Source organism: Talpa occidentalis, unplaced genomic scaffold, assembly GCF_014898055.3.
Source record: "Talpa occidentalis isolate TD23 unplaced genomic scaffold, MPIMG_talOcc4v2.1 talOcc4.13, whole genome shotgun sequence".
In the NCBI taxonomy this organism is placed as follows: Eukaryota; Metazoa; Chordata; class Mammalia; order Eulipotyphla; family Talpidae; genus Talpa; species Talpa occidentalis.
In genome coordinates this window covers 24,575,322-24,863,679 of record NW_023601322.1, presented here as the reverse complement: position 1 = coordinate 24,863,679, position 288,358 = coordinate 24,575,322, and the positions used below count along the sequence as shown (strand labels likewise).

Below are 288,358 nucleotides of genomic sequence, written 5' to 3'. Positions count from 1 at the left end.
TGCTTAAAAATTTTACCAAATTTTCATAGGAGCACTCTACTCTTGGGTAATGGAGAAAATCTGTACCTGAATCACATATGCTTCCTCAATAATTATAAGGAGATGGGGAAGTGTTGAATGAAGGAAGGAGAGAAAAAGGAATTAATTTATATGTATACTATACTTGATTTTAATATATTATTTATTCTTCACAATAACATACTAAACCCATTATTGTTATCATTGACTTATAAAATGGAAAAAATTGGTCCAGAAAGTGAAAATAGTCAAATGAACTATTAACAAAACAGATACTCAAGCCCCAATTAAATTTGTCTGACATCATGGCCTACATTTTTTTCATGATAACATTGTTCCACCTATTAAGCATTTACTAAATCAATGAACTAATGATTAAGTGAACTCTTTCAGGCTAAAATCAGTTTCTTTTTAGTTCTTTAGTTTTAAATATGGAAACTACTCTTTGGCAAAAAATGGCTCTGAGAGCAAAATCTGTCACTAGTTCTCTCTGAAATTTATATGGCAAGAATTTCTTATTCTTGTCTGTGGAAATTTCTTCCTCTACTGATCAATTTATCTTTCTTCAGAGCATATGGCACACTGCTAATTTTCAAAGTGAATAGGAGGGATGAGTACATCTAAGTGGAATAAAACAGGATGCTTATTGTAAACTCTTGTTACTTAACTTATACCTCAAAAATTTGTAGTAACTCCCTTCCTGGATTTGAAATATCTAAACGACAATTCTCAGTATATGAGTACGTTTCTTCAAAAGGCATATTCTGCACTACTTTATTGTAATTATAAGACCATGTTTCTTTTAACTAGAGCCAATGTTTCTAAGAGGGATGCAGACATGTGGACACCTTAGAATTGAGAAAAATGCCAGATATTATGATGTCTAAAATTGATAAAAGCTTCAGAGTCTATTGAAATGTGAGAATAACAGTATTAACATATCATGTCAATATTTTACTATATGTAAATAGTTTTGCTCAAAAATTTTTAATGTATGTTTTGCTGAAATGAATGTTATCTCTACTCTCTATAAAAGTTTTTGATAGTCTTCCTCAAGAAATTCTCTTCAGTTACCTTGACTGAGTCAGTTATCCAGCCTCACTCTATTGTTCTTCCTTACAGAATAATTGTGTGAAATTTATTGTTGGTTATCCTAGTCCATGTGAACTTTATGCAGTAGAGATATTGAAATTATTAATTTTAAGCAGAGAATGAAAGTTGGTATGTGGGAATGAAAATATAATGTAGTCCTCCCTTATTCAAGTTTTTAATCAAAGTTTTAAAAAAGATACAAGAGTCAGGCAGATGAGCAAGTAACCACTTAAATCTGACAAAATTGGATCAGAGAATGTGGCTCAGATGGAAGCTCATAGTCAATTTTCTTAGTACTCCCCCCACCCAGTCTAGAACCTAGTCATAGTCAAAACCAACTTTTCTAGGGAGAAATTGTGTCATCAGATTTGAGGCTTACCCAGGATCATTGTCCCACATAGTGATATATTTACTCGTTCATTAATCCAATAAATATTGATTGAGCAGCTACTATGTTTCATGTTTTCCATGTTATTGATAGTAAAACCAAATAAAATAATTCCACTCAAAGGTTACCACATGGAAACTGGGCTCTCAGAAGACTATGCCCATCCTTTAAGCAAACTTATCTAAAAGTGGGGAAAGAGAATGGGCTGAGACACAGGCTTATTTCTTATTCTCATCAATAATTGAACCATTTGCCTGTCTCCTACATGGAAAGGAAAATGAGAAGTTGTGGAGAAAAAAAGCTGACACATTTTACCCATGGCATTCTCTCTTGGGAGCATAAATTCCTGTCACAACATGAAAAGTAGAATATGAAAAGTAGGACCTCTCTGGTAATACAAGGGGCTAAGTCTCAGCACTATGAAGCTATCTGCAGCCACTGCAGCATGAGTTAGTACCCTTGCCAGGGAGCAACCCACATGGCACAGTAAACCTCTTCTGTCTCTCCTGCTGTTCCCTCAGCAGTGTATTTCAGTCAGTATGCCTGTTCTGCTCCTTACTCTGTCTCTGGTGAATCCTCTTATCCCCTGCACTTGGCCTGTACCCCTGTTCTTGTATGCATAATAAATAAATCTTTTTAAAAAATAAGAAAAGAAGTCTTGTGAATTAGAAAGATCATTCACTTGGCAGAATGGAAGATAAAACGAGGAGGAACATTTTCATTTTAGTGACTTTTCGAAGCAATGCTCTTAAAAGTCTTTGGGTAAATGGGCCTCCCCGGTGGCGAAGCGGTTGAGCGCTGGGTTGCGAAGCTGCCCGCAGCCTCTGCAGCGCCGGTTCAATCCCCGGCTGCTCCCCGGCCACCAGAGGAGGGTCCCGCATGGCGCGCAGACCTCTCCTGCCGCCCGCTGCTCCCCTCAGCAGTGTACTTTGGTCCTTCTGCCTGCTCTGCCCCCCACTCTGGCTCTGGTGAATTCTCTCACCCTCCCGCGCTTCTGACTGTATCCAGTGCATGTATAAACAAAACAAACAAACAAATAAAATAAATAAATAAAACATGCCTCTATTAAAAAAAAAAAAGTCTTTGGGTAAATCATCATAATCATCAATGTACAATATAACACAAAGTGACTTTTGTCTAAAAGTCATTGTCTCGATAATGTTAATGAAAACAGAATCCCCCCCCAATTTTGTTGATATGATCATATCTCTGGTGGACTAGATGTCTTTTGGATGTCTTGAGGGTATAAACACATATATAATTTCATTCTCAGGGAATAGCTTTTTATTGCAATCACTAGAATATAAAGAAAAATGAAGAGAATTTATAACAAGATCATTAGCAAATCTGAATTTCTTCTCAATCTTGTGATTTTTTTTTTTAATTAATTAATTAATTAATTTATACAAGCACTGGGTACAGTCAGAAGTGCGGGAGGGCAAGACAACTCACCAGAGCCAGAGCAGGGAGCAGAAAAGACAGACCAATGAAGTACACTGCTGAGGGGAGCAGCGGGCAGCAGGAGATGTCTGCACGCCATGTAGGACCCTCGCCCGGCGGCCAGAGATCAAACTGGCGCTGCAGAGGCTGCAGGCAGCCTCGCAACCCAGCGCTCAACTGCTGCGCCACCAGGGAGGCCCTCAATCTTGTGATTTTCTATTGAAATCTAGACCTACTCAGAGGGACCTCAGTTTCATTTAGTCACAATAAATGATGTTCTTTTCCCTATGGTATGGTTCATGTATGTCTTAAATTATGAGAACACTTTGCATTACCTTTTAAAATTACTCACACATTTACAGTCATATCTCCAAATAGTGTAAGAAACTATTTTTCATCATTCAAAAACACTATTCTTTCTTTTCATTAGAATACCAACATACTGTGCATCTGTCCTGCAGTTTATCTCTTTTTCAACTAATTTGCAATCTGTATTCTAACAATAAACTTTGAAGACAGGGAATGAAGACAACAGCAATTCCCATTTGCAGATGAGGAAACTGAGGCACACAAAGGTCCAATGTCCTTCTAATTCTACATGGTAGTTCCAGACACAAGCCCCGTTCTCTGGACTCTTACCTGTATGTACTTGCTTCTGTGACATGCTCCCTTCACAAGTGTGGTCATTAGTCCATGGCTGGGATTGTGATGGTGTCATGTCAGTAGGGCCAGAGAAACAAATTTAATGACACAACCGGGAAAACTTAAAAGCCTGCCCTGGCCTGGGTCATAAGTGGAGGTTAATACAATGGTGTCATTACAGCCCATTGTCAGTCTCCCAAAACGACAGTACAGTTCAAGAGAATCAAAAAGTTCCCACTGGGGGTTGACTCAGGTCTGAATGAGCAGCCAAGGTCAAGATGGAAATGTGGAATAGACAGGGAACTGTTGAGTCCAATGCAAAGTTCAAAACTGCTCAGTGAATCCCACATGACCCAAAGCCTACGTTCACCTGCCAATTAAACCAAGTAGATCATCCTCAGTTAGAGCTTAAATCAAAGGAGCACACTGTTTCTTGGGCTACAGAGCTGGGGACTGAATGCAATTTATTTCTAAATCATTCATTCCAAAGTAACATAGATAAGACTATATTACCTGTCCAAAATATGTTTAAAAACAGTCCCACTAAATTAAAAAAACAAAATTAACAGGCAACTATAAATCAGAGACATTCTACAGGAGAGGGGAGGGAGAGGGATCCAAACAGTGGAGGGAAGAGCACAAGGGACTATGGTGATGGTGCACAGGTGAATTGGTAGTGGGAATTCTATGGGGACTACACCTGAGAGGAGAAAGCATGCATTGTATAAAAAGGAAGAAGGATGTAAAATATACATAAAAATTTTAAAAAAATATTCCCACTACAGCTAACTATGACATTCCAAGGTCCCACTGCACACTTTGCACCCTCTACCATGTACTACACCTTTAATTTCATAATATATGCAGTTTTAAATTCAACATTTATTTTTAACACCTATATTTTAATGAAACATGAAATATAAAATGAAACTCCAGTCTGCCTTGTATGAGCACGAAGAAAAATCCTAATTACCTGTTTCAAAAGTGTGAAGCGCTTTCTAATTTTCCACCAGCCAGTTTCCTTAGACAGCACTCAGTATTATAACTATTTATGCCAATTGTGCTATTTCATGCATAAAATTACCGCATTATTGTTGGAATAGATGCCAGAGAGATATCTAAGCAGGGTGCAATCACTTCACTTTCTATCAAATTGGGCTCCTGAAAGGTATCATAAATTTTATTAGAAGGCAAGGGGCTAATGGCAGCCAATCAGTGTTAATGCTGATAAAATTGCTGTATTTTACATTATAAAAACCAGATGATATTTTTGTCAGATGGCCACCTTTTGTTTTATTAAGAATGCATCATGAAAACTATATTGTAATCACATAAGATACTTAGGAAAGCTGACTGCCTTCCCCAGAATGTGGGGGTGATATCCCTCTTGGGGTGCCCTGGCAGCAGTTGACGAGGCAGCCTTTGCTCTCTACCACCTGATTAATGGTAGCGTAAAATGAAGCAATGCAAAATGCATCCCCCACATAATTCAATTGCATGCAGCTTTATTCTCTCGGGGTCCACTCTTTGAGAAACAAATATTAATGTTCCACTGTTCCCAGGTCCTTTATTGTGCTATAAAAAAATTGTTTTCGATTAACCTGCCAATTGAATCTGGAGAGCTGGATGGTTTTTAAGACTCCCTCGCTTCTTCCCGAGGCACCACACAGTAAAGAGTGGCAGATTATGATGATATAGACAAAAGGAAAAGAAAGTTTGATGCAGAGTTCTGGCCCTTTGAAGCAGTGCTAAGTTGAGTTTTACCAAAAGCAACAACAATTTCCATCAGTTGAAGGTTAAAATGTGACCTTGAGCAAATCATTTTGTCACTCCAAGATCTCTGTGTCCTTATCTCTCAAATGACTGTATAACATGTGACAGTATTTAAGGACCCTGACAACTTTAAAAGTCCAATATACCCACTATACTCTCTTCCACGTAACTCCCAACCCCCCAAACACATGCACTGTCATACAATGCACATACATCTAGAGAAATAACTTCCTTCCTTACCTTTGCTTCTATCAATAACCTCCTCACCTGAACTGCTATCTGAGAGATCACTATTGCTATCAGAATTGAGGAAGCATATGCTGGATGACTGGGTCTTTACCTGCTGCTCTATTCCTGGAAGGAGACCCCCAGATCAACGTAGCTCTCTAGCTTCAGCATCTAGCAATAATAAAAATAATTTAAATAATCATCCAGATTCTCTTTCAGACATCCTGAAACTTAGCACAGTTGGATGTCTCATAAAGGAATTTGATTTCCCTAATTTCTAACACCTTGTTTAAGAATGAGATGCACTTTATCTCTTGATTACAATAAGACATATGTTATCCTGTCATGGATCAAACCAAAAATAAATTCTTCAGGCAATGAACCCATTTTCTAATTTGTTTGATACCCTTAATGCTCAATACCAAGCAGTCATTTAAAAGTTCCTTTGGAACACACTAGTTAATGGTAAATGGCCGCTAGAACAGGAGAGACCGTTGGTTGACTCACATGATGGAGGGCACCAAGCAAGCTGTGTTATACTGGAGGAATTGCCTTTTTATTATTATATTTTTTTTTGTGGGACCCTCGCTGGCGGCAGGGGAATGAACCGGCACTGCAGAGGCTGCAGGCAGCCTCGCAGCCCAGCGCTCAACCGCTGCACCACCACGGGAGGCCCAGGAATTGCCTTTTTAAAATTTTTTAAAAGATTTATTTATTTATGTATGCATATAAGAGCTGGGGTACAGGCCAGAGGTGTAGGGGGTTGGAGGATTCACCAGAGTAGGGAATAGAATAGGCAGACTGACCAAAGTACACTGCTGAGGGGAGCAGTGGGTGAGTCAGGAGAGGTCTGCTGTGCCATGTGGGTTGCTCCCTGGAAGGCGGGGAGCCAGGGATCGAACTCATGCTGCAGAGATTGCGAACAGCTTCATAGGTTGCCTCTTAACCCCTTGCACCATCAGAGAGGCCCAATTGCCTTTTTTAAAGGAAGGGAATATCCATTAGACACTAAGCAGACATGCTTTGTTAACAACAATAGTTTCAATGTCTATTCCCATTTCAATGTCTATTCCCTTATCAATGGCTATCACTATGGTTGCACTGTAAAAAAAAAAAAAAGTTGCATATTCTTTTCCTTCTTTGTAGGTTGACTGTGATATTTCCTTAAAGAGTTGCTGATGACTGTCCTGCACTCTAGGTTTTGTATTATCTGCTGGAACTAATAATTAAAGCCTTGCTACAAAAATTCCTTGAGGATTAGGGATATACATTAACAAGGAACACTTTTTTTAATGTGGCTAAACACTACATATTTGTCACACATTTTATACACTAACAAATCACTAATGCGCTATGACTAATGACTCTAACTTTGCTCTAACCAGACAGGTCTGCATAGATGGCTATGTAGGTTGTGTGTCACACATAGTACAGGAAGAGGGAGCATGGAGGCTCACAGAGCTCTGTGCATTTGACGTAAAGAAGCAGGCATCAGAAGCAAGGGCATGCCTTTTTATTCTCAGGAAGGCATTACCCATTCTCCCAGACAAGGACTTACAAAGGAAAGACATGTTTTTTTGCTTTATGTTTTTTTATTAAGTTCATGAAAATGGGCTATAAATCTATAGGACCCTAGTAAAGCAAATGATTTTTAAAATCCACTAATAGTCCTTTACATGCCTACTTTCAAGTGATCTCTAATTTAGTCGGTTTCTACAAGCAAAAGTAGCTGAAACCTGAGAAATTTTACATCTCCTAAAAATGGATTCTCCAGATCCTAGATCCTTTGGCCAACAAATAAACTAAGCTGTACCTATCCTCTAGTAAGAAAATAGCTGTTTGCCACAACCTGAGATGGGGATGAGGAAGGACACAGACCCACAAAGAAATGCTCAATAAGAAATAAAACAATGAGGTTGGATATCAAGAGGGACCCGGGTATGCATGCATCAACCTTTGTGTGTGGTGGAGAGACACAATGCTCCCACTATGTACAAATGGTCTCCCTTCTCAGATGTTTTTATAAATGAGGGGGGTTTTTACATAGATTTCCTTATTTATTCCCACTATTACTGTCACCATAATGCTTATCCTCAGTAGTTTAAGAACAATGTATGCTGAAATACATTTATGACAACTGAGCAATTGCACCATCCAATCAGAATTCAAACTTCATTGAAGGTCATGAATCCTTAACTATGGGTATGACAGGAGAATTGCCTCTGCTAGAGGCAGCCAGTTAACGCTCATGTGATTTGTGGAATTAGTTGGAAAAATTAATTATTATTTGGGCATGTTCAAAAGACTTAGGGCTTGTTCCAAAGCTGAACATTATGTCATTGTTTTATGCATTCCATTGAAATATCGAATAATGAAAAACAAACTATGTTAATTACCTAAATAACCAAGCAAGCAACATGAGCTCATGATCCTGTCTCATATGTGACTGGCATCCCATTCCTAAATCCTGCCACCACCTCTCATTCTAGTCTCGAACCTAGCATTGTCTCTGAAATTGGTCATCTCTTACCCCAATAGTTGAACATTGACACATAAGTCACATCAAAATATACCTAAAATCAAAACAGATGCTTCAAAATATCATGTAATCCAGATAGCCTAGATTTCATGGTCAAAATATAGTTGGGAAATTACAATTAAACCTAAATCTAAATTATAATGAACTTTAATGAAAAATACAATGAAAAAATTATCAAAAACTGACATATGACTAAGATCAAACAAGTGTTACTCGATAACTGTTTTAGGAAGACAAAATTGGAGGTCTTGGACCATGAGAGATGTGAGACAGTGGTTTTCAGTAACCTGGTGGGAAGTAATAAGATCCTTAAGCATCTTATTTTTTCAAGAACCAAACATGGGTCTTTTGATATCCTGGAAAATTGACCACATTACTTATGAAACTATTTTAGATTCATATTAAAGCAAATTCACTTGTGCTCTAAACTGGTCAGAGCATGGGGCAGATGAAAAGACATGGCATTTTGACCACACATAAGTGTAAAGTATAAAGGGATTTTGTTTCTATTTTTTGGTAGTGATTACTTTTGATAATGTTTAAAATTTTTAGACCTTGATGGGTGGTAAACATTGTAGTTCACCTGGAGGAAAAAGTTATTAGAACAGAAAAATGGAGTTGCTAACAGGTGGGTGAGGTGACAGAAGTTTTACTTCCGTAAACAAAGGGAATTCAAGGAAAATGGAAGCCAATTAGTCGCGTGACAAAAGTGGGTTACAGAATCAAAACTGGAAATGTGGACAGATTATATGTATATGGATGATAATGCTTAGCATATTTATGAAGCCTGAACTATTATTTCTGTAGAGTCATTTGTGATCTCCTGAAACCTCAGTGGCAACAAAAGCATAATATTTGAATCCTCAGTGAGCTATCTTTCATGATTCCATACACATGCTGACTGCAAGAGCCTTGGAAATACACTCATGCCCTGTGATCTTAAAATCCTGATTGGTTTATAATTTTGCAATCTATTTGTATCCCTTTACTACCTTTTATATAAAGTCAGACATCTTGAGTTGTCTCTAACACTGGATGTAAAGAAGAGGACTTTCGGCCACAAGAGCTTTTTTTTTTTTTTTTTTTGCAGAGAGACTATAATGCAAGAGATCAGCAAAGCAATAAAAGGGTCTGACTGTCCCATTCCAGTATATGAAATTCAGTTAAAAATATAACACCAGGATTTTTTAATAAAGGATGGAAGGATGCAGCTCCTGTCCTTGAAGATTCTAGTGCCAGATGAGCCTTTACAATTCAGACCTTGGGAAGGAGGGTGAGAGATATGGAAAAAAGAACTAATAAATCTTGAAAATTTGACAAGTGACAGATCTTTGCCTGGTTAACTGTCTATGCAAAGATTTTAGTAGATTCTTTTGTCATTCCCAATTCTTCTTACTCATAAGAATTTTATAATATTTAAATGGCACAAGAGAGAACAATCCTGTATTTGCTTTGCAAAACATTTCAAGATATGCAGTCACAGAGTACTCTGTAGTCCTGTTTCTACCATTCTGCAAAGATGAAGTTGTATAACCAACTTCAAATCAGGGAAAAACAAACGCAATTATTTTAATTGTTTCATAATATAGTAACATTGCTAAAACAATGGTGCATATAATTAGAGCTGCTTTCAGCTAAAATATCTAAAGTGCACCAGTCATTGAATTGTTGCAACTACTTGTTTCCCTTTCCATCTTACTTTGTTTCTGGAACCCTACCTCTCTCTCTTTCTTTCCTTTGTCTTTGTGTCTGTTATGGTCGTCTCCTTCTTCATTCTTTGTTTCTTTATATTGGTTTCTCTTGTCTCCCATTCATGCCTCTCTCCCCACCCCCATGCCATAGACCCTTCTCTCTTAAATCTCCTAAGTCATCACACTCCTTATTTTGGAAAAAAAAAAGAAAGGAAAATGAATTTCTATGTCTAACCACTTAGCTTCCACTTCATTTAATATACTTTCAGGAAATTTCAAGTAAAATCAAGAAATTCAAGTCAAAGTCAAGGGAAAAATTTGTAGAAGCATACATCAGAGAATGAGAAGAAATATGGTCAGGTGAGTAGGATTATTAGGGAGAAAGGATGTCCTGAGCAAACTCCATACAGGCTTTGTGGACTCCACCCCCTGTACACTGCAAACTACAAATCTCATGATCACCAAAGGGAAGGTTGCGAGGACCTGAGGGTGGAGTTAAGCAACTAGGCTCCCGGTTTGAGTATTTAACTTGCCATGTGGCTGGGGTCACTCTCTTGGCCATGCTGAGTGCTCAGTTTTTCGTGGGCTTGGTGGATCATTGGGACTCCAGGTAAGCGGAACGGTAGGACGCATTTACGAACTTCTCTCCCTCTTTTTCTCCCTGAGTTATTCATTTCCCATCCCCCCTTCCCTTGTAAATAAACCTTTTATCAATGTTTTGTGTATGTCTGCAGTTTAGCATTAATAAGTCCCTTTTAAGTGCACGGGTGAGGACCCACAGTCAGGCAACCTGTTTAAGATCAGGGTTTGCCCTGTAACAGGATCATTTTAAATAACCATGATCAGTGTGGATAGGGACAAAGAAACTAGCTTCAAGAAACTTGCACAACTGTCATGAACGGTTAAAACTGAATCCTCTTTTTTAAAAAAAAGATTCATTTATTTTTGCATACAAGACCTGGGGTACAGGCCAGAGGTACAGGAGGTGAGAGGATTCACCAGAGACAGAGTGGGGAGCAGAACAGGCAGATTGACTGAAACATACTGCTGAGGGGAGCAGCTGGCTCAACAGGAGAGGTCTGCTGTGTCACGTGGGTCACTTACCTGGCTGGGGATGGAACTCATGCTGCAGAGGCTGCGGACTGCCTCATAGTGCTGATGCGTAACCCCTTGTGCCACCAGAAAGGCCCCTAAAACTGAATGCTCTTAAAGTAAATTCCTACTCCTTGAAGGGATTAACTCTGAATTTTTTATATTTATTTTTCCCTCCATAACCTAAACAACTTGTTTATTTTTTTTTCCAGTTCTTGTTATTATCTGCTAAATTCCTGCTATAGAAGACGAGAATTTGGCTCTCTTCATTATTTCCTCACAAACGCAGAAACACACACATTTCTACTTTCCTTATCTTCCCAATAGTTTGTCACAATTTTAGTTAAAAAAAAATTTAATATATAAATATTACTCATAGTTAAACCCATTTCAGGTATGATTAGATTTCATTTCTTGCAAAACTGTACAAGAGCTAATATATACCTGGTTATTTTCAGTTGCTTATTGTTCTATGTACTTATTACTAATTCACCCTGAACTCTCCAACAGAAATTGAAATCTTGTCTCAATATGTTTAAACATGTCAGGCATCCTATTAGCTTCACTTCTTATTTGTATACAAACCTCCTAGGGCTTTCCATCTTCCTGCTCTAGTCTGAACTGATTGTTCTTCAGATTATATCTCCCTTCACTATCAGCCTAGGAATATTGTTTGTTTCTCTCTGATGTTGGACACAATGTTTCCATGTTTCTTTTCTCACTTTATTGGTGTCAACCCTATTTTCAAGGGTATATTTTAAAATACATTTTTGGAAAAGGGTAGAAAAAAAGCAATATTTTTTTTTCTATGACTTTGTTTATCTGATCATGTCCAGGGGTTAACAAGCCATGGTCTGTGGGCAAAAACACTCTCATCTTCACAAACAAATTTTACCACAATACATTCATACCTTTTAGTTTTCTTGTTGTTTAGTGTCATGTTACAATGGCATAGCTGCATAACTGCAACTAAAACTGCTTGGAATACAAAGCTGACAATATTTATTATCTAGTCTTTTGCAAAATAATAATAGTAACTGTAATAAGAGTTGTTACTGTTGTTATTATTATAATTGCTTACTCCTACTTTATTCCATGCTCACACCAGATTGACAATTTGGCTAGGTGCAACATTATAAAGTCATTTCTCTCTTCTCTTTTATTTTGGAGAGTGAATATTTAATATTTTCATGTCATTCTAACTTCTGATCCTTTGTATGAAAACATATTTTTCTATATCTGGAAGCTTCTGGAATTTTCTCCTTTTTTTAGTGTGAACATTTTCCCATCTATTGCAGTGAGCGCACAATGAAACTGTAACAGGGTGGTCCCCAGTAAAAGGGTAAGTTCCAGGTTCCCTGCCTTATCCAAGGGAGGGTGGGGCAGAGTGAGGAGGAAAAAAGCTGGAGAGGAGACTGGAGAAGGAGGAAAGCAGGTTGGAGAGTAAGAGGGACACCTGGAGGAGGCACATGGAGCAGAGAGACACGTAAAGAAGCTGCACTGGTTTCTTGGTCCTGGACTGAGTAAAACAGATGTTGGTGAGAGACCTGTGGGGAGGTTAATAATGGCAGCTTTCATCTTGATTTTTATTTTGCTCTTTTCCTCCTACACTTGTCTGGCTATTTCTGACCTTTTTCTATGGGTCCCTGCTGGAAGATGCTTTAGACTTGTGGTGGCTTTCAGGACTTCCTTTGGGCCAACCTTCTTTGGCTGGACATTTACCCCCTAGGGGATGCTTGATTCAGAAACTATATTCTTGATCTTTTCTGTATTGAACACTAATTATATTAAAGTATCTTACAATTAAAGTTTTTTTATGTTTTGTCTTGATGCAGCGGATGGCATCTCTATTTAGAGCAGACCAATTTGGGAGTTCTAGGTGCCCCTCTCCATGCCCTGTAACAAAACCATTTAATCCAGAGCTAAGCAATATCTTTGGTAATTTTTCTCTCCACTTTTTCCTTTTTTTCTCTTTCTGAAATTCCTATTAGTCAAATTATAAATTTCCTAACTACTTGTCTATTTATTATTATTATTATTTTTTAATTTCCATTTCCCTGGTACACAGATCTTTCTGGGAAACTTCCCCAAGCCAACCTTCCAATGTTTCTATATATTTTAATGTTTCACATTATTTTTTAGGAACTTTTTCTCTCTTTTTTTAAAGTACTTCATCAACTTTCATAGATGTAATACCTTCACTATTTCTTGGAAAGACTATACCCAGCAATAACATCTTTCAAAAATAAAGGCTGACTGCACACAGTTTCAGCCAAAATCATGATAAATTAAAACAGGGTAAAAGGCACAACATAACACAAAAACAGAGAGGTTTATAATATAGTGTAAAATGCATGAGCAAAAAGAAAAGAAAGTATACTATTACAATATTATAAATGCATGATTTAGTAAACTCTTATAGGGAAATAGACTGTGATAAATTTTAAAAAAAGCATATCATAAGCCCTAATGAAACAATCAAAAGAACAAAGCAAAGAATAGATAATTAGCCAACAAAGAAAAAAATGAAATAGTAAAGTACTTGAATTGTGAAAAAGAAGGTAAATCAAGGAAAGAGAGGTCAATGAACATTTGATACAATAGAAAACAAAACACATGATTAAAGGTCCAAAGTCACATTGTATGTAAATTATCTGAACTCCCTTAGAGCATATATAATATTATAAACCAATGTTACCTCAATAATAGAAAATAAAGTCAATATACCTAAGGCATTTAGTTTGAAACCATTGATATTTAACAGATTTTAAGATAGAAATAAATATGTATGTAGTATTAATAAGTAATTGAGATAGAATGTTAAGTACATCAAATTGATTAAAGAATATAATGTTACAACCCTCCTTCCTGCTATGTTTATTTGCAGAATACTATTGGAACATATTACCCTGTCATGAATGATTAGATCCATAAGCATTTTCCCATATTCTGGTAAAGACTATTTAATTAGATAAAAAAAATTGGGAGATTCATCTATACCCTGCCTACAAAAATATCATCCTAAACAAAAGATACAAAAGATGCAGAAAAATACAAAAGGTTAAAAGTATGGAAAAGATACACCATACTAACATTTATCAAGAGGAAACCAAAATGGCTATATTAATATTAGTCAAAGTAGATTTCAGAGTAAAGGATATTACCAGAGATATAGAAGGTTGTTATATAATAATAATGGGTTAAGTCATCAGAAAGACATAGCAACCCTAAGTGTTTATGTACTGAAGAACAGGGATTTAATTACATGAAGCAAAAACTGACATTACTGCAAGGAGAAATATAAAAACCCATGCATATTATAACAAATTTCAAAATTCTTCTGTTATAATTGGTAGAACAAGTGGACAGAAAATCACTAAGTAAATAGACAACCTAAGTAACATAATCAATCCTTGTGGACAACTGGCATTTATAAGATGTTTTAATGAACAACAGAAAAATAGGTATTTTTTTCAGTGTACTTACATGAAACATTTACCATGGTCTAAAATATTCTGGATCATAAAACTAGCCAATATATTTAAAATATATAGGACATATAAAATATATTCTCTATCAAAATGGAATTAAATTAGGATTAAATAACAAATATATCTGGACTATTTCTTGAAATATTTGAAAACACTGTAATCCTGTACAGTACAATGGTCAAAGAAGAAATTAAAATGGAAATTAAAAATTAATTTGACTTCAGTGAATACGAAAATACAATGGAGTACGGGATGCCACCGAAACAGTATTTGGAGGGTGGTTATAGTACGAAATACTTCTAAAAAGAAGAAAGGTCTTACACCAGTGACTCTGCTTTAACTCTGAGAAATAAAAAAGAACAAATTAAATCCAGATTAAGCAGAATAAAGGAAATAATAAATATCAGAGTAAATAGTAACGAAACAGAAAAATAGAAAAATAAATGAAACTATTTTGAGATTAAAAAAATCATATAACTGGGCCTCCCCAGTGGCACCCTGGTTTGAACACAGCGCTGTGAAGCTTTCCAAAGCCTCTGCAGTGTGGGTTGGATTCCTGGTCAGCCAGGGAGATACCCACATGGCACAGCAGACTTCTCCTGTCGCACCCGCTACTCCCCTCAGCAGTGTATTTTGGTCACCTGCCTGCTCTGTCTCTGGTGAATCCTCTCACCCTCCCACACCTCTAGCCTGTACCCCAGCTATTGTATAAATTAAAAAAAAAATCATTTAACTTCTGGTCAGAATGATCAGAAAAAAGTGATGGAGATAAAATATTATAAATATAAGTACTGAGAGAAGTGATTTTACAGGAATTGTTTCAGATAATCAAAACCTGACATAGATATTGCATGAAAAAAATACCACAGACTACTAAGGATAGTGAGATTATAGGGATAGTACTAAAAATATTTTTAGCTAATAAAATCCATTTTCCTCTAATGTCAAGTGGTCCCTGACTGTTTGTTCATATGTAAGAGTAGGTCACTCACTAAAATGTTAATTGAAAGCTCAGTTTACATGGGCATGACTTGAGAAATAGTGAGCTTCTCCTAAACTTCTCTTTAAACTCTTTGGACAGGGATCTGGCTATTTGTTTTTTTTGTTTGTTTGTTTTGCTTGTTTGTTTTATTTTGCTTTAATGGTGAATTTCTGTTTTTACTTATAAGGAAAACTTTCTCTTGAGCTAGTCAATATATCTAGAAGGCAACACTCAAAACTTTTATCTGGAGTATATGTAGGACTAGTTGTCAATGTTTTAGAATATGTCAATGGATATGACCATTCATGACAGGGGTAATATGTTGCAAAAGTATTCTGCAAATAAGACAATGACAGGAAGGAAGGGTGTAACTTATAAAATAATTTAATCAATTTGATATGCTTAACAACCTAACTCAAGAATGACTTATCAATACTACGTGTACATTTATTTCTATCTTAAAATTTGTTCAATATCAAAGATTTCAAACTAACTGCCTAGGGAATATTGAATTTTATTATTATTATTATTATTATTATTATTATTATTATTATTGTAATGACACTGGTTTACAGTGTTTTCACTGTACATGATCTAGGGCAATAGTTTCACACCTCCTCAGGTGTTTATCACAGAAACATTTCTGAAATTTCTTATGGATTTTCATTTGAACACAAAAGTACTTCTTAAGAATATTTCCAAGACCCAAAGAATGAATATTTTGGGAAATAGACACAAGACAAATTAGAGTAACGTAGAAGATGATCAATCTGAGGATATAATTCTAATTTCAAAAGCAAGTAGTTTGAAAGCATTGAGACTTGAACACTAGTTTTGAAGAAAATTTCAAAAGATCTCTTCCAAATGCATTTTGAATGCCAACAGCCTCATTAAAATAAATGCATCTACTCCCAAAATGACTACTTTGAAAGACAGCTTTCACTCCAATATATAAATTTGAGTGTGTCTGCATGGGTGGGAGTAATTAGGAGATCCAATTTATTTCTTTACAGACACACTTGGGGTAAGAGTACCACATAAGATCAACGAAGTTGCCCCATTACTCACCTGCAAAAGTCTATTAAAGTTGGACTGCCTCCTGAGACAGTGTGGCCGATGACAGCAGAAGACAAGAAGGCTACTGCTTTGATAAATACCCTAAGGGTCTGCAAAATGGCAGAGCTGGGAGGCATGTGCCAAATCATGTTTGGCTTTGGCCCCATAACTTGTGATTCTGTCAAGGACTCATCACGTCAATTGGTGGAAAATGGATTACTGTCATTCTTCAAGGTACAGCACATCATTCCCCATTGATTGGCATGCCAAATCCTTCACAAAGTAATGAGTCAGGGACGATTCAAATCATCATCCAACTGTCAGCTTGATTGCATAGCCCTCTATCAATGGGATTAAACTGGTGTGGCATCCAAAATGTAATGAAAGGCATTACTTTACTTGAAAAGTTGACAGAAAGACAGGGATGCTGGACCCAGGAGGCCTAGGCATATAGAAAAAATAAATGATAATAAAAGTGGAAAGAGTAAATTGATAGATGATATAAATATATTTTTTCAGCTTCACGGGAGATGCTGTGACTAAAGGAAATTACATTTCTATTCAAAGAGCATTATAACTGAATGGGTCACTGTAGAAATTAGCAAGTTGATGTCTTTTTATTAACAAAAAAAGAAACTGAGATAAAGTTAATGAGAAGAGAATGGAGTACAACACAAGTCATGGTTTTGGGAAGGGATAAAAAAATAGTTTTCAATCTTCTTTCTTCTACTTATTATTTAGGTCATCAGTGATTAAGTGCCCTAGCCTTTGTTTCTTCATCTACCAAATGGGTACAAATATATTACACGTCACATATAGTAATATCAATATACATAAACAGTTTATTATATGTGCATATGTAACATATATCAATAAAACACCTCAGTGTTTATAAATAAACAAGATTTTTTTTCAATTTGCATGAAATTAAGTACACACACACGCACACACAAGTGTCTTGCAGAAGATCAAACTGAATTTCTTATTTTTCTTTTGCCTTCGTAATCACTAGCATGTAGGGTTAGGTATGTGAATCAAAGTAAACTACTTAGGCATCTATTTTATTTTTAGAAATCCCACAATAGTCTCTGTCAGAGTCCTTAGATGTGAATTCTGAGAAAAATTCTGGAAATCACATACTTAGAGTAGCACTAAGAATTTGGAGTGTATCCAAATAAGAAAAAGTTACCTTTGATCAGACAAACTTAAAGAAATTGTGTACCCTGCTTCCCTTTTAAGAAATCCTAAAAGCGTACTAGCATAGTAAAGGTTTTAAGAAACCCTGTGGTAAAGAACCCTAATTTACTTTGTTCACTCCAGTATTTCTATAGCTTCTTTGAGTTCTTTCTTGTATCTCTACCTTAGCACACAGAACAGTTCCAAGCAAGCATATAGAAGGAACGCAAGAAATACTATTTGTATAGGAATATCGTGGAAGAGAGTTCCCAGTGAAATAAAGTCCCATGGTTATACTGAAGGAGAAGGAACTGATTTGATGGATATATATTGTATGGTCGGCAATGGGGAAAGAGTATAAAATGATGATTGTGACATATGCATGAGCCTCGAAGGAGTTTAGAGTTTAGTAGATCAGTTAGAAAGGTTCATAAATGACAAAAGAGAGGCAGTATTACATAAATATTGGGTGTTAGCTTTGGGTTCAAGTTTTGACATTACCATGTACTAACTGAAAGGTCTAAGGCAAGACATTAAACATTCCAAGGCTTTAGTCTTCTAACCTGGAAAATGGAGATAACAGTATCATATATAAAAATGTAGATAAAGTGTCTGTGAACATTATCTGATGCCACGCGTGCAAGGAAAGAACTCTTGTTTCACTATTCCACACACTCAGCAATATCAGAACACAGTGACCACTCAAATATTTGTTAAGTGGTTAATGATGACCTAAACATATATTTATAATAGCTTTCTAGCGTAGTGCCTTACATAGAGTAGGTGCTTAAGAAAATACTGTCAAATAATAAAAGAACCAGAGAACCACTATGCAAGCTCAAGCAAAAATAAAATTCTCCTGTCTGCATACATGTTTTTCTGCCTTGCCATTATATTTGTAGCTATTTGTGAAAATTCAACTTTTTCTATAACTCCCTGTGGTAGCTTTATAATATGGCAACTTGGCTAGATCTACATCAGCATTACTCTCTTCCCTGTGTTTTTCCAATTAGGATGGGTCAAAGGAGTTTCATTTTTTAAAGATTTATTTTTAGGCCCTCCCTTGGTGGTGCAGGCAGTTGAACGCAGCTCTGTGAAGCTGTCCGCAGACTTTGCAGCACCGGTTCCATCCCAGCTGGGCAGCGAGGGTCCCAAATGGTGCGGCAGACCTCTCCTGTCTCGCCCGTTGCTCCCCTCAGCAGTGTATTTCAGTCAGTCTGCCTGTTCTGTTCCCCACTCTGTCTCTGATGAATCCTCTCACCCTCCAGCACATCTGGCCTGCACCCCGATTCTTGTACAAATAAATAAATCTTAAAAAAATATTTTTACGTATTTATGCATATAAGAACTGGGGAGTAGATCAGAAATGCAGGGGGTGAGAGGTGTCACTAGAGACAGAGTGGGGAGCAGAACAAGAAGATCTACTGAAATACACTGCTGAGGGGAGCAGCAGGAGAGGACAGGAGAGGTCTGCTGTGCCATGTGGGTTACCTCCCTAGCTGGGGATCGAACTCAGACCATAGTGGATGGTAATAGCTTGATAACACTGAGACTTAAACCCCTGTGCCACCAAGGAGGCCCAGAAGAGATTTTTTTTAATTGCAGTATTTGCTAAACAAAAGTAAAGTAGCAGTTCTTTTGTTGCTCATACATATTGATATTTACTTTCTGGATCATGGGAGCCAGACGGACCTGCAGCTGCTCCATCTTCCCCTGCATCTTTCAGTTTCTCTGACTCCTGACCAGGGGTACTTAACTCTAGTATGAAGGACACCAACTTCTCATGCCTGATCAAGGTTAACAGCAGCAAAAACTCCAAGTGTTTTAGTCTATCCTTATGACTAGCAGTTGAAATTACAGAAAATCTATCTAAATAGACCCTATTTTCCCTTTCATAAGAAAAATCTAAATAAAAATATACATTTTTTTCTTTATATAAGTGTTATGAAGGCTGTGAGGGCGCTTGTTTCACATATCACTTTCCAGGAGATACATGTCAGGCTAAACTCAGTCAGAGACATAGGATCTCAACAAACCTTTGTTGAGGACCTGGGTAAACCAGGAATTCTGAGAGTGCCAATTTCTGCTTATTCAATAGTGTCTATTCTTCCCCTTCCTAACTTACATAGTTAGGAAGAGCTAAACAATTACACTGAAAGCAACACAGATTGAAATTATACACTATACACACACACTCACACACATACACACACTCCAACGTTTGCAAATGTGAAATATGATTTTAGCATTAATATTTCAAAGCCTATCATTTAATGAGTACTTAATTTACACCCAACAGTAATCTGAGAGCACATTTCATTTTTCTCATTTATCCCCTAGGGAATAGACTTTCTCTCCCAATTATATGCATAATAAAGTCAGTTAGAACTAAGTTTAGTTAGATTACTATCCCAAAGTTTTCGCTGGCTTAACTAACTACACACTCAGACTGACAAACACACTTTTCTATAATATGTAGAGCACACAGAAAAACTGTGCAAATTTTGCTTTAATATTGAATATTTGGTGCATTATCTGCATTAGTTTATAATAGTTGTGCAACATGAAGTTGTTTACAATATATTAAAACATATAATGATGTAATACTAAAATGAAAAATTATTACATATCATAAGATAGTCGATTCAACTTTAGACAGTAGAAATTGCCAAATCACTGACTCACGTCAGAAATATTTCAGTCTTAGGAAAGGTTAGTGTGACTGACAAAATACTTTGAAAAACTATCCCTGAGGTACCAATCATCTATCAATCAAAAACTTTCAGTTGATATTTAAGAGCAGCTATTTAACTTCAAGCAATGTTATTTTAATTAAGGAAAATAGAAAGTAAGAATTTTAATATGATAAATAATAAACGTGGAGTAATTCATTTAATATTTCTGAAATTTGAAAATCACCGAGTCATAGTCCTATCTATATAAATGCCATTGACCAAAAATGCTTCAGGAAAACATTTAGAATTGAAATGTAAAGAAGACTTAGACTTTGGGATAAAAAAGAAGAAACTATTTGTATAGATAAGTACATACTCTTTCCTACATGAGTGTGAATAGATGTGGAAGTGTGTGTGCTTATAGAGGAAATATGTTTGTATATATGTGCGTGTTTATAGGTTCGTCCAAAAAGTTGCTTATCAAATCAATGTATATTTTATGACTAATGGTAACTTAAATTTGTGAGAAAATAGTGCATGTACTAAGTTGTCAACTTCAAATTTTGCAGTCAAACCAGGATTCCAGACAAGTATAACATTTGGGTGTACAATGAATGGAAATAAATAATGGGGAAAATTGCAATCAGAGAAACATGGCAAAAATGTCTGCTTTATTTAAGAACATGAAGTCTAAGATTTCATAAAATTTAAGTTAGCTAAAATGTCTGTCAATAAGTTCCATAAATAGTGACTCAAAAGTTTGAAAAATAGGGGCCTCCCCGTTGGCGCAGTGGTTGAGCGCTGGGTTGCGAAGCTGCCCGCGGCCTCTGCGGCGCTGGTTCCATCCCCGGCTGCTCCCCGGCCATCAGAGGAGGGTCCCGCATGGCGCGCAGACCTCTCCTGCCGCCCGCTGCTCCCCTCAGCAGTGTACTTCGGTCCTTCTGCCTGCTCTGCTCCCTGCTCTGGCTCTGGTGAATTCTCTCACCCTCCCACGCTTCTGACTGTACCCAGTGCTTGTATAAATAAATAAACAAATAAATAAAAAATAAAGCCTTCTAAATTCTTTAAAAAAAAAAAAAAAAAAAAAAAAGTTTGAAAAATAATCCTTAATGTTGAGAGGGAGAAAAAGACAGAAGTCAGAGAGAGTGAACTGAAACCATTAATTTTTTAAAGGTATTTGAGTGGGCACATTTTATTTCCATAATAAAATGAAATTGCAACTATGGAATAACTAGTACATAAAATATTAGAAATGATCACAGCAATCAGAACACAATGAGCCTATAGCCTATGAAAAGTAAGTAAATGATGTGAATTGCAAGTCTAGACAGAAAGAAACACCAAAATAGAAGATTAGTATGCTCAAAATAAATGAAAAAGAACATTAAGTATAAGTTAATACAAAAAAAACACAACAAATCATACATAGCACACAATTGCCATTTAGATAATTCATTTGCTAAAGTTCATTTTTTATGGCCAAAAAATGGGAGATATGATGTATCTGGAATTAGATACATTTTAGAAAACAAATCTAGCACAGGTGAAAGAAAATAATTCCAAATGAAAGAGGAAATTTCAGTGAGATTTCTAATAAATAAGAAAATCCTAGTGAAATTATGGTCTTGTTTGAGCAGTTAATAGACTATACGGTAAGTGAGTATATCATCTGAATTACCCAAAACTGGTATATATGGTTATGGCAATACAGGATAGACAAAAATTAAGTTATGGTAATGTAAACAGTGAAATAACTAACAGGAAGCAATGAAATAAATGAAAGCATCAGTCCTAATCCATGACTTAATCCTTAGAGCTATGAAACATGTTTGGGAAAATGGTATGTGCATTGCACAAGTTTAATGCTTTCCCATATTCTTCTTGGTGTAACAGTGCACCCTCTACTGGGTATAGCAGAGCTTCCTTTGATTGTCTGCAAACAAATAGACTCATCTGTTTTGAATAACTGTGTCCAACCCATACTGGAAATATTTTTGGAAGTAACAGCATGGAGCCAAGCCTGAATAGAGTTCCAACTGGGAAAGAACTTTTTGTTCCATGGAACCTGGGAATTCAAGGAAAGAAAAATCTGGAAAAATTATACACTTGCCAATAGGGTCAGTCAAGGCCTGGTGAGAAAATTAAATACCTATTCTCCATTTTCTGTCTTTCATTTCCTTTTTTGTGATTGCTTTGTTTTTTCTCTGTTTCTAAACTCTTAAGGCTTTGTCCACCAATGCTTTGCAGCAGTTTCTGATATTAAAGAAATATACTTCAATATTATTTGAAATTATTATGGCATAGTTTGCAAGAAAAATTTAAATTTCTTATATAAACTAATTTTTTTCTGTTGAAAAAATTCCATGCATTCTTGAAAGAATGCTAATGATTTATTGGGGAGAATTTAGGCTTTACATTGTACATGAAATGTTCCTATTTGAGCCACACTGCAGACCTGCCAAATCTTCTAGTCAAGTTGCTGCTCATCTAGGCACAATCCTGCATCAGAAAGAGCTATATGACCAGAGATCCATGCAGCCAAGGTACAAAAGCAATGTGCAATGAACATTATCAAACTCTAGACTTGAATGTTACTACTTTGCTGTGCCAGTATGTTGTTAAATGCAAACAAACAGTGCTGGTAGAGTTGGTCAAAATGTGAACGAAATGGAAAACCTTCCAATCTATCAACCCCCATCCCTCCCTATGCCAATCTCCCTGAGTTTTCAGAGGGCTCCTTCTGCACAGCTACATGGTCAAGACAACCTGGTATTCTGTGTGCTTTTTTGTTTTAACCTCCTTCTTAAATGTTATGTTCACCTAGCTCCTCAAAATCTTTCTTCTGGTGAGAAAATATATAAGTAACTATCTTTAGGCCTGGTATTATAAATAACAAACTCCACCTTGATAATAATTTAAGGATCAATTAGAGGAAAGAAGAGAAATAATAATTAGCTATATCTTATATGAGATTTTATTTTAGGGCAGAGGAAGATGCAACTCACACCTTATAATCAGATATTTGTGTTTAATGTTGGCTCAGTCTCATAGACACAAATAATCAAAGTAACAGTTCAAAGTCACTTTGTATGTCGATGGCTCTCAAAACATTCTCCTTTCTTTTGCCTGATGGATAAGATTCATTCTGCTGCATTTTTCTTAACTAAGGGTCTCACACACTGGCAATTTTGTCAACCAAGATGTAAACACCACTGCCATGTCCGAATCATAATAAATTTTGTTTACTGTAGTTAGACATTGGGTTTGCTTACATTTTAGTTAAAACAGCCGAAGATTTATCCTTCTGTCAGAGCCACTGGAAAATTGAGAGTCTTGTGCAAGTTGTAAGCTTTCTGCTTAATCTTCTGGAAACTTTTCCAATTTTCCTTTAATAACACCAGGAGGCCAGTGGTGTGCCACTTATGGATGGAGGGGGAGGAGTTCTCCATCCACGGTCCCCCCCTTCTTTACTTAGTTGACAGGCTCCAAAAAATGAAATACAGTAATACACATTAGCTCTAACTTTTATACCAAGCTGTCAACATCAGGTAAAATTGATCACAAATTACTGATTACTGAATCAGGAAAGTCATCAGTTATATTGTACTTGATTACTTTCTCATAAAAGGAATATATTACTGAATATGTTGAGATTATTCATGCATAAGAATTTTGAAGTGACACCCAGCAGCCTGCACTCAGGAGGGAAAGAGAATTGTGCTGAAGAATTAGACTCTAAATTCCCTATATAAATTTTTTCAAACCAGTTATTAAATTATGACAAAGACTATGATGTGTACTTGAATAATTTTCAACTGTTTTCCAAGTTAAGATGTGCTCATCACAGTCTTCCCTCTGCGAAGCACCACAGTTACTTGTGTCATCTACACTTCCTGCCACAAAGACCTCGCACACATGTCAAAGATACACAATTAGGACAAAAGAATTGATAGTTGTTGCTACATTAAAATATAAAACACTGTTCTTTGTGATTCATTTTCTCTTTGAAGGCCTTTCTGAATTTGTCTTGACTCAGTCTTTCTCATGTTGAAGTAATTTTAAGACATAATAGAAACTGTTTTTTTTTTTTTTTTTTTTTTGTATTTCAAAGAGGCTCTTCTGCTACTAGAAGATCATATGGGCCAGGTCATGAAACAGATCTTAAGCCCAAGGGGGAAAAAAAAAAAGATTAGTAGAGCTATTAAAATCTACAAACTATCTAATCAACTCATCAGGAATATGGACACAAACCATTATCTAATGATGGCAAGCATTTCCCACATAGAGACAGTTTTATCATGGCACCTGATAGCAACTGATTGAAATTCAGGAAAAGAGATCGATCATATTGAAGAAATATAAAGCTAGGTCAGCCTCTCACAGTTTACAGCCAAATAAAATCCAGCTAATTTAGGCATAATCTTTAGAAACTGGGGTTTATAGTGAATCTCAGGGACAAACTCTGGTGCAGAGTTAGTATGAAAAGTCAAGTGATAAACAGAAAATGTCTCTCTTAGAATGTCTATTTACACTAAGATTTGGGATTCTTGTAGCAATAAAATATTTAGGCCAATCTATTATATTTTGTTCAAATACAAAGAACATTTGTTTTTTATGTTCATGGAGTGATTTGAAATGTTCTATCAATACTTTTAATTGTTTCTCTTTGATCCCCATCCCCTTTGCCTGATTATCACCAAGTTGGTTCTAGGTGATAAAGTTTGTTATACTGAAAGAGTAGTTTACATTAACAGCATTAATTATGCTCCTGGTATTATCTGCAAGCATGAGTTATTTCTTGCTATTCAGATAGACTCACGGAGGCCTGAATGCTGCACAGAAAAGGGAGCATTAGGGGTCTCCCTGGTGGAACAAGGGGTTAAGCACAGCACAGTGAATCTATCCACAGCCTCTGAAGCATGAGTTTGATCCCCAACCAGCCAGGGAGCTACCCACATGGCGCAGCAGACCTCTCCTATCTCGCCCGCTGCTCACCTCAACAGTGTATTTCAGTCAATCCACCTGTTCTGTTCCCCACTCTGTCTCTGGTGAATCCTCTCACCCCCCACAACCTCTCACCCCCCACAACCAGTTCTTGTATGCATAAATAAATAAATCTAAAAAAAAAAAAAAGAAAAGGGAACACTAGGAAGCTCAAATTCATTCACTGGTATGAGCCTGGGTGTTCCTGTGGTTATTGACCACTCCCCACCGGAAATGGCCGGATTCTGTCAGTTCCTCCCAACTGATCAGAGCTAACCCTCAGCATTCCTAATTTATGACCAAAGTTTTGTTAACAAGTAGACGGACACCCTAAATCACAAAACTTACTGACTGAATAGGCTTAATGTCTATAGATACATGATCCAATTTTACCCACACATAGTTTTTTTTTCCTGAATGTAGATACCAGCTAGAAAAAAAAAATCTTCAATTTTTTTCCAAAATATAAATACTGAACTACTAGATTGTCCCTGTAGGCTTCAGTTCTAGTTACATATCCTTAAAAATAATCATGGTGCTGGTCTCATCGGTGGTACAGAGGGTTGAGCGCAGTGCTGTGAAGCTGTCCCTGGCCTCTGCAGTGTGGGTTCAATTCCCAGCCAGCCAGGGAGATGCCCACATGGCACAGCAGACATCTCCTGTCTCGCCCACTGCTCCTCTCGGTCTGTCTGCCGTTTGCCTGTTCTGATCCCTACTCTGTCTCTGGTGAATCCTCTCATCCTCCCACACCTCTGGCCTGTACCCCAGCTCTTGTATAAATAAATAAAAAAATCTTTAAAAACAATAATCATGGTGCACTCCACTTTTACTTACTCATCAGAATTCCACAACTTTGATATCTGTGAGATATATAGACTGCATCTTCCTAAATACAGAGAAGACAGTCACTCTTCAGCTCTGTGCCATATGAGATTAAATAATGAAGAAAAAACTGTAACACTGATATTTACCTGACTTCTTAATGGTGGAATTTGAAAGGAGATTAATTGTAGTTTGGAATCATCCTTGTAATTCATTATAAATGTGTGTAGACAGTGCTACATGAAAAGCTACAACAATAACCCCAACCCTTTAATCATCAAAGTTTGTTGTTTATAACATTAGGCTATGTAACGCTATAGGACAGAAAACAAATGTCATGCAATGCAATTTTTTTCTTTGCCTAAGCTTTAGTCTTCAGTAAGATCTGACAAATATTGGCATTATATGTCACTAAGAAGTAAAAGATCATGCTCTGACCTTCAAGAAGCCCCACAATATGTACATTATGTTGATGTGCCCTTTGTTTTGTCTATCTTGGTTTGCTTTGGCTGCCTCTGCAATTTCAGGATGAGCAAGGTTCTTTACCAAGTTTCCAGTGGTACCATTATAGCCAAGGAATTAACTCAAGGCAGAGATTACTTCTTCTACTATTTATTTATTTCAATCTGACACAGCTGGGGGACAAGGCTGTTGAGAAAGGCATAAAGTCACAAATGGCTCAGATACTCAGATAGGATCATTTGAGGACTAGGTACCTTTATTAAAGCCAACATAAACTTTTATGAAAAGCAGATTCATTCTAACTGGAAGTGTCTTGAGATAAAATTCATTACAGAAGGCCAAAAGTTCCGTTTCTTCCTTTTTCAATAGCTGTCAATATTACATGTCAAAAAAGTGTCCCATCCCCTAAAGGTACTAGTCACATTCTTCCCAATTCCTGGAGAGTTGCCCTTACTGCCACCACTACACTCACTTGTCTCCTATTTCTTAAAACTCCTAATTTTTTCTCATCTATATTGCACAATTTATCATTTGGTTATATTTTTCTTGTTTTTGTCTCATTGATTTTTATCTCCCAAGCTAGAGGTCAAGCAAATTAAGATGAGTAACTGTATCTCTTCCATCCTAGTATATAACATAGCACATGGCACACTTCCAATAAGACCACTTTAATGGGTTTACTACTTACCTACAGATTAGGTTTAAAAGAAGACAGATGTAACATATAACTAATATTAGACCCTTATTTTCTCTGAGGAAGTCAAAAAACTTCCCTCTGATATCAATGGTACATTTTTATTTTTTAAGTAATTTTATAGCATGCCTTTTTATAATCATCCTCAACCATAAACAGGAACTGTGTATATAAGCTAGTATTTGCACTTGTGAGTGAGAGAATAGAACTCAAGATTCATAACTCCTATTTGATATACACAACTCTAAATCACACTGGCATAATTTATTGCTCATTTAGAAAAAATAGGCTTTAGTTTCTGCCAGCTAATGACATAATTTAAGAGCATTACTGAAATGCAATGGAAAAGAGAAAGTTCTATAAAACTTGGTAATTCAAAAAATCCCTTCCTTCATATTAAAAAGTAATAAAGTAATGGATTATACAAGGACTAACAGAATTATTGAAAGAAAACTCAGTTAGGGGGAGTAAGAGAATTAGTTTGTTTTGCACATATCTGCTCTGAGAGTGTAGTAGTCTCAAAAAAATGAATGAGTTTATTTCAAATACCCCTTCCAGCCTGATACTTATGATTGACCTTTCTCTAAAATTGACAATTAAGAATAACTTCCTTATTGTTCAACTCTGTCATCCTTGTCTGGCTTTTCAATTGGACCTTGATATAATGCTATATTTGAGTTGATATTTAAATTTGGGACAGTACTAAGTCCTAAGTATAGATTATCTGGTTTGCATATTACGTGGTTCATTTATTTATACATAAATAATCCCAGTTAAAGAACCAATAAGGAGTAAACTGATAGGCCTACCCTTGAGACATTCAGGAGAAGTGGGGAGGGACAGGGAGAATAGAAAGGAGGGAGTGAGAGCACAGTGGAATATGGCGGACGACTCTGGGTGTTTTGGTGGTAGGAAAACCATGGCGACCACACCTGAGGGGAGAAATCTATATGTATAAAAAAAAAAAGGATGTTTAAAAAATAATAATTTAAAAAAAATCAAAATATGTTTCCTGGAAACATGGGGCAAGTTGAATCTTAGTCTACTCTGTAAAAAAAGAAAAATCCCCATCCTCTTTAAAGTTTGAGAGTGTCTTGATCAGCTAATATTTATTAAGTACAAATCACTTCTACCACTATCAGTAGTAATTAGTATTACTATAGAAGGCATACTGAGAAATATGAGAAGTCTAAGGAAAGGAGTCTATACCCAAATACCCTACAATCTTACTGGGAAGTAAAACACGTAGAGATAATTTAGGTGAAAACCCCTAGTAGAATATAATAAATACAAAACTCTTGACATGTTTAGTGTTTTATGGCATGTTGGCAGGTGTTTAACTACTGACTTTCCAGGGAGAGAAATAACCATATTTGTAGCATTTACCAGTTTTTCATGGTGTAAATATTTTCACATTGACCTAAAAATTTTAAACAACCAACATGAGCTCACTGAACACTGGAGTGGGAGAGAGAGATGTACGAAATAAGTTTTGGCAGAAGAAACTGATTAATCAATTCTAATTGATCCCAACATATCAGCACTTCTATAGAAGTTTATATACAGCAAATGTCTTTTCAGGCAAGTAGTTAAGTATGTTCTGTGAAGAAATAGCTTTCATATCTCTGAAGGACATGGGTTATGACTGAGGGACAATTAACAGGTAAGCCTTTGTGACAGGAGAGCTGGCATTAGCAACATTCCAACTCCCAGTGAATGAAATAGGGTGGTTTGGGGAAGAGAAATACATTTGTTGGCATAGCATACTTATTTAAAGGATCTTAGGGAAGAAAGTGGGGCAGAACTTTTGAGTGGTTTGGATTACAGCATATAGGTTTGCTTTTCCAATTATGTGACTAATATCTGTCTATAAAGTATAATGGGGAAAAAAGTGACAAGTATCTATTTTTTTCAATTATTAACTTAATGATTAGGATGTTATTAAGAATTTGAAGAAGACAAAAATTACCATCAGTATTTATATAGAGCACTCCCCCAAATTAGAGGAAATCACAAAACTACTCTGGAAAAGAAAACTTAAATCTCTCTTCAGCAAGGCCAAATGAAATTATTGCAGTAGTTACAGTCATTACTACAGCAGAGAATTCTTGAAAATTCTTCTTTTTTTTTTTTTAATTTCTCACCAAACAAGTACATGTCCTGCGTTAGGAAACTTGACTTTCAACTCTTCTTCAGAGTAGGCTTGACTCCACTACTACAGCACTATTTCAAAAAGTTTCCCTTCTTGTCAGAATCCCTAAAGATAAGGCTTTATTTTGATAATTCATGTGACTGGATATCAAACAGTTGCCAGGATATCTACCAACAGCTGCTGTTTAGTTTTTATCCATTTGTCCCATCTGGCCTGCATTCAACAGGACCCAAATCAAGACTGAACAAAATCACAGGACCTTCAAAAGCAATTTCACATTAGTTTTTGGAAGCATTAAGTATTCTTTGTCAGTTGTTAGAGTAAGGAAATTTGATTTTTTTCACCGCATAGACAAAACTTTCCATCTTCAACTCTTCAATACTCTTTCCTCCACCATAGGTTAAAATTTATAAAATATGTGTTTTTTTATCTGCCCTGGCTTCCATTCTACTCAGAACTGTTAAATATTAAATTATTAATATTCCTGATAATTAAAGTACATTTTAATCATAATTTAATCCATACACACAAATTCTGGAGGATTTCTCTTTTGGGATTTCTAACTTCTACCAAGATTTCTTGCATGTAGACTTTGTTTCTCTGGTTTCATGTCTTAACTTGCTGTCAAAAAGCTTCCCTCATGCCTCACAGTATAACTTGTTATTAAAGATCTTCTGCCTCTTTCCACAATCACCAAGAAAAGGGACAAGAAGAGCCTCCCTGGTTGAGCACAGTGCTGTGAAACTGTCCGTAGCCTCTGCAGTGAGTGTATGATTCCCAGATGGCCAGGGAGATACCCACATGCATGGCAGACCTCTCTTGTCTCACCTGCTGCTCCCCTCAGCAGTGTTTTTGGTCCGTCTGCTTGTTCTGCTCCCCCCTCTGTCTCTGGTGAAACCTCTCACCCTTCTGCCTCTGGCCTGTATCCCAACTTTTATATAAATAAAATAGATCTTTAAAAAAAGGGACAAAAAAATGTGGCACTTAAAATTCTACTGTGACTATGACCCTGAAATCCTTCATGTTCTTCTGGGTTAATTCCTCTCCTGTGAGCCATTGGACAACATACTCAACCCCACACTCCCCTGTGTTGACCAGCTACCTGGCATCCTACTTTCTTAAATAAATGTTCATTCTCATTTTTAAATGAAGAGAAAGGTACAAAGATCTTCCAAAAACTCTAGTAAATCAAATACAGAATAATTACAGTACAAGGATGAAATCAAGAACATTTGACTCAACAAATTCTGCTCTTCCAAGAACGTCCCTTTATACCAGTGGCAACACAAATACATGTTTGTTCAGACTGCTGGAAACATGACTTTCACTTCAGAGAAAAACATGACCGGAAATTGGGGAAAATTAATTATTTTATATTCTTTTCTACAAAATCATGCAGAAAAAAGAAATCTATATCGATAGTAAGAATTACATTGCCATTGCCTCATCTCTTTCTTGTGAAAAGACTAAGTAGAGAAATATCAATCCCACTATATTTTGAATCATGGCTGAAAATAGTTGGTTCTCTAAAGACCCCAAAACAAATCCTACTTTCTCATAAGTATTTTCAAATTATTGTTTTCTATGAATATTCATGTGACTTTCTATAATTGTTCCTTCCACTTTGTACCAAAGGTTTGGTAGAACCAATACTTCTGTTTAAATTATCCTCCAGGAATTAAAGATGATGAGCCAGAGACCCTTAGAATCAGGCAAATTAGGGGTCTAGTTTCTTTCATCATAAAAAATTCTCTTCAAATGTCACCTACAAGTAACCAGATACCTGGAATGTTTGCCAAACTTGACTTCAACGTATTTCTAAGGTTTAAATAACTCTTCTTTAGGTCTCTCCTCCTGGGGGTAACATAATCCAAGTGTAACCCCATCTCCCTCCTGGCCCAGGATGATCCAGGACAAAGCTAGAAGTTGTATATGCAGGATGAGTGTGGAACAGAACTGGTGATGGGAAAACATGACTCAGCCTTATCCAGGATCGAGTATCAGGTCTTCTGTATCATATTCTGCCTGTTTCCAAGAAATCTGAGCATACCACATTCAAGTTCAATGATCAAAGCTTTTAACATATTTTTCCACTTTATTTCAGTGATTTATAATTTTTGAATATTTACATATGTGGCATGAGATTCTCCTTCATTGCTCTTTTGCCAACCTTGCAAATATGAAGTATGGGTCTATTCACTTCCATCAAATTACAGTGGACATGAATGTACATCACAAAGAAATGTCAGGTGGTTCGATGAATGTTATCAAGAATGGTCTAGAATTCTCTTTCAAAATAATTATTGTTTAAGGATTTTTACAACATATTTAGGCCAAACTCAATTTTATGAGAACAGAGCATTTTAAGCCCCACTGTCATTACCAATTTTGCTGTCAACACTGATCTGTTTGTTGATCTAGTGTCAAATTTCTATTTCATTTACAGAGACTCCAAAACAGAATAATACTTTAGCTTTTTACAATGTCCATTCCAAAAAAAGTACAAATTTAGCCTAGCTCTTTATTTCTCTCTATTGAGCAATGGTATTTTTATTGAAAGGAGAAATTTAGATGCCTATTTCAAAGTGCTAATTCTTGCTCAAAATAGCTTTGGTACAACATTATACAAGATTTCTCCCCCAAAGGAAATGCTGAACCTACAGCTGCAGTGTTGGGAATTTAGAGGTTGCCCAGTAACTACTATGTCTGCCAGGGAAATCCCTCTCACCATTCAAGAGCAATTTCATCTTTGGTTTGAGCAGAACTTTCTTAGCTTCACGGGTGATAATTTCCCTGTCAGACATCTCATATTTTGTATGTCCCTCATCTGGCTTGTCACATAAATAGGAAGGAATGTAATTTCCACCCACCTACAGAAAACAGCTAAGTTTTATCTCTTCTATGAACCCTAATACACTGCCCCATGAAAGGAATTCATTATCCTCAGATGAAGTAATTATCCTCATGTAGAGTCTAGCTGAAGCACATAAACTTTTAAGTCTGACAGGGATGGGTTTGAAGGCTGGCTCCCCCAACCCTTACATTTTATATGATCCCTGGCAAATTGCTTAATGTCTCAAAACTTCAGGTTTCTCATCTGTAAAGCAGAAATATTCTAATAGAGTAATTGTGAGGATTAGATGAGACAATATATATAAAGTTTCTGGCACCTGGTGGGTACTCAACAATTACTATTACTATTCAAACGTCTAAATAATTGCCATCACCCTGGTATTATTTTTTTTACTATATCAATAACATCTATGAGAATGATTCCTATGTGACCTGAAGTCTTTTATTCTTAACCAGCAGACTCTAGTCAGATGTTTCAGAATTATCTCAATTTAATGTGTGACTTACATTATTACTTAAAAAAATTCTCAAATTTTCTCAAAGTGAAAAAAATGTGGATATTCATTGTTATTTTTAAAGCAGTGATAATGAAAATATATAATTTAAAGCAAAAATCTCCCTCTCCAACGTCTTCATCAAATTCTCTTGGCTAAGCTTGGTTATACTCTCTTATATTTCTCCAATGTCATTTTTTTTTTACTCCTCCCTTTCATTTTTGTAGTGTAGGCTCTTTATCACTAAATCCTAATTTTATAATTTGCAAATACCATTCATGTCTATTTTTAGTTCTCAATCCCCTTATATAATATTATATAATATTTCTTTAGGAATTCATCACTGTACCTCCAACTAATCATTTTCTTGCTATCTGAACCCTCCCATAAAACTTCTTTCTTCCCAGATTATTTCCCTGTGCAGACTTCTGCTGCCTACTGCATCCAGTAAGTAAACTAATCTGGTTTTTAATGCCTTTGGCATCTATCCTGCTTTTTTTTTTTGTTTGTTTGCCTTATATATTTTGATATCACATAGGTGCTAATTTTATATAAAGTAGGTGTTTGGGTTTTTAATTTTTTGCCTCAAGGATTTTATTTATTCTATTCCATCTTGTTATGAGTTGAAATGTGTGAAATGTGTTCCTCCAAAATTCATATGTTGTCATTAGGACTCCAAGTACTTTAGGATGTAACTGTATTTGGAGATAGGGTCTTTACAGAAGTAAACAAATTAAAATAAGGTCATTAGGGTGGGCCCTAATCCAATGTAAATGGTGCCTTTGTAAAAGGGGGAAATTTGGAGGTGGGCACACATATAGGGAGAATGCCATGAGACATGATGATGTCTATGAGCCAAGGAATGTCAAAGATTACTGGCAAGCCAAAGAAGCCAGAAAACATGTATGGAGCCCTCGGAAGAAACCAACCCTACTGCCCTTCAGTCTGGAATGTCTAACCTCCAGAACTCTGAGAGAGTAAATTTCTGTTGTTTCTTTCACCAAGTCTAGGGTTCTTTATTATGGCAACACTAGCAAACTACTCTACTGGTATTTGAAAAATTGCTCTTTTGCAAATGCTGTTCACCTGATTGTTCTGCCTCAAGTGAGGATTTTCTTAAGTCATTCCAGACCACTGGATTGACAGTGACTTCTCATTTTTTACTTTTTTCAATGTTTAACACCTGTACCATCACTGTGATCCATACTCATGGAAGCACACACTGGTTCAGCCCAACTATATACTTTCTTCTCTGCTTACAAAAGTTCTAAAATTTATTTTGAACTCAAAAAATGTCTCTGGTTCTATGGAATTATGGATGTTTAACCCATTTTTGATGATTTCTCTTCCATCCTCCAATGATTGGATTAGGGATAGAAGGTGAACAATGCATGATCTATGAGATATAAGGGGAAAAATAGAAATCTTTTAGGGAGAGTTTCTGATAAAGAGACAGATGCAGCTGTTGCTCTTACCTTCTCTCTTCCCTTCACTTTGAGTAGAAAAAGGAAGTTTTAATCTTCAGTGGACTGTCCTGTGATCACAAAGCTCTAAGTGTGAGAACAAATAGCAAACATACTAAGGATGGCAGAGAAAAACTTGCTTGTAACTGAATGGGTCCTTAATGGCATAAATGACAGCAAAATTAATATCAGCAAATACTGATCTCCAGACTTCTTTTTAATGTAAGAAAATTAAGATTTATCAGTTTTAGGTACTTTAGCAAGTATGACCAACTGGGTATATTCTAGGAGAGCATATTACATGAAATAGTTCATATTCATTGCTTAACAATGGGCTTGGGACATTTTTCTCCTGGCACATGGCAGATATCAGATGGATAAATGTTAATGTCCTTTATGATCTTTATGAAGTTGTTAACATCTGACCAATGTAGGCTTAATTATATGAATAATGTAACTTTATTCAAAGTAAATATGGATAGTCTGGTAGTGATATATTATTTAATATGTCAACTATTGTTGTCACTCATGATATTCCTTAAATATTTCCCAACTCTGCCAGGCACACTAACAGAATTGCATTTTTCTCCTCTATTTTAAGTTAAATGTAACTATTGGACTTGCTTCAGGAAATAAGAGTAGATGTAAATCATGTCACTTCCAGGTAGAAAGTTTAAGAACAAGTGGGGAATTCCAGCAAATTCTTTTGCTCTGTTCTGGCAACTGGCAGTATTGGGGGGGGGGTGGCCTAGAACGTTGTGTCCCAGAATAAAGATGGTGTAGGGCAGAACTCTTGACTGACCCCAATGCATATTTAATGTGAGTGAAAAGTCAACCTGTGGTCTTAAGTCACCAGGATTTTTGCTACCCATAGAAGAACTAGTCTGCCTAGCATATAAAAACACCTTATTCTGAAACATCTTTCAGGTTGATTTGAACACTATAAACCTCCTATGGCCACCATTTTGGCTTCAGTGATCTGTGATTTAAATCTTTTTCTATGTCTTTTATTAACATTCATATAGTTTTGTAATAGTATATGGCTTTCACCCAGAATTGTTATGAATAATTTTATGACTATATTAACCCAGGTCCTGCCCTCGAGGCACTTACAAGATCTATAGTGTATTTTCCTATAAATATTCAGTACATGCAGGAACCAATGGCAAAATACAAAGTAACCATGGCATAAAAAGAAAAATTACCAAACACATTTAGAAACTGAAGACTTAAGACAGGACTAAATGAGGGGGAACAATTTATTTTTCTACACTTTCAGCCTTCAATTCCATAAAACCTTTTCTTTTTATGTGCTACTGTGTTATTAATAGTCATTTCTGGGTTCAGAGAAGCCAATGGCAAAGTCATAAGGTCAACAAGGTTTGTGTTACTGCTTCAAGCTTTGGCAGTGGTAACTGTGTCTCCATTTCCTTGGAACTGCTTTCTCCAATCTGTAGTCCTCATTCTTAATTCTTATTTCTCCCAGAATGTTCTGTTTTTCCTGTATCAAATCTGACTCAGGAACACACAGATTATCCATGGTTTGAAATATAATGAGATACAAATTTTCAAGCATTGCTGCAAGCATGGCATGCAAGGTCCTATCTCCATTTTAATGATATAATGTATTGATGATCTAATAGACACGAAACTTAGAATGTTTGGGGGCAAAATTTGCCTCTTACTGCTGAAATCATTTATTGGTGCTCCTTTATCCAACATGTAATTAACTGCAATTTTCTAACACACCAACCATTGGTGCATACTATGTGCCAAGCACTTTTCAGAGCACTTCCCAGGTATTAACCTTTCAATCCCACCTAAACTCCTGTAAGATAAGTCACATTATCCCCTCTTTTTCAGAGGTCATTTAAATAAATGACCCAAGGGCATATAATTAGTTTAATGCAAATCTAGGACACAAACATACACAATCTGTGTCTGATGTCCACTGATTTAACTTCTACTTTATTCTACTTCTCTAATATTTTAAGCATCACTCAAATGCAGAGCAGAAGTCTGGCATGATCCATGAATCTTAGCCTAGGTTTATACGGAAGATGAGCAGAAAGAGAAAGGTGATTTTTAGTGGGATTTCTGGTTCCCTTGTCTTTTCCTTATCCTCAGCTATTGATTAACTGTGCCCTCCTCTACAAATTTATACATTGAAATCTAATTCCCAATGTGACTATAGTTACAAGTGAGGACATTATGAGGCAATTAGGTCTTGAGAGTAAAGTCCTCATGAGTAGAATTAGGGCCCCAGAGAGCACCCTCACCCATATCTCTATATGAGGTCACAGCAAAAAGATGACCACCTACGAATCAAGAACTTGGCCCTGACCAGACACCGAATCTGCCAGGAAACTGATCTTGGACTTCCAGCCCATTCATTTATGGCATTTGTTAAAGCAGGTTCAAATCGACTAAGACAACTTCCATTGATATAAACCTTTGAAGCAGGACTATTTAGACCAGATTATGCTCTGCCATCATCTTAAGTCATGTGATGTTTCACCTTGTGCCCTATTAGTCTGGAAATAAATTCAGTTTCCACCTAATAACAATTCACTTGCTAGTATCTTCACTGAGCTTTAGCTACCAACCACTCAAAAGTCAGCTTTCTTGTTTCTCCCCGCCCCCCACAAATGATTATTACAGAAATGGATCAGACTCTTCCAAATCAAAAATATGTCTTCCAAATTAGTGATTTCCAGAAGGAAAAGGAGTGGTGGGGTGTATAAATCACTTAAAAGGAGACAATTGTATGCTGAAAGATATACAGGTGTTGATTTCCAATGAAATACATTTGAAACCTGTATAACAGTATAACTCAATGTTACTTCAATAAACTAAATTGTCATACCTGAAATTAGGTTACTCATGTCGAAATTTCCTTTTCCCTATACAGAGCTATGCTCATAGAATCAGCGAGATATAGAATCTTAGGGTGGGTGGAGTGATAACTTGAGGTTATGTTTGTCTAACCAAAAAAGGCATGAGATGATCAGGGAAAGAAGCTTCCTTGTCTCTCCCAATGATGAGATATGATGCTCTGACAGGACAAAACAAACAGTGAGAAGTCAATACATGTAGTCAACAAATACTATTTACTGACTTTTTAAGTTCTTTGTGTAATTTGTTGAGGTTTTTTTTTCCCCTTTTTTAATTGTGAAGTTTAAGCATAATTCAGGGGGCATCAATTCTGCATTGGCCTGACCCGTCTGCAATTTATTTTTAGATAAGTTATTTGATGTCTAAGGTCCTTTTTAAGAAAGAAGTCATTTCCTTTTGAACAATGAAATCATGTTTCATTAACATAATTGGACTGGAACACAGACAGGCTTGAGTTTAGCTCTAAACTCAGAATCCATGAAGGTCAATGGGAAAAAGACAGTTGCCCATCCCAGTCATAAATGACACTTTTTAAAAAATTTGTGTCACAAACATGCATACAAAACAAGAGCTAAGTGTGACATATTATAACCTAAAGCTTTCCAGTCATGCCATTTAGGAGAGAAAAATAATAGGAAACTTGCAATATTCCATGAACTTCCTTCCACAGCATGTAAGAGGGTGAGGGAAATCAGTGAGGTTTATGAAATAGCCTACAGCACTACCAAAATGTAAAACAAAATTTACTTTACACTGTTTTTTATTTAGGGTTACTATCAGTTTGACTATAACCTAAAAGAAAAATCTATCCTATTAAGAAATGTGAATTCTCATAAATATTCAATAAGTCAACAACAATAAAAGACATGTCCAGTTCATAGGCCAACTCAGGGCAATTATATTAAACATCTCACCTTAGGCTCCTTTTGCTCAGTTGCCCATATTTATTTTTCTTTTATTTTTATTTTTATTTTTCAAACTTCAGTTTTATTTTTTTAAATAATGAATTTTATTTTTATATTCCCCATACAATTGCTAACCCCCCTATTCTGACCCCAATCTCTCCCCTCCCACCCCCCACCCGCCAAAAAGTGTCTCTGGTTCATAGTTTTTTTATTTTGATTTTCACTTTCTTATAGTTATTCATTTTCCTAGTCCCTTATTTAAGTTTTCTAGATTGCTGACCCATATTTATGTTTTTATGATCTCACCCTTGCTTGCCTCCCACATCTCCATTTAGCAGATAGTTTGGGCTTCAACCCTCAGTGGGAATCCTTTTCTTGTTATGATTCTTCCTATATTCACACTTACCATCACTGCTTTGTCAATTTGTACCTCAGAAAGATTCACCCTACAGGAGGAGATTCTGTCTCACCACTAAAGAAACAATCTCTGAAATGGTAAAAATGAGGTAAAGTCAATGGAGGATAACAGTGAATAGTGAATATTGTCACTATTCAAATAGTGAATATTGTCACTATTAACATACAATTTTCAGGTGGACACATAGGCAGAAGCCTATATTTAAAAATAATTCACAGTGATTCTAGCCCTTAACAATCCTAAATTCATCTGGCTCAAATACTTCATTCTGTAGGTATGGAAAATGACCCCAGAAGAGCCAAGAAAATGAAATATATATGGTGAAAAAGGGCCAGAACTGAAATGAAAACTAAAGAGTCCAAAATCTAAGCTTTTCTTCCCCCATTTTCTAGGGGATCTTTGTAGTATTTTAATATTGAAGCCAGTAAAGATGAGGAGGGATTGAGGGAGGAAGGCCAGAAAAAAGGCAATGTATTCTGCAGTCTTAGGACAAAGAAAAAGCTTTAGAAAATGTTCTTTCCTGGTGTGATGTGGAGTGAAGCAGTGGATGGACAAGAGAAACAAGGGCCAAAGTTCAATATGGGATACTAGACCACAAAAGGAACACTCCTCTTGCAGAAGTTAGGCAGGAATATAGAAATGCAGACATAAAGAGAAATACATTGCCAAGTGCCCCTAGAGTATTTGAGCTTATCTAACCCCAGTGCCAGTGTTCTTTGATTCTAAACCGCTGGCTCAGAGCTTCATCCTTTAGGGATTTCCCCCCCTCGGCAATTCATGATTTATAATCAACATACTTTCATCCAAGACTCCCACACTCAACCCTCCCGCCCCCCACTCCAAATACACACTGCAACCCTCCCAGATTAACCATCCAGTATAAGCCACATCTTTGCAGTTCACTTATTTCAGAACTTGACCTCCACACCACCATACCACAGCCATGGACACCTCTTGGATTGCCCTTCTATCACATTTCCAGCTATGAAAATTCTGCCTTAAAGAACCTCTCTTATTTAAAGCTGCACTCAGCACTCAGTCGTATCAACTCTTTCTGGTGAGGTCCACAAACACTGCATTCTGGGTTACAGATTTGTGTAGATGATGCTTCATCTCATGCAAAGAAACTAGAGGAGATTCTTAGTAAAGCTACTGGGGAACATGTCTGTCTTCCCCACCAGGTTGTTAAAGGGTCACACCTTATATATTTGAAAATCAGCAAGATCTAGCAACTGCCTTGCAACAAGTAATGTGTCTAAACAATGTTCTGGTTTTACTTTACCAGACTAACTTACATTCTGCAGCTTCTGAAACTAATAGAAAAAGTTATTATGTTAAATGAAATAAAGGTAATTAAAGTGAAATAAATTAACACATAGGAGAAATGTAATCTCTATTTTTTCTTCAGGTCAGTTACCTAGACAGGAGAAGTGCTATTTAACAATTACCAGTAAACTAGATGAGAACTGCCTGGAAGTTACTATCTGCTACCTAAGCATGGTCAAATCAGCATTTATTATGGATTCAGAGGCATATAATGATTTTTTTTGGGTTAAATAGAGGAAGAAGAAAATAAAACAGAGTGGAAGAGAAATAATCACAGCCAACAAATGATGTCTCCAAAGCAACATCAATATAATGTAATTAAAAGTCAAGAAGAAATCTTTTCATTCAGAATGTACTTAAATTGTTTATCTCTTTACTATTTGAAACATTTCATCAAACTTACTCAGCAGCTATTCCCTGTGGGCCTTTACAGGCACATGATAAATGTGAGGTTTGAAAGTTCTGCTCTTTTGAGTTATTTTGATATATTTTATTTTGAGTTATTTTGTATGTCTGTGTATAAGCATTCATGCATACACACACATGCACACACTCACTCTGGAAAGAACTTTGAATATAAGTCAGAATGCTTTGCTCCTGGCTCTGTATTTTAGCTTCAACATTAGGGGACCAAGACCATAGTTGTGGGGTACCTTATTTTTATAATGGGGGTATTGAAATGGGTGATATCTAAATCCATTTCTGGTTCTTAACCCTTAAGATGTGTGTTATTTAACAAATTATCTAACATTAGACATTGCAAGTTTTTTTTTTTTTAATTTTTTTTTTGTGTGTGTGTGTGGGGGGGACCCTCGCCAGCAGCCAGGGAACAAACCGGTACTGCAGAGGCTACGGGCAGCCTCGCAGCCCAGCGTTCAACCTCTGCGCCACCAGGGGAGGCCCTCAAGGTATTTTTTAGAACAAAATTATACCTAGTAATCTCTCTGGTAGCACCCTCAGGTTTCGGGATTACCCTCACTGATGAAACTTTAGAGGGGATAATATTTTAGCTAAATCAATGTTCTGATTTAATCTCATATCAGCTGTTGCCATACAGTCTTATTTTGTCTTTCTCAGTTTGGTTTCACATATAAAAAAAAAAGTCCTTGAAAAATGTGTGCAAATTGTTAAATGTCAGCTGAATGTCATTTTCCAAGTTTGGCACTCAACTAGGGCTCTCTGAAAATTGGTTGTCATCCGCTGGGAGTTAAAGGAAAGATCTTTGAAAAGGTCCTGAGAGGCTTCATTTTCAGAGGTTTTTAAAGGTCTCCAAGGAGCTGACTGCTTCCCCACATAAGCCATTTTTCTATGGTGTTCTATCTTCCATGTTCTTGATGGTGCCGTTCACCTGACCAAAAACACCCTTTCCATGACCTCAGTCTATCCAAATGTGTCTAACCTGCTTGGCCATTAAGGTACTCACTCCATTAGCAGTCTTGTTCAACCATGCACCATTTTTCCATTATCCAGCTACATTTGACTTTGTGCCAACTAGTCCTGATTAAAACAGGTGCTGATTTAGACAATATTTGCTCAGAGTGTATTATACTCATTCCTTTTTTTGTTTTGAAACTTGCTCATAACCTCCTCAAAGTAGAAACTTCACTGTAACACCCCACTCACATTGCTTGGCACAAAGTTGGTCATACAAGTGTTCCAACACACAGTACTTTTTCTATCTCATCCCCTTTTGTCAACAAACAGAGGAATTTGAATGTCCTTTTGCATTTAAAAATAAACCACAAGTCTATTGATAAGAATAAGAAAAAAGGTAAGACATTAAGATGAGTAATCAAAGAATTAAGAGTAGTAGTTCTTGTTTTGGCTATGTAAATATTTAAGACGAAAGCAAATTTCGTTCTGATTACCTGGACCGTTCTCTCCATCATTTAATTAACCTGACACCTTTTAAAAGCTTTTGAGTACTCTCTAGGCTGCCTCACATAGCCTAGATACTCATATCAGACTCACTAGGGAAGTTAAATATCACAAATGCTCAAACTGAGTTCCATTAGGGAGTGAGGTGTGAACTGCCCAAGGATAGACATGAGTATCTGATGGAACTGCACCCTCTGGAAAGCTCGGGCATTTGTCTTACTGCCAGATTGACCTTCTCTTGAGAAATACGGTTATTTTTCTCTCATTGAGGTGGCATAATCGCTGTGTTGACTCTTGTTTTCCTTCCAGGTAAATGGGACAGAGATAGATGAAGAAAAATACAGAGGGAGCGTTGATGAATCTATGCAGTGTTTTATTGCTGATGCAGACTGATTTCATAAATTTCTAGAAATGTAACACTTTAGGAGGAAAGAGGTTGGGGGTCAGAATGGCAGGAGGGGGAAACGTAATGAAAGTCGATGCACCTTATCAGTAGTTGGGCAGAAACACTCACTCTGCAGATGGACCTCATCACATAGGGAAAATCAGATGACATCAAATAGAGCTTAATGTTTTCATTAAAGTGAGAAGAGACTTTTACTTGCCTAAGAAAAATGTCTTAACTAAAAAATAGATTTTTCAAAGACCACAGACAACAGCAAGGTAAAATGTATCTGATTTATGGCAGGTTTAAAAGGTCTTCTTCCCATATGTGTGTCTAGAGCCACAGTGGATGCCACAATAGGATGATAAATGAAGAAATAATTCAACAGGAAACAACAAGGCAGTGGGCTCTGGGGTGGCAACGGCCACACCACTCTGCCTCAGACTGGAATCCAAATGCTCAGGGTGGGCATCTATGTTTCAGGGTAAAAGAAGCAGATAAGGAAAAGAGGGTAACACAGAGGTTTCAGTCCCAGGTTCACCACTAATTACCTGCTCAGACTTCACTAATCATCTTACCTTCCTTTGCCTCCACATTTGCATTTCTGAATAAGAACAGCAGCCTGTTCCACCTACTCTCTGGGATGTCATAAAAAAATAAAACACAGTGTAGTAATAGATGAACTAGTGCTTCAAAGAGCTTCAAGCACCATACAAACACAATGCATTAATTATGTTCTAAAGGTATCATTTCGGTGAGAGAGATTAAAAAAATGGAGCATATTATTAAATTACGTATTTGAAAAGATAAGCAGTATATAGGGAGGGCTGCTTTAAAGAGATATTATAAAAGCTGGCATTCTATCTTCTAGACACTAGCCAATCCTCACATTAAAACACAGATCTGAGATGAGAGCGAATTAGCTGACAGTGTACTGGAGATGAACCATGTACCTAGGTAAATTGCAGAATTCTACTGACAAAATAAAATTGGTGACTTACATAATGAGCACCACAAAATTAGCTTGCATATAAAGGACTTAGCATTATAGAGGAGGAAGAGAAGAAAGAAGTTTAGGGCAAATTCAGAGCTATAAGATGAGCTTAAAAGGACAATTATTAACAAGTGTGCCTTCCTGCCCAAAGATAGGGGAGCTCTGGAATCACAGGTAATGAAGAGTCAGACCTTTGCTGAGATCCATTCCGCCAGTGGCATGAACAATAATTTCAGAGAATAGCTAGCTTCAGGTCTAACCAAAAATAATCATTTAATAAATGCTTCATGTGTACCTAGCTCTTATTCAGATTTGGACATTAGTGTGTGGGCAGGGGGAGGACAGAAAGGAGGGCAGAGGGCAAGAGAAGGAATGCTGGCAATCTCTGCCCTTATAGGCTAACTACCAAGAAAGGATTAAAATGTAAAAAAGAGTATTCAAATGCTAATTTAATTATAGATTATGAATGAATATTACAGGTGGTTTTTTGGTCACTATATTATAATTGGTTAGAAAGATAATGAAAGGTTTTACTCCATGAAATCTAAAACACAATTCTGGTTCTAAGATTCTAAAATTCTAAGAGCATTTTCTTATTTACAGTAGTATTCAGAGATTTCTCTCTTTCAGATTCCAGGCAGATTTCTCTTTCAGATTCCAAAATAATGCAGAAGTGGAAGTAGCTTACTTTGTATTCAGGAATACCAGATTCAGGTAAAAGTACAAGTTATAATGATGAAAGGAAATATATATGTTGGATGGGGATTCAGTTTCTAATACATAGACTCTCTCTCTGACTCTATCTCTTGCTCTCTCTGTCACACACACACACACACAACCACATGTTATAAATAAAATATATTTTATAAAAATATAAATATATTTTATATGTATATATATGTATATACACACACATATATATATATACACACACACACTGGAAACGGAGGCCTCTATCCAATTTCCAGATACCAACAACCAGGTTTATATTCTTTTCAACTCATCTCATTCACTTCCTCCAGGGCAAGGCATTTACAAGATGGTCTATGGAAAAAATCCACAAACCCAATAGGAAATATACATATTTCTGGCACTTGGGGCTCAGGTCATCCCAGTGAAATTCACCACTAGGAAGTCTAACCTATACACAGTCACAACAGCTCTAGCCTATGAGTAGATGGCTGGCATCTCCATATAGTCCAGGACAGTTTTTAAAACAAACATTCCAACAAAAACAATAAAAGTACAAGAAGAAAAAGAGAAGTAAACTTCTTTAAAAATAATTATAATTAATATTCTCTTAGGTAAAAATTAGTGTGCAAACCCTCTTTAAATAAAAACATTATGAAAAATTAAAAGCATGTATCAAAGCAGGGAGAATAGTATCACAAACCCTGTGTTCCTATGGACCAACTTAAAAAATTAACTTATTTTTTTTCAATATCTGAAAACATCACCCTCTCCCTATCTATATTGTTCTAAAGAAAGTCCTTGGACTAATAGCATATGCTCATAAGAATTCCAGGATCACTAAAAGATACATAGTCTGCTTAAATATATAAGCACAATACCATTATCACATAAAAAACTGATAATCATTATTTTATATCATTAAAAATCAGATTTCAAATCCTTCTCCTTGTCCACTTCATTGTTATTTTATATTTTACTTTATTCATACTTTATTCAAAATGGGATCCAAATTGTGGCATCATCGTAGTAGACATTGTGATTGCCTACTTTTCCTATAATCTGCATGGTTCCTTGCTTTTCCCATTCTCCTTTTCTTTTCATTTCACAATTTATTTTTGAAGAATTTGGTTCATTTTCTTAAAGACTATTTCATTCTGGATTTTTTAAATTGCATTCCCATGATAGCACTAAACATGTTTCTCAATCATTGGTCTTCCTATTTTATTGATAATTAAGATATAGAGACATAGTTGAACTTAATATTTGGGCAATAATTCTCCATAGTTGATATGCACTTGCATTTGGAGGGATATAGGGTCCAGTTGTCTACTTTTTGTGACATTTTCAGCTTTGGAACTCACTGCTTAGAGCTAGGTGCATTATTTCATTAAAGGTCACAAAATGTCCCAGTTCTATGATTTCCTCTTCATTTTGTTAGCTGGAATACTTACATTAGGAGAAAAGTCCTCTCACAAAGTATTTAAGTTCCCTGAGATACATTTGTATAGATATGTATGGCAATGTAAGTGCTTACCTTTTATCCTTTTAAACTCACTTTCAAATAGTAAGTTGGTTCTCTAGTATCATCCAAAGGTAATCAATGAGTGCTTTTAAAAAAACTTCATTATAAACTCATACATCTATATATTATTGATCTGCTGCAATTTATCACAATTTTTGTTCTTACTGATGCTCAAAACCTCTTCAACTTCTCTCCTGAGTACATTTGGTATGACCTGGAAGTTTTTGGAAGTTTCTTTACTTTTGGATTTGACAAGATGTTCCAGATTCATCACTACATGTCTGTCCTTAGGTCTTGATTTTGTAGTTCTCCAAACTTTTTGTTATTTTTTTCTACTGGAAAATGGCATTTAGAGACCACAATTACTGTCCTGCACATCAGTTCCATGTTGCTTTTCAAGATTTGAAATTATATTTATCTAGAATATTTGGTTGTTTGGTGGGAGGGTTGGTCCAAATACCAAACCTACCATTTGCACAAACTCATCTCAGGTCCTTTGCTAAATCCAGTCCTTGGCATTTGTCTCTCCCAGTTATTGTGTGGCTAATCTCCCAAATTCTATCAAAGCTTTAGTTAAAATTCAGCTTCTCCATAAATAGTTCTCTGACTACATTGAGTGCAAATAAGTTGGTGAGTGTTAAATGAGTCAATAAATAAGTGATTGGTCAAAAACATTAAAAATTAAAAAGACATAACATTGAAAACTACAGAATTTTCCTTCAAATCTTCTATGAAAAATCTGACTAGAAGTTTTAACTGTTGGAAATTTACCAGTAGTAAAGACAGTGTCAGTTCTAAAATATATTGGGTGAGGAGATTTCAGTAACAAATTGCAGGGAGATATTAAGAAGTCTCCTGTAGCATTTATCATCTGTCTGAAATTCCTCAAAATGTTTGTCATTCTTTGGAATTAGAACAGAATGTTTTCCATAAACCACAAATCGTCATGTCTACTTAAGGGGAAATAAAAGTCTCAGACTTTTTCCTAAAACAAATTTGACTGATGGAAGGAAAAAAAAAAACATTTCAGAAAACTGGAGTGGCGCAGATAGCAAATTTTGGGATGGAGCTACAGGAGATTGATACTGACCATCACCAGCTTCACAGCCTGGCCCTGTATAAGCCACAACTAAAAGAAATATGATATCTGACAAGGGTTGGACACTTGCAGGAATAACTCTCTGGGCTAACATAAATGCTAATGCAGGAAGACCAGCATCCTGTGTCCAACTCTGTGATGACGTTCTTAGGTCTGGTTTCCTAAGGATATCCATGCTAATGCTCTTTCTACTCCTCAGCACATCATTAAACATGGAGTCAGCAATATCAAAAACTAAGGGAATCAAATACATCTCTCCACTATCCCCAGTGTTGAATGACTGGCAGGGATCAATGAACCATGTACAGAGCTGTTTATGTACCAGTGTGAAATTTTTTTGGAGGGTGGGGGAAGGGGAGCTACACCGTATGATAACTATAGCATGTTCAAAAAACTACTTAAACTCAAATGTTCCCTGGTCAGTTTTCCCTGTTTTCTAGGGGAGTAAATGAGGCTAAAGGTCACCCACTCACACAGTTAGGTCTCACAGTCAGCTTTGATTAGCTCTAGAGTTCCTGCTGCCTCTACTGGGTTGGAATGTTTCTCTGAAAGAAGCACAATTTTAACCTCATTAAAAAACTAGTGGAAAGTATCATTTGGAAATAGAATCCTACCATTAGTGGCCTCCAGATTATACCAAACCAGCAACTGCATAAACCACTTTACACAAAAGAATGTATAACGTGAAGAGGATAGATACACATATGTATATGTAGATGCCTATAAACACTTCAAATCTTTGAGTGCAATGCATATATAAAACTTTATAGTTCACCTAATACAAAATAACACTGGACTGCTTTGTAGAAAATACACACCCTAACCTAAAAAATGTCCTCCTTTTTCCTAATATTCTGTTGCTTCCACACTGTGAAAATCTTGTATAGTCTTATCCACTGGGCTGCCTAGATTGGTTATCTTCCTATGTAAATACCTTTGACTTTGTATCAGGTATACAATTTAATCCTGAATGCCTAGAGGGAAAGAGATAGTAAACAATGGTAACAAAATAAAGCAAAAATATACCAAAACTAGAAAGCAGCAACACCTGCTATTTCATTGGCATCATCCAATATTGGAAGTTTTATCCTCCTTTAAAGCATTAATCAGCAGGGAGATATTTTTAAGATCAAAATCAAAAGTTTAAGTTTAAGAAGAGTCTCCCTTCATCCAAGTTTAAGAAGAGTCTCCCTTCCAGCCCACATTCTTTTCGTTTGGTTGACATTCTGTAATTTAATGGACATTAATAAATAGCCCAAAATGGTCAACTCAGAGATTTCCAGACAAACCTGGCATGAGTCAAAATGCTGTGCTTCACATGGGCAAAAAAAAAAAATATTAGACCTTCTGCAGTGTTATCCAACCAGTCAGAACATTTTACCATTCATCCGTCACTACGTATCTCCTCATTCCAAGATGGCTGCCTGCCACGACAGCCTGCCGCACGCTGCCCTGCAATCGGTTCCACACACATTGCACCTTTGGCAGGGAGACTGCCATTCTTGTTTAAGCTGTTATTGGTCTTACATTTATAATAATTTATCAAATGTCTTGCTGAAATTCTATTTTTTATGAGGGTATGTAAGAGACTTGTAGCATCTTTGCTCCATTTGGTGAAATTTAAAAGCTTTGAAGTTTCTTGGACTCTTTCAAGAAGGAAGCTTAAGGCAAATCCATTTCTCATATGTCCTAAAGGGATTGGCATCACCCTCGGGCTGTAGGCATTCTTGCTGCCAATGCTGGCATGCTGAATGGTTATTTTCTGTAATCTATTGCATGAAAATATGTAAAATTCTGACAGTTGCCTTTGGAATTAGGTCCTCATCTAACAGCCACTAGGGCACTCCTTTTCCTCAGAAAGTCATTCAGTTCCCACCCGACCATCAGTATCACTTATTGAATATGTGTTTGCTAACAACTCATCATGTGCCAAGTGAGTTTACATGCATGAAATTAGAGAAGGAAAGAGAGGAGAGCAGTCTAGGCCAGGAGCAATGAAATTAAGAGAAACTTCCAGTAATTTTTTTATGATTATTCCCTACTATAGGTAGGCAACTGAGACTAAGAGAAAGCAAGTATAATTTATGTAATTACCACAAAATTCAAAGATATATTCGTTACTAGGACTTACTGACTTCAAAAACTTATCATGACCACTACATAGTGATACATACCTTCAGTAAATGTCACATCAAGGGAATCTACATCTTTGCACAATTGGCATCTAAGTGAAAAGGATTTAAAAGACACCCCTCTCTCCACTACCAGATTATGCTGATGGTACACACACACACACACACACACTATTGAGCACTTGGTTGGTGCAGAGAAGCTGGATCACATAGCCACTTTGCTTAACCAATACAATAGAAACCAGCATTGAGAACATACTAAAGCATAATAAATATCCTGTAAAGTTCATAAAGATTCAAAACATACACTCATACCATCAAAAAAACTGGCAATTAACCTATTTCCAAACCATAGAAAGACAGTGTCTTAATTGCTTGGAAGCAACCATGCTACTAAAAATAGTGAAAATACATATATGGTGTTGTCCAATTAGGCTATGATGCTAACCACAAATATGAGTCACATGTACTTTTATTTTTTTTAAAGATTTATTTATTTATGTATGTAAGAGCTGGGGTGTAGGCCAGAGGTACAGGGGGGGTGAGAACATTCACCAGAAACAGAGTGGGGAGCAGAACAGGCAGATCTACTGAAACACACTGCTGAGGGGAGCAGTAGGCAAGACAGGATTGGTCTTCTGCACCACATGGGCTAGCTCCCTGGCCGAGGATTGAACTAATGACATAGTGGTTGGTGATAGCTTGATAGCACTGATACTTTAACCCCCATTCCACCAGGGAGGCCGTACATGTAATCTTAAAATTCTTAGTAGACACATTAAAAAGTTAAAATAAAAGTCAAACTAATTTTAAAAACAGTATATCTGTAACTTAGACTAGTCACATTTTGAGTTTATAATAATCACATGGCGGTAAAGGCTATCAAATCAGATAGCACAACTCTGTACCATAGTGCATAAAAAAAAAAGAGTTACAATGGTTTTATGTCAAGGCATCACAATAATATTTACCTTTCCCCTTATGGTTCCTCTTTTTTCATAAATAAATGATCTAGACTAACCAGAGATCTGGGGAGTAGAGGGAAATTGAAAGGACTAGAAGGAAAGGTTAAAGGACACTTATAAGCAGAAGCAATTGGCATCTTAATGGACAGAGATAATATGCTTACAAGTATAACACTGAAATGAATGGTTGGACTAAGAAGAGAACATGAGATGTCTTGCAAGCAAGAATTCCTGTAATGTGTAGATTTTCATACATTTTCACATTGGTGAAGGTCAAAGAGCCTTGGATAACAATCTGACCCCCAATACTTGTCAATCATGGAGCAGGAGATGGAGACATCAATTCTCACCAGAGATCATTGCTCAAGTTGATAGAATAGGACCAATGGTTAGAGCCATATCTTTCATTGACAGGTATTTGATTGAGTATATTTTTTTTTTACAGATTTATTTATTTATGCATTCAAGAACTGGGGTACAGGCCAGAGGAATGAGGGGTGAGAGGATTCACCAGACACAGAGTGGGGAACAGAACAGGCAGATTGATCAAAGTACACTGCCGAGGGGAGCAGTGGGCGAGCTAGGAGAGGTCTGCTGTGCCATGGGGGTAGCTCCCTGGCTGGGGATTGAACTGGCACTGCAGTGGCTGCCAATAGCTTCATAGGTTGCGTCTTAACCCCTTGCACCACCAGGGAGGCCCCTGATTGAGCATATTTTTTTTTTTTTTTTCAGAAAACAAAGACATATTGCAAAGACACAATAAGAGAAATAATTGAAGAAAAATAAAAACTACATCACAAGTCAATCACAAAAGGATGGATTATAAATGCCACTGAGAATAGGAATTAGAAGAACTCTAGATATATCCAAATATTAAACAATTATTTTTAATTAAAAAAATAGGAATCCAGAGAATATCAATATTTTCCATGGATGAGAAAGATTTTTCTAAGCATAAAATTTATGTAATAAAGCCCTTTTGAGGTGTGAAAAACAATCAATGTATTTGTATCACAAATAGAACAGTTCTGAAAATCAGCACACATAAGTCAAATTAAAAACAAGTTTTAAACAAGAAAATTTTAATATAAAATGTTTTTACAAATCAATACCACAAATAAAAAAAGAGTAAAAGACATGTACAGACATTTCAAAAAAGAAAACAAAAGAAATGTAGATAAGAGACATGAACAGACAATAATCTGGCACAATTCAAATAAATTTAAAGTACCAACATTCCACCTTTCCAGTAATAATAAAATGAAATTTGATTATAAAGATACCATGTATGTCAAATCTATCTTCAAGGATATTTGTAGCATTTTATGTGCCAGGAAAAAAAAAGACAAACAGAAAATGAGAGAATCCAATGTGCTAATGAGAGAAAAATTTGCTAAACTAAATTTAAAAATGCTATTTAGAATAATGTTTAATATAATATTTTGATCTGTCATAAATAGGAAATTCAGACTACAAATATTTATTTTACGTAATTTGAAGAAAAATGGAACACAAGCTCATTTACATATAATTTTTGTTAAAATATGTTTACATTTTAATAGCAATATATATTAGCTTTCATTAAGTAAATGTATCCTTTGATAAGATTATCTGACTTTCTGTAAAATATTAGCTTAACAAATCTGACTTTAAAATAGAAATCAATTATAAATGTATATATCTGCATATATGTATAAAGATATACACATATATAGCAAGAGACAAACACATTTGTAAAAAAAAATGCTTGAAATACATACATTAACTACTTAACATAGTTATCTCTGGAAAACAGAGTTGTCAACTATTGTTATTTTTCCTGCATTTGTTTGTGTATTTTTAAATGTTTGATTTATATATTAATCATGAAGTTATGAATAGTAAAAAATGTGTTTAGTATGGGATCAAACAAAACTATTGTCTGAACCAAAGATATCAAACTAAACAAGTAATTTCTGATTGAAAAGTTACTCTATTACAACATCCAGGGAAAGATTATATATAGACAATGAATATAATCAATATCAGTTGTAATTATTGGAGCATGGATTGTGCTGAAAATAAAACTTGTTCAAGTTCTTGAGGTGCTTCTGAGAAATAGAGATGGTAAAGTCTTTGGGTTTGGAGAACATCTTTGATAAAGACAAAACAGCAAACCAGCTCCTGTTTTACATTTGTGCAAGAAATTCCTCTTCTCTGCAAGGTCTCTTCCTCCCAGAAAACAATCTAAGTCATATGGTTTCCAGTATGGATGCCTTTGGACATAGGAAGTGTGGTTTCTTACCCTTGCAAAATAAAGAAACTGATAGCTGGTATAAAGACATTCTCCTGGGCCTCCCCGGTTGAGCGCTGCCACCCGCTGCTCCCCTCAGCAGTGTACTTAGGTCCTTCTGCCTGCTCTGCTCCCTGCTCTGGCTCTGGTGAATTCTCTCACCCTCCGGCGCTTCTGACTGTACTCAGTGCATGTATAAACAAAAACAAACAAATAAATAAATAAAGCATGCCACGCTATAAAAAAATAAATAAATAAATAAAATAAAGACATTCTCCTTTGGAATAAGAATTCCAAGGATAGAATAAACAATAATTTCAGTTTAATTGATTTAACTCATTCTTTGCTTGTGTCTTGGTCAAAGTCACAGACTTCTCCTATGAGCAAAATCTCAAGCTAAACATTCCTTATAATTCAATTCTTTCTAACCCAATTCTTTCTAACAGAAGGGTTGAATTCATTATTATTAGGTTGAGTTACATTCTCAGCATGTAATTCTCATTTTCTGAGAATCTGACCTAATTGATACAAATTCCAGTTAACTGCATATGATTTAATTTTAATGATCATGATCTTTATTCTCCAAAGGAAATTTTTAGTTCCATTCCCTCTCTTTCACTCCTACTTCACCTTCATGCCAAATTCACACTTTCTCTTGGAGATGGTCTTCTCTACCTACCACATCTGCCTGCTTCTGAGATACTGACCCAGCAGGTATTTATCTTCTACATGCAGCCCACTGTGTGCAACACAAAGAGTCTCCAGCCTACATGAGGGTTAAAAAATAAGCCATAGCAAAAGGTTTTTCCAAAGAAATACCTCTATGTGCACACACGGACTTGGGTTTTGCTGAACTTCCAGAAAGGGCTGTCAAAAGTAAGCCACAAAGGACACCCAAATAAAATAATGTTTTTCTTTCCAGCAAATTCAGAGCCTAAATCATAGATCTGACCGTTCTGAAACACCTGCACCCTGTATGCTATGTTGTTACAAAATCTTTTCACAGGAAACAATCCTCTTTCAATTAATTGCAAAGCAGATTTCAGAGGGAAAACCTAACCAACAACAGGGACCTAGCAAGGTTTCCCAGCCCTTGTAACTTGTTGATTCCTTGGTGAACTTGAATCCTCTTCCTGAAGGTGAAATCTGTCTTCAGAGTCCACTGAGCCTTTTAGTCCCTTGAAAGTTCTTACAGTGTCTATAAAAATTTCTGCTCTTAACCTTTCCTGTGTTATAAAAAGCACAGCCACGTTCCTCATAACTATTTGATGTCTTATATAAAACCCTTTATAAAATAAAATAAAATAAAATAAAATAAATCTCCCCAGATAGCCTCAAAAGAAAAGTTGCCCAGCGTTGTCTTTAAACGGCTTGCTTATTTAATATCGACATGAAGATAGAGTCAGTGCTCTGAATTCTAGACTGCCCGAGCTGGCATGGAGGGCACTGTTAAAGCCTGCCAGTTGCTAAAATATCCCTTGGACTCCGTGGGGAGATAGTGTCAAGAGTAAAAGCCAGAAAGGAAAATTTTGGCTGGCATCCAAAAACAGTTGTAGAAAAGAAGGTTCTCTCTCCGACAGCATTCTGACACGCTTTCTTCAGTTTTGCCATGAAGTTGAAATCTTTCCTCAGGAGACATGAGTGTATATATAAAGACAGCACGAGTGTGGTAGACTCAGGAATTTCAAACATGGCCCAGTCTGACATGAAGGAAGGAGGAGCAGGGGAGAGGGTAGTGAAGAAACTGCTGAACTTCCAGAAAGGGCTGTCAAAAGCAAGCCATCTCAACAGGTTCGTCTTTGAAACAGTTCTACTGCCAAACTCTTCTGGGTAATTCTAATATAATTTGGACACAATCCTTGTATGATTTTATATGAGACTGCTTGTTTGTTTGGCTTCTGGTTGCTTGGGATTCTTCATATATACATATTTATATATATATATATACACACATATATATATACATATATACACATACATATATATACACATATATATACATATATATACACATACATATATATATACACATATATATATGTATATATATATTATGTGTGATCGACATCATAAAAATGTTTGCATTCATGGGGCAATCTGTGTGCAATGTGTCAGTATGCAGAGGGCAGCAAAGAAATGCAATCAGGATTTTAAAAGCATGCATGGGCAGAAGGAAAGGTGATAGGGGAAGTATGTAAAATTGTCATTATAGTGTCTGAACTGGCAGTGATAGAGGGGTGTGTCTGTGTACACACCCCAACACATGAGGGGGAGAGAGCAAAACAAAACTTCAAACATCCATTTGTATCTGTTTCCCTCACTCAAAATCTATCCTTCTACTAACAAAAGAATAAGATCTTAGAAATGGTCTGAATTATTTAACCAATAACTTTAATATTTACCACAGGTAACATGTATTTGGACCGTGACCAGTGGCATCCTTCATTTCAGACCTGCTTATGTTTTGCAGTGTTGGAAAGGGCAGAGGCTCTAACCTTAAGTTTCCCATGAATAACTGTCAGTAAGTAAGCAGAGAAATGAACCAGACATGATTTTTTGCCAAGGAATTTGAAAGTTAATTTCTAGATAAGGCTATGTAGCCATCAAAATCCATGATGTAGACATAAAGTCCAATTTTCTTGATTTGTCTACATAGAAAATTTCTGGTGCTATTCTTGTGTCTTCCACTAGCTAGTTATCTATCTTCTGTACAACAAACAGTTCTCCTGAACATCTATTTTCTGACATGCAAAATAGAAATAATAGTACTTACTTCTCAGTATTATGAGATTTCAAAAGTTACAATGGATGTCTCTTTAGCAGACTATAAAATGCGGCACACATGTTGATCATCATGAACAGTAGTAATATCTCTGATTCATTTCACTCACAAGATTGAAGAAAAGGATATTTTATAGCTTCTTAGCTTTTAATCAGTTTCTAATGCACTAATTTCATGGTCATAAAATATTAGAGCTGAAAGAAATCTAAGAAATCATCTCATTCAAACTTCCTAATTTTTAAGGCCTAGAGAGTTTGTGACGTGCTCAAAGTCAAACAGCAAACTTAAAAAGTTACAGACGTGCATAGAATGGAGACATTTATTCCAGGTACATGTATCTTCAATACAGGCTCTTGTGAGCTTGCTAAATGTTTTTTTTTTTTTTTTTTTTTTTTTTGTTTTCAAAAGTAAAGTTTATTAATTAAAATTTTTTTTTTTAAATATTAAATTTTATTTTTATATTCCCCCATACAATTGCAAACGCCCCATTCTGACCCCAATCCTTCCCCTCCCGCCCCCCCCCCCCCCAAAAAGTGTCTCTGGTTCATAGTTTTTTTGTTGATTTTGATTTTCACTTTCTTATATTCATTTTCCTGGTCCCTTATTTAAGTTTTCTAGATTCCTGCTATGAGTGAGACCATCCGGTATTTTTCTTTTTCTTTTTGGCTTATTTCGCTGAGCATGATCCCTTCCAGTGCCATCCATGTTGCTGCAAATTGCATGTGTTTATCTTTTTTGAATGCTGAGTAATATTCCATGGTATATATGTACCACATCTTCTTGATCCAGTCATCTATTTTTGGGCATTTGGGTTGTTTCCAAAGCTTAGCTATTGTAAACAGTGCTGCTATAAACATAGGAGTGCAGGTGCTCTTTGGAATTGATGTTTCTGTGTCCTTTGGGTAAATACCTAGGAGTGGAATTGCTGGATCATATGGAAGCTCTATGTTTAGTAGGTCCAGAAATCTCCACACAGCTCTCCATAGTGGTTGGACCAGTTTGCACTCCCACCAACAGTGCACAAGAGTTCCTTTTTCTCCACATCCTCGCCAACATTTGTTGTTGCTAGTTTTTTTAATATGTGCCATTCTCACTGGTGTGAGATGGTATCTCATGGTAGTTTTGATTTGCATTTCCCTGATTACAAGTGATGTTGAACATTTTTTCATATGTCTGTTGGCCATTTGCATTTCCTCTTCAGAGAAGTTTCTTTTTAGCTCTTCTGCCCTAAATGTTTTCTTTAATGAGATTTTCTGACGTTTTACAAAAGATCAGGTTAACAAATCTGGCCTTACAGAAAATTTATATAAAGTGAATTTCTATTTACCCATTAGTTCTTACAATGAAATTCAGAAAAATGATCCCATGGAAACGGCAGCCAGAGACATGTTTTAAAGCTCCAAATCCAATCATCTCATTCCCTTGTTTAAAACTTTCTATTCGCCCTCTCTGGCCCTTGTTACACACACAAGTCACTATCTTCTACAAGTTTCACATTCAGTGCTTCCTGATTGTTTAGACAAACCCATCTCTAGTGAAAGCCCCCGCTATCAATTACATTTTTTACTTTTTAAACTATATTTGCCTTTTTCCAAATTTTGAGGCTTAAGCATTGGTTTTCCTTAAGATCATAGTCTGGCATACTTTCTATCATCCATGTCTCAGTTTAAATACTGACTCCTGGGAGAGATCTGTGACCTTCCAAGTCTCTTATCTATCACCCAATTTTGTTCATAGTGTTCACCCCATCTGGACTAGTCTGATTTATGAATATTTGCATGTTTAGAGTCAACATCTGTCACTAGAACATAAGCTCCATTAGGACAGCAATTGCTCTCTCTTAAAAATCATTGACTCCCCAGTTTCTAGCCTACTGGTTAGATAGCGCTAGCCCAGCATACAGAAGCTGGTGCTAACTTGTTTATGAACAAACCATAATTCTTTTGATGAATGAAATAATGAGTGATGAATAAATAGGTAAATGAGTAGACAACTCACAACTTTTGAAAAGAAAGATGCTAAGATGGTGATCAAAACTGCCTTTGTAAAACAGTCTGCAGTTCCAATCTGGTCATAACATCTTAGTATCCGGGACAGTGTCATCTTGACAGCAAGATGAAAGAGCACCGAAAGTAAACTTAAGTGGTGTCAGAATTTCATGTGAAACTAGGTCTCACCATCAGGTAGATTCATTAGCTGTAAGAATTAATAAGTAAATTTGTTTTAAGTGCCTTCAATATTCAAGGCATGCAATGCATACAGGAGTTAAGGGAACACCGATACATAAGATCCAATCTCTAACATAAAATTCGAAAACTTTGCATTAAGTTACAAGGTATAAATACATAACAAATTGCAAAATAGCATAAAACTTCAACAAATATTAACAAGTTAAACAGCAATTGATATGAACTTTGTACCCCCCTAAGATTCATATGCTGACATCTAGTTTGTAATATGACAGCTTTAAGAGGTGAGTCTGGGCAATGATAAGGATATCCCATAAATGAGATCAGTGCCTTGGTAAGAAGAGATCAGAAAGCCAGTTTATTCTTTTTCTACCATGTGGGGATTTGTGCCAGGACAAGGAAAGGTGCACCCCAAAGCCCCCAAACCTACCCACTCTAAATCAGTTCTGCCGTCTACTGCATCAAGACAAAACACACTCTAGTGTGTAAGACCTTCAATGGAAAGAAATATTAATACCATTACTGTGAAATACAGAAAAGTGGAAGAATAGAGTTTCCAAATCATGCATCCTCTTGGGTAAATGCCCAAACAAACAGGGCTACCCCCCAAAGAAGGGTCTCTAAGACCGAAAGCCTGCCCCAGGTCTAAAGCACTTTCTGGTGGGGACCCATAGGATAGGGTGAGAAATAGTCAGACGACTTTGGGAGGTGGGAAAAGCAAAATCAAAATCATGATCAACACTGCCACTGTTAACCTGCCCACAGGTCTCTCACCACATCTGTTTCAACCAGTCCAGGAACAAAAAGCAAGTGCAGCTTCTTCGCATGTCTCCCTGCTCCATGTTCCTCCTCCAGGTCTCCTCCCTGCTCTCCATCCTTCTCCCTTCCCTCTCCAGTCACCTCTCCAGCTTCTCCTCCACCCTCCTCAATGCCACCCTGCTTGGGGTGGGGCAAAGAACCTGGAAACTCCCCTTTTCCTGGGGGGCCACACTAACAGATACCACAAATCAACAATCTGCGACCTGCCAGAACCTGAGCCTCCTGGCTCCCTAGGCTTAGACTTCGGCCTCCAGAACAATGAGAATATCTGTTGTTTATAAGTCACCCAGGGTATGACATTTCCTTATAGTAGCCAGAGCTGATTAACACAGCAGTGAAGAAAGAAGCAAATGACAAAATATTACCTGATTTTTTATCAGTTAAGTAGAACAGTCAGAAGTGGGAAGGTATAGGTGGTAGTCCTTTTACTGAGTTGTCTGCATACATTCTTTTAGGTATTGAGGGCTATTTGGGTCTCCCGCTTTTTATTTAGTAACACCTTTATATACATAAAGGTGGAAGATTTTATTTCCCTTATTCCACCATGCTCAAATACATTGTGATGATTCTAAATGGCACAGGAAAGCATGCGGTTACAGCATACAGAGTTTGTCTATGAAAAACTGGGACACAGGCAATGTGTGCTTTTATAGCCTTTATATTACCTTTTGAGGTTTCCTATCTCCAGGCCCATTTGCAAATGATAGCAGGACTATGATGTTCAGATTCTTTAATAGTGGGGATTAATGGATTAGTGTGTATGTGACCAGAATGGTTTTCCAGCTAGAGTATGAGTAAACTAAGTTCCCTTTTTTTTTTTTTTTCTCTTCCACCAGTCAGCAGTTTCTTTCCCTGCTCATGTTTTTGATAAGAAAATGGTAATAAATACTAACAGCATGTACAGTTGACCCTTGAGCAAGATGGGATTGAGCTCTGTGGATCTACTTACATGCAGATTTTCTTGTAAACTGATGGCAACATAAACTTAGGGTGTCGATAAATACAGTGCAATATTATAAATATATTTTATCTTCCTTAAGATTTTCTTTATAACATTTTCCTTTCTCTATCTTACTTGATTATAAACATACAGTTTATAAAACATGCAGCACTCAAAATGGGAATTGACTATGTTATCTGTAAAATTTCTGGGCAGTAAGGCTTCTCGTCAGTAGCAGACTATTAGTAGTTAAGTTTCAGGGGAGTCGAAAGATATACAAGGATATTTGACTAAGGGCTGGCTAGCACCCTCAAACACCATCCATTGTTCAAATGTCAATCACATATTTTATAATTGCCCCCAAAATTATCTTAGCATCTCTACATTATATGGGACTGGACTGAAAGGGAAATTTCCTCTGGCAAGGATTAAAGACTCAGTTAGCAGAGAAACTGAGTCCAGCAAACTTGAAGCAGGCATTACTCTAGGTAACCCAACTCTGCTAAGGTGCAGTGTTCCTACTGACCCATTTGCTTTTGAACAACTGAGTCCTGTCTTCCATACCCAGGAAAAGAGTGTTTTCTTTTTTTTTATTTGGACTCAACACACTAATGGTTTCGTTAAATATTTGGAAGACAGCTTGATGAATGGATGGATGTTAGGATGCATTTGCAAGAGATATATATACTATCAGATATATTTCGTCCTCAGTTACAAGCCCTGTTCTCTACAGAAAGTTGGAACAAGGGTATTGATATAACTGAAACATGAGTTTTGAACCCCAGCTCATCACTCTAGCTTTGCAAATCTGAGTAAGACCATAAAATCAATGAGCTTCAGTCTCTCTCTCTTTAAAAAGTGAGGTCAAAAATTAATTTTTCAGGGCCTCCCTGACGGTCCAAGGGGTTAAGCATAGTACTATGAAGCTATCCAAAGGCTCTGCAGCAGAAGTTCGATCCCCAGCCAGGGAGGTGACCTACATGGCACAGCCGACCTCTCCTGTCTCGCCTGTTGCTCCCCTCAGCAGTGTATTTCAGTCAGTCGGCCTGATCTGTTCCCCGGTCTGTCTCTGGTGAATCCTCTCACCCCTGCCTCTCTGGTCTACACTCCAGTCCTTTTATGCATAAAAATAAATATTTAAAAAATTGACTTTACAAATGAAGACCAATGAATGGGATCACATATTTAATGTTATTTTTTTACTTTTCATTTTCTGACCATTTGACAGAATTTTACTATACCCTAGTCTGAAAACTGTACTTTTGTTTATTAGTTATTTGATTTTTATTTTCCCAAGCTTAAGATTGTAGTAGAATGTCTTATCCTTTTATTTACATCTGATATTAACAGTCTTCACAGATACAGATACACATACACACACATACATATATAAACTATGACCTCTGCTGGGATTAGAAAACCAAGCAAAGCTCTATAGTTGAGAAATTATCATATTCCACATTGTAATATATATAACAACATACTGCTTCTTGGTATCCTACATTATGAATAAATTTGAAAATGAGAATTAATTTATTTCTATCCTCTGCATTGTGACAATCACAGGTAAAATTATTCCCACTCATCACTGCTTATTGTTCTCTCAGAACTGCAGAATTGTGAAGGAGGTTAAGCTATTTATTTATTTTTAAAGCTAAAGCTCTTTCATCTCTCATATCTTTCTCCAATTTCCTTCATTCTGGGACTCAGGCTTCTCTTTCTCTCCTTATCATTTTCACGCTGCACCCAGACTTGGGGGCCATGTAGGAGCTCATCACTTCCTGGACAAGAGCATCCCTATCTCTCAGGAGCAGAAATGGGCTGTACGAGTCCATTATTGTGAAGAGGGGAATGAGCATAACATACAGAAAAGCTGCTGTGGCAGGCCCCGTGCAAATCGGAGATTTGTGGAAATGATCACATTTCTATAGTCTGCCTTCTCTACACAGCACGTTCTGCTCATTAATTCATTAATCTTTGTACCACCCCTGCAGTGGAGGGAACTATTATTAGCTTGAGTTTGTAGATGGAGAAATAGAACTAGAGTACAGTGAAGTTCAGCAACTTGCCCGGGATCACAGTGGGAGATGTTGCTGGGAGTGGGATCTGAGCCCAGAAGTCTTGTCTCCCAAGTGTCTGCTTGAACAGAGACACCCCCTCCCACCCTGCCATTAGCATAATGGTTAAAGGAAGCTGTCATTTTATTTCATGGAGTTGCATTCACCTAAGCTACTGAACTCTCCAGAACACACATACAGTTGACTTGTTCTAACATTTACACTGCCAAATGTCTGCATAATTCCTCTCTTTTTCTTGCCTAGCTGTCAGCAGCTGCCTTGCCTGACAGAAAGCACCCACTTGGTCAGAAAAATAAATTTTTGGAAAAAAAATACTGTTACACTTCAACCCCATGCTACAAAAGAAGCACGGTATTGTCACCTAGTGAAACAACACATTTCTTCCTGAAAGGAAAGATATATCATATTATTTTTATGCACTGACCCTCTCTGTGCATCCCACCCCAACGTGCAAATGATATTTTGGTTTATCACCACGTTGTTGATGATGAAAATAATCTGACAGTTGAGAATTTTGGCTGTTTTGCTTGTAACTTCTGATTCGATTTCAGGAGACATGTGAAGAAGTAGATCAAGGGGGAGACTAATGTGGCTGAGGGGCCACTATGGGCCTTACACTGTGTTACACTCACTGCTTGCCACAAATCTGCAAGGTGTGTGCTGGTGCTCAGGTTATATAACTGAGGAAACATAAGTTCAGACAGGTGTACTTGGCAAAGACTGCTCAGCTACCAACCAGAGCTAGGACTTGAACTCAGTTCTCTTTGACTCTAAATCATATTGAATCCATATTTTAGGAGGTATCAGTATCAATGATCTTTATTTCAATTGAACTCACCACATAGAATCTATACTCAGGAAAAAATTAAAAATAATTTGTCAAACATGAACTCAAGAATATACTGGGTTCATGGAACTCCACAGATGTGCACATAGTTGACTGTGGGGTTACAGTATGGTAACTGAAGTGCTTGAGGCAGGAACAAAATGCTATATGATTGAGGTTAGTCTGCAGAGTAGAAAATCTAGAGGCTAGAGATCTTGGGGAGAGTTTAGTAAGGGTCTCCAACAATCAAGGCATCCAAATGGACAAATATCTATCATCTGGCTACCACATGCCAAGCAATGGTCTGGGTTATCTCTCCAATCACAGATGCAGAAACAAAGTTCTGAGTGCAAACGTGACTTGGTCAAGCCACCAAACCAGCAAATGACTGAAATAAAGCTCAAAGTTCTCCTGACTTGCTGGCATGCACATCTGTGTGTATCACGCTCTTTCTCCAACAACACACAGAAATTCTCTGCACATCAGACGCACAAGAACAAGCCTTCTTCCTGTCTCTCTTTCATCTTTGCTTCTCTAGTAAGCCCGCTGGGAGAAGAAGGATAATTAGTGTCTCCTGGAAAATTGTTTTTAACTTTACATTTGACTTTGATGGAAAAACTTACCTTATGCGGTGCTGATAGTTCCTTTAAAAAATTTTATTTGAAATAGTCAGAAATACTTACATACCTAGCTATACTATTTAACACTTATATATGAAACAAACACCAGTGAAACAACTGCAGAGGCTAAGAAATGTCTTTTCTAGTATTTCAAAATCTCCCACATGTGCCTTTCCTTTCCCTTTAAAGGTAAGTATTATATTAACATATAGAATAACCTTCCCACCTTTGTTTTTCTCATGACCATAACATTGAATAGAAGTGGAAAGAAACAAAAAGCTTCACAGAATACCATTCTATAGCAATACACATGTATGGTGAAACTACAAATAACTTATATAGTTATGTACTATAAATACATGAGCGATTTTTTAGCAATGCAAATGAAAACATGTTATCTCTCTGCTTCAAAGCCTTCAGCAACTTTCTTTCACATAAATTACAAAACTTGGGCCTCCCCTGGTGGCGCAGTGGTTAAGCGCTGGGCTGCGAAGCTGCCCGCAGCCTCTGCAGTGCTGGTTCGATCCCCGGCCATGGGCGAGGGTTGCACTGCTCTGGCTCTGGTGAATTCTCTCACCCTCCCGCGCTTCTGACTGTACCCAGTGCTTGTATAAATAAATAAATAAATAAATAAATAAATAAATAAATAAATAAATAAATAAATAAATAAATAAATAAATAAACAAGCAAGCAAGCAAGCAAACAAACAAACAAACAAATAAATAAATCTTTAAAACATAATAAGTTATAAAACTCCTTTTCCCTTATCTAACACATAAATGTGTGCAGGATATGCTGTCTTGTACCCTTACTTCTACCTACAGCACTGACTTCAGTCTGTTACAAAAGCAGAATAGAACGAGCTTGCCCCATGCCTTCTGACCTTTCTGGGCCACTCTTCCCCAGAACCTCTGCACTGCTGCCATCTTATCACTCATATCTCGGTTTAATAGCACTTCCTCGGAGGGGTTCTCCCCACCTCCAAACTAAATGAGATCAAACTCACTGTATTGCTTCCCATTGTAGTATTTATCATCATTTGTATTTTATTATTTCTCTACTTACTTGATTATGAATGTCTGTTTTCATAGAACATAAATCCCCTGAGGGAAAGAGCTACCTCTGTCTTGCTTGATGCTGTCTCCATAGCAACTAGAACAGTGTCTAGGACATAGTAGATGCTTAATCAATAACAGTTGAGAAAACTGGTCAAAGAGCAAATGGTTCTGTGCTTAGATGGGGGATAAAACACCAAAAATAAAAATAAATGTTCAATAGAATTCTCAGCTTGTTGCTGAGAGCTGGCCAGTAGTAAGAAGTAAAAACACCGAGATAAAGGGATAGACCCAATGGATGAAATCTTGCTCCAGAGGCTCGAAAATGGATTCTCATTTTAGAACGAAAATTCACATGTAAGAAGTGATGAATTTAACCTAATCCCTATGATCCCACCCCACCCCCACCTCTCTGATCACAGAAAGAGACTTTTGATTAAACCATCCTCTACCCTTCTAACCCTCCTCCTCCACAAATAACAAGGGAAACAGAGAGGTAAGAAACACAGAGAAATGTGAGAACTCAGCCAAGGCAGGCTGGGACTTCTGGAGACGCATCCTTCTATGGTCCAGTCTTAACTCATGCCATGGCAGTCATCCAGCCGTGTTATCAATGGACCACAGGTCTCATTCAGGGTCAGGTGACCTTGTGAAGCAGAAATAATATGTCACAAAGATACAGTGTAATAAAAGATGTGTGCAAGGCTTGGCTGCCAAGCCAGCTTTGCTAAATAACATTCTGATTGTATTCGATGCCTCAGCAACCCCACTATTCTTGCTGCACAGGCGCTCTGCAGCCAATATATGCACTCGATGATGAAAAGCCCAGGGACCCACTGGGCAAAAGCCAAATCACATATCGGCAACATCAGCAGAAGAACATATAAAGCAATCCTGTTAAATATTTAGATGTGTAGAGCCCCAGACCGTGACACACACTCTGCTAGAAATGTACTTTTTTTTTTTAAACCAGGAAACTTGAGATTATAAGCCAGTATAATATTGTGCTTTTTAAAAGGAAGTGAATCTGAGAAGGATTTGTTGCATATTGACCTATGGGATTTAAATCATCACCATTAAATCACATGCTAGTCTGGGACTGGGTTCACTGAATCATAGCATTAATCCCTTACATTTACATTTCCTTGTTGCTGTTGTTGCAAATCACTGTCATAAGCACTGTGTTGTTTGATACTTAAAAATCCACAGAGATAAATTCATCAGCAAGTATTTTTGACCATCTATACTGTACGGGCACGAAACTGAGCACTATGAGAGATATGAGGTTAGCCCTCAACAGGAGAAAGACAGTACATGTGGGAATGGGCAGTTATTATCTCCTTGAGGGCAACTGTAATGGAAAGAGCATCAGGTGAATATCGAAGACAAAACTATAACTTAACAGCAAGAACAAGCTTTTATATGTGCCTGTTCTCATCAAGAAACTGTCCTCAGTTTATGACTTAGAATTGATCATGCTATACAATGCAAACAAGAAGCCAGAATATTTCAAAGAGAATTTAGTCATAAGTAAATATTTCATATAAATGCCCACTGACTGATCCAGAATATGAGAATTCAAGAGTTTGGTGAAAGGTACAATAAATCATATTTGTAAAAAAAATTCAGATTTGGGTTCACATTTGAGGGAAAAGTAATACAGAGAATGTGCAAGTGAGTTTGTGCACATGGGAGTGTGTGTTTTCTCAGTTGCAAATTTGTTCTTCACATGGAGAATATGAGTAGTCAAGGGTTCCAAGCTAACCAGTAGGCTCTCAACTGTAAAACATTACCTACAAATAAGGGATCTGTTCACTCACTCATAATAGGGACCACAGATTAGAGATGGAGTTAGAAGACTGACATGTGCAAACAAAGGAGTTTGATTGAGAAGTTAGAAAATCAAGAAACATCCAGAACACATAAGTGAGCAGATGAGATTTTTTTCAAGGATTGATAGTAGTAGAAGGAGCACATCTGGAAAGAGAAAGGCTTATATGGAGATAGCAGACCACCTGCCTGCTAGTGGCAAGTAAGATCCAGTGCACAGATGCCAGCAGAAGCCTCATTTCCTTTCCTGGGAACAGGAATATGATGATGAACACTCTTACGAGACTTACTCTCACACTCTCGCTCCTGGTATCTAGACAGAAGCATTGGTCTTGAGCAGAGGAAGTTCAAGTGTAGATTCTCCCTCACCCTCAGTTATATGAGTGAGTCCTTTGGACCTCACCTGTTTCGAGAGGCTGCTTCTCAAATTTTATCAAAGGTCAAAACAGAGGTTTAAAAATAACTGGTTATTAACAATAATGGTGTTGAGTCTTGCTATTAAGCCTGAAATATACATGTATTTCTTTAGTCTTTCATATTCTTCATTTATCTTCTCTCTATTTTTCTTTGATGATTCTTGAATAGTCAAAATTTGGTAAAATGTGTTAAGTGTAAATATACTAGGATTTATTGACTCATTTTTGGTCAAAGTTAGTGAAAGAATTCATAAGAACTCTACTTTTTGAATTTCTGAATACTATCTGGGCTGAGATAGCTAGCCATTTGCAGCCTTAGAAACTATTTTCACCCACTATTGTTAAATAAACCCCATTGCTGTTCCCTGAGACTGAGGGATCTTGCAATTTTGTGTGCAGCTGAGAACCCATGGACAGTGGTCTGGCCTCTATCTGGCCACTGTCCTTTGACCCACTATAGTACTGTTATGTACCACTGTTTCAAGTTTACAGTGACAGAAAATCTGCAGCCAAAGTCACATAGGAATGATCCTGCCACCCAGCCCACTCCCAATGACCCATCTGTTGAAACTCCTCCAAGTTAGCAAGCTGCAGCTTCTGAAGTTTTATGATTAAAGAAAGGGAGGACAAGAAAGAAACACCAAAATGTTCAAGTTTTTGTGTGTTTCAATGTGTAGGGGTGTGTGTGTGGGTGGGGGGGTGTCTGTGCTTGAAGTGCTAAGAATAAGTGTATGGTTTCCCTACTGAGAGATGGATAAAAAATTAACTAGGGTCTTCCCTGGTCACCTAGGGGTTAAGTCTTAGCATTACCACCCTGATGGCTTGAGTAAGATCCCTGGCTAGGGAGTAAGATCCCTAGATATGGCACAGCAGACCTCTCCTGTTTCTCCCTCTGCTCCCCACAGCAGTGTATTTCAATAGATTTGTCTGTTCTGTTCCCTACTCTGTCTCTGGTGAATCCTCTCACCCCCCACATCTCTGGCCTACACCCCAGTTCTTCTATGCAAAAATAAAAAAAAAACTAGAAGGAAAAAATGAAATAACTTATATTTCTATTACCTCACTGTAACAATTTATATTGCTGAAGGTTTTTTTTTTTTGTTTGTTTGTTTGTTTTTTACCCTATGTATTATTTTATACCGACATTTTAGGTTATTTTTACCTGATTAAAATTATACTGCAACTCTAAGGAAAATTAACCAGAAGGGAGCAGATCAGTGTGTAATGGTATGTACATATGATTGAAGTTTGATGAGGGAGCCCCCCCCGGCCCCTCTAGACCCATTCAATGCAGCTATAGCCAAACTATGAGACCAAGACCCCAGCTGTTAGTAGAGCCACACAGGACACCAGCTGACTGAGAGACAGGGCTAGGTTAGTTAAGGACAAAGATACAACCTAGAATTGTGTGTCATTTTTACCTGCGTGGAAAAAAAAAACAACTTCTAAATTTGCCATTGTAGGAAATAATGTTCCTATTTTCTCAGACTGCCTTTTATTTTTTCCTGTCTGGGGTTTTTCTGTAAATGGGCTATTCAGGCAAGTAAAAAGGCAGAAAAATAAACACTGCTACTGTTTTCAAATTACAACAACTACCATGGCTGTTAGTAATCCTTGATCGGTTCTGCCACGCTTCAGTAACAGTATTCCATACACTTCCTTCTTACAGTAATCTTTAATGCATGGGATGCATTGCCTTATTTTTTTGTATCAGAACCTTCAAAACTGCATTTATGAGAGCAGCAATCTGCTATATAAATTTGAGGTATAGTTCTCCTAGCAACAAGCACAGAAAGAAAAGGAATTCTGAAAAACAGTTGTGACTGTATTGTTAAAAATATTGAATCCAACGGAAGTCCTTTCTCCTGCCTTTCCCAAGTACTGGAATAGGATATGGCTATCGAGTCTGTCAACTGGAAAATTCTTCCTAAAGGGCAAAATGCAACATTATGGATCACAGTCAACCAAAGGGGGGAAAATAAAGTAGAAAATTGCCCTCCAAGATGATAAAAACCCATCTGCCTCCCGTGACAAGGCAGTGCCATTCTTCACAGCCTCCCATCCTGAAGACATTTAGAGGGTCATAATTTCCAGTTCCTTTTTCTTTTATTTTTCTTTCTTTTTCTTGGTGGGAAAAGGCAGGTCTGAAAGAAGCTGGTTGCTGAAGACTGAGAGAAGATGGCCTGAACTAATTCATCTTGTGACCTTTTAGTGCCTTCACAGTAAGGTGATTTAATAGCACTTAATCTGTCAAAAATCTGAAGCTTTGTAATAACTGTATATTAAGCCAGTTTTTATGGAGCATTAGCTAAAGTCCTTCCAGTTTACAAAGAAAGAGAGAAAGAAAGAAGAAAGAAAATACTTGGCATGTTTATCCTATGAAAGGTCCTGTTGCTGTGCAGGGAGTCCCTGAGCTACAGCGTGACTAGCACACAGGGCACTTACATCCCTGCATGGTGCTGTGTGCAAAGGAGAGCCAGACTATAACTGGTTTGATGGAGCATTTTAGACCAGATCATCTTATACACTTCTGAAAATGGATTTGCTAGTGAAAGCCACTGGGGAGGGAGGCATGGACAAACCCCACACAACTGGACCCTGTGACTGTTGGGGTCCAGATTACTTTGCTGAAAAGTGAAAGCAATTATTTGGTTTGTCTTGATTTCTGCTTTTGTACCAATGACAACAAAAAAATTTTTGCAACACCAACTGAGGGTTCAACAACTCAGTTCAATTCTTTCTTGCCTAGAGTTAGCACCGGCTCCCACAAAGTAAAAGACGCAGTCCCACAAAACTGCCCTTGATTCAGACACTGGTCACAGTGGGGGGTGCCAAGTGTCCTACACTTTGGATCAGCTGACTACAAATTTACAAACTCAAGAATTGCCAAGACTCCTTCCTGAGGTCTGATAATTGGAAAATGGTTCACAGAATTCAGGAAAGTACTTTGCTTATGATTACTTATTGGTGTTAAAGGATACAACTCAAGAACACCAAACAGAAAAAATGTACAGGGAAATGCAGAGGTGAGGGGGAGAGCTTCCATGCCTGCTCCAGGCACATCATGTCCCTAGTACATTAGTGTGTTCACCAACACAGAAAGTGTTCAGGAGATTTTATAACCAGTCACCAGCTACCCTCCCCATCCCAGAGGGCAGTGGCTGGGCTGAAGTGTCCCACCCTCTAATCCTGTGTGTGGTCTTCTTGGTGACCTGCGCTTGCACAGAAGCACCCGGCCCCTACCCTGAGTCACTTCCAGCAGAAACTCAAGTAGGTGGGAGTGATTATGAATAACAAAGGAGATGATCTTTCAGAAAATCCTAGGGGATTTAGGAGATCTATGTTGGGAACAGGAACCAAGACCAGATATATATTTTTATTATACCACACTTGGACACAGTCTGTACAGTCCAGCAAGGACAGGTTAAGGACAAGATGGTGATTTTATCTTCAGTAAATCTAAAATCCCACTTCTTAAAACTGTACTTACATCCACCTAGAAAGCATGCTTATATTTCTCTTCTTGCCTAAAACTTGGATCTTTTTCTCCACATCTGCTTAACATCTTCTCCTCACCAGCCATTCCTCAGTTCTTCTCCTACATAAACTTACTTTTTCTCACCTCCCAGTGATTGTCACCCCTCAACTCCTTTCCCTTTTCTGAGTCCTGTGTCACCTGGAATATACGCACAAACTAGCTTGGCAGTGGATTGCCCCAACTGGAATGAAACTCTCTGCTGTGTCATCTGAAAAATAGACTAGACATTTAAATCAGGATAAACTAAGGAAGATTTCATAGAATCATTTTCTAAAGGAGAACCGGAGTATAGGAAACAACAATAAAAGAACAGGACTGGCAAGAGTCCCATTGCTGAATGATTCACAGAATTCAGGAAAGTGTTTCTTTTATGATTTGGTTGGTTCTAAAGGCTACAACTCATGAACAACCAAATGGAAGAAATGTACAAGTGAAAGGATGCTGCTGTCCCAAGGAGTAAAGTGCCAGGGGAAAGAGCAAGGCCGAGAGTGGAAGGAAAATAATGTAGAGAGAGGGCTCCTTAAAAAATATGTGATATAGGGCCTCCCCGGTGGTGCAGCGGTTGATCGCTGGGCTGCGAAGCTCTGCAGCGCAGGTTCGATCCCCGGTGGCCGGGCAAGGGTCCCAAATGGCGCACAGACCTCTCCTGCCGTGCCCGCTGCTCCCCTCAGCAGTGTACTTCGGTCCTTCTGCCTGTTCTGCTCCCGGCTCTGGCTCTGGTGAATTCTCTCACCCTCCCACACTTCTGACTGTACCCAGTGCTTGTATAAATAAACAAAAATAAATCTTTAATAATAACAAAAAAGATATGTGGGGAGAAATGAAGTCAGACCCAGGTAACACCACAGAAGGGTCTGGGTAGATATATATCCTAAACACACTACCTGATATTTTTGATAGGGTTTCCCATTGGCTAAACCAAAGCAGAAGTCATGAACAGTGAGCCCACTGATAAAGTTCATGCAGGGTAGAGAGTATCTTTAAAAGCACTTGTGCTTTAAAAGCACAAGCAAAAGATAAGATTAATATAAATAGTCCTTGAGGAGTGGGTCCAGAGGCTTGCAGGTATTCCCCAGGTACAGATAGGCAAATCCCCCCCGCCTCCTTACCCCAATCTCCCCAACCCCATTAGATCTCAGAGACTCTCTTCTATGGACACCACATTAGTGTTTTCTACATGGACTACTGGAAAGCTGCTCACCAAATATTTGCCTAGAATTACTGTTATTTTGATCTATGACTGACATTTAGAACAAAAGAACTAAGGGACAACATTATAGTGGATTCAAAGTGTCAATCCAAATGGATGGATATAGAACTCAACATGCCTTTGCTCTTCTCTTACTTTCCATAAAGCTACCTTCCTAGTTTCTCCTTCTACCTCACTATGGAATTTTGGGTTCTTTTTATTTTATTTTATTTTAAATTTAAATTTATTTTTATATTCCCCATACAACTACAACCCCCTTATTTTGACCCAAATCCCTCCTTTCCCTGCCCACCACGCCCCCATAGAGTGTCTCTGGTTCATCGTTGTTTGTTGATTTTGATTTTTTCTTTCTTATAGTTATTCTTTTTCCTGGTCCCTTATTTAAGTTTTCTAGATCCCTGCTATGAGTGAGACCATCCGGTATTTTTCTTTTTCTTTCTGGCTTATTTCACTGAGCATGATCCCTTCCAGCGCCATCCATGTTGCTGCAAATTGCATGTGTTTATCTTTTTTGAATGCTGAGTAATATTCCATGGTGTATATGTACCACATCTTCTTGAATGGAATTTTGGGTTCTTTTTAATGCTCTGTCTTTTCTGCTTATTCTCTTTGGGCATTTTTATCTTTTATCTCTATACTTTTTTCCTTAAAGAGTCTTCAACTGTCATGATTATAAATGTCAATAATATATTTATGTCTTAGAAGGTTTTGTTTTTTTCTCATATCAAAGTCTTTGGAAATTCCACTTATATCAAGCTCCTTTTCCTAGCAACTCTCATTGAATAACCAACTCACATATATCACAAAATTTAAGATTTCTGCAAATAAACTCTTCTTTCAATTTTTAAACTAAGTCTTTAAAATGTCTCCAACCACTTCTGTTCAAACCAGAAGCGAGGGTTGAATGGCTTTTCTCTTCTCTCCATTTTTCACATGTAAACTTCTAACAAATCCTGCAGGCTCTTCCTTGTTCCAGAGCATGCATGGAATCTTCTTTTTCTACTATAGACACCCTGTCAAAAAAAAACAGCTTCTTTCATTGAACTACTAACTGATCTTTCTGCTTCTTTGTTCCCTCCAAATTAACTTCCACATTGCTGGCAGAATGACCATTTTAAAATGCTAGTCCATCACTGCCTTCTTCGTAAATCAACAGCTTTCCATTGCACTTGGAATCAAACCCAAATTCCTTTCATCTACAAGACCTTTTGTGAACAGGCTCTGCCTCCCTCTCTAGGCTAACCAACCTGACCTTCTACCATTCTCATTCACTTTCACTCCAGGACATAAGTCCTTGGGACATATACCAAGTTCATTATGGCCTTAGACACTTTTATATAGGCATTTTCCCCTCTGGCTGGAATGTTCTTCCTGAAGAATATGCACTCCACTAGTTCATTTGTATCAGGTTTCAATTCAAATGTTACTTCCCCAAGAAGCCTTCCCTGACAGTTTCACCTGAAATAACTTTCCTCAGGAATTTTCTCAAATTCCCTGCCTGTTTTCATTCCTTCTGAACTTTGTCATTAACTGGAATTATTTCATTATCAGTTTAGAGTCTTCTCTCTTAGAGTAAAAATCCCCAGAAATCACCAGTCCTTACTACCTGAACACTGCTAGATAATAGTTGCTCAATAATTATTTCCCCCTGAAATCAATGGATGACTGGATAAATGAAGTCATGAGTAAGACAATTCTCTCCCCCCCCATTATGGCCTCTTTAATTCAACTAAATAAGCACCTATCTCATAATGTGTTAGTTGTTTATATACAAATTTTCCAAGTATAATAAAAGGTTCCAAAGGCTAGAAAATACATTTCATGTAATTTTTCATCCCTCATGTATTCCAGTTCTTTATTTGCAACTTGAAAGTTGCTGAATATATAATTATTGAAACAACAAATGTAAAAATAGAATGGGAGAGAGTGAAGGAGCCATGTATCTGTCTTTTCATATAATAAGTTCACCATCCAAAATGACCAGCTCCAGCCAGCCACAGCTTAAGCATATCCTCTCACAGAAATAACCTTCTCTATGTTTAATTCTTTCCCCCTGGTGTTGCTTATTTCTTGAAAGTTTTAGCCTTTGCACAAAATCCCAAGAAATAAAGAGGCACAACATAAGCTCTCAGAGAAGATTGGTTAAAGAGTGAGAAACAGAGGTAAGAGGTGGATATGATTTAAGACAGGTACTTTAGACTCCATAAATTTTCTCAGTCAGCATTAGAGCTGCTTAATATTTTATATAGCATTGCTTGCCTAGGTGTGACATCCAGAAAACCTCATAAATGTATAAGTTTTCTCACTTGATTTTTTTTTTCCTCCTGGCATCTAGAATGGTTTGGTCCACATTGACTGCATTCCTTTCCCTCTTTCTCAGCTTATTCACTCAATTTTAAAGATCTAAATTTTTCCTTGCTCGTAGTTAAGAAAAATATCCTTATCTTCCTTTCTTTTTAAATTAATATATGGAGGTTCCTCCCTAGAGGCACAAGGATTAAAGTCTCAGTGCTACCAAGCTATCGCCAGATACTGCAGCATGAGTTCTATCCCTAGCCAGGTAGTTACCCACATGATGCAGCAGATTCTGTCTTGCCTGCTGCTCCCCTCAGCAGCGTATTTCAGTGGATCCACCTGTTCTGTTCCCTACTCTGTCTCTGGTGAATCCTCTCAACCCCCACATCTCTAGTCTATACCCCGATTCTTATATGCATAAATAAAATCTTTTTTAAAAAAATAAAGTAATACATGGAGATCACAAAATAACATAAAGGGAATTCCTTTATGTCAAATGAACATGGAACTCTTATGATTCCTTCATTGACTGTATGGTTTCTTCAGCCAGCATAAATGCATAAAGATAGCTGCATCTACACTGGACATAAATATTAGAAAGAAATTTTGAATTGGATTTTAATACACCAAATTCCAATTTGCAAACAGGAAGGCAGTTTTTTTTTTTTTATATTTAGCCCAAATTCAACCTTAAGAAACCTTTCTTGAGGAAGCCAACCTTTCTTCAGTGGTTGGTTTCTGGATGCTTCTTTCTTCAGATGTCAGCAAGAGAATCCCAAGCTGTCCTGCCATATATCTTCTTTCAGGGTCCCACCAATTTACAAGCCTGATTAGTTCCTTTTCATCCTAAGTCACTAATTAAGGATTAGCACTTAGCACCGATCAGCTCATTCTCATTTTTTGATTCAAATAATTAACTAATGAGGTGGACATGAGCAACATAGAAAGGGGACAAGGGATCTACATAAGCACTGGGACATGGGCCCAGCTGCTGCGAGGGGTGGGGAGGTGCGGTTTGCTGGGGAGCCCATCATGTTGGTCTGGGAATACATGGGCCTCTCTACTGCCTGCTGCTCCAGGGAGCCATAGCGCTGGAGTTGGCCCAATGGGGCCCATGCTTCTCCCTGAATCCCTGAAAAGAGGGGCCTAGCTATTGTCTCCTATGCCAGGGCAAGGTCTGGTACAAGAAATCTTACCCCTACAGTACCATTAGGGCTGCATGCCCTGGGGCAGGGTGGCAGTGAAATCATTGCCATGCAAAATCACTGCTGGTGACTCTGCTGGCAGCCTGAGCCTCAGTGAGGCCACTGGTAGTTGCTAGTAAATGTCTGCCATCCACTGCCACTTGTGCTGCTCACCAGCAGTACACTACTGGAACTAGGATGGTGGGGGGAGTGCGGGCTCTGGAACTCATACCTGGCTTGCACCTCAGGGAGCATGCTCAAGTGGGGGTTGGGAACAACCAACCCTGCCATCACTTTTAGAACCCTGTACAGACTGCTGCACTGCTGGGGCAGCAGAGCGGGAAACCACTGCTGCCCAGGTGCCACCACTGCAAAGCCTGTCTCGGTCATGGTCCTTGTCCAGGGCCTGGGCTGAGGGGCTGCGGTTTCAAAATGACATAAACAATGTTATAATAGATCATCCCCACATAATAAAGCCCCAATTAAAAAAAAAAAACTCTAAACACTGAAGCTCAAATGAGCTTCACAGGTTGGCAAAACACTGCCCATTCTCATGCATTAAAACCACGACAGTAATACAGGCCCGAGGAAATAGAGGTTTTGTATTTGGAAACCTCCCAGATGTCACCCAATGCATTTCTTTCTTTGGATGGTTCAATAAAACCATATTAAAGCAAAAAGTATTTTGTTTTAATGAAAGTATAATCACTAGATGTACCACTTTATGGAGTTCTATGAGTTGTTATACCAAATTATCAAACCTGAGGATATCTGTGAGGACCCCCAAAATTTGTAGCCAGCCAATCTGAGACGAAAGTGGTGCTGATAACCCCTGAGTTTGTAGCTGAGATTTGAAGTGCATACAGGAGGGGTGTCTTATGAGGGCCATATTCTCATCATGTATAGTCTACCTAATCCTTTAGATTATGTTTCTGAATAGTAAATATCAATTAAAATATTTGGTGTTTAGACAGCTTCTTACAATAGCAGCCTAGATTTATTTCAGAGTAACCGAAAGCAATGAGAAAAAAAAAAAAACGAAACTATCTGTTTAAAAGTATCAGAAGCCACCATGTCAGTGTCAAATTGTGAAGCCAAGAACCAGGAGAGGAAGGAACTGCAGGAAATGACTCCAGCATCTGGGGCCACTTTCCTCATTAAGTTAATTGCCAATTTAGAAAGAAGAGGCTGAGAAGCTGAGAAACCAAGCGGAGCATTCAGTAAACTCATATAACTAAGTGGGCAAAAATTGGAGTGACAACTCTCCAAAAAAAATGCAGCCCTTATAAACACCCCAGGCTTGCAGTTGGACTATCAAAAGGCAATACCCTGGGAATGTGAATGAATCAGAAATAACTTAGCCTTTCAGGAACCAAAGGTCAACTTTTAAACTTTGGTCTGGAAAATCTAGTGCAAAGTAATCTAGCTGCCTTTTCCCACCACCACCACCATAATCCCAAATAACATAAACCAAAGCCTCACATTAATTTACCCATTCTCAGGCCTCCCCTGGTGGCGCAGTGGTTGAGCACTGGGTTGTGAGATTGCCTGCAGCCTCTGCAGCACCAGTTCGATCCCCGGCTGCTCCCTGGCCACTGGCAAGGGTTCCACAAAAAAAAAAATTACCCTTTTTAATACATAATTTTTGGCACTCAGCAAAGACAACCAAATATAGATATGACCACAAACCAAGAGAAAATAGAAAAATATTTATAAGCCATCAAAGATACTAGTCATAAGAGACCTTAAGTTGTTTATGATTATTTATGTTCAAGAAATTAAAAGAAAAAAATTACATTGGTAAGGAAGTAAAACTTTAAAACTAGCATTGAGTTGAAATGCTAAAAGTAAAAAGTACAAAGAAACTGAAATGAATAGCTCAATGAATTTGTTTAAGATTAGGCTTGGCTAAAAGAAATTTACAGAACTGGAAGATAGCTGAGAAGAAAATATCCTGAACACTTTAAAAAAAGATAAAAATATGAATAACACATAATAATGTATATGAGACATGGGTTATAGTGCTTCATCTCCAAGCTTGCAGTTGGAATGCCAGGAAAAGTAGAGAGCTAAAGTAGAAAACAATCAGTATTTGAAGAGATAATTACTGACAAATTTCCAAAACTGGATTAGTCAAATTCAGGAAGTACTGCAAAACTCAAAAAGAGTAACAACATCTAAAGAAAACCACACCTAAAAATATCTAAGCACACTGCTAAAAACCAAAAAGATAAAAATCACAAAGTATGTATTAGGACATATTACCTTCAAAGTAGCAACAGATGACCTCTTTTTTAAAAAGAAGTCAGAAGTGAATGAAAATGACAATCTAGAATACTATATCCAGTAAGAAAAAAAAATAATTCCCCCTAAATGAAGCTTACAGTGTTTAAATACAGTGTTTAGAGTAAATAGTGTTTGCAGAATTAATAACACATAGTCTGTCATATACATTCAAATGGAATATTGAAAGCAAAAAAAATAAATTTACAACTTAGAAGAAATGAAGACTATTGGATAAGGTAAGTATAATATTTGGGTAAGAACTTGCACTGTCTTGGGAACAAAAAATGCTAATTTATACTAGAATTTAATAAGATAATAGATTCTTAGTCATTTTTAAGAAAGATCAAGGGAGAAAAGAGAAGAATCAAAGAAATATAGAAAATATATGAAAATAGAAAGCCAAGAATAAGTTGGTAGATGTATATACCCTTATAGGGTATAGTTGCACCTATAGAATAGGGTGTGCCTTCAAGAGGGAGACATGCATCTTGAGGACCACTTTGGCATTGCTGAAGGGCTGAGTGATGTGGTATACTGGTAATAAGTTCTTGGGAGAGTTTTACATGTTGGCCTTGAGTCATAGGTATACACGGAAAAACACCTTCTTTAGTTTTAGAGAAAACTGAAGATGAGTAGATGGGAATGGAGGCAGAGCATACTGACTCAGTTTCCATTCACCTGTGGAACATTGGTAAGAATCCCTCAGTGGGGCCTCCCTGGTGGTACAAGGGGTTAAGCACCACGCTATGTAGCAATCTGCAGCCTCTGCAGCACAAGTTCGATTCCCGGCCAGCCAGGGAACAACCCACATGGCGAAGTAGACCTCTCCTGTCTCACCCACTGCTCCCCTCAGCAGTGTATTTCAGTCAGTCTGCCTGATCTATTCCCCACTCTGTCTCTGGTGAATCCTCTTATCCCCCTGAATCTCTGACCTGTACCCCTACTCTTATATGCATAAATAAATAAATCTTTAAAATAAAAGAATTCCTCAGTGGATTCTGGGGCTGATGCTGAAGGGACACAGAATTTAATCATGGAAACAGGAGCCATGCGGCTACCCAGGGAGCTGTGGGCCAGGGAAAGCTCTGTTGTACAAGGAAAGTTGTGGTGGGAATACACCACTGTCAGGTAAAGAAAGAAGATGTCAATATTCTGTAATAGGGTCAAGCAGTGATAACAAGCATCAGGGGGAAAATGGACCCTTCTCAATAGATGCCCCGTTCACCATCTGTACCCCTGTATCCTTCCTGGAGAGATCAATATCCCCTTACAAACCCAGAACACACTAGAGAAGAATGTGTGTCCACACTCAGGCCATGTGACCCATATCAGAAGATCTCGGCCTCCCCAATCCATGTATAGCCCCCTGTCGCAAAGGGAGAAAGATGCAGAGTTGGGCAAGAACTGCAAGTGGATGGAAAAAGTTCTCCACAGTTCAAGACTTTGTGGCTGGCAGGCAAGGAAAGAACACTGGGCTTTCAAACTAGATTGGATTAATTTAAAGAGTTGAATGTGACTGTGATCATTTGGGATCTGTTTCCCAACTGGAAGGGACATGAGATAGAGAACAATTGAAAGAGGTTATTTGGAAATACAAAGGTTATTTCATGTTTGAAACCCCTGAACCAGTAAATAAACTGGATGATAGCTATCTAATAGAAGTGAGATTACAAACCTGGTATAAATCCTTCCCTCCAAGTGCCCGGATATTTCCAGTTCTCATTTTCTCCTTACGTCTGAGTAGTAACCTCAAACTTACACCCCATGTGACTTCAAAGAAGTGTTACATCCTCAGTGGATCCAGAGTGAGTACCTGCTTTTCCTTTCCCCTGTTATCTGGAGAAACACCATGAGTCCCAAATTCCAAGAGTATAACAAAGCCCATGAGTTGGCAGCATCTTGCTACAATACTGATGGTAATCAGCACCAATTTGGAGCAGTGGGGTTGCCAGATGGGCCGACCTTGGGCCATTCCAACTCAGGCAAGGTTGGGCTGGGACTGCCTGTCCATCAACCTGGCTTTCTATCCTCTTGCACGCTTGGAGTGCTGAGAGCTGCCTTGCAGGTGGGGAACAATTGCATTACCATAAACCTCCAATTAGAGAGCCTCCCAGGCTGGCTGAGCTGATCCCTTTACAAGAACAGCTGAAAGCAGCCAAGTTCTGCTCCAGTCTGCATATTCACTCACTCAAAAGATACAGGAAGTTAACCAAAAAAAAGAAAAGAAATTTGGAGAAGAAATTCAGCCCTACGTGCTTGGCACCTGAGGGTTGCACACAGATATAGCTTCTGGTGCAGGGAAGGATTAGAAATTTGTAAGCAGACCATTTTTCCAATTTAACAAGCTGACTGAGAAGAGAATTGTTATACCATTTCTGAAATAATGTTTTGGCTCTGGGATACTCTAAGTCATCTGAAATGTTTTTAGTTCAGATGTTGTTAGGAAAATGCCAAGAAGATCAGTAGAAGGACAGCCTAGACCCTAGCTAACAAATCAAGCCTTTGTAATTGTACATCACTTTCATAAGGATAAAACTAATATTGTGAATGTAGTGTCCACAAAAACACCAGACAAGCATTTATTTAAAATTAACATTTCCTTTTCTAGCTTCAAGTTATTTAGTTCTAAATCTTTGGTTCTAGTATACCATAAAGAGCTCTATTTTATAAATATTTAGTATCTATACACACCTATATACTCTTTGAATAATAAAATCAGAGTAATACATGACATAGGCATGAGATGGTGAGGAATGAACAATACTCACTTTATGTCACAGAAAATTACAAAGCTTCGAACTTAGACTAAGTAGTAAAATGGTCTGTGTGAGGATCGACACCAGTATTTTCTTCAATTTTTTTTTTCCTTTGTAGTCTAAGCAGACCTAAATGCAATAGTTCATCTAGAATAGTCAAGAACCATCAAATCCCAGCCTTTATTAAATGTGTGCATGAATGATATAAATCTTCCTGAGCCCAGGGTCACTTTGATTCTTTTAGTGGCTCATAAAGCAGCATGTACCCTCCTGCGGACAAAGGAAGTGGAGGCCAAGTCTGAGAAAGGAGCTGCAGAGGGTCTTTGAAGGGGGAACTAGGAGGCAGTGGAGTCTTAGATTGTCTCAAATACTGAGATTAGATTTTTCTAAACTGGGTTTGGAAAAGAAAGACAATGAAAACTGGGATTTTTATAAATGGCACTCAGCTTTTTTTCTATTGCTTTCTATGGGTTATAGGCATAAAATCTCATGTTCAATGGTGTCCTGATGAAATCAGATAGGGCTGAATGAAGCACAAGTGCCTGCGTCGGAAGATCCTCAACCTCAGGTCAGACTCCTAGGTTGAGAAAGCACAAAGAGTGACCGGGGAAGCACACAGACCTGAGCTACTTGGAAAGTGCCTTTTTTAAAACTAATGTATTTTTCATTCAACTGTCGGTAACTCTTTCATATACTTTTATTCCCAAAACCTAAGGTTACAGTTATTTCATCTTTTTTTTTTTTTTTTAACAGGATTAATGATACTTTTACATTCAAGGATGGGTCAGAGAGGTGCCACCAGTTAGTTATCTGAGGTAGAACAGGCCAGTAAATGAAGTCAAAACTGTTACACAGGTCACTGGGCCATTCTCATTGGTTATATGTAAATATAAGGAAAACAAGTCATTTTGCCTCAGAGGACCCAAAGAAGGAGTGATGAGATAGTGAATTTAGAATGCCTGTGGTGTTTTTTTCTAAAAAAGACAGTTTATAAGGCCAGGCATAAATATTATTATCATTATTATCCTGAAGCCTCCTGAATAAAACAGCAGTGCCGGTGGCATGTTCTCTCAGTAACCCCCTTTGGAGATTCCAGCAAGGATCCAACAGGTGAAAGGCCACACTTTTCATAAGCTAACCCCTAAGCAAGATTTAGAAGCCTGAGTTTTTAATAAGAAGTCTCTTTTGCAGTCCAAGTTTTCTGTGTGTTGACAGAGTTACTCATATTGCAGTTTCAAAATAAATGCTTCTGGCAGAGCTTTTGCCAGTGGATTTCCCCCTACTAATCTGCAAGAGGAATCAAGGTAAGCAGCCTATCATCACAGAGGTGGGATTGCTTCCGTCAAGGCAGGGAGATGTGTCAAATACTGCTGGCAAACATGCCACCAGGAGAGACTCAAAACATCTTGTGGTACTTAATTTTCCCAAACTGGAGAGAGTTGTTTATTTTTGTTTCCATCCCTTGGTTTAGCTGTAATATAAAAATGGCAATTGGGACCTCCCTGACTGTGCAAGGGGTTAAGTCTCAGCACTATGAAACTATCTGCGGCCACTGCAGCATGAGTTCGATCACCAGCTAGGGAGGTGACCCACATAGCACAGCAGACCTCTCCTGACTTTCCTGCTGCTCCCCTCAACAGTGTATTTCAGTACATCTTCCTGTTCTGTTCCCCACTCTGTCTCTGGTGAATCCTCTCACCCCCACACACACCTCTGGCCTGTACCCCAGTTCTTGTATGCATAAATAAATAAATCTTTAAAAAAATGACAATTGTTTTAACGTTTTAAATTTTCTCTACCACCAACGTCACACATTAGGACTAAGAGAAACATGGAGAAATAAGAGTAAGTTTTCTATTCTGGTTTGGAAAAGCAGCATGGTGGTAATAACTTTCATAAAATTATTCTCAGAAAATAACTAGGAAGGAAGAGATCTGTGTGCCAACGTATTTCTCTGTATATATTTGAATTTTTATTGCTAAATATATTATTAGCAGTAATCACTAATTTATTTTTTTTAATTGTTTCTTTTTTTTTAATAATAAATTTTATTTTTATATTCCCCATACAATTGCAGCCCCCCCATTCTGACCCCAATCCTTCCCCTCCTGCCCCCGCCCCCTTAAAAGTGTCTCTGGTTTGTAGTTTTTTGTTGATTTTGATTTTCACTTTCTTATAGTTATTCGTTTTCCTGGTCCCTTATTTAAGTTTTCTAGATTCCTGCTATGAGTGAGACCATCCGGTATTTTTCTTTTTGGCTTATTTCGCTGAGCATGATCCCTTCCAGTGCCATCCATGTTGCTGCAAATTGCATGTGTTTATCTTTTTTGAATGCTGAGTAATATTCCATGGTATATATGTACCACATCTTCTTGATCCAGTCATCTATTTTTGGGCATTTGGGTTGTTTCCAAAGCTTAGCTATTGTAAACAGTGCTGCTATAAACATAGGGGTGCAGGTGTTCTTTGGAATTGATGTTTCTGTGTCCTTTGGGTAAATACCTAGGAGTGGAATTGCTGGATCATATGGAAGCTCTATGTTTAGTAGGTCCAGAAATCTCCACACAGCTCTCCACAGTGGTTGGACCAGTTTGCACTCCCACCAACAGTGCAGAAGATTTCCTTTTTCTCCACACCCTCGCCAACATTTGTTGTTGCTAGTTTTTTTAATATGTGCCATTCTCACTGGTGTAAGATGGTATCTCATGGTAGTTCTGATTTGCATTTCCCTGATGACAAGTGATGTTGAACATTTTTTCATATGCCTGTTGGCCATTTTCATTTCCTCTTCAGAGAAGTTTCTTTTTAGCTCTTCTGCCCATTTTTTGACTGGATTATTTTCTTTGTTGTTGCTGAGTCTCATCAGCTCTTTGCAGATTTTTGTGATCAGTCCTTTATCATTAGTGTTGGGTGCAAAAATGTTCTCCCAGTTGGTGGGGTTTCTCTTTGTTTTTGTTATTGTCTCTTTTGCTGTGCAGAAGCTCTTTAATTTGATGTAGTCCCAGCTGTTTATCTTTGCCTTCACTATCACTGCTTTGGGTGATGTGTCTGTAAAGATGTCTTTGATGTGCAGATCACGTAGTGTTTCGCCTATATTTCCTTCTATATATTTTATGGTTTCAGGTCTTATGTCTAGTTCTTTAATCCATTTTGAGTTGATTTTTGTGTATGGTGTGAGGTAGTGGTCAAGCTTCATTCTTTTGCATGTAGCGACCCAGTTTTCCCAGCACCATTTATTGAACAAACTTTCTTTGCTCCAATGCATAGTCTTTGCTCCTTTGTCAAAGATTAGTTGACCATAAATCTGTGGGTTTATTTCTGGATTTTCTATTTGATTCCATTGGTCTGTATGTCTGTTCTTGTTCCAATACCATGCAGTTTTGATGATTATGGCTTTGTAGTAGAGTTTGAAGTCTGGGAGTGTGATGCCTCCATTCCCTTCTTTTTTTTTCAGGAGAGCTTTGGCTATTCGGGGTTTTTTGTGATTCCATATGAATTTCATCAATAATTGTTCTATTTCTTTGAAGAATGACATTGAAATTTTGATTGGAATAGCATTGAATCTGTATATTGCTTTTGGTAGGATGGCCATTTTAATAATGTTTATTCTTCCAATCCATGAGCAGGGGATGTCTTTCCATTTCTTTGTGTCTTCTTCTATTTCTTTTAACAGTGTTTTATAGTTTTCTTTGTATAGGTCCTTTACCTCTTTTGTTAGATTTATTCCCAAATATTTGATTTTTTTTGTTTCAATAAAAAAAGGGATGGTTGTTTTGATTTCTTCTTCTTCAGATTTATTGTTTGTGTATAGGAAGGCTACTGACTTTTGCGTGTTGATTTTGTATCCTGCCACTTTACTGAACTGATTGATGAGTTGAATTAGTTTTTCTGTGGACTTTTTGGGGTTCTCTATGTATATTATCATATCATCTGCAAATAGTGATAGTTTGACTTCTTCTTTTCCTATTTGGATTCCTTGGATGTCTTTCTCTTGTCTTATTGCTCTGGCTAGGACTTCCAGTATTATATTGAAAAGCAGTGGTGAGAGTGGACATCCTTGTCTTGTTCCAGATCTTAATGGAATTGCTTTCAGCTTTTCACCATTGAGAATGATACTGGCTGTTGGCTTGTCATAGATGGCCTTTATGATGTTGAGGTATGTTCCTTGTATCCCAAGAATTTCAAGGGCTTTTATCATGAATGGGTGTTGCACTTTGTCGAAAGCTTTCTCAGCATCTATTGATGTTATCATATGGTTTTTATATTTCTTTTTGTTGATGTGTTGGATAACGTTGATTGATTTTCAGATGTTAAACCATCCTTGTGCCCCTGGAATGAATCCTACTTGGTCGTGGTGAATTATCTTTTGGATACATTGTTGGATTCTGATAGCTAAAATTTTATTGAGGATTTTTGCATCAGTGTTCATTAGGGAGATTGGCCTGTAGTTTTCCTTTTTTGTGTTGTCCTTGTTCGGTTTTGGTATTAGTGTAATGTTGGCTTCATAGAACGTGTTTGGTATTGTCCCTTCCTTCTCAATTTTTTGGAAGAGTTTGTGAAGGATAGGCACTAATTCGTCTCTGAATGTTTGGTAGAATTCATTTGTAAATCCATCAGGTCCTGGGCTTTTGTTTTTGGGGAGGTTTTTGATTACCATTTCAATTTCGCTGCTTGTAATTGGTCTGTTTAGGTGTTCTATTTCTTCTTTATCTAGCTTTGGGTGATTGTAGAGTTATAGGAATTTGTCCATCTCCTCTAGATTGTTAAACTTGTTTCCATATAACTGTTCATAGTAGTTACTGATTATTCTTTTGATTTCTGCTTGTCCATTGTAGTATCACTAATTTATTACACAATAAGTATGCAACAGCTGCCCTCTGACCCCATCTAGTCCCTGCCCTATACCTTGTTAATCATTATGCTGGTTTAAATGGAATTACATTTTTTATGTATTGGTATGTATTGTAAGTATCTTTCTAAATACTACAGTTTGGATTCATGTAACTGAAATTAAGCTACATGTACTCCTTTTTGTCTGGCTTTGATTTTCAACATGTCCAGGGTTTTGTTGGGGTCAACCATGTGTGTGTTAGTTACTCTGTGAATGACCTCAATCACTAGTGTAATACTAAGTCCCAGGCAAACTGGGGTTTGCCATAGATCACAGTGTCTGCATAAACTCTATAGTGTTTCCCGAAGTCTTGTGTACATAAGATATTCTTAGACCAAAAGGGGTAAATAGAATTACAGAGAAAAATATCTTCCCATTTTTCTGAGAAATTCATAAATTTGAAAAGTGAACAAATTGGATATCATAACTTCACAGATCTCTAAACACCTTAACAATGACACAGGTAGGCAGCTTATTTGTCCAAGAAAATTGTAGTCATGAAGATTTCTGACATCAGTGGAGTGATTTATGAAAAATGGAGAGAGGAACAGAAAGGATAATAGCCTTTGCATACATTGCAGCCAAGATGGTTCTTCCAGGTTGCTCTGTCTCGAGTTTGGAATTCTTTAATCTCTGAGAAAATATCAGGACAACATCTATATGTATTCCTCAATGTTAATGGGTAGGTGGGGGAAGGAAGCACTGGTGGAGCAAGAGGTATGCATGGCTATACACAAGTCAGTGAGGGCACCCAGAGGTCATTCTTGGGGTGTATGATCAAGGAGCTGACATAGGACCCAACAGGGTTTTCAAACCCATGCCCCTAAATCATTGCTTCCTGCTGGAAGTTGTAGAATGTCAGGATAAACATTATGAAGTAAATATTGCGCACAATGGGGAGGGAATTAGCTGTGCAATTCCCATTAATGCTAATGAGACTTTGGTGGTTAATTTCCCATGCCTTGTGCTGAATATTTGCCCCAATTAGTTATGTCAAGCCTGTGCCACTCCGAACAAGTTTGCACTTTGGGGAAGGGGTGTGGTGGGGAGGGGGTAATTGTCCTCATCATTTCCTTCAATTTCAGATGTGAAAGCAATGCTGAAGTCATCTAATCATGTTGTCTGCTTTTTTCAGATGAAAAGCATTGGAAAAACTAGCAGTTTGGCAAAACTTTTGAAAAGCACAACCCCTTGGAAATCATTGTTTTCATTAGTAAGCTACCTGCTGGGGCATTCTCTTATAGAAGACGGGTTTATTTTAGTTTATTTATTTCACTCCAAAGAATAATTTCATCTCTATTCTCATTAGACCTACAGTTTGGTTTAACATCTCTATTACTTCCATGATGATGCTCCAGATAATAGGATATTAGAGATGTAGGAGTGATTTTTAGAGGAGTACAATTGGATGGATCAGCCCATAATAAGCTTTTATTTTTGTGTACAAGATAGAGTTTTGTCTTTTGTTCCAAAGAAATGTATGTATATCTCATTTATGGCACTTCTCACATCTGCATTATACTATAGATCATATACTTGTCTGTGTGTATGTATCTACATATATATATAATACATATAATGTATATTTCTCTTAAGGTTGCGAGCACCCTAAGGACTAGAGAAGTGCTTTATGTATCTTTACTTCTGCTACTAATATCTAACAAAGTGGCAGACACTCAGTTAATATATAATAATGGTTAAAAATATTACATACATAAAAGAAATCCATATAGAGATATAGGAAGTACTTTAAAATATCAAACAGAAGTCCCTTTTACATTCAATCTTAGGACATATGTAGTCACATCAGATACATTTTCAGAAATAAAAAGATTATATTTAGTGTGTGAGAATTGTCTTGAGAATACTGAAAAGGAAATAACTATGTTTGAAACAAAAATAGAAGGCAAAACAGAGAGTAAGAAAGGAGGGCAGATTGTTGCAACAAACTTATAGGAAATAAGTGCTGAATATTTGCCTTCTTATAGGAAAGATAAGAAGATGAGGTGAAAAAAAATCCAGTCTAAGCAGAATTCAGGTGGGTTTTGTGAGGGAAGGAGAGTCTAGTACATTAATGAAAAGGACCATGATGTCATATGTTCTGGAACAAGAGAGTGAGGATAGTATTATAAAGGTGTGGCTGAAAACAGAGTTGATGAATATGTACTCAAATCGGCAGCTTTGAGGTTTTTCATATCTCGAACATACATCTTCATCTTTCTTCTTTGGGGAAGAAGTGGGGCCTGGAAGGTGTAAAATGTCACTAATGCAGTTTTTTAAGTCAGTGGGTGCTTGATAGGGGAAAGAATAAGCAAATGGAGAGTTCTAGAGCTCACCACCCCTAGACTGGTGTTGGAAGATACTACTTTCAGTATCTCATTAATAGCTAAGAAGTAATTTATGATGATTTGATGAGAGGTAAATCCATGTCCTAGCAATCAGATTTTCCTTTTCATGGGTTCTTCACAAAACAACCAATTTACTTTTGCCTTTACCTGCAGTAATTAGTTAACTTAAATTGAATGCATCCTATGTGCCAAGTAACACTCTAAGCATCTAACATGTATTAACTTATTTAACCCTCCTAAAAAACTTAGGACGTAAGTTTTATTATCATTTCACAAATAAAAAAATAACAGAGAGAACCAGAGAATCTTTGTAACATACTCAATGCCACTAGTCATTAAAAGAATAGGGATTTGAACACAGAAAACCAGACACCATGCCTTGCCCCTTCCTCCCTGTCTCTTCTTCCCTCCCTCTCTCCCTTCCTTCCTTTCTTATTTTTGTTCTTCCTTTTTACCTAAGAGCTTTATCAAGATATAATTCACATATTGTTATGGGATTTTGTCCTCCCCGTAAAATCATATGCTGAAGTTCTAACTCCCCGAACTTCATACTGTTTATATTTGGAGTTAGGGTCTTTATAGGTTCAGTGAAAATGCAGTCATCATGGTGACCCTAATTCAACATGACTATTGTCCTTAGAATAGCAGGAAATTTGGACACAGGTAGATAGACAGGGAAATGACATGCAGACACAGGGATAAGACAGTCATCTACAGAGTTAAAAGGACTAGAACAGAGTCTTTTACAACAACCCTCAAAAGAAACCACCCCTGCTAATACCTTGATCTTTGACTTCTACTCTCCAGAACTGGGAAAAAATAAATTGCTGTTGTTAAAGCCACTAATACGTAATAGTTTGTTACAGCAGCCCTAGCAAACTAATACACACCATAGGTTTACCTTTTAAATCTGTGCAATTAAAATGTTAGTATATACATAGAGTTGTGCAACCATCACCACAATCAATTTTAAAACAGTATACTGCCTCTCAAAAGCCCCACAACCATTAGCATAATCTCCACCATAACTGTAATCCCCATAACTGTAATCACCTTCTGTCTCTATGGAGTTTCCTTTTCTAGATGTTTCATAAAAATGAAATCATACACTGTGTGGCCTTTTGTGTCCAGTTTCTTTCACTTAGAACTCATTTTCTTAGCTGTTGCACATTACTATCTTACCTCTTTATTCTTCTTTTGATCAATATACACCATAATGAATTTCTTACAATTATTGCTAATTCACATAAATGTTCAATGATACTCTAAAATAGCAAATTTTCAGAAAAATCATTGAAACCTATAACAACTTGGAGGACTAAATAATGGTGAAGTCAAGTAAATAAAATGCACCAAGAGGTAAAAAAAATAAAAAAAATACATAAAAATCAATCCAGTAGCTATTGAAAAGTTTTCCTGCGAGTTACATGAATAGTCTTGTCTACATTTGGGAGGAGTGGTCTTTAAATTCTTTCAGAGCATTTCCATTGCACCTCCCAATTCACTGCATATCACTAATGTGGATAAAAATGAAACATTTCTACCCACCATCTTAAAAAGTCATTTCCCAAGAGCCTCCTGAGAAAGAGAAATGAAACACCTGCTCATTCACAAACCCTGAAGCTCATCTTTGGTAACTCTCCATCTGAAATACCTCTATCTTCTAAAATCTACAATTCAATGATTAGCTAACTCTTTAGCTTAGAGGGATAAAAGGTAGGGTATCAGCTCTGTGGGTGTTTCTGGACTGGAAGTGGCACAGAATGAGATTAATGGTACCCTGATTCTCAATATTGGGTTGCATCCCACTGAAGCAGCTGGCACCAAGGAGAACTCAAGTGTGGCCATGCTCCCAGGAGCAGCTGTGGTCATTCATTGGTTAAGCATATACAAAGGGACCTTGGGGCCTGGGTTGAAAGAATTTCTGTTTCTAGGATCCTTCAGTGAACTAAAATCTTTTTCCCTACAATATGATAGAAATAGGAGAAATTTTAAAGTTTATTTCAGAAGGGAAATAGAAAGATTGTCATGTGCAAAAGAGGCACCAAAGGGTAGGTAGTTTAGAGAACTCAATCCTATTACTTTGATTCAAACTAAATCTTTTCATCATTATTCACAAGTTCAAGGTAAAAATAAGGTTCTGGGATACCAAACATGTACCAAGCTCTATGATAGGTATGCAGTATGTGTTTTCAGGGGCAAAGACACAGCCGTGGAGTACAAAACTTATCCTCTGGGAATCATCCTCTACTTGAAACTGTGGCCACCCACAAAAGAAATCAGGGCACACAGCAGACAGTGTGTGAAATAGAAATAAATTACATAGTTCAGATTACACAGTTATAGGACTTCTTGCTGTTGTTTTTATTTATTATAGCCTTCCATTCCCTTCCAAACTATAGATTACAACCTCCTTCTAGGCATTTGTTGTAAAATTGTTTTTCTTAGATTATAAACAACTGTTCAGGGCCAAGTTTGGATTTTCTTCATGCTTGGGTTTTAGAATTGCCTCATCTGAGTGTGAAAACTACACTTGAATTTAGAAAGCCCAGGTGTGAGATTTCATTGAGTGGGACTATGGGTGAGGCATATACCCAGAGTGCTCTCATCTGATCTTGGTGTACACCAAATCATGGGGACCAAATCCCATTAGCCAACATGTGGGAGGGTAAACAAACCTAGAACACAAGATGCAAATTAAGGAAACTGTGGTATTATTGTCATCACACAATCTTGCAAAGTTCATGACCCAGAACCTACCAGAAGTGGATTTTGACTTTCTCAGGTCATAGAAAGAGTAGCAAAGCCCCAAATGGTTAGAAATCATTCTTACTTTTGTAAATATCTCAGGAATCAATCAGATCTTTATGGAATACCTGATTTAATCCTGCCCATGCAGGCACCAGATTTGGGACAAACAGTTGAGAAACCACTATCATGGAACGTGAGGATTTTTGTAAGAAACATCAACATGTCTAATACACAGAATTCCACTGAAATAACCACTCAGAGGAGAAAAGGAACTTTCTAAGTTGGGTTTACAGATAACATTTAAGCTTTAAGATGCAAGAAACTCCTGGTCTCAGATGGGAGAAATCCAATTGAAAATAGCTATTTACTGGTTGACCAAAGCTCCAAAAATAGTGTTGGGATGAAACAGTCTGGATCCAGTTGTTCAAATAATGCTCTCATTATTTTTTTTTTATTTTGGATTTAAGCCAAGAGGTTCACTGTAATATGTTGTTGTATTTTTCCTATTGATATAACAATGGTTTACCACACTGTGTATGATTTAGAGGTATAATGTTCTCATTTTTTGTCCCACAAACACACTCTCAACATGTGTTTCAGCATTCAGTTCCTTAACCTTTGTTTTCTCTCTCTGGCAGCTCTCTTCATAGGGGAGAGAAGAGACATCCCCAGCTCCAAACACACAGTCCTCACCATTTGTTACCCCAGGAGCAAAGACACTTTTCCTGCTGACTTTGTTGGTTTGGGGCTCACCTTGTACACAGACCACCATGGATAGAGGACTCCCATAACAGCATTTCTGGAGCCAGGAGTGAGGAACGCACTGTAACTGATAGTCTCCTCATGACCCATGGATGGGGAAAAGCAATTACCGAATAGAAAGAGGGGTGCTGGGCAATACAAACAATGCATACCCATCAGCTGATAGAAATCTGAATAGGCAGGCGAAGGGTGGAAAGCAAGGAAGATATATAATTAATATGAGTATAGTTATTTTTGTGTCCCTTTACAATTCACAAGTTACAATCTAATCCTGAATGTGATGGTGTTTGGAAGTGGATCCTTGGGAAGGTGACTAGGTAATGAGCCCTGATGAATGAGACTAGTGCTCTTAGAAAAGAGACCACAGAATATTCCCTTGTCCTACCACCATGCAGGAGACAGAAAGACGACGACTGCCTATGAAATAGGATGTGGGCTCATCAGACGCCAGATTTACTGGTGCCTTGATCTTAGACTTCCCAGCCTCTAGGGAAAAATAGAATGTCATTGTTTATAAGCTACCCAGTTTATGATATTCTATTACAGAATCTCACACAGACTAAGAAATTTATATAGGGGCAGGTGAATACATGTTTAGCAAGGGAAAGAGGATATGGTATAGTGAATAGAAAATAGACTGATTTTTTTTTATTTTTTTTTAAAGATTTTAATTATTTATACAAGCACTGGATACAGTCAGAAGCGCAGGAGGGTGAGAGGATTCACCAGAGCCAGAACAGGGAACAGATCAGGCAGACTGATGAAATACACTGCTGAGGGGAGCAGCAGGCGCGGTAGGAGAGGTCTGTCGCACCATGAGGGACCCTCACCGGCGGCCGGGGATAGAACCAGTGCTGCAGAGGCTGTGGGCAGCTTTGCAGCCTAGCGCTCAACCACTGCGCCACCAGGGGAGGCCCTAGACTGATTTTAAAGGAAAGTCTGAGCATGGCTATTATAATCATTCATCTTCCTACCCACTCTCACACCTTCTCTCTTGCAAAATGAATCAAGAAAACCTTGTGGAAGACCAGAGGAACACAAATGTGAACCAACTTGATCTGACATAAGATGCGGTGCCCACCTTTGTGAAGTTCATAGCCTAACTGTGGAGACAAGACATATACCCTAAGACAGTTGTCCAGTGGTGGATGTTAACAGATAACACATAATTGAGTTCAATACTCCCAAATAAATCTGCCTTTACAACCCAACCCTTGGGCTTTAGGTTGACACTTCAATTTGAAGAAACCAGGCCTCCTGATCTTCCTGTAGGGGGTCCCACTGGACCAAGGAGGGTCTCAGCTTGCAGTCTCTTTCTCACACTGTGAAGGTCAGATTGTAGTTCAAAAAGAATCCTAGTGACATAAATTATGTAAAACAACCACTTCAGGGTGTTAAACTGAACTGAAGTCTGAATTTAACTGCCCAGCAAATCACTGAAAAGGGACTATAGCAATATCTTTAATAGATGATATAAATACTTAGGGCATAAAACTGCCTATTCTACTTATTTCCATTACAGCAATCCCCTCCCTCTCCCAGACCTGATTAAGGCAGATAAACAGGCTCTCATGCTTTTGTTTTCTAGGCACATTCCTTTCTCCAATGAGCACTACCTAATTCCACACTGCCCACTTGTTTGGATTGTACCTGAGATACTAACAGAAAAGCCAAGAGCAGCAGCAAACCAGTCCTGATATTTTGTACCGGACACTAACATTGCTAAAATTCATAAACACCTGTGTTGGTCACCGTTTCAGTCTGGTATAAAATCTGTCAAAATCTAGTCCAGTGCTAAATCAAGCTCTAAGCCCAGTCCCCTTCTCTTTTGATGACCTTGAGCCTAGAGATCTATCTGACCTCCTGTTCTGGCCATGATGGATGTCCTTGCATGGTAATTTTCCATGTATTCATCTTTTTCTCCAAAGTGGAGTGAATGCAGTGTTGTCTGAATCCAAGACCACATTTTTTTTTTTATTTTGTATTTTTCTTTCCACAGGGTATGGCAAAATGTCTGGGCAGGCAGCATGAAGAGAACAGACAAATACAGTTGTTAAGATTCAGGCTTAAATTCACCTCTGCCATTGTCTTTCTGAGCCTCAGTTGCTTCTGTAAAATAGGAATAGCTTCATCCAACTCTTAATTGCAAGATTAAAATGAAATAGTAAATGTTTACTCCTTTCTGCTCTCCCTGATTTTTCTCTTTTCATGATGCCCATCGGTTTGCCTTCTGGATGCTTAATGAATATTGCTGACAGATTCAACTGCTCTTCCAGAGCCCAGAGTCATTTGTGACATCCTTTCTGCCTTTTCAGATTCTACCAACATTTAAAGTCCAGTTCTAGTCTTCATTTTCTCATTCTCTAATCATTCCTGTTTTTACTAATTTCTGTTGTTGCCCAGGGCCCGTTGTACTCTATGCACCCCAATACTAACTACTTCTTCAAAATTTTATGTCCATTATTTTTCCTTCCCCATGAAGCTGCTTGATGTCAGGGAGTATAGTTTTTGCTCTTTTCATGTGTACCTTATAACCAGTAAAGTACTGGTCCCTAATAGAAACAAAATAAGTAGGTCTTGATCAACACAGAAAAAAAAAACAATCACACTCAATAATGTATCAAGTAGAAATGAGTAAATTATAATAGGGCAGACTACAAGAAATTGGTAGCAGCCACTCTTCTAAGAGGCTTGGCACTGATTACCTGTTTGTAAGAAAAGTCTAAATGTATAAAAACAAATCATAAGATACTCTAAAGAAGGGGAGATAGGGCCTCCCCGGTGGCGCAGCGGTTGAGCGCTGGGTTGCGAAGCTGCCGGCAGCCTCTGCAGCACCAGTTCGATCCCCGGCTGCTCCCCGGCACTGGAGGAGGGTCCCGCATGGCGCGCAGACCTCTCCTGCCGCCCGCTGCTCCCCTCAGCAGTGTACTTCGGTCCTTCTGCCTGCTCTGCTCCCCGCTCTGGCTCTGGTGAATTCTCTCACCCTCCCGCGCTTCTGACTGTACCCAGTGCTTGTATAAATAAATAAATAAATAAATAAATAAATCTTTAAAAAAAAAAAAAGGGGAGATAGCTGAGTTATTTGGATTTTTCAAGACAAATGCTATGCAGAGGGGATAAAACTTCTAAAGAACTACAAATGGTTTTAGTTGCAAGGCTGCAATTAAAAACAGCTTGCAGAGTTTTAGATAATGTTATTTTCCTAAAATATATGGTCTATCAATCCAGCTGGAAATGTGTAAAATATGACTAATTCCGTAGGGGCCACTTTGCCAGGCTAATCATGGTGTTTCTTAGGTTTCTGTGATCCCTCCCATCTGTGACCACATAGATAAGCACTTCTGTGGATACTTCTGTCTTCTTTGTGGTTTCCTGTATGTATGATTTTGTTTCTAACTAAATTTTAACTTCTCTTCCAAGAGAGATTTTTTCCCATCTTCAAAAAACCTAATACAAACCTGAGACCACACAGAGAGTACGCAACAAATTTTTCATTAGACTTACTAAATTTCATCCATTCCAAATATCACCGCGAAATCCAACTACATCTCAAAAGCCCACTATCTTTCTGTAAGGAAGCATATGACAGCGTGCCAATAAAACAGCAATTCCTTTTCAAAACTCCTCTAGAAAGTGAAACCATGTTGCACAGCAGAGCATAACAATTTGAAATCCCGAAATACAAAGCAAGGCTTCTCACTCAGAAATGAGGCTCATCCCCCACGCAGTGGCATCTGGTCTCTAATGGAGAACTAATTCCTGTCCTTGGATGCCCGAGTACACCTTCTATTACACTAACTTAAACAAAAACCCCAAGGGGAGAACATGACCCTAAAGATTTATCTGATGATATGACCATATTAGATCCTTTCAAATCCTTTAATTTGCAAAAAGTTCCAAAGTCGGTGAACCAAACAAATAGCAGAGCTCTCACCATGCTGTGTAACTTGGGTGATATTTATGGACAGGGAGAAGTTCTGTGTTCAGCAATTTCCTAATCAACAAAGAACAAATGGAGAAAGCAAATCCATGAAATAGGAAAGGGCAAGACCACCGAGCTATGACTTCAAAGGCAGCAGAGAAATGTTAGTGCCATTACACTACTGAGCCTCCTGCCCCAGTCAAAATGCATTCATCAGAGATGCTATAGAAGCTGAAATTGGAGGAAATGACCTGAGGATGTTAAAGCTAGAGTCTTCCACCAGTGGCCCTACAGAAGAAGACCAGAAAAGCAAAGCAAGGCCTGCACAGAGCATCAAATATCAATGACATGTCCCGCTCAATTCATGTATTGTTTAATGTGATGTAATTCATCATTGGCTCTCTCAGGTAGTAAGTTCAATTCAACAAATCATTGAAAATGCTTCTTGTGTGCATGCCAATACATGACAGAGAAGTTGCAAAACCTCTAAAATACAAGACATGGTCTTCCCCTTCAAAACATGAAATATTTCAGAGGCTACATTTGGTTTGGGCCTTTGAATAATTAGCACTATACCAGGATGTCCATCTCCTGTACACTTGTACCTCCGGTAGGTCTGTATCACAAGTGTCCAGGCAGAAGATATTTCATTGAGGGAAATGGAAGCAAGTCAGCTCTGGTCACTAACTAAAATGAATAAAGGCAATAGATACTGGCCTGTGGCTCCTTATATTCATTATGTAGTTCTCCTGTCATTCTTTTCTTCCACATTGAATTCAGAGTCTCCCACAACTGGGAATCATGGTTAAAGGACATCTGCAACCAGAACAAAGGATATTAATTTTCTACCCTTCTCAATTTTCATATTCTCTGAATTTTATGGCTATAGCACTGCCTGCTAAGGAATTGATGGAAAAGAATCATAACACACATCTAAAAGAGTCCCAGAAGAATTTTCTAGAACTACTAAAGAATTCTACTAAAAAATGAAAGCTACATTGAGATCTTTTCCTCCAATGCCCCCTTCTCTTGCTGCCTTAGACTCAGGCAGTTAAAGAGTTGCCGTGTTGTAAGTGAAGGTGACTAAGCCCCAAGCAAGGTCACAGAATTAAGGAAGGGTCGGGGACAGACTAGAATCAGTGTCCCATGCTTAGTGAAATCGGGTCTAACCACTGTGCCACACATCCCCCTCTCCAATGTGTCACATGACCTCTCAACATTGACAGAAACTTCAAAATCAATTAGTGTTTTGGCCTCTGAGAAGATATTGTAACCTGTCCAGAGTAATAAAATCAGCAATGTGCAGCATTACTTTCCTCTATGAAGAGCTTGAATAAATAAGACATTTATAAAAATGAGTGGAAAATCTGAAATGAATATCCCAAGAACCATGAAAAAATAAGCTAAAAGAAATTGAATTTTCTTTTGAGTCTCTAAGAGAGAGGCAGCAGTTGAGGATTTTATACATAATTTATAAGGAAAATTGTCCCGTTCACTCAGGTATACACCATATCAGTTTGTGGGAAAGATTAAGCAAGCTGTCTCTTTTTTTAATTGAAATCAAATATAGGTATGAAGGAAAATGAATTCTGAATGAGTGAGAATGAAATGACCAAAGACTTAGCGGAATTTACATGAAAGTTTGCTTTCTTTAAACCAAGTAATTTTGACCTTATTTATTGATCAGTAATAAGAAAATGCCAACAAGCAAAGCCTGCCTAGTGCTAAAGCTTCCTGCTTTCATTTTCCTTCTGCTCCAGGGAAAGCTGGGTCTTGGCATAAAGCGTATGCAACTCATCAGATACCCATAATTTGAAGAGCATCAGTAAAGGGTTCAGGCTGGTCATCATTGTTTCCTTAAATGTTACCATAACTGATTCAGTCCTTGGCATTTTTTTACCCAGGGAAGTTTTTAAATTGCAAATACTCCCAGGCATACGGGACTAATTCCCACTACAGTGTAGGCAACTTTTTGTAAACCTCCAATTAAAGGATTTAAGGAGGCTAGATGAGCAAAAAGAGAAAGATTGTGAAAGGGTGTGAGCACAGCAACTGGGAAATAGAAAGGAAAGCCAGACTTCAGTGATGCCGCAGCTTTATGGGAAGGACCTCATGGGAGGTCCAGACGAGCCAACCCAGCATTCTCTGTGGAGAACAGGTCACTCACATGGCCCCTGTCTGTCGTGAACCTCCTCCCCCAAGACCAGCATCCTTCTTCTCTATCCGGAAACATCATTCTGATCACTCCTAGGACCACTGTGAACTGCAGCAGTAGTGGCATGTACACATTTACCTACATGCCATTCTCGTGTCATGGGTTCTCTTGCCATTGTTTTTTGGATATTCTGTGATTCTTAACTGGAGTCCCAGTGTAACTGGGAAGTTAATACAACTCCTCTCTTCGGGAGTCCCACCACCTATGCAACAAAGCTGCTTCTGTCAAGTGGTCTCAATATTAATACTAAAAAGAAAAAAATAAATTGGTGCAGGTTACAGTTTCTATAACCCATTTACTTATATAATTTCTTATTTATATAAGCCAAAAATGAATTTAAATAAGAGGTATTTGTTATTCCAGGTTAATAGAGGAGATAATAACCTCTTATAGTTACGAGAAGTTAACTTTTGCTAAAAAAATAACTGTTGGGCAGTCTTCTGAGTTTATTATACATATTAGCTAATTTAATCATTTAAACACCACCAGGTGGTTAATATTACTATCCCAATTTTATAGATGAGGAAAATGGCTTTAAGATGTTGAGCTGTTTTCTCAAGATTACATGGGCAGTGAGTAGCAGAAATTGTGGTCTAAACCTCGTTCTATTAAAACAAAACTTAATGCTTTTAAATGCTGCTATTCTAAACAAGAGCTAAAGTGTGGAAACTTTTTACTCGAGGTCATTCTTCCTAAGCAGCAAGGAGTGTACTGCGTCTGGATCTAACATCTTGTCAAATCACTTTTAACACTACCCTGCTATTTATTGAAATGCAGGTAATTTGGTTAAAGAACAGAATGATCTGCTACTCCTATCTTGCCCCAGGACTTAAACAAACACAGGTTCTTACCTGAAGGACTCTACTTTGCAATGGAAATTTCCTAAGTATCTTTAAGATAATTTCAAAACATTCTCTCTGTAAGAAATGAGATGGATTAAGTGATCTCCATTAGGCTTATGATAATTTTAGCCTTTCCAACTTCTAGCAATAGAACAGTTTGAGCACAGGGTAAATTCCAATCGAAGGTTGCAATTTTGATCCTCCTATGTTATTAGCAAAGTGAGTCACTCTAACTAAGGGCTACAGAGAACTTGTCCTTCTGGTAATTACTTAGAACATAGCAATGAAAGAAGAGCTCTGATAAAGACCTCCCAACACTCTTCTAGGGTTCTACTCCAAAGTCACCATTATTTTGACAGATACATCGACAAATTTAAGAAATGTAATGGTCTTAATAGTGATGATATTTCTTCATAGAAGAGGCTTGCATTATCCAGCATACATATTTGAAGAAAATAAAGCTAAGTTAGATTCATGATTCTCATTTAAAAAGTCAAGTTATTGGGCCGCCCCTGGTGGCACACGCAGTTGAGCTCCATGCTGGGAAGCTGTCTGCAGCCTCTGCAGCGTTGGTTCGACCCTGGCCGGCCGGCGAGAGTCCCACATGGTGCGGTAGACCTCTCCTGTCGTGCCCACTGCTCCCCTCAGCAGTGTATTTTGTCAGTCTGACTGTTCTGTTCCCTGCTCTGTCTCTGGTGAATCCTCTCACCCTCCCCCACATCTGGCCTGTACCCCAGTTCTTGGATAAAATTAATAAATCTTTAAAAAAAAAAGTCAAGTTATTATATTTAATCAAGTCGCCAGGTGAGGAGCTAGCCCCAGTCTCTGTTCTACTTTGAAGAGGCTAAAGGAGAAAGGTTAGGTTCTGTTTAGGTGCTTCCTCCAGTTAATTGGTGTTACAACCTGGTCTGGGCTCTGACTGGACAGTGAGGCTGACCCCCTGCCACACACAGCATGGACTATCTTAAACAGAAAAGTCACAGCCTGTCGCATGCTGCTGTATAGATTCTCTATAGAGTACTCAGAGATGGCTTCAAAATATAGAATTGTCCTTTAGAGCACTGGAGTGAAAAGAGGACAGTAGAAATTACGTCATTTATCCTATTAAATTACCTTGACGCCTAACCCAAGTGCTAAATTTGAAATTATAAGTCTAGTGGGGCTATGCAAATTCACTTACGGTGTTGGGTATTTCTCCTTAAATGAAATAAGATATTTGCTTGTATTTTTATGTTAATAATATCATTCAGTAAAAAATGAAAGAAGGAAGGAAGAAAGAAAAGGTAGAGAGGGAGGGAAGGAAAGAGAGAGAGAAAGAGAATGAAAGAAAGGAAAGAAAAAAAAGAACAAAAAACAACAACAAAAAAAAATAAAAAAGGAAAATTATTTATAGATGTAACGGCAGTGGCTGCCCAGGATTAAAGTGTTTCTCAGAGAATAACTCTAAAATTATTTACATAAGAATCACCTTGCTTGGAAGGGGGGCCAGGAAAGTAGAGGGAGAATCTTAGTTCAGAATGTAGATTCCTGGGTTGTAACTCAGCTCTACCAATTTAAACTCCATGGAGACAGCCTGATGCCAGCACACATCACAGATGCCAGAAGTCACTCTTTTGTATTAAAGTTTTAGAACAACTGGTCAGGTTCTTGAGACATCAGGAAAGTGAGACAGGTGAGAGATGGAGGAGTTTGCAAGGGCCACACAGGAAGGAGCTGAAGAAAGGCATCCTGACGGGTATTTCACATTGTTTTGCTTTTCATTCAACAGAGCAGGTCCATGAATCTGGAATTAGAGCTGTGGTAAAGGTGAGATAGGATGAACAAGGGGCCAGAGACCTGTGTTATTGGGGCAAAGACATGAAAAGAAACAAAGATTCACACTAGCAGAGCTTCTGCATAGCCATCTTCTATGTAGCACTATGCCCAAGGAAGAGACAAGCAGAAGATTCCAGGAGAAAAGCAGCTTCTTCCCTGCCCCATATTTGGGGCTCTCGAAGCAGATGCCCTATCAGATTTCCAACCCAATTTTCAGCATTGGTGACAAGATGTTCTCAGCAATACAATGGGGTCAGTCAGAAGGAGGCCTTCAGAACGATGCCCTGAGCATCGTTCAGGATGCTCAAGTCTGAGCTTTCTCTTTCTCTGAGAGAAGGACACAGAAGTCAGCAGAGTTGAGAGCAGTAGGTATGCCTGGCTGCAGTCACCCCCCACTTTCCCTGGCATCTTATGTCAGGAATGGATTAAAGAATATGAATATTTAAGGCATTTAATCAAGATGTTAATTTGAAAGGTAGCTGAGGGCACAAAGTATTTGAAACCTCTTTGAGAGTCTAGAATATAGGAGAAGTACAATAAATAAAATGAATGGAGAGAATATTGTGGCTCCAAGAAAATTTAAAATTGCTGTAAAGCTACTGGTTTAGGGCCTCTCCGGTGGCACAGTGATTGAGCGCTGGGTTGTGAAGCTGCCTGCAGCCTTTGCAGGGTGGGTTCGGTCCCTGGCCACCAGACGAGGGTCCCACATGGCGCGCAGACCTCTCCTGCCACCCGCTGCTCCCCTCAGCAGTGTACTTTGTTCGGTTCTTCTGCCTGTTCTGTTCCCCACTCTGGCTCTGGTGAATTCTCTCACCCTCCTGTGCTTCTGACTGCACCTAGTGCTTGTATAAGTAAATAAATAAATCTTTAAAAAAAAAAAAAGCTACTGGTTTACAGTGCCTTATGAACTGAACAGCATGAGACCTAGCAGTCTATGTGAATTTCCATTCCTTCTTGTCTACTCTGGGAAAATAAGGTCCTAAGGGACAGACCTTTAATACCCTAACCCACCTCCACTTTGCCAGAGTGACACAGATTCTATTTCATACTATAACTTTGTTTGATCAGAGAGTTTCTCAAATAAGAAAGATTCTAAGAAATATTGTGCTTAAAGATAAGAATTAAAGGTCACTAAAACTCTGGTACAAAAAATAGTAATACTCTAAGATTCAGCCCTCTGGGCCCAAATGGCCTTAAAACTCAAAACTATTGCCAAACTTACTTAAAATTGCCTTCCTGTTTTGTTTACTAATGAATGGAACTGGAATCCCAAATGAGAGTATAATAGTTTATAATGTTTGTAACCCTGATCTGTGCACAATGAAGAACAGGGCACTGCATTGACTCCAAGAGTTTACAATAAAACCCACTGAATCTCTGAGTTCCCCAAGCACTGTCTTGTCACAAGCACAATAAATTGCCTGACAAAGAGCTAATACTTTGAATTACTGTCAGCACCAATTCTTATCTGCTAGAAACTGATAAAACAATCAATAGGGAGTTTTTGTGTATTTGTTTCCAAGGAGACGACAATATGCTTGGGGTTATTGGGAAGGCTTCCTAATCTCCAGGGAAGAGCAAGGACTGCAAGACAAGTCTCAAGAACAACCATCACCTGTGCTTTGTGACTTTGGATGAATTCTTTACTTTTTGTACAAAAGTTTGCCATCTGTAAAATGGGAAGGGTCATAGATGACCCAATTCTTCAACATTGGAACAATACAAATATAAAATATTAGAATCATTGAGTACACAAGGGCCCCTAATCATTAATTACCATTACTCTGAACTCCTTAATTAACTTAAACACCAAACTTCATTGCTCTCCACCACTGTGTGTTAGAGTGATCCACCTACCTGTCTCACCATTATTAAAACAGAACTGTATTGAGATTTGGGATAATGTCTTAAGCACTGTCTCCATAGCACCTGCATAGTCTAATGCATTTATTATTACTCATTTATTAAAAGAATGAAATGAAAGAATTACATGAATAGATTAGCAAAGGTATTAAAACATTTAAGTACCATTCCCAAATCAAGAGACTTTTTTCTTTTTACAAAATAGCTACAAGAAGCTCCCAAACCCTAGAAATGCATGTACCAAGGAAGATGATCAGAAAGGCAATGGAAATGTGAGAACAATAAATGCCACAAGCATAGTATAACACTGCATACATTTGTTATTAGCAATCGTGTCTTATGATCACACCAAGACTATAGTCAACCCCCGAACTCTAAAGCATTGCCACATATTCTGGATTGAAATCAATCTCATTAGCCAAGAAGCAAAAATGTCTATAATCCCTTATAAATATTGACACACTAATTTGGGACTATTGTTTACATTGATGTATAATATACATGAACAAAAGTGAAGAATCAAGTCTCTAACTTGATGGCTTTTCAAAAACCATGTAACCAACCCTCCTCCCCCCAAAAATAATATTACAATACCCCCGGGAGATGCCCTTTTGTGTCCACTTTCTGTCACCATCCCCGTATGAACAACCACTCATCTGACCTCTAACGTTATTGCAGTCAGTTTGCAAACTATGTATGTGTAAGCTAATACTGAATGAAACCTTGTCTCTTTCCATCTGTTCTTCTTCTGGCTGGGGCAGCCTCTCACTGTGTAATTATACCCCCAATGTATTTAGCCATACTGTTGGTGAAACTTTGGGAAGTTTCTTGTTTGAGACAATCTATCAACACCAGTGCTGCTATGAAGTCTTGTTGGGAATACATGTTTAACTTTCTGTTACAACCAATAAAAACTTTTTGAATCATGATTCTATTTCAGTCCTGTCAACTCTACCACCAAACATTTCTAAATCTGTCCACTTCTTGTGTGTCTAAAATCAACATGGTCTAAGCCACTTTATCTCTGATGTGGAATGCTGCAAGGCCTCCCAATCTGCCTGCTTTTATAATGTATGTTCTACACAGCAGAAATGGTTGTCTTTTTGAAAAGGTAAATAAGATCCTAATCTACCTATGCTTGGGGCTTGCCAGTGGCTTCCTATTAAGATAAACAGTCTGCACCACATTCTACTATGCCCTGTCAGAACTGGCATCTGGCTACATCTCGGGATTGATTTCAAATCATTCCTTATTCTCTGCTCACTCTGCTCTGCTCACACTGGCCTTTTACCAGTTCCAAGTGTCCTTCACATGTTCCTTCTCTGCAACAGAACCCCCCCCCACACACACACACAGAATCTACACACACCTGGATCCTTTCCTTCATTTAATTTTCATAGTAATACCATCTGAGAGAGGCTTTTCTTGACTCCTTAATCTAAAGTAACATCTCCCTGTCGGTATTTCCATCTGGTTAAATAGAGCTCATTCTAATGCCTAAATTTCTGTTATCTATTTCCTTGCTTACTATCTAAATGTTTAAAACAGTTTTATTGAGATGTAATCCACTTATCCATATAAAATTCATCCTTAAAGCATACAATTTAGAGGTCTTTTGTATATTCACAATGTTGTGCAAACATCACTACTATCTAATTACAAAGCATTTTCACTCCCCTCAGAATAAACTCTGACCTCCACAGCAATCATTGCCCTTTCTCCTCCTCTAGCCCCTGACATCCACTAACTTACTTTCTGTCCTTGTGGGTTTGACTACTCTTGACATTTCATGTAGATAGAATCATATACTATGTGCCTTTGTGTCTGACTTCTTTTACAGAGTATGAAGTTTTCAAATCCCATTCATTATGTTGTAGCATTTATCAACACTTAATTATTTTACTTTGCCAAATAATGCTCCACTGTGTAGTTAGATCACATTTTGTTTATCCATTTATTAATGGATGGACATTGTCAGTTGATTCATTTGGGGGGTATTCCACATAGTGTTGCTATGGATATTTCTGTACAGTATTTGTGTGGTCTGTGTTTTTATTTCTCTAAGTTATATACCTAGGAAATGATGCTGTCTTCTTGTGTTATGCTATTATCATCATGTCTATGTGAGAGCAGGCACTTCCAGGACTAGCACATGACAGGTACCCAGCCCATTTTAGCGAAGAATTAATTGACTTAGGATCTCTAAGCAATATTAACCAGAACTGATTACCTGGGATAGTTTTACCTCAAAAATATGGTGTTACTTAGACCTCAACTGTCTAATAAAGATCACATAGTGAAAAGCTGATTTTCCATACTAGTTTTCATATTAATTACTACTTCCTTAAAATCATGCATTGGTAGGTATATTTGAAAATAAATGCATGGAATCTGGAGGAGGGAGCAGAGTCATAGATAGAAAAAGCATCAAAAAAGAACATTCACATATGTTTGCTTCTACAGATGAATCAACTTGCAGGAACCCTGGTGAAGATTCTCTGAGGACCAAGTAGAGAAATTATTCCAGGTCAAGCCAGCCATGTCTTTAGCATGTGTAGAGACAGTTGAGAAAATAAATGAAGCAGATGACTTTAAATATTTGGGGCTGCTGCTTACATCAAAACTAGAGTCAAATGTTTTTTTATCTTCATAGCTGTGGGAATTTATCTCAAAATCCTCTTAGTAGCACATTTATCTCTCAGCAAGGTTGTTTAAGACCATCAAAGAACAGGAATTGCCCCAGTGGAGCCAGACCAATGGTCCATCTAGCCCAGGATCTCGCCTCTGAGAGTAGCCAGTGTGGAATGGGATAAAAAAAGGCAAAAGTCCTTACTGAAATGCACCTAATTGTGCAATGTCAGGGCAGGGGGCTTGGAGCAATCTCTTCTGAGCCCAGCTGGTGACCAGCTTCTGCCCTGAAGCGGGAGGCCTGACAGTCCTTGTAACTCTTAGCCTGGCAAGTGTAACTGCCGGCTCCATTTCAGAGCTTGATTTCCTTCCCTGGGCGTTCTTAGAAAAGAAGGTTGGATATTTACCACCCAACAAGTTCGCTGCTATTGCATTATGGTGAGCCATTAGAGTTAATCCATTAGCAAAGGGGAAAAGATCTTCAGGGAACTGGGGAGTTTAAGTCGAAAATCTAGATAATTTGCTGCCATTTCCTCCGAAATATTTATTTTGTTCTTAGGTTGACTTCTATTTTATTTTTTTTTTTTTGTTAAAGAAATACCCTTTGAATTCTGCCTTTCGTGTATGTGTTCCCTTAAAGCAAGCAGTATCCTCAGCTAACTCTCTTCATGTATCATAAATAAGCTCTAAGAAAAGTGAGAAATGCAGTGAAGACCTTGGAGGAGAATGGCACCTCTGTACCTTCCCAACTGATACAAGGCCTATATTTCCAGGGCCTTGAGAAAAGAAAAGAAAATTATTAATCCATTCATTCAAAATTAAATACTTCAAGTGAGGCTAGGCCCTGGGAAAAGGAGGGCGAGTAAGACAGAGCCTACACTTGTATCCATAGGAGTTCTATTTTAGTGCATGAAAAAATGTGAAGACACAAATGAAAGAAATAATTGCAAACTGGGGTACACTTTCCCTAATGGAAACAAGAAAGTTGTTAAAACAGAGAATGACTTGATGCAGGCAGGTGAGGGACTTAATTTACTAGAGAGGCTTTAATAGAGACCAAAGATGCCATAAAGAGGAGAGGTGGATTCCAGAGAGAGAACCTGGGCCACGGCTCGGAGGCAGCAATGAGGCCGGTAGGCTCCGGAATCAAGCAGCAATTCAGCCTATCTTTGTAGTGGAAGCAGAACTTAGGATGAACAAGGCCTATCTTGCTGAGCCTTATATAGCATGGAGCCAGCTCAAACTTAATTTTCATGTGATGGCAATATTTAACATTTGAGACCAATTTATAGTACTGAGCAGGTCTACATGATAAAAGCAGGTTTCTCTAGGGTCAGTTTATAAGGTTGTACAGAACCAGACAGCACACTCTGCATATGGTCTGGCTCAGACTATCTAGTACGGTCTAACTTGAGAATGGCTCCAGGGAACACATGAGTACTGGGTAGACACAGCTCCTCACCTGGGGTCCTGATCTGTGACATGGCTTCATATGCTCTCCTGACCAGACCAAACTGACTCCTGTCTATTTTAGATCTTGTGGTTTATTCCCTTGATCTGACATTACAGTATTTTTCAGGCATTTTTCTTTCCTGAGCCGTGCCCTCTGATTTAAGTCAGCTGCTTAAATCAAGGAATCTAGTCCTGATGGATAGTTTCTTCTGAGTCTTGAAATCTGGGTCCTTCTCTGGAGTTTTACCCTGTGGAACACCTAATTTCAGGTTTGGGGATTGCCAGGCAAAACGGACCATTGTATTGAAATGAAATACATGGTGGAATGGAGATAAGGACAAAGGAAGGGGGAACTCTCAAAGGCTGGGGATTAGAGTAACCCATATTTTGGTAAAAATTATAGTAACAGTCCTGATGATGTACAGACTGAGTGCCAATCCTAGGACACACACTCAATATGTACCTACTGATTTGATCCTCCTGACAGTCTAGGGGAAGTTTTTCAATTCATGGTTTACAGAAGAGGAACCTGAGGCACAGAATGGATATGTGACTTTATCAGAGCAACAAGGTGACAAATAGCCATCTGACACTAGAGGTGGTGTTTTTACCCCCTGCTGTAGGGAGAGAGCAGGGGTCAGTATGTTGGGAGAAATCAATTCTAACAGCAGTGCTGCTGCAGACATACTGGGGAATGGTGGTGTCACCCCCGCCCCCACAGCCCTGTAGAAAGAACACCAAAAATCCCACCCATCTCTACTTCCCAATATACAGAGGGCAACTCACAGTACTCACTGCACACCTGTGAGAAACTATGGGCTATCCCTACAAGTTTTGAGGGCAAGACAAGAATCATACACAGACAGCAAACATATTTAATGAGTAGATGCATAGTGAAGAACACTCACTCACTCAAGAGAGAGAGAGCACACAAGAAACAAGAGCGATTTGTAGGACATCCTATTTGCCCTGAATGATTTGCAAAGTAGTTGTCATAATTAATGACATAAATCAGGATAAGGGATAAAACCATGTGCTATAGATGCTAATCTTGTTTTAGGTGACTAAGAGCCAGAAAAAAAAATCAGACTATATACACACAAAGAAGAGCCCAAATCAACTTGTTTGTAATTTGAATAGTTGGTCTCTGTGTAACTGTATACACATGTATAAAACAGAGCTGAAGCTTTGCGAGTGGAAGCAGGAAATGGAGGGAATTACTCTAGGAATCTCAACTTGCAGGTTTTTGGGGGGAGAGCTGAGGAGACTACATTGTTTTAAGTAGTCCATCATCCATAATGCCACTCCCCAAGAGAGCATGAAGCCTGTACACACACTATGCAAACTGCACATCCCCTGTACAGAGTTGCATCAACATGACCTGGGGATTTTTTTTTTTTCCCAAGCTATAGCTTCTGGTGCCCCATTTCAGGACTGACAAGACAAAGCTGGTCATGTGACATAACTTTCTAGATTTCAATGGCTACTTCTCTCTGGAAGTAATGCTACACAGAAAAAAACAGTGGAAGATGTACACTAATAGCCTGTGGCATTCACAGGAATATCTCTTAAAGGACCACTGTTGGAAACAGCTAATAGTAGGGGCCGGGTTTCCAAAGTTCATATAGAAAAAAGGATGCCAGGTGCTATAGAAAATCATATTCTCACCATCTTTCTGTCCTTCAGAGTATCACACAAATACCACTCACCAGTGTACCCCAGGAATCCTACTCCACAAGTCTTGTCATTTTTAAATTTTATTTTAACAGAGAATCAATCTTGGGTCCAATTCTACAAAAAATATTTTGGCTGGTATAAGAGGAAATCATTTTTTTGTCTTAAAAAAATCCTTGAATAAAATATTTAAACAACAACATAGATAATTTAGTGACAAAATGAATAGTTGTACATAAAATTTGCTCTTGATCGAAGGTCAAAAAATGATAGCCCAGAGATCTCACCCACAAGTATGTTTTGTTTGACCAGTATAGGGCTAAAAATGAAAAATAATTATAAGAGGTTCTGCTTAAGGATTGGGAGATTTTATATACTAGCCAAGATTTTCAACTTCTGCTAAAAACAATGAAAGCTCTGACCTCATATGGGGATCTGGTAATGGCAGCGTTGACTGGTGGTCTCTACAAGTTGACTGGTGGTCGCTACAAGTCGGGAGCAACCAGTTGTCCAAAGTACCCCCTGCTCCCTTGTGATGCCTAATCCCACCTTTGTACGTACTCCTGTATCTCACCTGGCCTCTGTAGGGTTTGTGTCTGTGTGCTTGAGACAGAGAGAGCCCTGTGTATTATAAAACTGAATTCCTCATTGAAAGGGATCTGAGACTTTCAAGGGAATGAGAAATTGTATATCAGGATTTTTGAGTAATGTAAGGAAATAATACTTGAAAACCCCCAACCCCTCAGAAAATATATTCCTTTTATCTAATCTTACTACCACCTGATATCATGTCATCAGGATTCATCAATAGTCATTAAAGGATGTCGCCCTCTTTTTTCAGTGCAGGAAAGAAGTGGAAATGCTTGGGGAGATGTGATCTGTGCCCTGCTGCCCTCTGGGCACTTGCCTGGGACAGGGATAGTGAGGGACAGGGGTGCTTTTAAAAGGAGATGCTATTCACTCATCCCCAGAGAAAGCAGTGGAGTAGAAAATGCTAATTCGGAGACCTGGTGCTCCGGGGACATTCAATTCACAGTGGGAAAAATGGCCAGTGGTGCAAATTCCTCTGTCAAGCCCTGGAAGGGAACTGTTGAACAGGAAGCCCTCGTGGGTTTTGAACTCCAAGACATAACCACTCTATTTGCTTTTGACAAAGTGCAATCTAATTGTAATCCAATGACCTCAAAGGGGACTCTCCGATGATTAAATTCAGGAGTCAAGAACCATATACCTACGTTTTCCTTTTCATTTCCAAGCTATAAAACTTAATGAGGGAAATTCAAGACCTTATGGAGGATTAGAGTTTTTTGTTGTTGTTGTTTTTAAAGCAAAAAAAAAAAAAAAAAAAAACAGCTTTAAAAAATAAAGAAGAAAAGCCAGATGGTCTGATCCGGACTTTTTAAAATTGCTTGCAGTCAGCCTTGCTGAGGCTACAGCCATTATTTTTTAATCTCTCATTGACAAGGCGAAGCTTCCCGGCAGACTGGGATTTGGGACTTGTTATCGCCATTTTATTGGCCTCTATGCCAAGAATAGCAAGGCCGATAAAATGCAGACTTCATTCAACAGGGAAGAAGGAGTGGACACCGAGGCCCTGGGGATGGCGGAGAGCAGTCGCTCACACTCCCCATGGAGGCAGGAGAGGCTGCTTATTTAGTAGCTGCCAGTGAAAAATGATAAAGGGAAAGAAGGTGGGAAGATGGGAGGGAAAGAAGAGAAGAAAGAAGAGAAAGAAAAAAGAAAAAGGGAAAATCAGAGGGAGAAAGGAGGCAGCAATGAGAGGAAGAAGAAAGAAAAATGGAAGGAAGGGAGAAAGGGAAGAGAGAGGATAGTATTACAAATTCTGTTATGAGCGTTCTCGAAAAGCAAAAACGTCAAGCAACACTGAAAAAAGATTCATTCTCACATTCACACTTTATAGAGAAAATTGAAGGGACTTCTTATCACCCTTCAGAGTAAGACACATGTATATACAAACATACATACACACACACACATGCACACACAATGGATGTACATGTGTGTATATACATGTACCATTTTCATATGTTTCATATATAATTCAATTTATATTGGCAATAACCTCATGACATAGGTACTGAGGCTTAGACAGTACAAGTACTTTTCCCAAGATCTTTCAGATATTAAGTGACTGAGCTAGGACTGAAGTTCAGAAACAAATTAAGTGCAAGTGGCCAATAAGCCAGACACAAGGGAATAATCTTAACCATATTGATTGAGCATTTACCATGCCCTAGCCTAAATCATTTATGCAGTTAGTTTACTTAGTGCACTGAGCAACATGATGAGGTGACTGTTAGTTGCTATCATCCCTATGTGTCAGATGAAAAGACTAAGAGTCAAAGACCTATCAGAGTTTGCTAAAAGTCACTGGGTTGAGTGACAGAACCAGCCCTCTGAGCTACTTAATGTGCTAGGCAATTTCTGGAATGCTCTACTTAGAAAAGTCAACATGATTATAGGGAAAACACTAACTCCAAGAGCACAAACTATTGTTCAAGTATTTCAGGCTGTTCATGGACACTCTAAGTTGCCGTGGTAAATGAAGTCATACTATTTCACCTCTTGGGTTGATAGACTAATATCAAGTAATGTTAATTTTCTCATCAGACAGTTCCCACCTGTTACATACATTCACATTTGAATTAGAAAACAAATGCCAGCACAAAAAAATGAATCAAAAATCTCAAAGGGATTAATTACAATTGAACTTCACCAGAAGTTTGCATTTTAAGTATAAATTCAATATCTATATACATTCTTTCAGTTACCTAAGACTATCACTATAATGATGAGTTATCCCAATGAAATCAAACATGTTCTCATTTAAGCAATGAATTTTTCAGTCTTTTATTAAATGCAAAAAGTGAAAATAGATAAAAGTGTTGTATAACTAGTATGATTTTTTTTTGGTCTTATAAACACAGTTTTAAAACATTCACTTGGAAATCAGTTAATGAAAAACTACTTTAATGCCACAAAAATATGGTTTCATTTTATATTAGCTTCAGCCTCATCTATTTTTTTCTGTATTTGATTCAAATATATTGACTCAAAGAAACCATGTTTCATATAGATAAAATATAATCCACTTTAATAATTTACCTTCTCACCCAAGATATAATTTGCAATCATAAAGAGATTATGGGAATAGTTTATCCCAAGATCTATGAAAAAAAAAATCAGTTAATTGGAAAACTAAAATTAATACATGTACTAATATAGACAATTTAATATATAGGATATTCATTAAGTTTGTATATTTTATTATAGGTTTTTTGAATATCACTAAGCTAAATTTAATATACATATTGAATTAAACATTTTGAAAACTTCATATTTTAAGAAACTTTGTTTGAAATCCACTGATGCAATTAAATCAAGAAAACAGTTTTTGTCTCAATTCCAGAATGAATCTGGGAAAATAGACAGATATGTTTAAATAGTACAGATTTCCTCCAGTATCCAAAATGAAGGAATTTCTTTGAAAGCTTCCACAAGTCAAAATTGTGTAAAGTGAAGAAGTAAATACCATTAAATTGATATGGAAAAATGTTTGGCATTCCCAGAAGTAAAGAGTAGGTTAGGGCCTCCCCGGTGGCGCAGAGGTTGAGCTCTGGGTTGCGAAGCTGCCTGCAGCCTCTGCAGTGCCGGTTCAATCCCCGGCTGCTCCCCGACCACAGGAGGAGGGTCCTGCATGGCACACAGACCTCTCCTGCCACCCACTGCTCCCCTCAGCAGTGTACTTCAGTCCTTCTGCCTGCTCTGCTCCCCGCTCTGGCTCTGGTGAATTCTCTCACCCTCCTGCGCTTCTGACTGTACCCAGTGCTTGTATAAATAAATAAATAAATCTTTAAAAATAAATGAATAAATAAATAAATTGTGTCTTAAAAAAAAGAGTAGGTTAACCAATCATATCAGATAATACATAAAACCTAAAATAACATAATAACATATAGTAAGAGCAGAAAAGATGGGAGAAATAAACATAAGTATGTAAAATGTATAAATTCGAAATAATTCATAATGTGGTGTTATTTCACTTGCCGGAATTGGAAAGACAGTCAGCACACTGGAAGACTGATGATGGTGTGGTTATGCTGAGTCTTTGAAAGTTGGAATGGTGATCACTCACCATAATCAAAATACTTCATTATGATCCATTTTACATTAAACATGACACCCTTCTGAGCACTTTTAGGTCTTTCTGATACCTGAGAATACATATTGCTAACAGATGCATAAAATAAATTGCAATAAAACACAGATGCTCACAGGTAAAGTTCAAAGCTATGGTGGCCTGATGCTGAGATACTGAATGTTATTCCCAGGAAAGGAGCCCGCGGATACCACTGTGGCTGCTGCAAAACAGTGAAAACTTTTTTCACTTTTCACCTTTTGTTGTAAAAACAAAAATCCATCTTCAGATTTCTTCTGGTTAGTGAAAATAGGTACTAAGGTAAATCTTTTGTAAAAACAAAGCGGCATAACTAAAATTTTGCAGAAGGGGAGAGTATCTGTGCTTATTACTCCATTTCATGCAGCGCTGAAAGTTTTTCACATATAACACATGAAAGTCTTACAAACCTCCTACTAGGTAAATATTATCATCATTCTTTTACTGAAGCATATGAAAGGTAAATATCTTATTGCAATTCACACAACTAGTAAGAAGCTGAGTAGGATTTGAACCAGGTAAACTGGTTCCAGAGACTCGGTTCACTTGTCACAATGTCGCTGGAGAAAGAAGGCACTAATCAAGGCTAAAATGCAGAGCAGTAGAGACAAGGAAAGACTCAATTTGGAGCCAGAACTTTAATGCTATCAGCTCAAGGGCTCTTGGTAAGCCCCCCAAATATCCACCATAGAGTGCTCCAAGACCATCTGTCAGAAATAGCATTTTACTGTGGCTTTTCCCATTCCCTGTTGCATCCAGGTTTTCTGCCCTGCATATGACAAAGAATTCCAATAGGAAATACTGCATATGGCCAAGAGGTTTCATAAAAGTGCACACATTATTTGCCTGCTTCTATGATCCAGGGGGACTTTATCAAACATCTTCCCACCTCTATTTCCAGGGCACTGCCCACTACTTCTCTACCTGACTAGTTTAAACATCCATGAAGCCCACTATCCAGTTTGTCTTTTACCCCATCCTATTGTGTAAAGTCTTTGGGAGCAGCCTACCAAGACTTCTCAGTATGATTCTAGACGCTCAGACTACACACACTTATTACCCTATCAGAAGGCCATTTTCCCCACACACCTTGAACCTCTGATTCAGAAGGGGAAAGATGTGACAACGAATTCTACTCTAGATAACTGCTGCTCTTCATTCTTATAATGGGTTATAGTACCCAGCTGCCCAGTCCTTTTGTTGCCCTCCTCCACTCTCCTGGTCATTACCCCTCAATCATCAATGAACTTAGTACCTGGGCAACAACCATCCTCTCCATCCCAGTTATTGCCAGCATTTTCCAAAGCTGAATGTCCACATGGGAGACCCATCCAACAGTTCCTTACCCCTCATTTCCAATGTCCTTTTCCTTTACTTCCTCTAATTCACACATGCTCACAATCAGAGTCTGGACCTTGTAATTAACAACAACAACAAAAAAAAAAATGGCAGCAATCTCTAGACCACTATTTGGAATACTGCATCCTCTAGATTCAATCTCCTCTCCAACTAGTGAACTTCTAAAGTCTCCCTTTAAGGGCATCCCCAGTGGTGCAGCAGTTGAGCGATGGGCTGCGAAGCTGCCCGCAGCCTCTGCAGCGCCAGTTCGATCCCTGGCCACCAGTTCGATCCTCGGCCACCAGTTTGATCCTCGGCCACCAGTTCAATCCCCAGCCACCGGGCAAGGGTCCCACATGGCATGCAGACCTCTCCTGCCGCCCGCTGCTCCCCTCAGCATTGTACTTTTTCAGTCTGCCTGTTCTGCTCCCCACTCTGGCTCTGGTGAATTCTCTCACCCTCCAGAGCTTCTGACTGTACCCAGTGCTTGGATAAATAAATCTTTTTTAAAAAATAAAGTCTCCCTTTAAAACAATAATTTTATTTTACTCAGCTATCTAATATCTTACTTTCTTTCTGTCCATCACCCCTTCCTATTTGGGCTTGTTTCCTAAACGCACAGACTCCATGGCTCCTCAGCATGCTTACCTCCTTGCAAGTATATTCAACTCTATTTCTATGTCTTTTCTTAACTTTTCACTCCAACCCTGAAAGATCTTCCTATGTATCTTCATGAATCTTATAACTTGGATGGCAAGTCACTATAAATTCATGAGAACCAACTTCAAACAGAAACCCAGCCTTACCTGACAACCTCACTGCATTTCTCTACAATATTCACTCATTTGTTCTCATCAAAGACATTTTTTACTTCCTTTTTTACTTCTCATAAGTTTCAGAAATCTCACTCTATACTGTGTTGATCAAATCAGGAGTCATCTGGCTGGAGTTTTCACACGTTCCCTTAACCTACTCATGCAAATACCCCTCTCCCCAATCTTTCCTTCTGTCTCAGGTGATTAAGTATCTCTCCTCTGTCAAGGGGATTCTCAAGTGTGCTCTGCATCACAAATCCCCTCACCTTCTCAAGGACTTCAGAGTCACAATTGCCCTTTATATCTATTTCATCATAAACTGCACTGTTCTCACAAAATTGTTATGCTAGTATATGAACATGAGGTCTCTTACGTCACAAAAACAAAAGAAAACAAAAAGACAGAGATCTCATGACCTTAGTTTCCACCCACTAGAGTGTAATTTATTTGCTTTACTGCTCATCCATATCTGTTATCAGAGTTGCCTGACACACTGTCTCTGCTTCCTCAGCTGCATTTCACCCAACAACCCAATCCAACCCGTCATCCCTCGAACATGCCACTGGTATTGCTCTACAATTCAGCAGCCCTGGATGCAGCTCCTTCTTCCTGTATCCCTTAATTTCTTGACCTCCAGGACACCTCCTCCCCTGCTTTTCTCTCTCTTCCTTGACTGCTCATTCTCTGAATTTTCTGTAGGCTTCTCCTCCTCTGTCAGAAAGCTGAATGTTGGGGTGTTTGGGGGCTTCCCACCCACTTCTCTGTTTTCTAAACTCTCTTCCTTTATTTCCATAGCTGTTAATGACATTTACATTTTGATTCTTCCCAAAATGTATCTTCTCTGTATGAACTTTTCAGGTTTCACACTCATATCCAACTTCCTCCTTGACGTGTCCAAAAAGAACCTGATCTTCCACCAGGTTTCCCATCTCAGGAAATGACTTCTCTATCCATATCCTTTCTCAAATCAGAAAACTAAGAGTGTGGCTTTTCTCTTTTCTCCTCTTTTGTCCCTATATTTGACCCATCACCTAGTCTTGTCACTTCTACCATCAAACTATGTCTACAATTCTTTGATCTCATCCCTTCCCCATAACCAACACCCAAATCCTAGACACCTACACTTCCCCCTCAGCTACTTGGAGAGCCTGCTCACAGGTCTCCCCTGCTTTCATGACCTCCCAATATACATTTTCTTCATTTTAAAAGAAAAAGTAAAAGTGACTTTTAAAAATTAGCTATATCATGTGCCTCTCCATCTCAAAAGTTTTCAATAATTTCCTACTGTATTTTGAATCAAATGCAAATCCCCTACCATGTCCCACAGGGTCTGCCTTAATGTTCCAGTCCCAGTGCATGTTAGCATTTTCTTTCTTACTTTTTTTTTAAGATTTATTTGTATGCATACTAGAGCTGGGGTACAAGCCAGAGGTGCAGGGGGAGGGGGAGGTGGTGAGACGATTCACCGGAGACAGTGGGGAACAGAACAGGCAGATTGACTGAAATACGCTGCTGAGGAGAGCAGTGGGCAAGTCAGGAGAGATCTGCTGCACCATGTGGGTTTCTCCCTAGCCAGGGATCGAACTCATGCTGCAGTGGCTGGCGGTTAACTTCAAAGGTTGCATCTTAACCCCCTGTGCCACCAGGGAGGCCCTTCTTTCTTACAGTACTTTACCTTTGAATTCTTCTTCTAGTTTCCTAAATATATAAAGGCCTCCCCACCTAAGGGATCCACATCTGCCCTTTCATCAACCCAATATACCTCCCCAAGGCAACTTCTTCTAGTCCCTCAGGCCTGAACCATATCCTCCTATGAACCTGCTCTCACTGCCATATAACAAATACTAACATAGCATATATTGTTCAACAGAAGCTCAGCCAAGTATTTTAAATGAAATATATCATTTAATATTCTTCACAAATATATAAATCCTGCATTATAAGGAAATTAAGGCATAACTTTTTCATTTTTATTTTTATTGAAGTATCATTGTTTTATATCCTCACTAGTGTTTTGACAGGATGGGATTTCCCCCCTCAGGTTAGTTATCACAACACTCCCACCACTGAAACACACATAGTCCCCCACCATGGTCCTCTCCTCCCACTTACCCCCCATTAATCCTTCCTCCCCCTTCCCTTCTGAAAGCTCCAAAGCTATGGCCATGTTTCAAAGTTTGTCTTTTCCTGACTCTTTCTTTGGCTTCTCTATATTTCACATATAAGTGAGACCATCCAGTATTTATCACTCTCCTTCTAGCTAATTTCACTGAGCATAATCCTTTCCAGCTCTGTCCATGTTGCTGCAAATGGCATGAGTTTATCTTTGTTGATTGCTGAATACTAGTCCATTGTGTATATATACATTATCAGAATCATTATACTAAATATATTCTTCTATACCCTTATGTAAGTGAACATAACCTCAAATGCCTTCTACGTGTCCATCTTCAGTTAACAATGATCCACTTAAGCTAAGGAGAAACTGCTATAATAATGTTTCCTGAAATAACCTTTTTTTCATGAAAAATAAAATGGCAGTCTGATCATGACTAAGGCAAAGTACTTTTATAGATATTATGTGTCTACTTTCAAAAAGCAAAAAAAAGGGTGCTTGGAAAATTAGAAACTTAAAATGAGGCAGTCAGTTTTCTTTTAATCAGTATAGAAAAATAAGGGATTAAATAAATAAGAAGGAAGATACTCTCTGCAGTCCTATGACCACTGCAGCACTATTTACAATAGCCAGGTTATGGAAACAACCTAAGTGCACAAAAACTGATGAGTGGAGTAAGAAGATGTGGAAAAAACACAATGGAATCTACTCAGTGATTTAAAAAAAAAATATGAAATCCTGCCATATGTGATAGCATAGATGGAACTGGAGGGGATTATGCTAAGAGAAATAAGTCAAAAGGAGAAAGACAAATACTGGGTGGTTTCACTCATATTTGGAATGTAATCAAGGTAAACAAAGGAACATACCAATCTAAACCAAAAAAACTCTTAAAAATCTGACTGTAGTTTGAGACTAAAGAGGGAGAGGGTGGAGAGGGCAGCAAAGAAGACAGGAGCACAATGGCTTATAGTAGAAGAGGTTTGGGTGGGTGATTTTGTGGTGGGTGGGGGATGGTAACATATATCTGAAGAGAAGTAAACCTATATCCCTAAATCAAAAATGCTACCTAATAATAACAATAATACAACTTGTATATGTTTTTGTGTACACATATTATTTTACATGCATATATATAAATTGCAGTATAGGTGTATTATATGGTTGTTGTGTCTTGTCAAAGGTGTCAGAATTTGATTCAACCTAGAGATTGTATACTCTAAATTATTGCAGTCTATTTGCCCAGTCTTTCCAATGATTCTGCTGCTCCTAAGTTTCCAATTTAGACAATTCTAAATCCAATTTAGACAGAGTTGATAATGAACCATGATAAAATGGAACAGCTACATATTTCCATTCCTTCAGGTAAAGTTGTGCCTGCAAAGACCCAGATATGCCCCCCCCATGTGATACAGTGAATCGATGTATCACATAGGCTATTTTGGAAGTGTTCCATAACCCAAATTTCTGTATGATGATTTGAGTTTGCATCCAGCTGTGTAAACAGTTTACTAAATGGTGCTTGAAGAGATCGGATGATAACCCTCCCCACTCTCCTGGCAAAGGCATGCAATGGTTTCCTCCATTTCTTTCCCGATTGCCCTCAAGAACAGTCCTGCTTATGGATGACATTCTGTAAATTATTTCTCTTTTAAGATTCTAAATTATTCATTTTGACTTGATTTTTCTGGATGTAAATATGGCAAGGGACAAACTGAATTTACTTTGGTACCATGCCCTCCTAAGAGTATGTTCATTCATTTATTTAGCAAATATTTATTGAATGTCTAGCATCTGTCAGGCACACAATTGTATCATGATTTACTTTCAAATAAATTGAAAGCCAAAGAGATTATTTTTCTTGACTGCACATTTATGCATTTATACTTGCATCATGTGGATGGAAAAGATGAATTTCGAGCCTAGTGTTAACTATAAAATACATGAAAGAAGTATATGTTCACACCATTATTCAAAAGGCTAGACATTAGCATCTTTAGTTGAATGTCAGTCTTGACAATGGACATCAGAAATCGAAAGTGTATTTGTATGGCCACTTATGGGTTGAATTCACACACTCAAAATTTGTACTTTAACCAGAAAAACCAACTTAGTGAATGTTGCCTTGTGTTAGAAGCACTATTTCAGCAACACCACAGACATACAGACATTAGTTAAATATTTAAATGTTAACATGGAGGTAGAAATGGCCATTTTTTTCATGCTGTACATAGTAACTATATTTGTTAATTGTTTCTCTTCTCTCTCTCTCTCTCTCTCTCTCTCTCTCTGTCTCTCTCTCTCTCTCCCCCCCCCCCCTTCTTTTCTTTCACTCTCTCTCTCATAACCAATTGCTTATTATTTTCCCACAGATAACCAGAGAACGGATATTTGCCTTCAAGATAGCTCAGGCCTTCAGTAGCTCAGTAAGGCAGTTTGTGTGATGCCTGTGATTCCATTTGTCACAGGAACCTTTATGAGGGAACAGAAGATATAACTTCGCCTCATTTTTCATTTCCTGCTATCTCTCAGATTTCAGTCTTCAGCTGCTCTGTTTTCCTGTACCTCAACAAGAGCCGACATTATCGGAGCACCACCTGCTGCCACCATTGCGGCTGGGGCTCCGTCAGCAGTTCCAGGAGGAGAGAGCTTCCTTCCAGAGCAGCCAGGAACACTGCAGGCTGAGCAAACCAAGGCCACAGTTACGTCTATATAAACAACGCAAAGCAAGGCCTCAACAATTAACTAAATAATTGCAAGGGAGGAACATTCGTAGAACTGTAAAGCATGTTGAATTTTATGGAGCACTTCCCCACCTTTATTTCAGTGGAGCTTCGGAGCAGCTCTAAGATAACAGGGCTGGTACAAATATAGTCATGTGGAGATATGCTTTCTGCATCCCCTGATATTAGGAATGGCCTGGCTATGGGATGTAACTTCAAGATAAGCAATAGAGTAGGTGATTCAATGGAGGGCTACTCAGGCCAAACATATACAAAGAAAGGTGAACGTTCACTGTGAAGCAGAAGAAAAGATCTGCAACCAGACATGGGGTAGGTAAAATACAACTCTCAAAATGAGAAAGAAAAAAAAAAAAGATTTGTTGATTAGGTAAAGGGAGAAATGAACACATCACTGAGGAGTGAGTTGAGTCATTCATTGTGGGGAAGAAGAGGAAGTTGATGACAATGGACTGGTTTGGACTAATATTTCCCAAGGCCTTTCCTTAGAGTTTACTTATCCAAGATGGCCCCTGATTAATCTATTCTTGGCTTATAGGTGGCATTCTCACTCTATCGTCTCCTCTAGAATGTCTGACCCCCTTGGCCATAGTTCTCTTAAACACAAGTTCTCATCACCTCCCAGGACCATGATAACAGATTCATGTCAACACAGGAGTGGACAGGCCTGGTGAGTGGTCTGACCTAGTCCTTGTCTGACGTGAACAGTCTCTTCTCTTTACTCCTCCTCACAATCCTGTTCCAGTATCTAATGGTAAGTCTAACCTTGTTTGATTTTTGCTACCAAGTCATATACCTCAGTCTGACCACTGGGCCCAGTCTTTATCCTATACCTGTCCCTCTGAATCCTTTAGGACCACAGATTCTGGTTAGTTCCCACACAGGAGTGCCCATGTGGACCTCAGCCCAAGATGTGGGAATTCACAACTTCTGAGAAAGGCTTTCCTCATGCTGGCTGTCTACCAATTAGCTCTTTCACCTTAATTCTACAAGTCATCTACATGCCCTTCTCCAAAACTGTGTTTTTCCTGCCTGTTGAGAGATCTTTTAATTTGTTCTAAATATCTCCAGATGGACTATTACCTGGATGGAATATTATTATATTCTTTTGGTATCTACTTTTCTCCATGAGCCTACAGTAAAGTCACTCTTGCTAACATTTATTTAACCTGAATGAGGCCTAGGGATCTAATATCTTGTCTTACTTTCTTCTAGTCTCCCAGACTCCTGAACTCAAGTGTTGTCAAGTGATATGATAACTGTAAGACAGGATCAACATGATTTAAAGATAACTTACATTTCAGCTGTACCTAGAGAGTAATGTGCCACAAAAGAGTTCAAGCCTTGAGAGTGAAATGATTAAGAACTGAAAAAAGACCCATGTGGGACCAATGTACACAGAACATTGGAAAGCTGGTCCTGCAAGTGCAGATGGGTGAGACTGACACAAAGACCTCTCCACAAAATCCCACCATATCTGCTCTCCAGAATTCTCTGCACTCTAAGCATATCTCTTCTTCAAAATGCACTGGTTTTGATGTCACACATGCATTAATCTAGTTGTAAGTGATGAAAGATATGACAAGTTCTGGTTTGATGCACTACTGACACTAACCAAAGATATTAACAACTAGCCACAAAATGGGCCCTGAAATGGATGATGCTTTAATTGATTATTTTGCAAGGCATGAAAGGCTATGGACTGATGATGAAGTAGGGTGACATGCATGGTGTTGTACCCATCATGGGACAAGAGGACAGGAGCAATTCAGGCTGAGCATGGAGGGGCTGCAACTCTTGGGCCTCGGGCATGAATGGCTATGACCACTGGGAGCTCCACTCTGCAATGTTCCTTCACCTGACACCCTCCCTATAGCAGAAAAAACTATTGGTTTTCAAAGTGTCCAATTATCCTCTTTGATTGCTCCATCCGAAATCATTCTTGAGTTTTTCCTGGAACGTCTGATAAGTTTAGAACTGAACTCTAGTGACTTACAGCAGTATTTCCCCAAGTGTGAAATGCCACAGATAATTTTAGGTGATGCACAAGTTTGGCCAATAAAATTGAATCACATAGTGAGAAAGTTATTCCCTTTTCAATTCTCTTTTCATTCTTCTGATGACACCAAGGGTAAATTCTGTCTGGAATTGTACGTCTTCAACACCTCTCTAACACTTGCTTTTCTCCTTTTTTAACAAAGAAGCTCAAGTCTGCAGATTTGAAGCTCAGAGCTTTTGACAGTTAATAGTATATCCCCATAAATTAATAATATTGTTTAGTTACATTTATTTTCATTCTTTCTGCCATTTAATGGAAAGTAATACTAGTTATATATTTGAGATAGTAAAATCAAGGTTTCTTTCTTTTTAAAGATTCATTTATTTATTTGTTTATTTACACAAGCACCGGCTACAGTCAGAAGTGCGGGAGGGTGAGAGAATTCACCAGAGCCAGAGCGGGGAGCAGAACAGGCAGAAGGACCGAGGTACACTGCTGAGGGGAGCAGCGAGCCACAGGAGAGGTCTGCGCGCCCTGTGGGCCCCTCCTCAGGTGGCCGGGGAGCAGACGGGGATCAAACCGGTGCTGCAGAGACTGCGGGCAGCTTCGCAACCCAGCGCTCAATCGCTGCGCCACCAGGGAGGCCCAAATCAAGGTTTCTTTTAAAGTAAGTTTCTAATCTAAAAAGAACAGCTATGTTTGAAGGAAATCAAAATAAATGACAGGCAGGTGGTTTGTAACCGTAGGCATGGGGAAAATGTTGAGGGTGATATGCAAATTAATGGCCAGTAGCAAAAACTGGCTTGGGTCACAGTCTCAACATTTCCATTGTCATATGGAATTCCTCTCTCTCACCTTTCCTGGCCTTTCTGCTCTCCTTTTGCCCAAAATAAGATTTCAGTAGAAATGCAACTTGATTGTCTTGACAGTAAGTACACAACTCCCAAATTTTTATTCATTTCCTAGTGGTGCTACTAATCCCATTAAAAGTTCAGATATACGGGCCTCCCAGGTGGCACAGTGGTTGAGTGCTGGGTTGCAAAGCTACCCGCAGCCTCTGCAGCACCGGTTCTATCCCTGGACCCCAGGCGAGGGTCCCACATGGCACGCAGACCTCTTTTGCCACCCGCTGCTCCCCTGAGCAGTGTATTTCATCAGTCTGCCTGTTCTGTTCCCCACTCTGGCTCTGGTGGATTCTCTCACCCTCCCACGATTCTGACTGTACCCAGTGCTTGTATAAATAAATAAATGAATCTTAAAAAAAAAAAGCTCAGATATACACAAGGGAATGAGAAATTTGGCAAAGGGAAAGTCAGCAGCCTTTGCTTTCAGCACAGAGGGAAAGGAATGGGGGTGGGGATGTCAACATAGGATGGGGAATATATGCCCCTTCCAGCCTCCCAGCCTCCCCCTTGCCCTTAATATCTCCCATTGTAAGGGGGGGTGGTAAGTGGAGGGCGATCACAGCCCTTGTATTTGGGTAATTGCTTTCTCAAAATGAAATGGCGTCTTCTTTTTATTTCCTTTACTCTCGCCTAATAACACCAGCATATTGTATTCCCCACACTAAAATCTAGGTGTATAAATCTTTACAGACACAGTGAGGCCTTGTTGGGTTTGGCTGTTGTTTCTGAAAAGAGTATAAGGGGACATAAAATGTAAGTGAATCAAGCCCTTAGCTAGCATTTAATTGATAAGAACTAAAGCTAATATTAGATAACAAATAAATGGTCTGTTGCACAGGCATTTAATTAAACACCAAATTAATGCAGTAATGACCTACTGGAACTAACAGCCAGGAATGCTTTACTGCGTGCCAGCATCTGGACGCGTTCACCTTCCAATCTCCCTCCTGCTTCCCCCGCCTCCATGGACAGATACATTATAAAGAAATACATTCACTCATATCCTATGTGCTCATGTTTTCATGTCCCAACTCATCATGCATAATAATCCACTTTGCCCAAAGAAGCTTGACCATTTAGCTAACTCTCTACCAAGTTTCCCCCATCTAATGTCCCAAACCTTAGCATTTGGGACTATTTGAAACCCTGATCTTGTAGCCCTTGGCTGATTACATGCTGCCTTGAAGATTAATTGCAGACAGTGTTTTAGATAATGGTCTTAGGCAAGAGCATGCAAAATCATGAAGGAAAGAGAAGGAATCGATAGGGGGCTTTGTCTGCACCTATCTAGGAGCTTTCAGTCATACAATGAAATGCATAATAGGTATAGTAGATTAACTCCACTCAGATTTACTCAACTCATGCCTGTTGGCTTCCATACTTGTTGATGCACTACTGATACTAACCAAAGGCTAACTTCAAGTGTGAAATGCTACAGATAATTTTAGGTGATGCACAAATTTGGCCAATAAAATTGAATCACATAGCGAGATGGGGCTCATAAGGTCTGCATTCATACTAACTTCAAGACAACTCACATTCCCAAGTTAGCGATAAGTACCAGGGGCACTTTTTAAACACCTTTTGTATGCACAGGCCATACATGTTGATGGGTGTGCCACATTTTTCTCTGGGTCCACAAGACTTTGAAATCCTACTCTGCACATAGACACAGAGTCCTTTCAACACCACACTCCAGTTTCTCTGTTCACCCAGGCACAAATTTGTTTTGGTAAGGAAGCAATTTCCAGGAGTCAACAGCCCTATATAAATGCAATATTTCAAATCTGCACCTAAAAACTCAGTCTAGGTGACTTTACTGAAACAGTTCTACAGAATTCTGCACCCAGTATTGATCCAATTTCTCCCTCTTTGAGAAATAAGAAAATTTTCAGCATCTAGAATATGTACTTACCAATGTGAAGCTCCACCTATATATAATCTGTGAGTTAATGGGTCTCTATATAGCAAGAGGATTTAATGAGCATAGAGTAATTTGTTCCCCAAATCACCTCCTGTCCCCTTCTCAGACATGGTAATCAATCAAACTGAGTTTGACAAGCTGAGTTATTTCCCATTCACTCTAGCAAAACCAGCATACAGTAAGATATGTATATCTCTATAAATTATCTATATATCTACCTACCTACTGAACTCCCTAGCTACATATCGTTACAAGTTTTTGTGTTGGAATTTGTTTTTCCCTGCAGGACTCTCCAGGAAAAAGTCCACTTTACTATATGGCAATTTCTCTCCCATCCCATCCTCACACAAGCCTCATCTCCATCTCATACGTTCATCTTTCCCCAGAAAATTTCAGGTTACATATTCTATACTATTCTTACCCCTTGGAGTTAGAAGTCTGAAAGTTAATTTTAACTTTAATGAACATTTTTAGCAAATGTCCTTTTGTGAGGATATGGAGAAGAGTAAACCTATCATGGTGGAGTTTTCTGGAAAAACCAAGGTGAATAGGGCAGATCAGAAACTGGTGATTAGACTCTTAGCATCTCTCAACAGTATTATAAATGTTGTTCTTTTTATGAAGGGTTAGTACAATATGGGTGAGGGAGGAAAATTCAAGGGATTATAGTCTATCATATATACCTCCAATGGTATGTATAAAATAATAAAATCACTAATAACAGCTAATTTTTATTAACTAATACTAATGATCACGTGTTGGGCACTGTGGTAACTTTTAGGGAGCTACTTTAATCAGTAAGCATGTATATAATGTGTTGTTTGTAAAAATATGTAAGATGTAGATAATATAATAAACTTGTATAAGATATCTGACACATAGCCAACAACCTATTTTCTCATTAATACATTAGAGCTCATCCTCCTACTAAATGGTTGAGTAAAAGTGCTATGTCTTTTGATTTCCTAAATTATTCTTAATATCAATTGTTCATGAAATACACTTTACACCTCTGTAAGATAGTCTGGGCAGGTAATCTTACCCTTTGGAAACAAATATCTGAAATCCAGAGACATTTAAAAATCACACAGTAATTGCAGCCTGGAACTAGACGGGGAAAACCGACCTACAGAGAAGATAGTTTGTTTGTTGTTTTTAACATTGCCCCTTGCCTGGAGAGGCTCCAATGAACACTGTTGGAATAAACTGCCTGGGAAAAGACAGTCATGTAATAAATTAAAAAAATAAATAAATAGATACAAAATTGTCTCCTCTAATTTTTGTTCTTCAGTCATATGTTTTATCCCAGGATAGAAAATTGTTTACAAGCAATTACAGTAATTAAGCATAAATACACCCCAGTGAGGCAAATATTATTATCCACTTTTTAACAGATGGGGAAGCAGAAGTAGAGAGAGCTAGAATGACCTGCACAAGGCCAAACAGAGCAACTGCCACTGCACGGGAAGAGCCTGGAACCATCGACACTTCAGATTTGTCCTCAAACTTCTGCAACACTTTTTAAAGAAAAGTTGACTTTTAAGAAAGGGAAAAAGAAATAAAGGTTGAAAGTGACTGGTGACAGTGCCAGGGACAGAGATGCAGGCTTGAGGGATGCAAAGCGACATAGCCTGATGCCTCAAGGTCCCGGCTCATTTTGGGGCTTCCTCAGCTTGGCAGCAAAGGTCATAAATAGAATATGAGTGAGTCTCCTCTAATAAATAAAGTGGCCAAGTTTTTTTTTCCAGTTGTGCATCTTCAGAATGAGCCTGAGCCATAAAATGAAGATTACTGGAACCACAGCAAAAGCTGTGCTCGTGATGAAGACACAATGCCCTTCTGAAGGGCTTTGGAATTTGTGAGTCAAATGCACAGTTGCATTAATATTAGGGAAATTACATCCAGAGAACATGCTGAAAGACAAGAAGGCTAACTTCTCATGCTGAGTCTTTTTGCCCATTATCACATTTGACAAACAGTTTGAATTCAAGCAGAAAGTGTATGGACAAATAGAGTAACACAGAAATGAAGCAATGGGATTAAGAGTTAACAAAAACAAATCTAAAATGAAAAGTTGACAGGTGAGTTTCATGTCACATTCCAGGAATAAAAAACAGTGAAGCTAAGACAAATAATTGCCTGATTTTTCTGTTGAAACAGCTGGGTAATTTTTTTTTTATCCTATTTGTCATCACTTATCGATATAAGATGGATGCAGCATGCAGCAAAACAAGAGAGATTCACAGTCCTCCTGCAGATAGCTTCACGAAGTTGTATATAAAGGACAGAAAAGTTTCATCATGCCCATAACTACAGGGAACCAAACAATTATTCATGGCATGCATCATTTCTTTGAAAATGTATATAGCTACCACATACCAACATCTCCTGAGGGAGAGGGAGAGTAGGAGGGAGAGGGAGAGAGAGAAGAAGGGGGGGAGGGAGGGAGAGAGAGAGAGAGAGAGAGAGAGAGAGAGAGAGAGAGAGAATTCTTTACACAAATATAATACGAAACATACAAATATGTTTTGGCCAGCATTGGAACAAGTATGGACTGTCATTACTAGTGATAACTCACTTGCTTTCAAAAGATTAGAAAATTCATTAAAAGAAAAATATTAATATTGGAGTCTTTTCTGACTCCTATTACTCCTTAGGTGTTTCTACATGCTATTAGAAAATTTAACTGTTTTGGCAATGAGAAATAAGGGGAGAAAATTAGGGAGATGAATAGGACTATCAAGTTGTATATCTACCACCAATTTAAAAATTATCCCTGGCAACAAAAAAAAAAATCTTTAGATGTTAAATAGAAATTGTCTCAAAGATCAAAATGTGGGTAAATAACGCAAAGTAGGATGACAGGAATAATACAATTTGACTGCCAGTTAATTTTTATTATCTCTTATTTTGTTCATCTGTAATCATGACCTCCTAAATTTAGCAGAATGAATTCCAAAACATACCTACCAACCTAAACGGGTGAGTGAATGAATGACTCATCAATCATAAGTAGCTTTATCTTTATTTATACCAGTAGGCAAGTTGGAAATTTGATGTTTGAAAAGTAGAGGTTCCTGTCTTAGACTACTGAGCCACCCCACACACACACCTGTCAAATATCCATTGCATTTGTTAGTGTCTAGGCTGAGACATCATCCAATACTGTATGATGTCCAGCAAGCAGCACTATGATTCCAAAATGGTTCCCTGCACTATTATCACTCAGGAATTTGGGTTTGGGCTGGCTTTGGTTTTTACCCTGTATCCTATCCACCAAATCACCTCCAGATAAGAAGGTTTATCTATCATCAAAACATTGGACAATGGTCTGGATTGTGTGGTTTCTCTCACCTTTGACTATAAATGCTGATAAGTAATTGTGTTGCTGCCTTCCAACTCACTGGAGAAGATCAGGCCCCTCTGGAAGCAATTACCAAACCTGGCCAGTAGGTAAGTGATAGCTCCTGTGCCCAGGCCTGTAATTCAATAATATGACCAAACATCTCTGTTCTGAAATGCTGTTATCTACTCTATACCTAAGAGAAAAGTACAGTGAAGAGAGTATCTAATGACCTCCCCAGTTGATGTATCCTAAAATTTTCAATATGACATTTGAGCAAAGTCACATTTCTTCTTTTCCCAAACCCAGATTCCAGTTCATAAGTAGTTTATTTAGGTTTATTGGGTCTCAAATCTCTCCTGTACTTTTCTGTTTTTTCAAACACTTTATAATCATTAGTTACATAGTGATACCATATATTTTCTGGCAACCAATGCAGGAAAACTCCTAGAGCAAGCTATTAAACCCATCTCTCCCCAGCTCCCACTTTGATATCCAGAGGATTGAGGTGGTCTAGGGCAAGTTCCACTGGCTAGAAAATTATGAAGTCATAATTGGTTTATTTCTAAGCCACTGTGACATCTTCTTTTATTGGTCAATACATTTTTTAAAGATATAATTATGCATACAAGAACTGGAGTGCAGGCCAGAGGTGTGGAGTTGGGTGAGAGGTTTCACTAGAGACAGAGTGGGGAATAGAACAGGCAGACTGACTGAAATACACTGCTGAGGGGAGCAGTGGGCAAGACAGGAGAGGTCTGCTGCGTGTTGGTAAATATCTTAGATTTTCTTCATATTCCATCTGCCCTAAAGAATCAATGATAAGGAGTAGGGAAATAAAAATTTTAACTTTTCATTAGAAAAGCAATGGGTCTTTATTTATTCCTTATTTTCTATAATTATTCACATAATATATAGTACTATGTAATGAATAAATATTTATTTATGCATTGAGTTGTTAGTTGATATTAAAAGGGAAGACAGGAAGATATTTTTGTTGTTATTTTCCTTGTATGATACCCATTATCTCTCCATCTTTGAAATTACATCTTTAAACTTATCTTTAAAATTATGTGCAAAGGGCCTCCCTTGTGCCACAAGGTATTAAGACACAACCTATGAAGCTGTCTGCAGTTACTACAGCGTGAGTTCAATCTCCAGCCAGGGAGCTTCCCACATGGTGCAGCAGACCTCTCCTGACTCGCCAGTTGCTCCCCTCAGCAGTATATTTCAGTCAGTCTTCCTGTTCTGATTCCCACTCTGTCTCTGGTGAATCTTCTCTCCCTCTACACCTCTGGACTGTGCCCCAATTCTTGTATGCATAAATAAATAAATCTTTAAAAAATAAAATAAAATTATAAGCAAAAATTGCACTTCAGAGTCTACCTTCCTTGATGTTTTAGCAGTTCTCTGACAAAGGCAGAATCTATTCATTTTCTCCCAACTGTGATGGAGAAAGTATTATGGTGATCTTTAGTAATTAAGCAACCTATTTAGATAATTTGTGAGTGTACAGACTTTGTCTCTAAGTGGTTTCATGGCCAACATGCCATGCCATACACCTCAATTGAAAAAAATAATTCATAACTCTCCACTAAAGTGAGTGGTAATCTTCATAAAATATGAATCTGACCTTGAACACCCTTCAACCGCAGGCTAATGTGGATGTTAGTGGGGCAGCCTACTCTCTCATGCTCTGGATTCTGCCTACCACTCTCATCTCAAGGTTTCCTGACACTACATAATATGGTAGCAACACCAACTGCTCTTGATCCACTATTGCCCCAACACTCTAAACATCACAAAGTATCTTCTACCGTTATCATACAACCCTCACATCTCAGACATATTGAACTCTCTTCAATCTGGAATGTTCTGTGTTTGTTCCAGATAAGTAGTGATAATGCCCCTTGTGATGTATTTTCTGATTTATGGTTCCTTACTAAACCAAACTGGCACATACAGCTGTGATATTTTCTTTAATAGTGTTAGTCTATGGGCCTCCCCTGGTGGCACAGCAGTTGCGCACCGGGCTGCGAAGCTGCCCGCAGCCTCTGCAGCGCCGGTTCGATCCCTGGCCACCAGCAAGGGTACCACAAAGCGCAACAGACCTCTCCTGCCACGCCTGATGCTCCCCTCAGCAGTATATTTTGTCAGTCTGCCTATTCTGTTCCCCGCTCTGGCTCTGGTGAATTCTCTCACCCTCCTGCGCTTCTGACTGTACCCAGCACTTATATAAATAAATTAATAAATCTTTTAAAAAAACATAATAAAAAGAAAAAATAGTGTTAGTCTACCTTTCATAAAGGTTGTTTCTATAGCATGTGAATTCATAATTCAAGAAGTAAACTGTTAGCAAAAGCTTTCCTGAATGTAAAACTCAAAATAAGTTTTTTCAGATCACAGCTGTTAGAAACAGTTGTTTGAAGATCAAAAAGGAAAAAAGGAAGGAAGAGAAAACTTCAGATGGAAACTCATTAAGCAATTATTTCTCCTATCTAATCAATGTCCTTCATTAGGCAAAAAAATTATCACACTTATTTACTTTGTGCAATGACCCTTCATATCTTTGTATAAAATAAGGATTTGTGATTCCATTTCTGACTAGCTTTGAGCTTAAAGTTCACTTTCCCACCTGTATGGGATTATTTAGGCATGCACTGACTGCATGTTCATTAGCTAATGACTGCTGTGTCTGGCCATCCATAAGGGTCAAGTTCATTATTACGAAGCAACATGAGGGCTTTGCAGTCAGAGCAAAACAACTCAGGAAGGAGGAAATACCAACAACCTCCAACCTTTGCATTTTTTTCTTCCCCACTTATAGGTTAACTCACTTCGCCAGTAGCTTCCCCAAATTAATCCACCTTCAAAATGTAGACTACCATCACCTACATATTTCAGTTCTACTTCTTAGGTTTTTTGCCACTACAACTCATTTCTCCACTTTCTAACCTTCCATGATAACAAAAAGCAAACACACATCAGAAACACATGCAGCAATGCATACACAGAGGACAAAAGAAAGTTAGGAGATGAATTTTTGTCAACTGGTTGTGAAAACTTAGGATCAAGAGTCCTCTATAGCCTAAATACAATTGAAATCTAATTAAATATTGTATATCTGTATTTTTCTGTAAATACTGACATCTAATCATCTTTAGTCACAATAAAGACAAAATGAATACAGAGCTAGTAGTATTTAAGGGATAGTGCTCAAAATCTGAATCATGACTTAAATGAATAACTTTATATTCCATGATATGAAAAAGAATAGGAAACTAATATCTATAAGGTTTTATGCAGTTTCTTAGTGTTGAAAATGTTCAAGTTACATAGACACAGCCTTACTTTTTATTGCTTGGATAGCCTTTAAAAATAATATACCATATTTTGAGACATTATATTTTCAACTATTAATGTTGATAAAAGTTGGGCACAGGGATGTGAGTCTTGGAATATTCTTTCCATTACCACATATTCCATTTCCCTGACAACTTCACATCTCTGCTCCTTAAGATTCCTTTTCAGTACATACTAGAAAGACGTTTTTGAACTTGTCCACTGCTATTTCTAATTTGTCTGATCTTCATCAGTCAGTTTAAAGGAGCATAAAATGTCATCTGCCTCATCCGTCACTGTGTGTGTGTGTTAATGTATTTATCTGATTCACTTCCCCTGACTCGGCTAAGCTTGATGCAGTTCTGAATCTTTCCCATCTCCTCATTTATTTCAGTCACTCCTCGGGTGTACTGGAGCTGAATTTCTCAGGTAGACTCGTCTGAAAAGATGGCATGCTTTAGCAATTCTATAAGCAATCATCATCCAAATAGCCTGCAAGTTCTGCTTTGTATATTCACTATGAGTTTAGTGCCAAACAAAGGTATATTTTCCCCCTAGTCCCTCACTTAGTTCTTTCAGGAAACTTTTCAATGGAGAAATGGTGACTTGATTTCTTTCAGATGCCTGGAGATACTGAAGGATGCTATGTGAGCATGTGGCCTGGGTATGAACACTAATGTGACATTTGGTAACAGTATGGTCACAATTGCTACTATTGAAAATAACAGTTTACTTTCCTGGTGCAGTGACATGATGAAATGAAGTGGTTTAGGGCTACTTTTTTCAGGGGCTCAGTACAATGTCAGAACTTTCTCCTTTGTCACCGTCACCACCATCATCATCATGAACACTTTAGACTCTAACACTTAACTATATGCTTATGATACTTAAGCGACTAATGCCAGGTCTTGGTCATATTAATAGGTAGAGAGACAAAATAAGGTAAATTAACATCGCAGGCAGTAGATACTGTTTCTTAGGTGAATAGTGATGCCACAAGATTCCTACACAGGAATGTCTAACAGACACTGCCCTCTTGTTGCCTGACCATACATTGGGCCACCAGTTACACATAGCCATCCCCTTCTTATAAGGATACCAGTCACATTGGATTAGTTTAATTTTAAACTAATCACCTCCTGGGGCCTCCCCTGTGGTGCAGCGGGTTGAGCACAGCGCTGTGAAGCTGTCCGCAGCCTCCGTGGTGCTGGTTCGATTCCCACCAGGGGAGATTCCCACAGGGCATGAAAGACCTCTCCTGTCTCGCCTGCTGCTCCCTTCAGCAGTGTATTTTGGTCCTTCTGCCTGTTCTGCTCCCTGCTCTGTTTCTGGTGGATTCTCTCACCCTCCTGCACCTCTGGCCTATACCCCAGTGCTTGTATAAATAAATATTGAAAAAAAAAGAGTTTAAACTAATCACCTCCTTAAAGACTTAATGTCCAAATATGGTTAAAGTGCAAGGTACTGGGGGTTGAGGCCTCAACATCTGCATTTGGGAGTGGTCCAAATCAACCCCTAATGTGGAGCTAACATTCTAGTGCTAGAAACAAACTCATGCCCTCATAAAAATCAACTCCCTGGGAATGCCTCTAGGGTTTCTCCATCACACCAACATGCCTAAACCCAGGAACCCAAAACAGAGGGTCAGGCTAAGTGTGCTGTCACCCACACACACTAAACTTTCTCCCATTTTGCCAGCACCACCCAAAATGAGGGGAAGAGTGAGCACTACCTCTCCATTCCTGTTGTGAGCTATCTCTTCTCAAGGATTCCTTTGATATCCACCATAACCTGGCTCCTTTTGAGAATGATGAGGACGAAGTTCTAAACACAGTGAGATTTGGCCTTGAAGCTGCAGATGCAAGGGCAAACCCAAGGGATAGTCCCAATCACAGGTTTAATAGGAATATAATAAGAGAAGGAAAAGCTTTGTAAAATAAATGCACTATGTGTAACCTGAACTTCCTAGTCTCAGCAGTCTGAAGGTAAAATCAGGTCACATTAATATTAATAATAATTTCTTTCTGGCCCAGAGCCATACCCAAAGAACAGCACAGTCTTATTCGTGTTTCCCCTGCCCCACACCCCAAGGTCTTTGACCATCTCTCAGTTATTTCTGGGTGGCCAAAGGATGAGTTTCAGTTCCCATTGGCTCAGAAATAAATACACATCTGCCCTTTCTCTCTAAGCTCTGTGAAGGAGTTTAATTACGGAATATTTGGGGCATTGCCTCTCCACCACCACAGCTGAGCAGGTTGTCTGTGAGAGGGCTGCCTCCCCGCCACTCTGCACTGCAGTTTCTGTCAAACCTGGCAATGCTGCCCCTTGAAAACTTGTAAATGATGCCCTTTCTCCAACTTACCTATGTCATCCTCACCTAGGCAACCAGGCAGCACCACCAGTATCTCAAGGCTAACACATCTCTTGCTAAAATGTTCCCTGGAAATGAAGGAGAGGGGACTTCAACTTCAGGCTTCTCCTCACCCCTAAATAAAGTACTCAAACATACCAACTCATGGATTTTCAGTCTAGCCAAGAGTTAAGTGACTGAGTTTCACATACATTCTGCTAAAACCCCAGAAAGGACTTACTTTAGGAATAACATAAAGTAAGGTCAACACTCTAGAACTGATGACAAAACCAAACACACAAACCTTAACAAATAAAATCAAATGTGACAGAATAAAAAGTGCCCACTAGTAACTTAGCTGTCCACCTGGAGAACAGTCAACATTCTTCAGATACTATAATCCAGGTTCCCACCAACTTACCATTGCTTCTATGTAGCGTAAAATCAAATATTACTACAAATGCAAAAGAGAAAAATGAAATAATAAAGAAAAAAATTAACAGAAACAGATTCCAATACACCCACATGTTACAATTAGTAAGGCAAGGGATTTTAAAAGACATTACATTGATAAAAGGATACAAACTTTTAATTAAAAGCTGAATAAGGTCAGAGGATATAAGATATAACTTAATGAATTTAGTTGCTAACACTGCATTATATAACCAAAATTTATTAAAAGAATAGAACTTAAATGCTTTCAACAAAACAGGTAAATACATGCAGCAATAGATGAATTAATTAATTTGAGGGGGGAATCCTTTCACAGTGTATGTATATATCAAATCTTCACATGTACAACTTAAATATCTTCCAATTTTGTCAATTATATGTCAATAAATCTGGTAAATAAGCAGTTATTTATGTTTCTCGGTATTAAAAGTAAAGATGGTCATTTTGAGTAAATGGATGGCAAACAGAAAATAAAACAACTGGTGATTCTAGAAATGGTAAATAAAAATTGTGAAATAATATATTCACTGAATGTGTTTAGTGGTGAGCTAGAGAGCACAGAAGAGAAATTTATAAAACTTAAGGTCAGAGCAATAGAACTAATCAAAGTAAAAATAGTTTAAATATATGAACAAAATCTCAGAAATCTGCACATCAATATCAAGAGACCTAACTTACGTGTAATTGAAGTACTGAAAAAGGAGTGGAAAATGGAGCAGAAAATATCTGAACAAATAATAACAAATTTTATGAAAAAAATCAGCTTAAAAATCTAAGAATCCCAAGCAGATAAATACGTGAAAACCACACTTTGTCACCTTAGGGAATGAGTGAAATATTACTGCTGTAAAATACCTACATTTTATTTGAAATGACACAATATTATTTATAAATAGACTGTGAAAAAATTAAGAAAACATTGTAAACCACAGCTATCATTTTAAAAATATAAATATAACTAAAAATCTAATAGGTAAATTAAAAAAGACATATAAAAGTTGTATTTTATTGGCTTTTGAAAAGCCAGGAAAGGAAAAATGAGGAACAGCAGCAATAGTTTGGACAAAGAGAAAACAAAAAGTCAAACCAGACCAATAATTAGTAGATTAGACCTTTATATTTATGGTTGACAATTTTTGACAAAGTCTTAATAGGAATTCAGTAGAATCTTCTCAATAGTGGTACTGAGGCAATTAGATATCCAAGTGCAATTAAAAAAAATGAATAAGAAAAAATAACTTCATACCATTGTGAAAATTAGCTAAAAGTCTATCATGGGTCTATTAAATCATAGACTTAAATGTACAGTCTAGAACTGTAAAATGTACAGTCTAGAACTGTAAAATGTCTACAACAAAGCTCCAGAAAAACATCCCTGTGACCTTGGTTTAAACAGATTTATTTATTTACTTATGACATCAAATTCTCTACTCATAATTTTTAAAAAGTGGCTTAACTTCATCAAAATTCAAAACTTGTCCTCCTTGAAAAACAGTGTTTAGAAAATGAAAAGACAAGCAACAAACTAAGAGAGAAATCTGCAAAACAAATGTCTGATAAAGAACTGAATCCAAGATTTATTTTACATATTCAATGTTCAATGCATATAATAAAGAACTCCCAAATTCAATGAGAAATACAAGGAGCCAATATTTCCCCAAAGATGGTATAGTGATGGAAAAAAAAAAATCACATGGAAAGTTGTTCAAAAGCATTAGGATTTAGGAAAATGAAAATTCAAACCACCATGAGATATCACTACACCTTGATTAGAATGTCTATGATTAGAAATACTTCACATTGCAAGTGTTGGGGAGAATGTGTAGCAACTATAAATTATTTCTATTTCTGATGAGAATGTCAAATGATATAGCCACTTTGGAAAGAGGTTGATAATTTAATAAAAAGTTAAACACATCCTGGGGACTCCCTGATGGTGCAAGGGGTTAAGTCTTGGCACAAAGAAGCTATTGGCAGCCACTGCACCATGAGTTCGATTCCCAGCCAGGGAGCTGACCCATATGGCACAGAAGACCTCTCCTGTCTTGCCACTGCACCCCTCAGGAGTATATTTCAGTAGATCTGCCTGTTCTGCTCCCCACTCTGTTTCTGGTGAATCCTCTCACCCCACCCCACCCCATACCTCTGGCCTATACCCCAGGTATTGTATGCATCAATAAATAAATCTTTAAAAAATAAAATAAAAATATGCTCATGGTAACACTGCTTATAAAAGCAAAACACTAAACAAGAGAAATGTCCAACAATAAAATAGATCATTGTGTTATTAAACTGATTACAATACTGCAATAAAAAATTTTAAAAATACCCTACAGCTTCATGCAAATACATGGATGAAACTTCAGAACATACTTACGGGTAAAAATGGCAAATCATAGAAGCACAAAAATATTATTATGGTTATAAAAATTAAAAATATAGAAAATTAAAATGTTACTTAGGAATATTAACAACTGTTGTAAAACTATAAAGAGAAACAAACACAATTCAGATTAATGTTTCTCCAGGGCAGATGGAATGGGAATAGATAGAAGGGAGAGTGCATGGGGTGTCTCAAATTTAATTGTGATGTTTTAATTCTTAAATTGGGTGGTGGTCAACCTGAGTGTTTCTTATATATTTTTTTATATTGCAGGCCTGTTTTATAAGTATCCTCTGTAATTTATTCAGTATTTAATAAAATATGTAAGCAATCATAGAACTTTCAAATATAGGGATTGTCAGACTGGATGTACAAAGTGTGACAATGCATATGCTGTCTAGAAAAGGTCCACTTAAAATAAAAAGACTAGAGAGTTTGAAAGAATAAGGATGGGAAAATAAATAAATAAAAAAACATAAGGATGGGAAAATAAGCAAATAAAAAACATAAAAGAACAAAAAGCATAAGAAAGCAGATGTTATATAAGTCAATGTAGACTTAAAGACAGAAGTATCTTCAGTAATAAAGGAGTATTTCTTAATATCCAAAGGTACAGTTCGACAAAGTAATGTAAAAGGAGTGAAATATTCATGTGCAAACACAAAGACAAACTGATTCAGTAAAATTGCCCTTGTTATCCAAAGCAGTACAGTCTACTAAGCCTTTTGTTAAGTCATTTTCATAAAGTCTGTCTCTTTCTCTCTTCCTCCCCTTTCCCCCCACCTCCTTTTCTCTCCATCTCTTTCCCCTTTTCATCTCCCCTCTTTCTCCTACAAGATGAAAGAAACATAAAAGACAAAAAATGATGTAAAGTGATGAGACTATTACCATTAATTTACATAGAAATATTTTGAGTGTTTCCAAACCCTCAAAATAACCTACCAAATTATATCAAATAATACATGAATCCTAAATAACACTAACATAAAGTAAAAGCAGGAATGAGATGAGCACAGCCTGTGCAAAACAGAAATAGTGTATATACATGTAGTTACACTTTTGAGTCAGGAAGACAGTGAGCACAATGGAAGACCCAGAGATGGTGATGGCGTTAGGCTGAGTCGACGGAGGCTGGGGCGGTGGGAGATACAGGATAGTGGTGTATAGGCGAGAAAGGAAGAACATCCTGTATTAACATCTTATTGGCTTAATCCAGGAGACCAGGCAGGTCACTAAGGTCTTTCTTCTGTGTCTGCCTGTCTCCATATCAAAGGTCTAAATCCATGGACTGCTGCGGCTTATGTAGAAGGCTTGAAATAAGAGAGTATACCACCTCACTTTTGCCTATTGTCATGGAAGTGAAAATATTCCTCAGATTTCTTTTGATTAGCATAAACAGGTACTAATGTAGCTCTTTGGAAAAATATAGCACCATAACTAGCTTGAAAAGGTGGGAAATACCTGTAATAATGCAGATTCCTTCTTTGAGATCTCTGGAAAGAAGAGTTGTGATCTGGAAGGAGTCAGGCTCTGTCGACTTCATCAATCCATCATTCCAATCCTGAATCACCTTTCTTCAAATTTCTTTGACTTCATATTCACAAACTTTGACCCTATCCTAAAGAAAGAGAAGAAAAAGCACACTATCAGCAAGAACAATAAAACTTAAAAAAAATAAAATATAAATGTATTCATAATCAACATCACAACTGTCAGCATTTATTCACTTTAAATCTGAACTAATTGGCTGAAATTCTAAACATAATTTGTTTAGACAATGAACTTTTAATTTCTGCCTCTATTTGCAACTTGCTCTTTTCATTGGTAGTTTTTCTCTCTTATTTTTTATGTCTGCACTTAAATCAGGAATACAAATATTGAACTTAAAAATGAATTGATACATAGTTGAACCCATGTGTGATCAGAAAAATCGAAGACATTTTTCTTTTCAGACAAAAGTATTAAAATGAATTGCATCTAGGCTAAGTGGAAATATTACATTGACATGAGTAATATTCAAGTTGCTGCAAAAGACTGCAGTATTTGCTGATTACTCTATGGTAACTGTGTCAGAAACAGGGCTTGGGGACAGATTTCATCTTCTAAAATTATTTCCACTGAGAAGGAGAAGCTAGCACCTTGATGATTCTGAAAGAATAAACAAAACAAAATAACTCAGGCAACTGACATAGGCTGGGGACATGTACAAACTACCAACTTCTCTGGCCCCTGTCCATTTAGTCTTCTCTCCTAATTCACTCTGATTTATGTCATGGGTGGATTTATTCTCTTCTTTTCTCCAGCTCACGATTAATATTTTCAGAGTTAGACTATTTTTCCTAGTTCATACTCTCTGGAGAAAGAGGTGCAGATCATATAAGCTGGGGTTCAGTCACAGAGGATTCCCATGTCTCTTCAGCTGTTATGACACTGACACTCTGTATAGATATAGGACACCTAGAGGTTGGTCAGAGCTGAAAACACCAGCAAAACATCACAATATTTCTAATATACAGGTATACAGGAAGTGTGTGACCATTGTTCAAATATATTTTCTCAGTTGAGGTGTGCACTTGTGTGATTTGTGTGAACCAAACATTAAAACCTATCACATCATTTTGTGCTATTACACACATGTGCTCACCTAAGAAGATGGGGCTAAGCAATACAAATATGTTTACCATCCATCATCTCAACAAATACTTATTCATTAAATATTTATTGAGCACCTATGATGTACCAGCAGCACATGAATTAAAGCTATAAAGAATTACTCATAGACCCCCCCTTAATCACCTTCCAACCTAGGGGCAGAGATAAACCAAAGACTAAAAAACTTTACTTCCAAATAGAAAGTGATAAATACCACAAGAACACAAATAAAAAGGGCCAAGGGAGTCTCAAAAGGGGAAGACTAACTATGAGGGTAGAGACTGCAGCGGCGAGGGATGCTTTATGGAGGAAGTGTTTTCCAAAATGGGCCAGACAGTCTGGTCAGATTTCAATAGGGATGATGGGTAGAAACATTTCCATTTACACAAACAGCATATAAAGAAATGTATGCAGAAATAAGCAATCATGGTGGATTATCAAATGTATGGTTATGTTAAATTTGAGTAGAACATATACTTGCCAAAGGGTATCCTGGGACAGGAAGCATAAGCATAGGCATAGCATAGTGATTTCAAATAAATGTAATGAGAACGTATTCAAAGAGTCAGAGTATGGGGATGACATGGAGATGTGTGCTTCTGGTCTCGTTTATTCCTGTACCCTCTATACACAGTAGAAATCCATGTCCTTAGTGGCTGTCCAATAAAAAAAAAAAATGTTTTATAAGCACTTACTCTGGGCCAGACCCTGCGCTAAACACTTCACATATAAAAGCTCATGTATTTCTCAAGTTTTGGAATTAATTTAGCTAAGATTATACAATGTGGTGGCATAGCAATGCCACAGTTCTAGAAACAAATTCCTTCCATATTAATTTCTTATAGCTCTACATCTAAACCAAGTTCACACAGCTTATAGATAACAGATCAAGGACACAGGCCAAAACCTGAATTAGTCTACTGTTGCTACTCAAGAAATACATATCTATTAAATAAATAAAGGCCTTCATATCAAGGACAAAATTTAATATTCTTTTTGTATCATGGTTAGATAGACACAACCTCCTGAAATAAGTTATAGTCCTCCTTGTTATATTCTCAGTGATAGAAAACAGGAACTGCTGGTTAGGATCAGGGTCTCTGTCCTCAGGAGAACATGGTATGTGGCTGTTTTCTTTTGTCTTGTCATTGAATTCGACAGGATATTCTACAAGCTAGCTCCCAGGTGCTACAGCCAGGCATCAGCCATCAAGATCTGAACTTCCGGGCCTCCCTGGTGGCGCAGCGGTTGAGCGCTGGGTTGCAAAGCTGCCCGCAGCATCTGTGGCACCGGTTCGATCCCCGGCTGCTCCCCGGCCACTGGAGGAGGGTCCCACATGGTGCGCAGACCTCTCCTGCCGCCCGCTGCTCCCCTCAGCAGTGTACTTCGGTCCTTCTGCCTGCTCTGCTCCCCACTCTGATGAATTCTCTCACCCTCCCACACTTCTGACTGTACCCAGTGCTTGTATAAATAAATCTTAAAAAATATAAAATAAAAAAATAAAGTTAGAACAAGGAAAGTATTATTAAAACAGAAGGCATTTAAAAAAACAAAAAAAGAGCTGACCTTCCATTACAATGTGGCTGCAGTGTGTGACATCTTGTGCTATCCACTGTGTAGCTATAGGAAGAATCTGCAAATGTCCTATGTGCAAAGGAAGACAGAACAGAACCTTTGGGGGTTTCTGGAATACATGAAATACATACATGTGCTCTTCTGTACACAGAATTAAAATGATTTCTCACATTGGGACAATGGGGATAGAGTGGTCTCTAGAATGATTTGAGATTGGTCTACATAAGAGGTAAATGGCAAGCAATTGTCTACCTTTCATAATTATGAGATAGCTTTACTGGAATATGTGAATTCTAAAAGTTCAATCTTTATTTTTGAGGCTCATCTTCCTCTTCCCAAATAATAAAAATGTTTTTTACTCTTTTTAGGAAGACAGAGATTTTGAAAAATATTATCAATTTAGTCAGGCAGGTCCACTGCTGGGAACTAGACCCTGAGGCAATGTAGTAAAGAGAAGAGAGCATGACCTTCGACTCCAAATCATATCCCCCTCCAGCTCTCAGTGACCCAGAGGTCTTGGTCAAGGTCAAGGCATTCTAGTGTTCTAATCCCATTTCTCCCATTTCTTTATCTCTGACATGCAGATAATAGCATCTATGTGACAGAGTGGCAGTGATGGAGCTCAAAAGAAATGACACAGATGGAAAGGTTTTGTAAACATTAGTCAATAAAGTGTTGGGGGAAGGGATATGTATGTGTTCTCAGCAGAGCTCAAAATATATTTCAAGTTAAACCATTGCTGAAAAGTTGTTTCTCTCACATTTCTGCAAACTATAGAGCCAGGTAATTGGGGTTTAATATCATTCCAGATAAACCAATTTGTAAAAGTTTCAACAGTGGGATGAATTTTTCTTTCTCAACTTTTAACAAAGTCAAAACAATGAATAAGCCAATCTTTCCTTTATTATTGTTTCCTATTTTTTAGTCCACTATAGAGGAAGAGGAAATTGCAAATAGATTATAGCAAGCGCACCCAGTCTTTACAAAAGGATTAATACCAAGTTTTAGAATTAATGATATAACCTAATACAATCTGGTGGCAAAGCAATGCCATGGCTCTAGATGCATATTCCTCCTGTAGGTGTTTGTATATTAGTTTCCTGTTTTATCTGTAACAAAATATCACCAATATAGTGGCTTAAACATGAGAAGTTTATCATTTTTACAGTTCTGAAGATCACTGGGCTAAAATCAAGTTTTAGGCGGATCCTCTAATGTTTCTTCTGGAGGTTCTAGAAAATAATCTGCTACTTGTCTTTCACAGTTCTAGAGGTGGCCTGCATTCTTTGGTTGGTAGTTCTATTCCCTCTTCCAAAGCAGCAATCGCATCTATCTTGAGTCTGTTTCTGTCATCTCTTCTTTAACATTCCTTCTTCCCTCTTTTGCATCTAAGGACCCTGGAGATAACAGTGGCCACCTAGAAAATCCAGAATAATCTCCTCATGTGGCTACCTTTAATCACATCTACAAAGTTCAAAGCCCATTTTTGTAATAAAATGTAATATATATTCACACATCCCAGGAATTAACTAGATGTCTCTACTGCCTCCCAAATGCCTATCAAATAAATGAACAGGTCTTTGTCAATCATTATTTTGCCTACCATGTGGTTTGGTTTGGTTTTTGTTATTTGTTGTTGTTTATCTTCCCTACAGTATTTTCAGAGGGATTTTGTTTTTGTTTTTTGGTTTTCGATTTCCCCCCTTCTCCAAATCCCAGCCCAACATAGTCTCTGGACCCCAGAAATACATGACCGACCTTATGGAAGAGTCACTTACTAAGTGCGGGAAAAACCCTAAAAACATTCAAAAAGTGATTTTGATAGACTTGGTCCAGCCAAACACTTTTGCAGTTTTTTTTTTTTCCCCCTTTAAGGTCCAATGGGCAGATCTGGCTTTCTAGAAACAGTCCAAATTCAGGTAAAAACATTCTGAAGAACTCAGTTTGAGGGTGTAACCTCCCTAAAGGACAAAGACACTAGTAACCTTTGTCCTACTAAAAATGTATCCTTCAACACTTACTTTTAGTGCACATGGGTTGCTTAATAAACCAGAATACTTAAGACTTTTGTCAGACATATCCATGGAAGCATAACCAAAGAAAAATGGTGTTGAAGAGAAGACTTCTATTATCTTTTATTTTACCCTCTAAAATCTAATTCAGAGCCTGGGAAGAAATGCCTGCATAGAGCCAAATTTCATGTTCATTAATGTAATTGTACATAAGTGTCATAGCCACCTCCTCCCACTCTGCTGCCAGAATGCCTGTCTTCCTGTATTATCACCTAACAGCACCATGACTTCATGATGGCCTGCCTGGGACTGACCAGACTGTAACTGAGCTCTGGGTCCCAAAGGCAACAGGGTGATTTTTATTTACAGTGACAAGATGATCTTTACCCTTGTTTCTCTTTAGACTGTACACACACAGCTCTATCCATGAGCCAAAATATAGCCAGGCCAGCTCTCTGCACTCTGCACTTTACTTAGCTGACTAGGTGTCAGCATTAATTTCTTGACTGTGGGGAAGTTCCATTTCTCTTGCCCTCGGGATGTTTACTTGACCTCTCCAGTCCTGTGATTGGGAGCAGTTTGGTCTTTTCGCATAAGTTCCAAACATTTTCTTTCTTCTCCATTGCAACTATTATCTCCTGTGACATTTACAAGGACCCATTCTGCCGTAGCTAGAGCTATAAACATGCAAGAAGCCTCAGTGACACAGAGTTCTTTTGTGCTCGAACATGCCAGTTAATAATTAGAGGGGCTTTCAGCATGAATTTGTGATTTGAATCCTCTGAATACGTACCCAGTTTCAAAAACAGCCAACCAATAGTAATTTTGTCAGTTGAACCCTTCACAAACATTTTGAAAAATTATAGCCAACCATAATTATGTAAACAAAACATTTCATGATTCAACTCTACAAGATTGTATGTGAATGAGGTTCACACAATGCTTGAAAAAGACAGAACAGTTGGTTTAAAGATTCAGGGTCAGGGTTAGAATAACTGGGCTAGATAGGAGTTTGAACTTGGATCACTAATGAGTTGTGTCATCTTTGACAAGTTATTCACTTTCTTAGAACTCTATTTGACAAATTGGCAGAAGCAGTCATTAGCCTAGCTCACCCCAATTGCCTCTTTTAGTTCTAATATTCCATAAATAATAAGTAAGCACCCAGCACCTTTCAATATTTATTATTATTTTTGTAGGTGTGCTGTCTGACAGTTACAGTTACACTAAACAAGAAATCACCCCTTTTACCTTTAATAATGTTGACCTAAATGCTTATACATTTTTACTACTCTACTTTACTGCTATAATTATAAGCAAGAAGAACCAGCTGGAACCAGCAGATGTTTGTCCTTCTCCACAAAGAGACTCTTTCAGAGGTCCAGTGCTATAGAAGGGAAGGGATGAGAACACACACTGAGTTTCCATTTTCTAAGGTACATGCTCTAAGCTGCAATGACTTTGGTTTAACCAGTAGACAGGTTTAATATTCTAAAGATATTTTGATTTTAAAAGTTTTATCTCTAGAGAATGAAGCTTTGCTTTCAAGCAAAATAAACACTATTTGTCAAGAGCAATGTAATTATTCATTTGCAAAAACCCCAATGAATGTTCCTATCACTGTGTTTCTCTCTTTGGTTCTCATGAACTTAATTTGCCCACAGCCTTAAGAGTTTGCATTCAAAATGCATTTACTCTGTTCCTTGTGCCCTGCTTTTGAGTGTTAATAATTGTTGTGTCTCCTATTTCAGATAATCTGTTATCCTGGACATTTTGCAAAGCCGGAGGAGTTCTTGGCCCATCTGAATTCTGACTGCAACATTTTGAGATCTCTGTGTTCTCATTTATAGCAGGATGACATGTACCATGCAATTTAGCTTCTAATGTTTTTAAAACCTCAGAGTTCTTTTTTAAAAAAATTCCACTTACAGTTAAATCATGAGATCACTGAAAACAGTGGGCATTCTGTATAACTCTTTCTACTTGAAATAGCAAGCAATTGATGAATATTTATTTAATGGATGCTATAAACTTTTGTTAGATGGGAGGGATAATCACAGATGAATATATGTACACTTTATACTCCAAATGGGCCAGATGCAACAGCAGCAGATGTAGGATCTTGCTAGAAATGCAAATTCTTAGGTCCCATCCCGGAGATTACAGGATTGTGACAGCACTGTGGTCGAAGGATCCTATCAGGTGATTCTTTGCATGCTAATGTTTGAGGATTACAGTCATGGACCAGTTTCCAAATCCTGGAAGATATAGGTAGTTTCTCATCACAAACCCTACAATAGTAAAACTTTCTTACATTCCAGTGGAAATGTGCAATGAATTAAGTTGTGATTTCATAATTGTTGTAGAGGTAAATTCAAAAGGATAAATGTTTACTACCCAGGTCCTCACTAACTAGTCCAATAGATATAGCAGGAATCAAGTTAGGGTTTTCCAAGGAACTTGCTCATTGATTTTCTCTAAATGAAAGACATCCTAATGTTATTACTTTACTATAAGTTAAACTTTAGACACTTCTATAAAACTCCAGAATTGCAGGCTATTCTGGGGTTCACTACATGAACATTGGGACTGATTCAACTTATTTAGATGGGGAAGTAAATATTGTCACTTTTCTTTATAGCCCTTTGGTTTTCTCTAAACTGAGCATTCTGGAAAGAAGATATTACAAGTGCTCATCCTTGAACAATCCCAATATATGATCAAAATCCATTGTGAGAGACTATTTGAGTCTCTAGATTCATTCCAATGAGGCCTAATTATAAATCGTATTGTAGTATTTATTTTTGCTTTTATTTTATTAAAGTACTGACCACCTGTTTTCTGCCAGTGAATTTTTGCATATACATTACTTCTATCAGTGACTCTGAATAATGAATACAGTTACAAACAAAGAGGCCCTGAAAAGGTGTGAGTTGGCACAGGTATGTGTATTTGTGCACGGACGAACATCATTACAGGAGAGAGTGAAGAAAAAGATTTATTCTCCTAAAATACATTACCATGATTCCTGAGAGTTAATTATTTCTTTTGAGAAATTAGCCCTGATATGTCACTAGCTTACTGACAGGCAGTGATTTCCTCTGGTAAACACCTGGAAGCAATTGCCTGCAGCTGCTTACCTGTGATTCAGGTATATATAGGAGCATGCACACCATAGGAATAGGAGTTTTCCCTTAAAGTTATGCAAATGCATGAGCAAGGTTATGCACAGAATGCTAAAGAGATTTGAGAGGTTCCTAAAAAAAATCAATTCAGCAAATCAATACAAAATATTTAAGCACCTCTTTTTTACTCATCCCCCATTATGCAAACTCTTTCCTGCAGTTCTGGGAGCACGCCCTTTAAGATGGAAGTCCAGACACAGTTGGAGAAAGGAGGGATTGTGGGAGAGAGGGATGAGGAAGGGCTAGAGGAAAGAAAGGAGGGGAAAAGAAGGGAGGGAGAGAGGAGGAAAAGGAAATTAAGGCAGTGTCTGATTTTATGAAAGGATTATATCTAATACAGGAACTTAGAGAAAGATGACTTTGTATGAAGTCAATAAACAGATAAAGATTTCTGGAGAAGTGAGATTTGAGCAGGCTCTGAAAGAAGAGGTGGCGAAGGAGTTTCCTACCAAACAGTGACTTCTGTAAGAATTCATTCTCTTGTGATTAGGCTAGAAAATAAGAAAACAGATGGTGACCTGTTTTATTTAAAGCATCTTAACTATTTAGCTCCTGTCAGTGAACAGATAAATTATATTACCACTATGCCCAATCTCACAGTGGCTTTTGATACTATAGAAAGGACATTTTTACTACAGGCAAATTAATCCATTTCTTAAAAAAAAAAAAAAAGATTTCTATTGATATATTTAAAATGTCTGTCAATCCCTATGCAAACTGCCAAATCATGTGTTAAATTTAAAAATAGAGCTGAACACTTAAAACTCATCAGACTGTAATAATTGAGCTTAAACTTAAAGAAAGAAATATGAACAAATGCAAAGTACAAGATCTAAGTTAACTAAATCTCTCCAATTTTGTGAAATCCAGACAGATTCCAGATGTTTTATGGAATAGAAAAAATCCATTGCTTTCTACTGGGGATGCTATGACCTGCAGAATACATAGTCAAAAAGAAAATCATATTTCCTTGATAGCTCTAAAATAGAAATTGCAAATAAAAAAGCAAAAGGAAATTTTATCTCTGCTATAGCAGTAGGGAACTCTGTTAATCTAAATCAAAGAAGCATATGTTTCGATATTTCCAAGATACTTTGGAATATAATTTAGCAAATTAGATTTCTGGTCTATCTACCCTAGAATTTTAATGTGAACTCCAAAAGTTGATCAATAATATATATATATTTCCCCTTTTCCCAATTCATTGTGAAATCACCCCCTCCTCATTACCTCATAATAAAATGGAAAAAAAATTAGTATTTCAACTTAAAGTTTTAGTTATTTAAGAAACAATAACATATTTTTCTTTATAATTAGTTACTAGTGTCCAGGGGCATAATGAATCTATCAGTGCAGTTAACACAGTAGTTAGGTGCCTACTTTTATGCCAATCAGAGTGCTATTAGACACAGTCTCTATTTCCTGGAATTTCAAATCTCCATCATTATAAGGTTTAAAATGTAAAAGTTGGGGAGAGGAAAGAGGGTAGATGACAGATGAACAGGATTCTTGAGATATCATTTTCCCTGAGGGACACAGAGGTTAGGCATCTGGAGGGAGCAGCCACATCTGGAATGAGCTGAGGACCTTAGGACAAGTTCATACAAAGAGAAAACCAAGAGACCATGAAAAAGATTAAGAAATAATAAGTCAAGACTAGGGCCTCCCTGGTGGCACAGGTGGTTGAGCGCCACACGGTGAAGCAGTCCACAGCCTCTGCAGCGCGGGTTCGATCCCAGCCGGCTGGCCAGCGAGAATTCCACGTGGCAGAGCAGACATCTCCTGTCTTGCCCACTGCTCCCCTCAGCAGTGTATTTCAGTCAGTCTGCCTGTTCTATTCCCTGCTCTGTCTCGGTGAATCCTCTCACCCTCCCACCCATCTGGCCTGTACTCTGGTTCTTCTATAAATAAATAAAATCTAAAAAAAAAAAAAAAGAATAGTGCCTTCAACAAGGACATTGCCCGTCCCCCCACAGGTCCCTAGCCCTAGAAGCCCTAGCCAAAAGAAGGAGAATGCATATTCCCAGTGAGAGCATAACCTGTTCAACTGTTCAATCAAGAACATTCAGATGGCCAGTGACTGGTTTTGGCAATGGGGAGAGTCACTCATCTGTCCCTGGACTCTCCAGGATTGTCAGCCTCTACAGTAGGCAGCCAGGGAGGTTACACACCTCTCCCTGCTTATAACATCCTGACTTCACTCAGAGTGTACAAGGAATAACTGTACATGGCCAAGATGAGTTCAGGCTGCCCAACGGATTTTTGTATGTCTACCTTGAGGCATCGACGAAAGTGCAGGCCTACAAATGTCAAGATTTATGGTGTCTGCCTCCCTGCACAGTGGGAGAGTGAAGGTCCTCCAGGCATGTGGTTTAGAGCCATATCAGCAGAAGGCATCTGGACAGGCTGCAGAAAGTTAGGTAAGTCCCCAGTCCTCCTCCAAGCATGACCACTGCACTCAGTGTAGTCAGAAACTACAAGTAACCACAGTGAAAACAGCCTGAAAACAAAGGACTCCCTGGTTGCTGGTGCCCAGTGTGAGAAGTCAGGAGTTGTTCCCACCTGGACCCACTTTACTCTCTGGGGTTCCCCTGAAACTCACATTTGCTACTTTTGAAGGATGCAGAACTCCTGGAGAGAAGATGTAAAACAGCAAAATGGATAAGTGATAAAACCTTAATACATGGTATCAAGAGAACTCAAGGACTAGGATACCACAAGGAAGGAATAATCCTCCAGGACCCAATTGTAAATATATGGAAGAGCTTATCTTCCTATCAGATAATTTGAAATTGTCATGATAAATTAATTCAAAGAAATGGGAGAAAATATAGAAAAAAGAAAACATAGAAATAAAATCAATGAGCAGAAATCAGAAATGGAAAATTTAAACAAGAAAATAAGGGAGAGTTTCAGTATGCAATTCAATAAAAGAAATTTTTTTAAAATCTGCTGAAAGCTTACTAGACCAAATAGAAGAAACATACTAGACCAAATAGAAGACCAAATTGGAGACCTTAAACATCATAATGCACAAAAGACACAAGTGGAAAAGAAAGAAATATGAAGGAAAAAAGACCTCTCTGAGTCTATTAGGAAAGTTAACAGAAGGGAAAGATAGAAAAATAATGGGGAATTATTCAAAGAAATAATAGAGAAAAACTTCCCAAACCTGGGAAAAAATTAAATGTGCAATTTCATGAGGTTAAAAAATCCTGTTTATCTAAATATAATGAAACCTACACATAGTAAGTAGTTAAACTACCAAGAGTTAAAGACCAAACAAGAATAATGAAAGTGCCTGGGGAAAAGCAGCAGGTAAACTATAAAGGAAATCCCATCAGGCTGACATCAGACTTCTCAATGGAAAACCTTCAGGCAAGGAGAAAATGGAACAATGCATTCAAAATACTCAATGATAAATAAGTCAAGAAAAACACTGGGGAAAGGAGAATATTTTCAACAAGTGGTGCTGGGAACACTGGACAGTTATATGTAAAAAAATGAAACTGGATCACCATCTCATACCTTACACAAAAATTAACTAAAAATGGATAAAAACATGGATGTAATTCCTGAAAACAAAATATTTTGAAGGAATAGGCAAAACCACTACATTGACTTCAATGATGTCTTTATGGATTCATCTCCAATGGCAAGAGAAACAAAAGTCAATATAAACAAATGGGACTACATCAAGCTAATAAACTTCTGCACAGAGGAATTAATACTCAGTAAAACTGAAAGACCCTTCCAAATGGGAATAAATAGTTGCACACCATATAACTGACTAAGGGCTAATAATCAAGATATATAAAGGACTCATCCAACCCAACAAAAAGAAAATAATTCAATAAAAAAATGGGCAGACAAAATAAATAGGCCCTTCTCCATAAACATACAGATAGCCAACAAAAATCTGCAAAGAGCTGATGAGACTCAGCAACAACAAAGAAAATAATCCAGTCAAAAAATGGGCAGAAGAGCTAAAAAGAAACTTCTCTGAAGAGGAAATGCAAATGGCCAACAGACATATGATGTTCAACATCACTTGTAATCAGGGAAATGCAAATCAAAACTACCATGAGATACCATCTTACACCAGTGAGAATGGCACATATTAAAAAAACTAGCAACAACAAATGTTGGCGAGGATGTGGAGAAAAAGGAACTCTTGTGCACTGTTGGTGGGAGTGCAAACTGGTCCAACCACTATGGAGAGCTGTGTGGAGATTTCTGGACCTACTAAACATAGAGCTTCCATATGATCCAGCAATTCCACTCCTAGGTATTTACCCAAAGGACACAGAAACATCAATTCCAAAGAGCACCTGCACTCCTATGTTTATAGCAGCACTGTTTACAATAGCTAAGCTTTGGAAACAACCCAAATGCCCAAAAATAGATGACTGGATCAAGAAGATGTGGTACATATATACCATGGAATATTACTCAGCATTCAAAAAAGATAAACACATGCAATTTGCAGCAACATGGATGGCACTGGAAGGGATCATGCTCAGCGAAATAAGCCAAAAAGAAAAAGAAAAATACCGGATGGTCTCACTCATAGCAGGAATCTAGAAAACTTAAATAAGGGACCAGGAAAATGAATATAAGAAAGTGAAAATCAAAATCAACAAAAAAACTATGAACCAGAGACACTTTTTGGGGGTGGGGGGCGGGAGAAGGATTGGGGTCAGAATGGGGCAATTGTATGGGGGAATATAAAAATAAAATTTAATAAAAAAAAAAAAAAAAAAAAAAAAAATGCTCACCATCGTGGGCCTCCCTGGTGGCACAGTAGTTGAGCGCTTGATCCCCGGCCGCCAGTGAGGGTCCCACATGGCATGGAGACCTCTCCTGCCGTGCCACTGCTCCCGTCAGCAGTGTATTTTGTCAGTGTGCCTGTTCTGCTCCCCACTCTGGCTCTGGCGAATTCTCTCACCCTCCCACACTTCTGACTATACCCAGTGCTCGTATAAATAAATAAATAAATCTTAAAAAAAATGTTCACCATCACTTAGCATCAGGGAAATGCATATCAAAAACACAATGATATACCATATCTCAACTGAGAGAATGGTCCCTATTAAAAACTCCAGGAGCAACACGTGTTGACAAGGAAGTGGAGGAAAACACTCTTACCTGTTGGTAGGAGTATAGACTGGTCTGTCCCTATAGAAAATAGTATGGAACTTTCTCAAAATCTTAAAAATGGATCTACACTATGACCCAGCAATTCTACTCCTAGGTATCTATCTGAAGAATGCAAGAATGCAAAAACACTAATTTGAAGGGATATATCAACTCCTATGTTCATTGCAACCCTGTTTACAATAGTCAAGTTGTGGAAACCATCTCTGTCCAAGGACAAAAGAGTGGATTAGGAAAATGTGGTAAATATGCACAATGGAATACTACTCTGCTATAAACAAAAAAAATGAGCTCTTGTCATTTGTGAAAACCTGGAGAGAACTGGAGGGGGTTGTGCTGAGTGAAATAAGTCAGTAAGAGAAGGACAACACTGGGTGGTGTCACAAATATGTGGACTATAAAGAAACAAAACAAATCTAATCCAGTAACAAACCTTTGAAATCTGCTGGCAGAATTGAAGCTATAAGATGAAGCAGGGGAAGGGTGGAAAACAAAACAGAGAGGGGCACAATCCTGGTGATTGGTTATATGTGCCTTTGTGTGATGTGGTGTGGTGACATGAATCTGAAGAGGTGTGATCATATGCTTTTGAATCACCTACAGTGTGATAACGCCATAATTTTTCTTTTTTAAATCAGACAAACAAGTAAAAGCTGGAGAAAATTTTACTGCTAAGAAACATTACAAACCGGGCCTTCCTGGTGGCACAAGGGGTTAAGATGCAACCTATGAAGCAATCCACAGCAGCTGCAGCGCAGGTTCCGTTCCAGCCAGCCAGGGAGCTACCCACATGGTGCAGCAGGTCTCTCCTGTCTCGCCCACTACTCCCCACAGCAGTGTACTTTGGTCAATTTGCCTGTTCTGTTCCCTGCTCTGTCTCTGGTGAATCCTCTTACCCCCACACCTCTGGCCTGTACCCCAGTTCTTATATGCATAAATAAATAAATCTTTTAAAAAAGAGACATTATAAGCCAAAATATAATTCAGTAATGATTTGTGAGTTATAAGCTAAATTATATCATAGATTTAAAAAACTAAGTAACAATAGAAAAAAAGGGTAGAAAAATTGGCCTTAGATCTAAAGTTCTGCACCTACATTTGTGTATTAAAGTCAGTAGAACAACTGGTTTGTATATATGAGAAAAGAGAAATTTTTAGGAAGCAAAATGGAAAAAGATTACAAAAGAGACTGAACAGGGCTTCTACCTGACCTGTAGGCAGTAGTGAGTTATTGGTATCCTTTGAAGAAAAAATTGATATGGCCAATGTTGCTTTCATTTGCACTTTGAAATTTCTCTTTCATTTATGTTGCATTTTCTCCCATTTCCATCTATCATTAAGAAGTCACATCACCTTCTTTGAACAATCATAGGTTCCTAATTTCCAGATGTGTCAAGTAGGACTTCTGAGTAGCTCATGCTTAGAGTTAGAAGTACAAATTATTTATTAGGGGGAATTAAGTCCTGTGAAATTTAAAAGGATAAAGTGAGAAAACAGGACACCTTCAGACTCTGTGCAGATATGACACCTATGAAGGAAGAGTAGAGTAAACAGGATTGTCAAGGAGAGCCTCAGTTGTGATACAGATCTGACAAATTCTCAGCTAACCCAATGGGTTAGCTTAGAACAAAGATAGTGCACTAGACGAGTTCTTCACTGGTTAGAACAATGTTGGCCCAAAGAACCCTGCTGGACTCAGTCCTTTACTAGGTACTACTCATAAAGAATATGGCCTTGATTCAAAATTGAGGCAGTTCTTTACAGTGCTGCAACTGGATGAAACCTAGTAAGTTCACTCCTGCACCTAAATGATGAATTCTGTCTTAATATATGTGCTGCCGAAGCAAACACATGAATGAATTCTGTCTTAAAATGCAAGCATAATGACTAGCATACCAGCTTCCAACTACAAGTCTCCCCACCTGCGTTTGTCCATTTTGAAATCTCTGATTTGATTTTGTTTTAGGCTTATCCTCCTCCCAGATCATCATGGGACAGGGAAAATTAAGATGGAAAAAATAATAAAAAGAGGGGTATCAAAGAAAAAAGAGTATCATGGAACGTCCTCCTAGCTTTATTCCCTAAACCATTATTATTAACTGTGGTTGGCCAAAATTTTGTACCTATAGAATTTGTTCTGCTGCTGATGAATCATGAGCTTGATTATTATAAGGAGAAAGAAAAATAATAGAAGAGAAAAAGACTCTCGACTTTGTTATATAAAGGCATAGGTCTTCCCTATTCATAACTACGTTCAAAAACACCAAGGTTGCCTAGTAGCCACCTCATGTATGTTGCTTCTTAAATGATTGCAACTGTTTCTTTTAATTGTAAGAGAAAAAAAAATGACACAAATGTACATCCCTAATATTAAGCAAAAAGTTGAACCTGGAACATTTAATACCATGCTCACTTCGGGCATTTTAGACATGACCCAAAGGGACTCTATTCTCTTCCCTGGAAAAGAAAGCCAAACTAAATAACATGAAATTTCACCAAATGTCAATTTTCTTTCTCCATATGGAGAAAGGCGTTTGTTCCAATTGGCATACAGTCAGTCAAAGATGCAAAGTTGGTTACACACGTAGAACACGAATTTAAACTTAGACTGGGTATGGGATGGATTATATCACTATTCAACGCTAAAGGTCAGTGGTTGCGAATCTATGATTCCCAAACTAACGGCATCAGCATCATCTGAAAGTACTCAACAAATTCACATATCCCTCATGAGATATACTGAATCAGAAACTCTGGGAGGAGGCCAGCAATCTATTGTCGAACAAGCCTTCCAGTTAATTCTGATGCATAAGATCCAGAGTCATTAGTCCAGTTTAGGATGACTTCGATGAAATGCAATGTTAATATGTAAGTAATTTCAAGTGTACTGACTGGAGGGTAAGAACAGAGGAAGTAGAAGGGAGCCATATGCCGTAGAAAGGTTGGGGATGAGGAAGTTGTCATCCTCATGATGAAGAACAAGTTTTATTTAAATGAAGTTTATTGGGGAGACCAAGAAACCATTCATTGAGTCTGACCTATAAAGAGGTGAATTCTGATTGATGATGGAATCCATGACCTCAAAAATGTGTACCCAGCTGAAGTAAGATGTGATTAGAGATATGTATTAGAGAGTATCATTTGTAGATATTATCTATGCATTTGCTCATACGATAACATGTCATATACAGTATTCCTTATTTTTTCACTAAATTTTGTATTGAAAATTTTTCTTATAATTATATATATAGCCATATTCTTTCCTTTAATTAGTTGCATGATATCCCAAGCATATTGTATGGTATATATATTTTTTAATAATGCATATCATCAGTGGCATGATTGACTTAAAAGGAAAATGTGCAATTTTGGTAGTACTGGAAAAATATAAACTTATTTTATACTGTATATTCTTTCAGACTTTTTGAATTTTGTGCCATGTGCATGCATTAGTTTATGTCAATAGCTGCATAAAATTACATTTCTGATGTTCTATCATTTATGTATCCAATCCCATGTTAGGCCATTTGAGTTTTAATCTTTTGCTGTTAGAACAATGATAAAAAAAATATTGTTGCACATAGATCATTTACTATATGTGCTGCTGTATCTAAAGAATAAGCACCTAGAAATCCTGTAAATGGAATGTGATTTTTTAATTAAATGAGATTCCCAAAATGTCTTCCATAAAGACCCTTTTTCTAACAGCAATAAAATGAATTTTTTTCTCTTTATACAATTAATATGCTGTGTTACCTGTTTTTAATTTTTTTAATCTATTATATGGAAAGGGATAAACATTATAGCTTTAATTTGCTATTGCCTAATTTCAACAAGGTTAAGCATTATGCTTAAAAACTATTTCTATCGGGCCTCCCCGGTGGCGCAGCGGTTGAGCGCTGGGTTGTGAGGCTGCCTGCAGCCTCTGCAGCGCCAGTTCGATCCCTGGCTGCTCCCCGGCCACCAGAGAAGGGTCCCACATGGCGCGCAGACCTCTCCTGCCGCCTGCTGCTCCCCTCAGCAGTGTACTTCGTCAGTCTGCCTGTTCTGCTCCCCACTCTGGCTCTGGTGAATTCTCTCACCCTCCCTCACTTCTGACTGTACCCAGTGCTTGTATAAATAAATAAATAAATAAATAAATAAATAAATAAATAAATAAATATTTAAAAAAAAAAAACTATTTCTATCATTATCAACTGCATATTAACCTCTTTCCCTTGTTTTCTATTAGATTATAAGTCTTTTTTTCTTATTGAGCTGTACAAACTCTTTATGTATTAAATACACTTTTTCATCTATCATATAAATTGAATTTTTCAATTTTTTACCTTATGCATATCCCATGCTTTTATGAATTACATTTTGTTGTATTTCTTTGATTATATAAATTATTTCATTATAAAATTTCAGGCAGTGATGTATATTTTCATTATCTTGGTTGTAAGGATGGGTCTATGCATATATCCAAAAATTTATCAAATTATCACTTTAAATATTTCCAGTTTATTGTTTCTCAATTACATCTCAGTAAAATTATTTTTAAAATTGTCACTGATATTTTAAAATTTCCACCGATATTTTAACTTGATTTTATATGTGTATGTGAACATGTTTATGAAAACATGTTATGTTGGCCAACTTACTAAGTTCTCATACATTTTATAACAGATGTTCAGTTAATTCTCTTGAGTTTTTGAGGTTAAAAATCCAACTCCATCTATGATAATATTTTTCTTCATTCTTTCTGAATCTTATCTCAATTTTTCCTTTTGTTTAATTGTACTAGGTGGGACATTCAGGATATTAAATGAAAATGGTGATGGCAGACCTGAATTCTTGTTGCTGACTTTAATAGGATGCTCTCCAGTATTTTTTATTTAAAGATTTATTTATTTATTTATACAAGCACTGGGTACAATCAGAAGCATGGGAGGGTAAGAAAATCCACCAGAGACAGAGCAGGGAGCAGAACAGGGAGACAGATGGAGGACACTGCTGAGGGGAGCAGCGGGCACAGCAGGAGAGGTCTATGCGCCATGTGGGACCCTCACTGGTGGTCAGGGATCGAACCAGTGCTGCAGAGGCTGCGGGCAGCTTCGCAGCCCAGCACTCAACCGCTGTGCCACCAGGGAGGCCCTCTCCAGAGTTTTTTAACAAGAACAGATACTAGCTCCATTGAGAGAGATATTTTTCATTATGCTTAGGTATTATACATCTACTCCTATTTTCTATTTTTGTAGATTTTTAGTTATTTTGCTGAAGTAATACTGGTTTACATTATATGATTTGAATTAGGATCACACCTCTTCTTTTGAAGATTTTTTTCAATTAAATAATTTGCACTGATTTTATCAAAAGCACTTTTTCATCTTTAGAAATAACCATGTAATTTTCAATTTATGATGTTAATACAGTGAAGGGTATTAACAGCTAGTGCAGTACTTAACAATCTTTAAATTCATGGAATTTCTTTGATTGTGGTGTTTGTTTGAATATGCTGCTGGATTGTGTTCAATAATTTTCATTTGAGACTTCTTTGCTTAATGTTTAAGATTGAAAAAAATTAGTTTAATTTATCATAGTCATTATACTTATTACATATTTATTGAATTATATATGCATATATGCATTTTTCAATAGATTTAAATAATTCTAATGAAAATACACTTTTACTTATTTTCAAAGTGTTTTACTATTATAGTAACAGCACTTAACATGAGATCTACCTTCTCAACAAATTTCTGAGTGCACAATGTAATATTATGTATAGATACAATGACTTACTGATCTCTAGAAGTCATTCATCAGGCAAAACTCAAACTTTAGACCCATTAATTAGGCAAAGAATCTGGTTAAATCAACCCAGTAGGGATGAAAGATTGGACTGGATAGAAAAAACAATTCAAGTGTTAGCAGGAAAGTCACAATAATCAAAGCCCGGGAAATAGAGAGCTGTAACATCAGACATATTACATATCATAGAAATGTATCATTTAGAAAGAATTTAGTTACTAAATAATTGTATAGAATAATTTTATAGAATTATAGAATTTCTTTTAAAGAAAAAGCTTGGAAGGTTAAAAAAGAGAAATCTTTAAATAATAGACCTCAACATTACTTGAAGAGATGTGATAGGGCATAATATGATTAATTATCAGAATGAAAGTTGGTGATATAATTGCTGTCAGGTTCAAAAACATCATTTATCTCAGTACAGCATAGAGAATCCTAACCTGCATCCTTTCATGCTTTGTAGTTTCTTGATCACCATGCTTCTTTTTGCTCTGGACAGTCCTTCCACATTTGAGACTATAATTCTGTGGCACATCCCCAGTTGCTTGTCAGCTTTTTTACCAGATCATCCTATTCACTCCCCTGAAGGGGGAAATCACAAAGGATGCTGGTCCATTTGGGTACAAAGTGGGACAAGTTCTCTAGGTATGGCTGAGTGGCAGTCAGTGGAGGGCAGGCCTAAGGTGATTAAGACCTATGAATGGCAGAATGTCCTTGTTTGTTGTCAGCTTCAAAAGTACCCAAAATAAAGGTAACAAAAACAAATCAGAAAACACTATGAGCAGTGGGGTGTTAGAATGTTGGCCTTAGATGGAACAGAATACAAAACTTAAACTCAGCTGAAACAAACAGATAACAATATTAAACATATGAGGAGGATTGTGGAGAATTGAAAAGAGTATGCCTAACCTAAAAACATTCCAATTCATGGTTTTAGAGGCCCTTCTGGTAAAAAGACAATACCTCTAATGGTTCATACTAAGATCAGAATTGGAAATAAGTGGGCAATGTCTCTGGTCAGAACTTTTTACTTTTATTCTATTCTATCAGTAGACATGCATTAACTAAGAGCTGTTTCACCCTGGGGATACTATATTAAAACTCAACCCATGATTACAAATAGCTTACAATCTACTTGGAGGACAAAAAAAATCTGTCTGAGAAAGTAAAGTGAGACTCTTAGATAAGATACCAATTGATAAGGTTTTATATAACTGAAACTTGGCCACTCAGAGATTAGAATTTAAGAACTGTTATGAGACCCACTTCACAGTGCTGGGTTGTGATGATATTGTGTCATTTCTGATGGACATCCTTATCCTGCTTCTTTTGCTGCAGAAGTGTGCTCAGCAGCGAACATTTTGATCCATTAAAAATATAGATTCAGGGCTTCCCCGGTGGCGCAGCGGTTGAGCTTGCGAAGCTGCCCGCGGCCTCTGCGGCGCCGGTTCGATCCCCGGCTGCTCCCACCGGAGGAGGGTCCCACATGGCGCGCCTGCCGCCTGCTCCTCAGCAGTGTACTTCGGTCCTTCTGCCTGCTCTGCTCCCCGCTCTGGCTCTGGTGAATTCTCTCACCCTCCCGCGCTTCTGACTGTACCCAGTGCATGTATAAAAACAAACAAATATAATAAATAAATATAAAACATGCCTCTAATTAAAAAAAAAAAAAAATATAGATTCAACTGGAAATAAAACAAGGGATACCAAATTTCGTATTTTCACAATTTCATTATAACTTGTCTTGTGTTCCCTAAGAAATGTATCAAGGATGTGATATTCTTTCTCCTTTGATTGTCTCTAGAATACAAACATGACAAGGTTTTTTGTTCAGTTGGATATTTCTATTTGTCAATAAGATAAGAAATCAAAATTCAGTTTTGTTTGTGGGCCATGTGAGTAAACTAGATCTGACTTTCTCTTATTCTTTCTATCCCTCTCTCTCTGGGGTCTTCCATGTTTCTCCCACTGAGGAGGAGAAGGAGTTCTTCCTCTGAGGAGTTCCACTGACAGCAGAGACACCAAGTGTGCCTGGACCCTGACTTGGGGACCCTTTCTATTAAGTAACTGGGATAGTGAGAAGGGGTGGATTTGACAGGGAACTTACGCCGTCTTTGGAGTTGCCAAACGCACACACAAGAATCAGTGTCCTCCTCAGTAATGGCAGAAGGAATTGTGAAAGTATCACCCTCATTCCCCCCTTCTACCTCACATCCTCACGGATTTAGAGAAAACTTTTCCCCTTGCCCTCTACTCTGGAAAAGCCTTGGCAACTCTCCTGCCCTCTGCCAACTCTTCACTTAGATTTGGGGCCAGGGAGCAGACATTGTAAGGGTGGGGAAAAACAGAGCATGGCACATTAGCATTTCCAGTCTACCACATAGGGATTCTCAGCGTTTTCAATATATATTTAAAATAACGGAGCGAGACAAGCTGCTGCCTTCCCTCAAAATTGCCAACTTATGCTCCAAGATCTCCTGCATTTTGCATTGTGTCTGTCTGTGTCAGAGGTTTCAGGAAAGGTAATATAGAAGATGAATGAAAGTCTATCATTGCAGTGCCAAGATGAAAAAGTGACAGCTCATAATGAAAAGAAAAATAGTTTCCATTTTGGGCCTCTGTAAGTAAGAAAGTGACAGAGTCTTGGGAACCGTGAGTCTGAAAAATGGTCCCTTTGACAGACATGCCTGTAAGTGAGAGGGCCCCGGATATAATACCACCTATAATAGAGGGAATAATGATTATTTTAGGCATTGCATGATTTTGAATAAATCCTTGACTACTCCCCAGAAAATGGAGTTGAAAAGAATCTAGGAAGAGTGGTAGGTTAATTTAAGGAATAAATGACCACATTTTTTAGTCTTTTAAACCTAAGTTGGTTAAATTTATTTCTGTCACAAATGACCAAAATCCAATAGTAATAATATTTTTTTTTTGGCTTCATCAGTGATACAAAAAAAGTCACTGTAGAATCTTCCTTCAGGATTTTCTTTGTGGTCAAGTCTTTAGGATTTCACTCCTAGATTGGCTATTCATTATTTGTAAACTAATTGAAATCTAAATTCAAGTTGAGGCAACAATGTAAAATATTGGATTTTTTCTAAATTCAATACCAAATTTCCAAGATGCTTGGGTTTATCTGAGAGAAACTATTTCCACTTTTCTCTAATAGCTGATTTTGCTTTCACCTCAGATGCCAGCCCACTTGCAGTGTTTAAAATATCTTATCATGCATAATTTCTTTATCCCCTAGACACAGCACAACCAAAAAATATACCAGCAGCTTGTTTAATAAATACCAGGTCAGTGATACTTTCCTTGTGTATTTGCTCTACTGTGAACACATGCTAGTCTATTGATTTCCTTAAACTAGGCTATACAAAATCTATCTAGGAATTGGAGCTCCTAGAGTGTCCACTCTCTTGGTTTCAACCATAAGCTAAAAGAAATAAATGATCACTAAAAGGAGTGATTGCTGCCCATTGAGAACTGAATTGTGGAGCCTGAGGGAGAATGTGAAATTATTTGTCAGAGAGTCTTAGAGAGAGAAGGGATGGACATAGAGGTCTGGGCTCTGCTTGCTACTCCCGTTAGCAGGAAACTGGATTCTCCTCACAGGGCAATTGCATATCAGAGAAGATCTAATGACCAATCGAACTTCCTGGTTCTAATTCAGTCATTCTCCCTCTGATGGGCATCCTTCGATCCCATTTGGTTCCCTGAAAATACAGGGAAAGAACACATTCTTCTTCCAAACACTAACCCTGCACCTGTTTGTAACTAGTCACTTTATCATCATTGAACAATCCTCTTACCAATCTTTTTTTTTTAAGATTTATTTATTTTTATACAAGAACTGGGGTACAGGCCAGATGCACAGGAGGGTGAGAGGATTCACCAGAGACACAGCGGGGAACAGAACAGGCAGACTGATGAAATACATTGCTGAGGGGAGCAGTGGGCAAGACAGGAGTGGTCTGCTTCACAATGTGGGATTCTCACAGGCCGGCCAGGATCAACCCTATGCAACAGAGGCTGCGGACAGCTTCACAGTGCGGCTCTCAACCACCTGCGCCACCAGGGGAGGCCCAATCCTCTTACCAATCATTTCCCCAAAGGAAAGTTGAGTTATAAAATTTACCCTATTGGGGGGGGCGGGGATAGGAAGGACTAGGGTCAAAATAAGGGGGGGGATGCAATTGTATGGGGAATATAACCAAAATGAAAATGCAAAAAATAAAAAATAAAAATAAAAACTACTGTTCACTTTAAAAAAAAATTACCAAAAAGAACCACAAAGGGGAAAGGACTAGGAGGAATCCACACAACCATCTTCTTCCTCAGCATTCACCAGCAGCCAGGGAGAGGTGGGCTTCCCCCTTCCACACTTATTTTTGCCATGCAGTAAGCACACGTTAATCAGTACATGGGCTCAGACCATAGACGAGTGGAAAACACAGGCTTTGGGAGAACCTGAGATGTATCTGGCTCAGTCTCAAAGTTTTGTGATCATAGCACAATCTTTCTAAGTTTTATTTGTAGAATGGGGGCTACTCTTATTTAGACTTGTGATTGTAAAAACAGAGTTAAGAGCTCCTGCAAAATTGTAGATATTCAGCTTGCAACAGCCACTGTTTTCCCAAGGTTCACAGATGAATTTAGTTACCTTTGTATTTTGTAAAATTCACAGATAACAGTTAAAAATATTTAGGGAGTTAAGAAGGGAGCAGAGATGGGGAAAGGGACATTGTAATTCATTCTACAATGGAGATTAGAGAGACAGGGGAAAGTAAGAGGGTATAAGCTGGGATCGTGACTCTTTTCTATCAGTTTTAAACACATTCTGTCCCCAAATTACAGTGGTGTTGGGTGTGGGAACACAGCACCTAAAACAATCGCTGCCATCCACCCTTCCAAAGAATATTCCTGTGCATAAAGCAAAATAGGAACGCTAATGAATGGCACTGGAGAAAGTACATTTAGGTATAACCAGTCTCAGAAAAATAAAAAGACTGAAATTCTGCATGAGTACAAAGAAGCAGGTCCTGACTCAGATTTATTAGTCAGGGACAATCTGTCCAACTAAGTGCAGGTGGTTTCTGATCTCAAAATAAAAAACCTGAACAGACAAAAGACTGGGAGAAAAGATTGTATTGTACTGGGAACAATGCAACTCTGAAAAGATGGTGAAGAGATGCCCTGATAGATCTCCCATCTCTCACACTTGTTTAGCAAGGACAAACAGTACAAAAAGAACCAGCATTTTCTCTGGATGCTGAGAATAAGAATAATTTCCTGTATGGAGAGCACTGCTAATCAGAGGGGATGCTGTGAGCACTCCTGAGTTCACTGTGTAAAAGTCTTTGCTCAAGATTCTGAGACAGAAGAGGAGGCAAGGATATTTTTCTAATGCTTGGGTTTTTGCTTCATAGACTCTTGTCTGTTTCCTATTTGTTTCCAGGCCAGTAGGTTAATCCCTAAATTCTACATCATGCACTGAGCTTTCATTGTTTAGAAATAAGACTCACCTCGGTACCATAACAACACACACACACACACACACACACACACACACACACACACACCCTCAGATTCTTCAAAATAATGCTACAGAATAAAGAATAAAAAAAAAGGAATTTTGTGGAGGGAAAGATGATGTCAGAATAGGGAGGAGGATGGGGTTTCAACTGAACTGAGCAAATATCTGACTTAGATAAGCAAAGAGGAAAGGAAGCAATTTCCCAAGTCTCTTCTAGAGCATTCTGCCCAGACAGGGGAATTTCCTCATGTTATTTCAATCAAGATAGACTCCCTATTTAGCAGCCCTCAGTGTAATGAATCATACCTGGTGGAGGCTTTCAAGACTTGTAGAATATTCACAGTTACACTCCTGGTTGCAGCCTTAATCAAATATAAGGATTTGTGTTTGCTTGAATTTTACCCTTTATGGCTTAAAAGGTAATCACGGCTTCAAGGGTAAAATGGAAGACATAAACTTGACCATGAAAATCCAGACCACTAAGACTTGATAGGTGTACTGGCTATTTATTAATTCTTTACTTTTCACACACCTTTCTTCTGTTGTTTTAGCCCCACTTTCTGTGTGATATTTGAGCAGGGATATTGCAAAGAACATCTGCTTCTTTGTTAGCAGGTCAACAGGAGCTGTATCTCAGTCTCAAGTTACCAAGTTCCTTCTTGTTCATTTTTTTTCCCTACATTGGGGAAGTTATTGCTTCCTGTACTTGTTCTCCTGTTACTCCCTAGAGTTCCCATTTATCCCTTTTAGTAGTAACCATTTTTTAACTTGTAATCAATTATTCATATTAAATCTACTCTTGAACAATACTGTATTATATATCTGAAAATTGCTAAGAGAGTAGATCTTAAAAGTTCTTACCACAAGGAAAAAATTGTAATTACATGAGGTGATGAATTGTAATTAAGCTATAGTGATCATTTGTACGTGTGTATATTCTAAATCATTATGTTGCATTTTTCAAATTCATATAATGTTATATACCAATTATGTCTCAATAAAACTGGCAAAATGTTACCCTGTTCATATAACTTCTATGATTTGTCTTCTGAAGAGAAGGCTAAGGATCCAGAGTTGTCTTTTTTCTTCGAGGAGAGCACATGTCCTCCAATGTGTGAGGTGGAGGTAGACATAGAGTTAGAGGGAGAAACAAATAGATAGAGGTAGGGATAGAGATGGAGATAAAGATACCTTCAGCTATTAGTCTAGTCCCTAAACCCCTTGGGCATTTTGTCAAGTGTGATTACAGATATAGTGCTAATATACAGAGCTGGTTATCACTGACTCATTAGTTTGCCTTACGATCCAGTCCCTACCTTCCTCTTCTCTACTTTGCATTATGGGGGCTGATTTATAATTTTTTTTAAATATTAAATTTTGTTCATGCATACAAGAACCAGGGTACAGGCCAGATGCATAGGAGGCTGAGAGGATTCACCAGAGACAGAGCGGGGAACAGAATAGGCAGACTGACAAAAACACACTGCTGAGGGGAGCAGCAGGCAAGACAGGAGAGGTCTGTCATGCCATATGGGTATCTCCCCTGCCAGCTGGATGGAACCCTCACAGCAGAGACTAGGGATAGCTTCACAGTGTTACGCTCAACTGCCTGTGCCACCAGGGGAGGACCCTACTTTTTAGTTATTTTATTTTATTTTATTTTTTGCCAACAAGTTTCAGGCTACATTCAGCCAGAGGTGGAAAATTGGAGAGTAGAAAAACAAGAGGTCTGGGCATCCTTTCTCACTCCCCAAGTCAAGCATCTTGAGCAGAGTTGCCTTTCCTGCTTGGTTGTAGCTACCGAAGAAGTTTCAGCTCCTTCCAGGCTGTCCCAACCTCTGTGTTCTGAGATAACACCATGTCCTTTGGTCATCCCTGGCCTGGAGTAGTAGCATCTGCCTACAGTTTTACCATTTAGTTTTTTCATTGCTCAAAATCTTTTAACTAGTTGTCCAAAATGTATCCTGTTATTGAATAATCTAGAGGAAGCTGTTTTACTAATTAGATTCTGATACACCTGTAGAGGTACCTCTCACATAGTCTTCATGCATTCACATATCTGAATGTTCTCCAATACTGTCAGACACATTCTATTTCTTATTTAAATGTCCTAGACAGTATCATGGCTGCTTCAGAAGGCATATCTCTTAGTTGAGCCCCCATATTCTAGATTCCTTTTCTTCTTCCTCTTGATTAAACAAAACTCATGAAAATTAGTAAATTAAAAAGTCAATCAGGGTTTCTTCTGCAATTCTAAATTACCTGAGAGCCCCTCCACAAGTTCAGAGAAAGAGTAAGTAAAAGCCACCTTTAAAGTCACCTTTCCCCTGAGTGTATAAGTAATTGAAACAAGTGTGTTTCATCTTCTTTGGTTTATGATTCAGTGACCTCAATCCCCACACGAGATGTAAATAAGAAACTGGAAAAGACAGTATGAGAAGGAAGAGGACAATAACATCAACTTCATTTAATTGAGTATTATTACTATATATTTTTCTTTAATTTTCACAACCGTCCATGAGTTGATATAATTCCTATCCCCAGGTTACTGACAGGATAACCGAAGCTCGGAGAAGTTAAATAACTTCCCCAAAGTCACCCCACTGAGCCAGTACATTAGCCCTGGGGTTTGAACGCAAGTCATTTCAAACTTAAAACGCAATTGATACATTGTGAGAGGGGACCAGGAGAAGGAAATGTTTGGGTTTGAGAGAGAAATCTGGGGCCCCTCATGGGCGATCAGGAAAACCCGAGAATACAAAGCTTAAATTGGAAAGGGAGACCTGAACGAGAGGGGAGAGACTGGAAGAAACGCCTGCCTACTTTTGACCTTTTCCTGACGGCAGGTGGTAGAGAGAGGGGTGCACACTGACAGTAATTTCACAGAAAGCATTCAGGAGGGAAGAAGTAGCCATGAGAAATGAGCTTGAACTCCACTATGGCATCCACAAGGCCAAAATGTCTTTTTAGCATATGCCATCCCCCTAATAGGCTGGTAATTGCTTTGGTACCCTGGTGAAGTGGAGCCTTCAGTTTGGGGTACCTTATTAAGATGTCGACAGACCCTGGAGAGTTCAGAGAGGAGCAGGGAGATGATTGCAGGGGCAGGAGGGGTTGATTTATGAGGCAAGATGGAAAGACTGGTGCCGTTACCGCTTGGATAAATGATAGCTAGGGGAGGCATAATGATATCTATAAATATTTGTAGGGCGGAAGCAGTGAGAAGAGAAGGGATTCATGTGCTGCTGATGGAATACAATACCCTCTGTTTCCCTTTGCTGAACTGCCAGGAAAAACTTTCTGGCAGCAGTGTCATCAGAACTGCAGAAAAATCAGCCACGGGGGAAAGGGTGATAGTGACAGCACAGGATCACGTAAGACCAAACTCAGGAAAAATCAGCAAAGTGTGTTGAAGGGCATCCTCTGCCCAGACTCGGGAATGGAGTGGAAAGGCCCCCACAATAGGAGGCACCGAGGGATCCTGAACTCCTCTTCCTCTCCAGCCTTATCTTTACCCAGTCCCCTTACACCTGCCAGGTTTACCCACTGTGTCTGCGTTCAAAGTTTCCCCTTACTTGAAACCCCCATCAGTCTGTACCTGTCCAGTCTACATCCACAATGAATGAGTGTCTCCTGTGAGCCAGGCACTGAGCTGGGCGTGGTTACTGAGGAGAGGACACAATCATTTTGTTCAAGTTGATGGGTGACTGGAAAATCAACCAAGTTGACACATTAGTAATTACAGTATAATGAGTGTGAGATGCACACAGATTCAGGATCCTTGGGAAGTAACTAGAGGAAGCTGCTAATCTAGACTGGATGCCAGATTACAGGGTACCCCCAAAGTTGTCCTGGGTAGAAGTCCTTTCCCACGTGACAAGACCCAAAAGTAAACATGCAGAGAGAAATTTAAACAAAAAATACTTATTTACAAAGAAGGGAGCACAGAGAGAGGATTAATTGACCAACTGTGGTCAAATACTATCCATCTGGCTAACCAGCAGTACCAGAGTGCAAATTAGACAACAAAAGCAAGAGAGCTCCAGGCTCACATGTGTTATTTACCAAGCAGGGCTGCCCCTAGTTCCCCTGCTTAGGAAATCCAGCTTAGGCACCCTGAGACTTGTAATCCAGGGCAGCTGCATGTAAGTGGAGGCAGGGAACATGGTACCCCCTCCTTTTTTAGAGATGCCTCTGTAACAACAGGGTGAAAATTCCTGAAATGTAACAATGTTGGACTTTACCTTTGCCATGAAGACAGCAATAGTCATTATAGTCATTTTGTGTTCTGGGAAATGGTTTATCACGATAAATAGCACTTTTCCCTATGACTGAAACAAGATGTTCTGGCCCACAATTTCTTTCAGCTACCTCCTCCCTCCCCACCTCCCATAAGTTTTACACATCATTCCTTTGTTTGCTTGTGACAAAGCCAAACCCAGGCCTTGTCACTTTTACCTGAATCTGCTGAAAACTCAGACACAGACCCTCCAAAAATCCCATTCTTTGTCTCATGAATTAGTAAGATTAGAAATTGTCCTTTTAAAATTAACCATATAGGGGTCTCCCTGGTGGCACAAGGGGTTAGGACGCAGCACTATGAAGCCACTGCAGCATTAGTTCAATCCCTGGCCAGGGAGGTGACTCACATGGCCCAACAGACCTTTCCTGCCTCGCCCGCTGCTCCCCTCAGCAGTGTATTTCAGTCAGTCTGCCTGTTCTGTTCCCCACACTGTCTCTGATGATTCCTCTCACCATCCCCCCCCACACACACACACATACCTCTGGCCTTTACCCAGTTCTTGCATGAATAAATAAATAAATCTTTAAAAAAAATTAAATTAACTAGATAACTAACCTCTTATTCAGCAGACCAACTGAGACTTCTGACTTCTGACGTTACCCTAACTGTAATTTCAGCTGACCTATAATCAGTCCATCCCTATCTTTTTGCCTTAACAAAGTCAGCTGGAAAGACTAAATCTGAACTGTCCTTCCCATTGCAACGCCCTAAATAAATTATGTTCCCTTACTTGTTTGATATTTATCTATGATAAAATAATCTTGAAAAGTGAATTTCAGCTAAGCAAAGGGAAAGAGGGTGGAAAAGACTTTCATGGGGTGGGCCTCCCTGGTGGCTCAGGCGGTTGAGGGTAGTGCTGTGAAGCTGTCTGCAGCCTCTGCAGTGTGTTCGATCCCAACCAGAGGTAGAGTTGCCCACATGGCATGGCAGACCTCTCCCGTCTCACCCACTGCTCCCTTCAGCAGCGTATTTCAATCTGCCTGTTCTGTTCCCCACTCTGTCTCTGCTGAATCCTCTCACCCTCCCGCACATCTGGCCTAGACCCCAATTCTTGTAAGCATGAATAAATATGAATAAATATTAAAAAAAAAAAGAATTTCATGGGAAGGAAGTACTGTAACAGGGTGGTCCCCAGGAAAAGGGGAGGTTCCAATGTTCCTTGCCCCATCCAAGAAAGGGTGGAGCTGAGCAGGGAGGAGAAGCAAGAGAAGACTGTGATAAGAAAGGAGGAAAATCAAGAAAGAGACCTGGAGGAGGCACATGGAGCAGAGAAACTTGTTAAGAAGCCATACTTGCTTTTGGCTTGGACTTATACCAGGAACTTGGGGGACATGAAAGGATACAATTGAAACATATGTGGGTTAGATCCTCCCTGGGGAGAGGTTAACAATGGCAACCTTTATCTTGATTTTGATTTTGCTCTTTTCCTTCCAGACTTTCCCGGCCCCTTCTGCCCCTTTTCTATGGATCCCCATCAGAAGGTGCTTTAGACTTGTGGCAAGCTTGTGGGCCACAATGATTCTGCTTTGGTCTACCCCTGTTTAACTGGACAGTTAGCCACAAGGGAATGGATAACTTTGGGTGTTTTGTGTGAAAAATATTTTATCTATTCTTCCCCTTTTCTTCTCTTTGTTGCTCAATAATTGTATTAGAGTTCCTTTCCATTAAAGGTCTTAAGTACTGAGAGTATGTTTTGTCTTGATGCAGTGGATGGCAGAACCGATTTAGAACAGGCAGGTCTGGGAGTCCTGGGGTGATCCTCACCCTGCCCTATATCAGAAATTCCTACACAGACCTGCAGTTAAGCAACAAAATAATATGTTAGTGGAACTATCATGGCTGAGGAACCATGTCTATGGAAATGGGGGAAGTAAGGAACTGGACTGGAGAGTTATCTTTTAGTAGAGGACATGACCCTAAACAAGTATCTTTTTTGATACTTGTTTCCTTATTCTCAAAATGGAGGAAAAGATATTAACTGCCTTATGAAGGAGATCACATGGGCAAACTCCTGGTCTGTGGAAGATGCTAGTAATTGAGCAGCATCCCTAGCATGGGGCTTTGCATGAGTGGAACAGCTGGGAGACAGGGGTTCCCACATCACCTGATCCACTGGTGTGAATTAGCACAGCCAGATTCTATTACCACGTAGACTGGAAATCAACACACACTGACTTGATGTCTCAGAGTGTGCGGGATGTACCCTGGCTTAGGGCACTCCAGTGTGGTTTCAACTTCTTAAAATGCAAACAAAGGAGACGACGTTTCCCTTGAGAACACAAATCCACATGAAATTTTCAGAGCAGGTAGGCCAAACTGCATATCTGAGAACCTGAGTGAACATGGTCAGCCCAATGTGCAGACACCCACACTCACAGTGGACTCAGTGTGACTGGTCAGCCTGACCCTCCTGGGGAGCCAACGGCAGCTGGCCACACTGCCTGTTATGGCAGCTGCCACTAGTATGGAAAATTGGTTAGGCAGAGTAAAAACAGATTTCCCAAACCAACTGTATTCAATGCAACATATTTTTTCATATGTTTAACGGAACAGAAATTTTTATTTTAACCGACATTTATGGGCATTACTAGTGTTCTGCACAGAGAGCAGAAACCTGGTGGGGAGAGATAGCAGGTATAGGAATCATATTATTTTTATCATAAGATTAGGGCACTCTGTGTTTTCCTCCCCCAAGGCTTCTCTCTTCTCCTCCCAGCCTAGAAAAACAAGAGATTATCGATGGAAGTTCCCGCTGTACAAAGCCCCAGCTCAGTTAACCCTTCCTCTGTTGCAATCGGGCACCAGAGATGCCATTATTTAATGCTAATGTATTGTTTTTCCACTGCCTGGCTCTGAGAGATCCAGATTCTTGGCGCCACAGACTCAAGCATCAGCCAAAGCAATAAAGAGGAGACAATTCTTCATTATCATCCCTGGAAGCTACTCAGTGACAATGAGGGAACTGTGGTTTGTGTTTGCTTGTGTGGTTTTATATATATTCAGAAAGCATGTTCTGAAGTTGTGGTTTTAATAGCAATCACCTTTATCTACTTTCACCATCTTCCTCCCCTACTCTGCTTTAAAAGATGGGAAATTCCATTAAATCAACAGAGAAGACAAACTTGGGAAAAAACAGTGGGTCTTTCAGATGTCTGTCCTATCCCTTGTGTTCCACTCCCCATTTAATTCCCACCACATCCCCACGACCTTCTAATTTTTGTTTCCTAGCCCTTCCATCCCATCTGTCTCAACAGTTATTTTTCTTTGGATATCAAGGAAACCCTAGCTATGAATCAGAGTTCTAATGTCCACTATAACCTTACTTAGCCATATAAATGTGACTAGGTCAACAAAGCAAGGCTGCAGTTCATCGCCTCTGGAAGTGGTCTTTTTAGCACCTCCAAAGAATATGGAAATAAAATTCCATATGCTTCCACTCTGTCCTCTACCCCCTAGTTTTTGAAGTGAGCAGGGCACTGATTAGGAACCTTTACTTTATCATTTTATCCCTGTTAAAACAATGCAAAATAACATCCAAGTTTCTAGTGCTGGAATCATTTTTGTAAATTGCATAATCCAGTACATCCTCAAAGTTTGATTTCTAAATAGTGTTTAGTATTTGCACAGCATCATTTGCTGAGCTTCTGTGCAGCTGGCCAAACAGACTTAGCTGACCACTCTCCTAGACACTGTGGGTAAATGAATACTGTGGATCAAAAGGAACATGGCGCAGGACTAGGAAAGCCAAGGGCAATCCCAAAAGAATAGGTTCTTGTTTGTAGTAAGATCCAGATAAACTTTCCCTGTGGCAAGGTGGACAAGGAAACTTATAGGATTAGATTGGGTCTGCAGATGAAGCCCTCGGAAAGTTCCATCCACACATTTTTGGCTCTGCATCATACTTTGCTCTTTGTGAGTTTCAAGCAGGTAAGCAGGGGATTTGGAGCCATGAAATATGCTCCCTGGCTCTGAAAACTACAGTAAAGCAGCCTCAGTTCTTTTCGACTTGGCTCTGATGCTAAAAACATACCTCTTGGAACTTAGGAACATATCACAGATGCTGAGCAGGTGAGCTTTAAAATATGGGGTTACATCTGAATAATCTGTCAGGCTACAGTCGACAAAAAGCTATTTCTGACTCCAGTCGGAATGAGTGATTACTTTGATAACAAATTAAAACAAGCCTGGAAATTGGAAATTACCAGAATTAAGCTATCTCCAATGAATGACTGAGCTCCCCCTTCAGTACATTTTCTCCTATATTAGCCATAAACATGAGCTCTTCATTAATAGAAATTGGTTCATTGCTACTGGCCACAAGGGGAATCTATCGGATGTGTGGCACTAACTTCCAACCTGATCAAGACGACAACTTGTTCTTAATGTGAGTGCTTTCTGGGGAACTTAAAAATTCTTTATGTCCCCTTTGGCTTCTTGCATACGAAGCCAATTGTAATGTTCAACTTTTAAATGTTCGAATATTTTCTCTGGATGGGATGTTTATGGCACCAAAATAATTTCTAGATGATTACTGTTTTTAATAACTATCTAATTACCGTATTAATCAGAAATGTCCTTTTGGCTTATAGAAGGTACCAAGGGACAGAGGTAAGAAACAAAGATATTCCTGTTGCAAACCACTTGCACAAAACTTCTGAGCTTCCTATTCAGAAGATACAGAAGTGCTCCTTAATGGAGGGCTTGCGCCTTAGAGAATACAAGGCAGTTCCTCCTCCTGCTACATGATTGTTCCGAGCATTCAAAATGAAATGGGTGTCCTATGACCTCCCAAATTCCTGCATATCCTGAACACATAATTGAATCACCCTTTTTGTACTTTTAACTTTACAGGGTAGAAAATGTTGTCATTTGGTGACAATTGTATTCAAACATTTTCTGCCTTTGCTTTGTTTCCTGACCTCTGATCTATGCGGGATGACCTTACACAATGAATCAGAGGGGTTAATATTCCAAAGAGGCTGTGTTTTTCTTTATATTTGTCTAGCTTTTCCAGTTTCCATTTCACCAGGTGACCCTTGCCATCTATTTAGCTAGCAAGTTTTATCTAAATCACAATACCATCTTTTCAGCTGCCCCTCCCACCCCAACCCCCCATTGTAGTTTTCCTGATAGGTAAGATATAGAAGTGATAATGGACTCTATTCAACAATCCCTCACTCATTCCTCTGCGTGTGTGTGTGTGTGTGTGTGAGAGAGAGAGAGAGAGAGAGAGAGAGAATTTGTATCTAAAGAAATAATGAATAATAGCCAGTTTGAATTTTCTGGAGTGTTGGTTATTAGTGCAATTGCACTGAATTTTTTTTTTTTTGCATTTGATAAGATGGTAATTTTTCTGCTTCTCTTTCATACTGAGCTTGATAGACAGGCCCTTCTTTAATGTACAAATAATCTTTATGACCCTTGTAAGCAGGTCTGATGATACTCAGCTGAGTAATGTACCAGAACTGAAATTTCCATCTACTTGATGTTTTGCACTGGGCTTTTGATGAAGTCACTGTCACCTGCTATTAACTTAATATCAAGTCTTAATAGGGTCCCTTTCTCACCATCTCCACGCTGTTGGGGTCCAGATTAATTACTAAGTAAAAAATTCTGCCACAAAATCCTCACTTCCCAGCAAGGGAAAAAAAGTTTTTAACTTCCTTTGAGAGCTCAGAGAGAATGGCCTGTGGAAGAAGATTCAGCTTCAAGACTCATCTAAGGAGTCTTCTTCAGTGAGAAGTGAGAAGACTCATCTTCCTCAGTGAGGAAATCAGATCGCCTGCAAAGCAGGGTTCACTTCTTCCTGCTCATGCCCGATGAGTTTCTTTCTCAGCATCCTTATGTTTAGTCTCAAAAATCATTAGAATCATCACTTCATGCTCTAATATACTAAGTAATAGGTGAGGATACCAAAGTGTTCCCTAAGAATAACCTTTTCATGAATTATCAAGTATGTCCCAAAATAACAAATGGAGCATGGGATACAATCAGTTAAATCTCTTCCAATCTGATAGTCTATAACAACTTGAAAATTAATAAAAATTTAAGATTAAAAAAATACCTGCTCAATAGTCTTTTGATATTACCTAAAATTCTGCCATTAGAAGTAAATACGTTAAGTGATGATAACCTTAAAGGATGAGGGGAAGGGAAAGAGTATTAGAGCATAAAAAGAGTTTAAAAAAAAAAGAGTTTAATTTCTATTTGGCTGACATGATTTCATGTGAATTTGATTATATTATCTCTGGGAGTAAAGACATGTTTTTGGTGGTGTTTGAGACAACAAGGACTAATGTATACCTATAGTAGCAGAGAAGATAGGGGAGCATCTTTCCAAAGATTTAGAGAAACATTGACCATCACTTTTGCCTAAGTCAAAATGCTTTTTGTTGTTGCTATTGGTTTGTCATTACTGTATTGGGATATAACTGACATACAACATGGTATAAATTTTAGTTGTACAATGTGTCCATTGCTGCATTTATATATCACAAATTTGTTTACTACCAGTCGTAGCTAATGCTTCTGCCCCATCATGTCACACGTGCCTCTTTTATGGTAAAAACACTTACAGTCTAGATTCTTTGCAAATTTGAAATACATAATCATCTATACATAGTCATATGACTAGAATCGTTATGCTGTACATGAGATCTCCAGAACTTACTCATCTTCTAATTGGGAGTTTGTACCCTTTGACCAACATCTTCCTAATTCCCAATGATTTACTGAAGATGTCCCAGGACAAAAGAAGAAAACAGTAGTAGGGAATAATATTAAAATTTATAAAATGAAAAAAGTGTGATGAGACAATAATTAAAAGCTCAGTGGTATTTAAAAACACCATTAATGGGGCCTCCCTGGTGGTGCAGCGGTTGAGCGCCGGGTTGTGAAGCTGCCACAGCTGGTTCTATCCCCGGCTGCTCCCCGGCCACCGGAGGAGGGTCCCACATGGCACGCAGACCTCTCCTGCCGCCTGCTGCTCCCCTCAGCAGTGTACTTTGGTCCTTCTGCCTGCTCTGCTCCCCGCTCTGGCTCTGGTGAATTCTCTCACCCTCCCACGCTTCTGACTGTACCCAGTGCTTGCATAAATAAATAAATCTTTAAAAAAATAAAATAAAAACACCATTAACATATATAATCTTTATGTTTGTTTCACAAATACTAATAAAAGAGATTTCTCATTTCAAGTATTCTCCAAAAGTTTTTGAAATTTCCACCTATTCCTATCAAATCCCTCTTGCTCTTCTAGCTTCCATTTTTATTTTTATTTTTAAGATTTATTTATTTATGCATACAAGAGCTGGGGTACAAGCCAGAGATGCAGTGGGGTGAGAAGATTCACCAGAGAGAAAGCAGGGAATAGAACAGGCAGATGGACTGAAATACACTGCTGAGGGGAGCAGCGGGAGAGACAGGAGAGGTCTGCTGAGGCATGTGGGTTTCTCTCTGGCCAACCAGGGATCAAATTCATGCTGCAAAGGCTGTGGATTGCTTCATAGTGCGGTGCTTAACCCCTTGCGCCATCAGGGAGGCCCCATTTTTCTGACTCTAACTACCACACTCTGCTTTTCTTTAGCTACTGATAGTTTCCGAAAAACAAAGTTTTAGAGCCATTTTTAATTGTTTCTGTTGTATTTAATGGTTTAACTTTTATATATACTTTATAGTTTACAAAACATTTTCATTTATTCAATATTATGTGCTTCTCAAAATAAACTTAAAAAATCTATAGGCAAAATCAGATCATCTCTGTCTTACAGTGAGGCAGGAAGGAGAAGGGAAATTAAACAAAGAGTAATTGAGTAATTGGAATCAGGACCTGTGCCTTTGATTGACGACTTCTTTACAAAGCCAGATGTTCTTCCTTCAGGATATTTCTCAGATGCTTTCCTTTTTTTTTTTCTCTCTCACTCCTTTCTTCCACACAACCTTGACTTAGACTCTTGCTAACCTTTCTCAGGTTATAGTAGTCATCTTCTAAAAGGTCACCCTGCCTCAATTTCACCTGTTATATACCTGCATGCCCCTGCAGGGGTAAGATCCCTATATCATGTCTTATTCTCACTCTCTTGTGGCCTGGGGTCTGCAGGTATTTCCAGTTTTGACTCTTCGCTTCCCCCTCATTCTAATTCTAGGGTTTATTGGTTATTGAACCATGGCCTATGTATAGTCAATAGTCTAGAAAACCTTGAGCTGTAACTAACACCTAAAATATGTGACAGTTGCTATATCGCAACTGAGCAATGAGCGACAATAAAACTGACGTGAGCTTGGAAAGAGGGCTATGATGTTATGCAGTAGGAAAAAACACTGGCAGAATTGTTGCTTGTAACACAACTTGGAAGGCAGATCACATGCCTAAATTCTATTGTACCAGAGGAAGTGATTGGAAAACTTAGTTACTAGAAGTGTAAGTTGAAAAGGTGATTGGAAAAAGGTCAATGGACCATCTTCAGATGTTAAGTAGCTACCTCTGAGTCTAAACCTGAAATCCATTCTATTTGACCCTCTAGTTCTGCTTCCCTCCACAGGGGCCTTGGAAACTTTTTGTACAAGATGGAAGAATCCCAGTCAATTATGGTGGAGGATTATGGGTGATCTGGTGGTAGATACAGTGTGATAACATTTATCTGAACCAGTATAAACCTGTATCCTTTAATCATATTCAATATTATAAGCCAACATTACCCCAATAAAAATAATACAAATAAAAATAAAAAGAAGATGGCAGAATCTTGAGATGGAAGAATCCTTGATGCCAGTGCCAAAGGCTGGCCTCCAAGGAAAACTGCCAGGATCTGCACTGAATTCTGAAATGAAAGTGACATAACCTGTTCTGGTGTTAAAGCCTCAAACATTGCAGTTTGTTTTGAAGCCAAAACATGCCCTAGGGCATGCTGTTTGAATGTCCATAATGCATGCATTCCCCCATTCCAGCACCTAACAGAGTGCTACACATACAGCTAAATGTTCAGTACTTATTAAATTAAATAGAAACAAAAACTAATATCATGAGCTGATTTTAATGAATAAAAGAATATAGCCATCATGGATACTGGTGCACAATAACTACATAAATAATCTAAGAAATAAACATCAAGGATGAAAATGGTGATTATGTTTAATATCTCAAAATAATTATTCTTAACAGCTATGAGTTGAATTATTCAATTATAACAAAGTGAATAGAAAACAATAATTAGTTAAGACATTTTCAGAAAATACTCATTACTATCCCCCAAATTGTTATTTACGTAAATTATTAAGTAAATGGATGAAATATATAAGCTATTCTCTATAACAAATTTATTGTTTTCTTAGTTAATGCAATAAAAATATCCTTGTGTTTATTTATTCCCTAAGGGTATAGGAAATATTAGCAAACAATTTTAGCAAACATCTCAGAGCAAGGGCAGCCAGGCTTGCTGGGGCTTGTGACATCCACAGCACTCAAGACTATGTTCATAAAATTGCTTCTTCAATGACTCTGATTTGCAGCGTCGGGTCCTGGTGGCCCATGCTGCTGCATCAGTCAAGGTGAATTCCCTAAACATGACAAAACCTGACACAATGATGTGTTATAAGCCAGCAGACACCGCGGTTCACAAACTATAAAAGTGACTTTCAGACACATAGCCTTCCCCTACCCTACTGGCCTCCACAGCTGCCAGCTTTGTCTCAGACGAACATACCTGCCTTCTTCTCCAAATTCTGTTGCCAAGAATTCATGGATAAGTAGTAAACCCAAGCAAACTCATTTGAGATCATTATCATTTAAACTCTTTGGTAGGACCTCCCTGGTGGCACAGGAGGTTGAGTGCCGCACTGTGAAGCTGTCCGCAGCTTCTGCAGTGCGGGTTTGATCCCAACCAGCCTGCGAGGGTCCCACGTGGCACAGCAGACCTCTCCTGTCCTCAGCAGTATATTTCAGTACATCTGCCTGTTCTGCTCCCCGCTCTGTCTCTGGTGAATCCTCTTACCCTCCCATGCATCTGGTCTATACCCCAGTTCTTGTATAAAATAAATGAATCTTTAAAATAAATAAATAAATAAACTCTTTGGTGGAAGAGTGACCTCTTCTACCCATACCGCAATGTCTGGCTCATCAACATCATGTAATGAGGTAATGACTTTTGTTAGCAAGTCCCTCCCAGCTTCTCATCAATCTTTTCTGCTGAGCTTCTGCTGTGCTGGATTCCACCCTTATGTTGCCTGCACTCATCCTACACTCCGGCATTACACCTTGGCTCCAACCAGGGCTGCAGTTCCTCTTGCAGCAAGACAAACAGCACCAACTCCAACTTCAGAATGCTGGCTCTGCCTCTGTCCAGACCTCCGATTAATCCCCTAATTTTATAACTCTTCACCGACAAACACCAGCACCTCACACTTGCTCCTTTTCGTTGTAGTTAAAGGACTTCCTTCACTGTGGACCACTGAACCAGCCAAGTGCATGAAAACCGATAGGTCTTTTCAGTACCCCAAAGCAGGTTCACTGTGGCACACAAGGCCTCTGCTGCCCTCTAAGACACCTTTATGCCAACAGGCACAAAATCACAGCCTCGAGTTGCCTATATTTTCCCCACTTGGCCACCGACTTCAGCATCTATCATACAAGTGACTTGGTTATGTAGATGACATGAGATAAGTGACAAGTGCAGAAAGTGACTATTCTTAATATTATACACATGAATTATGTTGGAGAGGAAAAGAGTGATGTAATACCAATTGCAATGTGTAGCACTCTTTCAAGAACCACAGGGCATAAAGATACGACTTTATACAGAATTTATGTAATGCATATTATGGCATCTTGATTCTGAGCAATTGCCTGGAAGATTAGCCTCGGTGGGCATAACGCATTCCTAAGTAACCAAGATGGTCTCCAGTTTATTTTAATTGAGCTTCTCACCTATAAAAAAGTCTTAGTATAGTTACTCTTTTTTATATATTCACAAATCGGGCCTCCCCGGTGGCACGGTGGTTGAGCGCTGGGTTGTGAGCGCTGGCCTGCAGCTTCTGCAGTGCCGGTTCGATCCCCGGCCACTGGGCGAGGATCCCACATGGCGCGCAAACCTCTCCTGCCACCCGCTGCTCCCCTCAGCAGTGTATTTCATCAGTCTGCCTGTTTTGCTCCCCGCTCTGGCTCTGGTGAATTCTCTCACCCTCCAGCGCTTCTAACTGTACCCAGTGCTTGTATAAATTTTTTCACAAATTATATATCTATACTATTATATAAATACATGATGTATAATATTAAACATCTAAAACAAATGGGAATTTTAAAAGATGACATATTTTCCCCATGCCTGGTGAAATCTTATTCATTCCCTAAGAAACTGGAAGCCCACTTTGGTGATGACTATTCTAACAGAGGTATAGTAAGCTGTAGGTGTGACAGTAAGCATCAGTGATGTGACCAGCATCGTCCAGCAAAAAATAGACACGGGTGGCTAGAACATTAAAGTTCTATTTCTAAAGTCCAGCTTTATAGCTCAGAGTAAAATTTCCTATGCAGCTGCAACATGCGCTATTTGTGCCCTTTTCCGATTGGTATGCCAGAATATATTTGTAAAGGATGTCATGGGTAGATCCCCATCATTTCATTATAAAGAAAGCTATGGGATATGCAACATTTTCTTATCTTTGTCCCCTGGTTCTCACTCCCAAATTCTTCTGAAATGGATTGCTTCCTTGGGGAATCATCCATCCCATTCTTTGCAAGACTTCTTACTTGTGGATCCATCTACGGGATCCTTCTTGGGAGGATGTGAAGATCCTGTTGGAGAAAGAGGAACCAGATGCCTTGGCACTTTTGTTTCCACATAATAGGCACCTACTGAAACCAGCTAAAGGGCATCGTGAGCTGTCCTTGACTCTCCAGAGCACAAATAGCATTTATCTCTGGGCAGCGGGCAGCACCAACGCGGGTTTTTGTCAACCTGTCAATTTTTTTTTTCTTAAACAGAAAGCAGAGTTCAGTAAATAAAGATAAATGATTGTGCTCCTTCTCTGCAGACCCTGGAGCTAAACTGAACAGGCCTCTTATGGTTTGGCCCTGCTTCATTGACTGTTCAGACAGCCCAGTAATACGACAGATGTACCCAGCCGTTCCCTCTTCCCCGCTGTCCATTAGATTATGTTCATTTTGTCTGAGATGCCATTAGAAGTCTCAAGGTCAAAGAAGTCACAGGGAAGAAAAGAGGATGACTAATTTTTTCCTGAAGCCCTTCATTGCCCAAAAAGCCTCCAGACAGGTGGGCTCCTGCTTTGTGAGGGGCACAGAGTGGGGGCTCCATGCAATTTACTTGAAATAAAATGCAGGTGTGCAATTAACCCAGACACACTTCTGGCAAACAGCACAGCCCAGCACTGCAAGTTTTATTTGAATCAGGGGAGAATATTATTTGGGATATTTTCCTGAATGACAAATGAATGATTTGCCCACAGTGGCATATTTAGGAAGGGTTTGGGGAGCAGGAAGAACTTGCATTTCTTTCTTTTTTATTTTAGGAAAAAGGGGTGATAATGTTTTGATCCCAGTAGCATTTCCCTTGGGATTTCTTGAGGAGATCATGTAAATAGGGAATCTGTCCCTGCTTAGCAGCTGTGATTATACACGTAATGGTCCTTGAATTTATATAGTGTTTTACTCCTGAGCTCAAAGCACTTAATGTGCATGGCCACATCATTGACACTCAGAATCATAGAATGTGGAAACTGGAAGAGGATGCAAGAATCACCTGCTTCAACTCCTTCACAGACAGAAAATATGCAGCACTGATACAAGTGGCTCTTCACTAGCTTGTGCATGTGCAGCAGGTTATCTTGCTAAATGATGGCAAGGGTGTGTTTTGTTCATCTCAGGAAGCCCGCACAACATCTGGCATAAGCCTGGTAGTACAAGAGAAACAGAGATAAGTCACACCAGCCATTGGTGCTTAGAATTATAGGGTTAAAGAGCTGAGAACTTAGATCCCCTAATCTCTCCAGAAATCTAAAGTTCTACCCAAGTGTTCAGAAAAGGGGGCAGAAAGGGGAAATGCAGTCAAAGGGTTTCTGATTCCATGACTATTTCCATATTTCTCATTTGATTTCTAAATATTTTGGAAATTATGAAATTATTGTTTGAGAAACAATAGGAAAATATTGTTGGAAGAAAGTTCACCGTTTAAATAAAACTCGAGAAATCCTCATACAGCATTCCAGAGAGATTATCATCCAAATTGCCCTGGAAAAAAATATGAGATAACATAATTTAACCCAGTTTGTTCCCAGAATGCCATCTTGGGTTGGAGCTGCATGACACAAAAGTAGGACAATTAAGGACTGAGATCATATACGTACTTGTGACGCTGTTGTGGTCAACAGTATTCAGCATCAAGCATTGTATTGTAGTGATCACTGCACTAGACTGAGGCTGTGTGGAATGTTAGAAAGTAAGACTCTTCATGAATTTTGAATATACTTGAGAAAACACATAATGTATGTAAATACACATTTGAAAATATGTGTGCCAAAGTGCACAGTTCAAAATATAAGAGAATAAATAATAGATATATTTGATTAAAAGGAGGAAAATTGAATTAGAGTTTGTTAGCATTGGGAGGGATCTTAGATACCTTTTCCTTATCAGATGGGTAAGCAGCGGTCCAAAGAAATAATGTGACATGTTCAGGATTACCAACTCGGAAGAAACACCACTGATACTGCTCTATGCAACTCAGCTCCAGTTCAGGTTCCTTTTGTATGTTATACTGTCTTCTCTAGGCTATGAAAAACCAGACCCAAATGAGAAAGCAGGATTTAAACTAGGAAAGGACAGAGGAGTTCTCCTTTGCACAGGAAGAAAAGTAAGATGCAGAGCTCAGTAGGTCATGGCCAACTCAGTGGGTGGAGAAAGTCAGCTGATCATAGAAAACCATTCCATTTAGCAATCATTCATCTATGCCCCTGTGTAAGACACTGAGCTAGAGGCTGTGGAAGTGGCAAAATAATAGGTAATATCATTTCTGTACATAAGGAAGAGGCCCCTGTGTTTCTGTATATATGGGGATGAGAAATACTCACATGTATAATTCAAAGGTGAGCACCACAATAGAACTTTGCAGATTGAGAGTATCTACATACTAATGACTGTCATGTCTTCCATATTTAGCTTTTGCATTATAGACTCTCATATCCACTTTCCTGTGGCATCTCCATTTGGATGCCTCAGCTGTCTTCAATTTCAAAAGAGTCCAAAAACTGAATTCATCACCCTCCCTCCTGCATCTTCTGTCCCCAACCCTGAACTTCTCCCGTGTTCTTATTTCAGTAACACACCTCTGTTGCACCTCTTAGTGAGTATCAATATCTTATCTGATACAACTGTTCAGTCACTCAAGCCAGAAACCCAGGAGTCATCCTTGACACTTCTTTCTCTTTCCTTCCTTACATACAATCAATTCTTGGTAGTTTTGATTCTTAAAGAACTCCTAAATCTTGCCCATTTACTTAAGATTCACTGCCTAGTCCAAGATGTTATTATTGGCTGGACTGTGGCACAAGAGACCTAAGTGATCTCCCTGCTCCCTCCCTTACCCCTTGCTTCTCCTCTGCAATACAAGATATACAGTAGCTCCGAAATGGTCTATCAATCCCTTCTAATTGTCTTTCCTCTTATTATTGCTCTTAAGATTAAATACAAAACTCCCATTATGTTATAGAGTTTGCCCCCATTTTCCCCTTACTCACAACCCCAGTCTCATCTCTCACCAATTTTCTTCCTTCTGGTACACTCCACCTCCTTAATATTCCATTAGTATTGGGCTCCGCTGCTGGATTTCTTGTTATTGCTACATTTTATCCGCTTTGCCCATACTGTTTCCCTATTTTAATCCTTAATGGACTCTTCCCACAATAAGTCATGCAGGCACACACAATATAGCCGGACACATGCTTCACACAGCTAACTCCAATTCATCCTCAGGTTTCAGCTTCAATCTCACTTTATCTAGAGTTTTCCTAGACAAATACAGACTTTGTTTCCTTAGTACATTTTTTATTTAGACAGTATTTCCTTAGAATCTTACTTGCTCAGTCATAACAAGCACCACACTTTATAGTCATTTCTTTAATGTCTATCCTGTGCCCTGCTTTATCCCTAGTGTTTAGAACAGCACTTGTACATAGTGCTTAATAAATATTAAATGATTTAATGAATGATTACTTGGTGATATGCAGAGCATTTAATCTCAGGTAAGCAAGTCTCCAAAGGTTTAAAGAAGGACACTCTTTAAGTGAAAATTAGCTGTATTAGAAGCAATTTAAAAGGTTCTTATCCCAGCAGGCTGGTGCCATGCCTGGATCAGACCATGGCTGATATCGTCATTTTACTGAGCATTAAATTCATTCACAAATGTTAATGGGTCTGAAAAAAAATAATTACAATGGTAACAAATTAGGGGTCTGTTACACTAACTAACTTTTCTCTATTAACACAGAATTTACTTTCAGGAGCAGAAAGAGCCAAGTGAGCAGATTTCATAATTGCAGAACTTTATTTTCACTTTGCTCTAACTTTCCCTGTGAAACAGAACATAAAGAAAGCCTTTTGCAAATGGATAATTACACACCACATCTCAGGATTATGAGATACTGTGTAACCTTTTCTAATGTGACTGAGCACCATCATAGAGTTATTCTTGCGCTTATAGGGAAAAAAAAGCATTTCAAGTCAGTCTTCATATCTAATAGCATGATTTCATGTTTATTAACATATATCCATAAAATGTATAATTTTCAGCACCTGAAGCAACCATACAGATCAGCTAACCCAAATTTCTATTTTAAAAAGCTGAAAGTAAGGTCAAGAAAAGTTAAATGATTCCTTCTAATGCAAAAATTCTAGAATAAAAGAAACTTCCATCAAGTGAACAGTGATGACTGACTTTATGGAGAAATGAAGTTAGGTGGGGAAAGAGATGTTGGAGTGGAAACAGGTGTCAAATCAAAGGCAAATCAAAATTTGATTCAGAGGTCTGCTTGCTTAGTTCAGATATTTTAAGACAATCCATCTATTTATACTTATTATCCCCTGAATATGCAGAAAGGTAAGATGCTACAGGTAAGGAGCACTCATTATGGAATTACACAGACTTAATTTCACCCCAAATGAGTCCCTAACCCTGCTGCTACAGAATGTTTCTTGGTGTATGATTCAGCTGCTAACCACACAGAACTTCACCAAGCAAGGTCCCCCTGCTTGGTGGACTTTCGTTACTGTCTCCATTATCATAATTGAAGTGTTCAGAATTAATCATGTGCATGGGCAAACTCTCAAAACACTTCATAATAATGATCTTTCAGATGGTTTGTTTCCCTCTTATCTAAGTGTTAGGAAAAGTTTGAGTAACTTTAAATATACAGATTTTAAAGCATTATTCCTCAGCCCTTCCATCTGTATCTGCATGAGATCTCTCTGAATCATTGTGGGTAAAGTTGCAGCTCAATTGGTTGTTTGGAATATCACAGATCAAGTGACAGGTTGACTCCTTCTTTTCCTTTCAACATGTTGTATTTGACCTTGTCCACTGAAAAGTTTTCAGGAGAGGAAATTAGTTCATGTGTCTTACTAAACTCAACAAAACAAATCTTTTATACAGGATCAAGGCTTCAGGAGATCTATAAATAGAAAGTAATGAAAGATCTATAAGAGGAACTTTTTCATTTATCAAAGAAGGTAATAATTGTATCCTTGGGCCTCTCCAGTGGCACAAGAGGTTAGGCAAAGTACTGTTAAGCTTTCTGCAGACTCTGCAGCGCGAGTTCGATCCCCCGCCAGCTTGGGAGCTTCCCACATGGCACAGTGGACCTCTCCTGAATCGCCTGCTGCTCCCCTCAGCAGTGTACTTTGCTCAGTCTGCCTGTTCTGTTCCCCACTCTGTCTCTGTTTTATCCTCTACCCCTTATGCCCCCCAATCCATACCTTTGGCCTATACCCCAGCTCTTGTGTGCATAAATAAATAAATCTTAAGAAAAAAATAAATGTATCTTTATAAATAAGAACTCACCTTTGGAAACCTTTGATAAACTCACCAAAACAACTCTTATAAAGTCAATAATGACCTTTACAAGCTAAGTCTAATGATCAAGTTTTTAGTAGTTATGCAGTTCCTTCTGCCAACAGCATTGGACACCACCACTTCACTTTTCCTTGAAATTTTTCCTTTTTTTTTTTTTTTGTTTTTGGGACATTATTCTCTTATTCCATCTACTAGTATGCTATCTGTTCCTTCTCAATTTCTTTTTCTAATTTTTCCTCATTTACCAAATGCTGTGCATTGGGCTACTCTAGAACTTATAGTTTAGATATCTTCTTTATTTCACATGTCTTAAATCATTTCTAAGCCTGAGGCTTTATCTAAATACTATTTATTTCCATGCCAAACTTCATCACTAAACCCCACAATCTTATAACTACTTTCTCTATATTTCCAATTTTATATTTAAGGGGTATTATCAGACTTTAACCTGTTTAAAGTAATACTTGCAAAGTTATCCCATCCTTGTTCCTGTTCCTACTACTGTCTTATGTACTGAAATGGTAGGTAGTTTCCCATGTGCTCAGATATAAAATCTTGACTCCGCTATTTAATTCATAATTTACCTCTAATTCCAAAACAACTTCCATTGGCTCTATTTTCAAAATAGATACAGTATAATTATTTTTCTACCTCTGACAATTTTGGTCTTACCACTATCATTCCTCAGCCAAACAAACAAACAAACACCCAGACAATAGCATCGTGATTGTCTCCCAACTTTTACCTACAGAAATCTGAATAATAATTTTAAAACTTCAGGGCCTCCCCGGCAGCAGTTGAGCACTGGGTTGCGAAGCTGCCCACAGCCTCTGCAGCACCAGTTCGATCCCCGGCCGCCAGTCAAGGGTCCCACATGACGCGCAGACCTCTCCTGCCGCCTGCTGCTCCCCTCAGCAGTGTACTTCGGTCCTTCTGCCTGCTCTGCTCCCCGCTCTGGCTCTGGTGAATTCTCTCACCCTCCCGCACTTCTGACTGTACCCAGTGCTTGTATAAATAAATAAATAAATCTTCAAAAAAATAATAATTTTGAAACTTCAGTCTGATAATCATTCTCCTCTAATCAAATACTTTTACTTCCAATTTCACCAGAAGAGATGGCAAGTCTTCCCATGCCTATGGATTCTATTTAATTTAGCTCCTGCTTCACTAGTCACATCTCTTCACTTTTCCCTATTTTTTCACTGTGCTCTAGTTTTCCTACTTTTCCAGCTGTTTTTCAAAGGCACCTAGCCTACCTCTGTCTCAGAATTTTTTCTCTACCCATTTTCCTGGTCAAAAAGTCTCTTCTTCCAGATATTTCAATGTTCCATCCCTCTTTTTTCATTAATCTCACCCTCCCAAAAAAATACTGCCACACTTTGACTTCCCTTCCTGATTATCCTGCTACATTTATCTCCATTGATGTTGTCATCTGATTTATTGTCTATTTACTTATTTTTTTATCTGTCCTTCCCCATAAACTCCAACAGAAATTAAGTTCTATATAAACAGGGGATTTATTTTATTCACTAATAATTCTCGATACCTAGAATAGAAGCTGGCACATAGTAGGTGTGAAATAAAAGCTTTCACATGTGAATAAGTGATGATGTATAATTAATGTTAAATTGAACCTGAAAAGAATATGACTACTTGATAGTTAAGAGCTGCAAAGATCCCTGGGAATTGAGGCTCAAATTACTAGTCAAGATATAAGTGCCGTAATGCAAAGAATATTGAATAAATTCTGTGATCAAGAATTGCTCAGTCGAATGGCATTGGTGCTTAAATTACTTTCCTTAATAGTAAAAAAAAAAAAACAGGAAAAAAAAACTATTTCATTCATGAAACCATGGAAGCACAAAACTGACATGTTGCCCCACATTTTATTTGGCACATAGCATGGTCAGAAATAAAAAAGCTGTCTAGTTATGGTTGCCAAAAGAAATCATCAACATTTTTCCTAAACCTGACACTATAACACAAATAAAAAAAGGAATATTTCCCTGTTTTTCCTATGCTGGTGTCTAATAAAATCATAATCTTTGTGACTGTGATAATCATGTGAGGCCATTATCCATCCTTCACCATTATTCCAAAGTAAATGTACAAATGTGGGAATTTTGGTTAAATTTTCACATTGCCTATACATTTTAAATACTTGTGTTGTATTTTTTTTTTTTATTTAATGAGTAAGATCTGAACTCTGACTCTTTTTCCAAGTTAATGTTTCATTTCTTTTCTCTGAGGTATCCCATAACCATGCAATGGTAATATAAAATCACCATCAATCACTCTTCAGAATTCCTCAGCACTCTGATCAGTACTGCAGAATTTGTAGCACTAACAGTCATGTCTAACAATATATTTTCTGAGAACATTTACTGTAATCTATATGTCCTTCCCCTTCACATGCTTACTGCACAGTAAATAATTGCTAACTTATTTGCACTATGATATTCTGGACACAGATCTGAATTTGGAACTTAATGGAACTCTGTTCATATCCAGGGTATGCTGCTCATAAAGTGAAACATCTCAGTGAGGTCGCTTACTTGCTCTTTATTGAAAATTTCTCATTGCCAATGACATGATATCCATCTCCATTCAAGGCCACAGTGAGGAAAGAAGCAGCCACCGTGCATGTGAAGCTCATGCACTTGTACAGTGTAGATATCCCTGCTGATGATTTAATCTGAATCTAAATTAACCCCTGAGAATATGGAACTTGAGTTCTGAACCCTAGTCATGCAGTAGAATTTGGAATAGATTTTTAAATGTAAAAAACCCTCTGGAGGGCCTCCCCTGGTGGCGCAGTGGTTGAGAGCTGGGCTGCGAAGCTGCCCGCAGCCTCTGCAGTGCTGGTTTGATCCCCAGCCACCGGTGAGGGTCCCACATGGAGTGCAGACCTCTCCTGCCGTGCCCGCTGCTCCCCTCAGCAGTGTATTTCGTCAGTCTGTCTGTTCTGTTCCCCACTCTGGCTCTGGTGAATTCTCTCACCCTCCTGTGCTTCTGACTGTACCCAGTGCTTGTATAAATGAATGAATGAATGAATAAATAAATAAATAAATAAAAAATTAATAAATAAATAAATAAATACCCTCTGGCTCCACCGTAGATTCTCAGGAAAAAAATCTGGTCATAGCTGATTCTAAGCCACTACCAATAAAGAAAACCATAGTGGGAAACTTAGTCTACCTAAATTCAGATTCCAATTCCTCACTTACTTGCTATATGACTTTAACCAAGTAAATTAATCACTCTGGACATTAGTCTCCCAATTTGTAAAATGGGTTTAAAAATATTTCCTTCCTCACAGAGATTTTATGGAGTTTCCTAAGAGATATCCTATGTCAATTAAACATCGACAATGCCAGCTAGCACATACCTCAAGGTCAACAATTGAGAGCTAATATTATTTTGAAAATCACCTCTATTTCATTCCTCTCTGGGCATGGACTGTGCCCTTGAGATCACAAAAATCTCACAAAAAAAATGAGATCATGTAACTACTATATGCTCCTTTCATAATCATAAATCATTTAGGATCTTTTGGGGGGCTAGTTACAATGCATAACTCCACAGAATATGATCTCAGTGTAAAGTTTGACCACTTACAACTCAGAGAAGAACAACTGGGAACCACTGAGGGCCAGGCATTAACTTGGGAGATAGCCGCCAAGAAAATCACAACAGAATATGAGATATGCAACCTCATGCTTTTGTTCTTGACTCCTCTTAGTAAAAAGCAAATGAGAAGAAAAGGGAAGAAAATGTTTTCCCATAATTTAAATTATGGAGAAAAGCTACTTATAGGAATCCCAGTGTTTAAGACAAGGGCAATATTGACTATGGGATGGAGATTTCCTGGGAGCTTACCTGTTGTCTCTGACATGAAGATTAAGCATTCTATTACATAAGTAAAACATTAACAAGATGATATTAAAAATACAGTGCTGATCTATGTTTTAATCTTCAGAGAAAAATTTATCAAGAAGGACATACTGTGTAATGGCTAAATGATGTTTTCTTCATTATATTGGCACTTTACAAATTCAGAAAGGAACACTTACCTCATACCATTTGTTTTCCTTAGACAGTTCCAAGAAGAAAAATGCCAAATAATTATATTCTTGTTACTCTCTAGAATTTTCATTTGATATTCAATATGAAGACTAATATGAGGAGGTGGAAAATAATTTCTCTTCACCTATGTGATGCAGTTTACTTTTATTATCTGAGTTCTTTACTGAAAACTCAATAGAGTACTTATAGCCTACCATTTAATCTATGAACTTTGCATTCTGTTAATTCCCACAATGACTATATAATGCAAGGAGAGAGGTTTTTATAAAAAATTGGTTTGTAGTAAAAGTAACAAAGTTGACATACGGTGAATTGTTCTATTTTCTGGCTTTTTTATTGAAAAAACATGATGCTTGCTACTTTATAGTAATGATGATGATTATTTCCAACATATTTAATAAAGTGCTTTAGATTTGACTATTTCTATTAAATTAACCAGATGGTGATAGCACATAATTTCACCCAGAAATGTACATTAATTATTAACAATAAATGTAGGGCAAAACAACAGACTTCAGTAATATAACTGCACATCTGCAAAGGAGATTGTTGGTGATTTGAAAATGCTAATTCTGTGATTAATCTTCCACTTGGCTACTGAGCAGCAGAAGTCATGCAAATAAGAAAGCTAAGATGAATGATGGAGCATGCAGACTTTAAATAGGATTCTGATCTTAGACAGAAGGAACTTTTGGTAGGCAGTAGGAGCTTCTCACCAAAAATGTGTATTTTTATCACAGAAGCATTTGGAGATGATGTTCTATTATCTTTGTTTGAGTTATCTGTTCCTAGGAAAATAGAAGAAAACTTTCTTCTTTATTTCCAAAGATTACAAATCCACCATTCTGTTACTTTTCTCTTCACAGAATTATTATATTCTCATAGCCTAAAATTTCCACAATACAAGGAAAATAATCCTGTATTGTTGCAGAACCATGGTGCCTTTATATCTGGAATTCAGCATGCAATTCTGGAAATTCCACCTTAGGGGAAATATAACAATAATGGAAAAGTTCCAAGTTATGAAGGAGACAGATCAAGGACCTTCTGTAGGAGGACAGACGGGGAGGATTAAAACCTCCAATCCACAATTACAGAAGGAACTACAATTAATGGTCTTAGCACTACAAATAAGTAGGTTGAATCCACTTTAGATCAGTAAATATCAGATTTCAAGAATACAGGTTACCAAGAAAAGTCTGCATCATTCACCTTTGAAAATTAACATACAGATTTTTATAGCTTAAATTTACTGTGAAAAATGTATGAAAGTTCGCTTGATAGAACTTTTTTTTTAAGATTTATGTTTTATATATACAATAGCTGGGGTACATGCTGGAGGCACAGGAGGGTGAAAGGATTCATCATAGACAGAGTGAGGAGCAGAACAGGAAGACAGACCAAAAGCACTGCTGAGGGGAGCAGCGGGCGAGACAGGAGAGGTCCACCGCGCCATGTGGGAATCTCCCTGGCCAGCCGGGAATAGAACACCCACTGCAGAGGCTGCAGACAGCTACACAGCACTGCCCTCAACCTGCTGCACCACCGGGGAGGCCCCTGATAGAACTTTCCGATCTTTGCAATTCATAAAGAAATACAAATTGAAACTATAAATTTATAAAGTTTTCAATGAAATTCCCAGAAACTATAAACTATTTTAGAAAATAGTTAATAATTTACTTTTACTATAAGAATCTGTGAACAGCTTAATATTCATCAGAAATATTTTCAACAGAGTGCCTGCCTGCATTTCATATTTGGAATAAACTTTACTCATAGTCAACAAAATTAAAAAAAAAAAAACCTCTAGATGGAATCACGTATAAAAATAGAAAGAAGGCAGTGCGCCCCGCTCCCTTTCTGCCTCTGCCGCCACCATGAAAAAACTTGTGGCGAAGGGGGGCAAAAAAAAGAAGCAAGTTCTGAATTTCATCCTTGACTGCACCCACCCCGTAGAAGATGGAATCATGGATGCTGCCAACTTCTTCGAGCAGTTTCTTCAGAAGCGCATCAAAGAGAACAGGAAGGCTGGAAATCTCGGTGGAGGGGAGCAAGAGCAAGATCACTGTAACTTCCGAGGTGCCTTTCTCCAAAAGGAATTTGAAATATCTCACCAAAAAATATTTGAAGAACAATCTAAGTGACTGGTTGTGCGTAGTTGCTAACAGCAAAGAGAGTTACGAATTACGTTACTTCCAGATTAACCAGCACGAAGAGGAGGAGGAAGATGAAGATTAAAGCTCATTTACCTGGAATATTTTGTATGAGTTCTTGAATAAAATTTGGAAAACAAAAAAAATTAAAAATTTTTTAAAAATTTTAATAAATAAATAAAAATAGAATGACAGTAAGGAACTTATTATCAATCTATAAAATATTATATCCCTATAAAAAATATAGGCCTCCCCTGGTGGCGCAGCAGTTGAGCGCTGTGCTGCAAAGCTGCCCGCAGCCTCTGCAGTGCTGGTTCGATCCCCGACCATGGGGCGAGGGTCCAACATGGTGCACAGACCTCTCCTGCCGCCCACTGCTCCCCTCAGCAGTGCATTTCGTCAGTCTGCCTGTTCTGTTACCCGCTCTGGCTCTGGTGAATTCTCTCACCTTCCTGTGCTTCTGATTGTACCCAGTGCTTGTATAAATAAATATTAAAAAAAAAATCTTTAAAAGAAAAAATAAGAAATAAACAAGGATGTTTTTAAAAAAAAGCTAAGGACTTATACAACTTTATATCAATAGGATAGATAGCCTAAATAAAATAAACTAATTCTTTTTTTTCTTTTTCTTTATTTTTTTTTATTATTAGACTAATTCTTAATAACAATCATACTATTAAAACTAATAAGAAAAACTGAAAAACTAGAGCAGACATAAGAAGTTGAATTAGTTACCAAAAAGATTTCCCACAAAGTATAAGCCCAGTGGATTTCATTGATGAAGACTATCACACATTTAAAGAACTAATAATAACCCTATAAAAATGCTTACTCAAATAGAAGGGAAAATATAGCAACTCTTTCTATGAGCCTAGTAACATGTTGATATCTAAACCAAATAAAGACATTATAAAAAATGAAAACTATAAATGCCAATAACATTATAAACATATTTGGAAATATCCTCAACAAAATATCAACAAACCAAATCTAGCAAAACATAAAAGGGCTTATATACAATTACCAACTGAGATCTATCAAAAGAATATGATTATCTCACCATATGAAAATCAATGTACTATACCATATTAACAGAATGAGGGACAACAAGCATACAATAATCTCAACAGACTTAGAAAAGGGGTTTGATAAAATTCCATACCCTTTCATGATTATAACACTCAACAAAATAAGAATGCAGGAAACTTCCTTAACCTGAAAAACAGCATTTATTAAAAACTCAAAGCATCATACTTAATTGTGAAATATTAACAGCTTATCCTGGTCATTCAGCAAAAATGATAATGATGTTCATTCCCAACACTTTATTCAACATTGTACTGGAGTCATGAGCCAGAGAAATTAGACAAGAAAAAGCAATAAAAAAGAGAAGTATTTCTTTTGAAGATTATGTAAGTTTATGAATAAAAAAACCTCAGGAATCTACCAAAAATTCTAAAATAATAAACAAGTTCAACAAGGTTGCAAGATAGAACATAAGTACCCTAAAATCAATTCAACTTCCATACAGTAATACTGTATAATCCAAAAAAAAAAAAAATTAAGAAAACAATTCAATTTACAACAGCATCAAATGTAATAAAACAGGGCCTCCCCTGGTGGCGCAGCAGTTGAGTGCTGGGTTGCAAAGCTGCCTGCAGCCTCTGCAGCACCAGTCCAATCCCCAGCCACCTGCGAGGGTCCCACAAAAACAAATAAATAAATAAAATAAAAATAAATAAATTTAACAAGACACAGGAGTTACATATGGAAAGCTACAAAACATAGTTGAAATGCATTAAAGAAGTCTTAAGCAAATGTAAAGACAGCCAGAATTCAAGGAGGAAACACTATTGTTAAGGTAACAATACTCACCAAATAGATCTATAAATTCAACATAATTTTCAAAAGATTCCAGTTGACTTTGTAGAAATTAACAAATTGATGCTAAAATTCTCATTGAAATTCAGATTCAGAATAGCCAAACAATTTGAAAAAGAAGAGCAAAGTTAGAAGATTACACTTCCAATTTTGAAAACTTATTACAAATCTAAGGAAATTAAGACACCTGGTCCTAGCATAAATAGACACAAATATCAATATAAAATAATTGAGAGTCCTTAAGTTAGCTCTCATCATTTCTGGTCAAATGATTTTTGGTAAGAGTACCAAAACAATTCAATGGAGAAAAAAACAGTGCCTTCAAGAACATAGCAACAAAATGATCTTTCCAACAACAATTCATATGTAAAAATTAACTAAAAATGGATCATAATCCTAAAGACTGAACCCATATCATAAAACTCCTAAGAGAAAACATGGCAGTAAACCTTTATGACCCTGGATTAGGCAATGGATCCTAAGACTTCAAAAACACAAGCAACAAGGGGCCTCCCTGGTGGTGCAAGGGGTTAAGACACAACCTATGAAGCTATCCACAGCCACTGCAGCACAAGTTCAATCCCCGGCCAGGAAGCAACCCACATGGCACAGCAGACCTCTCCTGACTCACCCGCTGTTGCCCTCAGCAGTGTTTCAGTAAGCCTACCTGTTCCGTTCCCCACTCTGTCTATGATGAATCCTCTCACCCTCTACACCTCTGGCCTGTAACCCAGTTCTTGTATGCATAAATAAATCAATCTTTAAAAAAGAACACAAGCAACTTAAGAAAACAGAGATAAATTGGACTTTATCAAAATCAAAAGCTAGAAACACCATCAGCAAAGTGGAAAGACAACTAAAAAATCAAAGAAAATATTTGCTAATCATAAATCTGATTAAGTTCTACTATCCAAAATATACTTAAAGGTCTTAAGACAAAAAAATAACCCAATCAAAAAATTGGCAACCCATTTGAAAGGACAATTTTTCACAGCAGGTATAAAAATGACAAATAGCACATGAACGAATGTTAAAGATTGTTAGTCACTAGGGAAATGCAAACCAAAAACACAAAATGATACTGCTCACTAAGATGATTATGAACCAAAAAATGAGCAATGACTAGTATTAGTGAAGATGTGGAGAAGTTGAAACACCCTCCCATTGCTAAAGGGAATGAACATGGCACTGCCACTTTGGAGAATGCTTTGTCAGCTCCTCAAAAAGAAAACAAGAGCTGGAACATGTTCACACAAAACAAGTACGCAAATGTTCATGGTAGCATTATTCATAATAATCAAAGATGGAAAGAAACCAGTGTCTATCACCTGATAAACAAAATATGTTAGAACATATAATTGAATAATATTTGATAATATAAAATGGATTAAGCATGTGATGATTTGTGCAACAACATAGGTGAACCCAGAAAGTACTGTGCTATGTTAAAAAAAAAAAAGGCAGCACATGCCTACAGCCTCTGCACCGCTGGTTCGATCCCTGGCTGCTCCCCGGCCACCGGAGGAGGGTCCCACATGGCGCGCAGACCTCTCCTGCCGCCCGCTGCTCCCCTCAGCAGTGTATTTCGGTCCTTCTGCCTGCTCTGCTCCCCGCTCTGGCTCTGGTGAATTCTCTCACCCTCCCACGCTTCTGACTGTACCCAGCACTTGTATAAATAAATAAAAAACAAATAAATCTTTAAAAAAAAAACTCAGTGGCTGCATAAACATAGGATAATTGTTTTGTTTTGTTTTTAAAAAAAGGCAGCACAAGATTATATAAGGTGTCCTTCCATTTACATGAAATGTTCAAAATAGGGAAATTCAGAGAGACAGTGTATTAGTGGTCACCAGATGCTGTGAAGAGAGGGCAATGTGGAGTGACTGCTAATAAATACAGGGTTTCTTTTCAGAGTGATAAAATGTTCTGTAATTATATAGTGTTTTGCACAACCTGTGAATGTACTAAAAATCACTGAATTGTACACTTTAAAATGGGTGAATTTTATGGTATGTAAATTATATCTTAATAAAAAAAATTCTATTTCCTATGGTGGTTTCTAAGGTTACATGAATATAACTACCAGTGGAAATCTAGGCAGACCACTGACTATCAGTCTATATTTAGATAATTGGAACAAAAGAGACTCATCTAATACAGAGTTCTGTGATGGGTCCTTTCTCCTAAGGTATCTGCCATGATTGTTACAACAAAGAAGAGGACAATAGTAACACCTAATTAGGGATTCTGAATGACAAAATAGAGGTATTGTTGATTTCAAAATAGTAAATGGGAAAATTAATGACTTGGTCACAACATGAAGACTTTATGATACCCCATGTTTATATTCTCATTCTTACTTGCAGCATTTAAATATTCCAAATATTCCAAAGTGCTGGGTGGTTCTGTGCTGTCACAATCTAGCTTATTAAGCCCATTTGCTCACATATAAAATCAAGTTGCTCCTGTTGTCCACTTTACAGTTTTACTTTAGGGGCATTTACTTGGTCAATACCCCAAAAGCCTAAAAAGTAGTTAATATTTTTTAAATGTTTCTCTAGTCAAGATAATTATGAACTAGCTATATCATTACTCCTCTGTAGTTAAAGAAGACTGCCTTAATTGCCAGACAATTCCTATGGTGTTTAATATACCACACTGTCTCAGCTCAAGGAATATCAGGAACAGTGTAGGCACAAAAGTAAGGTAGCAACATGGGGAAATTCACTAAAGGAGATTGTGGTCTCTCTGAAGAAAGTCAGAAGCTCAGTGGGCTGCGTTCTAACAGAAAATAATGAAGGGAGTTGGTCAGGAATCCTTCCATTGTCCCTCTATCCACATGTATGCTTTGATCCCTCTATTCAATACCCCATTGTGTGGTAGACATTAAACAAGGAATAAAATATTCAATAGCTAAAGAGACCAGAGTTGAAGGGAAACAAAACAGTTATTATGGCAGGATAGCTAGGCCAAAACAGTTCCAAATAATAAATGCACTTACTGCTTGGCAACTATAGGGTGCCAGAGACATGAAAACTAGTGCCTGTTCCTTGTACATTAACAGATGTCTATTAAACTCTACCTATAAGGGACATGATGATCAAAGAAGTCACTTTCCCTATCTCTTTTAATTTGTAAGAGACAAAATGTAGAACTTGAAGCCAAACCCATGATCATTCAATTGTGTCAAACTGGGCACAAGATGCCCCCAAGTGGCCAGGCAGGCAATCCAATCCAAGCTGGAGTTCAAGTCCCTGAAGGGGAAAGAATTGCTATGCAACAAAATGATTTCATGGTTTTATAGGCTACCTGGCATAACAAAATACAAATCAGAGGCCACCACTGTCATCAAAACTCATAGGTGCTAGCATTCTCACAAAGTAAGTGGAGGTGATTTTGATGAGGGAAGGGACTCATTAATTCCAGCTGAAAGAGCTTGACACGGTGGCCCATTAGAAACAATTCATTCTTGGAACTTGTAACACTGCTCAAACCCATCCTTATATTCTCACCAGAAGTTCAGATTTTCTTATCTGAAATGTCTTCTGGTATTAAAAAATACTTTTACTGGCCTCCCTGGTGGTGCAAGGAGTAAAGCAACGCACTATGAAGCAATCTGCAGCCTCTGCAGCATGAGTTCAATACCAGGGAGCAACCCTGGCCAGGGAGCAACCCACATGGCGAAGCAGACCTCTCATGCCTCGCCCACTGCTCCCCTCAGCAGTGCTCTTCAGTCAATCTGCCTGTTCTGTTCCCCACTCAGTCTCTGGTGAATCCTCTCACCCCCCACATCTCTGGCCTATACCCCAGCTCTTGTATGCATAAATAAATCTTAAAAAAAAAAAAAGACCCTTCTTCCTCCAATATAGAAACAATGTCTCTTGAAGCTGGCAGTCAAAGAATAAATACCTACTTGAACTTATTTGCTGGTTGCAATGAACATTACTTTGATAACCCTTAATGAGGACAGCAGACATCAGTGATACGGACAAACCATTGGGGTGAAAACAGAAATATCAACATAGGCACAATCTCCTAATTTTCTCATCTTTGGTGTACATTAGTTGGTTAATGGAGTTGAGCCAGGATATCTACACAGACAAAACAAAGTGGATAATTGAGCAATTATCTGATGAATTTAAACACTAAAGAAAGTGGCTTTGGATAATTAAGATTTTGTTCTGAACTGCTGGTGCATCTTTCTTTGGGGAAAAGTCATGGAGACAGAAGCAGAAGTAGGTATGCGTAGTTGTCTTTCCCGATCTCATTTTAGAGCATTCTGAAGAGATTTAGCAGGACAAGAAGAATATGGGGAGTGAAACTGTTGGGATCTCAAACTTTCAGAGGGTGCTGACCCATACAGGCTTCCCATGGTTGAAGGCAGCCCATCATTTTGCAAGTGACTGACTTGGACAGTTTACTGGTTATCTAATGGACGCATTATCTGTGTTTATTAGATGAGTAACAAGCTCACAGACATATATCACCAATCCCAAGTTGTCTAAATCTAGTACTACTGTATTAAGAAAAAAAATACTATATTCTAATGAATCCCCTAGAGTATGAAATACATTACATTCATGTAAAGAACAATAACCTGAATTATTCAAGTAAACAAATCATACACACACAAATTCACATATTCCAAGCAGGTTAAAATATAACTTTTGGCCATATTTCATGGGTCAAAATCGATTGAGTATTGGGAATTCTACATGATCAAGCCTTAAACTTAATGGAAACTTTAAACTTCTCTTTTACAATGTCATTGGCAGACAAGTTCAACTCTACTAAATATTACCTGCACCAATAAAACCAACAATCCCAGAAGTTTGTAAATCTCTCCAGAAACATTAGCTAAAACAGAAACAAAAAAGATATGCATATTATTGTACTTCTGCAGACATTTAATAAAGATTTTTCACATTTTCAGTCAGTAGCTTCAAGAGTGGCCAGATAGCAAAAGTAGGAGTGGTGAGTGGTTAGGGAGAAATAAGAATTCTAAAAAGTTTACTAGCTGCTGATTTTTGAGAAATAAAAAGTTCAAGATGGTTGTCCCAGTGTTAAGTATAAGAAATGAAAATGCAAAACATTTTGTTCTAAGCGAAAGAATGAAGACATATTCAAGCAAAGAGGGATGTTAAAGAACTTCTATGTAAGGATCTCTTTTCTGAGAACAGTTCAGACATTGGAAAATTATGGTCAATGAATTTAAAAAAAAATTAAAGACCCCTATTTAAAAAGCAAAGCAAGAATTGAATCACACATAAATTTTAAGAATACGAGGAAATTATATGTCATATGTAATATCAAGTGGCAATACCAGGACACTATACTGGGCAAGAATTACTGTGAAAAATTGCCTGGTTTAAATAGCAATTAAGGATTTAATGGGGGAAAGTAATCAGGAATATGGGTGATCTAGCCAGTAAAAGAGCATTAAGTGGGTAATACAGTACTCAAAATATGTCCTGTGAATATTCATGAGTTGATCTTATTGTGACTTATCTACATGGTGACATTTTCCAGTAGGAAAACATTTGACTAAAAGAAAAGAGCTCCTGAACACTATAAAATTCATATTACAAAAATAGTAAAATTAAGTGTTACATGCAAATGATGAAAGTTGAAAGAAATGTTGGAGGACTGAAATGCTATGAATTTAAAATGGGGATTGACAATTTCAGGAAAATCCTCAAAGTTTGATATGTTCATGCCAATAAATAGAAAACACACAAAAGCAATTTGTTTAAAAACATAGAAATATCTTCTTGGCCTGCCAGTCAAAGATTTTTTGTTCATGCTTGTTCACTTATGATAACTGTGTTCATTACAAATGGAAAAGGGCTACATAGAAACTTCAGATAAGAAAAAAAGTTGTTTGTCCAAATTAAGAAAAGCCTACTATTTTGCTCTTGTAAAGCAACCTGGAGAGAAATGAACAAATAATACTAACAGGAACAGAAGCAGCAACCAAAGTCCACTTAGAATAATGGATCAACTTAGGAAAATGACATAATTTCAGAGTCCCCAGTGGATATGGAAATCAGAACAACTAAAATATGTGTGTGCAGGTGAAATGTGGACTGCACTTAACTCATGCAAAGGAACCTGCTGAGAAAATGCATTGAGTTTGACCTGAATTAGCCAGACAGGCTGTCTAAAGCTATGTCTGCATAGCAGTAAATGGTGTGAAAAGAGTAAATAAATATATATGTAGTTTATGGCCACAGAGCTTCCTTGTGAACATACTGTCAACACCGTTTTCTTGTTACATCTTGGCCCAAAACGTGGCAGTCACTCAAACTGAGTGCATTTCCCATACATATTTGTTTTTCCTTTCTAAAGAAGCTACTGTTTCTGAATCCTGAATCCGCAGGAGCTGATCCCCCTGCTTGGGTGGTGTTCACAAGCCTTCCATTCTTTTTGAAGCTTCATCTTATAAAGGTGCTAATGACCACTCCCAGCCAATTTTCTTTCTCCTTTCTGCATCGCACTCATAACTAAATTCAGCAACCTAGAATAAAACAAAAGAGCACTTCTCCAGCAACTTCAACAGAAATAAGGTTGTCCCCTTCAGCCACCAAAACAAAGGTCAACTTTTCCCCATTCAAATTAAATGAATTTGGGGCTCTAAGCACTATGCAGTATTGTGAGAAAAAGAAAATATATATGTCTGCCCTGACCCTTCCCCCTTGTAACATAAGTTTGAGATTGGTAGATCTCTGAAGTTAACGTGAAGATGAATTTAACTTAAAAGTATTGAAACTTAACAAGAACTTTCTCAATATTCTTCATTTCCATCAAAAGTAAAATTCTTGGTCGGTTTGCTTCCTGGGCAAAAAAAAAGTACATGATCACTAGGGAGATGGATACTTATAATTAATACACCCTGTGAATGTCAGCTTCAGCATAACTTTCCCCCCCACACTTGTCATGGTGTCGCATTCATCCTTGAGGGATCCATCAATTCACACAGAAGCATCAGGAGGCCAGTAGGAAAGTTTGTCTTCATTTCTACCTTCTTTGCAAGGTTAACTACCTTCAGATCACATTCAGACTAAAATCAGGAACTCAGGTTTTTCCTAGGGTTTTAGTTTTAAATGCAAAAAGGGAAAGAAAGAAAAATTAAGTCTAAAATGAGTGTGATGCATATTCATGAAGGTCAAAGCAATACACTGCATATCGCAGTGCTAGTGACCTTGAGCTACATCAATTTACTGACCTTGAGGTGTAAAAGATCTGAAGAAATATACACCAAAGATATTGTATATATGCAAATATAATGATACATCCATACATTTCCACTAAAAAAAAAATCTGTAAATGTAGAGCCATAAACAGATAAAGGTTTTTATCAAAACGAAGCAAGAACAATGGTTCAGGTCACTGTAAAAAGAGCTCACCTAAGGGTGAAGATCCAATCTGCTGGTCAGGAAATGTAAAGGTAAAATAGAAGCAAAGCGGGCCTCTCCGGTGGCGCAGCGGTTGAGCGCTGGGTTGCGAAGCTGCCCGCAGCCTCTGCAGCTCTGGTTCGATCCCCAGATGCTCCCTGGCCACCACCGGAGGAGGGTCCCACATGGCACGCAGACCTCTCATGCCGCCCGCTGCTCCCCTCAGCAGTGTACTTCGGTCCTTCTGCCTGCTCTGCTCCCCGTTCTGGCTCTGGTGAATTCTCTCACCCTCCCATGCTTCTGACTGTACCCAGTGCTTGTATAAATAAATAAATAAATCTTTAAAAAAAAATAGAAGCAAAGCAAAAATTGATCTAGTTTTTGTTCTCTACTGCCTTTATATTCTTGTCCTCAAATATTGCATGAGCTCTTTCATTGTTCTGATGAGTGCATGTCATTAAAAATATTGGTCATTGGGCCTCCCTGGTGGCGCAGTGGTTGAGCGCTGGGTTGCGAAGCTGCCCGCAGCCTCTGCAGCACCGGTTCGATCCCCGGCCACCGGGCGAGGGTCCCACATGGTGTGCAGTCCTCTCCTGCCAGCCACTGCTCCCCTCGGCAGTGTACTTCGTCAGTCTGCCTGTTCTGTCCCTCGCTCTGCCTCTGGTGAATTCTCTCACCCTCCTGCGCTTCTGACTGTACCCAGTGCTTGTATAAATAAATAAATCTTTACAAAAAAATTTTTAAAAATATTGGTCATTAAAAATATTTCTATGAGCCTCAGTTTAGCCTAGGATGTTGCTTTCTTGAGTTTTTTTTTTTAAAGCTTCATGGTTTTCTTTTGCATTTGTTCTTAGTCACAACTTCCTTCTTACTTCCATCCTTTTTATCTTTGACTTGACCTGATTTTAAAACAAGTATAGTCAACTTTTTTCTAAATGACTCTTCATGCTCTGAATATATAATCTGAACATTATGTTTCAGACTCTCCCATCCTCTCTTTAGCCATGCAATTGTCTCAACACTAATCTAATGGTCTTTGTCTAATTTGTAGTATGAAGAGCCTCCTGGTTTCTTCTGTCTTATTCTTTTTCTATCTCTTTTTCATACTCCCGATTTTTCCCTCTTCTTGAAACTCTACCACCAGCAAAATCAATAACAGCTTCTCTTGTGGGATCTCCCTTGTCATTGACTCTCTTCCTTGATAATATTATCCAGTGCCAGGTATAATTAGGTGTCCTACCAGCAACTCAAAATCCATATGTAGAAAATCTAGCTAACCAACACTCTGCCCAAATTAGCTACCAACCTACAGGGTCAGCCTTTCTCTTGTAGCTAGTATTAACAGCTCCATGAATTTAAATTATAAATATGGTCAAATAGACAGGACTGGCTGGGTTATCAACATGCCTAAAAAATGGAAATCCAGTACTTCTATATTAAGTCTCTTCTCCTGAATGGCTAAAGAAAAATGTCCAGGGATATTTACAGTCCAAAAAAGTGTATTGTCCCAAATTCCACTCCCAATTAAAATTGAGTAAGACCTCTTGCTGACATCATTGTCCATATATATGTATATATTTGGTCAAACAGGGAATCTAAATCTGAGTCACCTTTGCATCCAGTCAGTGACAGAGAAAGGTCTAGCATTACAGATTCTCTGAGTGAGAATGAACCCACCCTCAGGGTCTTTCCACACCCCTTGCCACTTTGACACCCCAAAGATCCAAATGCATTATCATTTATGGGTGAGGAAAGTATGTGGGGTTTTCAGTTTTGCAGATGAGTTTGATGCACCATCTTATCCTGCCACATTGATCTCTTTTGCTAGTATTCTTTCTTACTCTTTCTTATGAATTCCAATATGCTCTGATCACTTTGTCCCATGGTTTGTGTTACTTTCTTTAAATTCAAAACCAATCCACAATATAACTTTCCTTCAGTGTTTGATAAAGATTATAAGAGTAACAGACTATGTTTAGTAAATAGCCTTAACTTTTAACTTCTCACAAAAATGGTTCTTTCATACATATATATATATATACAAAATTCCCACTTATATATATATATATTAATCCCATCTTTAATAGAGATAATCTGTGCTCTATATTTGAAAAGCACTGTCCACTTCTTCCCTCTGTATTTTGCAGCACATTCCTGCTACATCATTGATTCTGTGTCTAATTTCTCTTATCTGAATTCAAATACTTCCCATAATATCCAACGCCCAATTTTCATTGATTTTTTACAGTTATAGACATTTTGAAGCTGTAAAACTTTTTTCGTCGCTACCCATTTAACTATCTTAAGAACATATTCTGGGCCTCCCCGGTGGTGCAGCGGTTGAGCGCTGGGTTGCGAAGCTACCCGCGGCCTCTGCGGTGCCGGTTCGATCCCCGGCTGCTCCCCGGCCACCTGAGGAGGGTCCCACATGGCGCGCAGACCTCTCCTGCCGCCCGCTGCTCCCCTCAGCAGTGTACTTGGGTCCTTCTGCCTGCTCTGCTCCCCGCTCTGGCTCTGGTGAATTCTCTCACCCTCCCGCGCTTCTGACTGTACCCAGTGCATGTATAAACAAACAAACAAACAAATAAATAAATAAATAAAACATGCCTCTAAATAAAAAATTAAAAAAAAAAATAACATATTCTGCCCTTCTGTTCATAAATCATGCCCTACTAAGCCTCAACAGAGACGCTGGCAATTTTACTTTGTGTATGTGTGTTTAAATATCATTATCTATCTTCTCTTTCACACAAAGTAATTTCTTTACTTTGAATTCCCTACATTGTCTCAGGTTTATCTTACCTCTGGTTTCCTTTGCCAGTCACTTTTTAAAATTCATTTTCATGATGCCTCTGTTCTTTCTATTATACAGCAATGCACAAAGGTAGTCTTCAAGTCCTTTTAACATTTCCTCTAGCACAAGGTACAATTTCATTTCTAGCAGCTGAAACTAATGTCAATCTTGGAGTAATATACATATCCAATACATCATTATACATTCTTGCAACAGTTCTCATAGTCTCCACTGTTTACTGAAGTGTCGGATGAATTATATACCCTCTTTAGTATCCCTGCAAACCATCTATAAATTTCCATGGCAATACTCCTATTTCTTGAGCTTGGGGATGTAGATTCTTGAGAGTAGGAAGGAGTTCCTTAATAAATGCAATTTCAGGCTCCCTCTTCTCCTTTTAGGCTGAGATAACTTATTTTACCAGACACTCGGGGCAAAGTGTTTAGTCAAAGTATTTACTTCAAGTTGTCAGAGGCAAGAGGCTAAGGAAGAGATTAAATTTACTGCACAAAGACATGTTTTTACATAATCTAACTAGAAATTCCTTGAAAGCAGACACATGCTCTTAAAAACAACAAACACCACACAAAATACTTGAACAGAGGGTTTTGAATCCTTATTTCATTACTTGGTGTAGCATATTCTTCAAGTGAGTAGACACACTAGCAAATTTTTACCTATCATCTAAGTATCATGAGCAAGTTTAAGGTCTGGAAGCCAAACTTCTCATCTTTCATAAGTATAAAGGAGCAACCAGGCCTTGTTGCTAAAATAAATGTGCATATTCAATTCAGAAAATCAAACAAGCAAGATACTGAATTCGGTCTTCACAAACAAGAGCAAGCCTATTCCTAAGCCAAAAATGGTTTCCCCATCAGCATCTAGTAATTGTCATATATGCTCTCTGCCTACTTGTAGATAATGCAGGACCTGAAATAAACATACACATACCTGGTTATTATATACCTAGCCAGGCATATCCTGATTAGAGTTATGGAGAGAGCAGGAGTTTTCTATCCTCAGACAATGTGTATACAACTATTCGATGTCATTCAGAGGATATATATCACTAGTTGGTAAGATAAAGTAACATATGTGTCATACATAATGCAACTTTGAGAAAGTTCAGAGAAGTTTCCTCAAAATATTAAAAATATATCTACCTAATAATCCAGAATTCCACTCATATGTATTTATCCAAAGAATACAAAAACACTAATTCAATTCAAAACACAATTCAAAAACACTAATTCCTATGTTCATTGCAGCACTATTTAAAATAACCACGTTATGGATACAACCTAGGTGCCCAAGGACAGAAGAGTGGGTTAAGAGCATGTTGCAAATATATATATATATATTATATATATATATATATATACATACACGCATGTACACACACATGTATATACTCCGTACACACACACAGTAGAATACTACACAGCTATATAGATGAAATCTTGCTACTGTGACAACATGGAACTGGATGGGAATATGCTAAGCAAAGCAAGTCCGAAGAAGGACAAATATTGGATGACTTCACTTGTACATGGAAGACAAAGAAACAAAATAAACAGACAAAACTAAACCAAAACATATCCTAACTATAATGGCTGCAGAATTATAGGTAATGCAGGAGAAAAGTGGACAGAGAGGATCCAGTGGACTATCAGGTAAGATTATGAGCGCTTTGGTGATAGATGTGATTTGTTTACATACATCTGCAGAGTTCTGAACCTTTATCTCTAAATCATATATAGTACTTTAAACCAGTGGTATCGCAATTAAAAATGTCACAAAAATTAATAATCTGGCATAAGTACTCAACAATAATATTTACTGATATTATTATTATAGTCATCATTATCATTATTTATTGGCATTGATTATCAGTTAAATCTGAACTTAATTGTGGTCTTTATACATGAGTAATGAGAACATTGGCAAGTCATGTAACTGTACCAGATTTGGTGTTCACATTTGCCAAATGGGACAATAATAGCACATATGCTGTAAGGTCATGTGAGGCTGAAATAAGATAATTCCCACAATGTATTCAATCCCATATTCAACAAATAGCAACCTCTCAATAAATGTTTGTTCTTATCATCACCACTCTGTGCAAGACACAGAGAAGAAGCATAGAATGGTGTCAACCCTTAAATTGTCCAAGTCCAGAAGAAGAACGTAGATACAGCTGATGCTCTGTAGATTAAATGACACAGGAGCATGGAAACATCTTTCGATGAAATCTGATGGTTGTAACAAGTACTTCCCTGCTCAGCTCCAGCAGGTACTCAATTTGTTCTTTTTTTTTTTTTTAATAGAGGCATGTTATTTATTTATTTGTTTGTTTGTTTATACAAGCACTGGGTACAGTCAGAAGCACGGGAGGGTGAGAGAATTCACCAGAGCCAGAGCAGGGAGCAGAGAAGGCAGAAGGACCGAAGTACACTGCTGAGGGGAGCAGCGGGCGGCAGGAGAGGTCTGTGCACCATGTGGGACCCTCCTCTGGTGGCCGGGGAGCAGCCGGGGATCAAACTGGCGCCACAGAGGCTGCGGGCAGCTTCGCAACCCAGCGCTCAACCGCTGCGCCACCGGGGAGGCCCAGGTACTCAATTTGAACCAATTATGTTGATATGCTTTATCTGCAAAATAATAAATGTTGGCTAAATACAGGGTCTGTGTCCCCTCTTTGTGTGGGTAGCTATGGATCCTGGAAGAAAGAGTTAAAAAAAAAAAGCAGGTTTGATACTGAAGCAGGGGGCTGAGGGATATGTGTAGCAAGCTGGTGATGTTCTCCTGGGACTAGTACACATGGGAAAAAGAAGTGGTTATACTAACTTATTGGATCGATAAAATTATAGTATCCTGAATGTCTGTAGTCCTTCTCTTCTCCAATTTGATAAATTTTAAAACTGGTTTGGGGTGACTTCTATTTCTGTTCAGCTCTCTTCTATCCAGTGAACTCACTGTCGTGGTTTTCCAGACACTCAATACACTCATCCTCTTTGTAGAGAATTGTCTTCTGCCTAATCAGCTTTGCCTTCCTCAGAGAGTTATTTGTTCAAAATCACTTTTGCTTTCTACTAAATTTTCTTTTTCCCTGCCCCACATTATTAACTATATTCCTTAGTGCAGCTGGGCTCTGCTGTGTTTCAAGAGGAAAGTACTATGTTAGGTGTGAATGACTGATGCCTTCTTGACCTCAAAGCATTGTGCACACTTTGAAAAGGCAGGCTTACATGCACATGTTGAGTGACAGAGAACGTTTGGCATCCAAATTAAGTCCTAGTTGGTAGAATCAAGCTTTTTTATATAATGAAGGGAAAAGGAGACTATAGGCAATATGGGAGAGAGATTACAGGGCTTTTCTGTCAATGTGGACAAGTATCCTCTCCACTGAATGCCTGACCCAGAATATCCTTTTTATATTGGAAAAGACCCTTCTGTAGAGTAATGTGAATGTGACACTTGTATTTAGAACCAGAAGGAATTCCAATTTGAGAATATTTGCCAATGACTTATGTCTTCTGGGAAGATGGTGACAATTTCCGGAAATTTTCAGCAACAAAGCAGCACAAGAGCCAATGACATTCAAATTAGTTTGACACAAAGATGACCAGGTGGAGAGAAACACTCTGACTTTTCATCTCAGCCAGGGACTTACAGGCCCCCTGATGAAAAGGACTCCAGCCACAGCATTGAGGATCGCTCGATAAAGATGTTTTCCCAGTATGTGGCAGCAGTTAAAAAGCAAATAGGTTTCCAGAATATAACAAAAAGGGTTGGAAGATACAGTGGCACAATGAACAATGAAGGCTTTTTTTCTTCAGAGACTGGACGCCTGCCACCTTACCACCTGAAAGGTACGAGGCAGGTTGAAAGAATCCCAAGCAATGTGTCTGAGACAGCTCGAAGTGAGGATGATCTATTCTGAATGTCTGGGAAGGCGAATTACAGGCAGTCAGATGGAAGGATTCACAATTATGAAAGGCATGGCAAAAGCTGATCAGATTCTCCTTTCTAGGAGGCTTCATGCTTCAAAACAACCAGAACCTCATTTTATTAAAATGCTCATCCCTGTCAGTTAAGAAGATGGGAGTCTGCTTGACAGCATTGCCTAAAAGGCATTGTTAGGGAGGCTGGCGGGGCTCTCAGGCCACCTGACCTGGACAGGGTTCTTGCTTATGCATCCTCATAGCACAGCCCTGGAAGCTAAAATACATTGTGAAGACAAGTCAGGCTGATTTCTAGATTAAATTCCCCTGTCCACTGCTGTGTGCTTCACCGAATGTGGTAAGCTGAGCGTGAACTTCAGCACAGGGCTGTTGAGCAAATAAAGGCAGATAAAGAATGTTAAAAGGACTTAAAAAAAAAGAATTATAAATTGCAAACTGTCAGACCATCCATAGCCTCAGCCAAATCCAAATGGCTTCATTTTCCTCTTCTAGCCTGGCCAGTCCGCTTGAGTCTCTCCCACTGGTATTTTTAGGATACAGTCCAGGCCATTATGAACAGATCCAACAATGTGCAGTGATCTTGAAGCTTGCAGAAAAGTTTGGGACTACTTAAATTACACCCCATTTATCTTTACCAAGGCATTGTATAGTTCTGTCAAAAGTAGCCTTGGTTCCCTGGTGAGCTAACTTGCAGTAATTCTGTCATTTGGGAAAGATTTAGAGGTACAGTTCATAATAAATGCTCAGGTTTTCTTTTAGTTGAATCTTTGGTCTCCTTTCATTTCAATGACTCTAACTTCTTTTCTTCTCTAACATGTGGCTATTCACCCTTGGTGTCCCTTCAGCTAATAATGGAGTGAAGCTGCATTAACCTTTAACCTTTGTTAACTTTAACCTTTACCCAAACTTCGAAGAGTGTCCATACTAAATCATGTCATTTATTACATGTTTACTTGACTGGTGCAGCTGGGTCAATTTCCCTTATTCCTACTTGCGTTTTTCCTTCTTCTCTTGGCACTTAGCTAAAGAATTATTTTAGGAAATCTGCTGAGGTTTATAAGGAATGGAGAGGGCCTCCCTGGTGATGCAGCGGGTTGAGCACAGTGCTGTGAAGTTGTCCGCATCCTCTGCAGCATGGGTTCAATTCCCAGCCGGCCAGGGAGATACCCACATGGGGAGGCAGACCTCTCCTGTCGCGCCCACTGCTCCCTTCAGCAGTTCTTTTGTTCTGTCTGCCATTTCTGCTCCCCGCTCTGTCCCTAGAATGCCCTCACCCTCCCGCATCTCTAGCCTGTACCCCAGCTATTGTATAAATTTAAAAAATCTTAAAAAAAAAAGAAAGAAATGAAAGAAATGGAGAGTGATAATGGTAGATTTATGGGGATTACACCAGAGAGGAGAAACAAAATAATGTACAAAAATGAACAACGACATAAGGAACAAATAACACAACAAAAAAGAGAGCATCAGAGTAAGTTGTGTTGTGGTGAGAGCCTGACCTACAGTCAGAAGAGTTGAGAGAGGCTCCAAGCTCTATCTCTGGTGACTTTGGGATTTCAGCGAGCCTATCTGACTCCTGGTTTCCTCATCTAGGGAAAGAGGACAGTATCTGCACCATGATGTTTTATTAACAACCTGACATGCTACATATAAGGACTATTTCATATAATGCCTGGCAGTGAGTAACTGGCCCTTTTCTGCTTTACTTACTTGCTCTACCCTCCTCCTCCTGCTACCTTTCTTCTATATCCCACTCTTTCTGCCACTGTTACCCATCTACCCTCCACTCCTACCAGGAATGTCTGTTAATAGACCCTGTGCTGTGCTTGCTTCTAGACTTACTTGCCCCCTGATCAACTTTGCCATCACTTCTGCATGTCTCAAATATTATTCAACACAGTTATTTCTTTAAGATTCTGGTCTAGGGCCCCCCCTGGTGGTGCAGCGGTTGAGCGCTGGGTTGTGAGGCTGCCCGCAGCCTCTGCAGTGCCAGTTCGATCCCCAGGCACCAGCGAGGGTCCCACAAAAAAAAGATTCTGGTCTAGTCTCACCATCACCAGAGTCCTTGTCTGATGATAGTACCCAATATTTAGCTGTTTTCCTCTCAACTGTTACTATATGTATGGTGTGTGCCTTTTGCAATATGTCTGTTCGCCAAGTATTTGATTTACTTGATAGACAAAACTCTAATGTCAAACTTGTACACCTTTTACATTTCATAAAGTATCTATCATAATGTAGGTTATAGTGTAGGTCTTAAAAAAAAGGTTAAATAATCTTAAATAATGGGTGGCTAAGTAACAGCCCAATTGTTCACCATGGTCATAACCATTTGTTTCATTAGATTTACTTATATCTTGAGATGAGAGAATTCTCATACTCTACTATACAGGCTTTACTTCATAAGTCTTGTCTTACCAGACCTCTAACTCATAATTAAATTATTTAAATAAAATGATTTTAAAATAATAACCTTAAAAGAAAATATCATTTCTGAATAAAACTTTGATTACTGTCTGTGATTTTAATTTTCAGATATTTGAATAACCAGTGATATTTATGTTTAAATCTTAAACATCTTTCTGAAAACTTTTTTTAAAAACTTTATAAATTTTTTTAATTAAAAAAAAACTCTGATTTTAGTCTTTGTCATTTTTCATGGTGTAAATAGTCCAATCATAACTGATTTTAAGCTCCCATAGTGTTGTCACAGGATGTAAAGTTGGGAAGACATATATACATTCAGCCTCCTGGGCCCCTGCCTGCCAGTCCCCGCTCACCACTGAATACCCTACTACCTTTAAGGTAGGTGATTCTCTCACTTTTAGAATATCTTAAGATTTTGTCTCTCCAGACAGTCCTAAAATAGATTCCTTCTCTAAATATCATTCCCATTGACAAAGAAACCAAGAGCTGTCCAGGGACAGATTTGAACTTTTCACTTTAGCAAATTTGTTTCAGAATTCCTTCCTAGATTGCTCCAAGAGACAATGACATGTTCGTCCTACATGAAGAACAGAAATCATCTCTCTTCATTTCCAGAGTCAGAACACATCTATCCAATACTTAGAATGGCTTTATTCAGTCTCTGATAGATGATGCTATTTTTTATGAGAATATATTAGAGTGGAATTCACTGTTTCTTTCATATTGAACAAGTTTTTGGTATATAGCATTATTGGAATAGTTACACAAGGAAACATGGCATATGTCATTCTAGGCCTTGGTCCAATAACTAAGATTCCTATCTTCCCTAAATATACCTCTAGTCAACATTTGGCAAATGTTTTCTTTGAGATGGTGGATTCTAACTTTTCCCACCATAGTTGATCTCAAGTTACCATCATGACATCAAACAACTAACAAATTTACTGAAAATTCATTAGCTCTAGTGAGCTTAGACTCAAACATAAAACAAGTCAGTCTGAACAAACCACTGTCTCAAGTGTATCTATGGTGGTACCTGATGATACTAATGCAAAGTAGAAAAGGCAACCCTTTGTTTTTCATAATCTATTTATTATCATACTTCTAATCATTGTCCAATTTAGAAAGTACAGTTGGATTATGTCCATGGGACCCAAATTCCAGTTTTGATTTTTCATAATTGCCTATGGGACTCTATGTCCACACCTTAATTTTCTTTGATCACATCTTCTCCATCTGAGGACAGAGAACGACAGCATTTACTTTTCTAGATCTAATATTCATCTTTCTAGTAGACTAGGAACAGAAAAATGACCTTGCTATATAATAGACAATACCTGTCCTCAGCATCTGTGTCAAATATTGCCATTTGTTGAAGACAAAGGTTATTTGAAACACATATAATGATACAAGTGAAGCATAAATTGTTATTGGTTGCGCAGAAAACATCTCTAACTGGCATTCCACTTCTACTTGCTTCTGAAGTCATCACTGTGACTTTTTCCCCATCAGAATGATCGTGTTGGTTTTGTTTTTCTACCTTTGTTTTTGTTTTGTTTTGTTTTTGCTGTTGTTTTGTTCCTAGGATTGCTTTGCCAGAGTGATAAAGCAAGTCCTAGGAAATGGGTTTGATTAGTTGCAGAAATTTATACCACAACCACTGATCTCACCAGATGAATCACATGCATCTCAAATCATTTCAATTATTTCTCTGTCCTAAGATTTTATTTTATATATCTGGGTTCCCTTTGATAGGTCATTCTATTATTTAATATCATATACTAACACTTTCATACAATGAAAGGTTGAAATACTGCCTCTAGCATATAGAGAATGATAATATACTTGTTTTCAGCAGAGTTAACATTATTTCATATGAACTCTTAACTTGCAACACAGCAAACAGAAACTCTAAACTAATGTAAATTAAGAATTCAGCACAGGCACTAACCTCATACTGTTCACATGTCAAATGTGAGCACAGCCAGCAGGAAACTGGCCCGCTCTTTCTAATTACAATTATGATAAGAGTTTAGCACAAGTCTACTTAAAATCATAAAACCTTTTGGTGCAAGATTGGTGTTTTATCTCATTGTATATTCATATGATTAGGTATGTTTGACTGCTCAGAGGAAAAAAAATGCCTCTCATTGTCCAACACATTCTTATTTAGGATTCTATGAGAAGTAACCTATGTGCAATCACACATTGTCTAGTTTTCATGCAAATGGCACAAGCATGAAAAACAAAATGATGGGAAAAGCTTTCCCCCTCCTCTATAAAACTAATCTCTCCCTTCCAGGGAAATCACAAAAAAGTCCTTTAACTGGGTGGAATTCCTATGCAAAAACTAATGCTATTTGGACCAGCAGGCAAGTGAAATTTTTGGTCTCGCCAGGGAATCATATTTTCCCAACCAAGCTGGGGTCCTCTTTCCCAGCACTGGCAAGGCAAAAAGTGTTCCAATTAGCGAGGTTGATTTTTCTCCTATCACTTTCTCTCATGTGCCAGTGTGGGGTAAGTGAAGGGAAGGCATGGGAAATTGCTTTAAGCCATTGATGGAAAAACCAACTGATTGATTGATATTGGCTGAAGCAATCTTCCTGTTCATCCATTGGTTTGCCACTCATCAGGAAGCCAGGAGCATTGAAAGTGAGCCAAGCCTGTCAGATGTGCCACTGAGAATACTGTTCTTTGTGGAATATTTTTGGATGCCAGATGCCAATCACTCATGGGACTTTGCCGCTCAGTAAGAATTTCAGATGTGGACTTTAATTATAGTCTAGCAGAAAAAGGATGATGGAGGGAGCAGAAACAGCTTTATTTTTAGCAAACCCAGCTCTTAGCCACCACAAACTCATGAATCTATTTCAGGGGCTTGTCATTGTTGTTTAGTGGCTTTTATTAACGTTGCTAAAAAGTATCAGGTTGACAGCTTTGAGGTGTCAAAGGTCTTCACTCTGGGAACTTTAAAGATACGATAGCCATATTTGGAGGAGTGAAGCCTGAAAGCCCTCTTACTGATCTTACTGAATCACCTTTTGGAGATGTAGAAAAGTTTGGGTTTTTAAGAATAATCAGTTGGATTTAATGTCGACTTCAAAACACTTTAGAGAGAAAGAGAAAGCTAGTCAAGAATCGACAAGTGAAAGAGAGTACTATGTAGAAGTTAAAGGACAGAAAAGTTCTAATTTTATTAGCACACTGTTCTTTAGGTGGACTCTTTCATGAACCAGTATTTTCCAGTGAAACTGGTCATCAATGAAGGATGCATTCAGTAAGGTGTTGCCCTGTGTTGAGGACAAACTTCATCCCAGGTAAGAAGAGAGCATAAGGACTCTTCCCTCAGGATTCTTACATATGCAATTTGAGAACAGCTTGTCAACAGGAAAAATGCATAACATATGTGTTTGTATTACACATTAATGATTGAACAGAAATGCTAAGAGGGTTCAGTGAAATAGTAATTAATTTAACTAGGAAGTCAGCTTTAAAAGATGGCCGCGGCATGTCTCCACCCTGCACACACACACCATAGCAAGGAGTTACACAAAACCTTTTCAGACCATGAGGCAGTCATCAGAAGGTAAAGACTTGATACTTGTGAATTGGCAACCTACTGGCAAGAGGCCCCCTCAGCCCATTACTATTTCCTGAGCTCTGAAGCTCCCATTTTTGAGCTTAATGTTAAAAAGCAATGAGGCAAAGACATCCTACTTGGAAGCTGCTGTTTTATTTTTTGCTTATTAATTTATTACATTCAGTGTGCTACACACATAGTCCCTCATCCTAAAAACTATGGTCATCAAGGGGCATAAATATTTATTAAACAAACAAAGCTTGAATGATACTATTTTGGAATTAAGGAAAATCATATTCTGAACAGATGGAGAGCCCTTGAAAAGCTTGCAATCAAATAAGAGGAGTTAAATAACTGCCTAGGTCCCAAAACAGATGTAAGGACTCATACAACTTACCTCCTGTTTACTATTTAATCCAAAAACTACACATTTAATCTAAAAACCCCGTTGTATCTGATCTTTTTGCTAGGCGATTCTGGGGATAAAAACAAAAAAAGATGTAATATCTACTATCTACTGTAGCATAAAAGATAAAAATATACTGTAGATGCAATTGCATATAATCAAATGCCAAAATGAAGGATTCAAGTAATTTGAATTACATGAGATCAGATCAGAGAGAGGCCAATATGGGATGAAGTATTTAATAAAGATTTCAAAAACTCCATGGTGATAAAACAGTTATCTAGTCAATAGCATAATAATAAATAAATGAAAAACCTTACCCTAAATAAGGACCTTTTGAACTGACTTACCTACTTTAAGATTCTAGTTTGGTCAGAGAAATGAAACATTTGCTGATAGATTTTCAGTACTCAAAAAAAAAAAAAAACACTATTAGATTTAAAATTAAGATAAAGCATCATCCTATGATAATAGCAATGGATAAAGAAGGCCTTTTCCTCGTGTGTCTTTTCTGTGCTGCCCAAGTTCCCTTTTGTGACTAGTCTAATGTGATCTAAAGTGACCATAATGCAGAGTCCAAGTTCCACTATCTTGCCTCCTACTCATAGGTGGGATAGGTCCTGTCCTCATACAATGTCCATATTAAATGGGCAAAACTACCACCATCTGTTCAAAGCAGCTAGAGACAGCTCATAGCAGTGAGTCCTAATGACCTGTCTCGATCAATCCATCACAAGTATTCACTGCGCTCTTCAGATGTTCTAGACAATCTGTGTAAGTAGTGTGGGATACATAGAAGATTCTTGCCCACCAGGAGCTTGCTATAAATTAGGGAATCAAGAAGTGCATACATGAAAGATAATTATTAATAATGCAGTAAATAATAAACATCAAATGAAGAGTACAGGATATGTAAAGAAAGGAAAGGGGACCCATTTGTTCAAAATTTCTCTCCCTTTCCAAGTCGTTTAAAATTATCAGCACATTTTCACTTCACCACACAGCAGTAAAGCCAAGGCCAGCTATAGATAGAAATCCATTTCCTGGTGATCACCTAAGTCTGTTCTCAGACTTGTTTGCCACCTTAACCCTATGCTCTGACTATCAATATCTATTTCTATACTCTGAGTTTGGTAACATGATCAAACTTTCCTCTTGAATTTAATGAAATTTGTAACTTCTTCACTTTCTACACTGCTCCCTCCCTGAGTTCTACACCCCTCAGAAATTTGAGTTAGAACAAGAATTTAGCACAATGGCTGCAACCCCCTAATTTCCCCATTTTTCAGTATTTCTGAAAAACATCTGTGCATATTTCAGAACTAAGTGACTCAAACCCTATTAGCTGGATTCAAACCCTATTAGTTCCTCTCACACCTGGTGCTCCTAGTTGTAAAACTTTTAACAGGAGGTTAGAAGTCTAGTGCTTTTGATAAACAGAATTGGCCAAATCTCATTGTACCAAATACTGTAAATTGGCCAAATCTCATTATACCAAGTACTGTAAATTCTTACCCCTTTTGTTAAACAGAAGGGGTCACAACCCATTCAGGATCTCATATATGTGAGCCCCTTCCCCCTCAAACTAAGCAAGTATTTATATCATCAGCCTTAAGACCCAACGCCAGATTCTCCTCTGAATCTGCCTGTACTTACTCTCGGGGGTGTGCTATCACCTACAATAAAGCTTCATCTCTAACTCACTTTCATTGCCTTCTGCATGGATTCTCCCCTGCGTAGAAGTCAAGGCCCTCCACAGTCCCTCAAGACCCCTGAGCCCCAACAGATTCAGATAAGAGACTATCATTTCCCAGCTGAAGAAGCTAAAAGCCAGATTAACCTCCTGGACACTGCTGCCAAACAAAAGGATCATACTAAAGAGAAAAAGAGAGATCATAGGGCCTCCCTGGAGATGCAAGGGGGAAGCACAGCACTGTGACGCTATCCACAGCCACTACAGCATGAGTTCCATCCCCGGCCAGGGAGCTACCCACATAGTGAATCAGACCTCTCCTCTCTCACCTGCTTCTCCCCTCAGCAGTGTATTCCAGTCAATCCACCTGTTCTGCTCCCCACTCTCTCTATGGTGAATCCTCTCACCCCCACACACACCTCTGGCCTGTACCCCAGCTCTTGTATCCACAAATAAATAAATCTTTAAAAAATTAAATTTAATTTAAAAAGGACAGATAATAAATACAAAATGTGTCAAGGCACAAAATGATCAAATTAAAGTCTATGTCAAATAGTCAAAATTTCAGAATGAGAAATGGAGGGGATCATGCACATCTGACTTTTTTTAAGCCATTTCATGTAAATAAATTGTTGTTTTGGGGTTAGCACCTAGAACATGGTCACTCGTTCACCAAACCATGCTTTAATTCATTCCAGGGCCTGATTAGTTCAAGCTTGCATTAATAGACAATACTGCCTATGGTCACCAGCTTATTGCATTCTCTGTTGTTATGGTTTTTACTCTGAGGATTTTTGGTTCCCTTTAAAGAAAAAAAGAAGTGACTCCTTAGAGCATGGAGGGGCTTCTTAACATGTCTTAATAACCTTGTCTTCTCTATGAGAGTGTAGCTTCTCATAAAAAGAACTGTGCCTTGGGTTGTAAGTCTTAAGAAAAAAAAAATGAAACAAGAATATTTAATCTTATACCTTCACAGTTGTCTTCCTTCTATAACCAAATACTTTTATTCCTAGCTCTCAGAGACTTGGGAGAGTTGCTATGAGAATTCATGGAAGAAAGGAGTAGGCTGGCAAGGTAGGAAAGGTCAGTAGGTTATTTGAACTTGCGTCCAGGAGAACAGAATCAACACTTCCCCTGACTCTCTATGTCTTAAGAAATTGTGGCAGCTCAGTTAGGGGTGATGGCTGAAGGACTTGCTCTATGACTCATTTATGACCACTCAGAATGTAACTCAGGTGCTCAAAGACCAAGAAGACAGATGCTGTAAGCAATTCTAATGTGTCTGGGGATAACAGTGGTGGCCAAGCTGTCAACCAGGTTGACATGCTGACACAGAGCCTTAAAGTAAAACCAGTAGCCCCTGTCTTCTGAAAACAAACTTCTACAACAATTACTGATTTTCACTAGTGCACACAGATTCTTAAGAAAAAAATCAAGTATGTGAACTATCATTATCTCAACATAATTACTATTTTAATGACTTTTAAGGTGTCCTTTGCCCATAAGTATGAACTCTAGAGTCAGAATACCAGAATTTGAATCCATTTGTGACATTTGAAAAGAACTTGTTCTATACTTTGATTTCCTGATCTGTAAAATGGAGATAATAATATACTTATTTCATGAAATTTATATAAGGGTTAACTGAGATGATATAGTTGAAATACTCAACAATGTTTTCTATGACTGTTGTGACTATTACATCATGTGGAGTGCCTACAGGTAAATAAATAATGAAATGCTCTGCTCAGAAAGTGTAGATCGCCTCCATGTCTTCTAGAACAAGTCCTAAACCCTTAGATGAAAACAGTATTCAAGTCAATGAACATTTAATGAGAGTGCCTTTCTTCAAGGCAAAGACATTTGAAAAATTAAATACAAAATGTTCTGAACTACAGTAGGCCAGGAAGTTTCTAGTAGGGTTTCACAGGCGATGGGATGCTGTCTACACTTGAAATCTGTTTTCAGATCAGAATTCCATTCTGTAAGTTACGCTTTTTGATAAAAAGACAAACATGAACAACCCTTCCTTTTCATTTCCACACTCCAATCATATGGGTAGCAGCCTAGCAAATCCAAAGCACTTGGAACAGAGAGTTCAACAATGAACCACAGAACCTCACAAACAAAGGGAGTACATTCTAATGTCAAAAATTTGTTGAGTATGTCACCAAGGTGTCAAATCCCCTTAAGCTTTGCTTTGACTGAAGGTAACTTTGAGCATTTTTTCATAGGCTACAATTGATTACTACCTGCCTATGGGACAACAGAATGAGGTTACACCCAGTATAAACTGCCACCAACAAGCATACAAAGAAAGGATTAGCAGAATCTGAATATTGAAAAATGCACACTGGATCCAAACAAAAATTTGTCCCAGTTTTAACAAGCTAACATTTCTCTAACTTTCAAGAAGTAACTAGAACCTCATTATATCCCCTGTATAGATCATGATATTCACTCCACTTAACTAAAATCAATACAACAGTAAGTGAGTTTAAGCACCGTGGTGGATGTTTTCATAGCCTCAGCCTAGTTTATGTGCATTCTTAGGAAGAGCCAAGTGAAAGAAACTTCCAAGAGTTAAAGAAGCTGACTGAAACAGTTGGTGCCTACCTATGACTCAGGCCAAAATCGTGTTGTCAAAAGTGGATAAAGTTGAATAAATAACAACTTCTACAATAGATTCCTTTAGTGGTCTGGAAGCACTAACAATGGACTTGGACATAGGTTGCTAATTTCCCACTTTGGTATTATCTGCCATTATTCTCTCTTGCTTTCTGCATCACTTCTACAAAGTTGGGTTTTTCCCTTGTTATAGTTTCTCAGGTCTGGAATATCCTCTTAAAGTTTTATAATTTCTTGAAACTACATATCTCCATTAATACTTAATTCCCACCTTTTTATAATGTTGTCTCATATCATGCCAGCCAAAAGGGTTTCTACTACCCTATTTTACAACTGTGGGCCAGTGAAGATGAGTCATTTTGTTGGTTCCTTTCCCCTTCCCCTTCTAAACCATGCATCTAGTACTTGTAAAAAGAATTTTATCACTTACAAATGTCACTACATTATGATCAATCTCTGTGTATATAGCCAAAATGATTAAGATCTATGGGAACAAGGATCATTGCTTAAGTTTTTTGCAACATCAAGTTTTCAGTTCAATTGGGATCTCATTAGGTTAATTTGTTGATAGTTCTACTGAAATGTTTCAGCCAAATAGAGCATCTATAGAAAGCCACTCCATCATTTGTAAGGTGAAAATTACAAGCCCTTAATGTTCATATGAGAAACATTATCTGGGCAAAAACTTCCAAGGGCAAGAGCAATGATAGTGCCCTGATTGGGCAGACTATACTAGCTGCCCACCTGTATTACTGTCTAAGGAGAAACTCACCCCCAACCCAGCGGATTACACAGCCTGAAGCCTGCACATCTCATACTCATCACTGTTCCCTAGCCCTCCAAGTATAGATGGTTGATGGTCATGAGATGGGAACTGGACACTAGAGCAACCACTCATGAGCTTGTCAGCAGCCTACTGAACAAAAACTGAGCTAAGGTTCAGATGCTTCTTCTTAGATGCTGTTAAGAGAATCATATAATTAACAGGGAGCAAGAAAGTTGACAGTTTGCATAAAGAGAATATGTAAAGAGACCTTGTACACTTGTGAGCAAGATTAAGTTACAAAGAAGTAGAAAGTGAAAAAGCAGATATTTGGTAGGACAGGCCAGTCAATTGTAACAGGAGAATAGCACCTTCATGCAGAGAGGACCTCCATCACTTTAAGGGCAGAGTGGTGCCATCATGATATGAAAAGTCTTGCTACTAAATCCCTATATGCCACAAATTCCACAGTGAAGGAGTTGCTGCCCTGAATGCTTCTTCTTGGATGCAAAGAATTTGCATAAAACTTTGTGCCCAAAGATTACTTAAAACAGCAACCTCTGGCCTCCCCGGTGGCGCAGCGGTTGAGCGCTGGGTTGCGAAGCTGCGCGCGGCCTCTGCGGTGCGGTGCCGGTTCGATCCCCGGCTGCTCCCCAGCCACCGGAGGAGGGTCCCACATGGCGCGCAGACCTCTCCTGCCGCCCGCTGCTCCCCTCAGCAGTGTCCTTCGGTCCTTCTGCCTGCTCTGCTCCCCACTCTGGCCCTGGTGAATTCTCTCACCCTCCCGCGCTTCTGACTGTACCCAGTGCATGTATAAACAAAAAACAAACAAACAAACCAGCAAACAAATAAATAAAGCATGCCTCTATAAAAAAAAAAAAAAAAAAAAAAAAAAAAACAGCAACCTCACTGCCCCATTCTTGAAAGACAGTGAGGGCTACCCTGCCATTTACTACTAAGAAAAAGCTTAGGTGAAAACCTGGAGGCAGGGGGGAATTGAAGGCTGTTAAGAGATTGTCTCTGTATCACCAGTCATCTGGTTCTTTGTCTTTATCCTGATGCTGACATATGCCTATCATTTCCTATTATTGGTACCCAATAAATGTTCTATGGAGAAATATCTGAGACTCATTCACACTGAAGTGTAGCAGACTTAAAAATTGTACCACGTGTTGGAATTTTAACAGAGTACACATTTTCCCCTGAAAGAATGAAGTGCTTACAGTAGAATGGCTGATTCATCCAGGCCTCATGTTGGCTTGACTCTGGAATGGACATCAATGCACATGAGGTTTGCCAGGGAATCCTCTTGGGAAGAGCACTTGTGAAGGTTACAGAAGGGAAGCAGGATTGGGTGGAGGAAAAAGCTAAACATCGGTGAAGCCTCAAAATAAATCTCAGCCCATCCTTCCGAGAACTGGGATGGGATGGGATGGGATGGGATGGGATGGAATGCTACTTGGTATAGTGTTGATGCAAGAAGACAAGCCTTGATATTCCTCACTGATCAGTCATGGACACAAAACACCTCAGGAAGGGGATAGAGAGGCAATTTTCAAAGGAAGTTGATAGCTAAATACTCTGCTAGCACCTCTTTTAGAAGAACGATCCTTTATTCTTGTATGGGGATCTGAGCATCACAGTGCCCACCACATCCAGAAAGTGATCAGATGGCTTGGGACGGAAGTGGGAGGCAGGTTCAAAGATCCCAATACAGGGAAACTGTGAGATTATATGATTTATGCTACCTGTACATACATGTAGAGGAGGAATTTCTGTATTACAGCTCAGATGAGTAAATTAGAAGGTAAAGAAAATTGGAAAAGGCACCAGAGCATTTGTGGTATATTAAAAAGCTCCTGCTCTTCAACAGAGCCTTGACTTTGACTCTGCGAACTTGACTGGCAGCCTGTGCTTGTTCTAGCTCCACATTTTTCTTTAGATGTGATTTTTAATTAGGTAAATGAGTTACAAAGCTAATCTTTCTTTAATGAATTGAAAAGATGGACTTCTTAGGAACAGAATTTTTGTTTCACATCTTCTTTAATGTCTCTATATCAGGAATCTTTTTTGACCTTGATGGGCAAATGCTACCACTGTGCCATCGAGGTTATGAGACACAAGGGCCTGGCCTTCTCTCAGTGGCCTTTGCTCGCCCCACAGAACTTATCTGGTGGTTCCAAAGAACAAATGGCTTTTGCTGGGCTCTTCAATAATATGATTTGCATGCTTGAAATGAGATCACCAAAGTAATTGTAGAATATTGCTTGCCATTACCGTCATTAAAAACAGGCAGATGTAGGAGCACTCCCAGGGAAAATCTTCCTGCTGGGTTTTCATGGAGATAAGTGCACAAAATCCACTTTTGAAAAGATGTTGAATGGAATGAATTTGCCATTCACTGGCTGTCTGATGATGATTTGCTAGTTAATTGGAAGTTTAGGCTTTAGAGAAGCCTTAACAAATTTGATTGCTAAATTCAGGTTTACTCCCTCCTTACAAGCCATATTCAGAGGCATAAATTCTACTTTTTTCATGTGTGTCTATGTGCTCATTTAGAATCTCTGTGGAAAGAAACCAATCCGTAACCCCTAGTCAGAGGCACTTTCTGGAGTGAATTTACCAACAAACAAGGACAAAGTATTTTGTCCCCTTATAAGTGTCTCTAGGGCCCAAAAGCTGTGGGAGGTAAGGGGACAGAGCCTGAGGATAAATTGATATAAAGGATAGAAATGTTATCACATTATCTCAATGCATCTGTCCATTTCCAACACTATGAAGCTAACAACTGAGAGGCACCTCACATGTGGGCATCATTTCCATTAAAAATCAGCTCCACTACTACAAATAAACTCAAGCAAAACTTTAAAAAAAAATACAGGGCATTTGTTTGGAATTCATGGTGTTTCTCTTCTCTCAGAGGCTGAGAGTCCTCTGATCTAAACAATGTTAAGTAGCTGGCAAGGTTAGCAGCCCCTGAGAAGGGACTGCTTTATTCGTCAATGACCGGAGTTGCACATCTACAAAGTGACTTTTCATTCAGATTAATTTCCTCTAAGTGAAGATAAGTTTACAGCCAGCCAAGGAGAATAGCAACTGGCATGTGGAGCTACACGAGCAGTTACATAAGCAGTCCACACAGGAGCTCCTAGATGGTGTCATACAGCATTTCCCTGATCTAGCAGTTCAAGGGAAAAGTGGCCAGACAACCTTTTTTTCTTCATCATTCACAGGGTTTTAACAGTATGTATGTACATCATCTAAGAAAACTCTGGCAAACATTCATATTACAAATGATATTGGGATGTAACATAAATATACATTGTAAAATAAATATATGTAACATAAATATACATATGTAACATAAATATACATTGGAATCAGGTCCCAGCAGAAGCCTACAAATAACTGTGTTTTTAATATTTGCTAAGTAAAAGCTTCTCCATGATTCTTAGTTCTTTTGCTATCAGGAAAAATCTGGATACCCAGAGGCCCCAAACCATTTTGCCCTTTCTAAGGGTTCATGCTCATACAATACACATAAAAGCAAAGTAAATCAAAACCTAGTATGCCCAAAGATTTTTAATCCATGAGAGGGAATAGACAGGGAGAAGAGGAGAGAAGTATTTCAAAACACAGACTCCTGATTATACCCCATCACCTTGTAGGTAACCATTTTTCCAAACAGGCAGGACCTGAAGCAGAGTGGCCAGCAAGGAGAATGATACAAGGCAATTTCCCAATGGGAAACACAAACCAGAGAATGTGCAGGACCCAAAGGGCTAGAACAGTAGAAGAGAGCAAGTATAACTTGTACCCATAAGCTGAATCCCCCACGAGGTCAAAATGGCAGCTGCCATAATCTCTACAGAAAGCAGGATCATGTGCCTGCTAAAAGCACTAGACCTGAAAAAAGTTACTTGGGACCCAGGAGGAAGTAGGATCTCCCGAACCCTCATCAAGAGGGGCAACTCGGTTAAAGGAGCAGAAGCACAAAGCCCCCATATAAACAAAAGCATCACCCCCACCCCAATGTCCATCAGCTTTGTCTTGTACCACCATTTGGTCCCAGCAACCCACTAGGGAAGTCAGGGACCACTCAGAGTCATGACTTGCTTCCATTTCTCCTGGGAGGGGGGAGTTGGAGTGGTGACACTCAGTGACTCTCTTATCCCTCAAGTCTCTCTCTCGAGAGAGAGCAAACCAAGCTCTCCTAAACCACAACAGCAGGAGGAAGTAAACCTGCCCCCTCAACTGTCCAGTCACATTCTTCTGCACAGACATTTGTGGTTGTATTCCTTCAGTCAAAAATATTTTCAGGTGTTGTCTGTCTATGTCAGTGGTGGGGATATATGGTGGGGATGGGTCCTGCTTTCAAGGAACACATAATTCAAAGGAGATGAATTGCAACTGAATGGCTACAGTAGTAAAGCTTATCAAGGGTTAATTTTAATGGAGGAGTATCCAAACTTGTGTTAGGGGTCTAGGGAAGCCTTCATGAAGAAACAGTTCATTCATTGGACACCTGAAGGGGTGAGTCAGGAGGAAAAGAGGGACAAGACGCCTCTGGCAGGAAAACCACATAAACAAGAGGCTTGGATACAAGAGAGGATGTGACATATTCAGAGGTTAGGTAATTTTTGTAGAGCTGGAAAGAAGTGTAAGCACAGGAAAATGCTGGTATTGTTATAGGGCAGCCCCGATATTGAACGGGTTGCCTGGCTGTACTTTTCCCCCTAACAGTACTGGTGAGGAAGGGTGAAATGGAGTTGGTGTGGAGACCGGCATGTTTATGAGGCGTCTGCATACCAGTTCTTCACACTATGATTGGTAGATACACACACCGAAGAAATGCATGTATTGATGAATCAGATACCAGAGACACTGGAAATAAGGAGGACCAAGAAGAAATATTTAATTTGCTCAGCAGGATAACCAGCTCCCAACACACTATTCCCACAACTGGAAAAGGGGACCAAAAAAAAAACTAGACCCTGAGGCAAAACATTTATTTACTCTGGAGATTTCACTGGAAACTTGACATCAAAATGCACGAGGAAGCTTGGCTGAGATTATAGAGAGAACACCTTGGTGGAATGGGTCTCCAAAGGCTTTGCCTTGGACTTGCCTTTAGTGTACCCTAGAGCAGGGTTCCTTCCTGTGAACACCTGCTAAGTTCCTTAGAGGACCCAAACACATCACTTCTAGTTACCATGTGGGATGCAAAGACAGTTAACAGTCCTCCTAATTATGTGCAGGAATTAAGTGAGCTTTTTAAAAAGAATTTTAAGAGATCATTATCCTAGGGGATGTGAGGGGGTGAATGGCACAATGGTGGCGAGAGACAGGAGAATAAAGGAAAGACTCTTCCTGGAGCTGCTCCTCTTTCTGCCACTAACTGCCCCTTTGTCACTCTGCCCTTCTCTGACAATGACAGTCCTGAACTAGGAATGGAACCCTCTGAAGTCTCAGCCACATCCCAGAGGCTCAGGAATGCTTTCTCTTGCAGACACACTCCAATGCTTGTCTGATGTGAAACAAAAGATGGGATTTGATTTGAAAATAATACTAAGGAGACCCTTGCCTGGCAAAACAGGGATTCCAGGGGAATAGAGTTTGGGGAAGATGTGGGTCTCATGCCTCTTGAAAGTAAAGCAGCTTTCTGTTCTATTATATAGTAGCTGATTTCAGTCACAATATTTAATTTAGTTTGAACCTCAAAGTTTCCAATTGTAGGAAAGAAGCACATGAGATTTTTATGTTTAGCAGATAGGGGTAGCTTAAGGAAGGTTGAGTAAAAACACAAACCCCTTCACAGAGTCTGGTTTCTTTCTGGGTTTCTACAGAAGTTTTTTAAAAAAACATTAGTGGTTTTTACTTTGTATTAATTAGTTTTTTTCCTGGTCCTTTATTTAGGTTTTCTAAATTCCTGCTGTGAGTGAGATCATCTGGTATTTTTCTTTTTCTTTCAAAGTAAAAATCAAAATCAATCAACAAGCAACTATAAACCAGAGACACACTATGAGGGGTGAGGGGTTGAGGAAGGATTAGGGTCAAAATAAGGGGGAGTGCAATTGTATGGGGAATATAACCAAAATGAAAATGCATACATTGTGCAAAAATGAAAAATGATGTAAGAATTATATAAAACAAAATATTTTAAGTTGTTTTTTTTTTTTTTTTAGATTTATTTTTATTTATTTATTTATTTTATTTATTTATACAAGCACTGGGTACAGTCAGAAGCGCGGGAGGGTGAGAGAATTCACCAGAGCCAGAGCGGGAAGCAGAGCAGGCAGAAGGACCGAAGTACACTGCTGAGGGGAGCAGCGGGCGGCAGGAGAGGTCTGCGCGCCATGTGGGACCCTCCTCCGGTGGCCGGGGAGCAGCCGGGGATCGAACCGGCGCTGCAGAGGCTGCGGGCAGCTTCGCAACCCAGCGCTCAACCGCTGCGCCACCGGGGAGGCCCTAAAACAAAATATTTTAAAAAAGACATTAGTGGTTCCTCACTCAACACAAACACACACACACACAATAATGCCATTTATCATGTTTGCCCGGTGTAATGCTAGCAAAAATTAGCCCATCCCCTTCAACTGTACATTGAATAACTGTTCTCCTATATCCTATGAACTTAAAACAGAGTGTTTATTCACCAGCTTAAAGGGAATTACCACAGAGCAGGGAGAACTAGTAAACAGTTACAAAATTTTATCCAAGGTCAGCTTTGCCTGTTAGTAGAAGAACTGGAAAAAAAAGTCAGGACTCTCCCTTCTTTTTCCTATCCTGTGCCCATTGGACCAAACTGCTCTCAATCAATAGGCAGCCAGTTATGACGGATTCACATTCTACCCGGTGTCAATAAAAACAAAAATCAAGTTTTAATCAAAACACATAACCAAGATCTACATTTCTCTTGGCCACAATAAATCTTCCCCAAAGGAAGCGGGCTAAAATTCTTTACATTTAAAAAATGAGCTCCGCTGGGACTCCAAATTCCAGTTCGATTTTTGAGCAGAGGCATTTTTTTTTCTTTATCATGCACTTGGTGCTGTTGTGTGATAAGGGCCCCATGCAGACCATAAAACTAATTTATCATCTGTAAGGTGTACAAAGAAAATGGTAGCTGCCTACTTGTCTGCTTGACATATGAGGTCATTTTTGCCGCTAGCTTTCTAATACTGAGCAATTTTATCAGCTATTTATATACATTAATTGTGGGTACCCATATGCTCAATGTTGTATTTAATAATGCATTGCATTGAATATGCATTCCTTAAGTCTTAGCATGCAGCAAGCATCTTGCATTTAACTATTTGGTTTGCCTATTAGAGCACATTATTCAGCTATGCCATGTTACCTTCTCTCTCAACTGAATTTATGTTTCTTTAAATCTGGCTCACCCTACAGAAACCCATTGAACTGGACAAGGCCACCTCACATGTCCCAAGGGCTCCGAGCAAAAACAAGCAGAGGAAGTGCCATGGTCCACTTAATAATACTCAAGCAAAAGGATTATTTGATGAATCCCTTTCCCCAAAGGACAGCAGCATATTCACGCTTCGCAGTGTAAATATAAATACAGTTCTCAGGCAACAGAGACACGGGATGCTAGATAAAGTGTGAAAAATACCACGGCAAACGGCTATGCCAGGGTGATTTCTTAACTAGCAAGTGGGAATCAGTTCAAACATCCAAAGCAATCCCACCCCCCTCTTCTCCAAGCCCTCCCCAGTTCCATCCCCAGAAAGGAAAACAAAGTCAGTTTAGCTGCATCCTTGGCCAAGTGATTGCTCTAGTCACCTCTTCACGCTGGAATACTTTCTTTCTGATAAGAAGAAAAGAAGCCCAGCCCATCACCCACCCTGGGAGCTCTCTCTCCACACCCCACATGACACAAGTGTTAACACTTGCATCATAAAATTAACTGCTGTAGGACAAGATCTTAAATGGCCCTGATCAAAGACAAACAATTTCTATGGGTATAATAATCTATAAAGAATTATCTCTTAAATGTCTTGGCTCAGAATAAATTTTCAGAAGAGCTTTTGTTACCCAGCAGAACAAAGGATAGGTATAGTTTTGATCCCATTAAAAAAAAAATCATGGCAGTCAGGCCCATGTAAAACACAGCAGATGGGAGACCAATAGAGGCAAATCTAGCTGAAAGACCCAGGTGGTAAGGCGGGCAGATAACCCAAAGGAAAGAAAGGTGCTGAGCTTCAGGACAGTCACATCCTTTTTCTTTCCCAAGTCTGTGATATAGGAGGTTCAGGTTACATAATCAGCATTTAAATGTGATCAGAGGCCTTGCTACAACTGGTTAGGTTTAAACCACACAGAACATAAATAATAGCATAGCCCTTCCCAAATCCTTCATTCTGCTTGAGATGCAGTTGCTGCCTATATGAATATAAGAATGTACAAATGCATGAATTCACATATTTATGCTGAAATTCTCTAGTTTCCCCCCCCCGCCCCCGCCGTGGAACTCTGCACCTATAGCTCAGGCAGGTTAAAGCACAACAGAAAGTGTAGGCTTTGAAAAATATCCCCTGTGTATCTAGCCTTTAGTTATCAAGCTACTCAGCCAGGCTATCTGAGTTTGCTCAGCCTTACCAGACATTCCCAAGCTAAATCTTTTTATTTGAATTGATAATTAGTTAAAGCCCCTTTGGCTAGACCCTGTGACTCTGGACAAAGGGGTTTGGGTAAAAAGATAATCTGTCAGATAGAGAAAGACAAATGCCATGTGGTTTGACTTTTGTGTGGAATCTACAAAGCAGTACAAATAAAACAAAACTCTAGATACAAAGAACAGAATGGTAGTTTCTAGAGGGGAGGCAGCCTAGAAGGTGGACGAAATATGTGAAGGGTTCATGAGCTACAAACGTCCAGTGAAAGTGGAGAATTATCTATTGTGAAATAGATAATGCATAGATGGGATGAACTGCAACATGGTTCATGACATTGCAATGTATGTGAACACTTGAAGGTTGTCAAGTGCAGGAATCTTGAAGGTTCTCATCATAAAAAAAAAACTTTTTTGGAGCTTTGTAATGACAGTATAGCTGAATGTATTTTGGTGATCATCTTGCAATGTATGGGGATGGCAAATCATTGTTTTGTACACCTAAAACTAATATACTAATATACGGTTAAGTCCTCACCTAACACTAGCAGTAGATTCTTGGAAACTGCAACGTTAAATGAAGCGACACACAATGAAAGCAATGTTATAAGGAAACAAAGTTGAACCAAAAATTATTTGAAGATCTGTTCTAATGTTACATGTCAATTATACCTTAATAAAACAAACAAACAAGATAACCTTTGTCATTGCAGCTGATCCTTTCAACATCTATTCAGTCCAGCTCTAAGCTCTTGTACCATAGTCTCTACATTAAACCTTTCCTTCTAGAGTGATTTGAGGACTGAATCTGGGATATAGGGGTTCTATAGCAGGTCAAAGGACAGTGCCCAATAGAAGACACGTCACTGTCTGTGGGCTTCCACCCACACGCCCAATTGCATGTCCACTCAGGCGCAGGGAACAACAATGCAGTTTAACATACAGGGGAAACAAAGAATTTCTAAGCCATAGATGGCTGGCGATCTCACCCAGATAGTGTCCACGGTATCCAGAAGTCCCAAAGAGAAGGTTGCTCACTCAAGATGGCGCCGTCCCGCCAACAAGGGCCTGGAGCAAGTGCCAGCTGGGAAGCTGCGGCAGGAATCCAACTCACCCAAGCCGGAGGTGCTCTCAGGCAGGGCTGTGGAGACAAACCTCGACAAAGCAGCAGCCCGCAGCCATTCTGAGGGTATGTACAGCACCAGACGCTGGATCAGAGAGCAACGGAAGCAGCAGCACCGGAAGCCAGACAGTCAAAGGCACTGTAGGTAAATAAAGTATCAGGCTTTTCTGCCCTCCCGCCAATTAGCATTGATGATGGATCCCTGTGGTCCTGCATGCATGCCTAATGGCGGGCACCTGGAGTAGGGTGAGGGCATATGTAGGTTGGTTCACTTGGGCTGAAAATGGGCCTATAAGGGTGGTGTCACGGGGATGCCAGCAGAACAAGTGAGAGAGCAGAACAGAACCAGCAGAATAGAGAGAACGAGAGAATGCTGGAGAGCCCAGAAAGAGTGAAGATTCGCTAAGGCTTGGGAGGCCTGCCAGCCTCCTGGCTCCCTGGCACCCCTACCGTGTACCTGGTAAACTCAATAAAAGCCTGGAAAAGCCACTGAGGGCTCCAGGATTCCTTCTTTACCCATCGGCATAGGTTAATAGAGATCCTGCTCTGTGCCTTCATGGCACTACATACTCCATGTTCAAACAGCTCTCAGAAGTGACCCAGAGCCAAAGAGCCAACTGGTCACCTGTCAGCAGTATTGGGCAGCACTGGCCAGTAGTGCTGGTCACCTGGTCACCGGAGGGGATGTAAGATACACTAGCAGCTCTTTGTGAGTTGTTGGCTACACAACAACAAACACCAGACCCAGGGCCTTTGGTGCTCCTTCAAGCCGTGCAGCGGCAGGAACGGAAGCAGGTGCAGCCACCTGATAGCTAAAAAGCTTTCTGCCTTCTCTCTACAGAGGTCAGCTGCTGGATGCTTCTTCTTTCTTCTTTCCTAGAGGCCGAGCACAGAATGGGCATCTGAACCTCACAAGCTGACTCCTGTTCTGCATTGTGTCCTCTTTCTGGGTCCCCCACCCTAGTTGATACCTATGGATTGGACCATTTTCAATTCCAAGGGACTGATTGGATCATTTTAGGACCAATTGGTCCATCTGGCAATGAACAATTAACTAATGAGCTGATAAACACAATTGGTTCATTTACCTCTCACCTGACTGGTCCATTCTACGATCCAGGCGCCAAAAGTAGAAAGGCTAACACCTGGGCCTGCCATTAAGCCCCACCAGCACTGGGACGCCACACTGTAGTCCTGCAGACTTTTGCTGCAGGGCAGCTTAGATGCACCCCAGAGGCAGTGCTCTGGACAGTCAGTGGGAAACTCCCCCTGGGGCTCCACGCTCAAAACACACTGGTTCCCTGGGGTAGGAGTTGCTGCACATAGGCCGCAACTTCTGGCCCCATGGGGAAAACCACCCCATTTTTCCAAGATCTCCTCCTGCTTAGGAAGCAATGGGAAAACACCAGTCTTGCACTGCCATCCACTGTGGGACCCTGGTTTCAAGACCACTTCTCCCTATCCCCGTGAAGAACTTGCTCTCACCTTGTAAAATTACCCTGAAATGAGAGGGATCAGAGAGAGGGAGGGAGGAGCACAGGGGCCTGAGGTGATGGTGCACGGGTGCATTGGTGAAGGAAACTCTCTGGAGACTACACCTGAGGGGGTAGGGGAGAGCAAATATTGTTTAAAAATGAACAAGATGTAAAAAATTTTTAGAAATTAATTTTAAAAAATAACCTGAAGAGACTGAAGAGAGGAAGAAAGACTTCAAAAAAAAAAAAAAATTACCCTGAAATGCCAGATGTATCTGAATTTGCACTGAGAATACAAATGAGATCCCCAGGTAAATATTATCCAGTATTGTCATTTAACCATGTTCTATTAGGAAGTCATCTCTTCAGTCTTAAGTGGCTCCAGGCTAACAGAAGTTGAATAACTTGCACAATAATCATGGTTTGGGACTCCTGTCCTAGCTGCCAATAATATTAGAACTATTGCCAATTTTATCACCAGCAAAAAATGTTTCCTGTCACAGGTGTTTAATGTATTTAAAATTAATTTTGGGTAATTTCACAGTCTTTAGCAAAGGTACATATCAAACAAATAAATACTCCAGAAAGAAAATTCCTCAATAACCTCAGGGGCTCTGAATGTTAACTCTTAAAAAAAAAAAAAAAAAAAAAGGAAATATACCTTTAAGCCTAACCTCAACTCTCTTTTGCCCCAAGTTATGCCAATTTAGCTTTGATGCTTTATCATACCTTTGTTTAGCATGCAACCAAGTGGTACCTCAGGACCCCCAAATTTGCATAATGTAATGGAGTCCAGCCATCTATGTGCACAAAGACAAAGCAATTCTTAGTGTAAAATAACTTTAATAGATTAGTGTGCATAGGGAGATGAGAAGGAAAGATCAGTTTGCCAATAAAACACTAGTTCCTTACCCTTCATGGGCAAATGCCCAATCAAATAGGATTGGTCCAAAGCAGGGACAAAGAGACTCAAAATTTTGCCACAAATCTAAGATACCTTCTGGCAAGGAACCATAGGAAGGAGGTGGAAGGGGCCAGGAAAGCGTAAGACTAAAGAAGCAAAATCAGGGCCTCCCTGGTGGCGCAAGGGGCTAAGCACCACACTATGAAGCAATCTGCAGCCTTTGCAGCATGAATTTGATGCCCAGCCAGGCAGGGAGAAACCCACATGGAGCGGCAGACCTCTCCTGTCTCACCCACTACTCCCCTCAGCAGTGCATTTATTTCAATCAGTCTGCCTGTTCTGTTCCCCACTCTGTCTCTGGTGGATCCTCTCACCCCCCGCGCCTCTGGACTATACCCCAGTTCTTGTATGCATAAATCAATAAATCTTTTAAAAAAAAAAAGCTTTCTTTAAAAAAAAAAGTAGCAAAATCAAAGTACAAATCGAGATATTGTACGGGAGCCTCCCTGGTGGCACAGGAGGTTGAGCACAGCGCTGTGAAGCTGTCCACAGCCTCTGCAGTGCTGGTTCAATCCCCACCGGCCTCGGAGCACCCCACCTGGCTAGCAGACCTCTCCTGTCTCACCTGCTGCTCCCCTCAGCAGTGTATTTCATCAGTCTACCTGTTCTGTTCCCAACTCTATCTCTGGTGAATCCTCTCACCCTCCCGCACATCTGGCCTGTACCCCAGCTCTTGTATAAATAAAAATTAAATCTTAAAAAAAAAAACAACACAGATATTGTTCACCCTTTTCAACCTTCCTATTTGTCTCTCACTCCTCCCAAGTTCCTGGTTCAAGTGCACAGCTGAGAAGAAAGCAAGCCCTTCTCCACGTGTCTCTCCTGAGAAAACCTGCCTTCTATGTTATATAGATTCACTTGGTCAGTCAGTTCTGCCCCTTAGTTCCCAGAATCTGGTCCAAGGCAGCTGCATGTGAAGATGAGATTTTCAGATAAAGAGGACATATTCATAGTTAAACCTGCACCCAGACAACACCCATCCCCACAAGAAAACTACATCCTTCTAAGTCATGAAAAGGGGAGCAGTAATTTCTTCTTTGATTAGGAAAAAGCATTAGTGGGCAGAATGAGGATCATCCTGGGAATCTCCAACCTGCATTCTCTAAGTGGGTCCTGTCACTTAGGTCTTAGTGCCTAAGACCTTCAATAGAAAAGAACTTTAATATGATTAGTAGGTAATAGATAATTGGTGTGCAACAAAGAAAAGTTAAAATAGTTTCAATTAAACACCCAAGTTATCCATCCCCTCATGGATAAATGCCCAGACAGACAGGTGTGGCCCAAAGCAGGACAACTGAGGCCTAAAACCTTGCCACAGGGGTAAGGTACTTTTTGGCAGGGAACCACAGAAAAGGAGGCAGAAGGGACCAGACAAGTCTAGAAGGAAAAGAACAAAATCAAAATATAAGTCAAGATAAAGGCTGCCATTGTCGGCCTCCCCACAGGTCTCTCACCCATGTCTCTGTCTCTTTCAAGGGTCTTCTTCCATGTCTCCTGATCCCCTGATACAGATCCAAGCAAGGATGACTCCTTCTTCCTGTGTCTCTCTGCTCCAGGTGCTTCCTCTGGGTCTTCTCCTAGTCCTCTTCTTTCCTTCCTTTCTTCCCAAGTCCTAGCCTCAGTCTTAACTTCTCCCAACTCAGCTCCACCCTACCTTGGGTGGGGCAGGAAATTTGTGGCTTCCCCTTTGTATGGATATCACAGTATTGCAAAAGAACAAAGGAGGAAAAGCTGCTAATGCCTTCACTGCTTTCAAAATAGTCTGCATTGGTCCAGTACTGTAATGTAATTCTCAAGGCTCACAGGGTCTCCGCTGACCTTTAGTTCTCCATATGAAGGTGTCTCCTTTTTGTAAATGCCTACTCTGGGCATATCTTGAGAAAAGCCTACCTGACCCCACTATCAATTCTGATATCTTAACAGAAAATTTGACGACATAGGCAATACAACATTATAGTCAGGCTAGGAAACTTGTCCAAAGTCTTCTACAGTTTACAATTCCAATGCCAGCATCCTTCCCAGGAAAACTATAGATTCAAGCATTCTGCACACTTACACACACTCACTTGTGAGACTCCCCCTGAAACTTCCACAACAGCCTGATCCCTTCCCTTCTCCAACGCCCCTCATTCCCTCCTCTCTTCCCTCTTTCTAGTGAGCAGATCCATTCAGATCTGTAATCCCTTGCCCAATCGGTTTGCCTTTGTACCTTCTCTCTCTTTATTTAATCTGAAAGTAGTGTCTTTGGGGATGTTTTGTGTGGTTGTAGTATCTATGGGTTGAGACGAATTATTACTCAATGAATGCGAGTGATTCCATTGACTCTGATCCATGATGCCCTCAGCCAACATGCTTCTGGAAAGGAGGGAAGAATAGATGTGCAGGCGCTTCAGAAATGGCATCCCATATTCCAGCTTATTGTCATTACAATCCATGCAGTGCCAAGCAAAACCACAGTGGAGCCCAAAAGAAAAGCAAAAAAAAAAAAAAAAAAAAAACCTAGTAAAACTGATCCTGTTTAATTTTTAATGTTTGGTATTTTGTTCAACATGGAATGTTGCACTGATTTTGAATTTGTGTAATATTACATTAAAATATTATTTATCTTCATTACTGACTTTTTGCTACTCCCTTAAACAAGTCTGAGAAAAAATCTCCTCGGTCACCTCCTCTTTGTCCATCCCTGAATCCCTCTATCTTTAGAAACACCTCCCCAAAAAAAAAATTAAAGAGAAAGAAAGAAGGAATGAAAAATAGAAAAAAAAAAAAAAAACAGCTTTCCCCGAATCAGAACTAAAGTGAAATGAAGTCAGGTGCCAGTCAAGTGTTCTGGGGATAAAAGACGTGAGAGGGATCAGCTATAACCTGAAGTAGAAAAGAACCCAGCGTAAATGTCTTTCATGTACCTTTTGACAAGATCGTTTCAACCTGAAATCAAACACTTATATTTAAACACCATAAATTGTATATCTATGAAAAATGAAGTCCCTACAGGCTAACTTTCTGCATTTTTGTTCTCTTTAAAGAAGGTATTAGAGCAATTTGGACTGTCTTCTTAAAAGATTTTTATTGTTTTGTGATAGGTAACAGGAAGCTATCAACTGAATATGTAGCCAACAGGTCAGAAAAAAAGCAATGTGGCTTGACTGCTAAATATGTCGGTTTTGTCTTCAACTGACCGCAGGCCCGTGGTGTGTGTGTGTGTGTGTGTGTGTGTGTGTGTGTGTTTGTGTGTTGCATTTCTCACCCCAGGCCTTGTTTATCAGCTCACAGCCAAGCAACCTGAAATAGCTTTGTTTTCTAAGCACTACAGAGCCTTTTTTTTTTTTTTTTTTTTTGCCTAGGAAATCTGTCAGGAGACCTGGCAGAACATTCTCCCACTCGATGACAATGGGGATAAACAGGGCTGTTCTCCGCTTTCTAGGGAATACATTTGGAATCAGCCAGAGAATGCTCTGGTCAGATCTAAATGTGCAGGATTGTTGAGAGAGGAAAAGCTGTCTCTTCATTCCTCAGGCAAGGCAAATGCCATCACATTGCAGGCTCAGTGGGAGAATGGAGATAATGAGGTATTTTGAAAGAGCGGACATTGCAAGAAAGACAGAAATTGGGAAAAGGGTTGAGGTGGTGGATGATTATTTCTCAAAGGAGCAATGGAACACAAAATGGGTCTCAGTTTGGGTTAAGGAAGGGAGAAGAGAAAAGGAAGTGCATTATGAATTATTTACACTGGATATAGTTTAGCTTTGATCGTGGTCCTAATTGTGAGGACAAGATGTCTAGGTTTGTATGGGCTGAAATAAAATGTAGTTGCCAACTCTTCTGACTGTGTATTCCCATGGACATATACCTACCCCAGTGATCCCGAAAGGTCATATGTAGGCCCAGTTTAGACACACATAGGAAGTATAAAACTCAGCAAGTACTGGAAATGTAATCTATCAATAAATGTCTTCCTTATCATGGGCAAATGTATCTAAAATTATGTCATTAGTGATGTATTAATTTGGCCTAATCATTGTCTTCTCACTTTGTCTTTTTTTTTTTTAAAGATATATTTATTTATGCATACAAGAACCTGGGTATAGGCCAGAGGTGCAGGGGGTGAAAGGATTCACTAGAGACAGAGTGGAGAACAGAACAGAACAGAACAGAACAGGCGGATTGACTGAAATACACTGCCGAGGGGAGCAGCAAGCGAGACAGGAGAGGTCTGCTGCACAATGTGGGTAGCTCCCAGGCTGGCCAGGGATCAAACTCGCATTGTAGAGGCTGCAGATAGCCTCATGGCTGTGTTCAACCCCTTGCACCACCAGGGAGGCCCTCACTTGGTCTTTTTTATTTATTTATAAGTAAAACACTCAAAGCAAGAGGTAGCATTTATTAGATGTACACTGAAGTATCTTCAAAGGAGTATCTTAAATATTAAGTCTTTAATTTTTAAGATCCTCATTTATCCAAGATAGTCTTGGGGTATGAAATACTTTTCCTGAAGTAATTAATAGCAATCCCTTTCAGTTTTAAAAGTCATATTAAACAATAAATTATACACTCACCCTATAAATACCATACCTTCAATCAGTCTATTAATTGGCTATCTTCAGTAACAGAAGAGACCCTAGAGAAACATGAGGATAATGGGTCTTTGGTTACATTGACATGCTGGTAAGAGAGAAGTAATGAACACTGAAGATAAATGTCACCTATTTCATAATCTTGCAGCTATAGTCTGAACTGGGACATTTATTCTATCCATACATGGTTTCTAGCCCTTCCTTTATCACATGTGGGATATAATGTAGGATCCCTCCTATTTGGTTATAATCACTCCATCAATTAAATATATAGAATAAAATATAGGTAAAACACTACAAGACATACATCTTAGAAACATCTTTAAAGATTCATCACCCAAAGCAGTGGTAGTGAAGGCAAAGATAAACACCTGGGATTACATCAAACTGAAAAGCTTCTGAACAGCCAAAGAGACATTAACCAAAACAGAGAGACACCACATTGATTGGGAAAAAAATCTTTGCACTCCATCCAACTGATAAGGGACTGATCACAAAGAACTCACACAGCTCAACAAAAACAAAAATAAACAATCCAGTCAAGAAATGGGCAGAAGAACTCAAAAGACATTTCTCCAAAGAGGAAATGCAAATGGCCAACAGGCATATGAAAAAAATGTTCAACATCCCTTATCATCAGGGAAATGCAAATCAAAACCACACTCAGATACCACTTTACACCAGTAAGAATGGCACATAGGGCCTCCCCACGTGCGCAGTGGTTGAGCGCTGGGTTGTGAAGCTGCCCGCAGCCTCTGCAGCACCGGTTCGATCCCCGGCTGCGGGGCGAGGGTCCCACATGGAGCGCAGACCTCTCCTGCTGCTCACTGCTCCCCTCAGCAGTGTACTTCAGTAGATATGCCTGTTCTGCTCCCCACTCTGGTGAATCCCCTCACCTCCCCCACCTCTGGCCTATACCCCAGCTCTTGTATGCATAAATAAATAAAATAAATCTAAAAAAAAGATAGACTGATCTGATAGGTGTGGTATTTTACTTTTTCATGCTGTGATTTTAAATGTATGGTATAATTGCAGGTTTGTTTGTTTGTTTGTTTTTTTAATTCTAACATTGTAATGAATGATTAGAAGGAAGGTATAAGAACCTTAGAAAAATGGGAGACATCACATGAAGGACAGAACAAACATCAGTTTGGGGAACTTTGAGAAAAAAAAAAGACTGACTGCTGTCAATAGTAAAATTACAGAGAGAAAACAAAAGGGTGAAGCAATAGCATTGTAATTAAATGAATTAAAAATGAGATGTCTCCTGCAGAGTGTGTGGAAAGGGTTTAATATTATGGTAAAGGGTGATTCTTCTATTGTTAATGAAGAAACTTTTCTGGTTATAAAAGTGTCTAGAATTATGTGCTATTCTTTAAATCCTTTCTTGCTTGCCAATACTCCAAGATAAATTCTCAACATTTAAAGAGACCTTTCAGCTTCCCCAATCTCCAGCTACATGTCAACTCCATCTCCACCACACTGACACCATGATGACTGACGTTGGTTTTGATTTGACATTTCAACGGTTGAAATACACAGGCACACTCACTCACACTCACACACATAGAGCCTTCAAATTGAGATTTGATTGGCATCAGTCATTTTATAACCTGTCTCTTGGGGATCAGACCAATGGACCTTTTTAAAGCTTGCCTTATTGAACTGACCCTTCTGATCTAGACGCATGATTCATACTTGCTAATCTTCTAGGGAGCCTTCCTAACTCTTAACAAGCCTGTCATTCTTCCTTCTCTGAAATATTTTTCTCTAGGTACCAGATGATTTAAAATGCTATCTCTTATGTTTCTTCTTGACTTTTGTGAGGAAAAAAAAATCATATAAATGCATCAAAGAAGTAGCTATGCAACCTGATTAGTGATTTCCCCAACAGAATAGAGACATCACTGTTTGTGGATTACATTTGAAAGCATGTAAGATTTTTAATTCAACTCAACCAATGTAACATAAAATGTTAGCTTAGGAAAGTTTTTTGGCATTTAGAACAACCTTCCAACTAGTGAAAGAATTTCTATGTCATCTCTCAGATAATTAGCCTATTTGAACACTTTCTGTTAATAAGTTATTTCTGAAAGAAATACCAAATGAGATTGGGTGCTTCTACCTCTTGAAAGATTTTCTTACTTTATATTGAAATCAACTTCTTCAACGTCATCTTCTTAAGTGTTAGTTTTCTGATCTGGATCCACCTTTTAAAGTTGGTCTAATCTCAGACATAGAGGTTATTGTGTTTAGAGAAATAAATCAGGCAGAGAAAAGACAAACACTATGATTTCACTCAAGTGAAGTATATAGAGAATAAATAAAATAAAATTTTACACTGTCAGGCCAAACCAGGGGCAATCAGAAGGGAAGGGGGGAGGAACTATGATGGAGAGAATTAAACTCTTAGTAATAAATTCAATGTAGTATGTACAGATGCTGATTTAAAATGATGCATATCTACAACTTACATAATGTTATAATGCACTGTTACTTCAAAATAAATTTAAAAAAAAAAAATGGCTACAAACAAAAATTAAGTTAGGGCCTCCCGGTTGGTACAAGGGGTTAAGATGCAACCTATGAAGCTGTCTGCAGCCTCTGCAACACAAGTTCGATCCCCGGCTGGCCAGGGAGCAATCCACATGGTGCAGCAGACCTCCCGACTCTCCCGCACACTCCTGCACAAGATACCTCAAGATAAACCAAAATCGGGTGTCTCTAGATCCAAATATTTTTATCTTTTGCATTCTGGACCTCAGGACAATCTCTCTCCATTGCTATTCTTTGCCACCTGTCAAGTGCCATGGGTTTCTATGGACTCTCACTAGGATGGGTTCCATAACCTGCTAGTAGTTTCCTTACCTCTTGTGACCTTTCTGTCAAATCTCTTAATCAGAAGGTGGTCTCCTTTCATCCAGTTTGAAAACCATCATTAGTAAAAGCAAAACATTCCCTGAACAGAATTGAGAATTATCATCTATCATCTATCTATTGATAGATGTCAGGCACTATATTAAAAGAAAGGATGGACAAGATGGAGAGATGCAAAGATATAACATTTCAAAAATGTACAGTCTGTTGTGGAATGAGAGGCACAGTTAATATATAGGAAATACAGTGCAAAATGATGTGATATGTTGTAATCTTTCAAGTTACTCAAGCACACAGGAGAACTAAAAGTGTTCTCCCTAATGGAGGAGAGGGAGAGGAGTGAGCTTCTTCTGCCATATCAGGGCAAAAAGGCAACATATAAAAAGTCATAATATAAAGAAATATAAATCACATTTCATATAATAGCTACACTTTATCTACATCTTTGATGTAGTACTAGACTTCTCTTCTATGGTTTAAATCTCTGTACTTCATAGGCTAGATATCCTTTATCATAATACCCCCCAATCCAAAATCTGTCAACAACATATCCTACTTACCTAGGGATAAAATGCAATAATGTAAATTTCCAAACTATCTTTATCCTTAATTGATATTGTCTCTAGTTATGTCCTTCATGTCTGCACACTCAACAAGGTTACAATGTCAATGATTCCAGTATTGACTTTCACTCTTTAATCCCCATGTACTAAAATTTCCAAATTACTGCCTCTTCTTTTAAGGAAGTTATCATACCCTTTGAGCTTGAGTGTGACAGCTCTTGACTCTAGCCTCAGAGATGAACATCTACCCCAGGTGAGAAATAAGATTAAAACGTCTCAGAATTAGACAATATTCAATTTGAAGTTGATCAGCTCTTAAATTAGGAGACGGTATTGTCACAGCTATAGTACCCAACAAAGCAAATGGAAGTGCAGAGAAAAAGTGCAGAGGAGCGGACCTGCCATGATTTGGCAGCATAAACCAGCCAAGAGACGGAGCAGAATGTCTCAAGCATAAAAGGGGCACAGAAGCCAGGAGACCACTGTGCAGTCCCCTGAGTGGCTGAGGGGACAATTTCTGCTCCATGCCATCTTTTCCAGTGCTTCCATTGGTCCCTGAGCAGGACTCATTTTCATGGACTTTCCTATGACTGATAGGGTTTGTTCTGTCCTTTCAGTAAACTCTCCTCTTTAACTGAGTCAAAGCTAGTGGGATTCTGTTCCTTGAGAAAAGTAATCCTTGACTAAGATACAATAATTGGTTTTACTCACATTGTTTTTGTGCCCAGCTTGTTCTTCACCTCTCTGTGACAGAGTGGTTTCCAAAACTTTGTGCAGGAAAAATATACAGATGAGTACAATTAAACATATGGTAATGACTTGTTAATTTTTAACATTTCTATTTCGTGCTCAAAGTTAAATGAATAAGGAAGGAGAGTCGCAGGTTATTTCCTTTGCACGGTAAAGAAATAGAAGTGTTTAAAAATAGAGCTAGATGAAAAGGAGAAAAAATGAATTTGAGGGATTTGTATTTCCCCCAAAGAAATAAAAAAGCACTATACTATCTGAGTGTTTCGATATGGGGTAGCATAAAGGCAGATAATTTCTGAGCTACAGAAAGAAATCTTGGAGCACACCACAACTAATTGACAAAATAACTAATCCAAGTTGGCAAAAAGCCCTAAACTAGTGGATTCTCTTTTGTTGGCTGTGCTGTTTTCTTACGTGAATGCCCCATAGATTACCAGGTTGAGAGTTGTGAACCAGAAGGAAGGATCCAGAGGAATGAGGAGAGGGGAAGTAGGATTTTTTTTTTTCATGAGAGCATAAGCTTATTAAAATTCCCTGGTTATTTTTTCTGCACTTGACATGAGTGTAGACATACCCACATTTATCGTGGAAAAAATACATTCTAATACAAAAAAAGATAGCAGTAAAAGCCAGAGGACAGAATCATGGTGTCCTTTACAATCTATTAGAGACTGAAAAAAAAACACCCACCTGGCCTCTACTCAGAGCTTCAAATGATACTCAAATGTGAATGCAAAATAATTTTGCAAAATTGAAAAAGGCTCAACGAATGTAAGGTGCTCTTAAAAATCAGTTACATATTTTTTCTTCTTTTGCAAACCTGGAAGTCAGGGAATACAATAATATGCTTCTTTTGTCCTCTCCCTCTACCAATCCCTTTAAAAGTTTGAAAAGTAGTAATTAAAACTTCAGATAAATCCAAAGTTTGCTCATCCATAATGCCTTTATTGTTTCCTGGCTCTTTGAATGTCAACGAATATATACCTCAAAATTACTCCTGTCAATTACGAAGGTCCTTATCTTAGCATTGATTTTTACATGTGCAGATCAATTGCAGGATATGGCCCAATAATTAATATTGGGAAACTGAATTGCTTTTTTTCCAGACATTAAGCTTAGCCACAGAAATATTTCTCTTTTACTAATACTGTGTTTTTTTAAATTTTTATTCCATTTTGCCTGTTTCTAAGACAAATTCTCCCAAATAACAATGCTATTTTTTTTTAAATCATTTGGTACCTACTGCATTATTTTAAACAGGGCTAATGCTGGAGTAGTTGTGTTATAAGATACCCTATACAAAAATACTTTAAATATATATTAAATTCTTAGTTTGTACTTTTCCCACATGCTTTTTCCATGTAGACTCTAACACTGATATAATTTCACTGTGCTTTTTAAAAATAAACATCACTGTGTGCCTAGCATTGTGTGAGACATTGAGGAAACAAAATAAAAAATGCACAAGACATTATCCCTTCAAGAACTTTGCAGTACACTAAGTGTCAGAGAATTGTATAGAGAACAGTACATGTAAGCATCATATACAGTGCTTAGTCTGCAATGTAGCTAGTGTATACTGACTTGTAATATGTGATACTGGCTTTTCATGAGTTCCAACAGTTAATTGTGTGTTCTCTTCGCAACTGCATTCAGTGACTTCACACTGGAATCTCAAAATTAACTATGGTAGGAATATTTACACCAGGAAAATAGACAAATATGCATATCAAAACTCCCCTCTCTCCCCAAAGCAGAAGCATAGGTTAAGCATTTACTCATACCCCTGTCCTTAACCCTTCCTGGGAAAATAAATAATAGTGGGAACTGAATCAGGGAACTGACCTTAAAATCCACTTGTTATCCCATGTACCTTAAAGCAATTGAGAAAGGGCTTTTAGAAAAGTTACTTGTGCTTATGCATAGTCATCTAACAATTGTGGTACTATTGTTTGGCAGGATGGAAGTGTATTGATTTAATTTTTTGATAAAACAAGCAGGGTAAAGAAACAATTTCAATGAACAAACAAATACATTAAGCACACATCAACCAGGTAACTCATTCTATCACAGCATTTTCAAGAGATGAGAACATCCCCTACTGATTATGAGGTTTTATATTATCATGGAAGTTTGAAATGTGTCAGGAAATGTCACAAAATAAATCTGAATGATATTATTTTCTTTAATTAACCAGGGTTGAATAGTTAACTGAATTATTGTTCACATTCAGATGAAGGCCCCATCAGGATAGAAAATCCAATGTAGGTCAATAGATGATAAACTTCTGAGATTAGATAGGTCAAGAGTCACAGGATTTTCATGTGCACCTTAGTAGTAAGACGATATTAAAAGATTTATCATGGTGAGCTGGTTTCTCTTTTCAAGGAGCTTCAGTCTGTGATTTCATCCACACCAAGTTTTTGTTATTTTGTTATTATTACAGAATACAGAGTCAATAGAGAAACCTCATAAAAATAAGGCAAATGAAGTAAATAAAAAAAGAATATAAACCTGCCATATAATCCCTTTTAAAATTATCATGCTATTCCGTCCATATGTATAGGTTTAGGTACATTCAAATTTGCATATATTTGCTTTTGTATGTTAAATGTATATTTCTGTATTATTAGGTTTATTATTATTATTACACAGTTTAAATGCCAGTAATGTATTTAGTTCTACAGTTATTGTCTTATTGTTTATTATCATTGTTGTTACTTATTATCATTTACTAGACCATTCATTGAACAATCCTTATATGGACATGTAAGTTGCTTCCAGTTTTTTTTTCTATAAACAACAATTATCATCCATGAAGTTAATTCTCACATCTGCATCCATAACAATCCCATAGAAAAAAATCCTTAAAATAATGGTTTGGGATCAAAGGTTAAAAAAAAATCTAAGAGTGTTGATAAATACTTCTAAATTGTCCTTCCATAAAAATTGTGTCAATTTTCACCTTTAGCACAAAGTGTGAAAGTAAAATTTCCTTATATCCTACATTCCTAGGGCTCCTTTTCACTTCAGTTCACATACAATGAAGAAGCAGAGGAAGAAGAAGAAAGAAAAATGAAGAGGAGGAAGAATGGAAAGGGAGTTGAGTTCACTGCCTTGACCATTCTCGGTGAGGAAATTGAAGCACATCACATATCATATGATTATTGTGAGCACTGTATGTCCATCAGTGTAAATCTTATCTCTCACATTAGCCTACAGAACCACATTTTGACTCATTTATATTTCTCTCAGCAACAAGCAGAGTATCGTACACACCCTAGAAACATTACAAATGCTCATTGAACAAACATGATCTATGCTCACTGTTACCATATTATTCATTTAACAGCTGTTTTACCACATAAATATATATACATTATATGAATCAATTAATGATTGCAATGTGCCTTAGGCAAAAAACAATAGTTAAAAATCCTATACTTTGTTAACTACTATTATCTTATTACCAAAGATTAGTTTTAACTATGTTCAAGATTGGGGGAATTTAACTATATGACTAGCATAAATTTTGTCCACCACAGCCCTTGCTAGATCTACCCTAAGAAAAAACTGATCACTCTAAGCAATTGTTTACTCACATTTGCTTTTGCAACTCATGAGCAAGATATTTCCCTAAGCTGATGATAACAGATCATAACTGCCCCAGATATGTTGCTCAAAGGAAGTTATATCAGTTTAAGTTTCCACAGAGGATAGGGTAATCATATAAATAAATTATACAAGGGTACAGGAAATTACATTATAGCAAATTGGACAAATTGAGTTTAAGAGAAGAAAGCATAATTGTGTAATTTTAGGAAGGAATAAATATTGACCAAAATGCACATTTTTACAAGTAATGTTATCTCTGATCAGCAACAAACATGTTTCTTAATCAATATTTGTAGTTTGATTCATTTCCTGCCATATAGAACTTGATGGGCTCGTCAATATACTAAGGGTTTTTCCTTTAAAAAAAAAAAAAGGAAGGTTATTTTTAAAATAAGCTCTCTAAAAGTTCCTTTCCTCCCTTTCTTTTGTGAATGACTTAAATGTCTGCAGGAACAATAGTGCAGCAGAAGGTAGAATCTGCCTAAAGAGAGGAATTTACTTGAGACATGTTTAGGGACCAGAAATACTTCCAAAATTTTAAGTCTTGGCAAAGAATATTTTGGACTAAGAAAATAACATGGGGATAAGACTGAAAAGAATGTGATCTTGGGGTCTCCCTGGTGGCACAGGGCTTAAAGACACAGCGCTATCAAGCTATTGCCAGCCACTGCAGCACAAGTTCAATCCCTGGCCAGGGAACTAATCCACGTGGCGCAGCAGACCTCTCCTGTCTCACCCACTGCTCCCCTCAGCACTGTATTTCAGTAGATCTGCCTGTTCTGCTCCCCATTCTCTCTAGTGAATCCTCTCACCCCCTGCACCTCTGGTCTACACCCCAGTTCTCATTTGTGTAAATAGATAAATGTTTAAAAAAAAAAAGAATGTGATCTTGTTATATAATGTGATGAGGCTGGTAAATTAGTAATTTACCTTACCTAATTCATAAGGTAGAGGGGAACAGATATAGTGGGAAGTGACACTGAAGGATGGATCATGTTTTTGAGAACCCTGAATGCAATATTTTCATGAAATAGAAAGTAAAAAAAAAAAAAATTAGTGAGCAAAGAATCACTGACATTACAACAAACTATGAGGTATATAAATTTATTTTTGTTTGCAATGTGAAAAGTGCCACATTGCCAAAGGACATCAAAATTATGAAATTATGCCAAAGGACATCAAAAGAATGAAAATTACATGGAAACCTCCAGGCATCTGACCCAGTACATTTCCAAAGAGCAAGGAGCCCAGGAGGTGTGTCAAGAATGTAGAAATTTACCTTTGAGGGTGAACATGGTGACAACTGCATACCTAATTAAGAAGCAATGACTTTCAGAACTTGTCTTAACAAATTGAACTCAGCATACACTTAGATTATAACATTTCCAAGACCTAAGATTAGAATTGGTTTGATAACAGAGATTCCTTGATCAATACAATCACTGTTCAAGAATGAGGTTCAGGATCAACTAATTGGGATTCAAAGGGGATGCTGACCACTACTGCCATCAACACACATGTGATGACCTCTGGATCCCACAAGCAGAGACATTTCTGCTCAGAACAAGGGGCAAGAATGGAGACTCACTAAGAAGTCAGACTGCAAAATATTATATTGGCTCCTTTAGGGAAACAAAAGTCAACATCAACCAATTCTATCCAAAGAAAATAGAATTATATAGGAATTTTTGAAAAATAACCCCATAACTTCAAGCTAAAGTGAAGGGTTTTGTGTTCATAGGTGGCAAACCCCAGAGGCAGAGATGGTTCCATAAGTAAACAGTGGATTGAAGACAGATATAAGCCTGAAAGAAAATCCCACCACATCTGTCTACATCCAACTGAATACAAACCCAAACACAGTTTTGAGCAGATGAAGAATGCCTTGATTGGTAGGGCCTGCTTTTCTACAACAATCTGGCCTTCACGCCAAGAATTACTGAAAATATCAGGAATGCAAGTGGCCAAGAGGAAAGTCCTAAGAGACAGATGTGAGAGGACAGAAGAAGAAACAAAATGCAAGACATTTCAAAAGAACGAGCTCTTTCTTTATATGACTTCTTTGCATGTACATGTTTTCAAAACGTATGTTCGTCTGTTGAAATGTACTGTCTTTTCATACTGAACAAGTGATCACACTCAAAAAATATTAGCCAGATGAAAAAGTACAGAGATAATTGAGAATAGCCTATTTTATCACCTAAAAATCACCATGGTAGATATTTTGAAATGTTTTCTTCCATTCTTTTAACAATACAAATATCTTCAATTCTAACAGATTTGGAAACCTGATTGTTTTGTGTCAGATTTTGTTCATTTAAACAGTATGATAACTTTTTTCCTATATCAACAACAACAACAAAAATCCTTCAATAATTGAAAATAAAAATATAGCTACATGTAGGTTTGTCAATTGCAACAAATGTGCCATTCTCATGAGGAGAGTATAAACTCATCAGGACATGGAGTCTGAGAAATCTCTGTGATTTCTCCTCAATTTTTCTTTGGAACTAAAACTTCTGTAAAAAGTCTCTATTTTTTTTCAATAAAATAACCAAAAATAAAGAAACTTGAACTATCAAATATCAAGACTTATTACTCTATAGTAGTTTAAAATAGTGTGGTAATAATGCATCAATAGATGCATTGAATAGTCGAAAAGAACAGACTCTTGCTTGTTTGGAAACTTGATTTATGACACCATGAGCATTAGAAATCAATGGAAAAGGATGATAATAATGGGTTATCCAAGTGAACACAAATCCACACTTCATATCATACACAAAAATGAATTCCAGATATATTAAAAATTTATATGTAGGTGGCAAAACTCTAAGTTTAGAAAATCCTAAAGCAAAATATCTGTATTTCTTTGAAGTTGGGGAGGATATCTTAAACAAGACACCAAAAGTAAGGTCATAAAGAAAAATATTATAAAGTTGACTACACAAAAATTGAGCATGTATTTTCATTGATAGACAAAAATACTAGAGGAGAGAGCACATAGATGAATATAATATATACGGTATTAAATATTTACAGATATATGTAAAATATATGTATATCGTTGCACATTTTTTGATGAACAAATGATTGACGTTGTGTCTGCTTTAGCACACCATAACTGCTTTGCCTCAGATATTTTTTCCACCTTGAGTTAGCCTGTTAACTCTCTGTATTACTGTTACTATCCAACAAACATTTAACTCAGGATACTTGACTGATAGTCACTCCCCACCTCACTTGGTCAAGCAGGGTTAATTATCTCTCTTTTGTACTACATCTGTACCTTGCACATTCCTCAATTAGTGCCTCCCCTTCCTGAGCCAGGCCCTGTACAAACTGCTTTTGTACATCTGCTATCACACTTCTTCCTCCTCACAATATCAGTGTTGTGATGCATGAATCTTTCAATGTTACAGATGAGGGCCTCCCCGGTGGCGCAGTGGTTGAGCACTGGGCTGCGAAGCCCGTAGCCTCTACAGTGCCAGTTCGATCCCTGGCCGCTGGTGAGGATCCCACATGGCACACAGAACTCTCCTGCTGCCCCCTGCTCCCCTCAGCAGTGTACTTCATCAGTCTGCCTGTTCTGTTCCCTATTCTGGCTCTGGTGAATCCTCTCACCCTCCCGTGCTTCTGACTGTACCCAGTGCTTGTATAAATAAACAGATCTTTTAAAAAAAAACCCATAAAACAATGTTACAGATGAAGAGGGTGAAAAACAGCATATTCAACCTGACAGAGTCTTATATGACCAAGGGACACAGCTATAATCCAAACTCCAGTCTGACAGTGGCCACGGCATTCCCATTCATAGCTGCTATGCAATATTGTATATATTAACTGCATTGCTTACATCAAAATTTTTGTCTAACAAAAAAGATATCTCATTATCCATTGCTTCCTAACAAATTGCTCCGAATGCAATGGCTTAAAATCCCCATCTTAATAAAATTTCATGACTTCATGGGTTTGGAATCCAGGAAGGACTCTTTTGGATTTTTCTGTTCCATTTTGCAATGGTGGAATTCATTGGGTAAGCACTCAGCAGAGCACTAAACCCAGATAATTTTTTTTGAAATGTCTGGTGCCTGGGCAGACACTGGTAGGCTGTGCTCAACTGGTACTATTGACCAGAGCACCTCCAGGCATCTCTAAAGTGGTTAGATTTCTTACAAAGGTATTCCAACCTCTCAGAGACAAAAATTAGAAACTGCTAGTTTTTAAGTCCTTCACCCACACACTGGAACTGCATCACTTCTACCCTATTATATTGATCAAATAACCCCAGATTCAAGAATTGGGGAAATAGATTACAATTTTCATTAAGTGTCAAAGATAGGCCAATCACCTTCACTCTGCTACATCATAGAAAATATTGATGATAGATTTGGAGAAAATGTTAACCATGTCTAAAATCAACAAGTAATTAATATCCTTAGAACAGCAATATCTTAACCAACTTCAGGTGATAATGGAAATATTCTCTGCATGGTGCTTATGGTAGAAACATGTGGCTATTAAGTATTTGAAATATAGCTAGTGTGACCAAAGGTACTGAATTTTAATTTTACTTAAGTTTTAGATAATTTAAATTCAAATAGTCAGAAGTCACTAGTTGCTATTGTATTGGATAGCATAGTTCTATAATATAAAATATATTCTTACAAGTCAACCAAAAAATGATAGAGAATCAAAATTTAAATGGCCAAAGGAGTTGAATATATAATTCACAGAAGTGGAAATTCAACTGACTCCAGGTATGCTGAAAGGTATTTAAGCTCACTACTAATCAGAGAAATGGGATTAAAATGATGAGAAATGTTACACCTATTTGACTAACAAAAATTAGAACATTGAATAATGTCAAGTGTTACTGGGAATATAGAGGGAAAAGCACCCTCTTCCACGGTTAGTGTAAAGAGATAGTAAAAGAGCTATTTCTGAAAGCAATCTGGCAAATTGGTCCAATTAAGTAAACCTATACTCTGTGATTCAGTGTAATCTCTATGACATGTACAGAGATAGGTGTTGTAGCAGGGAGGTGGAGACAAGTTAGCTGTCCATAATTAAAGGAAGGTAAAAGAAAAATGTGGTTGATGAAGACTGTGAAATATTACACAGGCATTATAAGCAATGACTGCCAAAAAAAAAGTACATATAGCAAAATGGTTGGACCTTAAAAATACAATGCTGAGTTAAAAAAATCAAGAAGTATTATCAGTCCCATAGCACAATGTTTTGAAAAAAAAGTTACATATGCACACAAACAACAATATGTATTCTACAAGGATACATATACGTTTAAAGATATTTAAACACATTTTTATGGTTGCCTAGGGAAGCCAGTGTAGAGAAAGGAAGGAAGGGAGGGAGAGGAGAAGTAATTGTGACAATTAACAGCAAACTGAGGACTATAATTATTGTAGTTCTCTGGAATTGAGCCCCCCCCCTGCCATATTTATCTCTACATTCTAATGCTTATACAATATCTTGTATAGAGCCAGTGCTTGATAAATGCCTTCTGGTGGATTAATTAATGTCTTAATTAATTAATACTGTTAGGAAGCCCAGATGAAGAGGATTATAAGAAATGAGGTTAAAACTATTGGTAAAAGAGCATTTATAGAAAAAAAAAGAGTAATTATTTTTACTGTTCTCTTTGCCAATACTACACCAATGACCAGGAGGTTCCAGTAGTTTCCCAACTACTTGTGCCATTTATTTAGGCTGAGCTGGAGGAAGAGGCTGCTCAGCTAGGTCTCAGGGCTAGGGTGACATCTGCTGAGAGATGGCAAAGTGCCGCTCTAATAGATCAAACGCATTAACCTTATATTGCATAACAGTAATATGAATTCATAGACCTCTGCTGCAGGCAGAATAATGGTCCCAGAAGGTATCAGGTCCTATTCCCTGGAACCAATAACTGTTGTATGGTCTTTACAGATATACTTAAGGAAAAGGTCTTGAGATGAGATTATCCTGTACTCTAGGTAGGATGTAAATGTAAGCACATGAATCCTGATAAGACTGAGGAGAAACTGACACCCTCAGAAAAGCAGTGTGAAAGCTGAGTAGGGAGAGATTTGAAAATGATGGTGTAGAGGCAGGACTGACACGGTGCAGGTTCTCTGATCCCGTACAGATTCTCTGCAGGTTCTCTGATCCCGTGCAGACTGGGAAAAGGGGGAGTCAGAGTCCTCAGTGGTTTTTGCAGATCTTTTATTGGGATTTACCCGGTACACAGCAGGCAGGGGTGCTGGGGAGCTGGGAGTCTGTCAGGCCTCCCAACCCCCAGCAAGTCTTCACTCTATCTGGGCTCTCCGGTGTTCTCTCTTTCTCTCAGCTTCTGTTCATTCTCAGCTTCTCTTTCTGCTTCTGTTCTTTCTTGGCTTCTACTGGCGTCCTCATAATGCCGTCCTTAAAAGCACAGTCTTAGCCCAGGTGAATCCCATCTACCTCTGCCCACACCCTATTCCAGGTGCCCGCCATCAGGCCTGCATTCAGGACCGCAAGGATCCATCATCTCTCCTGATGGTGGGAGGGCAGAAAAGCTTGACATTTTTCTTTACCCTACAGATGGTCATAAACCAAGGAATGTTGACATCCATTAGGACCAGGAGTAAAAAGGGATGAGGTTTTTCTTTGGAAGGAGATTGGGCCTACCCACACCTTGATTTTGGTACAGTAACACTGATTTTGAACGTCTGGCTTCCAGAAGTATGTGAAAGTAAATTTTATGTTGTTTTAAGCAACAAGTTGGTGGTAATTTGTGAGTGTAGCTGTAGAAGAATAACTAATCCCCAAAATGGAACAGTGAAGAATGATCAACCAGTTGTCAGATTGGAAATTGGAGAGGACCAGTGCTTTGGAATCCAGACCATTCTTAGGGGTTTTTTTGTTTTGTTTTGTTTTGTTTCACTTTTCCTCTGGACCAAGAAAAACCAATTCCCCTCTCCCACTTCTCTGGGACCCTCCTTATCTAGTTCTTAATTCTCTCTATGCCCCCAGCCTGTAGCACAAGAATGGCATCAGCTTTTGATGAGTCTGAAGCCCTGTACACAACCTCCTCTTATCTCTTATAAGCATCCAGAATACAAAATAATTATACTATTTCACATATAGTTACAGGAGAGTTGCTCTTTTCCAAACTCTTTTTTTTTTTCCCCAGTTTATGGCTGTCAATCTTGGCTCATCAGAATCACCTGGAGTGTTTTAAAGTTTACTGATGTGTGAGTTCCATGCTCTAGGATTCTAATTTAATTGGTCTGGGGTGCAGCCTGAGCTGAGGGAGCTTTAGAAACTCCCTAGGTGACTCTCACTTGCAGCTAAGGTTGAGGAGCATTGGTCCAGCTTTTCTTTCTATCCTGCTGCAGGCAAAAGAAGGGATATTATCTCAGTTCAATACGTCTGAGAGTGGAAACAAAACACGGTGTTTCTTTTGTCAGAAATATTTATGACACAGGGCCTCCTTGGTGGCGCAAGATGCAACCTATGAAGCTGTCTGTAGCCACTGCAGCACGAGTTCAATCCCCAGCCAGGGAGGTATGCACATGGCACAGCAGACCTCTCCTGTCTTGCCTGCTGCTCCCCTCAGCAGTGTATTTCAGTCCCTCTGTCTGTTCTGTTCCCCACTCTGTCTCTGGTGAATCCTCTCACCCTCCACCTCTGTCCTATACCCCAGTTCTTGTATGCATAAATAAACACAAATCTTTTTTTAAAAGAAGAAATATTTATGACATAAATCTAAACTTTTGTTTGTGAGATGAACATCTTGGGTGTTCTCCAATGAGACACAAACATTGAGAGGACACACGAAGACCCAGCCCATGAGCTGCCATCTGGTCATGCCAGCTCAGAGAATAAGCCTGGCTTCACTTACAGTTGCCTTAACTTGCAACACTCAGCAAAGGCACTTGAAAACCCAAAGCCGAGCTTCTTGATCCAGCTGAGTTTACTTACTCAACAGGAAACCCACCTCCTTTTCTCTCCCAAGCCAATCCCAGTGGTAGCCCTACAGCCTGGAATTTCTGAAGATAAAAACAGTTTCCTACTCAGTTTGTAGCACCAATGACTAAAGTACACTTAATAAGGATTGTGGAGCTTAACATCTACATTTTTCCTCCTATGTTCTAATTTCCTGCTTCTCCACACTATTTATGTTCACCTGTTACCCAATTAGCACCCCAGTAAGCAGAACCCCTGTAGTTGTTTTACCCTAGCAATTAACCCTCTCCATCACCCCCCTCCGAAAAGAGCTCCTGATTAAAATAAACTGCTCAATTATTCACCTAACAACAGGAAGCATGCCAGAGTAGACCAGGAGGAGAACAATTTATTTTTTCTTAGATCTCTAAATGTGTCCGGTATTGGCTGAGAAAGATTTTCCTGAAATAATCTAGAGGACTTGGTGGAGGTTTATGGTAAGGGCACAAATTTATAAAATGTCAGCACCTATCTACTAGTTTTGAGATGGTCAGCATCTCTAGTTTGGAGAAAATGCTAAGTTGAAGAAGGAAATTCAGTGGCTTTCTTTTTTTATTCTAAAAACTGCTGACATGAATTTCTCATTAGTGACCACAGTGATGTACAGGAAGGATGTAAAGAGTAAAAGGGGGAAGAAGGAAGTAAAACACAGGAAAATAAAGGGGGAGGGATTTAAATACCTCAAGGGATGGAATGTTTTGTTAAAGCGATAAGTTTTACAGCTGAAAGTGTTACAGAACAGACATCCTTTTCCCCCTGACAAAAGTATTGAGCATACTACACAGAGCTTTCCTATTACCAAAGACAACAATATATTTAACAAAGAAACCCCAATTAAACATAACTTTTGCTGAAAATTTTTGAAAGAACTTCAGAATTTTCAGTGCCAAAGACATTAATTATCATGAATAACAATATTGCAAGCTAAAAAAGTAGAGGATAATACTCTATATAATTCTGTGTTTCTCCTTGGTAAAATTTAAAATTTATGGGTGAGGTCAGAGATGTGACAATAATACAGTTTTCCGGAATGGTCACGACATTCTGTAATATATCAAAACAGGGCATAACCATATTTGTATGTGTTATAAAGAATTGCATGTAATTTCCTACATAGTCTTCATGTGGATTTTAAAGGTGGAAACCACTTTTTAATCTTGAATGCCATTTAGAGACCACTTTTTGTTCTATTTTCCTTACCCACATGATTCATAAGGCAATTAGTATCTTATAATCAAAAAGGAAGAAGGAACGCACAGTGACAGAAGACCTTGTATGTAATTGGACCAAGACAATCAAGAAAATGACCTTAATTTTATCTGAAAAGAACAACATTAAAAATTACAATTTTGCTATGGAGTTGCCTGTTAGACAACTGAGGCAGAAGGTGCTTCCAAGAATCTCACTCTAAGATTCAGTCAAGTGGTCCTCGGCTTGCATGATTTCCCTGAAATCTTCCCACTGCAGAAATCTGCAAAGACTAGGCATTTTAGAAGGATGGCTGTTGTTTTGTTTTGTGTTTTTTTTTTTTTTCTTGGTCATGTATATAGTCTCCCTGTTTCAGAAGCCTTCATTAACTGAAATTCTAGCGCTACCTGAACTTGTCTGGAGAAGGGGGCTGTGTCAGCTGAAAGATTAGCCTGCATACTGAATGTGTAAACCCCGGAAAACTATTTGCAAAGGCAAGTAGCTGCACAGAGCTGTGATTTTTCTGCTGGGAAAGAAAGGGGCTTGCAAGCTGCCGAGTCCAGGAGCAGCGATGAGCACAGTCACTGTTCCCTGTGAAATGTTAACAATTCATTAACAGGAAAGGACTGCATAAAAGGAGACCGATCAGAGAGAGGTTGGCAGCATCAAATTTTGAGAGAATTAAGGCTCCAGAAAGGGGAATGTGGAAATTGAGACTGGGGCGAAATGGGAAAAGAAAGAGGAGGGAGATTTGATAGAAATAGGAACAAAGAGAGAAGCAGGAAAGTAAAAGAATAGGAGAGATTAGAGGACCAGGGAGAGGAAAGGGGAGAAAGGATTTGAATAAAATTCAAATCTCTAATCTGGTTTAACTTTTAATCTTCTTTCCAGGGGAGAGTTTGAATGTAAGATGCTGATTGTTTCGCATTTCTTTTTTTTTTTTCTAAGCGCCCCTAACTGACCAAACCATGTGTTAAAAACAGTTTCCCTCCTAGAAAGGATTATGCCCTTTGACTTTCAAAGACATCTCTGCCTTCCCAACATCAATAAGGCTAGATGGTGGTGTGTGCGCTGGTGTGGAGCGCAGCGGGGCGTCTGCAGAGCGAGGAAATTTCGCACAAGTCAGCCAGGCTGGCGCAGGGGACGCATTGTTTCTTAAACACCCTTATCTCGGACAGTGTAGGCATATTTGTTTGTAAATATACAACTTATGTATGTGCCCATGTAAATAAATAAGTTAAATATAATTTCCAAATGAACAACATGAGAAAAATTGTCGGTTTTTGAGTGTGGCAGATAATGACTGCAAAGTGTTTTGCAACCACCGGCTGCAGAGTCCATCCCTGAGGCCACCCTGCCATCTAGTGGGCGCCGCCGGGACGCCTCTTCCAGCCGGAGTCGGCCTCATTTACCCTCACAGCTGGAGACAGGGAAGTGTATTCTCCTAAATGTGTTAACTTAGCAGTGCTATACACTAGAAACAAATTAATATATAATTCTTCTGTGTCTTAAGGTCATTACTGTCGAGGCATAAATTAATAGAGCTATTCTAGTTAATTCATTTTGGAGTTTGCTTCTGCATGTCTGAGCGCGCATGTGAAAATAGGCCTCCCCTCAATGCCTCAATGCTGTGAGGGGGAGAAGGAAGGAAGCCTAAAAGTAGCTGAGCCAGATGAGCACATTTTCTGACCTAAAAGCAAGGCAGGAGCAGTGTTTTGCAAATGTTGCTGCTCTACCTTGCTCACTTCCCTAAGCCAGGCCCGCAAAATTCTCACAACAGCCAAGCTGAAATCAGAGGGGATGGTGAACAGACTTCAGGAGCCTGGGGCACACAGGCAGGGGGCACCATCCTTGAAGACAATGTTGCAGACTATCTGTTTTCAGTTTTCTCTTAGACAGACTTTACAGGCAAGTAAGCACTCTCTCTCTCTCTCTCTCTCTCTCTCTCTCTCTCTCTCTCTCTCTATATATATATATATATATATATATATATATATATATTTAGAAGAGCAGGTTTATTAGAGAAAGGGACAGAGGAGTAAAGGACACTTGCATAGACACAAATGGGCAGAAAGAGCTGCCCTGAAAGGGATAGGTTTGCTCAGAGAGGCCTGCATGGTCGCAGGCGGGAAGCCTTGAGGAGAGCCGTCTCTGCTGAGGGAGGTCATTGAGGAGAAGCACCGGCAGGGTACAGGTCATGGGCAGGCAGTAAGGCTGCTGCCCTGTGGAGGGAGAGAGTTGGTAAGAAGGAGCACCTGCATAGTCATAGGTGGGCAGAAGGACTGCAGCCACAAGGCCTCTTTCTGAGTAAGAAGTGGACTGTCTGTGTCTAGTATGAATAGCCTGGCCGTGGAAGAGGCTGCAAGGACGGTCACCAGCCCTGACCCCTGAGGGGACTGAGTCTTCACCACTCCCCACATCTATGAGTTTCCAGGTCATGTACTTGCTGCAGCAGTGCTCTCCCTCTATGGAAAAAATCCCACAATAGAAAGGGAGGACTTAGGCCAGGGGAGGGGGGAGATTTCCCCTCTTGATTTCATTTCTTTTTTTTTTTTTAAAAGATTTATTTATTTTTATACAAGAACCAGGGTACAGGCCAAACGCAGATGCACGGGAGGATGAGAGGATTCACCAGAGACAGAGTGGGGAACAGAACAGGCAGACTGATGAAATACACTGCTGAGGGGAGTAGCGGGTGCAACAGGAAAGGTCTGCAGCGCCATGTGGGACCCTCGCCGGCTAGCCAGGATCGAACCAGAACCACAGAGGCTGGGATCGAACCAGCACTGCAGAGGCTGCGGACAGCTTCACAGAGCGGCACTCAACCACCTGCGCCAGCAGGGGAGGTCCTTGATTTTACTTCTTTTTCTCCAAGAAACACAGCCACCAGGAGAACTGGATACACAACTTTTTCTGCTTCATTTTAGTTCGTTTCTATTCAGAACTTCTGAGGAGACTCTGGAGCTCCATCTTTCTCTCAAGTAAATTTCATGACGGCCAGGGCTAGATGTGCATTAGAACATCTTCCCATTTTTTTTTTTTTTTTTTCATTAGAGGTTCTTGTCATTCGTATAAATTCTGGACTCTAAAACAGAAATATCTAAAAATGTCTTCAAGCTTCTGTTCTGGCAAAATAGTGTTCTCTTGAAGTGTGTATGCTCTGTGTATACTCCCTCAGACTGGAGGGTCTTTGCATAGTCACTGTGATCAGTATTATTTAATCACTACCCCGAAGAAGCAGATCTGGGGTCAGAGGCCTGTCTCCCAACATCTCTGCAAAGTGAATTAGCCAAAGCAATATACTAGACTATTGACAATGCAAATGTTGTAAGATAAAATACTCCAATGAAACTGTCATGCCTCATAATTTAGTTACAAAGAAAAGATTTACTCACATAAAATAAAAATAGGCAAGACAAAACATATGAAATCAAAATTGCTGAACCTTAACTATGCCTCTGAATCACCTGCAGGACTTTATTCAAATGCAAAGAACCAGACTCTCAAAATCATCATCTCTGAGTGCAGCGTTTTTGTTTTTGCAAAGTTCCATCACTAATTCTGATGCAAATCCGGGTTGAATGCTTATGATTCGATATTTAAACAAAATTAGAAGAAGAAAGAAATCCTTATATGAGTGATTCTGTGGAGCAACCAGAAATGAGAACAAGCATATGGAATGCAGTTCCAAATATTGCAGCATGAACTGCAGCTATTGCGTGTGGCTGAGAAGTGAAACCAATGAGAATGAGGGTATTCAAGACCACAGATTGTCTGAGAGCAGGCCTACCTTCAAGGTGGGTGGAAGGTAAATAGAGCAAGAACAACAGAGCAGGCATTCTAGGTAATGCACAGACACTCCTGCAGGAAAGCATACTGAAAGTTCTAGGGATCACAGAACACCTCCACACACACACACAAGTGAAAAAGAATAAGGGTGTTGGAGAGCAGTGAGTCCAACCTCCTCTGGAGCCAAAAATGGCCAAATTGCAACCACATGAATAAAAAGAAGAAAGAATTGAACAGTCTAAAGCATGGCCCATGTCCTATCTTAACAGTACATACATTTCACTTTTAACCACAGCCCCTCTGACTGTCCCACTTCTGCATATTTTGAATCCCTTCGAAGTAGGTGGTTGGTTTTTCCCATTGTGCTACTACCTGGGAGCTAAAGATTTCCACTTCTAGCAAAGATAATGCACTCAGCTGCATTAAGCAGACAATTAATTTATCCCCTCGGCTGCCCACTACCTAGCCTTAATGTACTTAAAAAAGGAAATAATGCTTACCTAGCTTTAACTTGTACCGTGTCGGGAAGTGAAAAAGAATGCAGGAGATGAGACTAAAATCGCTGCACTGAGAATCACCCTGATCATCATTGGATCATCATGTCAAATACAATTTCATAATATTGTTACAGAGACATCAGAACAGATGGGTGAGAAGGATCTTCATGTAAGGGAGTGGAGTGTTATTACTTCATTTTTATATATCACAATTATAAAATGTGCTAAATTCAGCAGGGTGACCAGTATATCAACTTCTGACAAACACCAGACTTTTGAGTGTCTGAAGTAATCAAAGACACCCCATAAACATGTCCAAGATTAACAGGACTAGGCCCTAATTTGTGACAATATCCTTTGTTTAAGTCGGATTACAAAAAGAGTCAACATCTTAATTGAAAGGATATAGCAATCTCCTTGACTAGGGGATGACAATGGTTCAGAAGAAATATTACCTGTCCAGGTTGATGTAATTGCCAAATGAGAAGATGGACTAGAAGTTGATGGTTTCACGGATCCCTGCCAGCTCTCAGATATGTAACTCTGAAGCATTTGAAATTATTTAACTTAAAGAAGGTCTTAGTGGCTCCTCTGGCCTACATAAACTCCTTACTGGCTATTTCAAAGCCCTTCACCATCTAGCTCAAACCTGGTGAGATACACTTTTCCCACATTGTACTTGCATATAAATTCTGTTCTAATCATGATGACGGTGGCTAAAAATGCATCACTCAGCTTGCCCCCACACATTATACTCTAGGGTTCCCTACATGCCATCTACAAGCTTCTCGCCAACAATCACAGTCTCCTCCAAAGTGCAAGTCAGTCCCTTCATCTCCCAGGCAGTCTTCCTTGAAGGTGTTTTTTATGAAATACCTTCTTCTGTGTATTGGGAGTGCTTAGTATCTCCACCCTCACAGTCACATTTTACATTACGTGGTTAATTACTTCCATATTTAAGCCCTTTCTTCCTTTCTAAATGCCTATTCCTTAAGATCAAGACCTACGTCTTAGCTATTTTGTCCCCTTCACGGCACCTGTATAATACCTGCACTAGACTTTACACATACTGAGGTCTAGAATAGGTCAAAATCTGAAATTGAGAGTTTCCCATTATATTTTGGATCTACAAAACAAACAAATCAAAAGAACACCTGCCTTTTACCCTCTCTTCCCTTCTCCCATCTTGCCCAGCCTCTGTACATGAAGAAAGAATTTGTAATGTTGCCAACCTTGCCATTTAATGATCTGGATGCATCTACATAATGGCCTCCCGATACTGGCCATTATGGATGAGATTCACGTTATTTATAAATTAGCTCTCTTGTTCCTGTATATTCCTGAGTTTATCATCATTAAGGAGTAGAAATGTTTCTCAACAAAATGCCCAGGCACTACGTTGATAGACACAATAGTAACGCTTAGACATACACATCGGCTTGTTTCCATTTTGGTCTTTTGTATCCATCTTGACTTGTCCCAGATATGCCATTTTCTGATTCTCAGGGTGAAGAATGTTTTGAAATACATTTGTGTATTCATGGATTGTTGGCTATATTCACATTTTTATATTCAGCTAATATTTAAATGTATTTAGGAAACAGGCCTCAATTTAGATTTGCAATGTAGTATGAAATATCATAAAGGGAAATCACTTTCAGGCTGTTAGATCTGGTGCAGCTGGGGAGATAGAGAGGTTCAAAACATCTGTCAGCCCACAACATTTTTACAAACTCTTTCCACACAATACTGAGTGATGTGGCTGCTAACTCAGAAAGTATAAATACCTGTAGAAATACTAGAGCAAGGGAATGAATCTAATTTTCAAATATTTTATTTAAATTCTTACCAGTTCACAGGCTGAGTTCTTTTGGGAAGATTAATATCTTCCAGATGTGGGCCTGTATCTGTGCCAATTTTAAGATCGGTTCAGTGTATGGCTAAAAAAGACAAGGAAGGACTTCCCATAAGGAGGTAAAATACAAAAATAAAAAGGTTTAAGAAAGCAGCTCCTTTCAGAAGACGTCTAGTGCCTTATCACCATCTAATACACGAACTCTCAGTTCCTTATTTGCCTGTAGGCAATTAGTCCGATGGGTTCTGTACAGAGCAAGTGGAATCTAACCCATATAAAAGTGTAGGTCCTAACTTTACACATGTTATGCCCTGAGGCCTCAGGCTAAGCTCCATATCCCAGTCGGTCATATTGCAAGCACACAATCTGGTTCTACTACCTGACAGGATTGTAGGCTGATATGAGGTTAATGGTGACATCTCTCACCCATAAAGGATGATAAATGTGTATCTTTTATAGTGAATAAAATAGCCAGATAGAACCCAACTCATGGCCTTGACAGGAAGATTTTGATGATGGAATTGACAATAATATCTTTGTGATGAAGATGATGGTGATGTGAACAAAGAGAGAACCCCATGATTCCTACTTGCAAAGGGCAAGCGATTCCCTAGTGATTCCCCTGCCAAGTCTGGATACAAGAAGTAAACCCAAACAAGCAGAACACAAAACAAAAACAAAACTCATTGTATGTTGTCTATTGTCATTGATGTGTGTGCACATGCACCAATGTGTGTGCCTGACAGGAAACTCAGTCAGAATTAATAGCTGAGACTGGTGAAAGTGAACAAATTCCAGTTGTGTCTGAGACAAAGGATACCCTGTGGTGGCATGTCCTTCTCTCCAGATGTACCCATGACTCAAAGTCAGACAATAAGGAAATTGCTGCCTGTCTCTGGCAAAATTTACACTGATTAGAGAAAAGATCACTCAACAAACATCCCTGGCCCACTGGCATGATCTTGGAGACACATAATCTATATTCATAAAGCATTTTAGGATAATTAAATATCAGGTTCTAGGACAGTGCAAGATACAATTAATCATTGAGACAAAGAATCTCCACTGAGCTAAATGTACTTCACAGTTGGGGGGGTGAGGAGAGAGAGACTTGGGAAGGTTTTCTTTATAAATCCACTCAGGGGAGTGGATTTTCAGCCCTCAAATTTACTATGTCATTTCTCTTCTACAAGTGGCAATTTAGACGCAGCTAACAGATTACAAACTGAGAACAAAGAGACAATTTTGTAACAAACAATTTCAACATGAAGATTCCAGATTACAGTCAATATTATGGGAGAGAGTGTTACTAGTGCCACTATATTGATTGCAAATATTGATTGCAATATTGATTGCAAAATAACTCAATAATTACTTATCCTTTGAATGTATTCTTTATTCCATTTATTTCCTGTGCCAGAATATAAGATCTTTAAATGAGGGATTATATAACATATTCCTATTGCATTCTCATCAGCATTTAGCATAGTACTTTGCAATGAGCAGACACCCAATAAATATCTGTTGATTGATAGCTGGATTAATATTCCTGATATGCAGTTCTGATTATAACATTACCACACACACACACAAATTGTCACTGACTCCTCGTTGACTGTAGAATAAAGTATGGGCCTTTTAGCTTTTAAGGCATTTCATATCTTGTAACTGAGTCCAAAATGACCTTCCCAACTTTAATTTCCCACCATTGCCCTCATGAAGCTCACTGCTTCCTATATATGTGCCACACTTCCTTCAATTTCTAGGCTCAATTTGTTTCCTTCATATGAAACATTCATTTTCCCATCATCTCATACCTCTCCTGGTCAAATGTTACTTCCTTCTTGTGCCCTTCACTAATTCTCCCTGAGACTCTCCACTCGAACACCCACAGAATATTAGACATACCCCCCTTTTGGATTTTCACATTCTCCAGAGTCATCCTTGTGTGTGTCACAATCCTCTGTCATTCTGTAAATTCCCTGAGGGCAATATATGCCCCCAAAAGTCTGTGAACCCCCAACATTCTTACCCAGAGAAGTTCCAAAAAAATATTTGTTGAATTTTGCCATGGATTAATCTATTTATAGAAGATGTTAAAATATGAATGGAAACTCTGTCAACACAGCCATGGCAGACTAATCTCCGAACATATGCTCCTTGCTTTCATTTCCTAAACTCCCTACCTCACCTGTTACTGTGCATATTTTCCTTTTTCATTCTTTGCACCTAACTCCCTTCCTAGCTGAATCTATATTTAGTCCAAGCTTATGTTCTTTCCTTGTCCATGTAGTCAGTAACTTGTTAACCTGTTTAAATTTCTGGTTAGATATTTTATATGTCCAACACAGTGGCTGTTTAACTTCCAAAGGAAATTTAAAAATTATGGGTTCACTCCCTAAGAACATGATTTATCAATATTCTGTTTCCTGGAAAAGAAAGAGAGACAAAAGCACAACTACAAAAGGTACTCCCGAAATAGGCAGTCACTTTTACACAGGTTGGGGAGGGAGTCCATCCCTTCAAAACAATACATGTGCTCTGCCAGAAGATGCCTACATAGTCCTGCAAATTAATGGACGTGTTTAGAGGATATATGTATGACTAAATTTTTCCAGGAAGAATTCCAAGAAAAGGATCTTCTTCAAAGGGATGCTGCAAAAGGATGCTTATGCTTTATTCATCACCAATTCAATGCGTCTAGTACAGTGCCTGCGACAGAGCAGCTCTTCTGTAAAGATATGGTGAATGAGAAGGTTTATACATTAATGAATTAATGGATTTTTTAATGGTCCCTTGCAAACAAGGGAAAGATGCTGAAAAATGTGGTCCCTCTAGTTCCTTCTCCTTGGCCTGTATAAAAGCTCTGTTGTCTATCTATTAAACATTCACTCCGCAAATCAGACAGTGACAGTAGTTAAAAAGGGAAGAGATTGAATACAGGAGAGAGGGCATAGGAGGAACAGACTTATAATAAAGTCAGGAACAAAAATGGGATTTATAAAGTCATAAAAATACCTTCATTTGCATGGTAGTTTATTCTATTTTCCAATATGCTTTTGCATGCACTTCCTCAGTTGAGTCTCATGATTGCTAGGAAGGCAGCCAGAGGAGGCAGTATTTCCTTCACACTGTTGTAGCTCCACACACACTCACACACATTCCACTTATATTACAGGTCCAGAAATCTGGCATCTGTAGACTCGACTCACCTAGTAGCTTATAGATCTCCTAATTCTAGAACCCAACTCGACATGTGTTATAGCTTTATTTTTCAGCTCTTCGTCTGAGCTCAGTTTATTATTCTAAACAGACACTGTGTGGAATGCCCTCAGTCTATCTCTTTCCAACTCCTTTTCTCAGTCTCCCCCATAACCCTGGTCTGTTCTCTGTTTTAATTGTAGACCGAATGAGGAATCCAAAACAAGGACTACACATCTTCACCTAAAATGCTCTTATTTTTCTCTATTCAGGGAGCCTTTCATGGTATTGTCTTGCCTGTCAGTTCTGAGGCGCTGACCTCCCACTTCTACCCCGTGTACTCCCAGTTACTCGGCTCATTTATCGGAAATGAATAATTGAGTCCAATTACTACACCCATGGCTAAGCAGGTTCTGAGGAATCCCAGCGAAGCGGAGGTGGCAGCACCATTAAGACTAAGAGCCTGTAGCATAGCAGTCAAATGCTGTCTTTAGCACAGTGTGGCTGAAAAGTGTTTGGTTAAATCAGGCATAGAAAATGCCTGCTCTCCACAAGATTGTTACATTCTTCCCTAAATGGAATTTCTGAGGTTGTCTTCTCAGACCATTCTGAAGAGTTGACTGCTTAGCTATTTTGCATTTCATCCTTTTTAGTAATTACCATCCACAATAGTATCTAGTGAACAACAGCAGGTAGAAAGAACACGTGAATTCAGTCTAAGCATTGAGGGTCCCGATTCCAGGTCGTGGGCCTCAGTTTTACTTACTAGAAAACCCCTAGATGTCAGGTCAGTTACCTGAGTTCAAGGAGCAGGATCCAATTCAGGAAGTCTCTGGAATCTTTCTGCCAAGGTCATGGCCATCCTTTTTCCAGGGCTGAGGCCCATCTTGCAGCATGAAGAGTGACTGGAGTTCAGTTTCCCTTAGCCTGTTGCTAAGTGCCTTTGTTCAGGAAACATACGATCACCATAGGAGGTGATCTCCCACCTTGTCTGGGTGTCCTTTGCCAAATTGCCCTCTCACACCTGTAGGCACAAGAGGCTCAAAGAGCCCCCAGCATTAAGGCTCATAAATTGAGAAAACTCCTTTTGACTGCTTTCTCATCCTGCTTCCCCTTCTGGGGAAACAAGTTCCAGATCCCCTCAACTTTGCTCTCCCTCTGCTCACCTCACGTCATTTGAATTTGCAGCTAGAGAATGCCATTCCAGAATACCAACTTTGACCAGTTTGCAGGTTCTGCGCAGATAGGACTGCTCTCCTCTCACACAGGTGAGGGGCCTCCGTACCAGTGCTTAGGTTGTTGACATCATCTGGAAAATGGGCATTGAGAAGTTATGTGATAACAAATGCCAGACTTTGGCTATGGAATTATTTCCACAAATATATAAAGATATGTTGTACCGGTGCAGTGCAGTACAGAGACTTCCAGGCACATCGGTGGGGATCTCTGCAAAGCATAAGAAAACAAATACCCAATTGCAGTTACTTGCTTCTGTGCTGGGGAGGCAGGAGCACCCAGATAATCATTGAGCTCCTCATCCCATTCACTTTCCAGGATAGGTACAGGCTTAATTTGTGTCCTTTGCATCTATTTCTATAAAACTCCAGAAAAGTGCTTGTAGAAAAAGAAAAGGAGCTAAAATCAAACCTCATTTTTTTCCTCTTTCTTTTCAGATCCCTGACTTATATACTCCATGAGATGAGTGGCATTTGGAATTGAAATCACCAAACCCAGGGCCTCCCCGGTGGCGCAGCGGTTGAGCGCTGGGTTGCGAAGCTGCCCGCGGCCTCTGCGGCGCCGGTTTGATCCCCGGCTGCTCCCCGGCCACCGGAGGAGGGTCCCACATGGCTCGCAGACCTCTCCTGCCGCCCGCTGCTCCCCTCAGCAGTATACTTCAGTCCTTCTGCCTGCTCTGCTCCCCGCTCTGGCTCTGGTGAATTCTCTCACCCTCCCGTGCTTCTGACTGTACCCAGTGCGTGTATAAACAAAACAAACAAACAAACAAATAAATAAACATGCCTCTATTAAAAAAAAAATTAAAAAAAAAAAAAAGAAATCACCAAACCCAAAGGAATAAAGACTAGGAAGATGAGAAGATAAGTCAACCAAAATGTGGCAAGTTAGAATGAAGAGGGGGAGGGACAGGTGGAGAAGCACAGAGAAAGAGGGGGAGAGTTGGAAGGAGGGCTGGTGGGGGAGATCAAGGGCTGGAGAGGCCAGGGTTAGCAGAGTGAAGGAAGGAGAGAGAGGGGTAGGATGGAAGGAAACCATGTCAGCGCAGGAGGAAGGAGAAAGCCGGGTGGATAGATGTTACGTGACTGATGCTTAATTTTGATATAAAGGTAAATTGTCATTTAAAACTCCAGATGTATTCATTTGCCACAGCTAGGGTGTAAAAGACAGAAATTCAATTTAGTTGCTCTTTTCCCTAATAAAAAATATGCTATATCCCAATGGAAATATGTGTTTCTTTCTGCCAATAAGTGTCAGCAGCTAATCTGAAGCCTTCAATAAAACAATGCCATTAAATAATTTAACCTGGAGAAAAGGCACTGATGGCTGTAAAATAATGTAAAGATTTCAGATGGATCAAAATTTAAAATGGGGAAAAATGTCTAAGAAGTGGACTTTGCGAAACAAAGGGGCATCTGATGCCAAACAAAAAGGAAATGCATTAGACCCCGGGAATTGAAAATAGCCATGGCAAATATCTCCGCTGACACAGTGTTGTGTTAAATACACAACAGGCTTCTCATACTGCTGTGAGAAAATTGTTTAGCACAGAGCTCCTGCAAAATGAGATCTAGGGACCAAATCAGATCAATTATTCTTCGCCCCAGAATACAAATCCATGTATCCTGTGAAATCTCCCAGAGATGTTTACAAAGGGCAATTGCCCCATTGAGGTGTTCTCCAGGACATCCAGGATAAGACAAAAAGAATCTGGACTAAGCTTAGCAAATCAAATCTCTAATTCAAGCTTTGCCACTAACTAAAACTATAGTCTCTTAACATATTTATCCCCAAAGGGTCTTAGTTTTTTGCATTGGTAAATTTGGATGATAGTACTTTAAAAACAATAAAAGCGGCATGGAAACACACAATGAAGTTACTCTAGAAACATAACTTCTCTCTCGTTAGTCATTTCTTTATGCTTTCAGTCATTGGTGTCTCATCAAAAGCCGTGCAATTATCTCTGCTAATTCTGAAGAGACCCATTGCTTTCAACACCTCCATAAAATGGTCCATAGACAAAAAGGTTTGAGGACCACTCCCTCTGGGGCTCTGTTTTCCCTCCCCTTCCTTAGTACCTCTATTAATCATCTAGGCCAGTGGTTTTCTACTCAAGCTGAGCATTAGACTCATCCAGGGAGCTGGAGAACAAAACAGATTAAAACCCTGATGCTTGGATTTCACTCCACACCAGCTAAATCAGCATCTCTGGAGGTTGAGCAAATTTCCGCATCTTTTCAGGCTTCTGAAGTGATTCTAATGTATCAAGAACTACTGTTCCAGACACATCATGGTAGCTAGATACACATTTAATGTAGAAATACATTTGGCCAGTATTTCTGATCTAACAAGACCCAAATCAAAGGCTGTCATGGAGATTCTCATCAAGGATGAAAACTATACCTTCAAAATAAAGCAACTAGGAAAAGAAGACAGGGAGAGATAAAAGTCATTAAAAACTTAATTATTATCTTCTGCCAATGATGGAAGGCAGACTCAGAAGCTCTGATTTTCTCAGTCCTTGGAGTTGGTCTTTTACATTCTGATACCGGGTAATCATTATCCAAGGTTGAGTGAGATTAAAAATTATTCCTGAATTCATTATCATAGTGTTAACCTAGATGGGATCTAGAAAATAGACAGGTACAAACTCCCTTCAGTGGCACAGATGTCAACACAGACTTCTAAAAACATACAAACCAAAATATAGGGCTTTGGGGTGGACAAAATTGGGTTTGAATTCATATGTTCTCCTTCCGTTGTGCATCCTTTGAGCTAGATATCTTACTTTTATCTGAGCCTCAGTTTCCTTACTTGTAAAACAGGGACAACAACAACTATTTTGAGGTATGTGAAAATTAGAAATAATGAATGGAAAGAAACTATGTATCAAGGACACAAAAATACTAAGAGTTAGGAAAATAATGATGATTTAAAATAGAAGATTACTGGAGCCTCCCTGGTGGCGCAAAGGTTTAAGCACAGGACTGTGAAGCTGTCCGCAGCCTCTGCAGCACAAGTTCAATCCCCGCCAGCCAGGGAGGTACCCACATGGCACAGGAGACCTCTCCTGTCTCGCCTGCTGCTCCCCTCAGTAGTGTATTTCAGTGGATTTGCCTGTTCTGCTTCCCACCCTCCCACACCTCTGGCCTGTACCCCAGTTCTTTTATGGATAAATAAAGGAATAAATATTTTTAAAATAAATAATAAAATAAAAGATTGTTAAAAAAACAGAAATTATGCTAGAAAACTGGTTAGCTTTGGGGAAGAAGTCATATGTATGGCATCATAATCATCAGAAAACAGATTCACTGTCAGAAATGTGAGTGATATTTATAAATTTTTTAGAAATAATAAAACATGGGTAAAAGTTGAAAAATTTAATTGGTTGATACATAAAATTACTATTTGGACCCTTGACAGTCACTATTGTCTTTGCACAGATGTTTTCATATTGAAAAAATACAACACCTTTAATCACTAGGTAAATACCCAGGTATTTGTGGCAGTGAAAAAAAAATTGTTCTCTTCCCTCACCTCCATTTCTGTACCTCAGTGAATTGTCGGCAAAACCAAAATCAACTTTTCCAGCTTCCCCTTTGACTAAGAAAGTTTGTGTGACCTAATTCTGGTGTCTGCTTCATCTTTTCTTCCTGCCTTGATTGTGATATAATGGCTAGAACCATTTTATGACAATAAAGGGAAAAACTCAGAATCATGGCAAAATCAGCCCTGACACCACTAGACCACTGAACCAAATCCTATAAACTGCTTATCTTTGGATTTTTGTTGTGTGAAAGAAAGACAACTTTGTTTGAATAATAACTTCTGTAATCGAGTTTGCATTACTTGCAGCTAAATACAGCCCTCATGTTACAATAAAACTGACTAAATCTGAAAAAAAAAAAAAAAAACTACACAATTTCCATCTGAGTAGCCATCACTGACAAATCTTAAAAACAATATAATTGAATATATAATGGTAATCTATAGACCGAAACAAAGGGATTTTCTTTATACCTAGAGTAGAAATGAATTGAAAACTGTGTAAAATGCAAAGCGATCTGTAGTTAACAGTAAAAGTATAAGATCTATAGCTTTGAATCCAGTGTCGAGTCTCAGGCTAGCCTAACCTATGTGCTTATAATGCCTCCTTTTATCCTAATATTTGAGGCCTTTCCTCATCTGAACATATTTATTGGACTTTGATATAAGAAGGGTTTGCTGTCACCTGTACAGACCTTGACTTTCCATTCCTTTGAGTCTATACCTCATCTTTCTCATCAGCAGGAATATTTCACTCCACGCCTATCCATCTATTCACACTGTTTGTATTCTTCTCATGTTCCACCTCCTTCCCAAAGATGTAACTGATTTCTCAAGTCCATAATGTGCTCTCTTTTAGATTTTCAGTCATTCAAATTAAAAGCACATTAATTCATGAACACACACACACACACACACACACACACCCCTCTATCACCTTTGCATCCCCCTGACTGTAACCCTGCAAAGATACTCTTGGCCTCTCCACACTCACTGAGCCAGTGAACAACACGCAGTTGTTGTTGGAGCTGTACCCAAGTATAAACAGGAAAATTTTTGTGAATTATCAGGTAAATAATGTGGATTCCTACAGCATCTTCAGAGGACAATTTTCCTACCTTTATCTAGTGAATAGCTCTTTTCAGAATGTCAAAAATTCCAGGAGGACCTGGACATCTTCAAAAGGTAGAATTATCTTAGCAACACTCATCTGCACATTGCCCTGCAGAACCCAATACCATAAGAACTGGCGTCTGACCACATGTGCCATGTTGATCAAAGTGACAGTCACTTTGTGCCCAAGAGTGGCCCCATGGTCCCAAGAAAGCTTCAAAGTTTCCTAAAGAAACTTTGGCTCTTTGTGCCTCACTGAACCTCTCCTACTCATGCTTTTCTCTGCCAACTTGTTTTTCTTCTTTGTCTCAATGCATATGTCCCTTCCGGTTACTTCTCCATCACCCTAGCACGGCCTATTCTGCCTTGCCTTCTGCCTTTCTCTACAGACTTCCACTCATTGAGCATTACCTTCCATGTAATTATTTAATTTTACAGCATGTCTTCTCGTGTATTTGTCATTCTCCATGTTTGATTCCCAGTCTCCTTTCTACCTCCTAGGTCACTTAAGAACAAAAACTAGGTTTTTTTAGAGGAAAAAAAAAAAAACTTAGGTCCTGGAAGGAAAGGTATTTGCCCAAGATCATAGCAAGTTGGTGCTACTAAGTACACAGGACACCAAGACCCCATGACATCCATGTCACTGGTCTCAAGCAGCACTTCAGTAGAGAAATCCAAACATCACAAATTGGCAGCAACTAAAACTGTTATGGCTGATCCGATTAAATTATTCTATAGAGAAGTAACACACCAAAAAAAAAAAAAAAAAAGAGAGAGAGTTAAGAAACTTAGAACACAGATATGAAGACCAAGTCCTTCCTTTCTTAAAAATTGTGCCAGCAGAATATTAGATTTACTAGTGAATTTGAACGCCCTTTTCCATCCTACACTACCAGACCTCTTTTTTAGTCGGGGATTTATTTCAAGGCCTTACCAATCATATGCTAAAGCTGGTACATCACTAAAACATCTTCTGGGAGGACAGAGAGAAATCCAATCTAGGATTGAAAGCTGCAACTGTCATAGTTAAAAAAATACCATTTTGAAGACTGCTATTGAGTCAACAGTTGGGAGAATTACTGCAGTTGTTTGAACTACACAAGAGATACTGGCTAGTATGCAGCCCAATAACAGGGGTTCCCATTCTTAGGAACCCCAAAGATGAATAAAATAGGCTCCTTCTGTAACTGCTGTCCAATAAATTGACTTGCTATTATCAGAGACCCCCAGAAAGGGATTGAATAATGATTTCTACTAGAAGAAGCATAAACTGTGAAGGACCAGATCTCTTTATTCTAAATTGTGCATTAACCAAACTCCCAGCTCTCCTGAGCTCCAGTGTGGGGGAAGAGGGAGGATGGAAGAACATACAGTTTTAAGAAGGAAAATTTCCTATACACTGCTATGAAATGTCATGTATTGACTGCACGACACCATGGGCATCAATAAGCTGTTATAAAAGTCCATGATTCAATACACATTCATTTGCACATTTATGTCTTGCCTACAAGAAACACCCAGTTTTAGTAAGAAAATTTCAACTTTCCTAATTAGAATCCCTTATGTCAACTGACAGACCCAAAATTCCCAGTGCTCCCTTGAATCCTTAGTTTTATGGTCTTACTATCTCATTCACATACTCACATATATACAGTCATGTTTGTGCTTGTACACTTGCACACACACCACAAGCATATGCAGACATACTTTTTTATTAAAGAGGCATGTATTATTTATTTATTTATTTATGTATTTATTTGTTTGTTTGTTTGTTTGTTTATACATGCACTGGGTACAGTCAGAAGCACGGGAGGGTGAGAGAATTCACCAGAGCCAGAGCGGGGAGCAGAGCAGGCAGAAGGACCAAAGTACACTGCTGAGGGGAGCAGCGGGCGGCAGGAGAGGTCTGTGCGCCATGTGGGACCCTCCTCCAGTGGCTGGGGAGCAGCTGTGCAGGGATTGAACCGGTACCACAGAGATCACGGGAAGCTTCGCAACCCAAGCTCAACCGCTGTGCCACCGGGGAGGCCCCATACTTTTAATTATATGTCCTATATCAAATTATCCAGACATAGCTGTTATTTAGATTATGAATCATCTAATATTTATGCCCTTTTTTTAAAGATTTATTTATTTATTTATTTATTTGTTTGTTTGTTTGTTTATTTATTTATACAAGCACTGGGAACAGTAAGAAGAGCGGGAGGGTGAGAGAATTCACCAGAGCCAGAGCGGGGAGCAGAACAGGCAGAAGGACCAAAGTACACTGCTGAGGGGAGCGGCGGGCGGCAGGAGAGGTCTGCGCACCATGCTGGACCCTCTTCCAGTGGCCGGGGAGCAACCGGGGATCGAACCGGCGCTGCAGAGGCTGCGGGCAGCTTCGCAACCCAGCGCTCAACCGCTGCACCACCAGGGAAGCCCTATTTATGTCCTTAATGTTATGTAGCAAGGCTTATTTTTTGTCCATAGAAATCATAATTTGTAACTTAAACAAGAGACCAAATGGATCTTCCTTCCTGGGATGGCTGTGTGCTGAATCAGACTGCTTGTTCAGAGACAGCCATTGGATCAAGTGACCCAATATATGATTACAAAGCCCCTTTTTTGAGAATTTCAGAAGAAAATGGAGACTCGCTAGAGCGCCTTCTTTCCTAATTAGAATTATAGATTTTATTGCAATTAGAAAAAGCAGACTAGTTTGCCTTTTCAGGTAAGGGTACTTTAGACAATTATTAGAAAGAAATACCTAGTTTGGTATTCCTGAAACCTTAAGAAACATAAAATGAACAGAATTTAAGACTTTAAACTGACAGCTCCAACTTCAAGCTTTAGTTTTCTTAGTATAATATTCTATGCCCCCAAGATGTTAAACACAAAAGAACCTTATGTACTTTCAACTGCAAGGTCTCTCTCAACATACCTATATACCTTCACTTCCTCCCTCTTTTTACTAACCTACAAATGCCACAACCTTTCCTTTTCCTGTACAAAAGGATATCAAACAAATTGCACTTCTTGATATATGTCGGTCCCTTCACTCAGGAAAAACGACATGGCTATTTTATTAGGCGGGAGGTCTCAAGAGCTCCTGAACCCCACAGACAATCTCATAAATTACCAAGAGCCACACCACCGGAACAACAATAAACTTGAAATGGGTTAAGTGGTTTTGTTTCTGGCTCCCCCACTCATCTCCCAGTGGATAGTCCTAAGTGTATAAGTCTGTGAATATGTAATCACTGACACCTGGGTATCTGGGACCCAGACTTACAAACATCATTATGCCTGACCTTGTTCTACCATCAGGACATTGATTGTATCTTTGGACAGGATTCCCTAGATGGGGTTGATGTTAACTATTGCAGGGTTTATTGTATATTTAAAGATATATTTCACTCCTTGAAACTGTTCGTATTATTCAACTCTATACAGTGATGTAATTGTTTCTAAAAACCTTGTAACTTCTCCATTGTTATGTATAATAATGTTTCCTTTTATTGACCTTAATGTACAGCTTTAAGGAATGACCTCTGGTATGAGTATTCTGTATTGATCTAGTTGGGGTCGATCAAGAAGACAGCTGGAATAAGATCAGGGATGTTGCAGCCCAGTGTGCCTGCTGGGTACAATGGCAACTCCATCTTAAAGAGCAAGCAGAGGATTTGAAGAAGAAAAACTAACCTTCCAGCTCCTCTCTTTGTTTTACCCCCTGATATGAGAGACATCACTGCATTCAGACCTTAACTGCACATAGAGTACAAGCCAGCCTATAACTCTCCAAAATGAGCAGCAACAGTCCTCTAAATAATAATCTAATCTTCAAATCTGTGTCTCTCTCCATTGCATTCATCTTCAGTCACAACAGTATATCACGGCAGCCTGTAAATGAGCCACACAAGGACCATATCCTAACCCCACTGACAGTCCTTCCCAAAGCTCAGTGCTCACAGAATTTTCTCTTTCTCCTAGATCCTGAGAAGGAAAATTTGGGAAGGTGGTATTGAAGATGAGTCACATAGATGGAGAAATAGAAAGAAAACAGGCCTCAACAAGAATCTGGCCTGAGTTTGAATAGCACCTCTACCTTGGTGATCCTGAGCATGGAGATCAACTTCTCTGAGCTTCTGATAACGCATCTAAAAAACTGGAAAAACTAATACCTACATGGATGGACTGTTATTAGAATTGAATGGTTAATGCATGCAAAGTGCCTCCTCACCTAGCTACTGGTCAGTTGAGTTCTCTTACCTATCCAGCAACTGAACAAATCCAAGAAAGGTATTTGAAACAGTTTCAAGTAACAGAGGGTTTTATTCATTGGCACAGGAATGGAGAAGGGAGCTCATGTTCTAAAGACCTTTTTCCTGAACTGGGGAGAAGTACGGATATATTGGGGAGAGCACAAGGAGGGAAAAGGCTCAAGAGTCTGCATCAGTAAGACATATGGGAGGGGGGGCAATATTTCTAGAAACTGCATTCACCCCACCTTTTTCTTCCATGTTTGATCTAGACGAAGTCTGTCATGGTGCTGGTGAGTTTGGTTTTTACTACAGTAATGAGGCTGTGGCTTAATCCATGTCTTACTAAACCTCATTTTGAGCTCAGTCATTCTCTGGTTTTCTATGGTTTTATGTGCAAAAAATTAAAAACAGGACAAGGATGAGGAACTTATGGTCACTGGATCAGGTTACAACCCCAAGCATGTAGTAGACACTGAAAAGCATTTTCCACCTTTGTCTTACCCAGCCCAAGCCCCAGAATAAGAAGTAAGTCAGAGTAGGTGAATCACTATCAGAATTTATTGTTCAATCTGAGTATCGTACGGAAAGGGTGGATTATTATGTCAAACTTTTATGGAATTCTAAGACTTTCCTTAGTCTCTGAATGAATTTAGGTCTCTACTGAGCTTTCCCTCTCAGTATTTTTACAATTTATTCATCCAACATTTATTAAGAAGTTATTATGCCTCAAGCACATCACTGGAAATAAAAGACGAACAAGATACAGAAGCTTCCTTCAAGGAACACGAGGCCTAGTAGAAACCGTCTTTATTTTCTAGAGACTGTTATAGGTTATGCATGTACAGGGACAAAGGGAAACAAGAAGGAAATGATTGAGTTTGAAAGAAAGGCATCAGGAAAGTTTCATATCTGTGTGCATCAGGATAGCTTTCATTGAAACTGGTGTTTTTAAAAAATGTTACATAACTAAAGAATTTCAAAGCATCTTCCAAGCCTAGTTCATCCATCAGTTTGTTGATTTTAAACAGATTGTTGATAGATAACATTTTCAAAACCGAAACAATCTATTCAATGTAATTTTCAGAAGAATGCAATATGAGATTAGAATCCAAAGTTTTATTAGATGTGCTAGTGCTCTGTACTTATCAAATTTCCTTGGCAAGAAAAAGAATAGGGCATGGTTGACGAATGGGAGACCTCAAGAGAGGGCTGTGTTGCCAGTTGCACACATCCTTAGCAGCTTGCTTAATATCTCCAAGTTACCTCAAAAGAAAACCACAACATAATATCAAATTATTGCTGGTAGTTAAAAGGGACTATGCAATACTTCACTTGCTAAACTCTAGAACATTGCCTAGATGATACCTTAGTCCAAAGATGGTGAGAACTTTTTACTACAACTTCAACCAATAAAAGGATTTGATGTCAATGAGACAAATTCATTTTATTCCAGTCCTTGATATCAACGTACTTTCATCCTGGAACATTCACCTATTTGAAAAACTGGTATAATTCACCTAATAACCTTACCAAATTGAAACATTTTCTCTTAGTCACTTCCTGTTCTCCTTGGCTTGAACAGAAAACCCATATTCAACATTACATATCTGTCAGCCAGGATCAGAAATGTGGAGAGATGTGTACTAGAAACAAAATATTACTATAAAGCATGGTCCTGGGGCCTCCCCTGTGGCGCAGCGGTTGAGCGCTGGGTTGTGAAGCTGCCCGCAGCCTCTGCAGTGCCTGTTCAATCCCCGGCCACCGACGCAAGGGTCCCTCATGGCGCAACAGAGCTCTCCTGCCGCCCTCTGCTCCCCTCAGCAGTGTATTTCATCAGTCTGCCTGCTCTGCTCCCTGCTCTGGCTCTGGTGAATTGTCTCACCCTCCCACGCTTCTGAGTGTGCCCAGTGCTTGTATAAATAAATAAATAAATCTTTAAAAAAAGTATGTTCCCCATGTACAAGATATCAGAGTAAGCATCAGAGAAATGAGAATAATTATCTATACAAACAAAATAAAAAGCTAAGAGCTGTAAAGGTACCTTTGATCATGGCGGATAACTTAAAATATCATAACATAGCATATTCCAACATTACTTTTTTCTTTTCCCTTAATACAGCTATATCATTCTATCTGGTACCTTCCCTCTAACCAGATCCAGAGAGATAAAGAAAGGTAGTTTCTAGATGCTTCCTAGCAGCCATACAGAAGAAGGCCCTATGTAGTCACACAGTTGTATGTATACACACAGTGAGCTCTCTTCTTCCCAGTAATGCCCTGCAGAGGTTAAGCACCTTATTCTAATGATATCACCACAACCTAAATGACATGGGAAGCCGCTTCACTAATTTACTTGTTGCAATCAAAACAGGTTACAGTGCACACATTAGCATGACCTTTCTTGATAGTAATGGCATGTGACCACTATAGGTGGTAAGTTTACAGGTCAGATTCACGTGTTGCAAAATACATGAGATATCTGGAGAATGTAGAGGAGAAGGTGTTGCCTTAATATGTCTTCAGAAAGTTGCAGGAGTCTTTGACTTACCATGCAGAGGCACAGATGAAATAAGGGAATGGTGGTTCCACTCTGTTTCTGAACACCAAATGGTTTCCCTGTGCTTGTGTCAGGTGTTACTGCAACTGAAATATACACTTCTCCTGTCTATCCTCTGCTAAGACACTGGAAATCATAATCTTTGCATCTCTGGACCTTTATAGTTCTGGTCACCTGTATCACAAACAGGTTCATCAGTGACTGTGCTTGAGTATGTTTGGAGTATCAGCTCCCTGAGGTCAGCAATTCCACATTTTTCAGGAAAAAAAAAAGTGTAGTGGCTTGGATAGTAAGCTTTGAAATAACTTGTCTAGGTACCCAACAAACCTTCAACATTACCTGCTCAATAGTGTTGGCACATTTAAGTTTCCAGTGCCTCAGTTTTCAGATCTGTCAGATAAGGATGGTGTAACAGTCTTGCTTTAGACAGCTGACATGAGATCCCCTCTCATAAATATTTAAAGAGCTTAGCACCATACTAAGCATACAACAATGATTAAAAAAAAAGTTTATTACTCACTCACTGCACAATTGGTTATCATGTGTCAAGTACTAGGCCTAAAATATGGTAGAAAAAGACATGTTTCCCTCATCAAAGAGTTTACATAAATCCTCTTATTTCATATTTTCAATAATCCCTCACCACCTATTTTCCCATAAAAGCAAGATAACTAAGAACAGGCATATGCCCAGTTGTGTTCAAAATCTCAAGCACAATAATTTTGTGAACTATGTATATAAAACTTTACTAAAATCAACTTCTTCTCAGTTTTTCCTATCACAGGAAGAAGTGTAGAATTCCAGTCTATGTCAAATTGGTGAATCCATTATTTTGCAGCTAATTTGGGGTCTGCTAAGCCTGAACTGGGGTTGGGGGGGGCGGATATACAATGATCATTTCTGTATTCAGGTTGGTAGTTAGGAAAACAGACAAAAGAGGCAGCCTTGAGGCAGTCAGGAGCAAATTCCAAATAAGTCACAGAATTTAAAGAAAATGGCCTTCCATGAATATGACAAAGGCATAATTCACATTTGAAATGTCTTTTTTTAAATGCAATCATTTAGGGAAGATGAAGTCGCAGGGCTTGGAGAGGAGCATGAGGTGGCCCGCAGGAAAGCACAGATGGCTGGAGCCGAACTAAGCAGACTCAACCCCATGCAGCCACTTCTCTGAAAGGCTGCGATCGCCTCACACAAAGGCCGATCAGACATGTCAGGGAGGAGAGCAGGAGGCAGCTGGAGGAGCCGAGATTAATGAGAAAGCGCAAAATGAGAAAGAGCAACAACTGGAAACCCTTGTGGTGACATCAGGAACAGAGCCAGAGAAGACAACCTTGTTATCACATCTGCTCCATCATTATAATTAAATGGTAATGCACGTCTCTTGTTGGGTTACCAGGGTGGAATTCCAAGTGGGGGAGCCCCTCACTACTCACCCGGGCCCCCAACCACTGCCCTCCTCATTGAAGCTGAGGAATCGTTCCTGGTGCTAATAGGCTGGGTGTCTGGAGCAAGTGTTAATTTTGGATTACATCTGAGTGGAAATAAGATGAAGGTCTGGGGAATGCTTTGCCTTCACTCAGATGTTTCATTTCCATTTACTAGCACTGCAGAATACCCAGGGAGATGTTTTCATTCCAATTTGGAAGATTTCATAAACCTCCAAACTTTTAGGTATCGATCCAAACTCTTGAGCTTTGGAAGCTTGCACGCTGCACTGTGGGGAGGATCTGCAAGCTCCCAGGAAGAGAGGGTGGTGGGAGAGAGGAGGTGTTGTAGGTCCCATCCGAGGAGATGTGCCCACTGCTTATGCCAAAATTGGCCCTGCCCAACCCAGAGGCCCAGAGAAGCACTCAGAACCATTAACACTGACTGGCTCTGTGCTGAGTAAATACTCTCGTGTCCAACTAGAAACTAGGGCAGCTGCTGGTCTTTTTTTTTCCTTTCTTTCTTTCAAAATCAGCAAACCAAAGTTCTCAACCCCAAATGACTCAAATGTGCTTCTTAATAAGTATACCATTTTATGTATTCTGCTAGTGGAGGTCAGCATTAATTTGAATTTTGCTAGGCTCTCAGTCTTTTTTCCATTTGGTTTTAATATCTCAGATTTTTGTTTGATTTTGGACAGGGTCATTTGCAGGGAGGTTGCCAATAATCAGATTTCCACCATCAAAAGGGAAGCTATCTATACCTGCAGGAAAATGTCTCTGTCTATCATCTTTGGAATCTGTGAGCTAAATAGCAGTTGTTTGTGAAGCCTCCCAAAGGAGATTTTGAAAAACAAAGCTCTTCACTCAATGAGAGCAGGGAGGGCACAGAGCGACACTGTGCTCATGTATTATTCAGCTCAGCTTCAGCCTGTGAGTATCTGGTTATCATAATGCCCCAGTACCTGGGCATAGCATGGCTATATTTTCAGGGCAAGAAATAGATATAATTGAACCTGAGAGGGATTTAACTAAGAAACAACGGTTGTCTTTTATTTTACATGTTGGGGTAATAACCTAGTTATTAATTGGAGAATTGGAGAATAGAGATTCTCTGGGAGAAGTATTCCCTTGTGGTAAAAATTATCCTAACTACTGGCAAAGATATTTTTCTTCACCCAAAATAATAGGACATCAAGTGGCACAATCATGGGTGCCTCGAATGTTTTGTTTCTAACTGACATTTATAGATGATGTACTAAAAGAGTCTTGGTAAAGTGAAAGCTACCAGAGAAGAGTTAGGAACACAGTGAGCACTCTGTAAATGCTAGCTGTGTTGAATTCTGGGTGGTTCTGATTTAGGTTCTCATCTATTGAATAGATTTCTCACTCTGCTTTTATTCTGATACCCTCTTCAGAAATGACCTACAGCAAAACTATTCTTATCATAAGTGAAACAGACAATTAGATCACCAGCAGAAACCATTCTAATGGCTCACCCAATGGATGTCCTCTTTCAGTCCATGCAGATAAACTGTATTTTCCAGTTCCCTTGTGTCTCAATGGAACAAGAGAAAACAGATTGGTTACTTACGGACTGAGATGACAAAGAGCAGGTGGGTCCTCTCTCTTTTTTCAGTGGTGAGCTTGGAGACCACATGTTGAAAATGGCAGTGAAACAATATAGAAGGATCTTAAGTTCCTGATTAATCATGTGGAGCCAAGTTTGGTACCTCCCATTCCCCTGCACTCATGATTGCATGAGTAAGGAATAAACTTTAATGTGTTAATCCATTGAGAATTAGGGAGTTTTGTTCCAGCTGTTAGCATTAGTTATATAATGGGCACCTTGAAAATGGAGGGCTGTTATAACAAATATGTGTGACATCAACTGAGCTATCAGATGGTAGATAACAGGAGAGCTGAGATTAATGAGAGGCTTCAGTGATAAATGACAATTCAAACCATGCAACTGCAACACATGCAATAACCTGGAAGATTTCAATCTACTGAGCTGATGGCTGTGGCGAAAAAGATGGCAAAGACAGTAGAGTGTTAGTATGTGTTTGAAAATATTGTTGAATTTAGTTAATAATTGTAATAAAATGATGAGTTTAAGAGAAAACTGATGAGTTTATGAAGGAAAAGGGAATTATGAGAGTTCAATGAGATGGCGCCTCGAATTACAAATACTGTTTCTGGTGGCCCAAGGAGTGTGTGTGTCAGGGGCCAAGGGGGTACCAAATAAGCCTTTGAGAAACAAAGTCTGACTAAGACTCAATTTGTGATGAAGTTAAAATTAGAGACAACCCGAAAACTTCAAGGTCACTGTTATTAAGCTTAAAGTAGGAAGCATGGCAGGGAAGGTACAAAGAAATTACACAGATTTAGAGTCTCTAAGAAGAACATTGAGGAGCAAATTTCAAGCCAGTGAATGATGTCTGGACACCATCCCTATCACCATACCGAGGTCTCAGTCACCAAGGATTACTACTCCCCTTATGCCATAAAGCTGACTACAGAAAGGGGGACTGTTAGGAACTAGGGGAAGAGTTAAGTGCCTATAGATATCAGATCATGGGCTTTCTTAGTTACATAATTGTGTGAGTCACTCCTTCAATAGAACTCTCCTTTATACACTATTGGTTCTGTTTCTCTAGAGAACCATGACTACTAAACTTACTGCATATGATTCAGGAAGGGTAATGAACTGAAGAAGTCCTTTCTCCAGGGTAGGTCTCAGGAACCATACAGATAAATGAGCAAAGGAAATCCTACCAGAGAACAGAACCACAGTCTCATCAGGAATTTCCCCACTTTCAGGACAGAAAACATCACTACATATGACTAATGATGTCTGTGTGTTTTCTATTAATTCTCTTTCCAAAAGAGAGTTTTAATTAACAAAACCCTGTCCTCACTTAACCAAGTGTATTGATTTGATGTGGGAGGTGCACAAATGTTATTCCTTTTCCTGTATAGCCAAAGAAGAGCCACATCAATATTCAATGGCCATAATGCAATCAGTTTGATTGCAGCTAGAAGATAAGATTTTGAGTTGCCTTCTCTAAGAAGTATCATGCAAACCAGGATACATGGCCAAGTGGTAGCCACAGCCCTCTCTGAAACAGCATTAATTGGCAAAAACTCCAAGAAACAAAGTCAATAGCATGTATGCAGGTCCCCTATGACCCCTTCATTGCAGGACAATGCACAGAGGTCTAGTAGGGCCATAAATCTGGAACTGGAAAATACTAGATCCTATCCTGTTCAGGACACAGGAAAAATTGGAAAATGACATGGAAGAATCTCATTACAGCCCTTTCCTGCTAAAGTGACTGTGTCTCCCTTAGAGTGACTGTGGTTCTAGGTTCCAAGCCTTAGAGTATACTAACAATGATCACATTAGGTCCACAGAAATGTACAAAAAGTCAAAAGCAGGAAGTTAATGTTATGGACTGAATTGTGTCCTACAAAGAAATGTTCAAGTCTTAATCCTCAGCACCTTCAATTTGATCCTTTTTGGAGGTAGGAATTTTGCTCATGAAAAAAAGTATGGTCATAATGGATTAGGATGGACTCTAATCCAAGAGCTGCTGTTCTTATTCAAAGTAGGAAATCTGGACACAGAGACACACAGAGGAGAAGCCATGTAAAACAGGAGGCAGCAATGGAAATGATGCATCTGCAAGTTAGGTATAATATCAAAGAGTATCAACAACAGCCAGAAACTGGAAGAGGTAAGGTGGTATTTTTCTCTAGGAACTTCAGAGCAAGCACAGTCTTGCCAACAACTTGACTTTGGACTTCTCAACTGTAAGACTTCCAGAACTGTAAGACTTCCAGAACTGTAAGAGAAGTGTTGTTTTCTTTGTTTGTATGTTTGTTTGTTTTGAGCACCAACTTTATGGTACTTTTTGTGGTAGGCAGCAATACAGTCATCCAGGGATTTTACTTAGACAGATTACTCCAACATCTTAAAACAAAGTTACATTTTATGTTCAACATCACTTGTAATCAAAGAAATGCAAATCAAAACTACCATGAGATACCATCTTACACCAGTGAGAATAGCACATATTAAAAAAACTAGCAACAACAAACGTTGGCGAGGTTGTGGAGAAAAAGGAACTCTCCTGCACTGTTGGTGGGAGTGCAAACTGGTCCAACCACTATGGAGAGCTGTGTGGAGATTTCTTGACCTACTAAACATAGAGCTTCCATATGATCCAGCAATTCCACTCCTAGGTATTTACCCAAAGGACACAGAAACATCAATTTCAAAGAGCACCTGCACCCCTATGTTTATAGCAGTGCTATTTACAACAGCTAAGCTTTGGAAACAACCCGAATGCTCCAAAATAGATGACTGGATAAAGAAGATGCAGTACATATACACCGTGGAATATTACTCAGCATTCAAAAAAGATAAACACCTGCAATTTGCAGCAACATGGATGAAGCTGGAAGGGATCACGCTCAGTGAAATAAGCCAGAAAGAAAAAGAAAAATACCGGATGGTCTCACTCATAGCAGGAATCTAGAAAACGTAAATGAGGGACCAGTAAAAAGAATAACTATAAGAAAGAAAATATCAAAATCAACAAACAACTATGAACCAGAGACACTCTATGGGGGGTGGGGGGTGGGGAAAGGTGGGATTGGGGTCAAAATAAGGGGGTTGTAATTGTATGGGGACTATAAAAAATAAAAATTTAAATTAAAAAATACATGAAAATAAAACAAAACAAAACAAAACAAAAACAAGGTTACATTTTAGGGCCTCCCAAGGTGGTGCAGCGGTTGAGGACTGGGCTGCGAAGCTGTCTGCAGCCTCTGCAGTGCCAGTTTGATCCCCGGCCACCAGCGAGGGTCCCACATGGTGTGACAGATCTCTCCTGCTGTGCCCGCTGCTCCCCTCAGCAGTGTACTTCATCAGTCTGCCTGTTCTGTTCCCCGCTCTGGCTCTGGTGAATTCTCTCACCCTCCCCTGGTTCTGACTGTACCCAGTGCTTGTCTAAATAAATAAATAAATAAATAAATAAATAAATAAATAAATAAATCTTTAAAAAAAACAAAAACAAAGTTACATTTTAGTGTAAGAAAAAGTGAGACAGTTGAGCAGACCAATTATCAGAGTCTCTGTGAAAGACAATGTTATATTTTCTTTACCCTAGACCCACAACTTGAGTACATTTCCTACTCTTTTCTGTGGTCATGTGATTATATGATTGACTTCTGGTCAAAGGGACATGGATGGAAGTATTACTACTTTCAGATTTGATAGTTCAAAGGTGGCATGTTCCGCCATCTTTTCTCTTGTCTGTGTCATGGGATTTCAACACCCTCAGTGATCTAAGAAGCAACACACTGAATATACCCTTGAATGACTGTGAAAAACAGCTTTAGTCTGTATCCCACTAATTATGTTGATCTGACATGAATAGAAATAAACTTTGCTGAGATAAGTCCAATGGTGTGCTGGAGGCAGCTCATATTAGCTCAGAAACCAATAGTTAGCATTCTTCCCACCTCTTTATACAGTGGCATGAAATAGTTATTTTAAATCTGAACATCAGTGATGTCAAGAGTATTTACCCCATCAAAATAGCAACTGCTATAAATCAATGCTTTTTCTCCCTTTTATGTTTGTGGTTGATTGTTTGCTATTTACCACCATAGCACTCATTGAGCCTCTGAGAAATGAGGGTGCTTATTACAGCAGCTAGCACTGGTCATACTTACTAATAGAAACTTTATCATTTCAGTTCTGGCAAGGTATCTTTGCATGAAAAAAAAATCAAAGTATAATTCCAGAACTTAGAACTTAGAGATTACCTGAACCAATTCACTAATTTCAATGATGAAAAAAGTAACATTTAGGTCATAGAAGTACCTCCTGCTAAAATCCAGGTCTCCAAGGTCAACAGGAAACTCTATGTAGGTATTCAGTAAGGGAACAACATAATTTGATTTAAATCTGAAAGGAGCCCTCTGATCACTAGTTGGGAACGTTTTGGAGAAGACTGAATTGTAAGTGAACATACAGGTGCTACTGTTCCTGTCCCACCTTGGTGGGGACAGGTCAGTGGAGAAGGAGAGACACAGACAAGCCTATAAAATAGATTTTGAAGTCAGAATCAGCGCTGATAAACTGAGTCTTTCATTTGCTGATACTTAGGCATTTCCTTCTGGAGAGTAATTTTGGAGAGTGCAGGCACCATGTTGGTGAAGATCAACAGGTATCTTTAGTGCCTAATATAAGAGCTGTTATAAAATGGGATCATAAGTAAGCCTACCAAAGGACTGACTGTTTTTAGTGCCAGCTTCTCCAGGAATTTTACATATATTAGTTCTAATTCTTACAAAGACCCAAAGGTAGGTATTAATAGTTCCGTATTGGACAGGAGAAAACAGAGACACAGGAAACCAAAGTTGTTCAAGGTCACACAGCTGACAAAAGGTGGAGCTAAGCTCCAAACTAGGTCTGCTTAACACCAAATTTCTTTATGCTGTAAGTTTCCTCTTTAGAGTGATTTCTCATTTGATTCAAAACTGAATAGGAACAAACCAATCTTGAGATTAAAAGTTTATCATGAAATTTCCAATATCAAATGCTAGCAAAATAATAACATTTTAACATAAACTTATGTTAAATTTCTTGCTCTCTTTTACAATAAGCACGGTAATGCATTTAAAATAGTCTATAAATGACAGCTATTATTACATTTGTATCAATAAGAAAACTAGAGACTACTGACTAGCAACATCAATTTTTCAGGATGTTTAGCAGTCAACAAAATACTTCATTTCCTCCTCACTCCACTCAAAACATACTACATTATCCAAAAATACATAACTGCCTAGGCATTCTGCTGGGGCAGGTCCAGATTCATTAGCAGATGCACATGTATGCAGTAGCCTCTCACCCTGAAGTAATGAGCCATGTACCTTCTAGATGTGAATGTAAACACATCTGTGACTATTCAACCTGCCTACCGTCCAGTGCAGTTCGAGCTTCATTTCTTAGCTGCTGTGTTTTTCTCCTGCTAGCAGAATGGGGGAGTAGCCAACAGACTGGTTTTTAAATCCAAGATTCCTCCAACTTTGCAAAATGTTCTTTCTCCTCCAAGGTTCTGGAAGCTACAGACTGCCTTCTGAGTGTTCACACATAAGGTGTTGGGAATGTATACAAGGTTTGGCAGAGTAAAATCAGCCTGGGCTTCAGAGAACTGTCAGCTAATTTTTTGAATGTTCGCAACAGTCTAGACCCTCTTCTAAATGTGTTCTTTGGATGATTTCATTTAATTATCACAAAATTCAACCCAGTGAATTCTATTATAACTTTATTTTACAAAGGAAGTAACAGAGGATTAGACAGCAGCTGACTTTTCCCAGGCGCCACAGCTTGTGTCAGATGTAGTTAGGATGAGGCCCCAGAATACAGACTCCAGAGTCTGAGTTTTTAATCCTCTGTTCTGCTTTAGGGCTCTTGGAAGTCTTGAGAAGGAGGTGAGAGAGGGGGTAGGAAGAAGAGGTAAGGAAACTTAGCACCTTCCTCAATTTGAGTCCGGTCCAGGCACCAATCTTATTGTCCCATATTCCCTCCTCTGCAGCCTGTTCATCACGGTGCTAACCAGCATGGCCTTGGGGTACATCACCTGCCCCAAAGTCCTCTTCCTCATGTTGGCTTTGAAGTTCCATGCATTCCATCTCCTGCTTCCATCCACTTCCACATGTGACTGGCCCATTTCTTTCCAGTGCCTTTTAAAGTTTCTGTACTTCTTTGAGGGCTGCAAATATGTCTATGAAGTTCTTTAAGTACCATTTCTAGATTGCTGTATGGAAGTGGGTTTTATTAGGCCTCCCTCTGTTAAATAACTAGCTTCTTGGCTGAAACTCTTAGCCGAAGTATACACTGCCCACTCACGATATTAACATCTATCAACCAGTATACTATAACCCATGGCAAACATTCCCTATATAGGCACAATCTATAAGGGAAATAAAACATACTAAAAACACAAACTAAATGGCAATAGAAAGCAATACATCATCATCTATTTTTAACAGTGTTTTAATATATTAGCATTCTATACAGAACTTTTGGAAAAACTTACAATAAGCCAGTATTGTATTAATAATATCAACTGGATGGGGTTTAAGGGTGGAAATGGAAAAGTGGAAAGAATATTTAGTCAATTGGTGCACTTTCCAGACTTTCTTGAAGGCATTGCATAAATACAGTATGCTTTTCCAAATGCACAGCAGCCCTCACTCTCTACTATGTGGAGGAGATAATTGGATACAGTTTCGAGCTACACTAAAATTTATTATTTATTTTAATCCCAGGTGCCTTTGAAGAACATGCAGGTAAGGAAGAAAGATTTTATGTATAGTTGCTCACAAAATAGCTTTGATGATTCCTTCCAAATGCAAGCCACTTTCTGAAACATCTTTCAAACCCAAACATGTCCCACTTTCCCAAATTACCCAGGAATGATTCTTTTGTTGGCTTTTTCTTGATCATATATATTAAAGGCAAAAGATAAAGCATGCTCTCAAGCATTGCATAGTGGATAATTATATTTTTAAGGCGCTTCAGTTACATTATTTTAGCATCTGTGTAATTAAACCTATGTGCGATTCTCAATTAGCACGTTTTCCTTTTGTCTCTTGGATGTAATATCTTCATGGATAGGAAAGTGTTTCCCCCCCTTTGGGTAGCTATATTTATGCCCATTAAACCGGCAGAAGTGTGGTGCAGGGCTTTAATGAAGAAGTCCATCCGCGAGGCAGCGAAGCTGAGGGGAAATGTCGAGGTTGCCCATCAGCCCCTGTTGAGCACTGCAAAGTAATAACGCTTTCTGGGGAGAGACTGACAGCAAATAGCAAAGGTGTGAAATGAGAGATGAGATTTTCTTTGGAACTTGTCCAAATTTTGATACTCTTCTAACCTGCATCTCTCCCCCCACTAGCTTTTCCCCATCTGTAGAGCCGGCCTGGCCAGCCGTCAATGCGATTCCCCAAGAGCATCCCTGATGATTAAACACCTGTGGCGAGCAGTGCCTCCCGGGTTTCTGCCACATTTGGCTGAAATTTCCTTTCGGCTGCAGCAGAAAATTAAAGTCTAAATTTCGATACTAGCCAAATGATCCACCATGTTTATGGGATACATATCATTCCATTTTGATCAGCTTGCATCCATTTGGTCTGGTACCTGTGGTTGCAATCAGGAAATAACTGCATTCAGGATACACCTCTTCACTAATTAATAGTTTTGAAGCAGCTGAAAAAATTGGGGATATGGCTGATGAGTAGAGCTATAGCACAGAGTTCAGAGAGTTATTGTCCCTTGTCTTATCAATAACTAAACCAATCATTATGCAAGGGAGGTGATTTTATTGTACACCTATAATATATTCTCTCTTGTTTGGGTAAAGAGAAACTAGTGCTGAACATTCTTTCAGGTTGAGATGAATAATGCTGTGTGAATTCTGAAATAAAAAAAAAAGGTCGGAGAATTATTCCATTTCAACGCATTTTCAGGATGGAGGCTTACAGCCTTCTGTGAATTGACTCTGGGAGGTGGTTTATTATAAATTTTTCCAAAGAATTTTGCATAGAATGCTAATCTTGCAAAGCATTGTTTAAAAAAAGTTTCATGGGAAAAAGATTTGGATAAATGTGAAGAATTACATAGGATTTCATATATAGAAGCCAAAAAATTGAGAAGTCCAATCTATTTAACAGTTTTTAAGTTGTTCTTTTTAAAACGTATCTTCTCCTCAGATAAACACCTGTGTGTATTTTTAAATTATTCATTGAATAAATTCTTCGGTAACTCTTGTTTTGAATTTTATTCAAGTGGAATGAAAACCTTAAAATCAAAATTTGTTTCCTGATAAAGCAAACGTTGCAAAAAAAGTAAACAATCTGTATTTAATTATTAACACTCGCATGGCAACTGTTTCTTCAAATTGTCTCCAACAGGGTAGCCAAATTGATAAAAAGTGAAAAGATGGAGTGTGGAGTGAGGTCTACAGCTCCCCCTTCTGAGTGTTTTTTATAATATGTATATTTTTATTAAGATAACAATTGGTTTATAACACTGTATGTGATTCAACCCTCCCGAATTCTTTTTTTTTAAAAGATTTATTTATTGAGACATACAAGAACTGGGATACAGCCCAGAGGTACGGGGATGGGGTGTGTGTGAGAGGATTCACCAGAGACAGAGTGGGGAACAGGACAGGAAAATTGACTGAAATACACTGCTGAGTGGTACAATGGGTGAGCAGGAGAGGTCTGCTGTGCCATGTGGGTTGCGCTCATGTGGGCCAGGCCAGGGATTGAATTTGTGCTGCAGAGGCTATGGTTAGCTTCACAGTGCTGTGCTTAACCCCTGAACCACTAGGGAAGCCCCCTCCTGAATTCTTAACAGAAGGAATTGACCAGCACCCAGCAAAGATCTAGAGAAGGGAGACAGCAATAGAAAATATATTCCCTTCTCTTCCCTACTCTTTACACTCCATGTGGGAAAAGAAGAGGCAGAAAACATGCCAAATGTTCTCAAGAAGGCCTGGTACTTCCTTCTACCTGGTACACCTTTCTGACATTGCTATTTAATGCTTCCCTTTCATTTATTCAAAATGTAATTATTGAACAACTACTATATTCTAGATATTACACTTGGCATTTGGAAGCAAAAGCAAGTTAATATGAGATTTCACCTCTCATTCAAGAAAGATGGGCAATTAAAATCTATAATCACTAATCCATGCTTCTTAGGGTCTCACCCTCCAGGAAATACAATATTTTGGAGTAGCATTGATAAACAATATGTCCTCTTTGCTTTTGCTTCTAGTCAGATCATCTATTTCAGAATCTTTACTTGTCTCCTCTGTTAAGGTATTCATTCCAAAAAAAAAAAAAAAAGAAAAGATTGAAATGTTTTCTCCTGAGAATTATTAACCTGTTGAATTATATGCTTAGATTAAAAGGACACTAAGCATCATCCCCATGATTATAGGAAACCTAAAGAGAACTAAGCAAATTGTTCAAGGATGCTGAATTTATTAATCCATTAGTGAATCCATTTACTAAAAAGAGATTTATGAAGTCCCACTTTGTATAAGCATGAACACTTCGTGATCTCAGTATTGAGGAAGACCATAAATTGGATTCACCATTTCCTGGTTCTAAAAAGCTTTATAGTAGAGAATCATGGACAGATGGACCAGGTCTGCTTAGTCACAAGCCCAGTTTTCTTTTCATGAAACCAAGTTGGCTTGAACTGATTGCCAGCTCATGCTCATTTGGAGCACTTACATAACGAGTTTGGAACCATTTGCAAGCAAAATGTAAGTAGAATCCCCTAACAGATAAAAGTCAGAAGAGAGAGAGTCAAAAAGTAAATAGACGTAGCTCCATAGATTGTGTAGATTTGGAGCACATCTTTAATAAATATTAGCAGACAGACTATTAATGTTTGAAACACCTACTCTATGCAAACAACCTTGCAGATGTTATGAGTATCCTCAAAAACTATTAACTCTGAATTCACAATATTTAATTTTATTTGGTGATATAAGAAAATACAGATACAGGAACAAGCAAGCTAATGTCCTAATTCAGTACCAAAAGTGCAGACCCAGAGTCAGTTTAACCAAAACCGAGATATATCCCAGGAGAGAGTCCCCACTAGGGGTTGGAAGGGTCAGAGGCAGAAGTGGTGGGATTTAAGTTGACACTTGAGAAATGAAGCCTATTTAGAGAAGAAATTGCAGCATTTGATTCAGAATATTTGACCAGCAGTAACAAAATCGCCATATTCAAAATGATTTACATTTCTTGACTGTATATCACTGTGGGATTTCCAAGGGACCACTGAAAAAACTTTGGGACCTGATTTATAGCTCCTTGACAACAACCCCCATCACCCCCAATTCCAGAAGCAGCCAAGTAACTCCCCAGGAAGCTACATTTATTTGTTTCATCTATTGATCAGGACTGGTCATGCTGGGAATAAAAGCAAGGTGACTTCACCCCCATCTTCCTTGCTACTCCAGGTTTCAGAGCAAATAGCAAAAAGGTAGAGAGCAAAAGCACAGGAGAATGAATTTGAATTTAGTCTCCATCTCTTTTTCTGTCTCTTTCTCTCTCTCTTGCCTTCTCTTTTGTTCAGTGTCAGCACTTTTTATTTCTGAAGAAACTTTATTTCTCTTTAAGAGTGGCCTCAAAATCACTGCTAATTTTCTGCAAGGAAACTGTTCTTTGAAATACATCATATACCATTTTCTCCCCCCACCCCCACCCACTTTTGTAATGCTGGCAATGCATTGCCTGTGAACATGTAAGTATAGTTGCTTTTGAATGCTGCAAGGTAAATGCAGAAAATGACAGCTTAAATGGAATCATTAAAGCAGATGTAGGTAATATCTGAATGCTACCAAGCCTTCTTTGCAAGGCAATAAAAGTCTTTATTTTCAGTTCTGATGCCTTGCACCTTTTCAGAGAAGCTGACAACCTATCATTTCTTACTTTTTTACCCCCATTTCCAACATGAACTCAGGGGCCTCATTTCTATCTTAAGTTACAACCTGTTGATTGGTGGAAAAGGGAAGAAATGTATACAGTTCCACCCTAAATGGTTATTTCCTGGCAGTGCAGCAGTGAGCTCTGTCAGCTCATTCAAAGACATTAAGTGTGAAAAAGTCACAACAAATTGCTACCTGTCCATGTACTGGGTGAACTGCAAAGTACAAGTTTCAGAGTAGAAGTAGGACAGACCCAAGAGACCATATCCTGCTTTTGAAGACAGCCAGACTTGCATACAAAGCAATCACAGCCATATTTTGCATTTCTTTAAGTTTATACTTATCCATATAATTTTTGGTGTATAGATTCTCTTAATCTTCTTAGAAAGAAGACAGCTGGATGTTTTCTTCTCAAGTGAAGATAGAGAAATACAAACTGATAGATATTAATTTTCAAAATCCAGTGAAAAGAGCCTATTGCAATGCTACATATTCAGAACATGTATCAAGTTTTGGTTTTGTTTCTGGTTTCGTTTGTTATTTTACCAAGCACTTACATAGCACTGTGAGCCAGGTATTTTCCAAGTTCATTTCAAATATCGAATTATTTCATCAGGCTATAGCAACTCCCTAGGGTCAATACTATTATTATCTATTCATTTTATAAATGAATGAACTGAGATTCACTTTGTTTCTGGGGTTACAGTCTCATTCATTTACCTAACCCATCACTGAACATACAGTTTTCGAGCAATCACCACCAGCAAAGGATTGTGATTTGGTGTTTGGGACATGCAAATATGATAAATAAAAAGAAATCCTCATTATTCATGGATTATGTATTCGCAAATTTACCTACTGTCAAAAATTATTTGTAACACCCAAATCAATACTGACACACCTGAGGGTCCATTTCACACATGCAAGGACATGACTGGAGTAAGTCAAAAATGTAAGTCACTGACATTCATCTCTTAGTTGAGGTCAAATAAAACAATGAATGCACTGGCCTCTTGTTTTCCTTTCTTACAGAGATGCCCAGAGAATGGAGACAGCAAAGGCAGTGCAGCATAGTACAAGACACTCAGACTCAGTGTATGGGGTTCGAATCACAACTCTGGCACCTATAAGAGGTGTGGGCTCAGGGAAGTCACTTTACCCTTCTGCTATGTTTTCCCTGAACAAAGGTTTCATATTTGCTAACTCAGGATTTGCGTAATTTTACAGAATATTAATACCCTGAAAGATTCTGCTAGATTTCTCCTGCATCAAGTTGCTTACATCTTAAGGGAAAGGAAAAAGCAGAGATAATATCAGAAGATCACTTACGTAACTAGGACTCTGCAGTGTGTAAGTAGGGCAAAATCACTGAGTGGCTGTACATGTTTTTAATACCTAAGAGAGGCAAGCGGGAATGGTCAGTGCAGGCTTCAGGGAGAGGATGGAATTGGGGGCTAAAGCAACTAAGACACAGAAAAAATGCTGGAAATTCTCTCAGTTTGGGGATTATTTTCATCTTCTTGTTTTTTATTAGCTATGTAATGAGACACTTCCTCAGATGGTGGCAACCACATCACTGGTTAAATTAATGAGAGCTTAGTGGTAGAAATTTAAATTTTTTTGCCATATTTGTATATATTACAAATCCTGCCTTAAATTTTTAATTGTCCAAGAAGTGAACCTCCTGAATGCCTGTCAGTAACTTATGAAAAATCACAAAATTGTGCCTCTCTGGTGGCGCAAGGGGTTAAACACAGTGCCATGAAGGTATCTGCAGCCTCTGCAGCACAAGGAGGTGACCCAGATGGTGCAGCAGACCTCTCCTGTCTTACCCGCTGCTCCCCTCAGCAGTGTTTCAGTCAGTCTGCCTGTTCTGTCCCCTACTCTGTCTTTGGTAAATCCTCTCACCCCTTGCACCTCTGGGCTATGCCCCAGTTCTTATATGAACAAATAAATCTTTAAAAAAAGAAAGAAAAATCACAAATACACCCAAAGAAGTTTCATGAAAAGTCAGATGCTGCATCTCTTCATCAGGACAACTTGATAAGGTGGGATACATGGGCCATCGTGCCTGCAACTGTGGGGACCCTCATGAAGAAATGCAACCTGCCATGTGCTCTCAAGAAGAGGACCCCAGTCTTTCATTTTTTAAGATTTATTTATTTATTTATTTATACAATCACTGGGTACAGTCAGAAGCACAGGCGGGTGAGAGAATTCACCAGAGCCAGAGTAGGGAACAGAACAGGCAGACTGATGAAATACACTGCTGAGGGGAGCGGCGGGCATGGCAGGAGAGGTCTGTCGCGCCATGTGGGACCCTCGCCGGTGGCCAGGGATTGAACCGGTGCTGCAGAGGCTGGAGGCAGCTTTGCAGCCCAGCGCTCAACCACTGCACCACCAGGGGAGGCCCAAGGGCCCCAGTCTTAAGAGGATCTAGAGATTCCTGTCCCTTCCTTTATTTTCACCAGTTGCAGTTACTAGCAGAGGGTTGAAGTTTTTTGTTTTGTTTTGTTTCGTTTTCATTTATAAATATCCAATGTCACTCAACTAGATTCCTCCTTTTTTTTCACTGATTAGCTAAGAAATAGTGGGAAATGGTAACATGAACAAATGTATACTTTTGATGCAAAAATTATAAGGTTCTATGGTTTTTGTTAGTCCTTGTTGCTAGGAATAACCAAACATTTAAAAAACACATAGGAGAATTGCTACTGGATCTCTAATCCTGGCACTATAAACACATAACAATAGGGAGGGTATTCTAGATTGGAGGACTAGATTGATCAGACTTGGAAGAATTAGCATATTAGTGTCAACAATAGATAATAGTAACATGAGTAAACAGTAAACAAGAATAAAGGTAAAAACTTGAATTTAATTTTATATTCTTGTTATATTTTATATATATCTGGTTGAGATACAAGGTAATGGAATATAATGAAACAGAGTGTCAGACAACACCAAACCAGTAGCAAACTCTAGAAATCCAACAGTGGAACTGAGGTTACCAGAGGGGGAAGGGAAGGTGAGATCAAAGTGGGGAGGGTACCCAAGGGACTACAGTGGAGGACACTTAGTGGTGGGTGTGGTATGGTGACATCTATATGGAAAGTGTGATCCTATAACTCAGTGCTATAGACCAGTGTTACCTCAATAATACAAAGAATATGTAAAGTCATTGGGAGTGGGAATGGACCTTGGAAGTACAAGATCCTATGACAAGTTGGTAGTCCCAGTACCAATTCTGTAAATGAATATATTCATTGCATTGAAAATTATTCACAAAGTTATTATAAGGCATCCTTTCCTGGTTTAGACCCTTCTAATCTGTACCAGATAGAATATTAATTTCTAAGATATGAATTTCTTTATTATGGTTTATTACTTTTGATTTTCTTTTTTGAAATATGTGGAATACTTGGGTGTGACTATTCCACTAATGAAAGGTTGGGTCATGATATTGATAATTGAAAGTACTCTCTAAGTCACTTTGACCACAATGCCATGAATAGTTAAAACAAAAGAAAGAGATAGAACAGTATGTGTAGGTGCATGTGCGTGTGTGGAGGTCATCCAATTATTTTAATTCCTTAATCAGTTGGTTAACAGATTTTTTTCTAAGATTTATTTTTATTTATGCATACAAGAGCTGGGGTACAGGTCAGAGGTATGCAGGGTGAGAGGATTCACCAGAGACAGAGTGGGGAACGGAACAGGCAGACTGATGAAATACACTGCTGAGGGGAGCAGCGGGTGAGTCAGGAGAGGTCTGCTGTGCCATGTGGGTTGCTCCCTGGCCGGGGATCAAACTCATGCTGCAGCGGCTGCAGATAGCTTCATAGGTTGTGTCTTAACTCCTTGCACCACCAGGGAGGCCCCGGTTAACATAGATTTTTTTTTTGACATACTACTATTAAGTACATAAGATGAAATAGATGCATGATCCTGGCAGAGTAGTCAGAATAGAAAGTGGG

The 288,358-nt window shown here is 38.6% G+C and overlaps 1 long non-coding RNA gene and 1 pseudogene across 1 annotated transcript; one reads left to right on the top strand and one right to left on the bottom strand.

Annotated features, from left to right (window-relative positions):
• Positions 1–93,906: 93,906 nt before the first annotated feature.
• Positions 93,907–228,434, bottom strand: LOC129145593 (uncharacterized). Its single transcript, XR_008551371.1, has 3 exons — positions 228,285–228,434; positions 135,046–135,202; positions 93,907–94,004 (listed from the first exon to the last, which is right to left on the bottom strand). It is a non-coding gene; the product is annotated as an uncharacterized LOC129145593 (long non-coding RNA).
• Positions 186,833–187,193, top strand: LOC119243790 (60S ribosomal protein L22-like; annotated as a pseudogene).
• Positions 228,435–288,358: the final 59,924 nt, after the last annotated feature.